This window comes from Cladophialophora psammophila (assembly GCF_000585535.1).
Source record: "Cladophialophora psammophila CBS 110553 chromosome Unknown aczJe-supercont1.18, whole genome shotgun sequence".
NCBI classification, from domain to species: domain Eukaryota; kingdom Fungi; phylum Ascomycota; class Eurotiomycetes; order Chaetothyriales; family Herpotrichiellaceae; genus Cladophialophora; species Cladophialophora psammophila.
The window spans coordinates 384,611-596,927 of record NW_006912939.1 but is presented as its reverse complement, the minus strand read 5'-3'; the positions used below and the strand labels follow the sequence as shown (position 1 = coordinate 596,927).

General features: G+C 48.6%; 60 protein-coding genes across 60 annotated transcripts; 31 read left to right on the top strand and 29 right to left on the bottom strand.

Moving 5' to 3' along the window:
* Positions 1-1,461: 1,461 nt before the first annotated feature.
* A1O5_10116 (uncharacterized protein) lies at positions 1,462-5,583 on the bottom strand (the record flags this gene model as incomplete). The annotated part of the gene is made up of 1 exon (XM_007750694.1): positions 1,462-5,583. The coding sequence occupies one exon, from the start codon at positions 5,581-5,583 to the stop codon at positions 1,462-1,464; it is 4,122 nt and encodes a 1,373-aa protein (XP_007748884.1).
* A 599-nt stretch (positions 5,584-6,182) lies between these two features.
* On the top strand, positions 6,183-7,973 carry A1O5_10115 (uncharacterized protein; the record flags this gene model as incomplete). Its single annotated transcript, XM_007750693.1, has 1 exon — positions 6,183-7,973. The coding sequence occupies one exon, from the start codon at positions 6,183-6,185 to the stop codon at positions 7,971-7,973; it is 1,791 nt and encodes a 596-aa protein (XP_007748883.1).
* A 412-nt stretch (positions 7,974-8,385) lies between these two features.
* Positions 8,386-9,546, top strand: A1O5_10114 (uncharacterized protein; the record flags this gene model as incomplete). The annotated part of the gene is made up of 1 exon (XM_007750692.1): positions 8,386-9,546. The coding sequence occupies one exon, from the start codon at positions 8,386-8,388 to the stop codon at positions 9,544-9,546; it is 1,161 nt and encodes a 386-aa protein (XP_007748882.1).
* A 238-nt stretch (positions 9,547-9,784) lies between these two features.
* A1O5_10113 (uncharacterized protein) lies at positions 9,785-11,476 on the top strand (the record flags this gene model as incomplete). The annotated part of the gene is made up of 2 exons (XM_007750691.1): positions 9,785-10,099; positions 10,172-11,476. The coding sequence occupies 2 exons, from the start codon at positions 9,785-9,787 to the stop codon at positions 11,474-11,476; spliced, it is 1,620 nt and encodes a 539-aa protein (XP_007748881.1).
* Positions 11,477-11,983: 507 nt separating this feature from the next.
* Positions 11,984-12,811, bottom strand: A1O5_10112 (uncharacterized protein; the record flags this gene model as incomplete). The annotated part of the gene is made up of 1 exon (XM_007750690.1): positions 11,984-12,811. The coding sequence occupies one exon, from the start codon at positions 12,809-12,811 to the stop codon at positions 11,984-11,986; it is 828 nt and encodes a 275-aa protein (XP_007748880.1).
* Positions 12,812-14,278: 1,467 nt separating this feature from the next.
* Positions 14,279-16,146, bottom strand: A1O5_10111 (uncharacterized protein; the record flags this gene model as incomplete). Its single annotated transcript, XM_007750689.1, has 3 exons — positions 14,279-14,429; positions 14,601-14,687; positions 14,774-16,146. 3 exons carry the CDS (start codon positions 16,144-16,146, stop codon positions 14,279-14,281), a joined length of 1,611 nt encoding a protein of 536 aa, XP_007748879.1.
* A 279-nt stretch (positions 16,147-16,425) lies between these two features.
* Positions 16,426-18,069, bottom strand: A1O5_10110 (uncharacterized protein; the record flags this gene model as incomplete). Its single annotated transcript, XM_007750688.1, has 1 exon — positions 16,426-18,069. One exon carries the CDS (start codon positions 18,067-18,069, stop codon positions 16,426-16,428), a length of 1,644 nt encoding a protein of 547 aa, XP_007748878.1.
* Positions 18,070-18,907: 838 nt separating this feature from the next.
* A1O5_10109 (uncharacterized protein) lies at positions 18,908-20,500 on the bottom strand (the record flags this gene model as incomplete). The annotated part of the gene is made up of 2 exons (XM_007750687.1): positions 18,908-20,367; positions 20,416-20,500. The coding sequence occupies 2 exons, from the start codon at positions 20,498-20,500 to the stop codon at positions 18,908-18,910; spliced, it is 1,545 nt and encodes a 514-aa protein (XP_007748877.1).
* Positions 20,501-20,732: 232 nt separating this feature from the next.
* Positions 20,733-22,526, top strand: A1O5_10108 (uncharacterized protein; the record flags this gene model as incomplete). The annotated part of the gene is made up of 1 exon (XM_007750686.1): positions 20,733-22,526. One exon carries the CDS (start codon positions 20,733-20,735, stop codon positions 22,524-22,526), a length of 1,794 nt encoding a protein of 597 aa, XP_007748876.1.
* A 21-nt stretch (positions 22,527-22,547) lies between these two features.
* On the bottom strand, positions 22,548-23,874 carry A1O5_10107 (cysteine synthase A; the record flags this gene model as incomplete). Its single annotated transcript, XM_007750685.1, has 2 exons — positions 22,548-22,720; positions 22,782-23,874. 2 exons carry the CDS (start codon positions 23,872-23,874, stop codon positions 22,548-22,550), a joined length of 1,266 nt encoding a protein of 421 aa, XP_007748875.1.
* Positions 23,875-24,346: 472 nt separating this feature from the next.
* On the top strand, positions 24,347-25,901 carry A1O5_10106 (uncharacterized protein; the record flags this gene model as incomplete). Its single annotated transcript, XM_007750684.1, has 2 exons — positions 24,347-24,665; positions 24,715-25,901. 2 exons carry the CDS (start codon positions 24,347-24,349, stop codon positions 25,899-25,901), a joined length of 1,506 nt encoding a protein of 501 aa, XP_007748874.1.
* A 198-nt stretch (positions 25,902-26,099) lies between these two features.
* A1O5_10105 (actin-like protein 2/3 complex subunit 2) lies at positions 26,100-27,202 on the bottom strand (the record flags this gene model as incomplete). Its single annotated transcript, XM_007750683.1, has 3 exons — positions 26,100-26,179; positions 26,248-26,397; positions 26,473-27,202. The coding sequence occupies 3 exons, from the start codon at positions 27,200-27,202 to the stop codon at positions 26,100-26,102; spliced, it is 960 nt and encodes a 319-aa protein (XP_007748873.1).
* Positions 27,203-27,768: 566 nt separating this feature from the next.
* Positions 27,769-34,793, top strand: A1O5_10104 (uncharacterized protein; the record flags this gene model as incomplete). Its single annotated transcript, XM_007750682.1, has 7 exons — positions 27,769-27,905; positions 27,980-28,781; positions 28,816-30,380; positions 30,434-31,078; positions 31,171-32,299; positions 32,351-32,632; positions 32,682-34,793. The coding sequence occupies 7 exons, from the start codon at positions 27,769-27,771 to the stop codon at positions 34,791-34,793; spliced, it is 6,672 nt and encodes a 2,223-aa protein (XP_007748872.1).
* A 924-nt stretch (positions 34,794-35,717) lies between these two features.
* On the top strand, positions 35,718-38,637 carry A1O5_10103 (uncharacterized protein; the record flags this gene model as incomplete). The annotated part of the gene is made up of 7 exons (XM_007750681.1): positions 35,718-36,025; positions 36,173-36,242; positions 36,303-36,513; positions 36,570-36,608; positions 36,685-37,255; positions 37,319-37,693; positions 37,728-38,637. 7 exons carry the CDS (start codon positions 35,718-35,720, stop codon positions 38,635-38,637), a joined length of 2,484 nt encoding a protein of 827 aa, XP_007748871.1.
* Positions 38,638-38,682: 45 nt separating this feature from the next.
* On the top strand, positions 38,683-41,471 carry A1O5_10102 (uncharacterized protein; the record flags this gene model as incomplete). Its single annotated transcript, XM_007750680.1, has 2 exons — positions 38,683-41,271; positions 41,337-41,471. The coding sequence occupies 2 exons, from the start codon at positions 38,683-38,685 to the stop codon at positions 41,469-41,471; spliced, it is 2,724 nt and encodes a 907-aa protein (XP_007748870.1).
* A 3,821-nt stretch (positions 41,472-45,292) lies between these two features.
* Positions 45,293-46,081, top strand: A1O5_10101 (uncharacterized protein; the record flags this gene model as incomplete). Its single annotated transcript, XM_007750679.1, has 1 exon — positions 45,293-46,081. One exon carries the CDS (start codon positions 45,293-45,295, stop codon positions 46,079-46,081), a length of 789 nt encoding a protein of 262 aa, XP_007748869.1.
* A 1,302-nt stretch (positions 46,082-47,383) lies between these two features.
* On the top strand, positions 47,384-49,468 carry A1O5_10100 (uncharacterized protein; the record flags this gene model as incomplete). The annotated part of the gene is made up of 2 exons (XM_007750678.1): positions 47,384-48,973; positions 49,034-49,468. The coding sequence occupies 2 exons, from the start codon at positions 47,384-47,386 to the stop codon at positions 49,466-49,468; spliced, it is 2,025 nt and encodes a 674-aa protein (XP_007748868.1).
* A 536-nt stretch (positions 49,469-50,004) lies between these two features.
* A1O5_10099 (uncharacterized protein) lies at positions 50,005-51,507 on the bottom strand (the record flags this gene model as incomplete). Its single annotated transcript, XM_007750677.1, has 3 exons — positions 50,005-50,169; positions 50,227-51,040; positions 51,092-51,507. 3 exons carry the CDS (start codon positions 51,505-51,507, stop codon positions 50,005-50,007), a joined length of 1,395 nt encoding a protein of 464 aa, XP_007748867.1.
* Positions 51,508-52,565: 1,058 nt separating this feature from the next.
* On the top strand, positions 52,566-53,477 carry A1O5_10098 (uncharacterized protein; the record flags this gene model as incomplete). The annotated part of the gene is made up of 1 exon (XM_007750676.1): positions 52,566-53,477. One exon carries the CDS (start codon positions 52,566-52,568, stop codon positions 53,475-53,477), a length of 912 nt encoding a protein of 303 aa, XP_007748866.1.
* A 447-nt stretch (positions 53,478-53,924) lies between these two features.
* A1O5_10097 (uncharacterized protein) lies at positions 53,925-54,458 on the bottom strand (the record flags this gene model as incomplete). Its single annotated transcript, XM_007750675.1, has 2 exons — positions 53,925-54,224; positions 54,285-54,458. 2 exons carry the CDS (start codon positions 54,456-54,458, stop codon positions 53,925-53,927), a joined length of 474 nt encoding a protein of 157 aa, XP_007748865.1.
* A 2,592-nt stretch (positions 54,459-57,050) lies between these two features.
* Positions 57,051-57,992, bottom strand: A1O5_10096 (uncharacterized protein; the record flags this gene model as incomplete). Its single annotated transcript, XM_007750674.1, has 4 exons — positions 57,051-57,211; positions 57,269-57,773; positions 57,837-57,910; positions 57,959-57,992. The coding sequence occupies 4 exons, from the start codon at positions 57,990-57,992 to the stop codon at positions 57,051-57,053; spliced, it is 774 nt and encodes a 257-aa protein (XP_007748864.1).
* Positions 57,993-59,453: 1,461 nt separating this feature from the next.
* A1O5_10095 (2-dehydropantoate 2-reductase) lies at positions 59,454-60,531 on the top strand (the record flags this gene model as incomplete). Its single annotated transcript, XM_007750673.1, has 2 exons — positions 59,454-59,846; positions 59,938-60,531. 2 exons carry the CDS (start codon positions 59,454-59,456, stop codon positions 60,529-60,531), a joined length of 987 nt encoding a protein of 328 aa, XP_007748863.1.
* Positions 60,532-64,847: 4,316 nt separating this feature from the next.
* Positions 64,848-65,660, bottom strand: A1O5_10094 (uncharacterized protein). Its single transcript, XM_007750672.1, has 2 exons — positions 65,219-65,660; positions 64,848-65,166 (listed from the first exon to the last, which is right to left on the bottom strand). Exons 1-2 carry the CDS (start codon positions 65,310-65,312, stop codon positions 64,955-64,957), a joined length of 306 nt encoding a protein of 101 aa, XP_007748862.1. The 5' UTR covers positions 65,313-65,660; the 3' UTR covers positions 64,848-64,954.
* A 61-nt stretch (positions 65,661-65,721) lies between these two features.
* A1O5_10093 (uncharacterized protein) lies at positions 65,722-66,390 on the top strand (the record flags this gene model as incomplete). The annotated part of the gene is made up of 1 exon (XM_007750671.1): positions 65,722-66,390. The coding sequence occupies one exon, from the start codon at positions 65,722-65,724 to the stop codon at positions 66,388-66,390; it is 669 nt and encodes a 222-aa protein (XP_007748861.1).
* Positions 66,391-67,126: 736 nt separating this feature from the next.
* A1O5_10092 (uncharacterized protein) lies at positions 67,127-68,603 on the top strand. Its single transcript, XM_007750670.1, has one exon. It carries the CDS (start codon positions 67,521-67,523, stop codon positions 68,319-68,321), a length of 801 nt encoding a protein of 266 aa, XP_007748860.1. The 5' UTR covers positions 67,127-67,520; the 3' UTR covers positions 68,322-68,603.
* A 199-nt stretch (positions 68,604-68,802) lies between these two features.
* Positions 68,803-69,262, top strand: A1O5_10091 (uncharacterized protein). Its single transcript, XM_007750669.1, has one exon. The coding sequence runs from the start codon at positions 68,848-68,850 to the stop codon at positions 69,160-69,162; it is 315 nt and encodes a 104-aa protein (XP_007748859.1). The 5' UTR covers positions 68,803-68,847; the 3' UTR covers positions 69,163-69,262.
* Positions 69,263-71,276: 2,014 nt separating this feature from the next.
* On the bottom strand, positions 71,277-72,590 carry A1O5_10090 (nitric oxide dioxygenase; the record flags this gene model as incomplete). Its single annotated transcript, XM_007750668.1, has 1 exon — positions 71,277-72,590. The coding sequence occupies one exon, from the start codon at positions 72,588-72,590 to the stop codon at positions 71,277-71,279; it is 1,314 nt and encodes a 437-aa protein (XP_007748858.1).
* Positions 72,591-74,643: 2,053 nt separating this feature from the next.
* On the top strand, positions 74,644-77,599 carry A1O5_10089 (uncharacterized protein; the record flags this gene model as incomplete). Its single annotated transcript, XM_007750667.1, has 2 exons — positions 74,644-74,660; positions 74,698-77,599. 2 exons carry the CDS (start codon positions 74,644-74,646, stop codon positions 77,597-77,599), a joined length of 2,919 nt encoding a protein of 972 aa, XP_007748857.1.
* Positions 77,600-81,501: 3,902 nt separating this feature from the next.
* Positions 81,502-82,695, top strand: A1O5_10088 (myb-like DNA-binding protein FlbD; the record flags this gene model as incomplete). The annotated part of the gene is made up of 1 exon (XM_007750666.1): positions 81,502-82,695. The coding sequence occupies one exon, from the start codon at positions 81,502-81,504 to the stop codon at positions 82,693-82,695; it is 1,194 nt and encodes a 397-aa protein (XP_007748856.1).
* A 10,349-nt stretch (positions 82,696-93,044) lies between these two features.
* On the bottom strand, positions 93,045-97,937 carry A1O5_10087 (uncharacterized protein; the record flags this gene model as incomplete). The annotated part of the gene is made up of 1 exon (XM_007750665.1): positions 93,045-97,937. One exon carries the CDS (start codon positions 97,935-97,937, stop codon positions 93,045-93,047), a length of 4,893 nt encoding a protein of 1,630 aa, XP_007748855.1.
* A 2,654-nt stretch (positions 97,938-100,591) lies between these two features.
* Positions 100,592-101,424, bottom strand: A1O5_10086 (adenylate kinase; the record flags this gene model as incomplete). Its single annotated transcript, XM_007750664.1, has 2 exons — positions 100,592-101,190; positions 101,247-101,424. The coding sequence occupies 2 exons, from the start codon at positions 101,422-101,424 to the stop codon at positions 100,592-100,594; spliced, it is 777 nt and encodes a 258-aa protein (XP_007748854.1).
* A 739-nt stretch (positions 101,425-102,163) lies between these two features.
* Positions 102,164-103,725, top strand: A1O5_10085 (DNA primase large subunit; the record flags this gene model as incomplete). The annotated part of the gene is made up of 2 exons (XM_007750663.1): positions 102,164-102,347; positions 102,398-103,725. The coding sequence occupies 2 exons, from the start codon at positions 102,164-102,166 to the stop codon at positions 103,723-103,725; spliced, it is 1,512 nt and encodes a 503-aa protein (XP_007748853.1).
* A 1,102-nt stretch (positions 103,726-104,827) lies between these two features.
* A1O5_10084 (uncharacterized protein) lies at positions 104,828-105,292 on the top strand (the record flags this gene model as incomplete). The annotated part of the gene is made up of 1 exon (XM_007750662.1): positions 104,828-105,292. One exon carries the CDS (start codon positions 104,828-104,830, stop codon positions 105,290-105,292), a length of 465 nt encoding a protein of 154 aa, XP_007748852.1.
* Positions 105,293-106,184: 892 nt separating this feature from the next.
* On the top strand, positions 106,185-107,416 carry A1O5_10083 (uncharacterized protein; the record flags this gene model as incomplete). The annotated part of the gene is made up of 3 exons (XM_007750661.1): positions 106,185-106,580; positions 106,628-107,057; positions 107,109-107,416. 3 exons carry the CDS (start codon positions 106,185-106,187, stop codon positions 107,414-107,416), a joined length of 1,134 nt encoding a protein of 377 aa, XP_007748851.1.
* Positions 107,417-108,116: 700 nt separating this feature from the next.
* Positions 108,117-109,940, top strand: A1O5_10082 (uncharacterized protein; the record flags this gene model as incomplete). The annotated part of the gene is made up of 6 exons (XM_007750660.1): positions 108,117-108,480; positions 108,540-108,660; positions 108,713-108,940; positions 108,994-109,114; positions 109,168-109,277; positions 109,382-109,940. 6 exons carry the CDS (start codon positions 108,117-108,119, stop codon positions 109,938-109,940), a joined length of 1,503 nt encoding a protein of 500 aa, XP_007748850.1.
* Positions 109,941-110,922: 982 nt separating this feature from the next.
* A1O5_10081 (uncharacterized protein) lies at positions 110,923-112,074 on the top strand (the record flags this gene model as incomplete). The annotated part of the gene is made up of 1 exon (XM_007750659.1): positions 110,923-112,074. The coding sequence occupies one exon, from the start codon at positions 110,923-110,925 to the stop codon at positions 112,072-112,074; it is 1,152 nt and encodes a 383-aa protein (XP_007748849.1).
* Positions 112,075-112,434: 360 nt separating this feature from the next.
* On the bottom strand, positions 112,435-114,256 carry A1O5_10080 (uncharacterized protein; the record flags this gene model as incomplete). The annotated part of the gene is made up of 3 exons (XM_007750658.1): positions 112,435-112,829; positions 112,894-113,024; positions 113,076-114,256. 3 exons carry the CDS (start codon positions 114,254-114,256, stop codon positions 112,435-112,437), a joined length of 1,707 nt encoding a protein of 568 aa, XP_007748848.1.
* A 687-nt stretch (positions 114,257-114,943) lies between these two features.
* A1O5_10079 (uncharacterized protein) lies at positions 114,944-116,652 on the bottom strand (the record flags this gene model as incomplete). Its single annotated transcript, XM_007750657.1, has 3 exons — positions 114,944-115,358; positions 115,406-116,380; positions 116,441-116,652. 3 exons carry the CDS (start codon positions 116,650-116,652, stop codon positions 114,944-114,946), a joined length of 1,602 nt encoding a protein of 533 aa, XP_007748847.1.
* A 974-nt stretch (positions 116,653-117,626) lies between these two features.
* On the bottom strand, positions 117,627-118,764 carry A1O5_10078 (uncharacterized protein; the record flags this gene model as incomplete). Its single annotated transcript, XM_007750656.1, has 4 exons — positions 117,627-117,811; positions 117,868-117,908; positions 117,960-118,039; positions 118,090-118,764. 4 exons carry the CDS (start codon positions 118,762-118,764, stop codon positions 117,627-117,629), a joined length of 981 nt encoding a protein of 326 aa, XP_007748846.1.
* A 487-nt stretch (positions 118,765-119,251) lies between these two features.
* A1O5_10077 (uncharacterized protein) lies at positions 119,252-121,274 on the top strand (the record flags this gene model as incomplete). The annotated part of the gene is made up of 8 exons (XM_007750655.1): positions 119,252-119,610; positions 119,657-119,871; positions 119,921-120,116; positions 120,205-120,250; positions 120,299-120,329; positions 120,376-120,686; positions 120,737-121,005; positions 121,055-121,274. 8 exons carry the CDS (start codon positions 119,252-119,254, stop codon positions 121,272-121,274), a joined length of 1,647 nt encoding a protein of 548 aa, XP_007748845.1.
* Positions 121,275-121,663: 389 nt separating this feature from the next.
* Positions 121,664-123,835, top strand: A1O5_10076 (uncharacterized protein; the record flags this gene model as incomplete). The annotated part of the gene is made up of 4 exons (XM_007750654.1): positions 121,664-122,522; positions 122,590-122,873; positions 122,930-123,060; positions 123,118-123,835. 4 exons carry the CDS (start codon positions 121,664-121,666, stop codon positions 123,833-123,835), a joined length of 1,992 nt encoding a protein of 663 aa, XP_007748844.1.
* A 3,419-nt stretch (positions 123,836-127,254) lies between these two features.
* On the bottom strand, positions 127,255-127,599 carry A1O5_10075 (uncharacterized protein; the record flags this gene model as incomplete). The annotated part of the gene is made up of 1 exon (XM_007750653.1): positions 127,255-127,599. The coding sequence occupies one exon, from the start codon at positions 127,597-127,599 to the stop codon at positions 127,255-127,257; it is 345 nt and encodes a 114-aa protein (XP_007748843.1).
* A 285-nt stretch (positions 127,600-127,884) lies between these two features.
* A1O5_10074 (uncharacterized protein) lies at positions 127,885-130,284 on the bottom strand (the record flags this gene model as incomplete). The annotated part of the gene is made up of 2 exons (XM_007750652.1): positions 127,885-128,208; positions 128,251-130,284. The coding sequence occupies 2 exons, from the start codon at positions 130,282-130,284 to the stop codon at positions 127,885-127,887; spliced, it is 2,358 nt and encodes a 785-aa protein (XP_007748842.1).
* Positions 130,285-130,590: 306 nt separating this feature from the next.
* Positions 130,591-131,586, bottom strand: A1O5_10073 (uncharacterized protein; the record flags this gene model as incomplete). The annotated part of the gene is made up of 1 exon (XM_007750651.1): positions 130,591-131,586. The coding sequence occupies one exon, from the start codon at positions 131,584-131,586 to the stop codon at positions 130,591-130,593; it is 996 nt and encodes a 331-aa protein (XP_007748841.1).
* Positions 131,587-131,894: 308 nt separating this feature from the next.
* On the top strand, positions 131,895-134,701 carry A1O5_10072 (uncharacterized protein; the record flags this gene model as incomplete). Its single annotated transcript, XM_007750650.1, has 2 exons — positions 131,895-132,893; positions 133,508-134,701. The coding sequence occupies 2 exons, from the start codon at positions 131,895-131,897 to the stop codon at positions 134,699-134,701; spliced, it is 2,193 nt and encodes a 730-aa protein (XP_007748840.1).
* A 650-nt stretch (positions 134,702-135,351) lies between these two features.
* A1O5_10071 (uncharacterized protein) lies at positions 135,352-138,132 on the bottom strand (the record flags this gene model as incomplete). Its single annotated transcript, XM_007750649.1, has 3 exons — positions 135,352-136,772; positions 136,822-137,517; positions 137,592-138,132. 3 exons carry the CDS (start codon positions 138,130-138,132, stop codon positions 135,352-135,354), a joined length of 2,658 nt encoding a protein of 885 aa, XP_007748839.1.
* A 1,661-nt stretch (positions 138,133-139,793) lies between these two features.
* On the top strand, positions 139,794-140,702 carry A1O5_10070 (uncharacterized protein; the record flags this gene model as incomplete). Its single annotated transcript, XM_007750648.1, has 1 exon — positions 139,794-140,702. The coding sequence occupies one exon, from the start codon at positions 139,794-139,796 to the stop codon at positions 140,700-140,702; it is 909 nt and encodes a 302-aa protein (XP_007748838.1).
* A 413-nt stretch (positions 140,703-141,115) lies between these two features.
* On the bottom strand, positions 141,116-145,114 carry A1O5_10069 (uncharacterized protein; the record flags this gene model as incomplete). Its single annotated transcript, XM_007750647.1, has 1 exon — positions 141,116-145,114. The coding sequence occupies one exon, from the start codon at positions 145,112-145,114 to the stop codon at positions 141,116-141,118; it is 3,999 nt and encodes a 1,332-aa protein (XP_007748837.1).
* Positions 145,115-146,472: 1,358 nt separating this feature from the next.
* On the bottom strand, positions 146,473-147,211 carry A1O5_10068 (uncharacterized protein; the record flags this gene model as incomplete). The annotated part of the gene is made up of 4 exons (XM_007750646.1): positions 146,473-146,728; positions 146,788-146,944; positions 147,007-147,093; positions 147,205-147,211. The coding sequence occupies 4 exons, from the start codon at positions 147,209-147,211 to the stop codon at positions 146,473-146,475; spliced, it is 507 nt and encodes a 168-aa protein (XP_007748836.1).
* A 1,291-nt stretch (positions 147,212-148,502) lies between these two features.
* A1O5_10067 (uncharacterized protein) lies at positions 148,503-149,610 on the top strand (the record flags this gene model as incomplete). The annotated part of the gene is made up of 3 exons (XM_007750645.1): positions 148,503-149,199; positions 149,246-149,455; positions 149,516-149,610. The coding sequence occupies 3 exons, from the start codon at positions 148,503-148,505 to the stop codon at positions 149,608-149,610; spliced, it is 1,002 nt and encodes a 333-aa protein (XP_007748835.1).
* A 516-nt stretch (positions 149,611-150,126) lies between these two features.
* On the top strand, positions 150,127-151,343 carry A1O5_10066 (delta-aminolevulinic acid dehydratase; the record flags this gene model as incomplete). Its single annotated transcript, XM_007750644.1, has 2 exons — positions 150,127-150,378; positions 150,435-151,343. The coding sequence occupies 2 exons, from the start codon at positions 150,127-150,129 to the stop codon at positions 151,341-151,343; spliced, it is 1,161 nt and encodes a 386-aa protein (XP_007748834.1).
* Positions 151,344-157,344: 6,001 nt separating this feature from the next.
* A1O5_10065 (uncharacterized protein) lies at positions 157,345-159,198 on the top strand (the record flags this gene model as incomplete). Its single annotated transcript, XM_007750643.1, has 4 exons — positions 157,345-157,472; positions 157,529-157,573; positions 157,625-159,128; positions 159,175-159,198. The coding sequence occupies 4 exons, from the start codon at positions 157,345-157,347 to the stop codon at positions 159,196-159,198; spliced, it is 1,701 nt and encodes a 566-aa protein (XP_007748833.1).
* A 546-nt stretch (positions 159,199-159,744) lies between these two features.
* On the bottom strand, positions 159,745-161,889 carry A1O5_10064 (uncharacterized protein; the record flags this gene model as incomplete). Its single annotated transcript, XM_007750642.1, has 3 exons — positions 159,745-160,237; positions 160,575-161,311; positions 161,377-161,889. The coding sequence occupies 3 exons, from the start codon at positions 161,887-161,889 to the stop codon at positions 159,745-159,747; spliced, it is 1,743 nt and encodes a 580-aa protein (XP_007748832.1).
* A 336-nt stretch (positions 161,890-162,225) lies between these two features.
* Positions 162,226-163,122, bottom strand: A1O5_10063 (uncharacterized protein; the record flags this gene model as incomplete). The annotated part of the gene is made up of 2 exons (XM_007750641.1): positions 162,226-162,794; positions 162,867-163,122. 2 exons carry the CDS (start codon positions 163,120-163,122, stop codon positions 162,226-162,228), a joined length of 825 nt encoding a protein of 274 aa, XP_007748831.1.
* Positions 163,123-163,434: 312 nt separating this feature from the next.
* Positions 163,435-166,570, bottom strand: A1O5_10062 (uncharacterized protein; the record flags this gene model as incomplete). The annotated part of the gene is made up of 5 exons (XM_007750640.1): positions 163,435-164,892; positions 164,949-165,601; positions 165,665-165,766; positions 165,850-165,878; positions 166,191-166,570. The coding sequence occupies 5 exons, from the start codon at positions 166,568-166,570 to the stop codon at positions 163,435-163,437; spliced, it is 2,622 nt and encodes an 873-aa protein (XP_007748830.1).
* Positions 166,571-167,258: 688 nt separating this feature from the next.
* On the bottom strand, positions 167,259-167,735 carry A1O5_10061 (uncharacterized protein; the record flags this gene model as incomplete). Its single annotated transcript, XM_007750639.1, has 1 exon — positions 167,259-167,735. A coding segment is annotated over one exon (477 nt), but the record flags the coding sequence as incomplete, so codon positions are not given.
* Positions 167,736-168,781: 1,046 nt separating this feature from the next.
* Positions 168,782-169,619, bottom strand: A1O5_10060 (uncharacterized protein; the record flags this gene model as incomplete). The annotated part of the gene is made up of 2 exons (XM_007750638.1): positions 168,782-168,969; positions 169,031-169,619. 2 exons carry the CDS (start codon positions 169,617-169,619, stop codon positions 168,782-168,784), a joined length of 777 nt encoding a protein of 258 aa, XP_007748828.1.
* A 648-nt stretch (positions 169,620-170,267) lies between these two features.
* A1O5_10059 (protein phosphatase) lies at positions 170,268-171,311 on the bottom strand (the record flags this gene model as incomplete). Its single annotated transcript, XM_007750637.1, has 2 exons — positions 170,268-171,260; positions 171,309-171,311. 2 exons carry the CDS (start codon positions 171,309-171,311, stop codon positions 170,268-170,270), a joined length of 996 nt encoding a protein of 331 aa, XP_007748827.1.
* A 27,167-nt stretch (positions 171,312-198,478) lies between these two features.
* A1O5_10058 (uncharacterized protein) lies at positions 198,479-199,421 on the top strand (the record flags this gene model as incomplete). The annotated part of the gene is made up of 2 exons (XM_007750636.1): positions 198,479-199,203; positions 199,253-199,421. 2 exons carry the CDS (start codon positions 198,479-198,481, stop codon positions 199,419-199,421), a joined length of 894 nt encoding a protein of 297 aa, XP_007748826.1.
* Positions 199,422-199,994: 573 nt separating this feature from the next.
* Positions 199,995-200,285, top strand: A1O5_10057 (uncharacterized protein; the record flags this gene model as incomplete). Its single annotated transcript, XM_007750635.1, has 1 exon — positions 199,995-200,285. One exon carries the CDS (start codon positions 199,995-199,997, stop codon positions 200,283-200,285), a length of 291 nt encoding a protein of 96 aa, XP_007748825.1.
* Positions 200,286-212,317: the final 12,032 nt, after the last annotated feature.

Here is a 212,317-nt window from a genome sequence, read left to right as displayed (position 1 = left end):
CTCTTCTAACAGTAGAAGACGACAAGGATCGGAGGACCTTCGAAGATAGTCTTGAAGATGTCTGCAGCAGCTGCTGCGGATGGAGAAGAGAAAGTCTCACCAACCCAGCATCTATGATTTCTGTGGCAGGGTCTTCGAAGGTGAAGCTAGTTGGAACGAGCGAATAGGGTATGTCGGAGGCCCTTTCTTATCGGACTTGGAGTCATCAAGCCACTGCAAGAGCGACAGCGAAAGACTGAGTTCCGGCCGATTGCAGCGACGATCGTGTTATTGTCCACCATCACTTTGCTGCTCAAATTTCTTGCTATCAGCCTCGTTGAAGACGTCAACATGAACAGGGAAATTGACTTGGCTGGTATTGAGATCATCTCGAGCTGCAAGACTGCTTCGAGCGTCGGCCCCTGGACCAAAGCCGGTGGCTGTGATTGCAATCCTCGATGGGACAAGTCTCAATACGCTCCTTGAGCAAGACCGGCCAGACTCCTCGGGATTGAAACCCTCGACTCAGCCGTCAGCCACACTTTCGGAGGAAGATCAAGAACAATACTCGGCATTTGATCGAGGAGACTGGCCCACCACCATGGCATTGTCGAGATTCACCTGCCCCTTCGACAGCGATGCTAACAAGTACGCTTTTGAGGGATTTGTCAAACGGTTGCGCCAAAGGTGTAACAAGAGGAACCAGTCAAAAGACCAGACTCGAGAGAAACAGGCTCGAGTTGCAGAGAACGGCGACGTAACCATGACAGGGGCAATTTTGCCGGGTTTCTCGATAATTTTGGCCATGAGTATGACCCAGACCAAACAGAGACAAGATGTCGTGAGACTTTGTGGCTGGCAAGCTTGAGCCAGCGCCACGGGCTTTGCGATGTTAAGGATATCTTCTTCGAGAACTCTAGCCGCCTGGTCTAGATGAATTACAACTGGAGATGGCCATGACACGGCCAAGGGAAAAAGACAACTTCCACCAACACACTCCAGACATTCGAAGACGAGGAAACACTGCGCGGGCTGAAGCCTCCGCAAACCTCATGGTGATGCCCTGCCTTGGGTAGCTTGATCGCTTGTCGGCTGGGTTCAAGAAGACATAGTATATACCTAACCGCGCTGCGCTGTATTGTGCTATGCTGTGCTGACTACAATGCCAATCCATCTTTTCAGCCATCAGATCACTACTTTGTGCAGTAGTAAACCAAGTATTCCGTACACAGTCTCTACTTCCCGTTTTCAAGTCTTTATCATCGGACAGAGAAGTCACGCAGAGAAGGGAGGCGATACGACATTTCTCGAGTGTGCTGAGTTAGTAGCCAATCCTACTTTTCCCACCAGCTTTATGTCCCGAGCATCGTGGAGCGACTGAGATTGAACCCACCTTCCTTCCATGCCACACCTCTCCGCCGACCCATCTTCTCCCTCCCTCCGTCCCTACTCCTCGCCCCCTTCATAATTCTCTCCAGTCAATTAGAACCCCAGCGTAGTACCAGTAATCATGGCCAAATCAGCTCGGACCTCCCACACAGACCCGCCCGCCTTGTCGGCACTGTTGACGCGCTGCTGTGTGCTCGTCTCCCACCATCTCCTCACCAAGTCGCCGTCGATCACGCCGCGACCTCCAATGCCGTCGGTCTCCACCTGGCGATATGCCCGCGGGTTGAGGCTGGCGGGTTGATGGTCAAGGGTGGCAACGAGAGTGTTCTGCAGCGTTGAGAGGCGGCGGTAGGTGCTCTCGCGGAGAGGGGTGAGGAGAGCCAGAGAGCCAGATTGCGTAGTTATGAGAATCTGATGAGGTTGCGGCTGGACATTGTTGTCGTCCTCGAGGTCCATCTCGTCAGAGTCTCTGGTGCTGTGAGACGCTCTTCGTAATGACGGCGGTATCAATGCCATGGCAGTCGGAACTGCTCCGGTGTGGAACGTGCTTCTCAACAGTAACTTTATTCCGCGCTCCGTCTTTGGATTTTCCGGGTCATACTGCAACACCCTCAACATGCCATCCTCGACTGAGGAGACAATGTATAATTGTTTCCCGTCTGGCAAGAACTCAGCCGCAAGCACTGCCGGGTTTTCCAGGTCGCGGCCCAGAATCTGCAGTTTGTAGGGTTCCTCTGAGTATCCTACTAACCATAATCCCGAAAATGCGTCTCCCAAAATGCATAGACCTGTACCTGGAAGTTCCTTAGCTACGTGCACATAGTATCGCATATCCAAGAACGCGACCGGTAGAATGGACATATCCTCCTTCAAGCCTCTGACCATGCATTTCTGACCCTGCGCAGCCAGGAGGAACCCTTGGGATCCCACACCCGAGATTGCAGAGACGGCACCACGCACATCTTCTCTTGTGATGAGCTTGAGTTTTAGATCTGTTTCAGGCACGTCTGGTTCGGGAACAACGTCCACAACATCGAAGATATATAAGTTCCCTCGTGTGGTGACATTTTCGCCCTTCACCAGAGCTGTGCCTACGACGATGAGGTCTTTGCGTTCGTGCGTTTCCTCGGAAATTTCGAGATTGAGCGCTTTCACGGAGAGGATTCTTTCAGAAGAGTCGAAATGATAGTGGCTTATGATTCGACGTGTTTTGGAGCTAAGCAGCCTAAGGGTAGACTGAAGCGTGGTGGGTAAGAAGGTGGTGGCCTCATTCTGCCATTCAGGATGCCATTCATCGTCTTGGGGAAGTTGGAAGTCTACCGTCTGATTTGTCGCAAGGACGTAGGAATCAGTAGGCGAAAAATACGCCAGGGAGGGGATATCTTCTCCGATAGGGACGCGCTTGATGACCCAGTCCGACTGCCCCAGCATTAATGACTGGGGAAGCTGAGAGAAACAGATGTAATCGGATTCGTCGATGAATACGAAGCCATGGCGGCAGCTTCCGATGTGGATCGCATTCATCGATTTAATATTTTGCAACCCCAACTCGTAAACGCGAGGCATCGTGGAAGCTTCGCGTAGTATTAGCATTGGTTGAAGTCCAGGGATGAACACTGAAGCGCGGCCGGCGAGATTCGTGATAACTTGCATCGGCCGCAGTGAAGATTCTTCACCTTCCTCCTCGATTTGATCTTCGGGCGCTTCGGCTGGCTTGGTGGACACTTTCTTGAATTTGAAGCTTCCCACCACTTCAGGATCTGCGAAGGGCTCATAAAGAATGATGTCTCCAGCCGTGTTGTGCACGACCAAGTATGGACGAGAATCTGTCGCATCCCCTAGATCGACGAGCAGTGCTTCGGCCAAATCGTCCTTGTTTCTCCAATGTTTCGGTAGTTGAAGCCCTTGCATTAGATATGTGGGAAGGAACGGGAGACTATCACATTGAAACACCTCCAAGGCGATGTTTGGTAATGACAGTAGGCAAAAGTGCCCCTCAGATGTCAACATTGCTAGGACCGGCCCTTGCGATACTCCGGCACTCTCATAAAATCTTGATGTCTGGAAGAAGTCGCTGGTGTCATGATAGAGCGAAGCTGATAGGACAGACTTGTCCTTGAGCGATGCAGGAAGCTCAACCTCATCGAGTTCACCGGCTTTATCGGCTTTGAGTAGGGTCATGTTTCCGTCGTCTCTGATGAGGATCAGATACGGTTCAGCAAAAGTTGTCTTGACCGCTCTGGCTGTCTGGCCTTCTTCTTCATCCACAACAGGGAATATTTGGGAGAGGCCGAAGTTGACATCATATACACGTACTTCGGTTGGGAGAACTTGGACCGTGTGGTTCGTCGTATCCAGTCTGAAGACAGATATGGTAGAGCCGGCCGACTCATCGAAATCCGAGTCTGTCATTGGAACCAGGTTGTCGTCAACCAGTGAAAATAAGGAAGACCTCCCGGCGCCGTCGGGGGTCACCTGCGAGACCAAAACGAGGTTGTCGAATCGAGATTCGGCATGCTTCTCGGTGTCATTCTGACTCTTTCCACTCGAACTGATACACCAAACTCCAATTGCATCCTCGTACTTTATTCGTCGTGTTACCTTTGGCTCCAGCTGTCGACGAATAAAGGCAATCCCACCGGCTTTGCCTCGACCATACGCACAGACAAGTTCGCGCTCCCGTGGACCAGCCTGGTCTAATTCATCGGCATCATCACGTTTTCGTTTGCCTAGATTCCCCAAGGCGATGTCATTGATTGGTGCTAAACATGCAAGACGATCGAGTGGCCGAAAGTTGTGGCCGCTCAGATCACTTGACAAATGGCCATTATGTCCGCCGATGATTTCGGCATAGAGATCGTCTTCATCATCTTCACCGTCTTCTTCATCATCTTCCTCTTGAGTGTCGATTTCATTGGCTTGTATCTGTGCCCGGGAGCGGATTCTCTTCAATTGGGGGGCCTTCTTGTCTGTCGACAGTAAAATTGAGTCGGCTTCTTCGCTCCCAATAAAGAGACGATTTGTTCCGAGATTCGCTGTGCAAGACGCTGCACCCATAAACAGACTCTGTGTTTGTGCCTCTCCGAGTCTGCGAAGGGTCATTCCCGAGACCGAACGGCCATCCATTCGAAACGTCAAGTGAGCAAGCTCTCCGGACTTCAAAATGATCATCATGTCACCATTTGCGTTTCCCAGGTGCTCGACCTGGCAGCCTTCCAGTTTCAGGCGCGCCTCGGAATGATCAGCCATGGGGAAAGCAGATGCCTCTTTCGCAAATTCATTCACAGCCATGGCGCTAGACTTGCCTCCTTGGTCTATATGGATCAATTCGTTGCCGCCGACCAATAAAGCGCCGCCAACAGGTAATGGAAGAGCAATGATCCGATAGAGGTCATTGGGAAGCTTCTGGACTGACTGCAAAGTAGTTGACGCCTTTTGATCGAGGTCCAGGGCATAGACTGCATAGATCGTGACATCTCGCCGTTCTGGACTCATATTTGAGGAGCGGGCAGCGGTAGAGTACAGTATACCGATGGTAGGGTCGCGATACTCGTAGAGGAAAGCAGTGTCGACGGGATGCAATAAGCCAGGATCAAGAACAGTCAGAGGCAGAACAAATGATGGACCGTAAGGCGTTTGACGCCCATGAGCGTGCCCGTCAATTTGCTCTGGATGTAGAGACTTTTCCTTATCTTCTCCGTCGAGGTCATCCAAGTCGTCGATTGCCAGATCATCCCCGGCTTGATGGAAAGGGATAATGGCAAGATTACTGACACCAAAGTTGAAGGCGGCACATCTACTCGATGGGTCGATCGTCAGACGACTGACACAATCAGCGAGATCAGGTTCCCACGGAGCAGACTGTAGATCATGATGCTCGTAGAAATGTATTGACAGAGTAGATATGCTATGCAATTCGGCATCCCATTCGACAAGGCTCAACTTAGCATCGCGAAGTGCAATGAGGAGGACATCCCCTCCACTTTTCGAGTCGGCAATCTTGAGTCTGCCTAATGCGGTGACTGTCCCCGCCAAGCTGTACTCAGCAATCAAGACCAGTCTTGTCTCTTGACCGGCACTGACTGGCTTGCATTGGAAAACTTGGAGCAGGGACGTCCGCGCAATGATCAGATTGTCGGCATTGGGTGAAGTGAACGAGAGTGAGAGGGCATGAGTGACGCCAGAAGGAGGGATGAGCTCGGAGTAGCACTGCATCCTGTGGTTGCGGTTGAAGAAAGGGAGGTGGTGGGCGGCGGTCGATTGACTGCCAGGAGCACTATCCCCTTCCCGACATCATCATTGAGGTTTCTTGAGTGCTGGATTTATAGCCGCATCACCTGAAATCGGTAGGCTAGAAGAGGGATGTAGAGATTGACATATCTCACAGAGCGGATGGAGGGGACAAAAGGGCCAAGTCACAACTGGGGGTTGATATTTTGGTGTGTCACGTGAACAGCTTCCAATATCACACTAGTCAACCACTAGTCCGGATCTAGAAAGACAAACACAAAGTGGGCAGCTATGACGACGGAGTCCATCTTCCTCGCTTCCTCGCTTCCATCAGGCGACGGCCGAGTTGCGCTGCGCTGCCCTGCGACAACTCCTCCCACTCTGAGGTCACAATTGCGCACTTCTCTTACTTTCTCGCCTTCTCATCCTTTTCACTCTGTCCCCATTCACATTCATCCAGCTGGCCTGAGATGCAGATGCTGTGCCATTGTGTGCAGCCATAGCCTCGCTGAAGCTCTCAGAACGCCATCATGCAGCTCCTCCCATTGACAATGACTGAGCTCGCTGACCCGGGTTTCTCGACCATGGCAACGGCCGGTTACATACAAATCACCTTGATTTGGGTCGTCTACGCCATCGCCGTGGTCATTCTCCTCTCCGTCGCATGTCTCTTCGTCTACCTCTACCAGACACATCGGGACCGATCTATGTTCGTCACCACTGTCTGCATATTTACCATCACAAGTCTCCTAGCAACCGTCCTCTTGCTCCCAGTCGATGTCGCGCTGGTCTCTAGTACCACAAGCTCAAAGCTGGGCAGACGGAAGGACTGGGCAAGTCAAGGAAAGGTTGACAACATCACTCTTACCCTCCGGATCGTCTACTACCTTCTCTACTCGCTCGATGCGCTTCTCTGCCTCCTCGTCATTCCCTTCACCTATTTCTGGTACGAAGAATACGATGAAGTCGCCCAAGAGGAGGGTACCCAAACAATCGGCTCCAGATTCTGGGCTGCTTTCAAATACACTCTGGCCTTCGTCTTCCTTTGCGTCGCGCTTTTCCTCGTCGGCTTCTTCGTCCCCGTCGCCCGCCATAGGGAAGGAGCTCACTTCGACCTTGACTTCTTCAAGAAACTGCTGGCCGAAAACCACGGAGAACGCGCCTTGACCTTTGCGCTAGGTCTCTTAATCACAATTGGCATCCTCATTTACTGCTTCTATACTGCGGCGGGCCTTGCACTTCTTCCCCTCACCCTCATCAAGTCTGCGCCGAGTATTTCGGCGCCAGCGTTGAGCGAATCCACTGCCTCCCAATTAGAAAGCAATCTCGAGAGGCAGAGACAGCTGGAAGGCCGCGCTCAGGGCAATCCCGATGGGTTGTCCTCTAAAGACCAAAGAGAACTGGACGCTCTTGTCCGTGAAGAACGTACTCTTCGTCGTCACCAGCGGCTCGCTGAAGAAGCCTCGGGAAAAGACCAGAACATTTTTTGGAAAATTTGGATCAAGCTGGGCGCGACTCTTCGACCTATCAAGCTCATACTCGGAATCCTGCTGGTGATCATTGTGCTGTTGATTTTCGCCAGCATGCTCATCACCGGCATTGACAAGGCTAAGAACTCGATCTGCAAACAACACTGCGGCTACCTGCTTGCTCACATCAACATCTTCCAGCCGGTCAACTGGATCCTCGTCATGTCGGCCAAGGTGTTCCCCATTGACTATGTCATCTTCTTGCTGATTGTGATGCTTTTCTTCAGCGCGAGCATCCTCGGCATCGCCACCATCGGGATCCGTGTCCTGTGGATTACAATCTTCAGGATCCGTAAAGCTCACACGTCGCCCCAGGCATTACTGGTGGCCACGGTCATGCTCACTCTCATGACGCTGGCTATCAACTACTCAATCGCTATGATGGTGGCACCACAATACGCCACCTTTGGCCCTCAAACCTTCTGCGACTACCCATTGAAACACCCGGGGGAACAACCTGACTGTAGTGATCATCCGCAGCATATTGTGCCGTGCACAGAGTCGACCGACAATCCGGCCGCAATGAATGTCTGCACCCCCTCTGTGGTCTCGACGTTCCTCAACCGAGTCACAGTCAATTTCCCCTTCTTCGGTGTTGTGGACTTCTGGGCCCAGTTCGTCTTCTTGGGAGTGTTCTTGCTCGCCTTCATCATTCTGCTGTTCCGTACACCCAAGCTATCAGACGCAGATACTGAGGAAGACGAGCTCGAGGAGGAAGAGGAAGGCCTGTTGGCAAGCACTGGTAGAAGATTCGATGCGACATGGCAAGACATCACGGGCAGGGTCAGCCATTCGGGTAGGAGAAACCAGCAAGGAAGAGGGACGAGGGAAGGTCCCAGTCATTGATTCGGCAAGTCATGGATTGGAGGCGATAAGTTCTATTCATTGGTATGGGATCGGAAGCACATGATGTTGCTGGCATCGGGTTATACGTAGCGTCAGCTGCTGTTGACACGGCGATTGGACGGCTGGACTCAGGTTTAACGCGGTCAATGACGGGTGCGCATAATGTTGGTGCGCCCATCTCAATTGTATCCTTTGCTATTCCGATGACTCTTTTGCAACTGCGCGAGTAACGATGTGCAAAGACTCTGTCGCCCTTTTCATCGGTGCAGAAATAACAGTGAAGTGCAGCCTTGTCACTTCGGTCTATCCCCGGCCATTTTTCCATTTTGAAACCACGGTGAAACAGCGTCCTTTTGATCAAGTGATGGATCATGATTTTCATCCAGATACCGAGTAGTCACGTCGTAACGTCATGCAGAATCTCGATCTGACAGCTTCGAAATGGGCGAGTCCCGATGTGCGTCGCGAACGAGAATCGCAGGTGCCGGCCTGGACACGAAGAGCGCCCTCGCCACAGACACACGACATAGCCTCCTCCAATTCATTGCAGCAGCCGCAACAACAAAATCAACCATTGTCGGCGAAGCCGCTCAGCTCTGCGCAACGAAGATACTTGTCCCGCCAGGCTGAACTGCAGCGATTCCGCCGGCTGTTTCGGCGACTGGCCTGGAAAGCAAATAGTTTGACACACTGGTCTCATCGTGCGCTGAATCTGGCTCAAGGACACCAGAACCAACGCCATCAAAATAGCAATGGCCCCTCTAATGAGCAGCTCGAGCAACAATGGGCCGCCGGTCCACGGGCTACACTCGGACCGTACGACTTGATCATTGACCCGGTCGACGCGGAACGACAATTCAAGATCGACTTTTACGAGTTCTACGCCTTACTCGAGCGTGGACTCGTCTGCCTCCTGGGTGTTTGGGGGATTGTAATTACAGCCTCCGCCGCTGCTGCAGGTCCAATGGTGGAGGGCGACGACACGGGCACAGTGTCTTCTTCCTCGAAAACACAAGCCAATGGCGGTGAGATGGTATCAGGGTCAGGAACATCACAGCCCCCCGCCATCATCGGCGACTCGCTGTACTTCCAAGGCGCCGCGCACCGCTTCCACGCCAACGTCCTCGCCGCCCTCGACCACCCTTCAAACCCTCTGCACTCGATCCTCGGAACAGGCCCCGTGAGAGAGTACATCGGGGTAGCCAAGGAATTCCGCAACAAATGGAAAGACGTTGAGTCGCGGCCCGAGGATTCCTTCCGCGGTCCTGAGAGGGTAGAAGAAGAGTGGGATCCGGCCAAGACGAGGCGCTACGAGAAAGTGCTCCGGGATCTCAAGTTGGAGGAGTTGCTGGGGAGTGTGCTCCGGGCGCTGGAAGAGGCTGGGCGGAAGGCCGAAGCAGAGATTGAAAGACTGAGAAGTTCGTTACTGGGAGGAGGAGGAGGAGGAGGAACCAGCAAGCATAACATCGTCGGTGGTGCTCCTCCCGATGTAGTGGATTTTGATATGCAAGATGCCCCGTTTGAAGTCATGGACAGATCAGGAGGCGAGTGGGACTATGAGATGGAGTGCTGACCAGGTACCTCTTTTTCGGTTTCTTTTTCTTTATTTTTCCAGAGCTCAGAGATACTCCGATCGTCCAGATCCCTGACTGCCCAGGGCGCACATGCCTCGTATTTTGACATCCTCCAAGAATCCATCTAGATAGACCCTAGCTATGTAGACTCCTCATCTTTGTCCTCTCATTATCACTCCTGCCCTCCATCTATCCTCGATCTGCATTCTTTCTTGAAAACCCCTCGAGTCGCGGACCATGGACTTTGATTTCGCTACGTACCTGAGCCAGCTTGATGCTACATATATCTACCGAGTGGAGAAGCTCGCTGGGGGAGTCGTGAACGTGACTGTGCGAGCCAGCAAATCCCGCATCGCTACAGCAGCAACTATTACTGCCTCGCCATCACCGACGATGTGGGAATCGAGAAATGACAATGACGGACTGGACTGTGACGATGACTGTGACTGTGGACGAGGAAGATTCCCTGGCGAGAAGTCGTTGATACTGAAGCATGCTCCGCCGTTTATTGCGGGAATCGGCGAGAGTGCTCCCATGTCACAGAGTCGCCAGGTATGTCGCTCACATCGTCTGTACTGCCATTGATTGCTGCCGTGGCCCAAGGGGGTTTACAATGTGTCGCAGGAAGTTGAGGCAGCCTCTTTGGCGTTGTTCTCGCCTGACCCTCTCACTGAAGGGGACCGATCAAGCAGCCTGTCGTCGCCGTCGACTCGGGGAGTCCTTCACCACGTATCAACAGAGTCAGGAGTTATGGTGCCCAGATTGCTTTACCACGATCCTGCCAACCATGTTCTCATTCTCTCTGACCTTGGACCACTTCCAGACCTCTCCAAAGTCTTCATAGAGCTAGGCGGATCCACGCCGGACTCGGCCGGCGGAGCATCATGGCAGACCCCTACTCCATCTTCGCCACGCCTGGGTTTTCCGCTTGAAGCTCACGAAATCTCAACTTATCGGAGGATAGGGGAGAAATTGGGGATGTTCTTTGCACGGTTGCATGACACTAGCAGTATTCGATCCATTCTTGGAGCAGCACGCCATGAACAAGGCGAGGTGTTACTGCGTGATCGATCGGGTCAGCAATCTCCTCAAGCCGATGTATTCCCATCGGTGCCAGAAATGAAGACCGTCATTCACGAGCACGTCATAAAGCCCATCCGATCTCACCTGCTTAAATTTCCCTCGCTGTTGGACGAAGCAGAGGCAGAGATCCTCTTCGCAGCGGTGGAGGCCGACTTTCTCCGCCCAACCCCTCCGGAGGAACAGTGCGTCGTCCTAGGCGACTGCTGGACCGGCACAGTGTTGGTCGACCTGAGGCCCGCGGCCGGTGGTGATACGGACGTGGGCGTAGGTGTGATCGATTGGGAGTTTTCGAAACTTCGCGGTCGCGGCGTCAACGGGGACGTCAGCCAATTCCTCGCTCACCTCGAGTTGTTACGGGTTGCTGCCCATGCTCGCCCCAACGGACAGGCTAGCGGTCACCTGTCAGCCATCAATGCCATCATAGAGGGCTTCGTACGCAAGTACAAGCTCGGTCAAACGAAGAGTTCTGATGGTGACAGCGGCCTCCTGCGGTCCGCATGCCTGTCGCACGGCGCGGAGATCATAAATGGCGCCTTCTGGAAGACATGGACATGCCACGATCCTGAGTGTCCATCATGCACAAAGACTTCTCAACCTCCTTCTTCTTCTGCTTCCTCCTCCTCCTCCTCCTCCTCCTCCGCCGCCGCCGCTGGTCAATCTGGGACAATGCAATGCAGCATCATCACGAAGCTGGTCAGCCGGGGAATCTCTTTCTTGAGGTGCGCCGTCGCCACAGAACCACCTCGGCTGGGGACAGCCACGTTGAGGCAAAATATCGCGGCCAACAACCTGGAAGCGGAATATGACAATACGAAGACAAAGGGGTTGTATGACCTGTTCGATTAGTCCGGTCTCGAGTTGAAGACATCGGGCCGCATTTGCGGAAAGCGTGCAATGGCTTGCTCTCTCAATACCCTCACACTTTCCCTGGTCGCAAGCGGGCGCAAGGGGTAATTTAAGGGCCTGCTACTGTACGGTTGACGAATTGCTCGGAACATGCATTTTGTTCGAGTTGGGATTTCAAAGGATCTTCGATCTGACTTTAGAGGACGGCGCATGGAGCTACGATGATCTCCGATGATCTCCGGGGATGTATTTTCCACACTAGAAGAGAGAGAGAGAGAGCCAGATGGCACAGAAGGAGGAGGGATGAGAAAGGGGAAGGAGAAAGCAGGAGAAATGTGAGATAATCTTCTTGATTTTTTTTTTGGCTTCAGCACAACGGTGAGGATTATGCTTGCGCACCAAACCGTATAGTTTTTAGTTATTCCATTTCTTCAGCTGTAATATTCTGGTCCCGCCATAACCCCATACCCAGTAAACCCCTTGCATGGTTGGTAAAATACAAGCAACTTATTCGTGAGTCGAAGAATGTCTGTCTGGGATCCAGTTATTTCTCCAGGTGTCATATAATGCGCATTTGGCATAGTTAGTAGGCGCTCGTACGCCGATGCTCTCGTCCACCTCGGCGCCATTGAGGGTCTGGTGACTGCAGTGCAGGACGTGGTCGTAAGAGAGCAGTTCCTGGCTGATCGGTGCATTGTTGCGCAGCGCACGCACGGTTTTGTCCCAGGAGAAGATGCAGTGGGCTTTGTGGTAGCTAGAGGACATCCATGCGTCGCCGTGTTCGCCCTTGCGCATCTCCTCGTCGGATATGATGATCTTGCCGTCGCCGTCGGCGTACCACGTCCAGTTCCCCTGGGCGAGGTATCGCTCTGTCAAGATGCTGTCGTAGCATGGTTCGGGCACCCAGTCCTGCATCATAACGTCGTAGACACAGCCCTTGGCACGCGCTTCCTCGGGGCTATATCCACAGTCGAGAATCTTGCCGTCCAGACTGTCAGGATCTTCAACTTTGTCCTCCACCGCAGAATCGACGGATGTACTAGGAGTAGGAAGTGGCAGGTCTGCGGGTAAGGCACTGGATGATGCAGTAACAACACTGGCGGCTGCTGCATTGCCGCTGGATTTGGCCGACAAGGGACCAAGCACAACTGCGAGGGTGGCACCGACACCGGCGCTAAATGCGAGGATGAGACCGAGCAGAATTTTCCACCATGCTATGTTGACTGGTGTTATTTTATCCTGTGGGGCCCTGGGCACCAGAGGCTCGTCCTGACGCTCGTCCTTGATATCATCGTCGTCGTCTTGAACAAGGTCGTAGCGGTGACTGGGGGCCATGACCTCTGTTGATGAAAATTGGCTTCAAGGTAAATCAGGACGGAAACGGAGAGCTTGGATGCGAGTTGAGAGGAACGAAGGCCCGAGTCTCGCAACCCTCGTGATGTATCACCAGTCGACAACGCGGGAACCTGGTTCTGGGCATGAAATTCAAACAAGTGTAGAGTAATAGTGAGCAATCACAACGACTTCTGGTAAACCCCGCGCCCGGATCTGTATCCTGGGGACCTGTACTGATTGAATCCCCTATGTACTCCGTATGATGAATGAATGGCGGACTTGGGTTTGGGGAGAGATGGAATGCGGTCTCGGTTGAGATGAATGCCGCTACAAATAAAGCTAAGGCCCTGATAGGCATTGCTTCGGCTTACCTGGGCCAAGAGTTGTAGACGGTGGCAACCAGGTGGTAACTGGTGGTGACTGGTGGTGACTGGTGGTGATGGTGGTGAGTATTCCGTCAGCTGACGCCATATACAACCCTTCGTATTGGATCGCATACAAACCCCTCGAAACCTGCCTCGCGAGCTAGTTTTACCACTATTGTCGTCGACATTCTTGGCTCGAAATCGGCATTGGCACGCAGGCCATCGACTCCTGTTTCCTTCCAGGCCTCGACGGCCAAGGACGGCCAGCCGAGATTGCCACTTCGCTAACTTGAGAAGCTATTGCAGCCACGTCACGTGTCATATCTTGCCAACTCGCCAACTTCTCCATTGTTGTTGCGAAGCGAAAGGAGGCAACAGCGCAAGAGTTGGCTCGATGAGTCGATAGGTAAGTATGGAGAAGCCACACACTTACCTCGTAGTATACCTGGTATTCTTCAGTCATTAGGAGGGTGATGTGGCTGCATTGGCGACGAAATTGTAGTGGCAATTGGCATGATTTTTGTGATGGAAGCGCAACCGCTGGCGTGGGCGAGAGACACTGTACAAGTATGTGCTCCGTACAAGTCCGTCGAAATCTTCCAATGGACGTCGACTTGAACACTCTTCGATTCTGAGACATGGCCCACGGTTTAATGTGGATGGGTTGGCCCAGCCAGGCTAATAATATACGGAGGGGCGATTGAGATTTTGTGAGGCTTTCGTCCAAAATCTACTGGTACTTGTACCTTATGCCAAGACGAAATGGGCCCTCAGGCTCAGAAGGAAGTCAAAAGCGGCATAGTTGGCGATGTGGCTTACGGATGTTGTTACTGTGGAGTGGCTTTTGTTGCTGGATTTGCTTGTGTGGCTGGGATTCGCACGAGCTGCATGATCTATTACTTCGGTCAAACTTCGGAAAATAAGGGGTTTTGTATCGAATGATATACTGTTTGTCCTGGCAACGAGAAAGGATTCTTAGGCTGAGCTCGATAGATGAGGTGAAGAAAAAATATGGCAGAAGAAAGAGTACGGGGCAGACTCATTGAAATGATTACGTGCGAGACGCTACATGGTACATGACACATAGTCCATGGACAGATGTTTACATCCACAGACACAGTTTCCCGCTCGATGTGCCCCCGGCAATCCAGTCCTTTGAAGGGTGGAAGACGGCGACAGCAGGCACGGCGGTGATGCCTTCGCCCCCGAGCTGGGCGAGCTGGTCGCCATTGGCCGCGTAGACGTCGACGAACCTGGGCGCGCGGTCAGCAAGGAAAGAGAGGAGGTAATGTAAGCAAAAGGTGAAGGAAGGAAAAGAGCAAAACCAAAAGAACAGGCAGGATGGTCCTGGTCTTTCCGAAGAGAAAGAAATGAACGTGTGAAGGAATGCGACAAAAGCGGAAGGGAGAGGACAAAATGCTTACCGATTCATGTTCCCCACGACCAGCTTCTGGATGTTGTCTTCGGGATAAATTTGCCAGCGCGGTTTGAGAATCGTGGTCCATCGGCCCCTGGAATGGCAAGCATTAAGTCAATACTAAGCGGCATTCAAACAAGAGAGGCTCACATTTTGCCTCAAAAAGGGCTCGAAACTCACGTCTGGTTATTATGTCTCACCACGACCTCTGGCTTCATGGCCTCTTCGTCCAGCTTAAAGCCCGCCGCCCAAGAACTCATGCTCTCCAGCGTCTGCGTCCCCTTTGGGGCATGCTTGCCAACGCCAAATGAGTGGATTTTGATCGTGTCATCATAGCTCGTCGTTGCCACTTGTCCCGCTGTATTAAACGCTGCGTGACTCACGCTCAGTCTCGATTCATGTTCGCCCACCAGTGTGGGCAACTTCTTTGTTACTTTGCGTAGATCCCAAAGTCGCATGTATCTGTCGAGGGACGCCGTGGACACATAGTGCGGGAGCAGAGGGTGTAAGCTGAATCCACCAATCTTCTTCTCCGAGAGTTGGAACAATTCGCATGCTGCAGGCGGTTGACGCGTGTCGTGCCGTCCGAAAGCGCCGTTCAACGTGGTGAAATACAATGTGTAAGGGTCGGTGGCGGACATATCTACGCCTGAGATGGGCTCATCGTCTTCTCGATCAGAAGGGCCATACACTTCCACGGCAACGGATTGGGAGAGGTCGGTCGCTCGGATTGATGAGTCATAGGACGATGTGAATAGTGTCTGGGGTTTCGATGGATGACTGTGCATCGCGCTTATAGTGCGGGTATGAGGTTTTATGTGAGTGATGTGAGGGTCCGGATGTGCCTCTTCTTCATCCTCGTCGCCTGCTTCTTCCTGTTTGAGGTTCGTGTCTGGTCGTTGTGAAGCATCTATGATCCCAAGTGACCCGAATTTGTCGCCCGCAAAGACAATGGGTTTCGAAGTTGTCGGGTGAAATGCCATACTGTATATCCTCTCCGGCGTGAGCTTGATACGATTCGGCTCCCATTGATCCCACAGCTCTAAGGAGCTCATCTTTTCCCTTAGCGCCTTCAGGTCCTTGTCTGTCGTCTCGCGAATATCTTGCTCATCAAAGGTGCGCTCGTACGGTTTGGCAACACCCTTGAGTATCACGTCCGTCCCGATCAGACTTATTCCATCAGCGGCGAAGTTGAGGTCGCCAGTGACACGCTGTCTCCTCTGCCTCTCTACTTCTTTTTGCTTTTCGTATTCAACCTCCGCTTTCTGCCTGGCGACTTCGCTATCCGCTTGCAGGCCCGCCAGTCGCGAGGATGTTCGACGAGGGACGACTTCTACAGGCTCCCTTTTCACACGCTTTGCAGGTGGCCCCTTAGGTTTCGAGGCTCGCTTCTGGCCATGTTGCGTGCCAGCGGAAGGCGCATTAGAATAGAGGCCCGCTTGCTGCGCTTCTTGGGTTAACTTTTTGAGGAGGGCGTCTCGCTCGGCGATATTAGCAAGCCGTTGCTTTTCAAAGTCGGATTGTGCCGCAGGCTGCTGTCCTCCCCGGGCCATTGTGGGAGTTAAGTGCAAAAAGAAAGGGCTACGATAAGAAGAATAATGAGGTTGAGATTCCAGTTCATCGCACAGTCATGACGCGACAGATGTACGCGTGGAAATCCAAAGGGTGGAGTGAGGAGGACGAGGTGCACAGTTCGCGGGTGAAGCGCGTAAAGTGGCTCTTAGTCAGCGACAGCGCATAAGGAGGCGCCCCTGAGGGTCAATCGAAAACTGTTCGGTTTCTCCTGAGCAACACACGATATTCCTTCATACAAATTCGGTGGTGTCATGATACTAGTATAGAGAGATCATCTCAGACCATATAACATCTTCCACCTGGTCCCAGAACTCCTCCCGAATGTCCAGCAATGTCTGGGCTTGGGGAATCACAGTTTGGATCTTCTCACTGATCGACTCGTACGACAAGATTCCATGCCTCCAGCAAAGCTGCGCGACTTGATCCGTAAACCATATCCGGTTCTTTACGTCGCTTTGTGATCCACGCCAACCGAGATAAAGCGACCACAAGAGAATAGCGAGCCCGCTTTCGCCCAGAAAATCATCAACCAGGAGCTGATCCTCATTTCGAGCCGGCTCCGTGTGTTTTTGAGGTCTTCGCGGAGGTGTCATCATTGTTGATAGATAAGCTCTCAGACGTCTACTCAGCCTGACATAGAGAATGGGAGCTGCAAGATCTCGAAGAGTCAGATATGAGAATATCAGCGTAGCGATGCCAACCACATTTGGCATCAGCTTATGCTCAGGAAGTGTACCACGTTGATTGTGAACAGCGACAGTCGCTGATTTCTGCCGAGGATCCAATATTGAATACTCGAGCTTCCAAAGTAGATTGCTAAAGGTCCGACACAAGTGCTGTTGGCGATCTCGGAGTAAGACGGTCTTCAGAGAGGATAAAATGCGGAGCTGTCGAAGCCAATCGCCAACGCTTCGGGTGAGATCTTGTAGGACAATGCCCGGTGATAAATTTTGCTTCTCTTTACTGTCAATGTTCGGAACCAAGTCCTCGGTTGATGCTTCCTCTACCGCGGTTGGCATCTGGACTCGAAGTTTTGTACCGTGCATCGCGGATTGCAGCAAGTCTGCCCATCCGACCACTCTCTGGATGTGTCTGTTCGAGTTTAAAGTCTCCATGCCACCACGCATGGCAATCAAATGGCCTAGTCCTTGTGAATGCGTGGTTTGAGCCTCTGATGGCCAGTCAAAGTGGTTGTCAGAACTAGAAAGAAGTGCAACTGCCCCAATGGTCTCATCGCTCAGAGATTTTTGCAGATTGCTCAGTCTTTGCGCAACAATCTGCATGGCTTCGCCTCGGTGCTTGAAGTAAACCTTATTCAGATCGATCGAGAAACAGTCTCTTCTATGGATTGCTACTAAACTAAGTGTCGCGTGGATGATTGCTGGATCCATTAGTGCCACTGAAATCCATCTCGCCTCGGGATTGCAGGCAAATGAGTTGGCCCAGAAAGAAGTCTGATAGTACTGAAGAAGACTTTGTGTTTGCGGTTCCGCAAGATCAACGTTCAGCGTACCGAAAGGATCCAGCGCGTCCAGATCGTGGAGCCGTGAAACCGTTGAGAGTTCATCGTTCGAACCAGGAAATGCTGGGATAAGTAACCGTTGACTTCTGGGCTTTGCCCCGGACCTGCGATCATGAGTTGCTACCATTCTCCGCTTCCTGGGCTTCGCTGCTGAAGAAGGTCTGGCGGATCGAAATCGTGATATGTGGGAAGTGATGCGATCGCCAACGTTTGCAGGGGTAAACTTGGATGTGGGATCGCTCTTTTGTCTCAGATAATCTCGCATCACGAAGGCGCGCACCGAGCTGCGCTCCTTCTTGTCCGTAGTCGGATGAGACTTCTGGCCACTGACAGTAACAAAGCGAAGCTCACGGATGGTGGAATGGGTCATTTGCGCCATGGCGAGGGAGGAAGAACGGGTCAGCTGCGAGAACAAGTACTGGCAGAAATCGAACCACCTAAAAAGCAACTTGATCGCGTCAATAGATCATGGCACAGGGCAAGCGCAAATATAGAGTAATGGCGTTGCCCAGAGTGCGAAAAGGACAGAATTCGCATTGTGTACAATCGAGCGGGGTGAAAGCGGTTCATTTTGCTGCTCAAGTTCAAGTCCTGCAAAGTTTTGAGGGTGAAATGGCTCGAGGTGGTAACGGCCGCAAATGGAGGAAGGATGCTGTAACCATCCATTCTGAGATTGGGCGATGCGGTGTTTTTGGTGTAAAAGACCCTTGTGGCTTACCTGATGCAGAGGAGCGGGCGATTACTCAACTACTGCATCGTGCCTCAAATGCCATGCCATGCCATCCTTGACTGACGTTTGGTATCAAGCCTTCTTCTCGAACTACTACCGTATCCGGATCTCTCATTAGTCAGTCGTTAGGTGATGAAAGGGGCTGGATCGCACCCCAACGAGCGTATCCTCGCTACCATCAAGCGTAATTGCTGTGACCTATCACGAGGGTGTTTTGGCGGACTCGAAATGGCTAGTCTCAAAAGCTCTCATCCCAAGCTTTCCCGCTTTGAATTGCATCCTGCGGACATAGACCACCACCGGCTGTGATGGGTCCGTTTTGGTCGCCGAAAGGCTTCTTTGAATGCTTGTCCCAATGTCGGTTTCTTCACTGCAAGAACCCATGGTTGAGGTTTGATTTTGAGACCAACTCAGTCCTCGCGGGTAATTTGTCTGGCTTCAGATCTGGCCGACCTAGGGCAGTTGCGTGGTAAGGGTCGTACAAGGGTCATACTTCCTTCTGACTTTCCAGGTTGCTGACATGGGCCAGGAGGAACTTGCAACAAGTCAAGGCATATTTACAAGCTTTGGTGAAGTTTTCATCCTGGTGGAAACCGACCCCGAGCTTGATCGAAACGTCCCCAATTTTGTCACCCTGTATCGCATACGGTAACACCCTTTTGGATGGTGGGTTCCATAGTGTCGCATTCCTCATGGATGGTTTCGAATTGAGATCGACGCTTGAAGTCCTCTCGACATATTTCCCAAGCTGAGCTAAGCAGTCGAGAAACGCCACCATTCCACCGTCAAACCGCCGATGGTTCAAAAGGCGTCCGATGGCCATATCGCCGCTGCTGAACAGTTCCAGAGGGGTGACCTTGGGTTCAGGGTTTGCCGCAGCAGAGTGTAGACCTCCGTCGCGGCCCGTTGTCTGCTGTCTTTGCACGTCAGGAGGTTGTTGGAGATACTCAAGCTTTTCTATTCGGGATGTGCTGCCTTGAGGTCGCAGACGGTAGCCCTGGAACGTGAATTTAAGTCTTTCTGCGACAGTGGCTAGAAGCAACAAGGTTTGACCCCATGCAGCGTTGATCTCAGACCAGTCAACATTTTGATTAGGTAGACGACCCAGACGTAGGCCGTTTATCGTGCCAAAGTAGCCGTCATGGCCGATACAAAAGGTGTCGTTGTAAACATTTGTGCGCTGAAGACGCTCAAGCTGGCGAAAATCATGGAGTTGTTTCTCTCTTAGGAATGATAAGTGCGTCGTAGTGTGGTATAAACTGTCATCGACTGAGTTTCGGGAATTCCAGTACGCTTGTTGCTCCAATTCCTCATGTTGCAACTGTTCCTCCAAAGCCGCAATCTCGGTATTGGCTTTGCTAATTTCGGCTTCGGTGGATTGGAGTTGCTCGTAGATAGTCCCACCAGCCTTTTTTGCGTCCGAGGGCCTCCGAACTTCAGAAGAGATATTTTGGGTGGATTTGAGAAAGCCAGCGTAGGCGTCTCTTTCTCTGTTAGCGCTGCCTAGGCGTGTGGTATATTGGGACAGCATCAGGGAAGTGCATTCTTGACACATGGGATGATCGATATCTGAATGGGACGAGAGGATAGCAAAGAGGTCTTCGACCTGATTCTTCCTGGCGGACATCCGGGTGTCTTTCACAGGAACAACATCAGAACCATTTGTTTTCACATTCTGGCTTTGGCTTTTTCGGTTGTTGTGCTCCTTGTCGGTCAGAGCGACTTGTGACTGTGTGATTTCAATGAAAGACATGTCGGTGTTGCCGTTTAGTAGGTCATGGCGACGGGAAAGAAGGGTCTCGTCCTTTGGCGCTACAATAGATCTCTTGTAGACCGGGGAGTTCGCTTGGGTAGAGACGCGGTGATAGAGATCTTTCCTTTCCTGCGGATAGTTCATGCGAGAAATGGTAGAGGTCAAACTGCTCAATTGAGACTTGCCCGTAGATGCTGTGTGACAGTCAGTATTAGGCAGACGAGAAGCGGGAGCTGACGGACCAACGAGCAGGTCAAACGAGGCCGGATTGATATTCTCCAAAGAGCTATCAAAGCGAACGGGCTGTCGACATTTCTGGCAATACATCTCTGCTGTTACTGTTACGGCGGCGATGTGGAAATCGTGAGTGGCAGTGAAACCGAGAATAAGTTGAAGCGCAAGATGACGTTGCTGGCACTGGTTGAAAACACGCGACGCGACTGCGGAATTTCCATTTTACTTTTGGCGACGCAATACCCCTCCCAGCCCTCCTCCCAACACCACCATCATCCACCTTTAATGCCTGCTCTGACCTCACTGTTGAACACATACCCTCATGATGGACGAACCATTTCGCAAAAGACCGCGTCTCTCCCTGTTCGCCAGCCGATCCTCCGGCCCTAGCCTTGACAACGAGCTGAACAACAGACGGCTAACTAATGACCTCTTACTGAAATCGCGTTTCGAATCGATCTTCGAAAAGTACTCTCACGACTTTTCTGGTGTCGGTGACGAAATAGATATGGAGACTATGTCAATAGTAGTCAATAACGGCCATGTGCAGTCAATGGAAAATGAGACAGATCCAGGGGGCGCGCACAATACCAAAGGAAAATCGTTGTTGAGAGCAATGTCCAAGGTTGAAGAGGGTGAAGGCGGCTACTTTGACGAAGGCGCTGACGATGTCATCATGAGCATCGAGGAAATCGCCGAGAATGCTGCCATGGCAGATGACGACCAAGGAATGGGAACAGTGGACAGCGACGAAGAGCTATTTGTTCCTTTCCATGCTCGCGAGGCTTACATTACACCTTCTGATTCTCAGCAAAGTCAGAATACCGTCCAATCCAGCTTAGTCGACTCCGACAATGACTCGCTATTCGGAGGGCAAAATCGGCCAGACAGGTCAACAAGTCCTGATTCTTTGTTCGAAGTTCAATTTCAAGAATCGCCTAAGCCTGAGACCACAGATACGCTACTTCCATTTGAAGATCTTAACGATGAGGTGGATGAAAATGCTATCCTTGAGAAGTTTGGACCCAAGCTTGGGCCGGAGGTGTTGAAAATTATGCAAAGAGCCAGAAATGTCGCTGTTCAAGCCCATATCGAGCCAGCCTGGCGAATCCCGACAGATCTCGTCCCTTCAGAACTGCCCAGATCTGTTTCGCTGTCCAAGATGGCGTCTGTCCCTCTTTCTGCCTTGGAAGTCCAACGGACTGCCTCCCCGACAGCTTCCAAGTCTCTTTGGAAGTGCAGTAGTAACCGGTCAACCAAGAGAACCGCGCGTCAAGCTCTCGAGAGGCGATACGGTCGAGCCGAGTCAGTGGATCCGCTTCAAGAAGAATTTTCCAATCGCCAGGATGCAAAAGAACACAGCCCTGACAGCGAGGCAGTGTCGGAAGGGGAAGACGAGGAGCAAAGAATGGCCAAAAGGAAAAACGAGGACGACGAGCAGATCTTGCGGATGAGGAAAGGAGCTTGTTTTTATTGCTCTCGCAAGTGGGCCGGGAGGGCAGGTGTCTTCAAGCACTGGGCTCAATTGGCAAAAGATTATGACAGGGGCAAAATAGATGACGACGACGTGCATGATCTGGAGTACATCCACTTGTATGTGGCATACAGCATTAAGACGGCCCGTCCGCCGAGACTCACCCTTTCCGATTTCAAGACCTTGGTTGAACTACATGACGGCGCAGGGCTGTCCTTCAATGAGATTGCCGAGTGCCGAGCCCTTCGAACACACAAAACTGGAATTGCTCTCAACGATGTTTACGACAGACATCGAACACGACCAGGTCATCTCGATCATGATTCAAGGAAATGGTCGCAGAAGGAATTAGACGCCCTGGAGGAGCTTTGTCAGAACCCAAAACGAGATATTGGTGCGCTTCGGTCGCATTTTAAACATCGCAACCATAGCGAGATAGGAGATAAATTGGCCGAAATCTGGTTGGCAGCTCTCCGGAGTTCGGTTCAAACATCACCTACCGCACCAAGAAAGCGGACAAATACTGGGCCACAACCATCTGGTGTGTGCCGGAAGGAACATAGGCAGCAGGGAGAGTTGCCGCCAAGCGCTCCATTTATCAAAGTGGAGCCCGATTCCGATGAAGAGCTGTCTGGTCGAAGATAGAAGAGTTGTCACCGGGACGCTTCAATCCAACTTTCTGCTCTCAAGGATATCCTCGATGGTTGTGCGTGCTTCTCCTCCAATCTCACCTATCCGTGCCCAGAACTTGGAGAGATGGCGCATACCAGAGTCGCACAGAATCGTGACGACCGTGTGACCGGGACCTAGTTTGAGTGCGGTTTGCAAAGCAGCAACACCTATGTGTCGGAGATCAGTCAGCTGAGCGAGAAACATGGGGCAGAATGGGAAAGAACTTACAATTAACTGCGCTACTACTCCCCACAAAGATACCATCCCTCTCAACCAACAGCCTCGCCATATTCATCGCCTGCTGATCATTCACTTTGACGGCCTCGTCAATCAACCCTCTCCCCTGCTCGAAATTCAGCGTTGAGCGAGTCAAACCGATTCCCTCCACAATCGTATCAACTTGATCTCTTCTTCGTGTCCCCTCCTTCTCTAGCGAGTGGAACATGACGCCGTGTTTGATTTTATTGTACAAACCTGAACCTTGAGGGTCCGCAAGCACAACTTGAACATCCGGCAGCTTTTCCTTCAGATAGGTAGCCACGCCTGAAATCGTTCCTCCCGTTCCCGCACCTGCGGTAAATGCATCGATATTGCCCTGGCATTGAACATATATCTCTGGACCTGTGCCTTCGTAATGAGCTCGCCAATTTGCTTCTGTTTCAAACTGGTTGGCAAAGTAGCCCCTCCCCCTCTTCTCCGGGTTTTCCGTATGTTCTCGCGCGAGATTGCGGGCGCGGTTCACGAAATGCTGCTGGTCCACTATTGGCGCGGGCGGGACTCTTTCCACAACCGCACCGAGCTTTAACAAGAGGTTGGATTTCTCATGAGATTGGTCGTTGGGCATGCAAATGTGGGCGAGATACCCCTTTGCGCGGCACAGAGTTGCAAGAGATATCCCTGTTGATCCAACCGTTCCCTCGTAGACGGTGTCTCCACTATGAGGCGTGAGGAGACCCTGACTTTCTGCTCGCGTGAGGATTGACAATGCAACCCGGTCCTTGGGTGAGCCACCAGCACCATTGAGGTGTTCGCATTTGGCGAGAATGGTGCATCCCGTAAAGCTTGAAAGCGAGGGAATGATAATGAGAGGCGTGGAGCCTATCGTCGATTCTATGCCGGTGCCGATGGGTGGGGGGGATATTTGGTTCGCTTCTTTTGAACTTATGGTCTCATCGGGCTTGTGTTGGGAGTAAGGAAGCTGCTGAAACTTGTAGGACGAGGTATAGCTGCGGTAGAACTGACGGAGCTGATCAATGACGATAGCAATAGCGAGGCCAGAAGCGATGCCGATTACAAAATGAGGACGGTCTGCCCATTGCATAGGAGAACTCTGATTCTTGCAGCTTTTGAAAGAGGACGTATTCCTTGGGTTGATATAGCTAGTCTTTGGATCGCAGACGGACAATTTTACTGCTTCTGCTGGAGAGTGCTGTCAATTATGGCAAGTAACCGGCAACTTCCTCCCAATGTCTAATCATGAAGCAAATGTTACATCTCGTGGCCTAAATGCAGAGTATTGAGACTGATCAAGTCGATTTTGGGCGATATATCGGCTCCCAGAATTATTGAAAGCTCGGAGCTCAATGATCCGCTGTACTTGCACTATTCCCGAAACGGATCTTCAGACCTACTCCGCATTTGATTTCATTTCCATTGACCAGGTTGTGGCTGTATCGCCGTTCCTCCCAGTTTCAGTCAGCGGCGTTCGGGGATCTCAGTACTTGCTGGATAGTCCCAGCGCTCTATGCCCTGTTATTATTGTTATTATTTTTGTCCGATTTTTCAAACTTCTGATGGACTCACCGGCCATCGCGCGCATCTTTCAACAACTGTTCACGAGACCATCGCGGAATTGCCTTCGACAGCAATGCGCTCGCAGACAACCGTCTCTTCAATCTTCAATCGGGCCAGTTCAACAACGTCGAACATATGCACTTCGTCGCAAGCGAGATGATGCGGGAGGAGGCAGCACGTGGCAGCAGAGGATCGATGCCTTCCCCAAGGACATGTCGCGACAGCTCAAGGAATACCCCATGGTCTCTGCACACGATCTGCGGCACAGGACCCAGCGGCCACGGAGGGTCAAAATGCTGACGAGGGAGTTTATCGATGGTGAGGATAAAGCGGGACATTTTGGAAGTCTTCTACTGACAGAATGCAGACAGCCTGTACAATCCCAACTACGGCTACTTTACGAAGCATGCGACGATCTTCAATGCCGGAAAACCCTTTGATTTTGCCTCTATCAAGGACGGCGCCGAGTTCAATCGCCTGGTGGACTTGAGCTACGTCGAATTTGAAGATGCTCTGGACGAGATTGAGCCGGATGAGACTCGACAACTTTGGCATACCCCCACCGAACTGTTCCGGCCGTATTATGGCGAAGCTATTGCGAGGTATCTGGTCACGAACTACAAAATGACCCTTTTTCCATACCACGACTTGATCATATACGAGATGGGGGCAGGGAACGGAACCCTGATGCGAAATATACTCGATTACATCTACGAATACGAGCCGGAAGTTTACAGTCGGACCCAGTTCAATATCATTGAGATATCCTCCGCGCTGGCCGAGTTACAATTGACCAGCCTGCGACGGTCACCCTATGCAGCAGATCACCTGGATCACGTACAGATTCTCCATCGATCAATTTTTGACTGGAAGGAATACATCCACTCACCTTGTTTTTTCCTCGCCCTCGAAGTCATCGACAACTTCGCCCATGACTGCCTGAGGTACGATCCCGAAACAGAACAGCCGTTGCAAGGCAGCGTCCTGATCGACGAAGACGGAGAATTCTTCGAGTTCTACGACCGCAATCTCGACTCTCTGGCACTGCGGTACCTCCGCGTGAGAGAGATCGCTGCCCGCTCCCCGATTGTGACTCCAATCTCCCAATATCCCAGACTCCTGCGCCAGCTCCGGCATTCCCTGCCCTTGTCGCCCAACCTCACCAAGCCAGAATACATCCCGACGCGCCTGCTCGAGTTCTTCGACATCCTCAACCGATACTTCCCGGCCCACCGCCTCGTGCTCTCCGATTTCGACTACCTCCCCGACGCCGTCCCGGGCCTCAACGCCCCTGTCGTCCAAACGCGCTACAAGCGACGCAACGTGCAGGTCTCCACGCCCTTCGTGCACCAGGGCTACTTCGACATCTTCTTCCCAACCGACTTCACGATGATGGAGGATATCTATAGAGCTATCACGGGCAAGTTGACACGAGTGACGAGTCACAGGCAATTTTTGGAGAGTTGGGCGTTGGTGGAGCAGACGGAGGTTAGAAATGGGGAGAATCCCATGTTGGCATGGTATTCCAATGCTAGCGTGATGACTACTGTATAGCGAAAATGCACACACTAGGCTCCGAGAGAAGTTAGAGGGACTCGAGCAAGCCAAGAAGTAGGGGGCGCGCAACAAGCTCTTTCGGATGGCGAAAAGTCTAGAGTTGTTCTAGTTGAACGAGTCCTGTCTGCAGACCAAGTTTTCCCGATCATGCTCGTCCAGCATCATCTCGTTCCAAGTCGTAGGCTCCGGAAGAGCTCAACCTTGGACTCTGAAAGTCCTGCCACTTGCTGTCTTCCTCTCGCGTTCTTCCGTCTCCGGTCTGGCACGATTGAGAACTAAAAAGCGCATTTGTTAGTTCGAGGGCTTTCGATACTACAACCACTCCTGGTTCAGGATTGCTTACCCTGCAAGAAGTCTGCCGTCCGACGCCTCATTCTTGAGTGGATGTACGCCTTGGAGGCTTTGATGTGGTAGTGGAAATAGTCCCGGAAGGTCTGGATGTGGGAAATGACCTCGTCTCTTCGCTGACGTGTGAGATGTCGAGGGAATAATACTGACAATGCATTAGCCTCGCGCCTTTGAAGAGGTCTCCATCATCACGGAGAGAGCAGCGGCACAAGTGGCATACCGAATGTAATAAAGCCCATTTCACCCATCTCGCCCGTCTTCCCGACTCCCCTTAATCCCTGCAGCTCCAATGGCGGATCGCTGCGGAATAGTACCTGCGGCGCATTCTGAATGGCTCTCCGTCTTGCATCTACAAACTCCTGCAAGAACACTTTGGCAAAGATCCTATCCACGGCATCCGTGAACATTGTCGAAAATATGACGGTGACTCGATCATGGCTGGCCTTGATATAAATGGCTTCTTCCTCGCGGTAATGGATCGACATTACCTCGCCACCTTCCTTGACGCCTTGCGGTGCAGATTCTGAGGTATATTTGCTCGCTTCCTCTGCCAGCTGAGCGAATTCGTCAAACGCCTTCTCGAAGGGCGCAGCCATGACGTTCCTCTTTAGCAGACTGATCCTCCTCACCAACTCCTCTTTCTCTTCCGCAGTCGGCGGCAAGTTTTCTAGGTCAATCAGAATACTGAAATCATACCCCGCCTCCGTGTTCGTGATATAGTTCCCATATTCCCTCTGCAGGACTTGCTCGGCGCCATATTGCAACAACTCGCGGTAGCATTTGATAGAGAGGGAAATGAGAATCTGTGTTTTGCTCGAAGGGGTCGAGATGTGGAACGCGACGCCGTCGAAGTCCGAGACGACCTGGTCAATGGATGTAGGAGGGGCGCCGGAGAAGCGTTCGGTCAGAAGGGACTGGATGAGGACATTCTGATAGTCGAGGAGGAGCATTGCAAGAGAAGGAGTGGGCTGCTGGCCGGCAGCGATCAAACGGAGAGGGAAGATTTGGACTTGGGCTCGGGGTTTCTCAGGATTTCGACCAGCTAGTGCAGTCAATGAGTTGTGCTCGTGCGCGAAGCTGCGGTGGCTGACAGTGCAATGTACCAGTGCGGGGAGGCGCCCATGTCAGCGGCGGAATTCCTTGGCGCTAAAAGACGAGGCTGCAGCCTTTTAAACTTTCTGTTCTGTACTCGGTCTCGTCCTCGAACTCATCCGCCTCACTATATAGATATTGCTCTTTATGCACCTTTATCGAGTACATGTTGAAGCCTTTCTAACACATTATGAAGACTGTCGCCCGAGTATGGCGCTTAAACTGTGGGCGCATATCCTAGTGCGGCTCATGCAACGGCTATGCGACCATAAGGCTGTCGCCTGGCTGCCTTGTCACGTCTGCCTCAACATACCCATGGCTTATGACGCCTTCCTCCTTCACCGTGTTGCTTCAACATTGACTTGGCTGTAGCCTCATCCATGAATCAATTGTAACATAATATTCGGCTCCGTTTCCACATTAAATGGCTGAGAAACCTCGTTCCCGTGAAGAGGCAGAAGACCACATCAAGCAAATACGGAGAAATCGGGGATTTGTCGATGATGGAGAAAAGACCTTCTCAAACGCTAACCGTGAGGACCTCGAGGCATCTATTTCGATGTAATTTACCTATTCTTTACATCTGTCCGGCTGAAGCACACAGAAAACACACGGCTAACTCTATCTTATCCCAGCCTCGCCGAAGGGCTCTACGAAAAGTCAACCCACTTTTTAGTGGAACTGATACAAAATGCTGATGACTGTTCATACGATGCATTGACACCCGAAATGCTGATCAGCTACTGGAATGGTCGCCTCCGCCTAGATTACAATGAGACAGGATTCGCTCGGCGCGACGTCGAGGCACTCTGTAGAGTTGGCCGGAGTACAAAGTCCAACTCTGGAAATCAAATTGGTGAAAAGGGGATCGGCTTCAAATCCGTGTTCAAAATCGCCGACGTCGTCTCGATATCCTCCGGCTACTATTCATTCAAGTTCGACAGGACGAAAACAGACCTTGGGATGATTACGCCTGTATGGGACACATTTCCTGCGGAGCTAATTCCTGGGTTCACCTCTGTAATGTTACAGCTACGTGACGGCTGTGACCAGACTGATTTGCTCAACGAAATGAGATCAATGGACCCCAGATACTTATTATTCCTGAGGAATTTGAAGCAAATCTCCATTACAGCCTCGCCTCCAGATACCCCAACGTGGTCAAGCATTCTGTGTCGGAGTGATATTCAAACTAGTGATGAAGCTCGGCGTACGACAACTTTGAGCTGCGATGATAAGTCAGTGACTTACTTGGTCCGTCAGCATATTGCCAATTCCCTGCCGTACGAGCAGAAACGCGGCGGGCGCGAGAAGTCCGCTGTTTTGTTGGCATATCCGGAAATCGTTACTCAAGAGACCACTCTCGAGCCACAGCAGGTCTATGCATTTCTCCCGATATGCGATTATGGTTTCACTGCAAGTATAGGGCACTCAGGTGTACTGCCTTGCCCAGTTACTAACTCAATGACAGTTTCTCATTCACGCCGACTTTCTGCTCATCGCGAATCGCGAGAACATCGACAGCTCGTCCCGATGGAACAACGCACTTCGCGAAGCTATTCTGGATGCATTCTTAGAAGATGTTCGCCATTTCCATGACACGTCGTTTCGATATACCTGGCCTCGATACTTACCGGGAAACATGTATACATTTGACTTCTTCTGGAAGTTCCGCAGCTCACTCACGGACAAGCTTCGTGAAAGTGCTGCCCTCGAATGTGAAGATGGACAGCTGAAGACGCCGAACATGGTCAGATATGTACCGAAACAATTTAGAGACGATAGCAACATGCCCATGGTTTTAAGCGCAACAACGAAATCAAAATACTTGTCGCACAAGTACTCGGAGGCCGATAGCAAGCGTCTTATGGACATTGGGGTCACGACGCTGTCTGGAAAAGAGTTTCTTGAGGACCTCAAAGACTTTCTCTCAACCTGCAATGCTACCATGCCCGAAGCGTGGCACTCCAATATAGCGAGGGTCCTGCTTCCATTAATTTCTAATTTCGAACGAGAAATATCCGACCTCCCCCTTATTCTGTTGAGTGACGGACGCCGGGTGGCAGCATCCTCAGGCACAATATTCTTTCCAGAGAACAGAATGGATCATCCAATTCCACCAGGGATTGAGGTATTTGAGGTTCACCGAGACATCCAAAACGATCGCGATTGTGAACGACTATACACAAACCTCCGAGTCAAGCCGATTTCTATCCCTGCTGTCCAAGAATTGATTTTGGAGAAGCACTCACACCAGCTCCCAGAGCCAGCGCCCCCCCGATCTGAGCTATCATCCCAAGCACTCTATCTCTTCAAGTCAGGGTGGAAGAAACCAACCAACCAGATTCAGTTTTGGGTCGCCACAAGGACGGGAGCACTACATCGTTCATGGGAGGTGTATGTCGATACGGATGAGCATTACTCGGCATCTCGATATCTGGATAGAAACAACGGAATGTTTCCTTTCTTGCACAGGAGCTATGACAAAGAAATCGCTTCAGACGATCTTCCGCTGTGGAGAGCTTGGCTGAACGAACAACTTGGCATGTGGAAGATCCCCCGTCTTGTCAAGGATTCTAGCAACGTCATCAACCCAGAGCTGTCAGAGGACTTTCGCTATGTTCTTGACAAGCACCATTCCCGGCCACTTTTAGTGCTTCTGAAGGAGAATTGGTCTATATACTCTCGGCATTTCCCCCAAAATCTGCCTTCAAATCTGCGATCTCAGTTGGCATCAATTTTCGTCCTTTGTCGTGATGGCGAACGGCATAAGTTGGAAACTACATCTACGGGATACTTTATGCCAGAGAATTTCCGCTCGGAATACTCCTTCCTTCAACCAGTTCTTGACATTCCAAACCCGCAGGATCCCAGATGGACTTTTCTAAAAGTGTTCGGAGTAACCGTCAATGATGATCTTAACACCTATCTCGGCATCCTCAGGAGCATTCAAGGCCGTGAAGTCTCAGTCGAGTCCGTTCGTTGGCTATACGATAAAATTCAGAGTCGATGTGATGATAATCCGACCCTTGTGTGGTACGTTGCCTATCGATCCCACTACAAGAGAAGCAAATATTCACCAATAGCAGTGATGAGTTCCAGCAGAACAATCACGTTTACATACCGAGCTCCTCTACCAATGCTTGTCCACGTTGGGTCACGCTAAGCAATTGCGTGTGGATAGGTCCTGGATGCCTTACACAGTCCCATGAGCTCAGCAAAATCCATCCAGACCACAGAATACTCTTTGTAAAATACCTCAAAGTCAAAGATGCCGAACTCGAGACTTTGATATCGGAAGCCAGGGCAATCACATCTTTCACTTCTCTGTCGCATATCACTGACATCTTCAAAGAGCTCAACAGAATTTTGCCGGACTCGGTATCTATGGAAGTTACGAACGCAATACAGAGTCTTCTCGCTCTCAGAATCTTTCCGCTTGATGAAGGAGGTGGCTCCGATAGAGGCTTTGACGAGCTCTCCTCCGGCATGAGAGAATCCGAATGGTACATCGCCGATCAACCGCGCCTTCGGCAGTGCTTTCAGGGCGTAGTATCTTTACTGGCTTTCAAAGTGGAAGATGTGCAGGCAATCAAGCGACTGATAAGTATACTGAATTTACAAAATAGAGTGCTGTCTGAGGTCGCGAAAGAAAGCCATAAAATTCGTGGAGGTAAAGCACCAGGTGAGGAGACTGACATATCATACCGTGGAAAGGCCAAGTTTTTCGACCGGTAAGTCTCTTCGTTAGGCTTCTCGAGAGAAAATTAGTTATTGTGTTTGATTTCTGTGCAGGGGTTTTGACTAACCATCTGTCCTGAAATAGCCTGATGCCTGAGTCCGTACCAAGAAGGCAAGAGATTCTGCACCGTTTGGAGAATGTGGAAGTTTGGCACGCGGACAGGATACTCCTAGGATGGAGCGTCGAGACAATCAGTCCTGCATCGGGCATTGCCCATCAAGAAAGCCTGTTCACTGACGATGGTCTACAAGCGTTGCTTGTTGCCCCAGTAGGAACCAATGCGCTTAGGATATACCTCAGAGATGGGCATAATTTATCTTGCCCCCCTCTGGAATTAGCAGAGCAACTAGCTGCCTTCTGCGAGATTCCGGAGCATGTGGCGCTGATATATTTTATTTTGAGCCAAGAGATGGCCTCTCTTATCGAGGATGCTCTCGACCGCCGAGGTGTTGCAAAGACGAGAGGAAAGAAGCCATTGGGAGATGAAGTCGCGTCATATCCGGCCACAAAAGATGGAAATAAAGATGAGGGAGACGAAATGAATGTACAGGTCTCGGTAAACGTGGAAGGACCTCAAGGTTCCGAGACTCCCCGCAGATTCCATGAAGTATGGGTTGGGGGAAATGAAGAACAGCAGGAAGACGAGAAAGCAACGTTGAAAATTATTGCCGATGACGAGGCCGAGAGCGACTTTGACGAGGATAAATCTCCAGGGCAAAGCGAAGAGGATCTTCTGGATTTCAACTCTACAGACAATCTAGCCTCGAACAGGCAACAAACCGGACAGACAGCTTCAACAAAGCTGTCAGTGAATGCTGAACACATCGTCTCTCAGTCGAGGCCAACCAGCCCAACACCACCTAAGGGAAGCTCGTCAAGCCGGCCGAATTATGTCGCCCTTGATGATGCTCCAAGAATGAGAGAGTATGTCAGGACTCGAGGACGACACTCAAGACGGAAGCGTAAATCAATGCTTACCTCCGATTCTCGTGATATTGAAAGTTTTGAACGCCCAAGAATTGTCAACTCTACCATCGTCTTTGTCCCAAACTGCGAGGAATTGCCCGCGGAAACTTTCTCAAATCGACCATCCGAAGGGATGGTACTTCCTGGAAGAGCGCAAATTTCCCAGTCAGGAGACTGTACCGTCTTTCTCGCGGTTGAGCCAACTAACAAGATCGGCATTTACACTGAATTTCTTGGAGAGCTTTATGTGAGTGATTTCAACAGCCACAGAAGAAACAGCTCTCGCTAATGGGACCAGGTTTCCAAACTCCTCGAGAAGTATCTTGGAAGGAAATATGATCCGTACACCCAATGGACCAGTCAACACCGCCACTGGGCTGGATATGCACCTTTTGAAACAGGGAAGCAGTCTATGACCACGTTCACATTTTCCGATGGATCAGCAATGACGGAATTCCTCATTCAGTCAGGTTCCGGGTGGAGGAGGAATGGCAACTACCCTTGTTACCACATTTTGGTAAAGACTACAAACGGCGGGCAAGATTCATCGTTTACGATGAGTGCAGAAGAGATGGAAATGGTAAGCTCGTACACCATCGTGTCGATTAGATGCTAATCAATCTATCCAGATCCGTAGGCATCGAGTCCCCGAGGACAAGCGCCCTTCACAAGTCATGATCCTTGCTAGGGTTTTCGATATGCAATCAACCGCTAGTGCATCGTTCTTCGTAGACCCGTGGAGCATGTACGCCTCTGGTGGAATCCAGATATATGCGCAGAATGACTCCTATACCGCCAAAATTCACCTTGCTTCACCCCATCTCTTATTCAAACACTTTGAAATGGGCTTCTTCACCCGTTCATTCAGAGACTCTTTCCATTTTTTCACGTCATATTTCCGAGATTCGGGCGAGCTGTGGGCTCGACGAATGCTCCAGCACGAGGAACGCAAGTACACCTATAAACCTCTCGAAAAAGGTTCCTTCATACGCTTGTTGAGGCTTCATCCAGGACATGGGAAGGAAGAACTGAAAGGGGAGCTGAAGAGGGTGTCCCTTGAACTAACCAAGTCAAGATATCCATTTACGGCCCTGTCCTACGTCTGGGGCAACAGCTTGAAACCCTTCGTCCTCAGCATCGGAGATTACGCCTTAAGGATTACTGCTTCGCTATACTTCGCCCTAAAGCGTTTGCGAGAAGAAAAACGGTCCGTCCTATTATGGGCGGATGCTATCTGCATCGATCAGGAGAATGATGTAGAGAAAGGTCACCAAGTGCGCTTGATGTCAAATATCTACAAATCAGCCCTGCGTGTGTGCGCCTGGTTAGGGAATGAAGCAGACCAGAGCAATGCTGCGATAGATTGCCTCTGTGCAATCAAAAAATCAACCGAGCCCTCAAATCAAGCTGCCACGGTGTGGTTCCCTTCGACGGAAAGTCCGGTGTGGGAGGCTATAACCAAGTTTTTCGGACGCGATTGGTTTCGGAGGGTCTGGATTGTCCAGGAGCTCGTTCTTGCACCGCATATCATCTTGTTGTGCGGCAACCGAAGCTTTCAGTGGGATGATATTTATGTGCCGGCCACCTTGTGCGCAACAAAAGCAGACAAGTCAAAGCTCGCCCTCATGAAGTCGGTTTCTAAGACTATGGCGCCTGTATTAAGCCTAGGGAAGTTGAGGCGCGCATATCGCCGCCAGGTCGCCGACGCTGCCCAGCGAGAGTTGCTCACATTGTTCGAGGACTTCGAGCACACTGAATGCTCACGTCGACGCGACAAACTCTTTGCCTTTTTCGGGTTGGCTTGCGATGCAGATGATTCAGGCTTTGATCCAGACTACGTGGCACCGCTTGAGGCAGTCGTGCGCAGATATGCGGAGGTTTTTGTCCGACGTGCGAAAGGCATGGAGCTCTTATATCATGCAGGTGTCATTGATTTGGAATCTCGTGCCCGTTTTCCCTCGTGGGTGCCGAATTGGGTGACGACTACGTATCCCAAAACTATCACCACTTGGAAGAGCAAATCCGGGTTCTTTACCGCGGGTTCTCATCTGGAGAATGATATCAGGGTGTCGCTAAAAAACGGTGCTATATTGACCGCCACCGCTTATTTTGTCGACCGGATCACCCGGGTAGGGCAGACCTCATTTGCTGCAGCAGACCGAATTAGATACTTAAAAGAGGTCTTCAGCGTCATCGAATCCATCCGCACATATCCGACTAAAGGCAACCCGCAAGATCTGGTTTGGAAAGTCCCCATCGGAGACGCCCTGCATCAACCATCTGGAAGTTGGGACAAAGTTGATTTCCGCGTCTCTTACCAGGCTTTGGCCGAGTACCTGCAGATGGGCAACGACAACAACACGGACTGGAATGCCGAAATGCTAAAGATTCCGGCCATTGCCAAGATGAAGCAGTTTCTATTCCGTCCACAGGAATTGAGGCGGAAGATGTGGGATTATCTCTTTACTGCCCAGGAATTTGCGGCGAGGTTTGTTGACGCAAAGGTATGCGTCACTACAAATGGATATGTGGGAATTGTGCCCGGCGCAGCGCGGGTGGGCAGCCTTGTCACTTTGTTCTCCGGCAGTGCAGTTCCGTTTGTTATTGACGAGAGCAAGGAATTTCCCCGGTGTTATCGGCATCTTGGGGAGTGCTATATTCACGGCATCATGCAGGGCGCTGAGAATCAGGACTCGGGATTGTTCGACATCCTCCCCAAGAAAGTTGTCCACCTATGCTAAGCAAAACAGGCGTTCTAGGCGATGTTGGAGATCAATGGCTGGTGAGCGCACAGGGGAACACTGCATTGATTCCGACCGGTGTGGTCTGAAATATTATTGATTGACTGAGAATGTGGAAATCTATCTGATGGTGACGACGCTTGTAAAGTGGATTTAAAGGGCCTTTGGGGACCTGTCTGACTATACCGAGTATACTGTCTAGTAAGTTACATAGGGCTTGACAGGCGCAGACAGGGGCTGTCGCGACCTTCGGCCGAGGACTTGGCGTGACGGTCTTTATACTGGGTATGTCTTGGCTAACCCGCCATTCACAACACCAGAGACACATAGTCATGTGATCGGCTAACCTTCCCTCCGGTGGTAGAACTAGACCAACATGTAATACCTAGCTCGCAAGTACCATTTTCGACCTATATTGGTACCCCTTTGGGTCTTGTAAATGACTGCTTTCATGGCACCAATGACTCGACAAGTATCTGAATAGGGAGGATGGCACTTCAAGCTCAAGCGACAAGTCGGAGATATCCGCAGGTACAACCAAAAAGTTCGTCACAGTACGAGGTACGTGACAGAGCTTCTGAGTACCACGAGAAACACGAAGGGGCTGGGTTGGGCCTGCATAGGGAACGAACCAGCCCTGCAGCGACAGAATTACTCGGCAAGCCTTGGCTGCCTTGTTCAGACTGAGACTTTGAACCGAGGGGCTTAGGCACGGCAGTCCCTTGGCAGCTGAAATATCGCGCTCAGTCCAGGACGTATGATGGCTTCATTCAGCTATCCAGGCTGCGGTCAGCGAGAAATCAGTCAGAACGCGACGCACTTCATGACCTTCCATCCAAATCATCATGTCGACATAACCGCCAGTGATTAGTGTATTCTCGACATTTCTCTTCACCAAGCCAACTGTGCCCAGTAAGAACCATCATGGATACAACGGCAAGCGTCATAGCCATTGTGGAGTTGTCTGTGACAATCACCTGGTCATGTATGCAGTATGCCAGAGACGTCGCACGCGCGAGCGAAGAAAGCGCGGACCTTTGCAAGAAGATCGGCAATCTTCAAATCGTGCTGGTCCGGCTCCAAACTCAATCCAAAGCAGGCGAGCTTTTGGCCCAAATACAGCCCGCTCTGAATGCCTGCAACGATGACCTTCTCAAACTGAAAAAAAAAGTTGGAACCACGACAGGGCTGGGCGGCGGCCGGCCGATCGCTTATCTGGCCCTTCAGGAAGCGTGGCGAGTTCAAAGCTGCCGCTGTTAGGATAGAGCATCATTGCGCCTTGTTCAACATAGCAATGACTTCTGATACATTGGCTTTGGCAGCCGAGATAAGGTCAGGCTAGGCCCCAGCAACCAGCAATCATGCTGAAGGCTATTCAGGAACTATCTTCGAGCACTTGACCATGTTCAAAGAGGCGAACATGTGGAGATCATGAAAGAAGTTCGAAATGTACGGCAATTGCTAGAAAGAGAGACTCCCACCTGCCGTTGACGAAGGTATCCCGCTAAGCCTTTGACTCCTGCACCTGTTCTGACGATTCCCACCGTAGCAAAAGACTGGCTTAAGTGGCTGGGTGCCTCAGATTTGGACACGCTATTGGTTCAGAATACGAACCTACTACAGCCTGGCACTGGCAACTGGTTCGCCAAAGGCGATATCTTCGAAAATTGGTTAACTTGCGCCATTCCAATACACACAAATTTGTGGCTTGCCGGTCAGGGTGAGCCAATGATTTTTACCAACATAGGCGATGTATACTAAACGCAACGATGACAGCTGGTGCCGGGAAAAGCGTTTTGATGTCAGTTTCCATGAGTTTCCTTGTCCAATTACTCTTGATGACGAGCTATCAGGGCTACTCTCATTACCAAAACCCTAAGAGCCTACTCAGCTGCGGAAAATATCAATCCCAGTATCACGTCGACCAAAAATTGCGTGGCTTATTTCTTCTTCGACTTCCGTGAACCCGAGAAACAGCAAAGCCAAACAATGTTGCGCTCATTGCTACACCAAGCTGCTATCCAATGCCACCCATTTCCTGATTTCCTACGACAACTACCTGCTCGCTTCACCGCTAGTCACCTGGTCCCAATATCAGAGCTCGTCTCCTTACTGCTTCGCGTCCTGGAGTTATTCGACACGAGTTTCATCTTTGTAGATGCTCTGGACGAATGTGACAATCGGGACGAGATCTTCTCTGCGCTTGAGGATCTGGTCGGCTGTCCTAACGCCGGTACCATAGTCCGGCTCATCTGCTCCAGCCGAGACGAGCTTGACATCAGACGCCGATTCGATCCATACAACTTCCATCGCGAGGTCCTTTCGCCAACAGTTGTGGATAATGATATTGCAATATATGTAAAAGGTCTGATGGAAGAAGACCCAAGGGGACGGTACAAGAAATTGCGGCAGGGCACCAAAGATCGCATCGTGGACGATATGAAAGCAAAAGCTGGAGGCATGTACGTGAGCCTTCCCGTCTGCTATTTTAGCGTCGGGAAATGCAATATTAATGCTCTGGATAGGTTCCTCTGGGCACAGTGTCAGCTAGAGCAGCTTTCACGGTGCCGGACCGATCGTGACATCGAAGTCGCCTTGAGCCAACTTCCATCCACTATGGACGCAACTTACAATAGGATCTTCAGTAGCATGGATCCTTTCGATCATAAACGGGCTCTCCGGGCATTGACCTGGCTGGCAGCGCCGTATGGGTCCATGACTCTGGGGATGCTTGCCGAATCACTCACCCTAGACCTTTACAGTTTTGAAATCGATGACAGCGATCGATTGGACGACGCAGAAGATATCCTGGACGTTTGCAGGAGCCTGGTCTCAATCTCGGACATTGAAAATAGGCCGATCCACTGGAAAATAATGCTGGCACACTTCACGGTTGAGCAGTATCTGATATCACCCCAAAGCCGGGCCCTTCAGACTCATCCGATGGGATGTGTACCTACGATTGGCAAAAGCCTGCATGCTCTACGCGACGTCTCCCGCATGGCGGAAGCTCGAGGAATCAGAACAAGACTCTCAGCTAACGGACCGTGAAGCCGAGGACATGCACTTTCTCGCCTATACCTCCGTGTCCGTCTTTTGTTATCTTCGAGATCCAGGTGTTGAAATGGCCTCCCTGCCTTTTTTGATCAGAACTCTGCAGAACTCGCAGGCCTTTACTAATTACAAAAAGAACTGTTCTGTGTTGGAGGCCTGGGAAAGTCTCGAATCAGAGGACTTTCCCATAAGGTACTCCCTTACAGACATACCACTTCGATCGGATCTGACGAAACAGGAGAACCTCGACATTCTGCTAGCAATTAATCACGGATCAAGCATTGTCTCGAAAGCTGTCGCATATGGTTTACTCGACTTTGCGTGGCGCTTGATTGGTGCTGGAATAGACTGTGATACATACGATTCTAACATGCAGACGCCTCTGGGATTTCTAGTGTGGGCTGGCCCGGACAAACATTTCCAGAGACTTTTGAACCTTGTCCGGTCGAATATTGAGGACACTGAATCAAACAGTCAACTTGATGCTCAAGTTATTTGGAAATCAAACACAAATATCTTGGGGACAGGACTGCCCACAGCAATCAAAACAGACGCCCCCGACCGGTTTGACAAAATCCTCGAAGCAATCAAGCACTATTTTTTATATGTTGGACAGAAAGAGACAAGCAGAGCACGATTCCAGAAAATCATGACTTTGGCGTCGATCTTTAGCGTCCAGGTCGCTAATGAAGGCGCGTTCCAAAAATTGCTGGATGTTGTTCGTCAAGGCCATGGATTTGAGCACGACTCACGGAACTTGTTACTGCAAAAGCTGCTCTATGCTTCGTGAAGATCTGGGAAAGGAAGCTACATCACTGATTTGCCTAGCTGGGACATGAAACAAGTTCAGAAGTGTATCACTGCGCGGACAGAAAAGATTCTCTATGAAGAGCTATTCTATGACAGATTCCAAGATGCACAAGCGTGTTGGCTGGCCCCGACCGATGGCAAGGTCTTTTTCAAACCCTTTGATGATCAGCGACGCGTGGACCAATACGTGTCCGCTAACGCGACAAATGCGCTCATAGCCTCATTGATGGGGGGTCACTACGACATCGCCAAAACACTACTACGGACTGGTTTCGACAGCCCAAATGGCAGAGAGCTCTTGATTTCCTCTATCACCGAAGCCTGTCTGCTGGACCGTCGGCTTCACAAGCCATCCGACGTGGATCCTCATCTGGAGCTGATCAAAACCATGATTGAAATTTGCGCTGGAGTCGCGGGATTGAAAGTTCATCTGGGTGAAGCGCTCGTGCTCCGCGCAGGTCTCTCCTGGGGTGCTGTGGACCAGGTCGTGCGCCAACTCTGCGACTGTGGCGTTGACCCAAACGCTTTGCCTGACTTCGCTGAAACAACTTCGGAATTCGGTTCTGCTTTAATTGCAGCCTCGCAGGGCCACAGTGTCAAAGTTGTCGACACTCTCCTCAAAGCCAACGCAGATCCGAATCAAGAGGCCACTTTTGGCCGACTGCGAACGCCACTGATTGCAGCAGTCACGAAGTACGCTAGGCATGGGGCAGATGCTCAACTGGAGATATTCAAACTACTGTTGAACCATGGCGCATCACCGAGGAAAATTGTGAGCAGCGCCCTCCAAAGCCAGACATCCTCACCTCCGCAATCTAGAGTGGCCAGCGGGAGCGCGTTGATAGCCGCCGCTTCTGCCAAGTGCTACCCCCAGCCGCCATATGCTGCAAAGATCTTTGAGATCCTAGAGACATACCGCGTGCTGGAAGATGTGAATTTGTGCATACCAAGCGATCATTTCGGAACCCCCTTGATTGCTGCGGCGGCCAGCGGTAACGCATGGACCGTGGACTTCCTGGTGCAGCACGGGGCCGACCCTCACCTTCAAGGTCGGGCAGATGTGGATTGGTGTTTGCCTGCACTAGCTGCCGTCTACGGCGGTCTCCCAGAAGTGGCTTTGCAGTTCCTCAAAGAGTCAGATTTTGCCAGTTTGCAGACTCATCCACAACAGTGGGCGAAATGTTTCATACTCGTTTGTGCCAACGCCACAAATGATGCACAGGAAGAAGACGAGAGAGCACTTACATCTTGGGACAGCCTGGCCTGTGAATTGCTCGATCACGGGATTGATGTGATTTTGAACGCAAGCCACAGCAGTGCTTGCGATGACGGAACCCTGATCGACGACAGTGATCACTTAGACCCCGCCTTCTACGGCTGTTCTCTTATCGCAGCCTGTGTCTCTGGTCGACTGGCATTGGTCAAACGGATTCTGGACAGTGGAGCGCCACAAAGACCTGGCAGCAAAGGTCTATTTGGCAGTTGTCTGGCAGCTGCAAGTTATTCTGCGAATGTCAAGATGGTCCGCTTCTTTCTCGACCAAGGTTTTGACGTGAATGAGCAAACACCTCAAGTTAAATTCTGGTGTCCACTTGTTGCTGCTCTGAGGAGTGAACACTGGGAGACGTTCGATGTGGTTAGCTTGTTATTGGAGAAAGGGGCTGACCCGAATGCACTGTACGCTGGACACAGCCCGTCGGTGGAGGACACACAGATCCTGGTCATGATTCTGGAGCAAATGAAGTCGTGGCATCACGTTCTTGTTTTGCAACGTTTGTGGAATAAGAACAAGATCACTGGGTCTTCGATAATGCAGGCACGTCCCTTTTTTGGCAGTCCGATTACGGCAGGCATTCGACGTCATCGAGAGAAACTATTAAGCTGCTTGATGGACAACGGAGGAAATCTGGACTTGGAGAACAGTGCAGGCTTCTATCCAACCGCGATGCTCACAACACAGGATAACAAACGTGGCTTTGACATTCAGCGAGGACTTCTCGATCAAGGAGCATCGCCAACCAAACCTGAACAGATGCTGGACTACATCCGGCCTTTTCGAGATATCAAATGTCCCCATCTTGAAGCATCAGCTTGCCTCTGCGTTCCCGGATCCTTCTGGGGCAATATGCTCTCACTCTGCGTGATGAAGGAGCTTACCATTCCGTATCTGCTACAGCAAGGAGCCGATCCCGACGAGGTTGTTCCGGGAAGTTTCTATGGCTCGGCGATGATTACAGCGGCGGCACCGTTGCGAGCTGAGGCCGTTGTGACCTTTCTTGACAATGGTTCAATCACCAAGCTAAATGACGTCGTGTCTGACGGTGCCTTTGGCACGCCTCTTATTGCAGCGTGTGCCGGACCACCCGAGTTCCCATTCAAATACGCCTTTCACAAGCAGCACGAATTCCTAGATCCTAAGAATTGGGAGGTGATCCAATTCGACCTAATTGAGATTTTACTCGACGCTGGGGCGAACCCGAATCTCACCTACAAATGCTTCTCTCCACTGATCATGCTTGTTTGCTCGACTTCGAAGAAAAAGTCGAGAGCGGTGAGACTTCTTCTGGAGCGTGGCGCAGATCCCGCGCTTGTTGTGCCGAAATACGGTTGTGGGGTAAGTTGGCGGTCATGCTTGTGTAGTATAGGCGTTGATGGTCTTGCTGACGATTTGATCGTTAGGAGACAACATTCCCAGAGCTTTCCGGGAGCGACGGAGACGGCTGGACGGCAATAAGCGTCGCCGCAGAAAGGGGCGAAAGCAAGATCGTCGAGATGATGAAACAACACGTCGCAAACCTACACAGCGAGACATAGCAGGCGTTAGGTGGATCGACAAGAGTACTCGGTACTGTACTCCATACGCCTCTCGCCAGCTCCTCCGCTCCAGACTAGGCAGATGAAACCGTGCGCATTTCAGCTGCATAGCTCGTGATGGCTACAGAGTTCCATAGATTCGAGATCCCAGGTCTCGCCCTCAAAGATCTGGGCGCGTCTGATACAATCATCAAGTCGAATCGTTGCAGCTATATTGGGATGAAAGACATGGTCAGCTAAGACAAGCCATCATGTCAACAAGCTTGTTAGACTCGATACAGATCCACCTGGGGCAACGGAGGGCAGCCCCAGCCTTACTGCTGTCGCTGAACGCAGCGCGAATACCCATCTAGCACATCTCTGCTGGCCCTGGACCCAGTTTTGGCCTCCGATTCCTGGTAGTGATTTGTATACCCATCTACCGAGGTAATGTCCGGAGTCGATTACTTTGGGTTTTAATCCCGACGACCCGTTCCACCGATCGTGGCAACGATGGATAAAGTAAGAGTCCGTCTGTAAAGTGCCAATCTCAGTCCTTAAAGCTCAAGCCACAGATCAGGATATTAGATTTAGTGATACAGCCCCGGATACTGCCGATATCTCGAGTGTGTTTATGTGCCTCACTCAGCAAAACTATCAAGTAGTGAGTTCGAGTACTCAGTATAGACCCCGACTTCAGCAGTTAATAATATGATGCAGCCCACGAATTTATCCTAGACTTCCCTTATGTGAAGGCGATCTCTTTCAATTAATTCGCATACCTCAGTCTCTATAATATCGAGAAGTCATACCACAGCCGTGTACCTTTCCTCGACCGTGGCTTACGCCGCACTAACATCGTTGCAATGAGCAAGAAGTACGTGAAAGATACGGCATGTCCGTGGGCGCGAGGACATATTCGACCTTGGCCATGCAGGGATTCCGTTTTGTAAGAGTTTCATGCGCTCGCATACGTGTTTAAGCACCTTAAACCCCGCATCCATACGGGTTATTCCGTCCATGTCCAAGGCCTCATTAATTTCAAAAAGTTCGATGGCACACTGCGTCTCATTATAAGTAAATTCATACTCAGGGTGCGTTTGAAGGCTCTGGCGAGCTCGCCGGCGAGCGGATCCCGCTAGAAGTGCGTCGTTTGTGTGTGAGGGATTTCGTGGAGGGAGGATGGTCAACCTTGTGTCAGGCAGTGAAGAGGTCGGGTTGAGCCTTGGCTTCGAATACCAATCTGGTGGTACTCCCAGGGTTCCGTCTAGTAGTTTCACAGCCACATGTCGCTGGCCTTGAACACGTGTGCGAGTTCCCGTGGACCATTTCGACTTCTCATCATTGGTGGAACGTATACAATGGTCATTTGTGAGCCCAAGGTGATGTAGGGCTCTCGCACATATTGTGTATACTTCGGTAGATAATAGACGATATTATCCTATCTCTCTAATAGCATCTCGCATTAGCTTAAAGTCTTCAGATTTAGATTAACACTCCCTTAAAGGTTGCTTAAATTATTTAAAGTTAAGAGTTAACCTTCTTTTCCACCAATAAATCGCTAGGTCAATGTCAAACAAAGCGATTCTATTGGCTAAGACAGCTTACCACTTTAAAGATTTCTAGAGACTTTTGAGTGCCCGCATCTCCACGAAACCTTTACATAGTTTTTTTTCGTGAACAAAGTGTTAATTTGAAGGCCTGAACCAGACACATCAAATGGTGCTATTTACAGAGTCATCCGCCTACTAGGTAAAAAGATATAGTGGGGAGAAGGTGGGAACATCGCGAAAGCTTCAAGTTTTGAGGATGCAAGCGCCCAGCTTGCCAGGTACTTTTGGTAGACTAACGAAAATAGGTCGGAAGTTTCGTGGCACGGACTGCGTCCTCACGGCCCTTTGTTCGTAGACGGCCGAAACGTGCACAAGGCGTTAACCATCTTGTCTTCTAGCGAGGCGTTTACGAAGGTCGCCAGCACACCCCAATCAGCATACCTTTTCAGCCTGATGTTCGTGGAGAACACCCCTGCAAAGAATGTGGCTGATCAACACGACTACCTCGGAGCTGGAAAGATTCCAGAATGTCCCGTTGGGAAAGACGCTATCCTCTCGCACATCTCGGGCTCCAACGCTGAAGGGCTCAATTTCGACGAGTTTAGAGCAGGCGAGGGGCTGCCAGAAAGTCGGCTTTCAAAAGATTCAGAGGTGCTGTGAACAAGCCCAGAAGGATGGCCTGTTCCTTGCTTGGGCTGACACATGCTGCATTTAGGAATGTTAGCTGAACTGACAATTCCGTACGCAAATCTTGTAAGACCTTTCCAAAGTCCGTTTCCCCCTCAAGACGTGAGCACCTGCTGGTTTACCCTGAGACCTGACTAGGCAATCCTGAGCGTCCGGGGGAATAGCTTTTTGTTTACCTTTCCTGTTCTTCTGACTTCATTTTCCAATAGTTAGTCCGAATGCACTCGAGGATTTTCTTTTTAGAAGCTTAGAGCGCCAGACTGTAGGTTTGAACCGCTTAATCTGCGAGATGATGAGAAATTCCAGGGAGACGTCGGTTGAAAGTAGGTCCCGATCGAGGAGAATTTCGTCGACTAGTGTGGATACTTATTCCGTATAGTGTTACATTCAATATGGAAGCCTACCCCGCCGGGGATGGAATCGTCACCCCATACGGATATTAAAAATGGTAGTGGTTGTTATCTAGAATTTTTAGGATACCGTCCGTCGGAATTGTAGCGAGGATAGTCGGAGACTTTAGAAAGATACTTAGGGCTGACGTAGGATGACGCATTCGGAACTATATTCTCCAGTTGAGGATCATGGCCTTCGTTTTCAATAGTCCACAACAACTTTCTGTGCGACTCTGACGACGGAGACGGACCGTTCTCCTCCATGTCCCAAAAAATTCGATGGTTGTAGCAGATACTACCTCGCTAAGCTTCCCATGTCCAGGTGGGACACAGCGCATGATCCGGTCTATGGCCTAACTATGGCAACTTTTCGGTTCTTGAAGGAATGGAACTTGCCAAAGTCAGTTGTTCCTTCAGTTGCCAGCACAGTGCTTGGTCGAGAAATTCCATTGGGAGGCCAAATCCTTGGTGTGGCAGAATGTAGCCTCGGTACACGTGATAGCATGTAGTGACTGTGCCAAGGCTGTACAAATTCTAGGTAAGCTCTATGCACATGTTCGAGGGTGGAGACCGAGGCAATACGAAGGTTGGGGGGGGAGGTGGGTGGCTTCAAAAGCGCCATGGCCTGGGTGAGTAGCACGTGAGCTCCGAGCGGATTTTAGTCAAATTTTTGTGCCCTTCCAAATCCGAGAGAATTGATGATTCCACTATGAGAGGTTCTGGATCTCAAACCTTTCCAGAACCACTTTTAGGTACTGCACCTAACGGGCAGAAGCATTACAGCGCCAACGGACGACGCTTCGGAAGAATCGTTCAATGAAAACCCCATGCACGTATCATGACCTCATTCCCCGGGAAGATCCACAATCAATCGTGCGTTCTGCCGACTAACGGCAGCGACAGAACTTGTTCCAGGCACCAAAGCTCACGGATTGTGTTTCTCGGAGATATAGAATCTACGCGTTCCGCAGCAAAAACATGTCTCGCAGAGCGTACACGGAGAGTTTGGGTTGACAAACGTAGAAAAGTATCCGAGGTATGTCGAACTCTGAAATCTCTCCGTCGATGCAAGTGGCAGCGAGGCACGCAGAGCAAAACGATTTAAAAAAGGTACAGTGAACTCTGAACCATCGAGAATGTCTTATCTGTCGGTCCATCTCTCTGTTCATCCTCTCTCGTAAGATATTCATTGCAGGCCAGCATGGGCAAGATGGCCCGTGATCAAGCAGCTTCATGTTCGGTCCGAACTCTCTGGGTCTGGCCTGGTGGCATATTCCCACGACGCGTTGCTTACTACGTCAAAGCGAAATCCTTAACAGCCGACCATCTCAACCGTCTAGGGCTGACTCTGATCCCCTGCACTGTCGACCTAAAGTCTCAAGATCTGGCTCTGGATGCCATCCCAGGCTACGAGAAAAGACCCAAGGGCTTCTCACTTCCCGTCTTACGCATACAAGACCTCGAATCCTCCAACCACAGTGAATTCATCGCCCAGTCCAGCAGCATCCTCGAGTACTTAGAAGACTTACTCCCAGCGTCAGACGGGTACCCCAGTCTGCGGGGTGACGACGCCTTCCAAGCAGCCAGAGTCAGGGACATTGTCCAACTCATCAACGAAGTCTTGACCTGGTGCAACGTCCACGTTCGACACCTCACGGCGTTCAGTCTCGGGTGGAGTGGAATAACAAAGGAACAGCAGAGCCCTCGGGCGGGGGAGGACGCCAAAGTTCAATACCGCCGTCTGTTGACGACACTGCAGTCTTGGACCAACACATGTTCAAAGGGAGTCAGTCTCGTTGGCGCCGACCGGCCCACCCTTGCAGATATCACGGCCGCAGCCGCCAAGACGTCCATGGAAGAGCTCTACGGCATAGATCTGTTCGACGGCTTTGAAGGTTTAGAGGCTTGGTGGACGCGATATCAGTCGAGCCCTTGGTTTATGACAAGAGATGTGATCGACCAAACTGAAAAAGATGGGTTCAACCTTCTTTTAAAATGAGATGGGTGCACGTGAAAAGGGTGTCCTTATACCGGGGCAGCACGCACGAAGAGCATTGATCGGGAGCGAGGAAAAGAAGAAGATCTGCCAGCGGTCCTCCGTTGTGATCCTTGGGCTCCAGGCGTGACCGTGCTATGACACGCAATTTGGAGATTGTGCCAGCATCCAACACGGTCAGCCGAACGGCATTGTGACCTGTACGTAGTATGTCCATTGAATATAAATGAGGCACTAAACTCTGCAACAAAATTTAAACGACTCCCTTGCGTGCTTCAGCAGCCCGCCTTCCAGATCCGTGTAGACTCTAGAGCGTCATGGTCCCGACGAATTCTTCCAAAACAAGAAAACTACACCCCAGTCCAGCGGAGGGTTAGAAAGCGTGGTCGAGCCGAGTCGGCGAGGGCCGCAGGTTAATTGAAGGGTGCGTCAGGGTGCAGAAAGTACATAGGGGCCAGCGGGTGTGCCCGGACGACGCTAGGTGAGGCTGGGATGGAGCAAGGGTCGAACCCAGAATGACATATCTCTCTATTTTGCTGTTCCAAGCGTGGCCATAGCTGGTGACTATATTTGGGTCTGTATCGTGACAATCTATGACTACCATATAAAATATTAGCTAGACAGGCTGTTACAAACCAACCTAGATCCGGGGGGGATCAGTACAGAGAGTTTGATGGCACGTGGTAAGGGCACAACCTGTTGCATCGTCATGCCAAGACCTGGGCGCCAAGCCTAAAGATCACGTGATCCACCACTGTCCTTTTAGCCTAGGTGTAGCGTTCTCCCTTTTCCTTGCAACCTCTACCGAGGCTTTACAATGTATTAGATATACTAGCAACGGCTCTGAGTCAGTTTTGCTTAGAACTTGAGACCAGCGACAGTGCGCCACCTTGCACACCTGCGAAACAAATCACATGATCCTTCTCATCGGGGTTGATAGTTTCCAGCAATGCCATTGCTGTTCTTTGATGATATGCAGGGCCTTGAAGTGGGGACGGAGGACCACGGAGTGCCAACGCGGAGCCTAGCCTGATCCATCGGACCACGCCCGTTTTCGGCTACGTGCAGAAATGTTTGCACAAGTCTGACGACAAACCGCGGTCCGTCTACTTCCTTCAGGTGGTTAACAAAACTTACCTAGGCGGTTTAATGACGTTCACGGAGGATGATTGTATAGTTGAGTGCAAGGATATAAGCAGAAGGCAGGGGGCTTGCTGGTGGTGGAAAGATGGACTCTTCCTGTATTCGATACTTCACTCTTCCCACCATTACTGATTGGTACACATTAACATCTCTGCCATCATCATGCCTCCTCATTTTTCTGAGAATCAAGAACTTCTTGGAGATATGGAGACTAACAAACCCTATACCACTGAAAGTCGTATCAATTCCGTGGACAGACCAGGCAAGCTTGACACCACGACCTCGGATGCTCATCATATTGCTCCATCCAGCTCCACAGCTGGATTTTTCCAAAGCCCTCCGCAGGTTCTCAACCAGTATGAAGATGATACGGCTCTACGGCGCGCGATGAAGCTCTTCCTACCACATGGAGTGCAAGAGGCATTAAAAGCCGATCTCTCTGCTTTTGGTGAACGTGTGCTCACTCGTCAGACGCTTGGCTGGGTTCTTGAAGCTGAACGCAATCTTCCCTACGTCAAATCGTGGGACACCTGGGGCAAGCGTCGTGATGAGCTCATCACTAGTGACGGCTGGAAGAATTTGCAGCGGATGGGAATTGAAGCAGGTATCGTTGCTATCCCATATGAAAATTCCTTTCAGGAGTTCTCGAGGATCTACTGGTGCACCAAATACATCCTATGGTGTGGAAGTAGCGCGTGGGTCAACTGTCCGAGTCTCATCGTTGACGGGGTCGCGAGCTTGTTTCGCGAACATCTGAGTGATGACACCCTTGGAGATGAGAGACAGGTCCTACAGGATGCGTATACTAGATTGGTATCAAGAGACGGCGAAAAAGCGTGGACGTCTGGTCAATGGATGACAGAACGACAAGGCGGAAGTGATGTGAGGATGACCGAGACTGTTGCAACATATGCACCAAACTGTCAATCAAATGAAGAAGAAGACGCGCATGGAAACCCGCTTGGTCCGTGGCGTTTAGATGGATTCAAATGGTTCAGTAGCGCCACGGACGCGAACATGGCAATTCTCCTTGCTCGGACTCAGAAAGGAATCAGTCTATTTTACGCACCGATGAGACGAGCGTTGAAGGAAAAGGATGCCATGGGTTTTGGGACTGCGTCGAACGGGGTTTATATTCAAAGGCTGAAAAATAAACTCGGAACGAAAGCTTTACCCACGGCAGAACTCGAGATCAAAGGGATGCGGGGTTGGTTGGTCGGCGAAGAAGGGAGAGGAACGAAGGAGATTGCTACGGTTCTGAATGTTGCGAGACTTCACAACGCAGCGACGGCTGTTGGACTCTGGGGGAGAGGCCTTGGGATTGTCAGAGCTTTTGCCCGTGTTCGACTGGTGGGTCGAAGACCACTATATGAGAGAGCAGGCTTTATGCGGAACCTTGCCCGGATGCACACTGAATATCGTGCCAACGTTCTGTTTACTTTCTTCGTTTCTGGACTGCTTGGTTGTGCGGAGCAAGAAAAAATCGCAAAAATGGCTGGTGAGCAAGGAAAAGGAGTGGATAAGATGGGAAAATTACCGAACGTGACAGACACCCCGATGGCAGTTTGGCTCTTACGGATTTTCACACCTCTCCTCAAAGGGCACTGTGCAAAGACTGGAATCACCGGTCTCCAAGAATGCATGGAGTGTTTGGGTGGAATCGGCTACCTTGAAAACGACGATATGCAGTTCAACATCGCCCGACTCTATCGTGATGCAAACATTGTACCGATCTGGGAAGGGACTACTGATGTGAGTTTGCGGTATAATCTCGTCAATCTCTGTACCGATACTGACAAAGGTGCTGTCCAGATGATGGCTGACGACGCCATTTTACGCGTCTTGTATGGCAAGAATCGAACAGAGGTAATGAGAGCCTTGTCCAAATGGGTTACCGAAGTGTTGGAACAAAACGCCAGGGAGGGGTCTGACATCAAAACTGTGGCGAGTTGGTGGACAGACTTTAAGCAGACATTGATCGATCTCCCAAAGTCAGACATTGAGAGGCATGCTCGCGACATCATGTCAAGGCTTGTTGACATTGTGCAAGGTTTGCTTCTAATCATCGACGCAGCAACAGATGGAAATGATGTGGCACAGTTGGTAAAGGAGTGTTGGTTTGCAGACAAGTGTGAGGGTATGAGTCTCAAGCCGTCTAGTAGGAGGAGTTCCACGAATTTACAGGCCTCAGACATGAGGATTGTCTTCCGGCAGGCCAAGCTTGATCCACTCGGCGCAAAAATATAGTTCCTTTTTTTATAGGAATTTAGAATTCAAGAGTTTGTAAATTCACCCTCACTCTACTAACATTTTTTCTATGCCAGGCATCAAGTATTCCAATGATTGCGTGAGTCCGTCACGGCCATGTGGCTCCGCCGGCACCTATAAATGCGAAGAAGGGTAAAGTTAATATAGGAACTTCTTTATGCTCTCACAAAGTTCTCTTGCCGCAATCGGCTTGTTTTACATTGCAAAGGATGTCAGGGAAATGCTGAATTTCAACACAACCCGCCGGTGTACCAATATTCGTGGAGTATTGCTACACATCCCAAAATACTGATACGGTGAGAAAAGTAAAGTTAAAGTGAATGGTTATTGGAATATGACACAGATAGCCTCATTAATTGGTGGCAAATAATGATAGTTGTAGAGCAAAGTGTCTCTGTTGAATCACAAAGAATACTACCTAAGACAATAGGCTGGCTACCCCCTTGTACCATCGCATGGTTTCTTCGGAAGGATAAGCCACAATCATCCTCATACCCGCATAGCGGCTTCGTTATTCAATACGTGTATTTAAAGCCTTCTGGGACTCCAGGAAATCTCTTTCCGTTCTCAGCCAACTTGTTTTGCCACCTGAGTGTCAGAATGGTGACGATGGCAAGCACCACGGTGAATGCGTTTGGTGCGATGACAGCGATGATGCCTGGAATGTAATCGGGTGCGTCCTGCGACATTGTTAGTATTTCTATTTTTGACAACGTTCCTTTGTAGCTCAGACCAACCTGTTGACGGAAAACGAGGGAAGAATAAATACCACCCACAGCGCTCGTCATGACCAAGACTGCCGTGGCCACTGCTCGCTTCGCATCACCAATAATATTGTTCTGTTGCCAGGCTATTACCGTTGGAATCATTCCATTGACTCCTGCCATGCCTAGAAATGTTCCAATGTACCTCGGGGTTGGGCTCTTGACAAATGCCATGACGCAAAGACCGGTGATGGCAAGGCATGCTTGGAAAATGACAAAAAGTCCCCGAGATTGCAGCTTGTCTGCGAGCCATGCAACAACGAATGCTTCGATAACGGCGAAAATGGAAGGAGGCGCTGAGAGCAGGAAGGCGAGTTCCAAGGAGTACGATAGTCCACGCATGAGGATAATCGGAAGGAAGAATAAGAAGGCGTATACTCCAATGCCGGCCGACATATACATGAGAGAGAAGGACCACACCTTCCAATCCTTCAATGTATCCAAGATCCGTTGTGAGGAGACTTTCTGTCTTTCTTCTGTACCTCGATCTTTTGCTAGTCGATCTAATACAAATTGCTTCTCTTCTGGGGACAAGAATTTGTTGCGCTTTGATGCTGGAAAATCGACGATGACGAACCATGCGATGACGGCGAAGACGCTGGTGAGACTTCCTTCGATGATATAAATCCATCTCCAACCTTTGTACGAGGTTTTGTTAGCAATTTGAATAAGACCGTACGCAAATATGTTTGCGAACGCTGTTAATGCCGTTGATGTTAGATAGAAAAATGCCAATCTCTTCTGGACTTCATATCGTTTATACCACGATGCGATCAGATAGACACATCTGCCATGATTAGATTTGCATTCAACAGCAGATTGATTCGGAACATCATACCCAGGATAGAATCCAGCCTCAAATATACCAAGAACTGCACGGCAGATTGCCAGACCAATCCAATTCGACAAAAAGCCAATTCCAAGGGTTACGAGCCCCCAGGCAAATGTGATTCCGGCAATCCAGTTTGCGACTCCGGCACTTTGAATGACCATGTTGCTTGGGATCTCAAAGATGATATATCCAATGAAGAAGACGAGTAGAGCAATAGAAGCTCGATTCCCTTTGTCCAGGTCTAAATCCTCATCAAGACCAGATATTCGAGCAACCGATATGTTGCTACGGTCCACCAGAGAGGCAGTGTAGAGTAGTCCAAGTATGGGTACCAGGCGTATATCGATTTTGCGAATGACCTTTTTTTCAATCTCCAGCTCTTCAGAGCCATTGGAGCGAGATCCATCTTCGGCCTCGCTCATCCCTTCCCGATGAATGCTGGCTTCTTCACAATGGACAATACTTTCCTTCTCTGACATTGTTATGTAGAAGGAAGTAAAGGTAGCTTGTGTGAGTCTGTAAATAACAAGGAGTAGGACCTAGTGTCTTGATAGTGAGTGGTAAGCGGGTAACTGATGATTGCTGGATACATGCCCCAGGTATATATATGTGTGTATATATATGTGCGTGTGCGTGTGTGTGTTTCCAGCATTTGAGCTCGTGTATCCCGGGCACCCCGCAAAATCTCCGCCTGTTGGATACAGAGTCCCGCAAATGCGGAGGATACAAGACAAGGTTTCTTAGTGCACGGACTTTATCCTCATCAAGAATTAGACTGCTTGCAAAGAGACGGTCAGCTACAGGCCTAGAATGTGCATCCATGAACCGAGGACTACTTCTAAGGTCTAACAACTACGACCTACATTTTGGAATTGAATGAAAAGTTGAGGAATGCCAGGCTATGCCGTCTGCCGATGGAATAAGCGATGCTTCGCAGCGGACTAGGCCGTTCTGTCACAGGGGTATGCTATGCCTCAAATTCTATTGGAAAGAATGATCCATGGAATGGATGCTTAATATGGAAAGTGTGGGGACGGCGTGGTGGCCCTTTTGGGCCACGGAGACGGACACTAAGACGGTGGCTAAAGGAGTTGCAGGACGCGCGGACCAAAACGTTTGACCAATAATATTTAGTTGGCTTGCGACTGTTGCGTTAAGCCACTGGCGATACATTGGAAACACTGTTTGATCAGTCAGAATCTTCGCAAAGGTAGTCGACAATGAGTGAACTAAATGAAAATCGAATGGACTTTGCTAGTGAAAAGACAAGAAATCACCCCGGCTTTTTGTCCGTGGTGTGACTTAAAGAAACAACACTTGACCATAAGGTAGCATTCAAAACTCTAGATGGGTTCTGACTCTATAGATATCCCATCTCTATACAAATGAAGTGATATTCCATATATTATATTTCTCATCTTTCCTCCGATTCAGAACATAACGCAATTAAATTGTCTATTACTCCGTACTCCTAATCACAATGGCCACTTGTACAACAGCCGGCACTGAAACAACAAGAAACTATTTGAGCTCCGACAAGCTTGAAGCTCTAAGCTCAGCAGCTTCTGTCACCGATAAAATCCCGTCGCCGCAGAATGATACCGAGACAAAGAAGTTATTCATTCCATCACCTCCCAAGTTCACGGATAAACTTGAAGAGCGCGAATACCTAAAGGGACGCCTGGCACTGGCCTTCCGCATCTTTGCTCAACATGGCTTCGACGAAGGCTTTGCCGGACATATCACTGTGCGCGATCCTGTCGATCCTACTACATTCTGGGTGAACCCTTTTGGCGTGGCGTTTTCAATGATGAAGTCTTCGGACCTGATACTCGTCGATCACGAGGGACACGTTATTGGTGGCGGGTCAAACCGATTCCTGAATACGGCCGCATATCTAATCCACGCCGCAGTGCACAAGGCTCGTCCTGACGTGGTCTGTGCAGCCCACTCACACAGTCTCTATGGTCGCTCATTCTGTGCCTTGGGCCGGCCAATTGATATAATCACTCAGGACAGCTGCGTGTTCTATAATGATCTGGCGGTGTATAATCAATTCAAGGGCGCTGTGCTTAATGAAAAAGAAGGCGAAAATATCGCAAAAGCAATCGGGAGCAAAAAGGCATGTCTTTTGCAAAACCACGGGATTTTGACTGTCGGGCAGTCGATAGAGGCTGCGGTCTTCTGGTTTGTGAGCCTCGATAAGTGTTGCCATGGACAACTCTTGGCCGACGCTGCTGCTGGGGGGCGGGGTGAGGTCACAATAAAGATTGATGATGAAGATGCAGCTTTTACTTATAAGGCAATTGGTAGCCCTCGAGCTGGATGGTTTAGTGCGAAACCTCTATTCGATGCCATCGCCGAAGAAGTCGGTGATAAATACAAGCACTAGAACCTTGGGTAGGATCGGTCGCTTTGCTCCTGGGATGTATTTCGCGGAATGCGTACATAAAACCACGATTTATCACGAATTAGCAATCTGAAAGGCGAAACCGCCTATTATTATTGCTTTTGATTTTCGGCTGCTTATGTATTCTTGTGTTTTTATTCCCAGCAACACGTCTTCCCGCTTTCTCACGGCCGAGGCATCAAACACCGCTGAGCAGTAAGAACAGCAAAACTTTCATGGCCGTACAGGTCACTCGACTATTAATTTACCAATCAGTTCCACAACCAGACATGTTGATGGCGGCGAATCCGTCAATGTAAGCACGTAATTGAATGCGATCGCTGATTTGATAGGAGTCTAGGCCCAAGCAGTTCGAATTGCTGTTCTACTTGCTGGCAATATCTGTCATACACCCGCGCCGAATACACATAAAATTGAATTTAGCAAGGGCTAGTCAAGATTCCACGGTGTGCTCTCTCCGATGAATATTCCGGGAGTAAAATTGTCGAAAGAATTAAAATTGAGGTCGAAGAGATCGGGGCCATCAAGACCGGAAGGGCTCAAAAGGGGGAGCTCCGTCCCTGGCTGACTCATATCTTCAGACGCTGCTCTGGTTGATTGTGCGCTATAATCAAGGAGCCTGTAAAGACGACCTACATCGTCTTCGTCGAGAATATGTTCTTGATCACCGGGATCGACCAAACGCTGTAACGTCTTTGCATCTTTCTCAAATTTCCTAAGAGCCGCCAACTTTAAGAGCCAGTGTAAGTAGGGTTACAGGAGGGAAATAGCCACCAAAAGAAGACCTACCATTTGGGCCGAATTTGCATATAGTTTGGCTTGTCTTTCCAGAAACAAAAAGTTCATCTGAACGGCTAATTCGGACATTTTCTGCATGTTTTCATCCGTCGAAAGACAGTGGAGACAGTTGATTGTTCCGGCCACAAGCGAACAGTAGGCGTAGAACGAAGACCAGGTGGGCATGTTTTTCTGAGTGGTATATGATAGGGTATGAGTGAGATCTTGCGCGTTCTGCCAATTTTTTTGGAGGCTATCAGAGAGAAAGTCGCTTGGAAATGGAGCATCGTTCGGGCGGTGTCGCCGTTTTAATATGAACGGGTGTTGTAATATACAATAACAGAGGTGATAAAGAATGTGGGAGAATATGCACAGCGCGATGTCGTTCGAATCTTCGCGGCCACCAGAACTCCAGCTAGTTGGATCAAACGGCTGACGTTTATCAAAGTAAGTTGAAAGTGAGTTTAGTCTTGTAATCAGTTGAGCATATTCCGAGTTTTGTGTCGACGGTGGTTCCATTTGGGCTTGCCAGCTCTGCTGAAGAGAGAAACCCGCAATACGGCTTAAAGTTGATGTAAGCAAGATAACCCTCGCTAGGGCGCCAACGTTACCAAGCTGATCTGGGGGGCTCTCATTTAATACTTTGAGTGTTGGTGAATCGTTCGGCGAACCGTCTCGAAAAGTATTTTCGGGGCATGGGAGGCGAAGCCTCAATGCCGAATCTGGAAATAACCCGGTACGATTTGTACCACAAGTGCCCAATCTATCCAACATATAAATTGACCACAGTGTCCTGCGGTGCTCTTCTCGGGTTGAATTCGCCAAATTGGGCGGCTCACTCATCAGGTTGAGCGACTGCGCAATGCTAATCGCCATACCAATACGAATCCACGCACTTCGATAGTTGCATCCTAGCTGTGTTATTTGAGTGAATGCCCGATTACCTAAGGGGGGGAGCTTACCGACAAATTGATGGACGGCAAGAAGGATGGTTCCTTGTACGGTACGATAGTCCGGGCCACTCTCGCTTTCAAAACACTCCACAAGGATAGCACGCCAGGCCTGTGCTGCGAATTGATTGGATGCTGAAGATAGATTGTCCTTGTAGCATGGATCGTAAGAATATCGAAGAGTACTGGCAACAATTGCAAGTATGAGATATGGAGGTAGAATGCTTCGAGAAAAGTCGGACCGGAAGGTCTCCTCGTGAAACATCGAATACGGTTGACCATGACAACATTTGAAATATGTATCAACCGCGAGTTGTTGGCTGGTTTTATTTAAGGGATTGCCCAGTACAGGAGAACCCCCCGGTCCTGTCGCGCATACCTGCCCCTCAGTGGGCCCCAAGTCATGATTGGATTCTGTAGCAGGAATGAAAGAGGCTCGATTGAAAGAGTTGGAATGAAAGTGATCAGCGGAAGAGCCGAGTTCGTTTGGGGCTATATCGTTTGGTCGACACCGGTCACTAGATTTAAGTCACCATCAGCAAAAAAATCTTACTTGAGTGAAATCTTATTACTGGGTACCTTATTCGATCCTCTTCAATGAGAATTTCGCTGACCTCTTGACTGTCACCAATATCAAAAGTCGGCTATTGAGTAATCAGCAATACCCTTGGCGGCCAATATTTCGCATTGGGCTCACGAAATAATGATGATTCTGTGCCGGAAGTATTTGCGATAGAGGAAATCTTGGCTGCATTGTTGGTGTATGCTGAGGATAAATGCACTGTTGGCCGAGACGGGCACAGAAACCACACACTGGCCGTTCCCCGTAACAACGCACTTTCTTTCGTCTGTTTTATTCTTAGAAGGTGGATGACAGCGAGCAGAGCAGATTTCGATAAGCCTTGGATCCGCGGGGGGGGGGGGGGGGGGGGGCCCATAAATCAAATCAACTAACCGACAATTCAAGCAAGCTCGATGTGGACGCTTAGTGCCAATTGAACTAGTCGAAAACATGTTCGAATATGAAGAGACTTTCAATCTGAATGTGTTTGTCGTCGTCCTTGTACCAAAGATTGGCTTGGGAAAAGAAAGCGGGGATTGCGCATGTACATTTAAGAAATCAACGAGGGTGTGCCGAGGGGGGCCTACCCCGCCTTCCACCCTTCGTAGTTCTCGCTTAATTATGATTTGGAAGGGATTCCTGCAAAGCGTCAACCTCGCTTGTTGTACCTCGTACTGGAAGGATATTCCCAGTCAAAAATATCGCAAGTTAAAACGTGACCACAAAGGCAAACCAAACGTTGAGGAAATTTTTGATGGTGCCAATGTCAACCATTTAGAGATTCCAATAGACAAACATCAAGTTAGAGAATTGCTAGACAAGAGTGCACAAAGGTTCCAACAGGCAAGGCCAAAAGTTGGGATTCTTGATCCCCGGCTATTGCTATCGTTATTTTCTCTCCAAAATTCGCACTTCCTCCTGAGTATCAAAAGCCCCATGTTATGAACGGTCGTGGACTTATTCCATGTGCAGAGCTGTCATATTCTGGGTCTTCCATCTTTCCATTCCATCTTTCTTAGCAAGTTTCTCTGGATTTTTCCAGATATGGTCTTTGGCAAGGAATCCGAGTCGACGAATTAGATCTTGCGAGGATACTTGTAAGGGGCTGCGTTTGATTTGCAAAATCTTTGCAACTCGTTTATTAGAGCGTCCAAATTGTTAAACTAAAGGTTGGGAAGTCACGTGATCCAGCCCAGCCACCCAGTACTATCTATATAGTCTACCGTAGTCCCCGTACTGAATAACGGGGGACAACCTTTTGATCATTCAACACAAATCTTGCTGCGTTGAGGTTCTCTGGGAATATTCGTCTGTCAAGACAACTAATGCCTTAACAACTTCGCCCCTCTTGGGATCAGGTGAGGAAATAGGGGTAGATTCTGCCACGGCAGGATGCAGCTTCAAGGTCGATTCCACTTCAAACGGACCTAGCACGTGTGGCTTAACTGTTTGTTACGCGCATATAGACTTTGCGTAGGACTTACCTATGCCGTAACCAGCCGAGTTAATCACATCATCAGCTCTCCCGACAAACCAGAAGTAGTTCATTTCATCCTTCCTGCCCTTATCCCCGGTGAGGTACCAGGTCTCAGTCTTACCATTCACAATAAATTGGTGCTCTGGCCTAGAAACGCAGCCGTTTTCGTCAATGTAGCCGTCAAAGATACCGAAGAAGCTCTCAGCTTCGTTTGGCGACCTGATTTTCAGGGCGATATTGCCTTCTTCACTTGGGGCACATTCTCTCTCATCCACGTCGATTACATTTAGCGGGATACCAGGTGCAGGTTTCCCCATGGAGCCTGGCTGAATAGGGCAATCTTTCGAATCTCGAAGCGTAAGTTGGCGCCATACCAGAGGAGGAGCACAAAGCGTGGTATTAGGAAACCGATTCAGAATGTTGAACAGGCGGTGGACGCTGAAAGGTTGGTGGTCATCGAAGACAAATAGGGTAGCGTCGCAGTTCCACGCTCCAAAAAATGAGTATGCTACCTTTCCCCAACCCAAAGAATTGAATCAGAGGCAGATCACGTATGAATCAAAATTGGTGAACACACCCTGGTCCGCTGTATTCCAAAAGAGCTTCCCAGGTTCTAGCTGCATCCAAAATTTACCGGTATTGCTGAGTGCTGTCAAATCAGTAGAGAGCCCTAAATAAAATTTTCCTTTTCACTTACCCAGTGGAAATGACACCTGGTTATGAATGACCATTTTGGCAAGACCAGACGTTCCCGAGGTAAAATATATTATTGCCGGATGATCCCAAGGAAGAGACAGAGACTTAAATTGGATGCTCGGAGGGATACTCTCTATAGCATTGTAATAATCAACCGTGTCTTCTGGAATAAGTCCTCCCACTTGTATAACAGTCTTCATGGAAGGGCACCGCGACCTAACCGTCCGAAACTGTTTAACCCTGGTCTCATCCCCAATAAACGCAGTTGCTTTGCTCTAATTAAAGCGATACTGAATATCGTTTTCAGTTATCATCGTAGGTGCCGGAGCGAGAATTATACCACGTCGAAGAGCCGCCAGTGCAACCTCCCACCTGATTTTTTCTTGTCAGCTCCGATATCGTCTATGATTCTCCTTTCTGTATTCACTAGCCATGCTGGAATTCTAGGTAATAGAACGATTAAGACTTCGCCTTGCTTTATACCTAGTTTTGTAAGCATGAAAGCAACTCTCTGGGACTGGTTCGAGAAATATTGAAACGTCATTGAACGGTGAGAAGTCATGTCTTGGGATACCCAAAGCATGGCAACATGATGCGGATTATCTTTTGCCCATCTGTCGACAGTATCGGTAGCGAAATTGAAGTATTCTGGTCGATTAAGGGACCAATTCGTTGCCTGGTTTGGAGGCAAATCCTCCTTCGCATAAGGTGGAAGCTGGCGATGAGTTGTAGCGACCCTTTTGCCTGGATTGGCCATGTCTATGGATGGAAGATTATGCTGTGCTCGGAATTAGCTGGTAAGCGTGATGCTTGAGTATTGCATTTGACACAATAATATTGTAATGTGACTGTCGTTTTCAATCAGACAGAAAAATATTTGTGGATAATGCTAGCGCTCTACCATCCCGTCAAATAGAAGTTATAAATGCAAGGAACATTACTGGAGGAAGGGTTAATCTTCATACCCTCTCATGAATTGCGGCCATTTCCATGGAAACCTGCTAACTGGATGTAGAGAGGAGCAAATAGAGGCTTCCAGCCTCGCTAACATTTTCCAATCAAGATGATCCGATCCCCTTCATGCCGTCCCCACTGTCGCTAGCAGTTGCGAGAGGATATGACTGGGTGGTGCACCGCCCCCACCACGGCTGCATATACTAGGGTGCCTCCGACAGGACCATTGTCGAAATCAAGATGGTTCTAAACTCCGCGGATACATGTGACCAAACAATTTTGAGTGAGTCAGCATCTATTTCTAGCTCTATTCTCTGAGTTTTAATCCTTGGAACACATTGGAACTGCAAAAAATCGTCCGATGAGGGGGGTGCTTTCAGCTTCCAAGCGCTCGTCGACGAACAAAGTTCTTCTGTCCCTGTCAATTATCTTGCCCTCCAAGGGGCAGCAATGCTTGATATTTTGTAAGGTATTAGTTGAAGGAGCCAGCCTTCATATGTCGAATCGCCATTTAATCATTGTCTCAACAGCATAGAAACACAATGCCAAGGTGTCTTGACGTGCTCCTCTATGGGCCAGGTTCCATCGGAGCATTTTATGCTTTTATCCTTCATAGGTCGCCGAGGGTCCGTCTATTTGTTGTTGCACGCTCTGGCTACGAAGCAATCAAGTTGAATGGAATTACTGTCAAGAGCGACTCCCATGGAGAACATATTTTTCGGCCAGTGCAAGTGTTCAGACAGCCGTCCGATGCAAAGCGTGTCTTTGACTATGTTGTATGCACTAACAAGGCTATCGAATCGGAGCGAGTGGCTCGCGACCTTGCACCCGTGGTGGACGTGGGAAGGACCACATTTGCGCTGATGCAAAATGGCATCGGGATTGAAGAGCCTTTTAGAAAAGCGTATCCCACTTGTCCAATTCTTAGTGGCGTGGTGAGTCATTCCTTAATATATCAACGTTGTTGAGGCTGAATTGATATCATTACCTTATCCTCAAGACAATAAATTAACGCTCTGCGTTCAGGTATGGGTAGGAGGCGCTCAACTGTCTCCGGGCGTTGTCCACCACTATCCACCCGAAAACACGGAGATTGGCCTCTTCGAAAGCCAGGACATCAACGCGACCGTGCAACAAGAAAGCCTCGATCAATTTGTATCATGTTTCCGCGAGGGAGGAACTCCAGTACAGGTTCTCCCTAACATTCAGACCGCTCGCTGGAAGAAGACAATCTGGAACATGGCTTGGAACTCTATCACAACTCTCACATCTTGGAACACAGCATCATGGCTCTCATCATCCACTTTTGCTGTTCCGCTGACGAGAACGTTGATGGCAGAGGGAATCAGCGTGGCAAAGGCATTACGAATTCCCGAGGTAGATGATGACTTACTTGATGAATTTTTAACGAAGATCAATCAGTTGGGGCCTATCTACAGTAGCATGTACTACGATAGCAAATTTGGAAGACCAATGGAAGTGGAAGCGATATTTGGGACTGCGGTCCGAAAAGGGCGTGAGCTGGGTGTCTCAACTCCAACCTTGGGATTAGTTTACGGGCTTTTGCTCGCCATTGATGCCAGAATGACGTTGGATCGCAACAAAGGGGAGGAAGCATGATAATCACGGACGACATTGAAAAGTTCGCGAGCAATCTCACCCATTGTACCCTGTGAACCCATCGTCAGTGTAGGAGAGCATGGCTTTCAACCGTTTCTTTTCTCAAGAGAGACAACAGAATCTATAGAGGCTTATTTTAATCAAGTTACGGGTTTTTTTGGTAGTGAACTATCGGCATGGACGACACACTTGCCGCGTGGTATTGTAACAGAGCACTTCAGGGTTCGGCGTGCACGTGCAACAACGCACAGAGGCCTGTCCAGCAGATCGGGAATCGAGAACGCGTTTCTGGTTGATACTGACAAGACAACACCAACACCACTCAGAGGGGCAGTGGCTAGGGCTACGAACACCTAGCACAGCGGCAGCATTGAGGAACAGGACAGGACTGATAAAAAACACTCAGGAATTAGGTAGACGGCGCCAAAAGCCATAGAATTCATGATACTCTGCTCAAGCTGTAATGAATGGCACACTGCCAGCACTGTAAACTGTTCCCCACCCCCTCTCTGCCAGCCCATTTTGGTTTGACATGTGACTAGACAACTTTTCCTCCCTGCCACCGCTCTACCAGCCCAGCACAGCCCATCACAGCACAGCCACTTTGCCTTGTTACAATAGGAGTGGGAATAGACCCGAGCTATATAGACATATCAGAGCACGTCATGGACATCGTACCAAATGGTCCCTAGTATCCAGGAGCAGGGTTTTGCCGGAGCCGGTCTAGGCGTAAACTTTTATCGAAATGGAGATTGCAAGGAAGTTAGGAGGATGATCATCCTAACGATAATGCGATGTCTATCTCCCCCACATGTTGTTTGGCACCCGTGCTTAGTCAGCATTGGAACAGTATGCTGCATTTACTTCAGCTATAGTATTACATGGCAGAAAGGGAGCGGTCGGCCCGCTACCAATTTTGGATCCTCGATGCACTACACGAGGTGAGCAGAGGTGAGGACGGGTGAGCAAACGCCTATTGCGGCCCCCAAAGTCTCGGCATGGCCATCACCTCGGCCATCGCTTCACTCGTCTCAGCCACTCGTAAGTCACTGGACACCGAAGGGGCTAACTTGGAAGGGGCCTTGCCCGGTTCCATAATAGTCTCCTTGAGCAATCTCCTCTGATAGTTGACCAGGACGACTGTCTCTAACTAGAGCTTCTCTTAATTCTGCAAATTATTTGCCAGTACGCAGTTGCCAGAAGGTCTTCAATAGAGCTTGTCGATTGCGCTCTGACAACGCTTAATCAAGAACAAGGGACGAAGCAATTGACCGAGATTCTGCCCCAACTGCTTCCTTGTCTTATAATCTTGATTTAGTCTCTAGGTCCAGTCAGAATCCTTCTGGAAATGATTTCTTATCGTTGGTTAGACTTGCAGCCTTTCAGAAGTGCTCTTGTCTCGAATTTTCTGGCGAGCAATGCCACCTGAGCGTTGGAGTTGAGGAGACTAACTTTCATGAGTTAAGCACCGTAGCCATATCGTACACCTGGGGAGAGTTTGCGGCCAATATCACTGCATTGGCCATGTGTGAGGAAAACCGTCAGAAAAATTGTCCATCCGTTTGGGAGCAGAGTGGAGAATTGATAAATTCGTTGAAAGGCTCGCACAATTAACTCCGGAATATGGCGCTTGCTGGATCGACCAATTTTGCGTGCCTCAGAGCGCTAAAAGAATACAGAAGACTTTGGCTGCTATTCCGATGATTTTCAGGATGCTCGAAGTGGTTGTCATTCTCCCAGGACCTCTCTGTGGATGTACACGAAAAGCCTTCGACGCGTACCAATCTGCGAAACTCGTTGAGGCAGATTCATTGTCATTGCCGGATCAAAACTTCTCCTTCGCTGCGAGCAATCTTGAAGACGCGCTCTCAGGCATTCGATGTCCGAATTCTAATGGGGCATGCTCATGGCTAGATCGCATATGGCCTTTTCAAGAGTTTCGATATTCGAAATCAATAAGCATCACACACGCCAACCAAGAACTCGCGAAATGCTACATCCCGGGAGAGCTACATCCCGGGAGAAGTGGGTGGTCCATTCAGCACTCAATAGCTTACCGACTATTGGCGTCAAGTATGTCAAATATCTACCTACGACGAAATCTGGTCAAGAAATGAAAATTATTACACGAGTCTTTTTGCGCTGGTGACTACAAAGTCTTCGAAGCCGGCAAGACTACCTCAAACTCGGGAGATTATAGCCCGTCTGCTATTAGGGCAAAGGGGGAATGCACCAAGACTGAAATCCGATGATGGGCCGTCTTTGTCATGAACAGGACAACCTGCCACCTCCGCTACAACACCAGCCGTGTGACGGCCTAAGCAGCAACACTGATGTGGAGGTCTGAGCGGTAACACTAAGCGGTCCCAGTCAGCGCAAAACAAAGCTGAAACAGGAGAGGGAGAGGAGCATACTTCTCGCACACTTCTCGCGTGAGAGACTTCTCCTGAAATAAGAGAGGGAGAAGGGTATACTTCTCGCACGCTTCTCGTATGAGAGACTCTTCCTTCTCTCATGCTCGAAGTCTTGTTGTAACCTAGCGTTAAGGAAGGCTTATAGCTATTGAAGACATAACTATCCTACTGCACTCTGCCTATCTAATATAGGCGTTCCTAACAGTCTTCCAACGTCAAATTTCTAAACAGTCTCGAGCCGCCTGCTTCCCTGAAGCGTGCCGCGAGCGAAGATCAAGGCTACATCCTTTCCGTCTGGGTGGACTGGAATGGGTACAAAATTCCCCCTAACTTCCAAAATCTCGATGCAGAAGCTTTGTTGGAAGATGCCTTGCTACAGCTTCACAACGAAGAGAAAGTATTTGTGCCCAACAGATGTCCGGCTGGTCTGATGGGCTCTCGTTCGGAAACTGCTCGCTGGATCGGAACTCGCAGTCAAAATAGAGCAAAATCAGGAATTCCAGAGATATCTTCGGGCCATTCCACTGGCGGTCTTTTATTCTGGCCCCCGACCTTTCCCGATTGCCATTAAAGGTCTTTAACGAAGAGCAGAGCTCTATAGGAAAGACTGCACTCTTTTTCGGGGAATGGTCGCAAAGGTATGACGCAAGGGGAATCATAAATTGCCTCGGGCATATACTCCGGGATGTGGATGGTGTGACCAAATTGCACACCGGCTTGCGTTTTGTCGGGGCTATAAATGAGATGATAAAATCTCTTGTCATATCTCCTTCAATTCACAAAATAGTGGAAGGCTGGAAATGTTTCCTTATGCAACTTGGAACTGAAAGGCGGTGGGATGCCTTCGATTGCGCCACTGACATAGTCCGCTTGTCCTTGGAGGTTATTGAGAGAGCAGCCTTTGAGTTGATTTGTGATTTTGTGTAAGGCTTGTTTTTGGTCGGTGGCATACCTTGCCAGATCAAGGACACCACGAGCCTCTCCCAATTGCTAGAACGTGCATCGGTCTGGCAAACAAGGATGCATTTAGTCGAGCAAATTCGGCTGGCCAAGAATTTTTAACAGTCGGCCTCGTCCTCAGACCTCATATACCTTACTATGAAGCTCTCCGAGTTCCAACGTCATCGCCTCTAGAATACGCCATTCTTGGCATATGGATTGATTTGGATATGGAGTTCCGGGCCGCTGAAGTAAAGGCAGTAGTGGTACATCACCAACTAGACCATAATGCCTTCATCGTGTAACAACACATTTCTTTCTGCATCAATACTGATACTAGATGTTAGAAGTTAAACCCTACGAAGTCTTGGATGCTCCGGCGACTTACCGCTGTCCTGCTACCACGAGGCCGTCAAGCCGAGATCGGTTTCCTCAGCTACTACGCCACGATAGTATAGCACGGAGGACAAATCTCTTGCAATTGATATCCTTTCTCTCCTTTAAGTAGAATATTCGTGTACATAGCACCTCCGCACATAGCGAATCAATCCAATTGCAAGTCATGACAAAGCCAGGGAGTTACTGTTGACAGCAGAGCGCCACTGTGGCAAACCAATCAATCCACCAATGCTTCAACCGAGGCCTCTCTATAATAGCCTCGGTGCCACCGTTGATCGACAACGAGGACTGGACAGATCTGGCCAGGTCCAGATCTATTCAGCGGATCGCTTCTTACCACAGTGCAAATAGTATATAGATAGGCAGAGTCTCTCTGAAAAGCCAGAAGACAGAAGACAATTAAGTAGATGAATCCACTCTCATTTCTGTATACAACAATTAAACTCTGCCTACATTCTTATCCTAACTTGATCATTCAATCTGATAGCGCTATCTGACTCCTTGAGACTTGAATCCTGGTTGGCTTGATCATCTCTTCCTGTTTTAGACCAATAAAAATGTACACAGAATCAGTACGGCAGAGTATCCAAGGACGAGATCTGGAACCCAGGCTGTGCTTGCGGACACCTGCTCAGCGGCATTGCCCTCGCTCGTAATGACCTTCAGGCATGCTAAGTGCACCTCAGGCTTTGAATCCAATGCGTTATGGAGAATTGTAGAACCGGAGTTATCCCAAACACAAAGCCATCAAACCCAATACCGCCATCTGCCTGGAAAGGTGAGCTGCTAACATCGTCGATATGAATCAGAGAATAGTCGTTTTCGATCGTTGGATGACAATCAGAAAGCGACAATGGAGAAGGTGCACCAGGTCCCGAGATGGCTGCAAGCCTGGTCAGCAATAAGGACTTGTGCAGTCAAACAATGGAGCTCACATTTTGCAGAAACCTCCCCCCAGTTCCCGTTCTGAGCCGGGCAGCTTGTCGGCGCTTTCGGTTGTAGTATGGCTGCAAGGCTAAGACAATCCATGGTTGAATTTGCAGTCAGCACTTCTACAATTTGGTTCTGCAGATCCTCCACACAAGGAAGCGTGAGTGCATCCGCACATGCGCCGGAAATTGGGCCTTGGTCAACGCCGCTGGGATCGGGGAACTGCAGCAAAGGTGCAATTCCGTAGAAAAATATACCACAGTCGGGAGTGCCTGATTGTAGCTGTATGTTGAGAGAGGGAGGCTGGCCAAGATAGAAATCGCGGGCGATGACGATCGACGTGTTAGATTGGGTTTGCGATTGTCCGATGGTCCAGGTGAGAGGTTGCGAGCTGAGGCTTGTGGTAAAATTGGCCACGCCGATGTTGTCGGCAGTGATGTTTCCAAGTTGACGAGACTTCTTCTGCACCGATGCGCAGGGCGCCGCATATGCTAATAACAGTGCCACAATGTGCAAGAGCGGACCGAGGTTTCGAATGTATCAGAAGCTTAAGGTCAAAGAATCAATTCTCTTTTATGACCCACCGCTCGAATACAATCAAGACGGCACCGACAAAGATCCGTCCAAAATCATCAACAACCCTGGAAGCCTCACACAGATTGATAACGACGAACAACGAAAATTGTGTACGGATCCACTGACGCGGCCACTCCAACCGTGCGATAAATGTGCAACATTCCCGCTTCCAGGAGTATCCTGTGACGGAAGAATCACCAAAAGATACCACAGGCGCACGCAAGGGAAGAGAACTCACGATCCTGTAGCGCCGCATAGTAACCACACCTCAGCGTCAAATACTACGAGTACTCCTCCCAAAGGTACCACCAACACAAACGGAACCTCATCCTGGAAATTCGAAGGCATCCTCATCATTAGCAGTATCCGAGTGCACAGCGCCTCAAAGCTCTGCGCTAGCGTCAACTCCTACGGCCCAAGCTTCATTGCGATCTCAGAAGGCAAGTTCTGCGATATGAAGCATAAGCAGCTGTGGGACCTTTGCTCTTCTCAGAAGTCGACTTGCTGCTTTGACGTTGACTGGAAGCTGTTGCGGCCATGTGCTGGACACAAGATTGACGCGCGTAGCGTGACGAAGTATAAGAAGGTGCAGTATTGGTGAGGGGAGCGGTTGGACTAGAAATCCTCAGAGGATCAGATGTCAGCCCCGATTTGCTGGAATACGCACAGGATCGGCACCGCTGCGGTGTTGTAGGGATACGGTTGGGGTAGGTGTTAGGACAGAATAGGACGGACTTCCATATCTGCATAAACGGCTTTTTGGCAGGACCAAATGCATAAAGGCGGAGACTCTCGCTTAATTTAATTGACACTTGCTGACCGAGAGTGCTGGGGCCATGGCAGGATTCGCAAATAGGGACGACGGAGTTTAGTTTATGGTGAGCTCTCTAGATTCGGAGTCTCCGTCGAAAGCGGCTATAGATAGGTGATTAACATAATTCTATATATTTCCTGCGATCTCGTCCTAGCAGCTGAGTCTTCAGCTATCCACATAAAGAATAAGGAACTCGGCGCTCACCGAGTAGAATACGGCGAGTACCTAACGGATAACGCCAACGAGCGATGCGGACGTAAGGTATATAAAGATAGCACTTCCCTAGGATAGAGAAGGAGTAATAGAAGTATATTAGAAAAATAAGAGAGAGAGAATTAAAGACCGCTCAGCCATGTAAAGGCTCGAAGCATGACCGCACAGCTACAGCTCAAACACCCACTAGTTAATGCACAACACTGCCTCGCTAAAGAGGGTGCAGGAATACATTGGGTAAGCAACTTGACCGACAGTTTAGAATACTTATGAGAGACACTTGTTTACTTCTCTCATCGACGTCACTCTGATCTGCATCAACCAAACGGACGATCAAGAGCGGCAACACCAAGTTGGTCTAATGGCGAAAATATTTAGGCGGGCCGAGAAAGTGTTGGTCTATCTTGGGGTAGAGGGAGAAGTGGGAGATCAGGCTGCGTCGTTGATTGCAGAGGTTGGAGCCACAGTGAAGAAACAGCTTTTTGACGCTAAAGACGTGTGGAACCTCACGCTAACTGGCAAAAGTGCTTCAATTTTCAAAGACACGAGATGGGAGGCTTTTCATGCGGCTTTACAAAGTCCATGGTTCACCCGCTGCTGGGTTATACAAGAAGTCAGTCTGGCACGAAACCCAAGAGCTCTTCTAGGTGACAGTGAGTGTGGTTGGGAGGACTTGATCTATCTATACTGCCTACGGATGGAATATGAATGATCTGACCCCCAGAGGTTGGAAGTTGCAGGAAATTCACTACATCAGCTTAGATGGATGGCAAACTAAGCATGGAGAACGGCCAATGTTGAGGACAACAGCACTGAACTACTCTACGATGGGAAGGGGCCTGCTGGAATTAATGAGGGCTATAAGAGTCCTTGAGATTTCCGACGAAAGAGACCGAATTTATTCATTGCTTGGCCATCCGTCAGCATCTTACCCTACGAAAACCACCATCGTCCTAGCAGACTACTCCATCGACTTGGATATCCTGTATATTCGATTTGCTAAGCGGTGGCTGGGGAGAACAAAAAACCTTAATATTATCTCATCAGTTCATCACACCGGCAACAGCCTCGACACGGAATTCCCTTCGTGGGTGCCACGGTGGGACGTTCCAGGGCCATGCACCAGCTTGGATCATCCGACATTAAGAAACCATGCTTTCAATCCGCAATTTTCGATGATAAGAGACAAATTGCGAGTTCGTGGAGTAGTACTTGATGAAATTGATTATTGCAGCCCCATTTTTCCTGAGGAAGACGACGGCAATTCGTGGCTCGAGTACTCTACGAGGATATGGGACACATTAATGGAATGGGAACTGGTCGACGGCTATGGCTCTGATACCCTGCAAGCTTATCTGGAAACTTTGTCTGCAGATGCTCCAGAAGATGGACCTCTGTTTCAAGCCAGTGATCGAGCTGCATTTGGGTTCGAACTGTTAAGCAGGTCTAACAGAAGGCCTAACATTCCCGAGTCCTTATATACTGTATGGAAAAAAAATTCATGAGGGGGAACTTCTACGACTTATAAAAGGTTTGTCGCGGACTGGTTAAAGCAGAGAACTTTTGTCCATGCAAAAGGTGGTCAGTTCGGGATTGCACCAGGGCAAACAAGGGTTGGTGATCAATGCTGCATTGTTTTCGGATGCGAGAGTCTTCTCCTCATCCGAAAACACGAACATGGATTCAAAGTTGTGGGGGAAATGCATATTCACAATATATGGGAGCATGAAGTTCTCGCGATGTGGCAGCGAGGAGAGAAGAAACATGGTGAAATCACTCTATGTTAACTCATAGGTAGGAAGAGGCATCGTCCATGGAGGTGGTTGGGCGACTTTGTTGAAAGTGTGAATTAGCAATTCAGACATACTGAGCGCGACGCACACTAAGCGATGTTATGGCCATATCGGTTGTTCGAGCGGTCTACCGGAGAGATATCACATCCAGAATGCTTCAGAGATTTCAGTACTACCGAACCGACTTGCACAGATAAGCGAAGTATGTAGTTCCGAGTTGTTCGAGGCTATCAATTCTATGTTCACTTGGTATACACACGCAAAAACATACTATGTCTACCTGGCTGATGTATACCGTGCAGGATTATTCGACCCACATACCGTTCCTGCAGAATTCTCAGACAGCCGGTGGTTTCAACGAGGGCGGACCCTCCAAGAGTTAATGGCCTCGAAGGATATTTCTGTTGATACCCGAGACTGGACTTGGATCGGGACCAAATCTTCTCTTATTGAGGTTCTCCAGACAATTGGGGTCAGCCAGGCTGCCTTGACACTAGAAAGGGGGTTTCTAGATTATTCGCTGACTCAAAGGATGTCATGGGCTTCGAAATGACAAACAACCCCGCTTGAGGACCGTGCCTACTGTTCTGCTTAGGCTCTTCAATGTCAATATTCCCTTTCTATATGGTGAGTGCTCAAGTGCCTTTTTAAAGGAATCATTAGGGAGACAGATGACGAAACAATATTTACCTGGACCGGCGTCGACGAAAGTGGTAGCAGACTTTTGGTACCCGGCCCAGAATAATTCATCGGTTCTGCTGGCATCTCTGAAGACAAGCAGAACCGTCAACGATCCCTATACGGAGAAACAGATAGCAGCTTATCGAGTGAGGTGGCTGATGATCTGGACAAATTGTGATATTTCTCTGCAAAACGTCGGAAGACTAACAATATTGCCGAGTTGAAGCCGCCGACTGGAACATTTCAAAAGCGAAAGTGGAGAGAATGTTCGTCTCTAGCGACGCTCGTACGTTGGAACTTGCTCTTCATGGTGGTCTGCCACTGGTACAAGTCGAGTCGAACCTGGAAATCTCGCATCTCCCAAGAACTGGACTTGGAGCCCGGGACCATTCGGATGCCGACCCAACTGCGACGGCAGCCAGAGACCTCGAAGGTGGCGCAATTATACTTGAAGACAGAGAGATTCCAGCTGTCGCACTTCTGCGTGGGCGCCCCAGAAAGTGACCCAAACCTCCTTTCACTTCCACTTTCGAGATCTCGAGAAAAGCATTGTGGTCGCACTCAAAAGACCGGCTACAAAGGAATGCGAATTCCAATACTGGCTGGAAGTTGGATTCAATATCGACTTTGCATCCATCGCCATCTTGCATAACAACCCATTTCGGATAACCTCGAGATATACTTGGCGGGATAAGGTGCTTGCAGGCTGGCTTTGTTACATGTTTGGATGTGGGATTGGAGCAGTAAGCTTGATTTGGGGCTCTTCTAAGTTAAGTGTGGGTTTCGCCTTCTGTTGGGTTGGGCTTGCAAGCCTGCTTTGGATCGTGGCTCCGTGGGCGCTGGATGGCAAGTTTTGGTGGGAGCTCCTTGAGTTTTCAATACTGCCTGCCCGTGAATCGAATTGGTCGGACAGACACAAACTCGACAAAGGATCTATCTCTCACTCGGAGAAAGAAAAATACCTCAAAGCAGGAATAAAGTCATGGCCTCCCGTTGGCTCACTAACTTCGTCCTTCGATCCATCTCAATCACTACCACACCATGCAAAGCAAAGCCGGCGAGATGTAAAAGGTGACAGAAGGAGCGGGCTCGAGATGTGCATCGACGATTTTGCCCCCCGAGTGTATGGTTGCATGCGGGCAGCATTCTACGTTTTCGCTGTGGGTGGCTTGTGGTTCTCGCCCCTCTTGCATATCGGATTCGGGCAGGGCATTGGACTTGCGGCGATACACTCCTGCTTGCACCAATCTTTTTGAGTTTCGTGCTCTCACTTTTGCAGCAGGATATTTGGATGGGTCTCAACTTTCATCCATGCAACCATAAGATCCGGCTTTCGACAGGTTTTTTTTGTTTTTGTTTTTTTAAAAAAAAAAAAAAATCGTGATAGCAATAACATTGAGTGAACAAACACGAAGTATTGTTTTCCAAGTGGAAGGCTCAAAATAGGATATATCAGTATCATGATTGCAGCAGTCCGAGCAACGGTGGAGATCTATATATGTACGTACGTTCTGCGAAGACGACGACGGCGACTGACAACAACCCCATCGAAGGAATAGGCTCAGCGACCACCGAGTACAATGTCCGTAGCATGATGGCTCCATGGACGGAACGAGTTGTTAGGGTAGACCAGAGATAAAGGAGGAAAGCGGCGGCCAGATCCTTATTGTATAGAATATTCGTCTGCATTACGCTCCCTCCCGATGTGTATGCTATGGAAGTACATAGCAGGATCGTTAGTATCTTGGACGACGAGTGAGATTAAGAACAGCCATAAAGAAGAAACGGAAGAAGGAAAAGCAGTGCTCGAGGTTTGTATGGAATATTTCATATTTCAGCATCCAGGTTTACAAAGGGTTCTAATTAATCTAGCCCTCTTCCGGTGCCAACCCCGTGCATCGCATCTTCCCAGGCTACCTTGTATCACTTGTATATCTTGTAGTAGAAAAAAAAAACGGGCCCAATGGCATCGATATATCTATCCATCTAAGCGACGCCCGAGCCGAACACTTCAGTGTGAATCCGCTCAGGAGGCACGCCGAGGTCCTCGAGGGCCTTTCGGTGGAGGCGCATAAACGGGATAGGGCCGCACAGGTAGTAGCTCGCGCCAGGTAGGAGGACTTTGTCCTTGATGTCCTCGAGAACGATGCGGCCGACAAAGTCGTAGTCGACGCCCTCGCGCTCCCCATCGCTGGTTTCTTCGTAGTAGATGGCCCGCGACACTTGCGGGTTCTCCGCCATGATGCGGGCCAGGTAGTCCTTCATTGCGTGGACCTTGCCGTTGCGGACGGCATGGACGAAGACGACGGGCCGCGAGGGGGCGCGTTCGACCAGCGTCCCCAGCATGGACAGCATGGGCGTGAGCCCGACGCCGCCGCTAATTAGCACCACGGGCTCGTCGGAGCCGGCGACGTCGAGGAAGAAATCGCCAAAGGGGTTGCTGACATCCAGCTCGGCACCCTCGGGCAGGTTCTCGTGCAGGATATTCGAGACTCGTCCGGGCGGCGCAGGGCTAATGCCGGCGTCCCTCTTCACAGAGATCCGGAAGTGGTTCCCGTCGTCCGTGTCGGAGAGACTGTATTGGCGAGGCTGGTACACTCCCAGCTCCGGCAGGAAGACTCTTACGGAGATGTACTGGCCTGGCTTGAAAGCCGGTAGCGGGCCTCCATCTACGGGTTCCAGGTAGAACGAGACGATTTCATCGCTCTCGGGGACTTTGCGGGCCACTCTGAACTTGCGCCATCCTGTCCAGCCGCCGGGACTGTGCTCGGCCTTTCCGTATAAGTCGCGCTCGACGTCGATAAAGATGTCGGCAAGTTGTTGGTACGCTGCGGCCCAGGCGTCCAAAATAGGTTGGTTGATCGCGTCGCCCAACACCTCCTTAATGGAGGCGAGCAAGTTTTCGCCCACAATGGGGTACTGCTCGGGCGTGACCCCGAGACTGACGTGTTTGTGAGCGATGCGAGACACTGCGCTCGTCAAAGCGCCTAAGTTGTCAATGTTGGCGGCATATGCCCACACCGCACTTGCAAGAGCTGCTGGTTGCGTGCCCGTGCTTTGGTGTGCGGAGTTGAATATGTTGCGGAGCTCGGGGTGGTTGCCCAGCATGCGTTTGTAGAAGTGTGAAGTGATGGCTGTGCCGTGCTCGGCCAAGACGGGCGCAGTAGACTTGACGATCTCCTGGTGCTCAAGGCTCAGCTCGGGCCGCTGGGCCGGAGGAGAGCGAGATGGCTTCACGGCCGGAAGACCATCCGGCTCGTCACCTCGTACTGGTGCTGGCACTTGAGTGGAGTTAAGCATCCTGAGGTTGGTTCTCGGTGGGAGGAACAGTTCTTGCCGGTAAGGGAGATGAATGGTAGCGATTATTCTTCTGCAAGTAGTCAGAGTCAGAACGCACACAGACCTTAAATACCATTGTCGACGCTTGTTCTCGTCCAGCAGCTGCTTCGGGGCAGGAAATCAACCGAGTACGTAAACGCGACAGGCGATGTGTCAGGCCACGTCTCACATAATAATCTGCCGCAAAGGAGGCTGCAACGGGAGAACAGCAGTAAGATCAACAGAACTCCGCGGGCATGATGAAGCCATGATCGGTGAGCAGATTGACTTGGTACTGAGCGTGCTTTTGCAGGCTCCCATCATTTCATTGTGCACAGCGTCTCGTAGCGATGAAAATAGCGAGAAGGCAATGTAGCGACCGCGTCTTGAGTCCTGACATGAGATGTTTGCTTTGCCCTGTAGATCAGTTGGTTGCTGGATGGAGAATTGGGTTTTCAAAGTGAACGAGGGGGAAAACTAACGTGGCCGCGGAGATGCTGCCCCAAATGCTTTTTTATATCTCCATTTCCAAGACTAATATTTTCACCTTCGTCAGGCCACTAATCATCTCCTTGATGGCATGACCCATCGAGGGGCCAAAGTACCCGGTCTTTTATCATCGCCATGGTGGTAATACGGAGGAGGAAAGATTAATATTATTTGCTATGTTTTTGATCACCCCCGGTCCGTACCGACTTCTTCACCCACCACACAGTTGCATGATTACTCCATACTGCTGGATATCGTAGCCAGTTTGAGTAAACAATATAACCTCTCCTCTTATGATAGTCTCCGTTGCCAATCCTACTCCGAGCCTTCCCCTCCCCGGCAGGTCCTGTCTCGAGTTGGCATGTCATGTTTGCCTCATTCGCTCCGCTTCGAAAAGGGGCGGTTGCAGGTCAGTCTTGGCCTTTTCTTCTGCAGTTTATGGGCTGGAGACAACCTCTGACACCTAGGTACATCTGGTCGAATGCTTCGGCATAATTCAGCCCGATGCTCGAAGTCCACCGACTGCGCCGACATGTTTCAACTCCCCATGCAGTTTCGCAAAAGAAGACGGTCGAGTCGAATCCAAACATGCTCGCATCGCTGCTGTTTCGTGCGTTCCACTCAGTCGCAATCTGGCACAGCAGACCAAAGTCCCAATGAAGGCGTGCGCACAATTTCTGTAGCTCAGTCTTGTCGTCGTCAAATTTCACCAATGCTGGGAATGATAGTCAGCTATCAAAACTGGTACAACTAGGTCGCTCCGCTAGTTTGCCGGTCAAGCATGGAACATTTTCTTGCGCCGCACCGTGAAGTAGCCCAGGAATACAACAATCATGCTCGGTACTCCTAGAGCATGTAAGATTTCTCTGACGTAATCTCTCAACGATCGCCGAGATGATGTTGACAATGACTTCATTCACAACATTGGCTCGGGCCATTGTTGGAAGATTCTCTAGTGTATTGGTCATTTGGCATCCGGAGGCGACGTACTCGTTTGGACACGATTCGACAAAGCGAAACTCGAGCGGTTTTATATGATATGTTACCGGCGTGCAGCGAAGCGAACGCACAATGTGTTCTCCATGTGGACAACTGTTCAGATTCTAGGCCTTTGCATGTGCCAAGCGAGTGCGGTCTAGAACAACAGTCCTGAAACTCGTGACACAAGATCATTCTTCCCCATCCCAATGAAACCAAGCCCTGCCAATGAGCAGTCTGAGGCGACGTCTAGGACCTAGTGCCTCGGGGTGGAGGGACGTGAACATCTGTGCTCCGGATGTAGGGCGCATCTTATTCGGAGGACGGACGAAAGACGGAGTACATGCTTCTGTGATGGCGACGGCAGACTAAGCAGAACGGACTTCAGGCTGTTAAGGGGCCTGAGCCAAAGGACGAATTTAGCTCGCCGTTGAGATGTCGACGCCAAGAAAACCGAATTGTGCATGTCTTGGCGGGTTTGCAGTGATTGTCGCTAAATTTCTCCGCATTTCAAGAAAAAAAAAAGTTGCCAACTTGCCCTCGACTTTGCGCCGCCAACGTCCCCGCAATGGTCAAGTCATATTTGTGAGTGGGAAGATGGTTCTTTATTGAACCAGAATAGTACTGATGTTCGCAGGAAATTCGAGCACAGCAAGACCTTTGGCCAGATTTGTACAGCCTCCGCTAACGTCGTCTGGGATCCCAGTTCTGAGAATGAAGACTCCACGAGCAGAGGTGGCGCCGGTCGTGCCTATGTCGGCGCCAACGACGAAGTCCTGTTGTGGGACCTGAAGAAGTCAGAAAAAGTGGGAATATGGAACACTGCGGACAACAATGCGATTGTTACCGTCATATGCCGAAGCCAAGTCGACCCCGATGTATTTGCTGTGGGCTACGACGATGGCAAGATCCGAATATGGGACTCAAGAACAGCGACAGTAATAATCACTTTCAATGGACATAGGACGGCAATCACACAACTCATATTTGACCATTCCGGAGTCCGTCTCGCCAGCGGGTCAAAGGACACTGATGTTATCGTTTGGGATCTGGTTGCCGAGGTGGGATTGTATCGTCTCCGCGGCCACAAAGATCAAATTACTTCGCTCAATTTCCTCACTGCAGGCGATTCTCCAGATGCGCTCCATGGCGGCTCTAGCTCCCATGACTTCCTCCTGTCTACTAGTAAGGATGCTCTGATCAAAGTGTGGGATTTGTCTACACAGCACTGCATCGAGACGCATGTGACGCAAACAAATGGAGAATGTTGGGCTCTGGGGCTTGCGAGAGATGGCAGTGGTTGTATTACCGCCGGCAATGACGGGGAGTTAAAAGTGTGGTCAATAAACGAAATCGTATTGAAGGAGAAATTTCGCACGAACGTACCTGAAGGACAATATATCCTGCAAGAGCGAGGAACACTGTACCGGCACGGCCGCGATCGGCCATTGGGGATCGCATTCCATCCACAACGCGACTTAATTGCTGTACACGGCTCCGACAAAGCTGTTGAGATACTACGGATTCGGTCGGAGACGGAGCTAAGAAAATCCCTTGCCCGGAAGCGGAAAAGGAGAAAAGAGAAAACAGGAACAACGGACGCCGATTCAGGAGTCGACGTCGCGGATGAAGTTGAAGACCCGACAGATATCTCCAATGCAGCGGCTGCGGACATATTTGTGCCTTACGTGCTTGTACGTACGGGCGGGAAGGTTAGATCAATGGACTGGGCAGGGGGAAAATCTGGCAAGTCCATTCGGATCCTGGTGGCCACTTCAAACAATCAACTTGAGCTCTTCGAAGTGGCGGCTTCAGATATGAAGAAGTCATCTGATGCCCCAGAGTACAACCGTGCACTTACGGTGGACATGCCTGGCCACCGTACGGACATCCGCTGTGTTGCGCTCAGCTCGGATGACAGAATGCTCGCCACTGCCTCGAATGGCAGCTTGAAAATATGGAACACACGAACACAGACTTGCTTGCGGACCCTTGACTGTGGTCATGCTCTTGGCGTGGCATTCCTTCCAGGTGACAAAATCGTCGTGGTGGGTACGCGAGAAGGCACGCTCGAAGTATTTGACATTGCAGCTTCCACACTGCTCGATACCATCAATGCGCACGAGCGAGACATCTGGTCACTACAAGTCAGCCCGGACGGCAAATCCCTAGTCACAGGATCGGCCGACAAGAGTGCCAAATTCTGGCAATTTAAAGTCATCCAGGAGCAAATACTGGGTACAACGCGGAAAAGCGCGCGACTCACCCTCGTCCATACCCGCACCCTCAAAGTCACCGACGACATTCTCAGCATCTGTTTCTCTCCCGACGAAAGACTCCTCGCCGTCAGCACTCTCGACAACACTGTGAAAGTCTTCTTCACCGACACACTCAAACTCTTCCTCACGCTATACGGTCACAAACTCCCGGTTCTCGCAATGGACATCAGCTACGACAGCAAACTTATTGTCACCTCAAGTGCCGACAAGAACGTCCGTGTCTGGGGCCTCGACTTTGGTGACTGCCACAAAGCATTTTTTGCCCACCAAGACAGTATACTCACCGTTAAATTCGTCCCCAATAACGATGAAGGGAATGGACACCACTTCTTCTCCGCGAGCAAGGATAAAGTGATCAAATATTATGACGCAGACAAGTTTGAGCAGATCCAAAAGCTGGAAGGCCACCATGGAGAGATTTGGGCCATGGCAGTTGCGCATTCCGGAGAGTTTGTTGTGACAGCGAGTCATGACAAGAGCATCCGCATATGGCAACAAACTGACGAGCAGATCTTCTTGGAAGAAGAAAGAGAAAAAGAACTAGAGGACATGTATGAAAACACGCTTCTCACGTCCCTGGAGAATGATGCGAATACATTTGATGGGGAGGGAAATGCAGATGGTGTCGAGGCAGGACCGGCCGGCAAGCAAACCGCGCAGACGTTGATGGCTGGAGAGAGAATAGCGGAAGCACTGGAAGTGGGCATGGAAGATCTCAAAACGATGCAAAGTTACGCCGAAGCAAAAAGAACGAACCCCAAAGGTGCAGCTCCTCAGCGGAATCCGATCTTCCTTGCCAACAACAATATGTCCGCATCGACCTACGTACTCAGTACCTTTCAAAAGATCCCGTCCGCGTCTCTCCAGGACGCGCTGCTCGTGCTCTCATTCTCTCAGGTTCCCGCGCTCTTCACATTCCTCGCCCTTTGGGCAGAAGAAGGCCGCTCCATCCCCTTGACATGTCGGATATTGTTATTCATGCTGAAGACGCATCAAAAACAGATTGTGAGTTCGAGGGCGATGAAAGGGATGTTGGAGGAGGTGAGAAGCAAGCTGCGAAGCACGCTGATGAGGCAGAAAGGGGAGCTGGGGTTCAATCTTGCGGGATTGAGAGTGTTGGGGCGCAGGGTGAGAGAGGTCGCCGGGGAAACTGAGTATGTTGATGAAGAGACATGGCAGGAAGGTGATGCGGCAGCACCTGGAATGGCAAGAGGAAAGAAGAGAGAGTTTGTGAATATTGCTTAGGCTGAAATGTCCATTGGGGGTTTTGGGAGAGCTCGGCTTGGGCATAACGGGAGACGCCTGCCATGCGAGAAGAGTTCGAACGACTACGACTACTCAACCAAGGGCTCGGCTTGGATTGTTCCTAGGATAGACGACTGTCACGCGTGCACCTATGGATGTGTCCTGCAAAATTTTCTTGAAATGGACACCTCAGCAGCGACGAACACAACTGAGTTCATACAGGAGAGGAGAAGGCTCGTTGTGGCTACTGAGGGCTCTGCTGCCTCCTGGACCTCAGCATTGAACGGGGTTGCAGTCCAAGGAGTTGTTGACGTGAAGCTTGATGGCATGACTTCCGAGTTCTTCCATCAACGGGAAACTCGGGCTTCCCCTCGGCCAGTTGGCGATGGATGTGGAAGCCATTCACAAAGGGGGAGAATGTATTGGAAGGTGCCATGTTATTCTGACATGAGGATTGCAAGGTTACAAGCCACTGATGCGTCAATCCTTGGACGGGTGGCAAATTAGTAACTGCTCAAGGAGACGAAGTCTTTGAGAGCTGAGGTTTTGGGGCCCAAGTAATCTGTGTCGCGAGATAATATCCATCTAGAGCAGTTCGCGGCCTCAAACACGAGGACCAGATCTGGAACCCCGGATTGGCCGCGGTGGATGGGCTCAACTTCCATTATTGAGGCTTAAGGGAAAAGAAACCACTTTCCGTTGCTTAAACAGTCTTGGGACGCTGCACGCATTAGGAAAAGGGAATAGATAGTAGGTACCAAGGTACCTAAGTACGTACCGCCCCAATTCGGATGCTGCATGGATGGTGTGTACGCCTTTGAGGGACCCAGTACCATAGGTAGCTGAGCGGGATCCTGCACCAGACCAGGGCAGGGCGGTGACGATGGACAGGAGCAGGGGGACAAGGGAGATGGGAGATGGGAAAAGGGGGAACACAGGCTCATTGACATTGACATGGAACAAGGCAATCGGAAGTGGAAATGGATATTGGATTGCTTTACTCGGCAGGGAAACGAAAGAGAAGAGAGACGAGAGAGAGAGAAAGAGAGAGAGAGAGAGAGAGAGAGCACTGAGAAGAGCGTGAAAGTGAGAGGAAAGTGAATCAGAGCAAAGCAGACGGTGTGTCTTGTGGTGTCTTGGGGTGTCTCCATCATGTGCTGGTTTCAAGTTCGTCACAGTTTTTTCTGCGCCATTGGTTTGTGAATCTCGCCTCTCAACAGCTAAAAGCCCAAGCAACCAGCTGAACTGCGCTTCATTCGCAATCGAGAACTCGAAACATCCCTGCCACCGCTGCCAACGTTGCCACCCTACCACCCTGCCACCCTGCCGCTCTCTGCGCTTCCCTTTCCCCGTCGCTTGATTCTCGTATTCGCCTCCCTCTGGTACCTCCAAGACGGTCCGGCTGTAGGACCCGAAGTACCCAGGTACTCCGGACTCACTCTGACCTGAGGTACAGCTTGCGTCTGCCCTCGCCAAATTCTGCCGCTATACTCGGTACTATTGCTTTGGAGCGCGAGACTTAACGACGCTTCAGTTGACAGGGGCCCTGCCAGGTCCCAGAACGTCGTTCCGCCCCCGTCAGAACCTCCATGAGCTCGCTGGCCATTTCCCATCAAGCCCCAGTCTGCAGCCATCAACAGGAGCTGGATGAGGATCCAGGGAATATCCTACAACACACCTCACAATGGTAGTTGAAGCGGGGAGTTGTCATACAACAGGGGGGATCGTTCATAATCCAACTGGATCTGCTAGGGCATCCCCTTGGCGGAGTTGGTGATCTTCCCGAACCAAAGTTGGCACAAACTCAGAGCAGCCCGTGAGGAGCTTTGTTGACTGTCTGTTTCTGTTTGGGATGTCCTAACGAAATATGGCGTTCGTCTCGAGTCGCCGCTAGCCGTCTCAGCCTGGTAGAGGCAATGGAGGCTCCCACCGTCAAAGTCGCTGGACTCCGCGCGCCAGATCCGGACGCGCGATCGCGATCCCTGTCTGTCGTCTGTCATTGGGTTGTCTGTTCGCCAACGCTATCGGCGGCCCATCCTCTGCTCCAATCGACGTCGGGGCCTCGCAGGGGCCACAACGGTCAAACCGCTCCGGCTTCAGGCCGTGGCGCTCGCAATTTTAGTTGCTCAAATGTTTGACGTGAAGACCTACCTCTTGACCACTCAGCGTCCACGACGCTCAGAGCTCTTGATCAAGGCCTTGACATGCCACTATACTGCTTGCAGTTGCTTCCTCCATCATCTCAGCACACATTGATTTGACGGCATCGCTTATTGATCTCTCTTGGGGGAATCCCACCAACATCATCACCGATCAGGGGGTTCGAGTCCATTCTCTGCTGGCAAGGGAATCCAACAATGCCGGATCGACTCTACCAAATTCAAAGTATCCGTGCCTCGATAATGCCCACCCCCCTCCCGGGGTCCGCTTTCAGCTGTGGTTGAACAAGACAACCTTCGGGACTTGCCGTTCACCCAGACTGGAACTGTAATTCTCTGATCCATTACGGGTTTGCCCCTCAGTGCTTGGTAGTTGATGATGATGATGCCAGGTCTCCGAGGATACTTTGTCTCGAAGCTGCTGAAGACGTGAAGGGCCCAGGAGAGCGTGGAAAGCCGCTCCCGGGCGTTATGCACGCAATAGAAACCGAAGCATGCACTCTGCATACCTCCACCCTCCCGCATTGGAAGGGTGAATTTGTCAAGGTACATTTCCTTCATTCTTGTCCTGGTAAGGCCTTGATGAATTGCCCTGGGGCCACCCATGTCTCCAGATCGATCTGGTGGAGAACATGGGCGTTTTGGGTCGAGTGTAAGCGGGCTCTTACGCTGCACTTCCTTTCCTGCCCATGAATGCGCCCCATCTGGGCTTCGACAAGACGAAGAAATGGGCCCAAGGGACAAGAACGGCTAGCGCTTGCCTTCGATCGCGGCGTTGAGCTGGCATTGAGGGCCTGTCCCCTTGGGCCTTCCATTCCTATTTGGCTGGTTGCGGACTTTGGCCTGGGTAAGTGAGCTGGCAGCCTTAGCCGAAGAACGCTGCTCCATATCCTTAACTTTTCCCAGAACCCTTTAGAGTTCGCTCAGGAGTGATCCGGGAAGTACGGCGTGGGTCCCAACTTGGCCTTTTGCTTCTCATCCACCACCCACAAACATCCAGCCGGGCTTCCGAAAGAGGACGTCGAGGATTCCCACCTTGCCATCCATGGCGCAATGCTAGCTGGTGCTTTCAGCGCCTCTTTCCCTTGTCCTCCTCTACTCGGTACGGAGCATTCGACTTCCATTTGTACGCTACATACGTCGAATGATAGCAGGTTTCGAACATCAGAATTTCAATCTTTTAATTCCTTCAGACCACTGAACCACGACTCTGCAACGTTGCCAACCCATCAAGACTCGGTTTGCGTCCCAGATCATTTTTCAAGACAAGAGTGGACGGGAGGGGGTCATCACTCGTAACGTCAACCGTCTATTGGGTCAACGTTGAGCATCCAAAACATTTCGATTATTGCCTCTGGACCGCTCTTTCTCTTCCCAACTTCTTCAGCAAGCCCGTTCTTCCGGTTTCTGCTTGACCATCGAACTGGCCTTTTAGAACAACTACACTCGGCCGTCTGTTCGAACAACGGTTGGATACAGGACGTTTCCTGCCCTCCATTTCTCCTGGAGCACTTGGTTGTGGATATTAAGTTGAGGGTTCCAACGGACCGTTCACGCCCACCCCCACTGGCCCAGAACTCAGATCAAGTCACGCACTGGAGTCATATATCCATATTTGTCTCCTATATCAACTAGACCCGTCAAAAAACGCCTCTGGGAGAGATTTCCCAGACTTTGTGTACGCTCCATTAAGCAGAGAACTGAGGTGCTCACCGCTGCCTGCGCAACCATTCCCTCACCAACATGTCCCGATCCGGCCGGCGAGGTCCTTGGTTGCCAGAAGAAGATGATACTCTGTTGCATCTTGTCCGAACCCAAGGGCCGAACAACTGGGTCAGTATCTCCAAACACATGCAACATCGATCACCGAAGCAGTGCAGAGAACGATATCATCAAAATCTGAAACCTTCTCTGAATCACGACCCTATTTCGCCAGAGGAGGGCGACCTTATCGAGCAACTAGTGGGCGAAATGGGAAAGCGATGGGCCGAAATTGCACGGCGGCTAGGCAACCGGAGCGACAATGCGGTCAAGAATTGGTGGAATGGTAGCATGAATCGGCGAAAAAGGCACACGGGACCGCAGGGTGCTGCTTCAAAGACGGTGGGATACCGGACGCAACCTATTCTTGCTTCGGCATCACCCCTTCCATTCAAGCCGCTTTATCTTCCTAGACATCTTGCTTCTCCATCATTCTCAGTCTCCGGTCCATTTCAGGGACTCGGAACCAGCCCTCCAGGCACACTAGGACCTCAAGTCCCGCGACCAGAGCATCGATACGACCTACTTCCGCAGCCAGACAGACATCAACGCCCCATGCAGACTGATGGCAGGTCTCTCTTGTACCTGGGGTGTAATCAGCCGACCCTGAGCCCTCTTCAGCCACACTCAGCTCCTGGCAATCTACCAAGTCCAAGAGGAATGCCTCTCCTGGGGCTCCAGAACTGGTCGCCAAGTCGATCAGAATGTCAGTTGCCCCCTCTGAACTGGACTGAAGGCCCTGTTCTATCTCCTGCGGCGACTGAGGCCTCGCAAGGATCGTTTAACCAGCAAGCGCCGTCGCTCGTATCAGACAACCAGTCCAATTGTTCTATTTCGCCCAAGACGATGACATCTCCCCGTCCCGGCGGGACTGTGAGCAAACTGCCGTCTATGGAGCTGTGGCCAGAGATGCAACGCAGAAACAGCACAGGTAACTATCCAGATGCCGAGATCGACGGCACTTGGAAGGGGCGGGACAAGGACGATTTCCAAGCGTATCGATCAGCAGAGAGAGCAGGTTCGGTGATTCCAGAAGTCACTGTTGTCCCAGGCTCGCCACGTCCACTTTCACTCCAGGAAGGCAGCATAGGCTTGACCACGATCAAGAGGAATAGCCCAGCTCTACCGAGCGGCAAGAAGGATACTCGGATGAACGTGGCACGGCTTCTTGAATGAAAGATGCCAGAAATATCAGCGGACACCAGCCGCTAAAGCTGGAAATACTCGGCATAGCACCGAGTTGGCTACCAACATTTTGGCATTTGCTTCATTCGATCCCGTTTTCCAGCGATTATTGTACCAACACGGCGGCAAGTTAGCCATCCGACACTACCTGCGAGTTTCACGAGGAGCAAGATTCTACGATACCCAACACCGAGCAAGGAAGGAGGTCCAAGTGTTTTGGGTTAATGTCACCAAGAATTTTCATCTTATTTTATTTAATGCCGGTGGATGTTCCCAGGATGGTTTCTGTGCGGCGGTAAGAGAGTCTCAGCGTTTGGCGATCGATTGTTATGATGTTACAGTTGGGTGTGCGAGTGACTTTCTGGGGGAACAAGCTGCAAGGCGAACTCAGCGCCACGGTCTTGTTCGCGTACAGATATTGACATTCTGTACCGAGTAGGCCGGGGGCAGGCATGATTGATCCGAGCTGGAATGGCCCACACAGACAGTGGGCGGATCCAGAAATGATACAAATTTGTCGTTAAAGTGACTTTTACGTACATTGGCTCTTCTCTGGACCTCACATCACGTCGCTCTCTTGATTGTTTCTATTGATAAAATAACTTTTGCCAGGACTGTGCTCGGTACGACCCAAGGCCATCAGATCATGGACGGCTTCGATAAAGTTGCCAAGCACGAATTGACTGGCAGCTTCCTACATTGGCCAGAGCGCTTGTCGACCACTCTTGTTTGGGGGCAACTCGTACATGCATGTTTGCTGCCCATGACTTTTCTCATGAATCAATCATATTCCTTCAGCCTGCAGGGGGGAATCGGCGGAGAAGCATGGGTGGCGATTTACGCCAGTCGTTTGATCTTCCCGACGGGGAGTCTGGACCCTGGGCCAGCCAGTCGACCCACCGGCTCGCAGGACTCAAAAGATCCCATGACGCTGAGATTGTCGAGAGCCCTGGTCCGCCTTCCTTCTGCCGTGTCCCGCCGCAAGGATCATACGCGGTGGCAGATGCACTATCGTTTCCCATCACTTGGGAGCTGCCAGTTGCTCTGCCAAAGACTGACACCGGCTGGCAACCAATCACAAATCATAGCAGGGATGGTGTCACGGCAGGGACCCAGCGAAAAGATTGGAGAGATCGCCAAGTGGCGCTAGAGGTCAGAAATCTCGGTCTAGCAGGGTCAACAAGCGAGGATGTTGACAGGGGAAGGGGGGCTAGAGGGAGATCAGACGCGTGCACTGTCAACTTGCCCGCTGAACGGCCACTGCTAGCCCTCCTGGGCAGCAGCCACACCGAGAACCCGCTACTAAGGCGTGCTTGGGTCGCCGATCGGGCTTCAGCAGTTGGTCCCCGTAGTGGACAATTGGAGCTGACCCCGGCTCAAGCGTTGAAGTCAAAGCCTTCAGTCTCCTCGGCACACTGGCCAGGCCCGGTGCATTCTGGTGGACTCTCTCCACCCACTGGCGACAGGATAGCCTGCTGCATTCAAGGCTCTTTTCGCTTGTTTCGCCCGCAAGCAGTGGTCGATTGTGTGCCGGCCAAGGCCCCAGGCCACCAATCTACTTGTACGCACCCATGAGCACAAGAGCGAGTGTGCCCCAGTTTACTTCCGGCCTGATCAGGGCCTCCGCGGACGTTGAAGCGGGCAGGCAATCCCGGTGGGTGCTTTCTCCTTTTCTGCTAGCCTGGTGAGCCCTCTTTCCTGCTGACATCTCTTCGGCTGACTGGTTTGCCAGTGGTCGTCGAGAACAAAGACCCTCACTCCTGTACAGAGTCGCTCGAGAGAGCAGTCCAAGAAAGCCCAGGCTGGAGAGATGCATCTTGGCTATGTTAAGACCTTGATGTAAGATGCCGGTGGTTCACAAGCGTCCCCCTCTTTTGTCAAGTGATCGAATCACCATGGAGACCGTTAGCAGATCAGTGGAAATGTGCTTGGGCTAAAGCTGCCCCCCTTCTCTTTCAGCTGCTGTGGCGGCATTTCATCCTTTTTCAGGATGACGAAAGCTCCTACTGCTGCACTCTACTACCCTGCTTCAAGCTACGGAGTATTATCATTTACCCCCATATTTTATGCTGGCGAGAAGGCTTTCGATCCACTGAGCCCAGCCGATGTGAGGGGCGTTGGGCCACGGAAAATAAATTGCTGTCTCAAACCACGGCTCGGAATTGTCCCCGTCTGTCAAAAACACGGCAGTGGGCAGCGGGTGGCGGGTTCAAAGTGTAGGTAAGTCGAGTATGTACCCAGTACCAGTACGGAGACATGATAGCTATGTAGGTGCAGCGGTCTGCATGCATCATGGCGCTCGTACTTCGGCTGTCAATAGGTGCCATCACCTCTTTCATCAACCATGGACAGGCCGCGAATCGACACTATGATCGGTACGTCAAACGGGTCTTCGCGTAAATGCCGAGGGCACAGGAGGTCAGGATAACTATCCACCTTTCTCGAAGGCAGAAGACATTGGTGAGATTGTCCACCTTGCTGACGAAGTTACGAGATAAAGTATGGTTTTCGAGCACCATCTACTTACACTAACTGACTCGGCATGAGAACCGCTCCAATTCCAGGGCTAAACTGCATCGGAGTTGCAGCTCCCACGAGGCGACGATCAGCATCAATTGAGATCTTGTCTTCTTGATGTTGACCACCTGTCTGCCATTCCCTGTTGGTCGTATTCCATTGCAGGGGAAAGATTACCTTTTCCAAAACTGAATGTACCTATATGCTATCTCTGCCCAGGACAATGCATCTTCCCTGTCTATCTTTGTCTCCCCTCCGTGAGGGAGCATAGGCTCGAGATCGGCGATCTTTTAGAGTTAGTCTTCCCTTCGGGTGAGGCAGGGCGTCGACGGGGCTGCGATCACGATTTGACGGCTTGTTGCATATGTACATACCCCGGACTTGTCTGGAATGAAGGCATGCACAGCTAGTGATGGCTTTGCCACCTACTACCCGATTCGACGTCCACAAGCGAGTTTCACAGGCCCCTCTTGGCCCTTGAAACGCCACATGCTCGAGCTGTCCACCACTAAAAGGAATGGCATCGAGTCAGTCGTCGAACAGTCCTTTTGCGGCGGTACAAGCAACTACGGAGTACAGAACGCCCCAAATAAGGCATGCTTCTAGCACGCAGTGTGTAAACTGATCTGTTACTCTTGCTCACTCAACCACACCAGGGACATCAAGCAGAGCGAGCAAAATACGATCTCAAGGCCAAAAGAACCAAAAAGGGGTCAACAACCAACAGGGGGGGGCAGGGCCCACGGCCCATGGCCCTGATACTGTCAAGGAAGTTGCATGTCGTAACATTGCAGATCTGTCAAATCTTTTTTCCTTGAAGCAATATCAGTGTTGCAATCGGCCAGCTCTGTCATGGCAGCCTTGCACGATCCCCCTGAGGCCCAGATATCTCCTTTGGCGAGCCTCCGTCAATCGCGAGTCAATCTACCCACTGCAAGTAAGCGAGCTCCTTCGCGTCCTCAGACAAAGGATAAATGGGCATCTGCCACGAGTCGATGGAGGGATTGCCGGATCCAGTTATGCGAAAAACGAGTGCATTGTGCATACACAACGCTGAAAAGCCGGGTCGCTCGCCGTAGAGCGGCCCGGTTGATTTAATGCTTGTCGATCTTTTGCCCCTTCTTCTGAAGGCGGACGCCTTCAGCTTTGCAAGGCGAACTATCAGGTACTCGGTACCATCCTCAGGGGGCAATATGTCCTACGTTCCTCCGGTATACTGTAGAGGTGCACCCTTGCTATTAAACCTTGTAAGGCAATCGGGAACTTTTCTTCAACCGTTGGGGATTTCACGTAAGCCGACGCCTCGATGGCTATTAGGTAGCCATCAAGGGGCTTGACCGGTCTATTAGCGGAACGATAATTGCCAGCCATAACAAGGCTTGGCCTGCAGAATCCTGGTGAGGCATGTGTCAGTGTGAAACCTTGATCTCGTGTGGCTCATCTTAGTTGTTTTCTACGGAAGCTTCGGTGGCCATTCGCAAGCTTGGACCAGCTGTTTTGGCCTTTGCCAACGCGTGGCGTAATGGGCCCTCCTTGGCCCTTTGGTTACTGGGGCCGTTCAGCCGACAGCCCTCCTTTGGTGTGGTGCTTATTGGAACTAAAATCTCCATCGAAGCGGCTACTCTCCTCGTACAACAGATGGTATTACGAGCATACTATTTCCTTCCCAGGCCCTCTATCTTTAACTAAGAGGCGCCTTTTCCACGCCCACCAGATCCTGTCCTACCCAGGTCGGCCCTTACAATTACGAACTCATGCACAAGCCGATTCGCCAGATACTGGCCATGTGAGTATTTTCAGAACCAGCATCGGTACAAACTTTAAAGCGTAGCACCTGGCAGAGTTTGTTTGTGACTTATCCGAAGCGCGACGGACTGCACAAAATCCGCCCCAGTCTAGTAAGCCTCCAGATGCAAGGCGGATGCAGAGCTACGTCCTCTAGCACCCGCCGCAATTTGAAGCCTCCAACTTCCTGATACATTATCCTACGAGGTCGAAGTGCAGGACAGAGCTCTGGGTGTTATGCCCTTGTTTCTGCAGTCACATTATGCTCCCCCCTCCCCCCCCTCAAACTCCTCGTTGCGGCTTGCACCTCAGGCAACAAGACCTTGTGGGCTAGGACCTCGTACGAGTGCTCCGTGCTCCGTACTTGTACCTACTAGTAGGTAATTGAAATTTCCCCGGCTTATACTCTATTGATCCTTCTCGGTGGCGACGGTGGAGAAAGGCGGATGCGTTGTGGGCTTTGGGCTATTCGAGCCATCTCAGTTAGGCAGTCTCAACATGACTACAACAGGTGCACGCCCAACAACTGCTCTCTACAGGCAACGAGCCCCCCTTGGAGCCTTGTCCTTTTAGGGGCCACCTGGACTTGCCCTTAAACGGATTAGCGACCCAATGGCTGTCGCCAGGGCCCCTTTCGACTTCGGCTCACGGCAGCGGTAAGAATTGACGACAGGACAACGAAAAGGCCAGGACCTCTTCTGCTGCTGCTGCTGCTGCTGCTAGCTGGCGTTGAGTCCACGAAGCGCCTATTTGCTCTCCACAGTGTTATGGTGGGCTTGCAGCACAGGCTTCTCACCCAACAAGGTATATCAGACCACGTCTGGTCTCGTTGATGGAGATACATGTCCGATTGGCCTGCGTTGCCCACAAGGAGCAAAGACGCTGTGCGACCATTTGAAAGCGCATCCTCGAGATCCGAAGTTTCATACTACCATCAGTGGTTCACTTCCGAGATTCAATACTTGCCGCTTTTCAGCCAAGATCTCAATCTTCCCGCGTTGTGCAAAGGGTTTCCTTGTCTATCAGAGGCACATCCTTGGGCATTGATCCCTGGGCCATTGCTCGGATGAAGTCTTGAACGAGGCTGGCCATTTTGGTTTTGCATGTAAGACCACCGCTGTGGCCTGAAAAGTTACAGACAGATACGACAGATACATGTTCTCCGGATGTCTGGAATCGGGCATCGCCACCTAAGCATGGGCACGTCTCGCCACCCAATGGTGCCACAAAAACACCACGGACATGCTTGTGGCCCTCTGCTCCTCCCCCATCGTCTGGCCCTTTCCTGCATGAAAGCTGTCCACCATTCGTTCTTGCTGTCAGCCGTGGCTTTTCTGCCGTACACCTAACCCGCTGGGTTCTACTTATCTGCCCAGTGCAGACACCAAAGCTCACATGGATGCGAGAGTCTGGATTTTACCGTGCCGTCTCGCAGCTTAGTCTGCAGCGATACTTTCCGTTTCCGCTTTCTCTTGCCCTGAAGTCTGTTATCCCTCGGTCTCACGCAATCCGCTGGTTGCCATGGGGCTTTGGACTCCCCAAGAGGGACAGACTTGTGGGGGTGATGGTGGTGACCGCTCACCCCAAGAGGTACCTGGATGGAGTACGTCCCAGGCAAATAGGCGCCAGCCATCACAGCTAGTTGCCCAAATACTGCCTAATTCTTACGGCCAGCCAGCGAAGGCACGGCACGGGCACTGACTATGGTCCCATTGATAACATACCTTTTGGAACGACTCTATGAACCCCAAGGCCACCTTTCGCGAAAGAGCTTGGTCGTTTAGATCTTTGCCATGCGCACTTTTCAACACTTTCACACCTTTTAGGTATTCCTGCGCTAAAGATCTCACACCCTCATCCCCAGCCAAAGAAGTCAATAACCCGAAGCGTCAGCTCGGGTATCTCGCTCTATCTAGAACGAGGTGGAATCTTGATTCTGCTGGGACCAGAGTCATCCCGTCTCACTTCATTAGATGTTCAAGCATCAACTTTGACAAGCGCCCCCTTGGACAAGCTGGATCCCCTTCCCCCCTGTAAAGGAACCGGTTGATGGCGTGCAGATGCAAATTACGGCAGATGCCCCAGGACGGCGAATCACTGTCGGCTAAAGGCGTTTAGAAATTTCTCGCTCGCAGTCGCCCCTACGGGCTATTGATGATGACCTAGGGAATGCCCTGCCACGCTCTCAAGGTCCTTAAACCTTCGACAAACTAGTTTGACACTTCATCCCCATCGGTTGCTCCTGTGGACCTTGCGAACATCACCGTTGGAGGGAGACTGGAATCTTCTAATTATATCAAACGACAGTTTTTGGTGCAAGGCGGAGGCCAGAGTGAAACGTGAAAGCATAGGTATTTTGAATGTTGTGGTTGGCAGGCCGTCGCTCAGGGGAGTTGAATCAGGACTCAAGGATAAGGGTTTGGCCTTCTGCACAATGCCTGCCTTGAATGCAATCCCCTTGGACTTGCCGTTTGCCAGAGCCGGACGCGCTCAGGATCGGTCGATCTCGTGCTTTGGCGGTTTCCTCTTTAGGCCTGTGGATACGCAACTTTATGCATGCCTTAACTTGAACGCGTCGCCCTGCAGATCATTCAGCTGAGCCAGGGCATATGCAAGAAGTGACGGCGCTAAGTGTTGACTGCTGTATGAATGCCAGGCAATAATCGACATGAGAGGCTCAAAGATCCAAGAATCACGTCGTATCTGGCCATCTATGTGATGGTGAAGGCATCGTGCGTGTGGGAGAGGAATTTGCAGTGTGCCACCTTCCTCATGCCATGAGCAAGGTGGGTATTTGCGATGCAATGGAACGAGGCCCAGAGGCGTCGAAGCCTGTTGGGTTCACCGTGTCGTGACTGGCCTACTATTCAACGTTGAAAGTTGACTCCTTCTGATCCACCGCTGGCACATCCCAGCTGAAAAGACCCCATCTTCTGGCTTGTAATGGCATTGAGCCAGTTCAACGCAACTGAATCTACCTCGATGGACCTGTTGCTGCAATCAGGAAGAAGACTTCCTGGAAGTGACAAGTTCCAGCGGAGAGACGGGCCCAAAGACGACGGGAAAACATGGATCGCTGGGCCACTGGGGGGGAATGAAGGAGCACCCAGGAGCAGTTCATGTCCGAGACATTTCCTAGGCCTCTCCCAACCACCACTCATCCATCATATCCCGGGCTTGAGGCGCCTATCCGCTCAGCAGGTGCTTCAGAGGTGCGAAGGGTCCTGGCCATGGCTCCATACTCCCTGTGCGTGATGAATGAAGGGAGAAATCCAGCTGTACCGTGTATGTTCCAAAGTTCTCCGTAGGGAAAAAGGACCGAGGAGGGCATACGGGGACATCTGCTGATGCTCGACGCTTGTTTATTTCTGGTTTCTCGAGCTTTGGCATCTAGGTAGGTTTGAGGCCCTCTCGTTCTCTCTCCCCCTCCTCCTCCTCCTCCCTCGCCCTTCCCCCCCTGTTCTCATTTGTGCTGCCAACGCAATTTCCCCGGTGCATCCAGATCCAGGTGACAGGTCTATTGTTCTGTTCTGGAGTTGAATTCTTTCATTCATTCTCTTCCTCCACATACTTTTCTCATCATGGTGGGAGTCCATGGAATGGTTTATATTGCAGAGCAGAGCCAAAGCTGGACATAGATATCCTGCCAAACCGCCCCTCAGAGTCCGCAAAGGGGCAGCTGTGCAGACACGATGGATGATCCATGGCGGGCGCTGTAGGCGGAGCTGATCTTTCTTGAAGCAGCCTTTGCAGCCTTTCAACTGATATCCAACCAACAGTGCTTGTAGTACTCAAAGGGGAGGAAGAATCTCTGTGGTTGGGGTGAAGGTGTAGCTCGCCTTGCCTCTCCCTTGCCAAACATCAAAACCCCCTATCTATTCTTTGCGATCCCTGACCTCTCACCGCTAGCTATCAGGACTTCTTCCTCTGAATGATTTACACTCCTTGACGCCTTTTCCTCAAGAGCTGAATATACCACCGACATCGCTCCCCCTTCGTTACACACAGAAAGAGCGGCGTAATGGGCAATAACTGGGTCTCTCCCTGGTTCAAAATCACAATCTCGAGCTCATCGTCGGCCCTTGATGATGCCAGATCCACGGATTCATGCCGTCCTATCGGCAGAGGGCAGTCGTCGCCCAGGACAGCAAGGTCCAGAACTGCTCCCCCGAACAATTCGCTCGTTCGTTCACTTTGTCATCCATCCATTTATCTTTTTTTTACAATCTGGCAAGTGAGCAGTGATGAGTCAAAACAACTACCCCAGAGCTACAGCTACATCCTCGCCTCTTCCCTCGTCTCGTCTCATCTCGCTTCCTCGCCTGTTAAACCTTCCATTCCAAAATCGCGAAATAACCGCCGTCTCTCCCCAATTCTACGAGTACGTCCTCCCCGTGCGTCGTCTGTGTCCCGTTCAATCCCCATCTCCGTGCCCTCGGTGCGTGGAAGGCCGAGGAGCAGCATATCGACCTACATTCGCACCTACATACCTGTCTCCTGGTCTGCCTGCTTGCATAGGTATTCACCTAGTGTGAGACCCTGTGTTCCTGTCTGCAGAACAAGGAAAAAGGACAGTCCGATGGGAGAGAAGATACCAAGATGAAAAGAAGAGAAAGACCAGGGGGACTGGGAGAGAAACCAGAGGAGGAGAAGGAGGATAGGCCCCCAAAAAAAGGAGGTATACCTCTGTCTTTTGGAACGTGGGTACAACAGACAGTTTGGGAGGATCTCGGCAGGTGCTACTTACTGACCGCCAAGGCAAGAAAATGAAAGAAATGAAATGACGAGAACCGACACGTCGAGAAAGAGAAGGGAAGGAGAATTAAAGCGGAACAATATCCACGGGAAGAGATATATCCTTATCGTCTCCACGAGGTTTAGGGCTCGAAGCAACAAGGGACGCTAAAGGAAGAAGAAAATGGGTTCGCGACTCAAGATGTTGACAGTGGATGTAGAGAGAGCTATGAGTGACTGGGTGAGGTGGTGAATATCAATATCAAACAAACATCGACATGGATAATCGATATTCCACAACCAAGAAAAGAAGACCACTCCAAATGAACACACGCGTGGCTGTTTGTCTGAGAGAAGTTGAAGGGCCCTCCCTCCTGCGATGCCATAGCCCTGTCTGATATATATACTCTATATCATGTTCCACAGACGATGTTCCCTATACCATGCTCCGTCTCCTACGCTGAACATCACCACACCAATACAGCGGCCATGACATCCATTTCTCACGGAATAGTACGCACTAACACAGCATACCAATACGAGGGGTACCACAATATATCATATTATATCAATTCCCTCGACCCCCCCATCCATCCTATATTAGAACCCTATCCCCCCATCCCTTTCTTTCCCTTTTCCTTTCCCTGATTCACCCTCTCTCCCTTCGCATTCCCATTTCCCATTTCCCGTTTCCCATTTCCCATTTCCCATTCCGCCAGAAACAACAACAGCTGCAGCAGCAGGTGCAACAGTTTGACGATGAAGTCGCTGGCGCTCTCCCCGCTCGTCAGCTCGGCGTCCAGCTTCCAAACAAGAAACAACCCATTTGTTGATTTGAAGCATCCCATCATCACCCAGCCACAATGGATGAATACACACATGCATGCGTCATCGGATCTCTCTGTTCCGACCAAAAACTCCGGCAAGCAAGGTCACAAGGTGCCAAACGCACCGTCAAACTGGTTCTTTTTTGTCATTTCGTAAAAGTCGTCAAGTATCTTCGTGTCCCATAGGATCGGATCATCATTCGGCCTCTCCACCTAACACAAGGAATGAGAAGAAGAAAAAATCCCATAGAGGGTCTGTCCGTGACACCCATACATGTCCTTCGTATTGAAGACAACTTTTTGCGCCTGTTCATTGTTGAAATCGAAGAATCAACGAACCCCACCGCGCCAGCTTGCTTGCATGCAAGCACCCCCCCCCTTAACTCGCTCGCTCATTATCGCGTGGAAAACGCACCTTGAAATCGCCCAGGCATAAAGACACAATTCCCCACCATTGTATGTCCCATTTGTTGTTATTCATAACCATATGTCACCACCTTCGCCTTTCTCCCATTTCCTCCAAGCAGACCAGTATGCTGCTTCCAAATCCCTCACCCAGCGCTTCGTATCAAAGAGCCGACTCGTCCAACGCCCTTCCCACAACATGCGCCGCAAGTCCACCAATCTGCCTCTGCCACGGCCGATTTTCTGTCTATTAGACTCGGATGAAGGATATTTGAGGTCTTGTGCGAGATGAATTGCTGTGTCGATGTATTGTTTCTCACTTCTGACGAGCAGATCTCTCCTTGCTTCATCGCCTTCGCGACCTTCCGGCAGTGCGCTTGCTACAATGCTGCCTGCCATGCGACTGCACATCTTATATTTCCATTTACCCCATGTGACTATGGGCGTGCCGGACCAGACGGTGTCGGCAGCCGTGGTATGTGCGTTGCATTCCGGTGTGTCGAGGAAGAGGTCGACGACAGATGCGCGCGTAATGTGTGTCCCTTTGGCAGCAACGTCGGTAAACACGATGCGGTCAGCTACTTGCTTGCCAGCCCATTTTTCCGCGTAGCGTTTGAGATTCTGCTCTCCTAAATCCGGGAAGCGCAGCAGCCACAATATTGCGTTGGGGACCGCCTTTAAAATCTGGAGGTACATGTCGAACGTGGCTGGATCAATCTTGTACAGCTGATTGAAGTTGCCCAAAATTACGGCTGAATTGGACAAGGTTGGGAACAACTCTCTCCTCAATCTCCAGCGATTGTCTTGTTCGTGTTCCCAAGCCGCTTCACGGCTGGCGGGGTCTTTGAGATTTGTAGGGCCCTTCTCTGCATCAGGCGCACTTTGCTTGTGGTCCACACAAAAGAACGTGTCACGAGCAAAAATGACGTTTTCTGAGTACACCCAATCCTCGACGTCCTCCACCAACGAGTCTGCCCGTAGTCGATCTTCAATATCCACATTGCGTCGCCATGGTGAGAGTGTGTCGGGAGGTACGGAAATCGCGTCAGCAAATACGTAGTCGCACCATTCAGCTCCCAGCGTGCCAGCGAAGCCCATGAAAGACATGTGGATAGGCGCAGGCCGAGCGGCAAAAACTTCATTTCGTGCGCCTCGAGTGTACCCATTGAGATTGACCAAGATGTGGACGCTATCTTTCACAATTTGATTGACCAGTCGTTCCACACTCCAGGATGACGCGTCGTAGAAGACCGGAGCTTCACGTTCTATCTGTTGGCGGTGGATAGAACCATCAGAGGCTGTTGTTGCGTAGCATATAGCCCTCACCCGCGATGAATCGTGCAAGCCGAAGATGGATTGCATCAAATGTGCCAGAGGATGATTGTTGAAGTCCGAGCTGACATAGCCCACATTCAAACAGGGATTGGGAGGCGACGGCGGAGGAAACACGGTAGCCGGAAGCCACGCAGATCGAAGAGTGCAGACAGAAATGCGGAGGGCATTTCTCTGCGAGATCTGTCGTACCTGCTTGGCAGAGAGCGGTGCTGTAAATGTATGGAAAGGAAGTACTGTTGGCGCTGAGGGCGGCGATAGCGAATTGGGAAGATATGGTCGCGCATACTTTCGGGATGGATACTCCCTTCCACGTTTGTAACGATCCTGATACCACTGCCACCCAATCTGGCGGATTGCGCGTTCTACAAGACGCACGATTCGAGATCCTTCCCATCTCTGTCCGGACCAGTATCGTAGTGCTTGTCGCACAGTTTCCAATGTCTGATTTCGCCCGCTGTCCTGGGAGGAATGCTTGTGCAAGGTCAATTGTACCGCCAGGGAGTCGATAACAGCTGGAGTCAATGTTCCACACCCCCAGGTTTCCCCGTCCTTGAGTTGTTTCTTGACTATCTCCACCACTCGATTGATCCACCCGTGTGGCCGGGTCGGTTCTTGTTTCATACCTCTGTCGTCTACATGCAGACTGTCTCGCATGGGGTCCTTGGCACAGATGCCACCGCGGCCATCCCAGCTGCATACCGAATTCAATGCCGTCGCAAGTCCACAGACCGCTTCAGCGAAATCAGGGTTGGCGACAACTGCTCGTCTGTAATAGGCAATGGCATCAGCTACACGGCCTTGGTCTTTAACGGCGTTCGCCAAATTCGCCAGCGCAATGTCGAAGCTGCCATCGCAGGCCACTGCCCGCTCGTACATCTTGATCGCTGCGCCAAGTTGCCCAATATCTTTCAATAGGCTACCCAAGTTCGTGAATAGATGAGCGTGCTTCTGGTCGATATTGAGGCCGTAGTTATAGTACATCAATGCCAATGACACTCCGGTGCCAGCGACAACCCCCGGTATATTGGAAATCTGGGAAAAGTTCGAATCGACCAGGTGGTCGGGATGCACGCTTTGCTGTACACCGGCGAGGAGGATCCCCACATTGTTCGCTGTCGAGGGACTCCGCTGCAAAGACAAGGACAGGTAGTACAATGCCAGAATCTCTCTTGTCGTCGGTGCTTTGAGACTTCCAATTTCTGTCGCATTGGACATTCCATCCTGATAGATCTTGGCGAGAGAAAGCAGGGAATTACTCGTGGTGGAGAGTCCTGCCTGTACCGCAAAAGGAGTCGAGACATTTTCTAGGCCAGGTAAGTTGCCTTCTGGCGGAAACATGTGCCTGGCAGTGGCTTCGGCGTGCTCGGGTGCCAGCAAGATGGGATCCTTGCTCTCGAGCTTTGCTCGGACATATTCACGATCGCGGATGGTGCGCAGACAAGCTGTCAAGATATCATCAATCAGACCCCTGATCCCCTGTTTCCTCCGGCCCGTGGAGATAAGAACGGCGTCCTCGAATGCCGCAGCCGCAGCATGATTTTGACCAAGGGCATATAACATATTTCCCTTGGCATGTACAAGAGCCAGCATCCGGCCGTTGTCTGCCCCAGGAATTGCATAGCCGCTCGTACCATAGCCGGGAGGCTGAGGTTCGGATCCCGCCGAGATATTCTGACTATAATCCAGATCGTAGTCATACTGCGCGTTATCATACGAAGCGACTGTATTAATGCTTGAAGCGTGGCTTTTGGTGTCGCTCTCCGCATCACTCAATTCGGCCCAAGAGTTATGAGGATCATCGCCCCGAATTCGGAGCGTGTTCTCAACATATTCGATCACACTGACAGCCTCTCTCGCTCTGTGGCTTGCGCACAGCAATCCGATAAGATGCTCCACCGCCTCGAAGTAGCTGGGTCGTAAGCTGACAGCATCTGACCAATATTTGAGGGCATCTTCGCGGCGATGGAGGGCGTGGCAAGTTGCTGCTAGATTAGACATAGCTTCGATATGACTAGGATCTTGCCTCAAAACTGCTCTGTACCATTCCTCGGCTTTGACGTAGTTGCCTAAGCCGTAAGCCAGACAACCTGCCAACAGCATGCCGTCCACCCAGGGAGTATCAGCTTCTTGACACAACAGTTCCATAGTTTGGAGTGCAGTAACTGCCGACTCATAAGAGGGTACCTGTGGGACATTGTTGGTCCTGGTACTGACCTGCACTATCCCTTGTGATCGATCTCTCAATCCATACTGTTGACCAATTAGATTCCTGGACTCGCCGTGACTCGGAAAAGATTGAAAGTCTTGCGCAGTTAATGCTTGCTGCGGTCTGAAGATTGCTGTCTGTGGTCGGGATGGGATATCGTACGTTGACTGTTCGGTACCAGAGCGGTAAAAAGGATTAGAAGGCTCCTGTCGCTGGGATGGTGGTGGGCCTGTTGAATCAACTTGGAAGTGCGATCCGGTTCTGATGGGGGGTCTCGGGAAAATAGCAGGCTTCGAAGACCTCGTCCCCGAGGCACCATGTGCGCCTGAACGCTGGTCCTTGGTAGTACATCTGATCGTCTGAAGGAGATCCATATAGATTTTGTTCGCCCAAGCGAAGGTCTTATCCCTGAAAGCGATGCGCTCCGAACGGGGTCCAGGCATGAGAGATGCCAATGTTGGTCTGGTCACAGTAGCCACCGAGTCTGCCATGGGGCGGTCACGGAGCGAAAAAGGATGAGCGTAGGGGTTCTGTGAGGCCTGATACGCATTTTGATGAAGATTCCACTTCGACGAAGGCGAGTCAATCAGCCCCATCGGTGTGCCCAACATCTGCTGAGCCATGTTTTGCAGGTAAGCATCGTTCGGTGCAACTGGAAGTCGGCCAGGTTTTCGAAGCTGATGAAAGTGTTCGAAGTGATGGTCTAAAGGAAACCTCTCGGCCGGAGCGCGGGGAAAGAAACGACTGTCTCGAATGGCAGCTGGACGATAGGGATTGTATGTTCCATCTGGCCAATATGGCCCATACAACTCCTGCCCGGCAGACGCAGTGGGGCCAAATTGAGACTGAAGAGTAGCGGGAAGGACGGTGGGAATATTCGAGCCAGGCTGGACATAATACCTCTGCGTCGGCTGTAATGGCGGAGTCTGGTTGAGCATTGAATCGAGTCCGCCAGGAAAATCCCAAGCTGGGCGAAAGGGCAATGGTTTAGAGGGTCCGTAGGGCTGAGAACGCATTTCATGTCTTCCTTCTCTTCCTAAATCTGTTCCACTGAACCCCTCTGGTCGCTGAGAACGCTTCGCTTCCGGCCATGGCGATGAGCTGGTGAAGGAAGGAGTGGATTGCTGAAAGGCTGGTGAGGAACCGAGGATGACATGCTTTGTCGCTGGTATTTGCACGTTCTTGTCCAGTGCAGATGTGTCCGTCTCGTACAGTCTTCCGCCATTAGGTGTCTTCCGGTGTCTCATCATCTCATGTTCCGCATAGCTGAGTCCTGTTGAACGTTGACGCCCATGTCCGGGATCTCTCGAGTGAGCAGGAATGGCATATTGTCGAGGGGCCGCACTGTTGGGCGGGCGTTGATAGATGTTCGGATCTCTGATGGGATCCATCATATTCGCGTAACGCTGATGTGCTGTAAGCATCGTATCTGAGAGAGATTCGTCGTCTTGAGCTCCAATCTGAACAGTGGCAGTTTGGTTTGGCCGGACAAAAATGTCGGAGCGGACAGTACAAATCAACCCGCTTCGAAGGCAGTGGGAGGAGGTCGCCTCGACGACTTCAGGTCACTCGAAGATGAAAGAAGGCAGCTGGGCCTGCTCTTGTTCCCATCCCCGATGCTCATTGTGTTCCTCCAGAGTTGCTCCTGCGCGCCAATCTCTGCCCAATCATGGATGAAAAGGTGTTGCAGAAAACATCCACAACTTGGGGAGTCGAGAACTGGTGTAATGCAAGGGAGGAATTGGCCCAGACCAGCTTCAGGTCCGTGCTCGTTAACGCCAGGTAGCAGGTATGTATTGGGCCCGCAAATCGTAGAATGCAAGGGAGAGGAGGAGGATATGAGAAGAGGACACGTCGAAGGAGCAAGTTGTCGGTCGATGGTCGATCTTTTGATCTCAGGGCTGCGAACACGAGGGCGAAGGCGGGCAGCGGATCGGCCAGGATTGTGATGTTGTTTTTTTGGAGATGGAGAAGGTACCAGGTATGGAGCCTGGCGGAGAGGGAGGCGTAATGGAGAGGTAAACTAAGTACTGCTAAACGGTCCGCTCGATATCCGGATTGGGGTCCTTCTCGCCCACTGTACATCTGGGAGGCAGGTATCAATAAAGAAGGGACCGAGATGCTTCCTCACCTGTGAAATCCTTGGAAGAAGTCCCGACAACGACCGCCTCTACTTCTCACCCTGCAGGGTGTGAGCCAGCAGCAGATTTTTTCCCACGCCTCATGCCTGCCGCATCTACCCATCGCTACCGACTGTCAACCACGATTCTTTCTTTTTTTGCCCTCGTTAGACGCCAACCGTCGCAAAGGGTGGGTGTGGCTTGCGAAACTGGGGCCCGAGATGCCCCTCCCTGGTCGCTGTGGTCGGCGGGATGCCCCCTGGCGGCTTGTGACTGGCCTTTGCCGCCCTCAAGACTTCCATGGCCTCAGCAGCCTTGGGGGGGCGGAGCGAGTCTGGTGTGTCAGTCGCCCGCAGCTGGATGTGTCACGGCCATAGACGCAGGTTTCATTGGTTCCTCTACTGGACTACGACTGGGCTACCGCAGCCTGGCTCGACGCCCAGCTGCATTCCATCAGGCGCCCTTTGTGCCACCCCCAAGCCTTTCGGGCTTAGTGATGACGATGAAGCGGGCACCGATGGGCCAAGTGGAGGACTCAGTGGAGGCCAGGGGATGCTAATATGAGCGTCAGAGGGACGATCGTGAATCGTGATGTGCCTAAATGGAGCCGGAGCTTCCCATTGAAAGAGGCCAGAGTCCAGTCAGCTATGCGATTTGCTCATTTGATCACCAGCACAGTCTTCCTTTGCGGCGTGACAATGCAGAAGAAAAGAAGCTATCAACAGAGAAGTCGGGCCATGCCCACCGCCGCCGGGCGACAAGGGAGGCAAAAAGGGCGCTCTACCTGGTCGTTGTGGCTTGCGACAAAATTAGGTAGGGCAAGAGGTGTCTGTCTTCGAGCCACGATACCTCGCACTGGGCGGGGGAAATGAGCCGGCTTCTGGGGAAGAGCTAGGGGCAAAACGTGGACCGCCATCTCTCCTTCTTTCGAAGCAAAAGGAAAAAGAGAAAGAAAACCATATGTTGTTGCGCGTCACACGGAAGGCTTTGATGCCCTCTTTCCCGATTGCTGTCCTCCCCCGAATCACGAAAATGTCAGATGCTGTCAAGTCTATCGTATCCCTCTATGGTCGGCCTATGCTCCTTCCGATTGGAACCGTGGTAATGGCGCCAGGTGGAATTCGACAGATTCTGTGTAAGGGGCTTGTAGTACCCTGCGGTAACCTGCAACCGGGGTGCGGCAGTATGCTGCGTGTTGTCGGCAAGCCCGGTCGTGTTAGTAACTTGGTGTCACCATGGTCTCAGACAAGATCACCCTGGTGTGGAGGAGAGTATTTGACCGTCAACCTAAGTCTCCCAGTTCTATCCTCAGGAGCCTAGGATGCCGAAGCGCCGAGTACTGGAATTCTTGTCGCCCAAATGACTTGAAATGGACTATAGAAGAGACGAGACGGAGCATCAGACACCACTGAAACCAGGGAAACGGTATTGCTTCCTTAGAGTGGGATTCGTGATGACTGGCACGGTCTTAACAGCCTAGAAGCGAGGAATTGTTTTGAGATACATGCTGGCGGCTAGTTGTATCACGTAGAAGTACAATCAGTGCGTAGTTGATGTAAAGAGGAGAAGCTGCCTGCGAGTAAGAGGACCAAGAGTACCTGCGTACCGAGTATGTTACCCGGGTTGATTAAGTACGCCCTCATCACTGAGACAAACACGCCAAGCATAGGTCACGGGCCTCGCACCGCAACTCTTCTATTTCCTCCATTTGATTCTTCTTTTTTTTCTTTTCCTCATCTACACCCGCCGACAACAAAATGCATTACTTATATTGCCAGTCTCGGGCATCTCTCCATGCTGAGGTTGTTTTCGCGTCGAGCGCAGATTGACACATACTTCACCTCTGGCTGGGCGTCCGGGGCTTAGAGATCATTTTGATCTCCATGGGATCTGGAAAATCACAGTCGAGGTTACAAAAGACATCCCCCGCGAGAGTCAAAATTCTATTCTTTATTGTCTCATCCAAATCGCGTCTCAACTTCTGCAAATATCTGAGGCGTAATCTCGTCGCTACTATTTCCCTGCACTTTAACTACAAGGTCTGGATCCCTGTCTCGGTAGAAGTCGAGCAAAGCCTGGCTGGTTTCCTCAAACTTGGCAAGTCGCCTCCTCCACGTGGCCTCGCTGTCGTCATCTCTTTGCATTAAAGGCTCCCCTGTAACGTCGTCCTTGCCAGGGACCTTCGGGTCATTGAATCCCACGTTGTACACTCTCCCGGACGCCGCGTGTATCCACCGATTCGCCATGCGCGACAGAATGATATCGGCTGGTGTGACCAGTTGTAATACCAAGTTTATGGGTAGCAAATGGGACAGAGCTTTGGCCTGGGTTGCTGTACGGGGAAAGCCATCGAGGATGAACGAGGTATCGGGTGAATTGGAAGCGTGCACAACCGCAGAGGCAGAGCCATTTCCCCTCTCAAGAGCTGCAATTATGTTCTCATTGGAATCGGAGGCGTCAAGCCACTTCCTCGAGGTGAGTTCGTTGAGGATGAGATTTAGGATCAAGGGGTCGGGCACAAGGCCACCAGCTTTCATGTAGGCTTCGGCTTGTTGACCTATAACCGTCTCGTTAGCGGCGGTGGATTAGAATAAGTTCAACGCAAGTTCATACCCAGCGCAGTATGTTTTTTGACATTGTCGCGCAATAGATCTCCAGTCGCAATTGAGCATAGTTGTGGGAATCGCTTCATCAGTCTTTCAGATTGTGTGCCCTTTCCAACGCCCGGAGCGCCAACCAGAATGATTCTCGCGGCTCGTTTCAGCTTTCTGGTAACGGTTGCGAAAGTCATTGTAATCTGTACGGAGAAGGGACTGGGTGCGTGACACTTGGGCGCAGCTGTCAGGGCAGTTACGCCCGAATCAAGTGCCCATCATGTTGCCCTGAGGGGATGAAAGAGTTGCTATTGCAAAAGACGAGGATGAAAGAAAAACCAAATTAGACACCAGCGGAGATACCAGGAAACCCTGCCTCCCAAGAGAAGGGAAAGAATAGGAAAAGAAGTGCAACTTGAAGGAAGAGGAAAAGTCGAACTAGGTAAAAGAAGCACCCGAGATGGTGGCCTAGATTGGTTGAGTAAGCCGAAGAATCAATAGTCAAGGATCGTGGGGAAACGCCCATTGAATTTCGAGGCTCGGGTCGCACTGCGCCGATAAGGATTTAAGAGGTTTCCGCTCGCCCATTGTGCTGCCGGATAGCCGACTTGTGGAGTTGGCACAAAGTACGCAGTACCTACAATGTAGTATTCAGAATGCGAAATCTTGAGACATGGGACGTTTGTGTGGTGGCCCCATCATACAGAGTACCAGGTGAAAAGATCTTTGATCTGCCTAGAAGAAGATGCCTCGACAAAAGTGTGTCCAGCCTATATGGAGACGCATAAAAGATCTTCCGTTCCGATGCTTCACGACGCGTGAAATGGAAATCCAGCCAGCCTCGACGCGTCTCTCCCCGCGATCATTCCACACCCTGCACACTTCAATCCTTCAACATCGACCTTTCCAGACCTGGAACACGCACAAAGTAACAAAATGATGCGCTCAGAGCCACGATTCGATCCAAAGCGGAAACGTATCGACCATAAGAAGACCCAGTTTGCGACTGCATCCTACAAAGAGATCGACTATTCCCACCGGCTCTCTTTCTACGATGTTCCTCCCACGCAGGAAATCACTCTGGAAGAGTTCGAGACTTGGGCTATCGACAGGTTGAGAAGTACGTAAGTTGGGAATCTCTAGATCGAATTGCCTCTGACCAGATACAAGTCCTTGCCGAGATCGAAGCTTGCTCGTTCAGAAACAAGTCCCAAGAAGAGACGTCTGCTCATCTAGAACCTTTGCTCAAGAAATACCTCCCCCTCTCATCCAACTCAGCAGCCCGGGGGGGGGTTCTGGACCAAAACTTAAAGAATCAACGACGCAAAGACCATTACTCCCACTACATTCTCAGGCTTGCCTTTTCAAGAACGGAAGACCTCCGCAGACGCTTTGCCAGAGTCGAAACCATGCTCTTTCGACTTCGTTTCCAGTCAGACGACAGAGATGAACGTAAGGCCTTTGTCGATAGTTTAAACATGCCTTGGGAAAAGGCCCAAGAGGAAGAAAAGAGAGCATTGGGCGAGCAACTTCTAGCCGCTACACCTGGTCTCCGGCGTCTTGAAGGAGAAGACTTTTTCAAAGTGGATTGGACCCGTGTGCCAGACCTCGTCGAGCATCGAACAGTCCTTGTACGGAAAGGCAAAGCATATGTGCCCATGCGCGAACAGGCCAGTATGGTGCTCACAGAGTTCACAAGTCGCCTAGACAAAGGTCTAGAGCTCACGGCGCGCAATCTGCCGCGACTCGACGAAGATGACCGCCTATCTCCCATTCTCGACCACCTTTCCAAAAATTTCGCAACTCCCGACGCCGGTTACTCCGACTCGGACTCTTCTCTCGCCGGCGCTGCCATCACCGCGGCCAACATTGACAACCTCTCACAGCATTTCCCCCTCTGTATGAAACACCTGCACAACACACTCCGGAAAAACAGCCACCTGAAGCACTATGGTCGACTGCAGTACACGCTTTTCCTCAAGGGCATAGGGCTCACTCTGGAAGATAGCCTCATCTTCTGGAGGCAGGCGTTTAAACTCATTACCGATGACCAATTCAATAAGGAGTACCGCTACAATGTCCGCCACGCATATGGCGATGTAGGCGGTGACGCAAACCGTCGTGGGCGAGGCTATTCGCCATACTCATGCCAGAAGATCCTCACGGAACATCCGCCCGGCACGGGTGAAGCCCATGGTTGTCCCTATAGACACTTCAGCGTGGACAATCTCACCGCCATGCTTCAAGCCACGGGAGTTCATGATCGCGACGTTTTGAGAGGTGTCAGGGAAGATGTCGAGAAGAAAAGATTTCACATCGCGTGTAACCGTGTGTTTGAGTGGGCCCACAAGCAAGAAATTAAGAAAGTAAAAGAGGAAGGTATATGGGGCCCCGCCGAGCTGGAGACGATTGTGCACCCGAATACTTACTTCAAGAGGAGTTACTTATTGAAGAACCTGGGGAATTCAGCAAAGCAGGATGTCAAGTTGGAGGATTGAAGCCGGGGCTTTTGGACGACTGGAATAGACGCAACAATAAGGAAACACTGATTTTAAAGGGAATGGGGTTGATGAGATACGCACCGTGACCATGAGGAAGTGGCAGCGATGATGGCTGAATAGCGTCGGGTCTTCTAGTGAATAACAAGTTGTATTCTGTTCTTGAGGCCGTACTCGTACATAACGCCAGGAGTTCAGAACCGTCGATTGCTCGCAAGGGGCACAATCGTGATCTTACCAAAGACCAGGTGCATTCCTAGCCTTTCGCCTTACCCCAGCTATTTCCCTTTCGAGGCAATAAAACATCGACGTGTATCGCAGTTGATCCCAATTTTGTGTTCCGCCCTTCCAGTCAGTAGCACTGCAACGCTTACATATCGGAATACGAGGACGGAATATAGTGGTGTCTTCTTGATAGCGGCCCATCATCGGATCGCCCTTCCCCCGGCAAGGAACGCGGCTCGCATTTCAGGACACAATCAAAAGGCTATCAGGACGTGGGCATTGGATTCGACACCCGCCGCTTCGGGGATTCAGTTCTCATCTTCTTTTGCGCCTCAAGTGCCAATGCGGACCTCAACCCTTGCCCTGGATGGGACACAGTCGAGACCAGGTGTTTCATAAGGATATCGTTTAGTTGCTCTAAAGCTCGGGGACCTTCTTTTGCCTGGCCCACATCAGGTTCAACCCTTATGTTGACCGTCTTCATCATGCCCATCCGCCCAGCTACCAGATCCGATATACCCATCGTGGCTGAGATATATGCCACAGTTTTCAGGTCAGATCCCTTGTTCCGATGCATGTTTCCTCACGTGGAAGAGCATCTAGAAGCATTCATTCAGGCTGCTAGAGAGAACCTCTTGGTGGCTTGGTGCGACTTCAGCCAAGTTCTTGTGGTGTCGTACAAGACTAAGAACGACGATGAGCGGAGTGCATTGCTGTACGGCGGGCCATCGAACCATACTGAAAGGGAGACTCGGAAGGGTTTCGCTTAGTGGGAACGTGTTGGGAAACAATAGGAGCACGTACATGGAATTTGGGGATGGCGGGATCCCCGTAAGTTGAGTTTTCCCGCTTAAAAACATACCATTTGACTGTTCCAATGTCAGGTCTCTTGATAAAACCTGCAGCGCCGGCTTTTTACAGTGTCCGCCGATATGTCTGGCACAATAAAGCAGCAGCTCGTCCAACCGCGAAAGAACCCAACCCGATCATCACCTGGAACTTCGTGGCTCGTATCCGTCCTTTCTGCAGTCACTTTTTCAGTACCCCTCATCGACAGATACGCTGGTCATTGGAGGTCCTAGGTTTACATCCCGATTATCAAGGCAAAGGGTATGGAAGGGAGCTTGTCGACAACGGACTTCTTAGAGCAAAGAACGACCCAGCAGGAGCGCTTCCGGTTTGCGTAGTTGCTGCGGATTGCAAGGAAGCCTTCTATCTGAAGGTCAGATTCAACGAAATAGTTGGGGACACAACCAAGACCGTCGGCAAGGATGGCAGCGACAATCCATTGAGGGAGAAAATGCTTGGAGGCGGGAGCGGTTTTATGGACGAAGTAAAATGAGGACTTCTCCGTACTATGTAGGGTAATGAGAGGGAAGCTGAAACCCCTGGATCTTGACCTCTTTACAACGTGCAACATTGGGTGGCAGAAGTGCCTCCATCTACTCGGTACCGAGTGGAACAACAGAGTTAGCAAACGATGCAAACTCGGTAAACTTCCCAAACAATGCTAGTGTGATTGCCTATTATTCTTTTAAAGCGGTGAGATGCTGTTCGCAATTGCTATATTCTACTTAAGACCACCCTGTGGCACGCTGCAGGCCGCAGTTCCGTGTGCTGGGCTCACCGAAAACGTTACTAGGCGGTGCGCGACTTTACTGACTGTCGCCGAAGTTCTCACCATCACGATGTTCAACGGGCCGCGAATCGTACAATTGGGAGACAAGGGACTAACTGATGTTAAGAAAAGGTTAGCCGTTCACGGCAAATGGATGGGCCTCTGTCCCAACAACAAACAGATATCTCCTTGTCAGACTATGCTGCATTTTCTTTGGCTCGGCTCGAAGGTTAGAATTTCCCCTCCTTTACTACAAGCGAGCCAGAAATCTTCATCTTGTCTACAACAATTCGAGTCATTCCAGTGGTTGAACCTCGGCTTGAAGGTAACGTAGCTCCAAAGAGGAGGAATTTCTATCTCAAGGGGGAGATGCGTCGTGTTTGGAGAAGTCCAGACGTCCGTGGGGGGCACATCGTGGTCAATCTTCCCTCCGGTCATGCAGCATGACCTCCTGCGAAGGAAGCACGCAATCATCTCATGTCTCTCTGGAGGGCCTTAAGAGGAGGAGTACATTGCAACCCCGCATCTCGAAAGACATGATCATCTATTAAGCACCCTCTGTCCGCTCCATCTGAGGCAAATGCTGCATGATTTGTGAAGCAAGACACTCCCAAAAATGGCACCATCTGCCACTGAGACTGAATCGGTACCACAGCCATCCAAACAGGGTTTGATCAAGCCATGGAATCGGCCACAGTATACGAAAGAAGAGCTTGATTGGGCTCCGCTTACCACAATCGACCTGTCCCGGTTTGATGAGGTGGGAGGTAAGGACGAGCTAGCCAAGCAGCTTTATGATGCAGTCACCAGGGTTGGCTTCTGGACCGTAATCAATACGGGCATCGATGACAGCAAGGTGCTCCGCCAGTTCAGTATCGGTAACACCTTTTTCAAGCAGCCAATCGAAGAGAAGCGCTTTTTCCCTTGCAACTTTGCGGAAGGGGAGTATTTCGGCTATAGGGAGAACTCGCGCTGGGTCGGCGACAGCGGCGTCAAAGAGAACATTGAGATGGTGTGTTCCTCACTTCGGCTAACGCTAAGCAAGCTCATCTTGTTCAGCTTAACATCCAAAAACCCATTCCAGCCTATGAGACTGTGCCGAAGCACCAAATCGTTCGCGAGAATTGGGCGGAGATCTCAGCATTTCATCGGGAATTGTGGGACAAGGTCCTCCGAAAGTTGTACGTGCTTATTGCCATTATTCTCGAGCTACCGGGGAATTACTTCGTGGACGCACACGCTTACGATGGAGAGTCTGATGACCACCTTCGATACATGATCTACAATGTGAGAACGCAGGATGAATGGGACAAGGCTCAAGCATATACCAAAGGCGGCCACACAGACTTCGGCAGCCTGACCTTGCTATTCTCGCAGCATGTCGCAGGTTTACAGATCCGTACCCCTGAAGGGCAGTGGAAGTGGGTGAAACCAGTTCAAGGAGGGATCACTTGCAATGCAGCCGACACGTTGTCTTTCCTCACAAACGGTAAGACTCGACATTAAACAAGAGAATCTATCCGGCTAAATGAAAGCACAGGTTTCATCAAATCAACAGTGCACAGGGTTGTCACGCCTCCGAAAGACCAAATACAGATTCCTCGTCTCGGCCTGCTCTATTTCAGTCGCCCTGGCGCGAGGACTCCCATGAAGACCGTCCCGTCACCCCTCCTTGAGCGTCTCGGCCTCCTATCGGACGAGGATAAAGATCCCAACAAGCCGGTTCCTTCTGGAACCGAGTATGTCCGAGCACGAGTCAAAGATGTGCACTACAAGACAGTGATAGAAAAGCGTGAAGGGACTTCGTTCAACTTCAAGGGAATGAAAGTCCAGAACTACTATGATTAGTATCTGAGAAGAAGGGAAGATTCTTGGTGACTGTCCTGAAGAGACTCTCGCAAGGATGGATTAAGCGGCATCCAATAGCCTGGTCCCGGAATGTCCAGCTGTAGGTCGAACCCGTAGGTCGAACCCGTGGCCTGACCAATTCTAGAATGAGATTCCGTGGACCTACGATATCGTGTCCTGCCGCACAGGCAAAGGCCTTTTCTGTTCGCTGTTCGCTTAAGCCATGAGTATATGCCACGTGTGGCATGCATTTGAGGAGCGTTTCAACGACTCTGTTGCTGCGTCTACCACGTGAGGGTCCTCTTATCATGGCCAGTTAATGCGCTTGACCTATCGGACCGCACTTGGATTGCCGCACGCGAACTCACCGCTCGTGGTATTGCCGTCAGTTGAACAATGTGCCTTGACCACTCCACGCCATTGGCTCATGGCCCCAATCCACCGTGCAGTATTCCTTCCTCTTCGAGTCGAATGCCACTCGATGCTACATCGATCTCTCGTCAGGAAAATTTCTGCTGCAGGTCTGTGGCGTTGGCGAGACATGCCGCCGGAAGGTCGATCTCGACCTCTAAAGGACAATATAATGCAGGCTCGTGCGGCAGTTAAATGGAGACGCCGTCAGCTCCATTTCCCACCCTCTGAGGGCTTTTAACGGTTCAACTGCAATCTTTTCTATTGTACCTAACAAAGACTTCGCGGTATGGACTACGAAAAGGGAGTGCAGGAGAGGAAGCTCCCTGGTTCTCGCGAATATGGTGCAGATCAGGAACGGGATATCGCCGTCCATGCCGTCCCTCTCGCCGAAGTGCCCAAAGGGCGATGGGAGCGATCGTGGCCGGTGGTCGCTTGTGGAGCTGGACTCTTCTCTGATGGTTACCTGAACGGTGTTATCGGGTCGGTCTCAACAATGCTGCAGCTCATCTACGGCGACCAGTACACCAAGTCCTCGTATAAGAGTGCCGTCCCCAGTATCGCCTTTGCCGGCACCGTGGTGGGACATTTGTTCTTCGGCATTCTGAGCGATCATTGGTCTCGCCGGAATACGTTGCTCATTTCCACCATCAGTACGAACCCGTCTTGAACCCTAGCGCCCCGAAAACTCGGTGCTAATGGATATGGATAGTTCTCATTATCTTTTCGATCCTTTGTGCCGGCGCATATGGAGCCGGTGGCAGCACCCAAGGCCTGTTCGCTGCGCTCTCAGCCTACCGTTTCCTGATCGGTTTAGGAATTGGAGGGGAATAGTAAGACATTCTCTCTCCGTCTCCCCTCGAAGATCTGCTGACATATACAAAGCCCTGCTGGCTCAGTTGGCGCAGCCGAATCGACTGGCGAACTCAAGAAAGGCCATCGCAATCGCTGGTTCATCCTGGCGACCGACTTTCAAATTGATCTCGGCTTTGTCATCAGCGCATTTGTCCCGATGATCGTGGTGCTTGCGACTGGTGAAAACCATTTGCGTGCAGCATGGAGAATCTGTCTGGCTCTAGGCGCGATTCCGCCTCTCAGTCTGCTCTACCTCCGGTGAGCTGTCCACATTTGCATGTGGGGAAAGCCTCATTACTGATGTGCCTCAGAATCAAGCTGCAAGAACCCGAGCAATATAACCGCAACAAGATGAATAAGTTCCCTGTGTGGCTGATTGTCAAGTTCTATTGGTGGAGATGTACGGTTATTTCAATCATCTGGTTTGTCTATGTAGGTCTGAATCCTTGTGTCCGCGGTGGTGATCTATCCTGATCGAGTGGCAGAACTTCTCCGCTTACTCCTTCGGCATCTTCGCATCGTCCTGGCTCGTTTTCATCCTGCCCACCGATGCACCCCTCTGGAAGAATTTCGGCATGGCCACCGCAATCAACAGGTGAGTTTGTCTCCTCGTCGATAGACTGCCTTTAAAGCCGGAGCAGTCAATGTCATCATCGGGCTTTGATCAAATTCAGTACACAGGCTAACACACCCCTGCAGTTTCTGGATCCCAGGTTCGTTTCTGGGTGCGTTCCTGGCTGATTGGATTGGTCCCAAATGGTGCCTTATCGGCGGCGTCTTGTTGCAAGGGATCGTCGGGTTTGCGATGACTGGCGCCTACGCGGAACTCAACCACCCGTCTCGAGTTGCCGGGTTCATCATCCTGACTGGAATTTTCATGGCTTTGGGCGAGGTAGGACCAGGCGACAACATCGGCCTCTTTGCTTCGAAACTCTCCTCCACTCCAATCCGAGGACAGTTCTACGGCGTTGCAGCGGCGTGGGGGAAAGTGGGTGCCTTTGTCGGCACCTATGTCTTCCCGCTGTTGATCGATGCTGCCGGCGACGACACGGTCAAGCAAGGGCAATACCCCTTCTGGGTTAGCAGTAGCCTGTGCATTTTCAGCGCCATCGTGGCCTTCGTGGGACTGCCAAACGTGGGGCAGGGCATGATTGAGGAAGAGGACGAGCGGTTCCGGCGCTATTTGGAGGAGCACGGCTACGACACGAGCAAGTTGGGGACTAAGAAGTTCAGAGAGGAGACGACCGGGGCACTCTAGTCAGAGCAAGAAGACTGGTGGCTTTGTTGGGAGTTTTTGAGAGCAACCACAGCAGCACGCCACGCCCGTTACCTTGTCCACGCCAGCACGAGCATCCATCGATACCCATTGTTGGAATATGTTATATGTTGGAATATCGACTCAATACACATACACATACACATAATAATGCTCCCTATTTCACGCGCCCCCACGAACCAGATAGCATTAAGACTCAAGCGCCCTGAGTTGGTGGGAGATCAGGAAGTAACTAATCAGCCTTCAGGACTCCTAAATCGTGTCTCTACCGAGACAATCCTGGTCAGTGACTTCAGTTCGTGCAGAGTACGTCATCCGGCACACGAAGCCGAGACGATCAGCGAGGCTCGCTATCTTCCCCCGCCACTCTCTCCATATCGTCGCTGCGAGGGAGCAGAGGAGAGGGAGGAGGTCTTTAGGCGTCCCGTCTACCCTGTCTCACTGCCTTGCTGCCGCGTCCTTCGTACACGCAGGTTCGTCCATTCCAAACGGAGTACAAACATCCCACCTACCAACCCATTGAGCCCATTGAGGTCCATATGTAAAGGCAGGTGTAAAGCAAAGAACGGAAACTTCTTCGAGGAGGGGGACCCGGTACGGATAGAAAAGCAGGAACACGATCACTCGACTCTCACACACACGTGCTCACTCACTCGCTCACTCACATCCTTGCATGACTTGTTTCTTACTCTCACTCCCTTCTGCGATCTTCCTTCCTGTCCGCCTTAGGCGTCCTAGACGAGGGATTGATCCTGTTTGCCTGAAGAGAAGCTCGTGTGTATATGTATGGGTTTTATGTGTAAAGAAGCGGCGTAGGCGAGAGGATATAGAATCTGACCGTCTGTGTTGTCACTTCAAATTCAAGAAGGGAAAAACCATCCCATTCAAGACAAGGCCCTGGCAAATGTTAGGTTCTCATCTAGAACGTTCTCTTTGGATGATACCGCCAGTGTGAAGGCTCAATATGTCGACCACTACTAGTACAACGACAACGACGACGAGTCAGGCCCCGGCTTCATACTCTGTCGCCCTCAAGGACAAGGACACGCTGACAGCCTCGTTCAACTACTGGGGCAGCACTTCAATCCCTCAGGAATCCGACATCCTGCGTATTTTCAATGGCTCGTCGACGGAGCTGCAGCGGGTTCAATGCCCCGTCACTGACATCCGCGCTCTCGGTCTCTCCTCCTTCAACCTCTCCACCCACGGCTTCCAAGTCCTGCGGCACTCTTCGGCCCTTCTGCCACCGCAGAGCGACTCCGTCCCCGACTTCCACAACACGGACCTGATCAGCGCCACCTACTGGCCGGAACTCGTGTCACTCTTGAAAGCGCAACTGGGCGTGCGCAGCGCCGCGGCCGTCAACACCACCGTCAGAGACGTCAAGGAGACCGACAGGGACGGCTTCGACCCCAAGAATCCCAGGTTCGTCAAGCAGAGCATGCAGCCTTTCTTCATCGTCCACGGCGACTATACCCCCGCGGGAGCCAGAGCACAACTGAGGGCCGTCGTGTCGACGTACTTTGAGGACAACAACAACATGGAAGGCACGACGGAGTCGGAGAGGACCGAGTTCTTCAGACTGCGCGACGAGATCATCGCCGGTGAGGAAGAAGCCATGAGACAGGAAGGCATCGGCGACCACTGGCACTGGAGCGGGAAGAACTACACCGGTCCGCGATGGGCCATGCTGAGCGTGTGGCGACCTCTAGAACCCGTCCGTCGCGATCCCCTGGGCGTCATGGACCCGCGAACACTACTACAGCCCAGCACCGCAAAGCCGCCGTACATCGCGCTCCAGCGCGTCTACAAGGGCCGGCCGGGCTTCGCGCGAGAATTCCGCAGCGAGAACATCCTCGCCGTCGCGCCCGACCAGCAGCAGCTCGGAAACAAGATGCACACGCACCAGTGGTACTATATCAGCCAACAGACGCCCGACGAGGTGTATGCCCTGAAGCTGTTTGACAGCGAGGCGCACCGCGGCCGCGGCGACGGCGGGAGGAGCGAGAGCGAAGAGGTCGCGCAGTTCGTCGCGCACAGTGCGTTTACTCTCCCCCAGCAGGAGAACGAGAGGCTCAGGCGGAGCGTCGAGGTGAGGATGATGGTTATTTGGTAGTCAGTGTCTTTCTCCACGGATGCCATGTTAACAGGTAGATCCAGACCCCTCCTTGAGTCCATGGGGGAAAGGTGTGGTAAACCCCCGCCAGTGTTGACGAAAAAGGCGGGAGTAGAAATATATTACGATGAAAAGAATCAAAGTCTCGAAGATGGGAATGTACTATCTTGGTGCGTAAAAAGCCATGCATTGTTTGCGTAGCATCTCGGCGGAATAATATATTTCTCGTCAGTGTAGTTGTGATCCGGCAGCTCTCGAGTCTCTCTCTCTCTCTCTCTCTCTCTCTCTTTCCGTGTAGTCTTCATGTAGAAACCATGTTCAAATAGATATCAGAATCGGCGAACCTAAGCGTAGAGACAATTAGACTGGGACAGGAATTTCCACGCTCTTCTCTGTACTAGCATGCAGGCCATTCTCCTTGACGACACCATTCTCCCCCTCCTTGTACACAACCGTGAATCCCTTCCACTCGCCCAGCGTGTCGCGACACTGCGTCTCGTACATCTGGATGCCGCCGGGGTGTGTCAGGATCTGAACCTTCTTGCCGGGGATGTTTGACGCGTTCCACCAGCTGTTTGTTAGGGGGAAGAGCGTGTGCTTGTTCATGGCGTCGATCATGGAGTCCCATTCATCCTCGGCGTCGCGGTTTGGCTCGATCGTCTTGGCGCCTTCCTTCTCCAGCTTCTCGATGGCGGCCAGGATGAAGTCGCTTTGTGCTTCGATAATGGTAGGTCCGTTGGACAGTGCCGTTGGCGCTGTATGAGCAAGTCAGCATCGGGCGGGTTAGCCGCCGGGAATAGAAAGGGAATCACCACGTACCATGAGGCGTGTAGACCATGAAAGCGTTGGGGAAGCCGTTGAACGTCATCCCAAGGTACGTCCGGATACCGTCTTTCCACACATCCTTGATATCAACGCCGTCCTTGTTTTTCAATCCCATTTGCGTTAACCTAGCACCGGTTAGGTGGTGATCTTCACATGCATAGCCAGCTAGAACTTACGATCCGGAAAACGAGTCAAAACCGGTCGCGAGAACCACCACGTCGAAATCCAGCTGGGTGCCGTCCTCCATCAACATGCCGGTTGCGTTGAAAGTCCTAAGCGGGTTCTGGTTCATGTTAATGATGTCGACATTCGGGCGATCAAGCATCTCATAGTAGTCCTGCTCCAAAGGACATCTCTTCGTGCCGAAATAATAAGGCGCCTCGACTGGCACCATCAACTCTTGTTTCTTCGGGTCCTTGATCCTCTGCCTCATCTTCTTGGCCCAGAAATTATATACTTTCTGATTCGCTTCTTTACTCAGGACAACATCGTTGTAGTTCACCATGAGGTAGTTGAAGCCCCCTCTAGCCCAGATGTCTTCGAAATGCCGCTCACGCTCTTCGTCGGATACGTCAAACACGCCGCATGGCTCGCTTGTGCCAGGAAACCCGGCCATTGACTGACGGCCTTCGCGGAAGAGCGCCTGAAAATAGGTCTTCCAGCTCTTTTGTTCTTCAGGGCTGAGTGGCCGTTGACCCATAGGCAAGCATAGGCTCGGCCGCCGCATGAAGACGGTGAGTTGGTCGGCTGTCTTGGCCAATTCTTGCACGACTTGAACGGCAGTGGCGCCGGCTCCGATGACTGCTACCTTCTTTCCTTTCACACTCATGTCTTCCGGCCAGAAGCCCGTGTGGTGGAGGATTCCTTTGTATGTCGTCAAGCCGGGGAAATCCGGGATATGCCTACGGTGCAGCAGTCCAGTGCACAGAATTAAATATTTGCTCTGCGCAATGTGTCCCTGTTCGGTCTTGACGGTCCACGTCTCGTCGGTCTTGCTCCATCGGGCGTCGACCACATGCGCGTTGAACTGGACGTCCTTACGCAGGTTCAGGACCTTGTCGACATGCGCGCAGTACGCGCGGATCTCCTTGTGACCTGGGAACTTTTCGGTGAACTCCCAGTCTCGGTATGCTTCAGGGATATTCAATTGGTAGTAGGGCCATTCGGAATCCACACGGGCTCCAGGATAACGGTTCCAGTACCAGACGCCGCCGAAGTCGCCTCCAGATTCAAAGACCTTTGCGGCGAATCCAGCCTTGCGGAGACGATATAGCATAGACATGCCACTGAAGCCCGCCCCAACGACGAGGACGTCGCAATGGACGATAGCGCCCATGGATGGGTTTGTGTCCGTCATCTTGTTGGGGAGTAAAGAAAGGGATATGGATAAGTCAAGGAAAGAGTCGTGTAGACGAGAGAAGAAGGAGATACTCTCGTGGCAATCGAAGGGGGAGATCTGTCATACCCTTTATGCACCCTTTATCCCGCGGGCCATGTCTCGAAGCCGCACTTCGGCCCTTTGTCCTAGATATCTCCTGGAGGTTCTGATTTGCTAATAGGATCCATTCACCTGCCAAGGTCAGCTGACAGTGGCCAGTGTGGCATTCTCCACAACCCTGCTGGGCGGGTTTGCAATGGGCCGATGGAGGATGGAGGCGGAGTGAGGGGTCTGAACACGACATACCCGTGGACCGCCCAACCTAGTATTCGATTTTATATTGCCGGATATTGCGATTGCCGAGGTTCTCTTAAGACGTGGAAAGTTTACCGGCTCCAAATCCAGGCCCTGCTCTGCCAGTGCCAGAAGAGTAGATATCTATGTCTCAGGAGTAGCACCCTCATGCGCAAAGCGAGACATCGAGGGGTTGCACAGCATCTTCTAGGTAGTTAGTCTAGACTGTTGGTGGGGCGCACAGGTACCACCCTGGACCGCCTAATACCCAAACTAGGCGTCCGCGTCAGTGTCAATAAGCAAGGCTGCGGAGGATCGCGTGTGCTGACATACCCAAATAGTACAATGAAACTCCTCGATTCAGTCCTCCTTCTATGCCAGATGTGCCTCGGACCCGAAGGAATCATTCGCAACAACTTCGGCAATTGTGCATCTCCAGTCTTTGAATTTCCTGGCGGGTAAACCATGCTCGAACATGATATCAATCTCTGCTGGAGTGCGTTCCTTCATTTCGGGAACGAAGAGCCAAGTCAGCAGCAAAGCGATGGCAGAGAAGCCTGCAATGAGAAATCCCGCCTTGGCCCTGAGGTCTCCCTGGTCGACATTGTACGCATAGGGGAGACTGATACCGAAGGCTCCCTGTGCTAGAGCTCCCGAAAACCACCCGATGCCCTGGGTCTTTGCACGAAGTCGAAGAGCCGATGTTTCGGCGCCGACAACGTACGAGACCGGCCATATTCCAATCCCTACGACCACGATAACTACCATCATGGTAACCGCGGAGTACCTGCAGATAGATCAGCCGCCGCCATGAATGAAGAGGAGAATTCATACCAGATCACAACGATGCCATCAAAGCAGCCCGCGATCCCCATGCCCAGCCAGAGGACCGTGCTACCAATCAACGTCATCATGCCAAGGACTCGCCGCCCAACCTTTGTCACAACCCACATGCTGACAATATTGGCGAGTAGTCCAAGCCCAACGCCCAGTTGAAGGAATAGAAGAGCATTGTCTGCACTCATGCCAACGACCTGGATGAAATAGCTGGCATCAGCGAGCAAGGAAAGTCCAAAAAGCTGAGGGAGCGTGTTTGCGAAGATCACAATCAGCGTACGACGTCTGTTTGTGCCTTGGAAGCATTCCCTATACGTCGCCCGATCGTGTCTGGCGCGTTCTTCCTCTTTCTGCAACGAGAACAACAGGGCATCAATGTTATTCTGGGTGTCTGTCCTCGAAGTATCAAGGCGTTGTTGAGCTTTAAATGCCTTGTCATATTTCCTCTTTCGGAGCAGATAAGTCGGACTCTCTGGCACCAGCAGAGCCATGACGAAAGGGACAGCAGAAAACGCCCACTGCGCCACCATCGGGGTGGTGTAAGGCCGATCACCCGGGTACTTCAAGGAAGTATAGACGACGACTGCTCCAATCAGTTGACCGAGGAGCGTGAAGACCGGGAAGAAGGCCATGACTGACGCCCTCAGCTTTGGAGGCAGGATCTCAGAGAGGTAGGTCTGGGTGGTACACAGGAGTGATCCGATAGCCAACCCCATAATGAGCTTGGCTGCAAGAAAGGTCCCCCTCCGTGAGTCCAGTGCGCCGAGGAAATGCGAGCAATATATGAGGGCCACTCCCACGGCTGACAAGAGACTTCCCAGAGCGAGTGTCGGACGCCGGCCGACACGGTCCTGAAGCCAGCCAGCGATAATGCTTCCGATCATAATTCCAATCGGACTGACAGCATTCCAAAGCCCCATCCACATTGATGGGATGATGTGGCGGTTATTCAATTCGCGGCCATAGTCTTCCCTGAGAACGATACTATTAGCCCTGGGGACGGTATAAGCACCAGGGATGTGGCAAACTCACTGAAACGCTGGGATGGCCGACACGTTGCCCACTATCGACGTGTCGAATCCGTAGAGCAAGATGGCTGCCGTCAACCCAAAGGAATATCCCAGAACCTTGGGCCATTTCCTGATGGATTTCCACAGGGTCGGCTCATCGTCGACCGACTGTTCCGTTGTCTGCGGCGAGAGGACGAGACTCGGAGTCGCGACGGAAACGTCCTTGTCGGCCATGTCGGCCCTGTCTGTAAAGAGGGCGTTGTGGACAAACGGAGTAGCAGTAGCAGCTAAGATCGTGGCAAGGACATTCTTCTTTTAATCCTACACTGGCCTGCAACCCCGCAGTGTGATGTGCGACGTTTCCCTGCAGGGAGTGCGAACCAACGGAGTCCGGGGGGTGGACATCATGGAGGGTTCACCTATGGTAAAGCGCGTGTCGGACGCTTGGCTGGCTCCTCCAAGACCAGGGCATGCTTGAGTACTTGGGATGGTGGTGATGGATTTCTGCAACAGGAAGTTCGTCTCGCTTGGTCGCCAATCAACCGCTTTCACTTGCCCCTTGGCAACCTGGTCGATCTTTTTGATCCTTTTCCCAAACTTGGAACAAGCCTGCCATCTTGAGGCATTTGACGCACGACAGAGGACAAAAGACTAATGATGGAGCTGAGAGATCTGATCACCTCCTACTGCTGTCAAAGACCGTCACAATGACTATTAGGACCAGACTCGATGACAACTGCTGATTGTGTGATGGACACCACTGGACAACAGTGATATTCTGAGACAGGTTAGTGCATGCACGTGACAGTACCATCTTGGCATTACGATTAATATTGGTGGCCGGAACTGGATTAGTGCAATGCTAGTCTGTCACGCTTGCGATGTTAGCAACACCAGGCCTGTGCACATCTCGGGGTACTTCTACTCGGTACCCGGTACAGTGACAGCGACAGTGGAGGAACTTCTTTTTCTTTCCTCTTCGGCTTATTATTCTCGATAGATAGCAACCATTGCAACAATACAGATTTCATCCTGCTCCATCTGTGCCCGTACCGTCACACATGACAGACGACACAAGACTGATGGAACTGAGAGATCTGATTATCTCCTACCGCTGCTACTGAGAATTAACTTGGGCGATCGCAGGATTACCACGGCATACACACATTCACACATTGCCGTGCTTCTCTGCCGAGATATCTGAAGCTTCAATGCTTGTCTTCATCCTCGTCATAATGCCCCGACGGATCATCCTTCAATGACGGGTCTAGAACAACACGCGGGTCATCGCTTTCCACCCACCCACAGAACGGCTGGCTTAGCTTGTAACCCATGAGCTGTTGAATATGAACAGGCATTTTGAGCACCACTTCCCTTGGAATTGCCAGGTATTCTATCACAGCTTGTTAGCCCTTCACAGCTGTCAAAAGAGAAAGGAAGGGAACTCACGGTTTTCCTCCTGGCGCAACCAGCCCTTGGTCATGAAGCAACTAAAATGGTCAACCCTTCGTCTTTTCTGGGTTTGATAGATGGGAGCTTACCTGAAGAGCAAGCGTTCCTGGTCTGTCGTCTTGTTGGCAGATCCACCATGATAACATGAGCTCAACATCATAAAGGCATCCTATTCACACCATTAGTGCCTCGGGTGTCGACGTGACAAAGGGTACTTACACCGGGTTCTAACTCTGCATGCACAGCAAGTTCCTCCTGAGGAGGTCGGTCCTTGGACCAGAGATGGCTGCCAGGAATAAACCTCGTCGCACCGTTTTCCCGAGTTGCCGGTTTGCCCGCAATGAACCAGCCGATGCCAACATCTCGGTCATAATTGTCGGGATATACGGCGACTTCTGGCTCATTAGTCTGATGACACCAACTATCCCTATGCAGAGGTTGATCCCATGCTCCTGGTCCGATGGAGAAGCATATCGAATTGTTGAGTTGCGGGTCCGACGTTGCGAAGATTTTCTTCTGTCCACTCCAATACCAGTTCTTGGTCGTCAGGAACTCCTTGCACACAGCTTGATAGAGCGGATGGTTGATGATATGCTCGGCACAGATTGGACTCTTGCCAATCATGCCTTCAACCCTCCGAGTTTGAATTGGGAAGAAGTCTCCCTCCCACACAACATCCGCTTCGATGTGTGGACGCAGCTCTCTTTCCACCTGCCAAAGGATATCCTTATCAACGGCTGCTTTGACCCTGCATCCGCCACTGATTTTCAGGGCTTTGATGACATCTGCTGGGTCCGCATCGGCCTCAAAGGTGAGGACGGGTGGAAGACTTTCCGCCTTGATTGGGATAAACACCCTTTCCGTCTCAGTGGTTGTGACTGTTGTGGTTGCCATTCTCCGCTGTTCTTTACAGCTTTCCCAGGCTCATTTCCATGCCTTCACAAGCCCGTATATAACAGATCGCATTCCTCTACTGACAAGGCATAACCTTTCCTACTAAAATAGGCAATTGTGGCTTACTCGTATTTCTTATCTCAGAGGCTGGTATGAGCCGGCCATCTCCACAAACTCAGTTGCCTAATCCGGCGTTATCATCGTGCGACGTACCCCCTAGCTTGGAAGCCAGCCCCGAAACCGAACCACTTAGCTGCCGAGGCTATTGCACAGTATATCTTGTCAACCTATCGGAAGGGCCTAGACCGTGCAGGACTAATCTCTCATTCCTAGAGGGGCAATCGAGGTCTATCCCCAGCTTATCACGCCGAGCTTCACGTTCGTATGGACGAGCAGATACATATCATAGAAGCAGACCTTCTGCCTCGGGGGCAACGACATCTTCTTCAATTTCTTCGGACACGACTCCGTTCCAAACTGCCTCAGTATGGCGACTTCCTCCGCCGCAGGAGACCGCAAAAATGCACAGATCGACATCGACGACCTCGAACTGCAGGCCCAGGGTTATACCCGGGCTATGCCGCGACGATTCTCTCTACTCTCCCTGATATCGCTTTCTTATGCTCTCCTTGCAACCTGGAACGGCTTTGGCAGTGCCTTCGGTACTGGCTTTATCGAGGCCTCTTCGGCCGGTTCCATCTGGACTCTCACCATCGCCGCGTTGATGACTGCAGTCACAGGAATTGGCATGGCTGAATTGTCTAGTGCCTTTCCCGTGGCCGGCGCTCAGTACTACTGGTCTTTTGTGGTTTCCAGTCCTGAATGGGCCCCATTTGCTTCCTACATGTAAGGCAAAAAGTGACCGTGCAAAGCTCTTGCTAAGCAATGCCAGATCTGCGGGAATCAGCACATTAGGATGGTGGCTAGGTCTTGCTAGCGTGACAAACTTCATTGCAGCCATGATCACTGGGATTGCCGTGCTCAACCATCCAGACTATGTCATAGAAAGGTGGCATATCTGGTTGGTTTTTGTGGTGGTTACTTGGTTGGCCATTGCGCTGAACGTTTTTGCGACAAAATGGCTTCCCATGTGGAACAAGTTTATTCGTACGGCTTCCTTCTCTGATCACTGGGATATGCACTAATATGGGACCAGTCTACTTCTCGGCAGTCACCATGGTTGTTACGATGATCACGATTTTGGCATGTGCCGCTCCAAATTATCAATCCGCCAAATTTGTCTTTTCCGACACCACCAACTCCACTGGATGGTCGAATGACGGCCTTGCCTTCCTTCTATGTATTGTGAATGCTCTCTATGGTTTTCTTGGCGTAGATGCAGGCGCGCATTTGTGAGTATCTGCAAGATTCAGCGTCTTTGAGAGGAATCATTGTCGCTGTGCCTCAAAATCTACAGCAAATATTGACGGCCATATACAGGTGCGAAGAGATCCCAAATCCGACGGTTAACGTACCGAAAGTCATTGTGAGGCAACCTATCCGAGCGGAAGAGCACATCGACTGACGATTTCAGATGTATCCGGTTATAATGGGATTCGTCACTTGTGAGTGATTCGGATGTTCGAGGACAATGATATTGACAAGATTCAGCTTTCCCTTACGCGATCTCGCTGTCGTTTGTGATCACCGACTTCGCAAAGGTTATCTCGACTCCCACCGGCCTTCCTCTTATCGAGGTCTACTATCAAGCAACAGGCAGTAAAGCTGGCACTTCGATCCTGATGGTGGCATTTGCGATCTGCTTCTTCGGTTGTGCTAGTGCAAACATTACCAGTGCAAGTCGACAAATGTGGTCGGCATCAAGGGACGACTGTTTTCCTCTGTCAAGGTATTGGAAGCAAGTCCACCCCCGATGGCAGATGCCGCTGAATGCAGCATGCTTGCAAGGAACGCTCGTTTCGGTGGGTCCCTAGCTGGCAAAGCCATCGCTCACCTGCTGACCATGACCCAGCTATACGGCCTGATCTTCTTGGGTTCCTCGGCAGCATTCTCGTCCATGGTTGGGGCTTGCATCGTATTCATGACGACGTCGTATGTTATTCCTCAAGGCATCTTGGCCTGGCGTGGACGAGATAAGATTCTCCCGCCTAGAGCATTAGATCTGGGGAGATATGGTCTTCCTCTGAACGTGCTTGCTTGTGTCTGGGTGGTCTTCATCGACATTGTCTACTGCATCCCTGTTTCATACCCTGTCACAGTCGAGAACATGAACTGGATCAGGTAAGTGGCAGTATAAGTGTGTAAAGTGAGGCTGCTGACGGCATGCTAGTGTGGTCACCGTTGGTCTGGTTTCATTCCTTCTAATCACTTGGTTCGTGCACCAGAGACATGTTTTCAAAGGGCCAAACATCAACTTCGAACTTCTTCAGGCGGCTCGCCATGATGAGCTCCTTGGCCACCGGACAATCGAAGGAGTAGCAATTGGAGACGACAATGAGATCATCGAGGCCCTTAGACAGCGCTCGATATCCTCGGCCAAGAAGGTGTAGCAAGGCATATTACCAGCCGAGGCCGGTGTTTTGATAGAGAAGATAGAGCTCTTTTGGCAACGAAACAGTCCCAGTCTGTATTTGTGGGACTTGGATATCTCGCGCCCACACAATCTATTCCCCATTCGGTCGAATTTGATATCCACAATCTTTATCTTCGTAACATGTCCGGATGACCGCTTCCGTCTGAGTGTTTAAGACAGGCGCAGCTAGCGCGCCTCTAGTTTCAAATCGCCAACAGTTGATGTTGCCCATTTCTTCTCCTCCTTCTACCAAGTCCAGCCGTCTTCAGCTTCATCTATTTATCTCAATGAGCTCTCCTAGACCCGAATTCTCTCACATGCCATCTTCAAGATGGTAATAATTGATTCTGCAGGCAGACATCCACAATGACAACCACCTTATCTCCTTATCAGCAAGGCTCATCCGTGGCAAAGACTCGCCGGACCAACTCTCTGGCCTTTGCGAAATCCAACTGTCATAACTGTGAAGCAATCGGTTTACATTGCGATAGACAGAGGCCACGATGCACGACATGCCAGCAAGCCGGACGGCTTTGCCAGGGTTATTCCATGCAGTTGACGTGGCACCGCAATCACTCTGCCGCTGATAAGCCCCCTAAAGTACGGGCGACACTTTCCCAAGCGAGAGTTGACACGGTAGCGTCGTCGTGCATCGGTAATAGTCTGCCTCGTGATGCTCAAGATGGCCACGGCGAAGGGTCTGCCTCCAGTCAGCCGCGGCAATACATGTTCGTTGCCGGACGACCAGCTAAAAGACGAAAGCGCCAGCATATCCAGGGAAGAACGACGACAACCAAGGGCTCATTCGATATCAACAAGGCCACACGGGCGGATGACAACTCGAATCCCCCTCAGGTGCCAATAGATGCATACCAAGTCCCTTCGGTGGCCAGGGAACTTCTTGGAGTCGAGCTGTATCCTCTACAATTGCAGTCTCCGCCCGCCGTTACATGGCTACCTGGCCAGTTAGATTCAGACATAATAAGCGAAGTTCAAGCTGTGGGTACTCCTGACAGCGAGAGCCTGGAACAGTGTCTACAAATCCAGCATTCTCAAAGTTCACCAGCAGCATGGAGCCCTGTTTCGTCGGAGAGCGTCTACAGCTCCTCATCGGAGACTGGACACCTCACAGACTCCGAATATGCGAGCCACATCAGCCTCTCGCACGTCCCTCAAGTCTGCTTTCCGACATTGCACGACAAGTTCTCCGGCCTTCTCGATATGTGTAGGTGAACTGATTGTCCAGACCTGACTTAATCCAGAAAGCTATCTACTGACTTGGGCCATTCCAGATGATCAAGAATTCTGCAACTACCCAATCACCAGCGACTTCAGCGTCAACCCCTACCGCTATCGACCCGAAACCACCAAGGGCTCTCAACATTTGCTGCATGCCATTATGGCCATTTCATGCCACTTTCGGCTGCGATCGCCGTCCCAGCCTTGCCCGCCTGTGGAGGCTTTGAGCCACAAAAACACGGCAATGACGTTATATCAGGGGGCATTGACAGAGGCTGACATTTATAGCAATGCTTTGAGCTTGCTGGACACAGCGCTTGCTCTGTGGCAACTGGAGGTGCGTGACCGTGGCAGGGGATGCTCGTTTTATGCTAATTTGGCTTTCGCCGAAAGGCCACCATCTCATCACTCAATATATGGAGGTCTCACTTGACCGATGCATATCATCTTCTCGAGCTCTATGGTGGCGTGAGAAGATGGTCAGCGAGCCGGAAGGCGAATGTCCAAGTCTCCATGATGCTTTGGTAAGCTTGAGCACGGCGCGCACCATTCTTTCCGAAAACCTTGGTTGATCAGCCCAGGTGGGATGCCATGGTATCCCTTTTAGCACGAACAGAATGCGTCCTCCCCTACGTATACCTCGAAACTGTCCTCAAAACCGAAGGACGTCAGCCTTGGACATTCTACCAGCTGAATGGCTGCCCACGGGAACTGTTCGTCCCGATGATGCAGCTCGCCAACCTCTCTGGGCGAAAGTGGAGCAAGGCGGTGTCGGCGCTGGTGACGGAAATCGAGCAGTCAATTACAAAGTACGAATATCCTGGCCGAGGTCTTCAGTGCGACTCGGACGACGACGAAGAAGCTATGCACACCGAACGCGATCGATACCACTGTTGCGAGGGATTCCGGTTCGCATTGTTGATCTACATCCTGAGGGTATTTAAGAGCCAAAGGAGTGATCGTCCAAGAAGGCTGGCAGCACGAATTTCGTTCCTTTCCCGACTTTGCCTCGACCACGTAGCGGCATGCCGACCCACTTCGTTGATTCAGAAGCAGCTCCTCTTCCCCATCTTCATTGCGGGATCAGAGACACGCAATATCGCGCATCGCGAGCTTGCGGAAGAATACTGCCGGCGGTGGTACGGGAAGTTCGGATATCAGATGTACATGACCGTGCTGGATGTCATGGAGGCCGTCTGGACCAAACAGGATGCGGGGCAGGAAGACTTTTGGTGGGGAGATGAGCTTGATGCACGGCGAGCGGAAGAGGGCGATTTTGTACAGTTTTGTTTTGGATGAATCGGGGCCGCATCTCATCTTGCACGGGAGCTCAGAAGCCAGTTTCGCCGCTTGAAGCTCTGGGCTCTGCCGGAGTTGACTCATCAGATCAGTTGGTGCCTGGAAAGCTTGTGCATGATGAGTTGCGACCAACTGGGCAACAGGGCAACATGACACCGAAAGAACTTCGGTTTCTCCCGGCACGAGACTCGGGTCACATATGCGATTCGATGTACCCTGTCGACAATGCTTATTCAATCGTTCAACCAGTCCTTCCTTCCCCGCCGCCAGAATAAGGCATGGTCGTCGTGGTGCCATATCCCGTCGCGTAGTCCCTGACGTGACACCCCGCCGCCTCGGCCTCGGTTCTCGCGCGTTCATTTTCCGTGGTGATTCGCGCACATTGCGCTGTTTTGTCTGAATCTCGCGACGCACGTCGCCCTCTCCCTCGACTGGGTTCGCCGGCGCACACGGCGGCAACGGCACGGACCGGGATGTTGCACTGGTGCTCTTGGTCTTCTTTGACTTCGGGTTCGTCGTCTTGGTTTGAGTGTGAACGGAAAGTTGAAGACGCGGCAGACTCGGAGTTGCTGCTGCTGCGGGACATGATGTCACGTTTGCGTTTGCTTTTGCTTTTGCGGTTGGGGTTCAGATAACGTGGTGGACGCAAAAGTTGGTGTGGATGTGAATGTGAGCCAGCGCTTGTCGTGTCTCAGGGAGAACGGCAGTTTTCTGCAGGTTGTTGCCCGCCTTGTTTGGTGTCTGTGTTTGGCCCCTTTGACGGTGAGCACGAGCACGGAGGCAGGAATGGGACGCAGGTGGCTGTTTTGACCAACGGACCTTGTTGCTTTGAGCGCTCGCTTCGCTGGGCTGAGCGGAGAGGAGAGGACTTGTTTGAAGGTGTCGCAGTGATTGTTGATGGTGGCAAAGCACAGAGCATACAGAATGGAAGGTCAGTTACGCGGGTTGTGGATCGGGGAGAGCATGCTGACATGAGTGAATGAGTGAGCGAGTGGCAGTGAAGAGCGGTAGAGACATTCAACAGTAAAGAGTGAAGAATAATAAACTAGGGAGGCATGCTGCGCTGTCGATAGCATCAGTGATGAATGTCTCTTCAGTACACAAAGAATTACACAACAACACTCAACCCTCAGCGATAACCCCCGATATACACCATTCCTCGCATTCCCAAAACTTGCCGACCCGCCGTCTATTTTGACTCTTGTCGAATACTTGCTGCCACTACTCACTTCAATATCCCAACACAGGGGGACGTGGCCAACCTTTCATTGTCTGCAAAGTCAACGGTCGATATCGTGTTCTCGCTGCTGTTCATCACCAGTGGCTCTATGGAGCCGATTCCACCAGATCTTTCAGCACTCTGCAAACAAGACACTAATCACACATGAACTCTGTCATGCGAAGACTCACCATGATGAATGGTGGGATGAGTTGCAGTGGGATCAGTATTGGATGGACTTCATCGAACGATCACCTCGATTGAATTGTCGATGGACTCGACTGTGAATACTGGATCCCTTTGGAAGATTCTGAGCCTGTGTCCCAAGTTGACCGAAGTCATTGTCTTCCATGCCGATAGCTTGCCACTGCTCCCGTTATTGGATACACGCGACGGACTAAAGGTGCGGAAGATTTAGCACCCAGACCTCATTTCGATTATCTCTTTCACCTCTGAAGAGAGCCAATCCGGTGTCCTCGAGCATCTGAGTTTTATCACCAGAGCTGGGAATTCGTCAAGCAGGCCGTCTCGTTGCATATCTTCGACCCTCTTTTTTTTTGGTTCAGGCCTCACACTTATCGTCTTACCAGCGGCGTGTTGAGATGGAGCGACCTCCTGATCGACAGGAACACTGGAGTAGTATCACATTACATTCTAACGGGGTGTATGCATCAGCACTTCCATCGCTCGACGCAATGGTAGACCCTGCTGACGTGCACGACTGGTTTCATCACCAGTCGAATTTAATTACCTTCGAGGGCCTGGGGATTTTACCGCAGTCGTCGACTTCGAGCAGTATGCGAAGCAGTGTGCTGCTCATCTCTCGATTTCTATCACGGTATGGAACGATGATCACTTTTAGTTAACATCTGCCAACACCGCCGTGTAGATCCGGGACCTTTGGGCGATGAAGACTCTGCCAAGGCAACCCTAATACCTATTCATCCTTTCATCTATTGTCTATTTCTAAGATCACAGCATACATGACAATGAGGCTTTTTTCGTGGGCGAGCAATATGAATCTAGGCTAGTATTTGGCCTGGTGGTATGGACGCAGTTATCATCCACAAAGGTCTAGAAGGCTGGCATTGCTTACAGAGGCCCGAAAGGCGAAACTCTAGTATGTCACTGTGCGTAAATCTTTCTATTACTTTTCATGATTTATACACAATTGTGTGTGCTTACAGCCAGTTCAATCCAATCCAATCTAACCTAACAAGCGCCATTCCATCCCATCCCAAGCGGATTTGTTGTGGCTGACCTGGGCCGATATATATGCACAAGTGAGCGGTTTATCTTGTTCTGGTTCCCCCGCCAACATCACCATCATCTCCTGATGCGCCCTCAAGTAAGTGAGTGGTGGTAGTGGTGGTCGGTGACTGCCCTTGAGCCAGCCAACTACTCCTCCCTTTCTGGCGTCGTAGAAGCCTTTCCTTCCCGCCGGCGCGCCAATAAGCTCGGTTCAAAGGAGCGTTTTAGAGCAATATTCTGCACGTTTCTCCCATGGGGGCGTATGCGCATCTGCACACCCGCGGGATAAAAGGAGGGAGTTGAGTTCTGCTGCCATGATGGGGGCGAGATTGTGCAAGCTAGGTGTGCGCACAGACGATGGGGTGTTGGAACCTCCGGCGGATGGAGACGGCGGTGATGGTTGTGCCGTCGAACGATCCCGATTTCTTCTGTTGGACAGACGGTGATGGGGAGTCGACGATGGAGATGGACGGGATATAAATAAAATATCCGGCCCTCATGCGCCGAGGTAATTATCGGAAGGTTGGGTGTAAGAAAAGAGATGAACCTGGCAGCTAGAGGAGCTTCTCGCTGATATCGCGATCGCCGTCTTCGTCGCCGATGGGCCGGTGGCGGACGGCGGAAGTCGGAAGTTGTGGTCGTTGGCGTGGTCGTCTCATTTCGTGACCGCTTGAGGGAGTCGGTCGGCCTCTCAGATGTCTGGCTGCTGCAGTGTTCATTTCCTTTCCGAGGTATCCAGGCCGAGAGCTGGGCAGCGGCGCCGGTGATCCATCATCTCGATAACGAACATAGAGATGAAACTTGCTTCCCTGATGGCTCCCGGCCATGAGCCCTCGTCGTCTAGACCACTCCGCTTGAGACGACGAGGCCGGGCGACAACCGTGCCGCTGCTGAACTTGTTGCTTTCCGAAAATAGTCACAGCAGTTTGTTGCTGTGTCCAATCACTCCTCACCGCTTCCCACTTTCACTCTCACTCGGACTCGAGCTCGAACTCGACCTGGAACTCGAGCCGGAACTCGAAGTGGCGCTCTTGCTCGCCGCACGGCTCCTCTCTCTTTCCTCCTTCTCCTTCCTGGCCTTGATCTTCTTCGCAGCCTTGTCGATGGCTTTCCGCCTGGTTGCACTCCACTTGCACACCTCCCCGGCGTAATACAGCCGGTACGCCACGTCGTTGTTCGTCATACCGGGTTTGACTGACTGGAAAGTGTAGACGGGTCCAAACGCCGGGTCGACGGAGGGTTCCAAGACCATCTCTAGGCCCTTTTTACGGAGTTGGGGATTTATGGATTTCATTTTGGGTGCTGTTTGAATGCCCGAACTTGAGCTGGAGAGGAGCAGCATCGGCATGAAGGAATGTGGCCTTCTATATACCTCAATGTAGAGCTACCACGTGACCGGTAGAGTATCCGCCAGATTCCGAGCTTGCGCCGACTCACAGAAAATTCTTCCCCTTTGAACGAGTTAACGCCACCTGGGAAAGATTACAGAAGCAATCTACTTGGCAAGTAATATTCAGAGTGTCTATCACAGTCAGCTGATATCCCTTACTTCCATGCCCAAACGTACCGTGTATCAAAGCTATAGTCTAATTTTCGCTCCCAATCCTTTCCCTTCGTACCATACATGTTCCTGCCATTTCCCTATTCTCACGCCAACATCCGCCTTCGCGTCCAATTTCAGAGTGCCTCCCAGCGCATCTCGGATGGTGCCCAGGGCGTTACTGCCCCATTCGACGGGCAATCTTGGGGTCAGGTTCTCCCCCGGCTTGATCGCGAATGGATAGTCCCAACTGATCGTTCCGACTTCTGACCCGTTGTAGAAGGCGGCTGCGGTAATGCTGGTGACGTAAAAGGCGAGCGGCGATACCAAAATGAACGTCGCGGTCGACGAGAAAATATGCATCTGTTTCCATCAGCCAAATTTCGGAAGCGTCAAGCGACGTACCGTTGCTTCTCTCAAGGGGTGCGACAGCATATGTGGAGCCGGTACCGTCATTTCCACGCCGGGATCAGGAAAATTCGGTATTGAGCCAGCATGACTCTTGATAGTCAGGCTCGTATTATACCCCGAGATATATTGCGAAAGCCATTCTCTTCCAATGGTACCCACTTCCCATGAAGCATTTGCAGTCAAGTTGTTAGAACCGGGCACAACGTGTTGTGAAGACGCCCATGCATAGCCGACTCGGGTGTCGTTGACCCATATACTGACATTGCAGTACGGAATCTTCGCCGAGTAGTCCGTAGGATTCGTCACATTAACCCTTGCCTGTAGAGTTAATGAGGTTTCCGATGTAGCAACGACTTCCATACCCTTTATTTCCGGCATCTGAAAATCCCCACTGCGGAGGGGCTTGATGAAGATTTGGCCTTTTGCCGGTATCCTTCGGACCACAAATTCTCCCAGAGCTGTATGTGTGTTGACGTCAACCATTGCTTGCACCGAGAGCGAAGCCCCTTTCCCGAATATCAGCGCTTGCACAACTTGGGAGAACAGACTCTCGTTTTTGATTTCAAGCGGCGCATCCTTGACAATTGACTGGATTAACAAGTCATCGTCTACCTGCGTCGCATTTGCTGCTTGCCATTTTGAGAGATCAAGGTTGCCCAGGAGCTCCCCTTTGTAGAAGACGTCAGCGTCGGCTCTGACCCTATCCACATCTAAGTTGACATTCATTTCAGCAGGGAGTCCAACTAAAACTTTGACAATTGCAGATATCTCCGGCCGTGAGTCCGTCATAGGATCCGGCAGCGCAAAGTGAACATCCGCCAAAGAGAATTCCTTGATCAGGTTGTCAAAAGGATGGCCAGGAAGCGAAAATGGGAGCACAGTCTCCTGTAATAGCTTTCCTATCCAATCTGGGGTGTTCTCGTCTTGTTGCCCTCCACGGATGTACACAGTAGTATCTCGCCCAGCGAGGTAGTCTGCAACCAGGCTGTCCAGTGGGGAGGATTTCGAGCCAGGACATACAGACGTCAGCGATGTAGGTAATTGCTTCACCAAGCCAATCACACTTGCGCTGATGTTTTGCTCGGGCAATATATGGATGACATCAGTCCTGGCCGTTCCGAAGAGAAGGTAGTTCTCGGAGCAGTCTGGGAGAAGGACCTCAAACGCCAACGGCGGGACGTCGAATTTGACAGGATACTGATTCATCACAGAAACCGTCGCCATGGCCTTGACGCCTTCAGGATGTCCAGGCATCCCATATTCGGCAAGACGAAGTTGTTGAATGTCGAAGTCTGGAACGGCCGGTACATCGCCACCCTGGAATTGTAGAGTTTGTGAAATGGTTTGTTTGCCCAATCTAATCAATCCGCTCTGCAGGGAGACCGTCACAACGGCATCGACCGTGATTTCATCCAATTTGCGGCCCATGAAATCCTTCGCGAGTCTCCGAAACCCATCAAGATCGCCCGGCTCCAAGTCAGCAAAGAAATCGAGATGGTTGTGGCGATGGTTCTGAATATTAACCTGGATAGGAGGGATGGTGACTGTGCCTAACAGAACATTGTCGTATTCTGGGAGATAGACATTGACCTTCGATTCCCCGCTCTTAACTTCCTTTGCAATCCAGGTCCCAAATCTGCCCAAATCTCTTGTTGCCTTGTTGCGGACTCTTGACGCATCCATATAGAAGTCTCCTTGGATCCTGGCACGGATGCCCAGGGAGGTAAAGGAATCGATGGAGAGCTTGGTGGGGTCGAAGACGAGGCCTTCTTTTGCATATTCTTTGATGGTAGAGGGTAGAGTCAAACTAAAGCACACGGCCACTACCACCAAGCATAGAATGGTCAGGGCTACAATGCTAGGCCATCTCTGCTGGTGCTTTTTGGTTGGAGGGTCCAACGGCTCGGACGACGGAGGAACCACATGTCCATTGGCATCGGCAGAGTAAATTGATCGAGCGTCATCTTCAGGACCAGAGAGGAGGGGAGTTCGTTCGGACGGCGGCGGGGAGGTTTGTGGTGAGGCCATGGTGAGCAGTCGGAGCTGCCCCGTAGAGTTGATTCAAATCATGGGATGGGAGGAGAATAAAGACAATGGTTGTTGAAGTGGTGAGAGGCGAGGAAAGTGGTGACGAGCATAAAGATAAAACTCGGCATGACAATTGGCGCTCCGCTATCTGCAAGGAACCCGCAAGCACCGAATAAATAATACCCAACACACCCAACACGCCCAACACGCCCAAGCCGTATCCAGTAGGTTTGGCGGGGAAGAACGCAAATGGAAAGTTTTCCGAGCCCCCACCCATTGTACTCGGCATTTTCTACTCGGTACTTGTTATATCAATTCTCCAAGTCTCGCAGCTAGCTTCTTAATATGCCCTGGTGTTGTCTTGCAGCATCCACCCACAAGGATTCCTTTCCATCGGCCTCTCTCCTTGACCTCCTTGACAATGCTGAATACTTGCTGATCCCATGGCAATTGACCCTCGTCATTGCCAATCCACTGCTGCAATTTGGTATCGTACTGCCTTCCGCCAGCGCCATCTGGATAGAGGACCAACCGTGGAAGGTCTAGATTATGCACTTTAGCGACATCTTCAAACCTCCTAATCAAGCTAGCGACTCTGTAGACCTTTGTACAGTTGATACCGATTGCGTACGGAGTTCGCTCTCCTTTCAGCATAGTCTCGACCAATTCTTCGACTCCCGTCCCATCAGGCAATTTCTCAGAATCATTTGGGAAGACACAGGATATCCAGTATTCTTTGTCCTGTACTCTCTGCATCATTCTCCTTGCCGCTCTCACTTCATCGATTCGCGGGAGCGTCTCGATTGCGATGAGATCAACCTCCTTCCACTCCTCGCTACCCGCAAAGCACCAGATCCTTTCGAGGTGGAAGTTGAGAAGATCGTCTTCAGTCATTCCACCGTATTCTCCACTGTATTCAGTGCTAGGAACCATGGTAGCCCCGTATGCACCTAAGCTCAAAGCCACCACGCCTGGTCGTCCGTTGAAGGCTTCCCGAGCAATTCTGACTGCCGAGAGCATATATCTCGTCGCCTCATCTCGGCCAATACCGTCCTCACTTGCAACCCTAGTGTTTTTGAAGCCATGGAAGCTTGCTTGATAGGTGGCAGTGAGAATAATGTCCGCTCCTGCTTCTGCAAAATCTCGCTGGACCGTTTGGAGGGTTACAATGTTGTCAACTAGAAGATGAGACGACCATAACGGTGTTGCAGACGAGAATCTGATGCCGTGTTCGTCTTCAAGCGTTGTGCCCAGTCCGCCATCCAGGAGCAGAATTGGCTTGCTCAGCAGAGGATGTGTCATATCGTCTGGATGGGATGTACGGAGGAGTACCGAGCAATATGCGTGGGAGAAAAGCCTGTGGACAAGGCTCGACGCTTTTCCCCTCACGGGAGATGGACGAACCAAAACCTTCAGACTGCGGAGCAACAGCGGTTGGCAGCTGCTGCAGCTGCTGCAATGTTTTCTTCTCCAGAGTGTGACTCGCCAAAAAGAAAAAATTTACTTTGCATGCCTCACAAAATCCTCCTCTCCAAGGAATCTCTCAGAGGGTAGCATTGCTGGCAATGCCTCCTACCCTTTCACAGTGCCAACATTGAATTACCAACACCATGGCAGCTCTACGTCCCTTGTTGTCCCCGCTACGTCAATATGGCCGCTCACTTTCTACCTCGACAAAACCCGGTCCCCGTCATCTCCTGTCCATATCCGAGCTCACACCCACTGAGCTGAGTACCCTCGTGAATAACGCAACAAGCTACAAATCTTCCGCCCTCCAGCCGACATGGTCCCAGCGCACCGCACTCTCGAGCAGAACCATCGCGATGCTCTTCTCCAAGCGCTCCACGCGCACGCGCATCTCGACAGAGGGAGCCGTTGTAGCGATGGGCGGGCACCCTATGTTCCTGGGCAAGGATGACATACAACTTGGTGTGAACGAGTCACTCTATGATACCTCGGTGGTGATATCGAGCATGGTTGCGGGCATCGTGGCACGAGTCGGGGCGCACTCGGAGATTGCAAACCTTGCAAAGGACAGCTCTGTGCCCGTGATCAATGCACTGTGCGATACCTATCACCCCATGCAGATCATTGCCGACTTTGCGACCCTGACACAAGCCTTTTCCACGCCGGCGGAGAAATTGAAGGGGTTGAAGATCGCCTGGGTGGGAGATGCCAACAATGTATTATACGACATGTGCATCGGTGCCAGGAAGCTGGGGATCAACATGGCAGTGGCTACACCGAAGGGCTACAAAATTCCCGCGAACATAAAGCAAGAAATCGAAGCTGCAGGGCCCGGACAGCTTTTCGAAACAAACATCCCCGAGGAAGCAGTCAAGAATGCAAACATCATAGTCACCGATACGTGGATCTCCATGGGCCAGGAATCCGAGAAGCAAAAGCGCCTGATGGCATTCGATGGTTATCAAGTGACGGAAGAAATGGCGCGCAGAGGAGGCGCAGCGGAGGATTGGAAGTTCATGCACTGTCTACCGCGGCATCCGGAGGAAGTCAGCGACGAAGTATTCTATGGCCCGCGATCTCTGGTTTTCCCGGAGGCGCAAAATAGACTGTGGTCGGCGATTGCCACGTTGGAGGCGTTTGTGGTGAATAAAGGCGAGGTCAAACCGGCGGAGCAGTAATGGATATCGAGTAAGGTGCTTTCATGTGTCACCATGCATGGACTAGCTGGCGCCAGCCACAAGCAAAAGAGACATGGGATAATAGTATATCATGCCCTTGTCCACGAGGAAGAGGGACGCCGAGTAACCACTTCCGCGAGGAGGAATATCATCAGAATCCCCGTCTCGATTACATAAGAGAATTGAAGGCTATGATTGGACAAGCAGCTGTGAGACGCACATGCCTCGGTCTTCAAATCACGAGAAACATTCCAACACCAACATCATCTGCTTCTCGTCTTCTCATTTCCTCGCTTCAACACAAGCTCTTCCTTCATTCACCCTACCACCGTCGTGCACTCCTTCTTCCTCGCCGGCCACGCACCATAGGGGCTCCCCCCGGTCTTCCTTGAAGATCCTCATTCCCGCCCGCACAAAAGAAGAAATACTCCCATGGAAGTCTGTCTCTCAACACGTTCCTCCCACTCTGCATCTCGACCCAGACACCCTCGGCACCTCCCCCTTCTCCTTCTCCTTGTACCATCCCACTTGGCCCTTTATTCACGCGTGTCAGAGATACTAACCACGAAATATCACAGTCCCCTTCTTCGCCTCTCAGCCGCTCCTCGTCCTTCGCCCCTGGCCCGCACCGCCGCTCTCATCCAAACCTGCAACACCTGTCCCTGGCGCCCTTGACGCCGAAATACCCAATCGACCCGGCCGACTACGCTGCCTACTTCGACCCAGCGACCTCGGAGCTACACACGTCCGCGTCCATCTCCCACGTCGCGAGCTTACCGTCCCCAGGCGGGATTCTGTCAAGGAGCGGTTCCGCAGCACAGTCGCGGGCGCAGTCGCGGGCGAGTTCCCGGACACGACTGAGTCAGAAGAAGAATAATCGATCCTTCGTGACCATTCAAGCCCCCTTGCCTCTCACGGATGGCAGCACAAGCGTCGACGCTCCCCTCTCCGGGGCGTCGACGAGTGAAGGGCTCGGCCATAAATCCATTTCACGCCTGTCAAACTTGGCAAATCTCTCTCCACAACAGACGCATAATCCCTCAGACTACTCGGGTGGGCGATCGCTACACAAATCCGATTCGTCATGGTTCATCCAAACGGGCCTCACGTTGACCGAAGGCTCAAGAGAATCAAAGGGCCAGTCGTGGATATTCAAGCGCGATTCCTCCACCTCTTTGGCTACGCCGGTCGATGACCGACCGGCGATGATGATCAGGTCTGGACGAGCGACGCCCAGCGGCAATCTCAGCCGACGAGGCAGTTTTCAAAGACGCAGTAAGAGGTCCTTGGCCATGACACCTGTCCCAGCTACCACGCCAATGATAAATGTGGACACGACGCCAGATTGGGCGGACGAACAGACGCAAGCGGAGATCGCGGCACAGATGGACGCCGAATTCGCGGATGAATTGGACGATGGCGACCCCTATGGCATGTTGGATTTTGACGCCCAGTTTGACAGTGATGACGAGGAAGAGCTACGGAAATCAATCAGCGGGTATAGATTGGGCAGATGGATGGATGGGCTTGTGGATGTTTTTCTTCGATTAGAGGATGACTTTTCTGCGTCTCAAGTCGACCTTGAGGCTGCAAAGACGAACAACCAAGCCGATCCGGCTGCCTCGAATGCTCCGCTAGCAAAAGATGCTAACCCGCCTAGTCATAGTGTGCGATTCGACGATTCAGTGGAATCGCCTCCAGATAGACCTAGGGGTGTATGGGACGACGTCGCTTGGTTTGGCCGCATGCTAGCAAGGGCCGCGCGATCATAGCTGTTGAAAATGAACATAATAATATGCCTTTGTCTTCTTGCAGACGAAATGCAGATGTGAGTATCGATGTTCCAGCTCCGGCTTTGCCTGGCGTCTGCTGTCTGTCTCTGTCTGTTCGACAACCCCCGTGGTGTCAAGTCGGATAATGCGCGCGGCAGTAGAAGCCCTGCTTTGATACGCTTATGTAGGACATCTCCCGGTGCATGTGTTCCATGCGAAGGCGGGAAAGAGATCGAGAGATACAAACATAGCGAGGGCAAAAAGACACAAAATAGAAATAAGGAACATACCTCATATAATAGTAGAATAAGTAGGTCAGAGTGGTACATATGTAGGAGCCGTGAGGAGGATCGATCGCGTGTCCAACCTCCGCGCACGACTCGGGTCACCCTTTGACACACCTCGTACGTATTGTGGTAAGGTTGAGGGCATTGGCCGTGTATGTAGCTTCGATCTTGCGCCTTCGGCATGTAGCGCCGCCGCTCTCGTTATCCCTCCCTCGTACAGCAATTCGACTGCAACGCCTTCCCCTCTTGGCCTTGCAAGACAAGCTGTCTTGCCGCCGTGACGGACCACAAACTTCTCGAGCCATGAAAGCAGCTTTGGCAGACATATCTGTGCACAGCCCGATACCACCGCGTTGGTTTCTGTCATCGTATAAACTGTTGATTCTGGTGGTTGTACAGTCCCGAACTCGACGACGTCTGAGTCGACCCGGAAGACCTGTGTCGGCGCTTGTGCAGGCGGGAGGAGGAGCCCGGAGTGTCGGAGCTCGTGCTCGTAGGTTGATCAGGTGTTGCGTTGGACGACGAGCCATTATCGCCTAGTCGAGTATGACCAGGGTCGTAGAACGGGGTGTTAGTAATATCTTCCATTGGTGCACCATCCGCGTCCGCCTTCTCTGGTATCTTGCGACTCGCCCAGCGAAGTGGGAACTTGCAGCAGTGGCCAAAAATCACCGCTCCGTCGGCAGCGAGTTCTCGTGGGCTTTGCAGACCGTACAACTTCGGGAAGGTTGCGGGCAGAAGGACCTGGACACGGTCGTGCTCACACCTTTCCGAGCCCTCGCAGTATGCAAAAGGTTCATCCGGTGCATGCCAGTAAATATCATCAACCAGTCGCCAGGGACGACTCGTCTTCGTCCCTTTCTTCCTCATGATGTCCTTAATATCGGCGACACGCACGGCAAGGTAGTCTTTATTTCTGGGGAGCCCTTCGTTCCATTTGCAGGATCGGCAGTTGTATTGTCCTTGATTCGTGGGCTGGAACAGCTCGCCAAACCCGGCTCCAAAGAAGGCGAGAGCGTGTACGGCTCGGGTAAAGTCTATCCAGCCTTCCCCAACTGCCTGTATGGTGGTGACTTTAGGCCATAGTGTGCCTTGGTTAGTCGCCACATCCATAAAGTCGAAGCCTTCGAGTTGGCGTCTAGGAGTATACTTCAAACGGAAACCCACCCCTGATTGTGTGTGAACGTCGTCTTGGTGAGCTGTAATCTGGGCCAGGACATGACAGATTTGTTCAACACGATCACGAAGACATACGCTTGTTGTCATGCGCTTTTCCACGTTTTCTGCGGCTGGCAGCCCACCAAGTGAATCTTCCTTCGTGGTCGTCTCTTTCCATATCTTCTGCATTTTCGGATATAGCGGCAGCCTCATGTTCTCCTCATCTGAGAGAACATCAAAGGCTGCATCTCCCCCGCTAGAGTCACAGCTCGCATCCTTAAATTTGTCGAAGTCGAATTGGAAGAGCTTCCTTAGGCGTCTATCGTTTCGTAAATCGTGAAGGGATGCTCTCAAGAAGTGTAAAACCCCGCTGGCCCCGTCAACCAACCATGCTCGCTTGGCTTCCACATCGTAGAAGACGAAATGCCTATCCGCCATTACTTTTAGCATTCCGACATAGTCATCTCCGAAATCGATATGAATGGCCTTATCTTTCATGCCTATGGCGAACGTGGCGCCCGCACTCACAAACTTGCCCCCTGATATGGACACTCTTTCAAAAGCGCAGCTCTGGTGAGGTGCCACCGAACCCGACCACTCAATTTCGTAGTTGGCTTTTGACGTTCCTAGGCCTGCTGAGCATGTGATTGACAATGTCGGCAGCATTTGACTTACCTGTCAGATTCTTCACATTGTTGCACCACCCCAGAATATGTCGGCCCGCTTGCAAGGTACTAACAGGGACGAGATCTGTGAGATACTGGTCTCGGGGAACGCGTGGGTCTTCGAAAGAGACATAGCTCCGATCCTGGTTGCAGACCATATGCCAATATGTCGTGTTTGCTTCGCTGTGCGTGGCAGCAAACATCGTAGAAAACCCCTTGAGATAAGTCATTCCACAGAAATCCACTATCCGCCGTGCATTTCCGAGGGCCGATAATATGTGAAGAGGAATCTCAAGCCCAGAGTCTTCCTTCAGTCGAGGCAAGGTGGGATAACCCTTCACGACAACCGGATTCCTCATTATCTGATGCCAACAACTTCCATTCACTGTCCCTTCTAGAGCCAGATCCTCAAGAACGAATCCTATCCTGCAAATCCCGGTCAAATTGGTGGTTGATGTTGAGGTAAATCTCTCTGGGCTTTTCGGATGATGTGATGGAGTCCAGGCGCTTTTGATAAATGGGGTGCAATGCATCAATCGTTCGCTCTCTGGAGAGGATCGGAGAGCAGATCCTAGCCACGCAAGCTGTTCACCGACCTCAGCGATCGAGTAGGCAGTCCCAGATACGGTAAAGCTGATCTTGTTGTCGATGTACTTTGCGCTAAGCCGTGTACCGGAATCTGGGAGCTCCTTTTCTTGGGATTCTGCTGTAACAAGTGTCAAACTGTCGAACTAGAAGCGGCGTTCGAGTTGAAGTTTTGAAAAGAGGAGTGAGACTCACCAAATTCGCCAATCTGGACTTGATTGCCCAAGGTATCCTGAAGGATACGAATGATATCGTGACCATTGTAAGGCCAAGTCTGTTCCACGTACTGTAAACACGTACTTGCTTGAACGTTGTTGGTATTCGCGTTTCCAGTCAAAACGATTACCCGTGGAAGGACTGCCTCCACTGAATACTCATAATTCTGCTCTTGTATAAACATCACTGGATCCCAGTCAACCTCGAAAGTGATCGTGAATGTTTGGGCCTGTGTGCCATCGGTTTTAGTCGCCAGCGATTCGAGTGTTTGCAAGATCTGTGCTCTGATCTCTGCGCGCATTATATCTGGTTTCGCAGGTTGGAGGCTTCCCTCAGTATGGATACGCGAGACTAACCACAAATACGCCGGAGACTGCACGAGTATTCGCCGATAGAATGATACATCGGGAGAATCTGGGCTGAGAGGCTCATCGGGGTCCGAACCCTTGACGGCCGGAGTCTGCTGCCAATTGTCGCCATTGTCTCCGCTCTCCGGCTCTGATATGGTCCAAAGCGACATCATTTCCTGGAGTCCCGTTTCTGGCGTAGTAACTGAAGATTCGTAATCGCCTGCTGCGCAGCGCTTCTCAAGCTCGATCACGATTTGCCTGTTGGTAAACTGGTACGTCAGTAACCGAAAGACACCGCGATATCATTGCTTCACCTCTGACAGCGATGTACGTCCCGTGCGATTTGCCGGTGGACGTCTGTCGTGCCCTCTAGTTCGAGCCTGGTAGTAAAAGCCTGGAGAAGCCCCGAAAGAGCAACCCTCTCCAAATTGGCTTTGTTGAAGGCCGCAGGGAGTGTGGAACATAGTTCTGACATGAACGCAGTAAGGTAGCCCATGTCCATCGCGTTGCTAGGACTTGATGCCTCTAAATGCTGCGGCGCTTGTTCGACAAGCTGGGCAGAGATCTGCTCTACAGTTCGAATCGAGCCCTCTGATCTGAATTCCTCCCTTCTATCGGTTTGTGAATCTGCTGAGGAGGTCGCAACAACTGGACGGACGACTGACACTGTATTTGAGGCCAAGTTTTCGATGGGATATTTATCCACATCTCCAGTAATGCCCTCATGTGTCGTGCGTTGAGAAAGCTTGCCGCCGGCTTCGCCATGCTCTGTAGTCGACTTCTCATGGACGGCCACAGCAGCTAATGTTTCAGTGATTGCCTCCGTCGGCTCTCGAGTCCCGGTGCCTGACAAATCTTGTGCTCTGTCTCGAGCTGACTGTTGGGTCGCTGACTTTACTGGCTCTTGAACGGTATCACCTAATGCATCTTTGGAAGTCGCCTCTGATTCCGGGAAATGAATGAATTCGGTCCAGGACAGAGGAAAGGACTTTTCTTTGTTTGGTTCCCCGGCAGTCTTGCCGGACTGGCTGCTCGGGCTACTTCCATGGTGCCCAGTACTCGAGGCCGGCTCGAAGGAGTCGTCTGTTTTGTGGGACTGTGCGATGGTATTGCTCCACGAATTAAACGAGGGAGGTACTGCTGTCGACGCGGAAACGCCTTCAGATCTGCAAGCTTTACATCGCTTAGAGTAACAGGCTGAGCAATGCGTGTTTACGGCTACCGTCATCGGTCCATTCTTGCAGTTGCAACAGTACCAGACTAACTCGACCCCCATTTTCGTTATCGGGCAGCCGCTAGACGAAGTGCCAGTTGTGCAACATTGACCTCCTGGTAAGGAGAGGGTGTTATATTGCTAGAAACTAAAATAAGATGAGTGGTTTGTATGGACAATATGGAGCAGCTGGACGAGATACCAACGACATCTTGGCCAAGCTGTGACAAATCTGGCATGGCCGAGAACGATTGTAGGTGCCAGTAATAATAATAATAATATTCATACCGAGTAATTAGGTGGCTCGCCCCAAGCTCGCCCGAAGCGGACCGACGCGTGACCGTGTCCAGCGAGGCAGCGACCCGCAGCATTCAGCCTCGTGGCCTCGTGGCCAGACTGGAGGCCTCAAGAGGCCTTCCATTTTCCCCATGACAACAGCATAAACAACACATACTTGGTACCTCTGATATCACTTGACCGCGTCGACGACCCATGTAGTATGATATACAAATAGAAGTACCAGTCCGCTTTCATCCTCACTCCTTTTCCTTTCTTTCCTTCCTTCCTTTCTTCTCCTGCCTCTTGCTTCTCTTCAGCCCTTCCAACAGACCGCGAACAATGCACTCCACCATCTTCGCCCTCTGCCTTAGCACCATTCTCTCCTTCCTCCCACCGACCGCGGCATGGGGTTCCCTGGGTCACCGCACCGTCGCGTATCTTGCGTCCACATATTTCACCCCGGAATCCACACGCTTCACGAACCGCCTGCTCAACGGCCAGGACATCTCCGAAGCGGCCCTTTTCCCAGATAAAGTGCGCCACATGCCCCAGTTCGCGTATTCGCGGGGGTGGCACTACATTGACGCGCAGGACTCACCGCCGCAGCAGTGCGGCATCAATATGACGCGCGACTGCGTCATCAACACAGGGTGCGTGGTCAGCGCGATCGCCAACCACACGGGCCGCGTCGCCGATCCCTCCCTGCCGCACTACCTGCGCGGCCAGAGCCTGCGGTTCATGCTGCACTTCTTCGGCGACGTGCATCAGCCGCTGCACACCGAGGCCGAGGACCGCGGGGGCAATGAGTACGAGGTGGCCTTTGACGGGCGGCGGACAAATCTGCACAGCGTGTGGGACACGCTTATTCCGCACAAGTACGCCGGAACGGGCCACGACGACGAATTCGTCGCTGCGTGGCTGTGGGCGCAGAGACTATCTGGTGACGACGACGTCGACGACGATGAGACAAGACTAGAGGGAGAATGCCTGCACGATGCCGCAGACTGCGCGCTGTCCTGGGCACGCGAGGCGAACAGCTATGTCTGCTCTCATGTCCTGGCTCACGATGTGCACGGCCAGGACCTCGGCGGGGAGTATTACCAGGGAGCCATTCCCGTCGTCAACGAAATGGTCCGGAAGGCCGGGAGGAGATTGGCGGCTTGGATCAATTTCATATCTGCAAACTATACCACCACAACCGACGACGCCGGTGATCTGGATGTCAATCACGCAATCCAAATTCAATGAATGGGCTTTCGACCAGATAGACATACCCCGTTCGCGGACGCATGCATCAGGACTGCTCACGTTCAATTCTAAATACTGATTGTGCAAGGCAGGGGGCGGGACCAGGCCTTGGATGACAGGAGGGGACAATATCAAGGAAGACACGCCAGGAGAAGAACACAGCTGGATGATGGATAATATGAGGGAGAGGAAAGAAGTGATGAGCCTGTGTGATATTTGATCAAGTCGCGGCTCCTGATAGTTGGATCTACGCCAAAGCTGCGCTTCTTCCACTGCAGTTGTAGCTGCGCCCTCCCCATTTCAGCCTCGTATCAGGCTTGACGCCATTCGAAAAGTAGTGGTACAACAAGCACACAGCACACGTCGTCTTAGGCGCTGCCTAGGTCGTATTCAGACACCGTTGGGCTCCTCCCTTAAACGGCCTGCTCAGCCAGTTGTTCCCCCTGTTCATCAACGATATTCCTTGCAATTCTCTGCGCCGAAGTGACCAACCCGCCATAATGATCTTCCAGTCTTCCCTTCTCCACAAAACTTTTCAGTCTTGCTTGTTCCTTTTCCATGTCCTTTCGAAGGCCTTCCACTTCACTTTCGGCCAACCTATCCTGGAGACTGACGGGAAACGTTTCGCGGCGCAGAATGTCACTGGGGGCAAACAGATGAACCGGCGTCCCCTCGATCTGTTCTAGCAAGAAAACATGCTGTAAAGCGCGGAACAGACTCGACTGCTGCATCTCTTCCTCCACTCGTTCATCATCTTTCCCACCCGTCTCGTTTAACACAAGCCAGTCATCGCGAATCATCGCTCTTCTCCAGATTAACCCTCGAAGATCATCTTGCTTCGGCATCGGGAGGCCACATTCCTCCACGACGTTCAAGGCGAGACTAAACTCTTGACCACCAACTCCAGGGTCCTCTTCTGGAGGTCCGCTCCATTCAACCGGATCCATCAACGTCAGCAGATCGACCAACTCCTCCGCAGTCAAGGGTGTCTGACGCAACAGTGACTTCAAGATCTGCTTCAACTCTCTCTTGAAAGCGGCACTCCTGATCACTACTCGAGAAGCAAAGGTCTCCCCAGCAAGGTCGATCGCAGCTTTCTCATCAAGGGCCGCACCGACCGAGCCCATGATGTGGCTATAGACCTGCTCCTGAATGGCGATCATTGCCAGAGCATCATCGTATGGTTTCAGGTCTCTGTGCTTGCCACTACCTTCATCTGCAGCCAAGCTAGCCAGCTTTCCGAGTGCCAATTCCGTCTTCTTGTTCCAGACATTGCCAATTTCTTCACCAGCAACATCCTGGAGTGTCTGAGCAGCATGGTCGTAATTGTCGCATGATATCACATCGTGAATCCAGCTGAGCTTGCCTAGATTCTGGTGGGCCATTGGGGCTACCCTGAAGAACCAGGTGAGGAATTTTTCTTTCTCTCCATCCTCTTGCCCCTTGACCAAAAGACTCCCACATTCACCATCAATCAGCATCTGACTAAAGGCAGCGAAGGCCCATCCTTTGCCAAATCTCTCGTAATAGGACTCAGCTCTCTCTTGCATCTCCTCGAGTTTGCGCTGATTATCTTCAGCCAGGGCGGGGTCAGCTTGAGCTTCAGCCACCAATTGCTTATAGTAATCGTAATGCAGGGTGACGAGATCTCCGTAATATTTCAATTTCTCCGCTAGATGGATCGCTCCAGGCGTGTTGAACAATGCAGTAGCTTGCAGTGCCTGGCCCAGCCTTGCTTGCTCTTCATGATCGAGATTGTTAAGCTCTTCCTTCAGCACCTCAGGATCTTTTTCGACGGTTTTGAGATGGCATTTCGTTTGAATGCATTCCTCGCGTACTAGCCGTGTAAATAATTCGAGCTCTGCAGGTAGACGATGGGCCAATTCCTGGAGGGCCATCTTGCTCGGTGCTTCGTACGGCTTTCCGTCCAGATCCGTCGGCATTTTCTTCTTCTTGTTCCTGCCATGAACGAACTCCCACCATTCGTTTAAGAACTTGCAAATGTCGTAAATTAGACTCTGGCCAAATCGCAATGGTTCCGGACTTGACGTCCAAGGGTGAGGCATCTCGATCGGAAATCCCGACAAAAGTACTCCATTCTCAAACACTTCATCTCCAAGTCCGTAAAGAGCAGCATTGCCTTCACGAAATTTGAAGGCGGCAGTGTATGATGCGATCCAAAGGTCAACAGCTTCTTTGAAGTAATCGGCCACCACTCTGGGATCTGTCACATCCATCGGTTCAAGTTCGGGGATGCAACTGACTAGCTCAGACATAAGATGACCAACGTTCTTAACACTGTTCACGAGCCAATGTCTTACTCGATCTTTCTCCCCTCTTTCCGGGTCGGGGTATTTTTGCCGAGATTCATGCAATGCTCGGAGTGTAAAATCCAAGTATGACATCTCCCGGTCGGCTTGGGGATATTTTCGTTGAATCTCTTCCTGAACCTTCCAGACTGCTTGAGCGGCGGCGAGTTTTTCTGCATTCAGCAGTAATTCAAAACGCGTCAAGCGAGACATCGCGGAAGGATAGTGGTTTATCAAATGTTCGGCCAGATCGTCGAGGGCTTTGGCACGAAGTCGCATTTGCATGTCAATCGAGGGTGCAGACTTTGGAAGATGTTTGGATGATGACGATAAGATCTCCGAGCTGATATCCAAAGCGGCTGCCTCAATTTCCTCGTGTGGGAACGATCGGTCGGCGTGCTTGAGGTCCAGTGGATTTTGTTTGATGGTGCCAAAGAAGACTGCTTGTTCTATTTTGCTCTTCGCGGTTATCCGGTCTCGTTCTTCGGCTTCGTCGACATCGACCTCCTCATCATCGCGAAGATGGGATGTCAACTTCACCATGCCGAAACCCTGCACACCAAACACAATAGATGAATGTTTCTCTGTCGTTTCAAGCGCAAATCCGAGAACCTCGTAGATAGTGGACTCTTGGAATCGAATGCAATCTTGGAACGGTTCGGGCAGTGCCTGCCGTTCCATCAGGAGCTGGGATGATGGAGATTCTCGGATCCTGGCCAGTGAAAACAGGACAATGGCCGTCTCGAAGACAATAAACGCCACAGGCTGAGATTTCGGTACACATAGTCGAGGTCTCCAGTGGCTGGGTCGTGAAGCTGACGAAGAATAGCAATTGACGGGGTGTACGACTTTGACCTTCACTCCTTGACCGAATACCATCTCGATGATGTGATACCTAGTCTGCTGCTCCGTTGATGTGGAGACGAGTACCATCATTGGCACACCCTGACTGTCTCGTCGACTCAGAGCCGCACTCGGTCCTATCGAGAGCTCCACATCTAGAACCTTGAATTGCGTCATATCCGGTTCCGTTGATTTTAACGCGTCCAGAATTTCGTCCCCGAAGTTGTACGAGGTCTCGAGAGAGTTGCCGACAGTCAGATTCGTATTCCAGAATTCTAGCTCAGCATCCACTGTGGCAATGGCGACGTCGCGTTGGCCCTTTTTGGAACCCCCAGCTTTGACGATTGGAGTCCCTTTCCTTCGATCGGAGCCAAACACGTTTCTTATACTCCCAAAGATACCTCCTGACGCGTTTGTGTACTTGCGAAGGAATTGGACGCCGATTCCAGGTCTTCCCATTTGGTCGCGTATCGTCAAGTGGGCTACACGACCATGACTGAGGGAAAGAATAAATCCCGACGGCTCTGCGTTGACCAATTCTTCAACGATTTCGCCGCTCATCATTCCCGGTATTGAGCCTTGAACACTTGAAACTTGACCAGGTATGAAAGAGGAGGCGTTGGACAGTGTTTCCCAGTACACAATTTTACCCCATTTTGCAGATACCGCCACGATTCCGGGCTCTCCGCCCGCAGATTTTGCCGTGAATGTCGCATGTGGTAGGGGATCGCCAACAGAGGCGGGAGGGAAGGGGAGTTTGAAGGTGACTACATCTCGAGAGGGAGGTGTTGATGCGGTCGCGTTGTAGGGCCAGATTATTGCGTCAGTATGGGTCAATGCTAATGCATAACCGTATTCGGGAGAAATGACACATGAGTATTGGATGCTTGGTCGGTTTCTGATCTGGTCTGGAAGGGCAGGAAGCTGGGCGACTGTGTAAAAGTCATTACTAGACAGAGTCAAGCCAGCGTTGGTGTTGGTGGCCCTGTCGGCGCGCTTTTCTGCTTTTTTGGCTCCTCGCAAAGTCAATTCTCTTGTCGGCGCAACTGTGACTGCATGTCTGTTGCTCTTGCCCTCGACCACTTCTCGTCCTGCCACATCACCAATGCTTGTTTCGGTCAAGGGTTCAAAGGTATCCCGTCGCAGGGCGGATCGTTTTCGCTTCGCCTGAGGTAATTTAAGGGAGTCTTCTGGACCTGCTGCCTGACGCGTTCTTTTGGGACGCAGCGACTGGGTCCGCGAGGTGTCTGTAGAGAACATCCTGAATAAGAGAACTCAGACGCCCACGTTGGAGAGGAACGAGAAAGAGTCAGAGTCGCTAGGCGATGTGTTGTTGATGACGGCTTGGAATTATTGTTAAATGTTATTGCCGTGCTAAACCCCGGGGGGTCTGGCTTCCGCGTTCGTAGTCGCCAAGATGAGTGGTAAAACCGGCAGCGAATTCACTCCTCTTTGGGAAAACATTGAGCAAGATGACTTGCGCGCCGCTTTTAATGTCGTGCCCTCAAGTCTCTATTATTTTCAGTTTATTATTCCTCTTTTCCTAGGGCGGCTTTGTAAAAGGATTCTTTTCTAGGTGAATGCAGTCGAAATATCATTCGAAAATTGTAATTACATCCAATATACGAGCTTCTATCTCAATACTAGACCACCAGGGGGACAGAACAGGTAATCTTGCTATAATTACGAAGGAAGTTTGAAAGCCAGGCACTCCGTCCCTGAGCTTGATGAATCGACAAATCCGACGTCAATGCCCAAAGTATCATATCCTCACGTTCAGTTGCTAGGCATGATGAGACAGGATCCAGGATTCTACCCTTCGCCATTGCTCTCAACACCCCTATGACGAGGACGGCCAAACATTACCAAGTAAGCGACCACCAGGATTCTCCTTGCAACAAAATCCCAATCATTCATCATTCTGCTGCGCCAAGCCCAATGTATTCAGATGGGATGATGACGGACGCGTCACAAGGTTGGATGCAATGTACTTGTTACTTTAAAGAAAGGAAGAGCAGAGAAACTCGAGAGCCGATTGGGCACTGAAGGGAGCAAGTCTTGGACATTCGGAACCCGGCAACTTGGTTCAGGTGGCCCCATGGCGCAGCCTGCTTTAGGACGTGAGAGGCCACCCTGTCGTTATGATTTGTGCCAATGATGTACCTCTCGCCGCTGGAGACCTGTGGACTGCAAATGAATTGCTATGGGTAGAGTTCAGTCTTCTACGAGCGCTTTTGTTATGCTGTCCGCCCCTAGCCCATTGCCATTGACCAAAAAGCAACCCTTCTTGAAGCGGCTAAAGGCAACGACGACCTGGCACATACAGGACGATAAATGAAAGATGAAGAATTCAAGGAGGGGTCAGCATCCTAGGTTGTCACAATTTCCAGTGATGGTTTGGATTCCGGATAAGCTAATACATGTCTGCTTGAATCAATTCACTCCATCTCTGGTTCCAGCCCATTCGTTCAGTTCAATTGGTTTGTTTGCAGAAGAAAGAGCCTACTGCATGGTGTCACAGTATACATTCATTCAAAGCCCCTTCCTTGAGCGCCATATATCGAGAATGACAGTTGAAGTAGTCATCATCTCGAAAAAGGATCTTATTCGTAGTGTTATTACATCTTCTTGTCTTCGTCATCGAGGCTCCCTCCCATAGTGCTGGAGTCAATGCTCTCTTCCTTGGAAAGAGTAGAGGCCTTCTCGATATCTTCGTCGGTAGGTCCGTGCAACTCCTCTTCAAAGACAGGCTCCGCATCATGGGTTTCGAATTTTGTCTTGAAGTCACCTAGGACCTGGGTGCTGGAGTTGGATCGACGACGAGCATTGGTGAACTTGTAGTCGTAGTCCTGAATTTCGTCACCTTCGCGGCCCCTGTCAACAAGTCAGTGCCTCTAGGCGCAGGTGCAGTCTTGTGTGAGGGGAAGTCATACCAGTTGCCCTTGCCACCGCCTTGTTTCTTCACACCTTTGGGATCGGCATCAATGTGGCCATGTTTGGCGAAGTAGCGAGGGAGACGTTCTTCAGGGAGGGCAGAACCATCGGCGATGGCACTGTGGTTGCGGTCATTTCCTTTGTTGGTCCGAGTCACTTGAGTCTAAGGGTGAGTGAGGGCGCCCCATGTACAGTGCGGAAGACTGGGAATGACCTACTGATGGAAAGGAGGATGAGGATGGATGGGATAGAGACGGTTGAGGAGGCTAGAGTGATAATGGGATCGCAGTTGTGATGGATTGTCGCTGCGTGTCAGAATGAGAGTCAGTTATATGAAGTTGGAGATGAGGTTTGGGCAAAGGACAAGAACGACACGCGACCCTGCGAGTCAATTGAAAGAGGACAGAAGCTCGGACCACCCATTGCGTGTTGATCATCGATAGATTGAGGAGCGAATATCACATTGGACTCACCACACAATACGCTCGCTTACTTTATGGGGCCGGCAGGGGAAGCAATACGAGCAGGGGACAGATCAAGATGAAGCTGTGAGAAGAGAGAGAAGAAGGTGGAAAGAGGTTACGATTGACTTCTAAGCAGAAGGGGTGAAGCAGTAAGTCAAGGAAGAAGAAAGCCGGGCCAGGGTGGAACCTTAGAAAGCTCTAGATGGGGGTGTTTGTTGTGATTGGGGAGGCAAGCAAGCAGAAAGGCCACCGTAGGCCGGCTGCTCGCATGACCTGGTTGCGCTTCTGCCCTTTCTGGCGCCTTCTTCCCCTTAGTTGCCCCTCGCTCCAATTGTCAAGGCGCCTTCCCCGGATTCCTCATCCTCAACCTTTCCCCAACGAGTTCTTTTAGCGCGGGGCTTAGGGCTTTGCTCGCCTCCACTCTTAGTGTGCAGCCCACTGGCAGCCCCCCCATCAACGGCCTTTCATGCAGTTGCCATTTCCCATGAGAATAAACGAGGCTGAATGGAATTGCCAGGCCAGGTCATAAAAGCAGGCATAGGCACAACACTCCTGAGTAGTTTTCTCGATAGCCGGTGCGATGGTTGGCGTCAGTTCGATGTGGATCGAGGCGTGACAAAGTTATGAGCGAATATTGAGCCACAAAGTCAACTGACAAAAGCCACCAAATGTCGCAAAATGGATCTCCATAGCGGTCAGCGTTTCCACACTGTGCTTCGGTCAGACGTCCAGGCCCCCGAGGAAGTGGATTGCCCCTGAACAGTCAATAACAAGTACCTCAGTACCTACTTGATACCCGCACGGCTGTCTCCTGCTTGAGTGGTGTGAGCGCGGAGGTTTCCGGGACCCAGCCGTCACGTGAAGTGGATTGGTGCGTCGTGGCAAGGCTGCTTCATGCAGCATCAGATCTGGTACAAGATATCTTCTCCCAGATGAAAAGAGGGTTTTGCAGTTTGATTTGCCTCAGGCATTCAGGTACCGCGCATTCACAGAAATCTCCCACGTGGGTAGGGAATGGATTTGGAGGAAGGGGAACTGACAGCCGGGGACTTAGGTATGCTCTGTGGTATTGGGATGCTGCAGGGCCTCGGGCCTAGCGTCATACTTGCCCCTCCGGCCCTCTAGCGCAGAAACAAGTCTCGATTTCTAATCCCGGCCTTTTATCATTCTCTCTTGTCGCTTCCTCGTCTTCTCTGTACAGCCCTCCCAACTAACTCGGTCCTGCGATTGTCGTCCATCTTGCCGCCACAATGTCGCCCTCTGTGCTCATGGACACCTCCGACGATTTTGTCATGCCCTCCTCCAAGGCCCCGCAGTCCTCGCACCGCACCCTCCTCCTTTCGCCTCCGTCGCTCTCGTCACATCAAGAAATATTGACCCGCGTGTGGGAAATGCACGACCGCGCCCACACCGACCTGCAGATGTTGGACAGGTTGTCCCTCGGCTTAGTTTCGCTCCCTCAGTCCACCTATGATGTCATCATGATCCTCTCCGACGCAGATGGATCACGCCGCGAGAGTCAAAATCTGATCAGTCGGGACATGCTGGGCTTACTGGTCAAAGCATTGAAGAGTGACGGATATTTACGCAGTCAGGATGGAACTTTTGGGACTGCGGATGGCCCAGAGAAGAACGAGACCGTCCTCGCTGGCCTCTCTTTTCAGCCAGGTGTGGGGTTCGTTAAACCAAATCACGCCGCACAAGATTCTGTTCCTTTGAACTTCGGAAAAAGGAAAGCCGCACAGGCCGCTGGCGGTCTTAACAACAACAACAACATAGCGAACGGTGAGTCTGTGTCGATGCCGGTGAACGGCAAGCGGAAGAGCATGGATGATGCTGTGCCGGCGGGCGTGGGATTTGACGACGGAATGGATGGCTCAGACGATGAATTGATTGACGAAGACACGTTGCTGGACGACGAGGATTTGAAGAGGCCTATTAAGATCCGTGAGTGGATCATCATTTTCAATGGTAGTTGGCTAACAGTTTCAAGCCGTCAAATGTCAGCCCAAGGCAAAGCGACGCCGAGCATGCAAAGACTGCACCTGCGGGCTCGCACAGAAGTTGGAGGCTGAGGACCGAGCCCGACGAGAGAACGCGGACAAAGCATTGAACACGATGAAGTTACAGGCTGCTGATCTGGCCGAGGTCGATTTTACAGTGCAAGGCAAAGTTGGAAGCTGTGGTAACTGCAGTCTTGGAGGTGAATATCCCTTCCTTGTCCCTGGCCTGGTCCTCTCCTAATGTGTGGATTTCCCATTAGATGCATTCCGATGCGACGGTTGCCCATATATAGGGCTTCCTGCCTTCAAGCCCGGCGAGGAGGTTCGGCTGTTGAACGATGAGATTCAGTTGTAGAAGTGGATACAGTGAGTTTCAGGGCATCGCGACGGCGTTCAGGTCGGCGGCATGTTTTAGACTTCTATGTATCACAGATGTAAAGTCCTCCATGTAGGCGATGAGTGGAATAGCCTTGCGAGACCTGGAGTGCAATACAATTTCTGCGTACAATTTAGGACTACCTACTCCGTATATAGAGAAATCCGTGTTTTGCTGCAGCGGGCCAATTCCGAGGCTTGTCAAGAGGCTGGACGAATCATGTCCGTGGTGATTGCCCGGTTGTCATCCTTCTCCACAAGTTCGCCAGCTAACATCCATTTCATCCATTTTTATTTTATTCTAGCTGACCGACTTTGACCGACTTGATCGACTCGACTGACTTGCCCACTTTTGTGGAAACCAGTCTCTCTACCGACGACGTGGTGGCTTCGCTTTGACGAACATCTTTAACACCTCTGGTGCCTCGTCTTTTCCCTCACCTCCACACTCCTGCCCTGCTATCGTCGACCTCCACATCGTCTCCCGCCCTTCGCCATGTCCTTCTCTTCCCTCGTCCAAGACATCGCCTTCCGCGACTCACCGTCGCAAGCGATTGCGCGGACAAGTGCTAGCAATGTCAGCAACAACGACACTCAGTCTAGCATCTCCCGGCCATCGCAGGCTCGTTCATACACTTCCACCGCCGCCACCAGCGTGAGCATTGCGGGCGACATCTCAAGCCAACTGCACGCCGGCTATAGCCATCCACTTTCAAGAGCATGGCAAGCAGAGAGACAATTAACAAAGGTTCGCATTCACTATCCTCTTCGGAGATATAATCACTACTCTAACACAAGTCCAAGTCAATGCTCATCTACCCTCTCTTCATTACCGACAACCCCGATGAAGTGACGCCTATTCCCTCCCTCCCCAATCAAAACCGTCTGGGTCTGAACAAACTCGTCCCCTTCCTCGCACCCCTTGTGCAAAAGGGGTTGCGCTCTGTCATTCTCTTCGGTGTACCCCTCGCCCCCGACGCGAAAGATGCTCTTGGCACAGCAGCCGACGATCCTGAAGGCCCCGTCATAAAGGGCATTCAACTCATTCGTCGACACTTCCCGCAACTATTTGTGGTTGCTGACGTTTGTCTTTGCGAGTACACTTCTCACGGCCACTGCGGGATCCTCCGAGACGACGGCTCCTTGAACAATGCCATGAGCGTCGAACGCATTTCGGATGTGGCAATGGCATACGCTCACGCCGGTGCTCACTGTGTGGCGCCTTCCGACATGAACGACGGGCGCATCCGCGCCATCAAGCTCAAGCTTATTGAGTCCGGGCTATCGCATCAAGTCAACCTGATGAGTTACGCGGCCAAATTTTCGGGCTGCTTGTACGGACCATTTAGAGATGCGGCGGGATCGTGCCCGAGCTTTGGCGACCGGAAATGCTACCAACTGCCTCCGGGTGGGCGAGGACTTGCTCGTCGCGCCATAACACGAGATATCCAAGAGGGTGCCGATATTATCATGGTGAAACCCGCCTCGTCATTCCTTGATATTATCTCGGACGCCAAGGAAATCGCAAAGGATATGCCCATCGCGGCGTATCAGGTGAGTGGAGAGTACGCCATGATCCATGCCGGGGCCAAGGCGGGTGTGTTTGATTTGAAGACCATGGCTTTTGAGAGCACTGAGGGTATTTTACGAGCCGGAGCAGGGATCGTGGTGAGTTATTTTACGCCAGAATTTTTAGATTGGTTGAGTGCCTGAATGTGATGAGAACACGAGAAGATGAGAAGAAATGGAAAGTTAATGAGGATGCGATACGTCGTGTGGGACTTGTACAGATAGATAGTCTCCATTATGTGATCAAGAACAAGCTCCCTGGTGCTACCACGGTGCCAGCGGGGTCGAGATTATTGGAAGAGACGAAGCGAATGGCATGTTCTATGACTCGGTACCTTCGGTAAAGGTGTTGAGGCGAGGCATTTCTGACGCTGACTTGGACGATACGTTGCACGTTACACTACGGGAGAGGAGAGGAGATGAGACCAAGGGCAAGGAGAAGAAAGCAAAAAAAAGCAAAAAGAGAAGAAACGCAATCCAACAGTCTCCTACAAGTCACTCGGCCGCAACATTATTGCATCCCTCCCTACGCACTCGTATTTGCTCAACCCAGCATGGTACGGAGGTCGAAGTCGGGCCCGAGGTCAAGATAGATACCTAGGTCGTACAAAAATACGGAGTAGATACACTGGCCCAACCATGCTCATCGCTCGACCACCCACCCATCCTGGCTCCTGTCCTGCTCCCTGGTGTCCCTGGTATGTCCTTCAAATGTCTACATTTTACGTGTCTACGAGAGAGAGAGAGAGTGTGTGTGTTTGTGTTGGGAAAAGAGGGAGGGGGGCTGCTCATGACAGTTCCCCTCCCTTCTGTTCGCGCTTCTTCCAAAAAAATCTTGCCCGGTGTGGGAAAAGGGAAAGCGAAAAGAGCAAGGGAACTTGCATGGCGGGCTGATCCCAGGCTATACATGTCGCATGGATGGGAAACTACATGCCATACATAGTATATGCCCCGGTACGTACGTACCCATCGGTAGCTGGCTAGCTGCTGGTTTTTCGTTATTTCAATCACAGTGAAGGAGGTATGTACTTGTTACTCTTTGTCGATACATAGGGTAAGCATCCTATGAGAGAAACCCATCGGATGATGCATCGAATGGTCTTCGTGCCGGAGCGGTGTGATTGTCGGATCTAGATTTGGAATTCCCTGTTAAGAGGGAGAGAAAGAGAGGGAGAGATGTTTTAGTGGTTGACCTTTGTGCAACGCGACGATGGGATGGGATACAAGGGTGAGTGAGGGGGTTAGTCTTCTTTCATTTTTGATTTATGTCATTTTCGTCTTGCTTCGCAGTTCTACCCTCGAACGGTGCAGATCGGGAGGGAGCGAGGGCTGATCTGGGTTCGGATGGGTACATGCTTGCAAGCACGCCACGGCACGTATGGCTCGCTTCCTTGCTTGCTCTCCCCGCTGTGGTTGTTCTCGTGGTCGCACGCAGCGACAGCCCGAGCTCCAACGCGGTGTTTGTTCCCATTCCACGGTTCAGGATATAGCGCGGGGGGAGGACGAGGGAGGACGAGAAAGATAGGACAGCCAGGACAAGACAGGGACAGGGACTGAGCGACTGAGAGCGGGAGAAAGAGGGAAAGCGGCAAGCCCCCTTTGCGCCTGTGATGTAGATAAATGGTTTCTTCCTGTTCTTCCCGTCCTTGTTCTCGCTATTGTCCTTCTCGGCAACTCAGCTTCTCTGGCTCTCATCTCTCTGGCGGAATCATTTGCGCCAATATCTCTGTGTCTGGTGTCGACTGATCGTTGACCCGAGAGAAACAAGAAAAGAAAAGACGCGACAATGAAGCTCTCCTCCATCCTCCACTCTGGTCTCGCGGCAGCAGCCACTGCTTCTGCATACAGTATCGACCTGTGGAGCAAGTACGACTACCAGGGAGATCAAGCAAAATTTGTAATACACCTCCTTTCTCCTTTTTTATTTTAGATCAGCAGCCTGCCAGTGCCAAAATTCACTCACTGACAACGAAGCACAGACAACCGCGTAAATCACACTTCCCTTTCTCACTTGGATAATGCGACGGAGTATCAAGGAAAGACAGATGCTAAGCAATTAACGTGAGATGACATAGTGGCATACACAAGGTCACCTGGTCTGGAGGTGCGGGCTCATGGATATGGAAGTCCGACTTCAATGATGGATGCTGTGTGGTCTTTTGTCGGGGAAGCACGGTGCGAAATCCCCATATTCTCCCACTGCCTTCAGATTTGTTCCTTCCTTTTATATTGGCTGACCCGTCTCTGTGTGGAGTAGAATGTCGGGAAGTATTGTCAGTCGGCTGAGAAAGCCGAATCATCCGCAGGAGTGAACAAAGTCGTCATAGGCTGCGGAAACACCACCTTGAACTGCTAAACGGATCTTTGGCCCCATAGGGGCCTCCAAGACGAAGCGCTGGGATGATGTTCTATCGTTGACGATCGATCACCCGAAACCTCTCAAGCCATCCCTCAGTCGAAATGGATGTGCATCCGTGTTCAACACGGACTCATCCAGACTGATCAGACCCCACCCACTGAGGAGATAGAATATTTCAGAGTTTCCAACTAAAAGAATCTGACGCTTCTCATGTACTTTTCCTCCTGAGTCATTCGGAAAGCGGAGTGATGAATCCCCGAACTTAGCCAAGTTGGGAAGCAGTCTGACATATATGCTGAGGCCATAAGCTGCTATCAATTCTTGCAGGGTGCGCAGGGTGGATGCAAACAAGTTGATCGCACAGGTGTCTGGGTCCCTGTGAAAGCAACCCTGAGAGTGGCGTTGACAGCTTTCTAAGACTCGTATTCGAGGCCCTGCTGAATGTGGCTAGGATTCACCGGTATTAGTTGAAAATGTTCAGTAAATGATTGATTGTTCATATTGGGAAGCCAATCAGATTGAACTTTTTCGAGGGCACATCGTGCGGGCTCCATGACAAATCTCGAAAATAGGCCCCTCGGTTGGAGGACAAAATGAAGACAGAGGAAGCAATGCTAGCTGCGCTCTGTGGCCAATAGAGAGGGTTATGCTAGTAAGCAGCAAGCGAAATGAGCGGCCGCACAAGATGCAGTTGGCGATAATAGCAGCACCTTGAAGTTCACGCGGAGGGGTATGTAATCGAGAAGAGCTCTGAGCTCTCTCAAGGGCGCGGCTGAATGAGTCTCGCGGATATGGGGATGGAAATTCGTCGCCATAGGGAGCCTAGAACTAGACAGTAGCACGTCCAAAATGGGCTTCGATGATCAGGAGAGGTTGCAGTGGAGGAGTTTGTCAGAAATTGATTTGATGTTGATTCAAACGCGCCAAGATCCGAGCAGACGGCCAATGCCCTGTGGCTCAGTGGAGAAGATGAGAGAGGCGGAGAGGGGTGACGTAGGGAAAAGCAAGAGCGGTGGATTGACATGGGCAACATGGGCAGCTGCATGGGACGGCTTGACCGCAAGACTGGACTGTGTGAGAGGTGAAAAGACGCTGGTAGAGCAGGCAAAAGGACGGTCAGGAGTCAAGACCCAAGTCGAGAAGGCCTCACCAGCCGTCAGTCCCGTCAGATGCAATGCACAAATCAGCCTTAGGCCTCCCTTGGCCTTTCTCCTCTGGCCTCCTCCGCTTGTCCTCTCCCTCTATTCCTTCCTCCCGCCCCCTTCATGTCTCCATGTCCGGTCATGTCCCTCTCTTCTCCCTGTGCCGCCTTTCCACTCCCCGTCAGAGTTCTAGAACTTCTGTTCCCATTAAGCTTCATCTCTTCATGGCATGCATAAGTGCGAGTGCGCCCGACCGTTGCCGCCCCTCTGCCCCTTTTCCCCTGGCCCCCCCCCGATAACATTTCCTATCAAACCGTTCAATTTTACCGCCGCGACCACGGAATACTTCGCCTCATACAATAGTTCCGGAACTCTATGCATCCATCGAGCACCTGCAGCTTCCCTAACTGCTCTACGACTGGACTGTTTCCCTTAATTCTTCCTAAATCTAGTGCAGAGTGCTTTTTTCCGGAGGAAAACATCTCCGCAAAGTCCTAGCGGTATCCCCAGCATGGCATAGGGCTGAGCGCCCTACAGCCGCCCGATGTCGACTGCATCCAATGGTCGAGCCTCACATGGCATGTATTGGTGACTTCTCCGGGACATAGCTGGCCTCGGATCGCATTCGCCGACCATTGGACCCTAAGTTTGCCGCGGGGGGTCGATTGACTTTGTCGAACTGCAACTGATCAACGTCAGGCGGGATGGCAATGCCGCCTGGGGTCTGCACATCACACTTCATGATGGTTGTATTTTTGTGCTGCCACGACGATCACCTCGTACCCGCTAACCCCATATTCTAAATTCGCTCATACCGCTTTTTGGCAGATCTATGAAGCCTCCCTGGCCTCATATGCCCGCTAGAAGACGGCCACGCTGCCTATGCCACCGCTCTCAGCCTTATGGCCAGGCACCTGCGCAGGTCTCGCACCTTCTGCCGACATCGCTCCTTGGCTCAGCGTTGGCATTGCGCGTTGAGCGACGCATAAGCTATGCATCAATCTGCATTGGCACCATTGGCATCAATAGTGGTAAGCATGCTCAGGCATCAGATTGTTAATTGACTCAACCTCTACACACACCGTACCAGCACCATTCTATTTCGCTTACCTCCGCTTACAACCGAGCGTATTCTGGAAAAAGCATCTCGCCTAGGCAGCAGGCAAGAAATGCGGTGGCAGATTATGTAGGCCCTGCAGATCGCTCCTCGATTTGTCTTGCCTTAGGCCGAGCAGCTGAAAAGAGGGTTCCGCTTCATAACCGCGTTGCGGTGATATTGTAGAGTCATACTGTCGCAATGATCGACTTCCAGAACATCTTCGCCGTCGTGTGCGGGAGACAAATACTACCTTTTGCATGCAACACCATTGGCGGAGGAAGTAACATACTGCCTAGTCTTGCGCCAGAGTCCGAATCATCGGTTCTTTTGCACTTTATTCACTCATCATGGTATTTTCCGCGAGGATACACCTCATCAAGGACCTCGAACTCGACCGAAAGACTCCTAAAGCAGCGGTCGGTGGAAGGGAGGCATGGGTCTCTTGAGTTTGCCGACAACATTAAGCCCTACGGCCCTAACCAAAGTGGACTTACATACATATCTCCACCCGATGACCCGTGTCTGCTACTGGAACGTCCTCCTAGGTATGCTCCCGGGACCCTCCCTATCAGACCCAGAGGTGAGAATTCAAGGATCGATGGGAGAAAAACAGCTCTGTCAGCAACTGCCCACGAGGAGCGCTACCTTGCGATGCAGTCCCAATCATGTTCCACCACCATCGTGGCGCTCTTCCACTATCTGATCTCGACCCCAGAGTCGGGTTCTCTTTCGGCCCTCTCTACAGTAGGCCCTAGGTCCCTGTTGTTTCTCGCCCCGTGGAGGTGGAAAGGCACAGCCCAGATGTGGACGAGACTGCTTTATGTCTCTGCTGCTGAGCCACAGTCGTGACTTCCTTGGGTGAAAAGAAATGGACTGTTCTAGTTCCCTGACTTGCACTTTACAAGTTACAACTAACGAGGGACGATTAGTGACAGGACCTCGCCGGCCTTCCCTTGTGCTAGGTTCCACTCATTCCGATTCAGCTCCAGTACCTCTGGCTCCACATGGTCTTCCAGTGGTACCATATCAACAAACGATCTGCTCAGGACAATCTCTCAGGAACACAGGACCCTAACATAGCCGCGCAATGGTAAGTCACCTCAAGCATGATACCACCGAAGAGAAATAGAAAACAAATCAAAGGAGGAACGCATGAGGCTGAGAGTTGATCTTGTCCCTTGGGGCCTCCAGAAGCCACTGTTATCCCTTCTTCCCCGAATTATCCCACCCCTGCGCCTTTCCCTTATTATACAGAGCGCATGAGTTGAAGGTTAATTTGTCCCTTACCGACCCCAATGTCCGGGACACTATCTTATTTCCCGTCTAGCCAACTACATCTGTTGTGCGGCGTTTATATTGTTCCTCACCGGGCCTTTCCTATCGGTCCTGTTTTGCTTCCTGGAAAGAACTGCATACTCACTATCCCAGTTTGATGGGCTAGACCTTGCTTCTCCCACTTCAACCTCGACCTGGCCGAAGATAAAGTTGAATCTCTTCGGATACCAGCCCAATCATCGAATACTCAAAGACATATCCGCAACTGCCATGGACAGCCATCCAAGTATTGTCAACCCCAAAGAACCTCCTCCACTCTCTTCTCGTACGATGCCAGGCGATAAAGCGCGAACGAAAAAATGGGCCCCGAAAACGTTCAATGGGTGTCTGACGTGCAAGTGTGTCGCCAATGTCTCCCTTATATTCTTCCTTATTACTGACAAGACGGTGGAAGGCGAAGAAGGATAAAGTGCGACGAGGGAAAGCCGACGTGTCAGAGGTTGACGAAGTCCCGACAAATTTCATCAATTCTTTCACTGACAAGATTCAGATGTATCAAGTCAAACATCAAATGTAATGGATATGCTGCTCCCAAGATCAGGCTATTTGAACCAGCAGCAGCGTCAACAGCTTCATCCTCGACAGGGCCACCAACGGCAGACACAGCACTTCCATCTGGACAGGAGTCAGCAGTCCTCGACGACAGTCAAACGAATTCCCGCCTCGCATCTTATCATCATCCGCAACAACTTTCGCTCGTTCCCAGATTCGGCACGCAGGAAGAATCCCAGTCCTTCCAATTCTTCCTCGAAAAGACCTCTGACCTGATCTCAGTATACTCACAGCCGTATCTATGGACGGTGCTCCTGCCTCAAGCCACATGGCACCAACCTTCTATTAAACACTCCCTCATTGCACTCGCCTCGCTACACCAATACCTCACCACGGTCGGCCCAGTCTCACAAAGAGCAAATCAGAGCTTCGTGTTCCACTACAACAACGCCATCCGCGCCCTGGTGGCGGACAAGCCGTCCATTGACATTGTGCTGGCGGCCTGTGTCGTCTTTTGGGCGCTGGAGAACTTCAATGGCGGTGGCCAAGTGGCCATTGACCACATGCAAGCTGCAATCAAGATCTTAGGGGAGTGGAAAAGCAAACGTCGACCAAACGACCCCGCAAAGGACTTTATTACCAAATACATTGAGCCAACAATTCGAGATGGCGTCAAATTCGCCTCGAAATGCCGAGTCGAGGAGTTGGCAGGCCAGATGAGCGCTCTTTCCCTGACAACACGCGACGTGAGGATCATGAACTTCGACTACCCTGAATTTAACAACCTGGAGGACGCAGCAGACTATTTGGGGGACTGCATCAATAAGATTCTAGCACTGAAAAGGCAGGCCAAGGTACCGCTCTCGCCAAGTCCCGACCTTATCGAACAGATGGAAGAGCTCGACGCCCGCCTCTACAAATGGATGAACTTGTTCCAGAACCTCACGGCTACGGGGCCCGTATACATCCGACGCATGCTCGTTGTGCACAATGTCACGGCAAATATCCTGTTAGATCAACTCAAGACACAAGCACAATACAGCAGCACGAGCGACGAAGAACAGGAACAGGAGGCGCGTCGCTGTCGATTCAACTTCACAGTCATTGAAGTCGAGGATATGTTGAGATACGATCCACTTGCCACAGTGGAGTCCCGCAGGAAGAAACCCCCGAGTCTAGGATTCATTCCGCCGGCCTTCTTGGTGGCGACGACAGCGCCGAAACTAGAGACCAGGACAAGGGCGATCAACTTGATGAGGATGTTGAATGTGACCGAGGGGCCGTGGAGCACAGAGCACGCGGCGCAGATTGCGGAAGGGATGCTGGAGATTGCCCGCGACTGTGCCGTTCCCATCTCCGCAGTCGACCTGCGGCACATACACTTCGAGTTTGACGAAGGCCGCAGGGTATTGAGTATGAGATGGGAGCCAGAGGACCCGGCTAAGCTGAATGTGAGCATGGTCAAGCGAATCGATGCTCAGAATATGAACTGGAGGGATTCGGTACGTCGACTTTTGTTGCCCTCCATTGTGCTTTGGACTAATTTAGGACTATGCAACAGGACGTGTGTGAGTTTATCAGGAGATTCGGCTACCAGTTTCCCTCCTCGGCTTTGACGCAGTCTTCATGATTGACACGAAATGACTATCCTCCTTGCGATCTGGATGCACGGGATTGGGAAGATCAGAACACAGGTGAAAAGGCTCAACGGGACGGAATCAACGACAGCAGCTCACGGTCACCTTTCAGCACACATGGTGATGTTTCAGTATCCTCTCCTCCCCCCCAGGCGGGGCTCTCGATGTGTCTCTATTTTCATTCCCCCTTTCCCCTGCACTTTGGAATTATGACCATAACAACAAGTATACGATATCACGGCGGCGTTCGTCAAATGTACTATTTACCAGGGTAGTTAGCTACATTATACATACAGAGCACTCATTTGTCACCAGGTGCACAAGGGACGAACGAACGCAAAGATCTTGCAGGTTTCATTTGCATGCAATCTCATTTCAAAATTATGCTTTAAACCTTTCATGTCTCTGTGCCCCTTTTTTTGCGTTGCCCTTGTTTCTCTCGTTTGGCTGGCTGGCTGGCTGGCTTTCAAGTGATCTCATTTCATCTCGGCAGCGCAGGGACTCCTTGACCTGTGCTCGGACCTATACCCGTGCCCTTGCCTGTAGTCGTACCGGGACGGCTCTGACTCTGACTGCCCTGCCTCGACGACTTGGCCGCACTCCCCGTCGCAGCCTCTTGTTCCAAGAAATGCTGCCACAGTTCCGCCAGGGTCTCCCGCGAGTGCGGACTGGTCGCGCTGTCGGGCCCGGCTGCGCCGAAGTAGTCGGGGTGGTTGAGCGCGGGCGTGCTCGGCGTCCTGTGCATGATCGGCGACCCAGGCGCCGGCGCTGCCAGGGAGCCTAACCCGCGCAGAGAATTGAAGCTCGAGCTAGGTGGTGCAGTGGCGGTGGTGCCGGGCCTGGCCAGGCCGGCCTGTTCGCGCTGCTCGTCCGTCCAGCCCAGCAAGGCGGCGATGAGCTGGAGGATCTGGAATTTCTTGGGATCCGAGCGGTCGAGCGCCAGGAAGTGCAGGAGGTGGTTTGTCACTATCTGTCTGTATGGGCCGCAAAAATTCAAAGTATGGCTTGTCAGCAAAAGAGAACACCATTGATTGGTTGCAATTTTTAAAAGAAGGGGTGAAAAGGGAGCAGAGTCTTAGGTTGAAGGGGGAAAAGGACCTCAGCCTCGTCAGGTGGCAAATGATCAGCGCTTTGGGCGCAATGACCTAAATTTATAGTTCTTACACCGCATGATCACGAAGCCGGGGGTCCCAAATGCAGAGTAACGAGCAATGGAGTAACCATGAATCCATAACCCGGAGGTGAAAGGGTAGGGAAGTTGCATCGGTGATAATGCGAAGAAACGAGGAATAGCCAAAAAAAAAGACTCACCTGTCCACATTATCCTCGGGCTTGCCCTTCTTGAGAAACCTCAGCGCTTTGGTAAGATGATCGTTGAGAATCACCGCTTCGTGCCTCAGTTTGCCGATCAGGAGGTTCTTCTCCTTGACTTCCTTTTCGAAGGGAAGGGCTCGCTCGAGTTCTTTCTTGGTCTCTTCCAGTTGCGCGACGGTCGAGTCATGGATCGATTGGAGATCAGACAACTGTTTCCTCAGTGCTTCCTGTTCCTTCTGGGAAGTTTCGACCAGTTCTTTCAGCTCCTGTTTTCGCACCGTTTGGATCTCCTGGAGGGCGTTCTGCAGGCCGTCGACCGCTCCGGAGTGGGTGTCCCTCTCACTCGCAGCTTTCTCGTACGCTTCTTTTAGCGAACTCAATTGTTCCTCCAAATCGGCGTTGCGGTCTGCCAGGTCCTTCCGCATAGTCCGTTCTTCCATGGCGAGAACCTCCCAGTCGTGCATGGCCTGTTTAGCATTCTCGAATTCGTCACGCATGTAGGCTTCGGATTCAACGAGTTCTTCTTTCTCCTTGAGCCAGTTTTGCTGGGAAAGTGTCAGGCGGTTGCGGAGGGTGGATAATTCTTTGGATTGTTCGGCTTGTTTTTGCGAGAGGTCGGCGTTTCGAGCAGTGAGTTCTTCAACTTCGGCGGCGCGGGCGGTGTAGCGTTCTTGAAGTTCGGATCTTTGTTCTTCAAGTTCTTCAATTCGCGTGCGCGCTTGTGCGAGATCTTCCTGCAGTGGTGACTCCGTTAGCCTGGCTGGCCGGTTTCCTGCTCGCCTGACAAAGAACCACGTACTGCATCGGCCTTTAATCTCTCGCCCAACTGCGACCGTATGGTGTTTACTTTCCCCAGAAGGGACTGATATTGTTCTTCTGCGTTTTCCTTCTCGGCCTGCGTGTCTGCCAGCTCTGTCTGGACCGCCTCGATTTCGGTGGCATGCTTGGCCTGCAGCTCTTCCAAGGACTTCCGCAGCTCGGTCACTTCAAGACGCAGAGCATCGCGGTCCTTTACAAGAGCATCAAAGCGCGCAGCCGCATCGTTGCTCTCGTCGACCGACCGATCTTTGATCCCATTTGCAACAGCTACCGTACTAGCACCTTCGTCCGTCAGCACTTCTGGGGTGGGAGAGGCAGCACGGTGCTCTGCTTCTTGCTCGTCATTTTCTTCTTCGTCTTCGTCGTCGGGCCCGTCGTGGGCCTCATTGGAGTCGGCCACCGGCGTCGAGGGAGCGTCTGTCGATGCGGCTTGCGCGTTGCCCTTCTTGGACCTTTTCTTTTTCTTGGATTTCTGGTCTACCACAGTCAGCATGGGTGCACTTTGACTGCATCAGGACATTTACGGACCTCCTTGAGGCATCGAAGCCATGTTTGTGGAGGACATGGTCTATTCTGGGTCTGGAGCAGCCCCGGACATTGAGATGCTGGATCTCGAAAGGTGTCAATTGTTGCTTGGCGTAATGCATTGCGCAAAACGCAGGTGCTGGTATCGGGCCCGCCCATTCGCTCACAATTCCACCGAAGCAAAACATCATCCTACCAAGCTTACAAGCGGCCAACACAAAGGGTGTCAATGTACCAATGAGGAATTCATTCGCCAAGCATCATTTCATATACAGGCCACCGTAAACCAAAGTCAGCATGGGAGTCATTTCAGCGTTTCCACAAACAACCCTCTCATCCCCTTCAAAAGAGTCCCGATCTCCCTGGTCGCATTCAACCGGTCCACGACCTTTGCGACTTTGGCGGCCTCTAACCTAGGCTTCATGTAGACCACGTCGTATTTCCCATGCCCGGTGTCGGGTACCAGCAGTTCGAAGAGGGCCTCCCTTTCCTCACTGCCACTGCCACTACCTTTCACAGGCGGGAACACAAAAACAATCCTGACCTTGTTCTCATCCCCACTCCCTTCGATTCGACAACCCAAATACGTCTCCCAGAAACTCAGCTCAGGTCCGTTCAGTCGGCTCTGCCCCTCCATCTTCGCTGCGTATTCCCTCTGAGCCTGCAGCTTCGCATCAATCTGTCGCTGTGTTTGCGCGATGGCGGATTTGAGACGGTCTCGCTGGGCAGATTGAGCCGCTTGGTGGGATTCCAGTTTGGAGATCTGCGCGTGCATCTCGTTCTTCTCTGCCTGTTCACGGGCGAGGACCTGGCTGTGTGTTGACAGAGTGGATTGCAGAGTTACGATTTGTGTGCCTGCCGACCGCTGCTCCTCTTCACGGTCCATCAGTATCTCTCACTTTCGGCAACGGCAATGACTTCTGCGGAATGCTTGCCCCAGCTTACCGTTCAATTCCCCCAGACGCGCTCGAAATTCATTCCTCTCTTCTAGCACCCTCTTCCTCCCTCGTTCGATGAATGCGTCGAACTTGATCGTGAAATCGGCCATGCGCTTTCGTAGATCGTCAAAATTGAAGTCAACTGCGGGCAGCTGCGTGAGGGGGCTGTCCGAGTACGACACGGGCGTGGCCATTTGCGATTGCGACGCGCGGAATGAAGATGTGCCAGTAGAGAATGTCGATGGGGGGATAGTCGTAGCCATTGTCGCGACCGAGTCTGTATTTCTTCGGTGAGGCGATTTCAGGAATTACTGCAAGCTGCTATGAAGTGAGTGTTGGATGCACTTGCAACTTGCAGAAAGTGGGCGCGCAGGGCACAAATGCAGTCGACCGGGCAACCACCGCCAAGCGCCAGTCGGCTGATCGACCCCAAACATCACAGCTTCACTTGTGTTATGCCGAGAAACAATTAGTTTTTGTCCAGATTCACACCCATCAATTGCTGATTTATTAATATAATTCGGTATCTCTTCGCCGGCTAGAACGCTTGTCACCACCCCCTACGGAGTCTTCCTTCACTTGATCGAGTCGTCCCTTATTTCCTGGGCCAGCTCTTCCCGCCCCTCGCTATTCTCGCTGCTGGCATCGCCCCCAAGTAGCTGAGAAAGCATGGTTTCCATTTTTTCCAAGGTGTCTTCGATCTTGTGCAGTCTTGCCGTCGCCTCCAAAAGTCGGCCGTCTTGATCACCGCCCAAGTCAACCAGTGAATCAATTCTTTGACGCCTGTTGGGCTTTCGATACCCGGGCGGATGTTGCCCCTCGTCCACTCCCTCGTCACTCGAATCACGAAACTGATTTTTCAGCTTCTGGTCGACATGGGACTCTCTTCTTGCGTTTCCCTCTGCCTTTGAATCCCTTCTTTCTTTTTTCTTTGTCCGCGGACTAACCGACGGCCTTCGGTTCGAATCAATTGTCTGGCTCGCTCTCCTTTCCTCCGACAGTTGCGTGAATTGACCCTGCAATCTGGTGTTGGATAGGATCCCCATATCGTCGGTGTGGTTCAAATTATCTTCTTCGGCAATCTTGTCCAGTACTGACTGTGGCGGATCAATGTCGAACACTGCGTGGACATCTCCATGTACACTAAACCTGGAGAGAGCCCAGTATTGTGCAGGTGTGGCTCTAGGTCCATCGGGGTTCTTCCAGTCGATTTTCTTGCTGCTTGAAATTTTCCGCTTGTCAGACATCCATAGTGTTCTCCTCTCATACCATGCAACAATCAATAAGGTTGGTAGGTTGATGGTCCTGACCGCTGCGACGTTGATCTTGTGGAACATTCTGTCTGAGAGTATCCACTTCAGAGGGAGCATGAGGACCAGTGCCAGGATGTTAAAGGGTGGCATGTACGCGAAGATTGCGTCTGACTTGACCCCTTCAAAAGTGAGGACAGCTCGTCGAAACTGGATTTCTTGAACAGCGTTGCTGACAATGCCGCTGAATGTGTTTGTCAACATTGAGACCAGGACCGTCAGGAACAACGTGTTCCCCAAGAAAGCGAACAAAACCATCAAGACAGGCCCAAGAAGCCAATGGAAGTCTGGTGACTGGTCGATCCCGGTCCCGTCCAGACCGAACCAGATCCAAATCATCCATTCTCCGATTGTCACCGCCTGATGAGCCCCAGCATGCAACCACTTGAGACTCAGGAGGAACCCGGCAAAACACCACACGGCCAGAGCGGTCAATGTCAAGAAATCAGACATCATCGCCCTCAAGGAGAGAAACAGCATATTCTCAGACATGACGTTGAATGCCAATCGAGGAACGAGAACCGGGGCACCGCAGCTGAGGATGTCCAGGGCAGTCCGGGCGAGAGTAACGGACTTCTCCTCATCGACAATCGAGAAGGCGTAAATTCGTAAGACCAGGTATATCATGAAAATTGTCGAGAACATGACATCGAGGAACGACCACAGATTCTGTGTATACACGCCCCAACCGTGTTCGAGTATAGAGGCGAATTGATCGAGTACCTATCGGCATTTCCTAGTCAGCTTCGACCCTTTCTCGCACAGGGAAAAGAACGTACCCAACCAGCGCCATAAACATCAAACACCATCTCGAGAATCTGGTAATTCGTATTCATCCGGTTTTCCCTCCCGGCCATAACGACAATGTACAGCCCCAGCAAGATGGCAAACTGGCACACCTCGATCAAGTTCCTCGTCCGCGGCACAATCAATCTGTACTGATTCAGCAATGGAGCGCGTCGTGGATCATACAGGGAAATGGGTCTCTTCTTCCAGTGGTCTGGGATAATGTCGATAAAACTGCTCGGCGTATACACCACCTTGCCACGATAGATGGCGTCGACGACCTTCTGGCACGCGCTGCTCGCCAAGAAGGATTTGCTTGCGCTGACAATGGCGACCTCCAGGGCGGTCAATTTCCTCTCCACCTTGCCCGACTTGGACCTCCGCTGCGCGGCCCAGTAATGCATCGCGTGCTGACTCTGCTTGGTCACCTCTTCAGGCGCGCCTTGGAACGGTTCGAAGCCGGCAACGAGGATGTTTGCCAGTTTGAGGAGCCCCCTGGGTCCGGGATTGTGTTCGTTGTATCGACGGAGGATCTTTTCGGCGACGAGCTCACATAGAAGCGCGCGCGTGAGGTTTACCGTCTGATGGTGTGTTGCATAGGATTGTTCACGAATAAATTGCATTCGGTTGACGAGGAGGCAGTACACTGCAGGGGAGAGTCAGCATTAACAGTCCGGTGGCGACCCAACGGGGCTGCAAGGTGCCAGACCGATTGATAAGTCGTTCGTCTCGTAGAGTGAATCGACCAAGGGACGCACGACCGAGATGTTCATGCGCGGCGCTTTGAGCTGGTCGAGAGAGTAGGGATCGTCTGGCACGGACGTGAGCACATGGTTGTTGATGGAGTAGTGTCATATTCATGCAGAGGCAACGCCAGGGGGGGGGGGGACTTACCGATACTCGTAATGATATCCCTCCGGATGCTATGCTCGCACGACACGTCAGAGGCTGGATCCCGAAAAGCATCAAAAAAACGATAAAAGGCCTTGTTCTCTCTCTCTCTCCATTAATTTCTCCTTCCTCTCGAGACATTCCTCCACAGCAATCTCACACATAACGTGATCTCGAACAATACCCTCAATGTGGCCATCCGCCTTGCCCTCCAAGTCACATATACCATTTTGTAGGTAGGACGGCAGGCAGGCAGGCAGGCGGATAGATACAGTACAGTAACCGTAGACAGATGATATGAAAAAGAGTGATGTAGGATGACCATCGAACCGAACCAAACTCACCGATGAATATTCTCATAGACATTACAATGCGCGTTGCCAAAGGGGTCTGCCTCGCGCGGCGGGCGGCCGCCCAGGCGGTCCTGCTCGAGGCTCGTCCACGTGCAGTGCGGCGGGTACAGGCCGTCGCTGTCGGCAAAGTCCTCCTCGTCGTGCCGCGTCGCCAGCAGCGCCTCCGTCTCGGTCCGCTGCCGGTTGAGCCGGAATTGACGCGAGAAGCCCGAGCCCTTGCCGCCGCCCGTCCGTCGGCGGGAAGACGATGGCGAGGAGGAGGACGAGGATTTTGATTTTAAGGGTGTTGGACGCGGTGGTGCTGGGTTGCTGTTGGTATTGGTGTTGTCGGCGGCGCCAGTGCGGCTGGTGGGCGAGGAGAGAGAGGGCATGGTCGTCATGGTTCATGCGCTTTATTGTTTCTCCCTATGCATGTGTCTGTCCTTTGCGCGGAGATATTGGTATAAGGACGGCGGGGCGCGCCGCGAGAGGGGAAGACAAAAATGGGTCAAAAGGGGGGGGAACCCTGTGAGAAGGCTTTGGGGAAAGCCAATCAAGGATTCAATTCCACGGTGGACATAGTTTGTCGATGTCGATGTCGATGTAGTTTCGGGTAAAGGATCTACATATAATGACGGCCTCACGAGCTGTCGAATGCAAGTCATCAGGTAGCGTGCGCCCGCTTGTAGAGATACAGAGGCGTACGCAGTACTGATGCTGGAGCTATCTCAACAGATAGGCAGATAATGTACCGTAGGTGGATAGATAGATAGCAAGATAGTTGGATAACAATAATGGGAATTAGTGACGCCATGCCACCAATCGGGAAGCAGGTGACGTTAAGCTTATCGCATCAAGCACGAAGCTGAAAGCTTTACTCGGTACTTAGTACTTGTGAGTAGGACTCAGTAGCCGAAAGACAAATCAAGAATAATAATTCATTAATAGTCTTCGCTATGTCTCGTCAAATCGTTGGTCAAAGTCATAAAAGCCGCCCAAGCTATATACAGGAGACGTTACAGCGGGTCCCTCCCATGCAACACTACCGAGAACTTCGTGAGTGGTGCCGCCGTAGAATTATTATAACATTATCATGATCGTCGCAATGGCGGCCAACAATATGCCCATGGGCCAAAAACTCGACAGCACGCCTTCTTGCAGCGGGCCTGCTTCACTGCTCACCTCGTACACCACACTGGGCGTCGCCGTCTGGGATGGCGCACTTGAATCCACCATGACAATAACCAGTCCATTACTAGTGACCGTCTGTATGGCCTGAGCCGCCGGAGTAGTGGTCGTGTAAGAAGTCACCGTCGTTGTTCCAACCCATCCATTCGGTGGATTTGATGTCGGAGGATTGTAACAGTTGTTGTCGCATTGATCACAGCATTCCCAGTAAACAATGGTCGAGGTAACAGGACAGGGCAACACCGAAGTGACTGTGACGATGACGTTTTCCTGCGTGTAGCGTGTGACATAGGTTGTTGAGGGCGTCCAGTACGACCAATATGATGTGGTTGTTGGTGTCGGTGTCCAATATCCAGAGTCACTAGATATGTGTCAGCCGCTCCATAATCCGCAGGGGGGATGGCAGCGAGGTGCTCACTAGGCCAAGCCTTGCCCCAGGAGAAGGCTGATAAACGTGAGAAGAGGCCACAGCATCACCGTTACTATTAGTAGATAGCGAGCGAATCGGATAGAAGAAAGGTGGCACGGATCGAAGAGAGGCGGTCGTGGGTAGGGATGGGAAAGAGAAACGACAATCTGAAAGATTGGAAACATCAAACCATGCCCACCTTTTTCATAGCTGCGAGATCTCTCAGCTGGTGCCATGGCTTGCGCGTTACGTAGTCCAGGGAGCTTCAGGTGCAACAAACTTTCTCCTGAGGTCCAAGCTCGAAGCTCGATGGCGGCGTGGAGCTCCTCGCAGCTCACTTTGCCAGCTTGGTCGCCCTGGCAGAAGGGGTCGACCCTGCCATTGGATCCGCGGTCGCAGTAGAAAATTCCGGGAAGAGGACTGCTCGAAGAGGGAGGGTGTGGGAGGGAAAAGTATGTCTTATCAACATGATGATTGCTCGAGAAGCAGGTGAGGGGCTCCAAGGGGCTCGAATGGGCGCAGGATTTCTTGGTTTTGGCACAACCCAATGAAGGGCGCAGGTGCGAGCACTGGCGGGCAACAAGGATGTGAGGATGCGGAAATGCCTTGCAGGAAGCGTGCAGAGAGTTTTGAGGTAGCTCGCAGACAGAGACAAGTCTCAGTCCGTGGAAGAGCTGCAGCGTGATGTCAGCCTAGTGGCCCGAGCAAGTTGGGTGATCGCGGCGGGTGAGAAGTTAGACGAAGGGACATGGATGACCGTGGAAGAGAAGAGGTCGAAGTGGTCCTGGTGCAGTTGGTCCTCGCACATGGTGGTGGATAGTGGTGGGACGCAATGCAGTGCAGGCGAGGTCGGGTGGGTGCGGCGACGGCGGCGGCTGCGGCTGGCGGGGAGAAGTTTGCGAGGGTAATGCCGAGTAGATACCCGAGTAGTTTCTCTCCCCTCTTCACTAAAAGTTGTCTACGTACATATACTCGGTACCTCTCTTGCTCCGCCATCGACTCCCAGCTACGAGGCACTCGCCCCAACAGGAATATTAACCCCGTTGATTCCCGTCGAATCTTCGCTCAAGAGCCATGTTACCGTCTCTGCCACTCTTTCCGGGTCAAGCAATACCACCCCTCGCCGCGCCATATCCGCCTCAGCCTCTTCTTCATCCTTGTACCACGATAACGCCATTCCAGTCTTCGTTGCGCCTTAGAAACTTGTCAGCAAGCGGGTAGTGTTGGACAAATGGTTGTAGCGGCATAGGCTCACTTGGAGAAACGGCGTTCAGTCTAATCCCTAGGGGTCCCAATTCCTTCGACACGGTGGTCGTTAAACATGCCACGGCGTGCTTCGTCACACAGTACGACAAAATGGTCGGGTCGTGAAATAGACTTGCAGCACTCGCAATGTTGACGATGCTTCGCGAGGATTTGGGCAACTCCATCATCGCCTTCACTTGCGCTCTCATGCTGTATAAGATCCCGCTGAGGTTTACATTCACCACGCGGCTCCACGTTTCGTCCGTTTCGTTCAGGAACATGGGCGTTTGTTGGCTTGCAGACATGTTGATGACCCCTGCGCAATTCACCGCTCCATCGAGACCGTCAAATGTGTTGACCGTGTCCTTGATCCAAGCATTGACGTCCAAGCTCGAAGTAACGTCGACTTTGGTCATGGATACCTGCATCTCGGGGTTGATGTCTTGTAGTTTCTTCCTTGCCATGTCAAAGAAGCCAGGGTTGACGTCGCCGATGGAGACGGCTCTGGCTTTTAGTCTGGCAAGTCTGCAGCATGTCGCCAATCCGAGACCAGAGCTTGCACCTGTCAGCGCAAATACTTTTCCAGCGATCGAAGCCATCAAGAGGCTCTGAAAGAAAGGCGCCCACGATTGGTCCGGTCCGTTTCCAACGAGAGGGCGGATATCAAATCCGAGACGTTGGAGAGGGAAAGAAGAGGATTCGTAGAACATCCACGACACTTATCACCACGTAGATACATCTCCCAAGTACTTCTGCCGAAGGGGGGTGGATGGGTTGTTGCATTGCAGCCCATCCATGCCAGCACATCAGATCTGGTATTGGTCTGGGACGTTAGCTTCATGCAAGATATCTCGTGTGGCACAGCGATTCGGCCGAAGCACAACATTTTCACATTGTGATATACCCTACCACATTTGGGCCGGACTGGTTCCGTTAACCGCCGAAAGAGGGCTGCTGCAGACAAGCGTGAAGAATCTCTCAACTGAGGGGCAGAAAAGGCGTGGTGGCAGCGAATCATTGCTCGAAGCACAAAGGCGAAGGATTTCTTGAACGGGCAAATTGCATCGGCTTGCTATTGTCGTATTTGTTGTATCATTTCTCCGTATTACCTATGAGACAGAAACAAATCGCCTCCTCCACCTCACCTTTGCCCACCTCTCCCAGCACCAGCGCCGCCGGCTCCTCCGCCCATGAACTGTTGTGCACTGTACATGTCAGCTAAAGTTCCCCAGACTCTTCGATCACACTCACAGATTCGCGAGGGCAGGGTCCTGCATCATTTGTTGTATTTGACTCATGTCAGGCATACCACCTCCGCCTTCTCGGCGGTTGTTCACCATGTTCTGGAGGGTTGGATTGCTCATCAGTCCGCTAAGGGCTTCCGGGTTGCGCATGATGTTTTGTGCAATGGACGCAAACATGGGATTGTTCATGAAGCTGGACAGGTCGGGCATGCCGCCTCCGCCACGACCACCGCCGAACATTCCTGCCAGACTGGCAAGATCCGCCATACCACCGCCGCGCGTCTCGCCCGCGGCATCATCCACTTCATCTTCGGGTATCTTCAGTTCCTCTGCCTCCATCCGAGCCAATTCCTTCTTGGCAGTCTCCAGACCTTTCCTCATGGCTTCACTGCCTCCATTTCCTTCAAAGTCGATGCCTTGTTGGTAAGCCTCCACGCTTCCTTTGGCATCGCCCATGGCGAATCTCGCAAGACCTAATCTTGACCAAGCCTTTGTATATTTGGGGTCTGCGGCGACGGCAAGTTCGGCATCCTTGACAGCTGAAGCGTGATCACCACTTGCCGAATACGCCGCCGCGCGGTTGGAAAGGTAGATGGGATTTGTAGGAGCGTAGGAGATGGCCTGGGTGTATTTCTCAATAGCGGTCTTGTAGTCTTTCTGTTGCATGGCTGCGTTGCCTGCACTCTTGAGCTTCTCCGCCTCCGGGTTTATGGCCTTGGGGGCCGCTGGCTGTGGAGGAGGGGCTTGGGTTTCGGTCGTGGATGCCTTCCCCTGGAGCTTTTCATAGACCGAGAAAATATTGAGCAAAGATTGAGAGCCGACAGCTTCGGTCATGGCAGCTTTGTCCGAGGGGTCGACTTTGAAGGCTTCGGCGATACAATTACTCGAGATTTCAATGTTGTCGGCATCATCTGCAGTGAGAGTGCCATCTTTGAGAGAGGTGGACAAGAAGTCTATTATCGACAGTGCCAGGCGCTTTTTGGAGTCGGACAGAGACTGCGACAAGATTAGCAGCCGTCAATGACACGGACCAGTGAGACGTACCATGTTGAGCTGGTGAAGGAGACACGATGGTGGGAGGGATGGACAAATGTACAGTGTGAGGTATCTTTGCTGCCTTGTCAACAACGGGACTCGAGACTTTTAACCTCCATGGCCAATGAGCGTCATCGTCACGCGGATCTCTTGGCATGCGGTGTTACCTCCCCTTCGGCCCCTCTGCCCTCCTCTTGCCCCTCAAATATAAAAGCTCCATGCCACTACTTAGACCACAAGCTGGTTCCTCTTTCCCCTTAGAACCTGAATATATCTATTATTGGCCTTGTATAAGGTCTTGCGGCCTCTGATACCCCTATAACAGTTAAACCGACTCGAGCTTACGGCGGGTGAACCACGGCCAACTCGTATGAAAGCTAATTGTCACTACATAGTAGAGAGAAGGATATTGATTCTAGATGGTTCGCTAACACTACACCCCCACGGTACCACAGCTATTACCATTGTTCGGTTCTTTCGGCCAAATACTTAAAATTAAACAATGCATGCCAATCGATCCCAGACGTCATCCTAGAGATCAAAAAATGGCTCGATGCTAACTGGGAAAAGATCTCGTCATTCTGGTTACAAGCGGAATGGGGAAGCTGGCCCGATACGATCTTTACGCGCATCTCGAAAAGGAAACCCACAGAGTCTCTCACAGCGTTCCTCTATGGGGAGACAACGAGCCCGAGTTGGACCTGACGGTCAGCCTTCCTGCCGATCAGAAGATGAGCGACTTGGCGATCTGGATCTGCGCCGCGAAGCCCGGTGAAAGCGACACCAGTTTTCCGAATTTCGTGGAGAAATTCCAGAAGGAGTAGATGTTAGTCCAGGACCTGACGGACAAGAACGGCGGCGGCGATCTTGAAGGCGACAAGCTTCTCTTCTTGGGAATCGGTGAGAAGGCCTATGAGGAGCAGGGTTTCGATTTCGGCGATCTAAAGCCGGAGGATTTTGGCTTCGGCGGCAGGACTCGGTACGAGGCAGCGGTTTATATGTACTACCTTTGGCTCGATTTACGAATGGTCAGAGAGGGAGAAGATAGACGCACTAACGTGGAACTTAAGCTTAGGGAAACATCTCGTTTTAGCAGCCTCACAGAAATGATCCTTCGGTCCCAGCAGCAACGGTTCGCCGGGCGCATGTAGATTTATCCTGTTTTGGTGCCAGTCAAATAGAATGGAAGCATCAAGACTCCCTATGTGAAGTCACAGTTTTCCGTCAGCCAGTTCATTTGATCTGTGAAATTCTTTTCCCCAGCTTGGGCCACCCAATCGTAGGCAGGAAACAGGTGCAACAGGTTTTGAAGATGGGCTTTCAAATCATCAATGGTGGCAGTCGACGTATCCTTGATCATGACACGATGCCACTCGGTGTCGGCTGTAGCAATGGATCAACTTCAACCCCGAACCCGGACCAGCACTGGATTCCTACTCACTGCTGAGGTTGCTGTGAAGTTTGAAGAAGGTCCATTCCAGACACTTGCCGATCCTCCGCGAAACTTCCACAGTTTTTCCATCCTGGGTAACGGAGATATTCCTTGTGGCAGTCGCGCTTTGATTGTTTTCCGTGTAGCTTGAAATGGTTAGCTCGACACGACCCTTTTCTGAGGGGGGAGAAAAAGATCATTCTACTCAATAGAAGGATTGTGGGTGCTGTAAGCCTCCCTAGCTTGCCCATCTCCAAACTTAACAAAGAAGACGTTCTTGTTGCTGTTATTGTCCTATAAGAATGTAAGCAAGATCCCTAGGCTTAGGGATCAGATGGAGTTAACCCATTGCATGCCATAAAGGTGTGTCGGATCTGGGCTGACGATAAAATAGCACCAATGCGCCATGTTGGCTGGATAAATTGCTCGACAAGCCTGAGTGAAAAGGCAACGAAGTGACATGGAAAAAGCAGATGTTCAGGATATTTTATAGCTGGGAGGACAGGTAATTGCCGCTGACCTTTGCAGAGACACAGCCAATCGTCGACCTGCCATGTGTATTGCAAAATCGCCTTCGCATTTCAATTCCAACGCCGCCAGTTTGTCTCCATCCTCAAACTCTAACGCATAGCAAAAAACCTGGCGGTGAGAAACTATCAATGGCCAATCGTATGCTTACCGCTTTTCGGGCGGTGTCGAGTAATATGCATGTACGCATTCATGTGGCTCTACCTTCAGCCAGCCACTTGTTCAGTACCCAGTATAATTACACCGAGGTCTTCGGCTACATTAAAGTCCGTAGCATTGGCGGAGGGGCATGAGGATAAGAAGGAGGAAGGAGAAGAGGAGGAGAGAGCAGAAAGCGTGGTTACTGCATATAGGGTCATCGTCGTCGCGGTTGAGAATGGCAGCAATTCGTCTGTAAAGTCGTTGCCGGGAAATCCGCCTGCGGTTTAGGCGGTCCGGCCGCTTCGGGCATAGTCGGGGGCTGGGCGCGCCGCCGCTTTTGACGGCTATAAGAATCTCGTCTCCCTATAAAGTTAGCCACTAATTTCGAAGAAGACTAGTAAGGTCGTTAAAGAATAACTAAAGTAAACTATCTTAGTTTAGAGAGCATATCCTTAAACCATTAGAACCTAGAGGAATAGATTAACGCCTTATATTATTCCCTTATTCTCGAGACCACCGTCGCTAGGGTTAATCTCACCCCCAGGATAACGGTAGCCTCTTATCTCTTATGATATTTCGGTAATATAATCCGCTTCACTTCGTTACTATGATGATCTTCGCTCTCCCCGTCTCACGGGGCTTAGAAACTTTAATAGAGAAGCCTTTAGCACGCTAGGATTTAAACTCAGTAGTTATAAAAGACTTAGAACTACGTCTATAAGGTAAAGGAAAGCGCGGAGAACGTTGGGTAGTGCTGAATGTCTATTTAAATAGCACCGGTTCTTCTCGCTATTCTCTACCGTTAAACCCATTCTTCTGCTTTATATCTCTCTAAATAGTGCACTCTAATCATAGTAACTTTCATCGCGTATTAATCTCGGGAAAATACACCGTCTCTCGGGAGTCACACCTTTAGTAATTCTCTTATAATCGGTCTCCTTAGTTAGGTGTCGAGCGAATTAAACTTAAAATCTTCTTAATAGGCGACGCCTATAGGTAATGCGGATTTCGTCGATTTCGTCGATTTCGTCGATTTGACTGCCTTTGGCTAGGACGCCGCCCGAGAACGTCTAGTGGTGCGAGAGATTTTAGAGCTAATGGCTTATGATCCCGATAAACGCGGCATCCGATTTGCTAGAGTATATCGTAGCAGCGCGACCGATAGTGATAAGGTTAAAGACGGTGAAGAATACGATAAAGATAACGACATCAACTACGAAAGCGAAATTAGCGACCTTCCATCGCTTAAGAATATCTTTCTACGGAGCGACATAGAATTTAGAGGAAGTGCCGACCTTAACTATAAGGCTGCCGTATCGCTCGCCCCCGTTGATAGGACTAGTAAAGAGCGTTGTCGCGAGGCGAACAGTGAGGATAGTGCTAATTCTGCCGCTACGGCTGCCGTAGGCATTCGGCTCGGTGCTAGTTAAAATAAGTAATGGAGATTCTATATTCTCTAGTGTATACGTAAACGGTGTATACTGACGTATTTCCCTAGACGAGCCGATTATACTAGATAATGACTAGCTAGTTAATATTCTCGACGCTACTATCCCTAACTACTAAAAACTCATCTTCGAAGTCACGGACTCGGTAACTTCTAGGGGTCTCCTCTTCTCTCTAACTTTATCTAGACGATTTGCCGAGCTAGACATAGAGGATGGAAAGAATACTTTAGGTAGCCTTGCGAAGTACAATACGTATAACTCTGTACGCGACGAGAAAGAAGAAGGAAGTAATAAATTACATAAGGACGTCGCTTTCCTTACTCATACTTTCGCCAGAGGTAATGGTAGTAATGAGTGTTATAATAGCGGTATAGATTTAGATGCACTAGCGTCTATTAGTCGTATTCACGACGTCTTTACCGAATTTAAGGAGACCTTCGGCATGGCTGGGCGGAAGTAGAAGACGGTGGTTAAGACGGTGGTTAAGACGGTGGTTACGACTTTACGTAACTACCTAGATCGTGACGTCACAATAGGCTCTATCCCGTACTCTGTTAATTAGGGAGAGCCTCGGTTAGCTACGGACGACGGCGCCGCGGATATAGAGTAGCTTATAAAGACCGTAAGCGGCGATGTTAGCCGTAACTACTTATCGAAGGAAGAGATCGAGAATAGGTTCACCTTTTAATCGAGATAGGAGAGCGATGAATAAGAGATATAGACCGAGGATATTAGGCTTTAGTGCATTTCTATATTAGCTAGCGACTCTCGTTTAGGTAAGTTTCTATATCGGTGCTGTTAAGTCTTATCTTAGTTTTAATACTCGAGATCATAGAAAGTCTTAGCGCTCTTACACGACGTTCGCCGTCGCCTCTTATAACCGTAGAAGAGGCTATTCGATCTAATTCTAGAGTCGTTACCCGAGGAGTAGCTAGTCGAAAACGAGCTCGATTATCTGCTCTACCTACCGTTCCTTCTGTCGATAACGCTTCTCGTAAACGGCCTTGCCGCGCAACGAAGGAGACGTGGAAGGCGAGGGAGGCACGGGAGGCACGGGAGAAATTTAAGGCTAAACGGCCTTGAACATCGTTGAACTCACACCGAAACAAATAGACTCTCTTCGTTAACTTTAACCCCGGTAGGAGTGAAGTGAACTATAGAGTAGTAGACGTTAAGAATACCTATCTTAGGGAGAATAGTTCTATTCAGTGCCTTATTATATAAAAGCCATCGTTGATCTCGATTAAGAACCTTGTTAGCGAAGGACTACGGCGGCGAAGCGAGGAGCTGTTTACTAAGAGGTATCGCTACTAAGGGCTATAGAGAAGGGCGGCGAAGTCTCACTACTTAGAAACCGCGAATAGTATTTACATCTTTACATTACTTACTGTTCGGAGGACTTAGAGAACTATCTAATGTATAGATAGTAAGGCTCATATAGATCGTAAACCTTATAGGTAGGTAACTGACTTTTAAAGAACTTGAAGATAACTATTTACCTAGGGAGGGTAAAGGTCTTTATATAGATAATGAGTGTTCACAGTTAAGACCCTTAAAATGTTGATTTTAAATCAACATTAGTAAGTACGACCAATCATTTAATAGAGTGCGGAATTAATATCGTACTAGTCCCGTGATTTCATAGACCTTAGGTCTAAATACGAAGTTAAACTTCGTATTTAATCACGTGACTAAAGGTTTAATATTGTAATAAGGCAAGGTGGCTGTGCTGTGATGGGCTGTGCTGGGCTGGTAGAGCGGTGGCAAGGTGAAAAAGTTGTCTAGTCACATGTCAAACCTAAATGGGCTGGCAGAGAGGAGGTGCGGAACAGTTTACAGTGCTGGCAGTGTGCCATTCATTTTTTACAGATTGAGCAGAGTATTATGAATTCCATGGCTTTTGGTGCCGTCTACCTAAATCCTGAGAGTGTTTTATCAGTCCTGTCCTGTTTCTCGATGCTGCCGCTGTGCTAAGTGTTCGTAGCCCTAGCCGCTGCCTCTCTAGGTGGTGTTAGTGGTGTTGTTGTTAGTATCAACCAGAAACGCGTTCCCGATTCCCGATCTACTGGACAGGCCTCTATGCGTTGTTACACGTGCACGCTAAACCCTGAAGTGCTCTATTATAGTTGGCGATCGCGGGAAGATGATCTATTCATCGAAGATTCGAGCTCTTTACGACAATGTCTTGATAAAATGCTGTATTGAGAATTACTGGAGTTAATGCTGAAGAGTGGAGGATACGACTAAATAGGAGTTCGAGGTTAACGACTGAAATTTACGTGGGCATCGGTTTGACCCTGAAAGACGGTGAGGCTACTCACAGAGGTAGAGTCCGCTGATTGTTTAGGAAATCTTTTCTACGAAAGAGTTTAGAACCGAAATGTTGAGGAGGATTTAAGATGAATGGCTCTTTTAAGAAGTAGATTAATTAGTCGCGGATGAAATACTATAGTGAAGGCATTTCCGAAGGAAAGATACCCGATTAGTAGAACGAGACGCTATGGTATTATAGCGTATAAAGCCTAACGCGGAACTCGGAGAGAAAGAAGACTATCTCTCTAAGGTCTAGGAGTTCTTCTAGGCGAGCCGTTGAAAAAGTATATCCACCGAAGAATCAAGACACAAGAAGTAAGAAGATAGATACGCGAAACAACGAAGAAAAGAAGTAGAGAGACACGGAATACGAATAAGTTTTAAGATAGAGGAATGTTTTAATAGAGAATTCGGCATGGAGCTATGATAGTGATTCTAGACTATCACGGTTAGATAAGTAAAGGAGATATTATCGACGACTAACTATTGCTACGTCGAATATAGTCCTCCTAGCTAATTAGTGTTCGAGGTGCGAACTTAGTCGGCGCTATAGAGGTTGCTCGCGTAACATTAGAGCTGATTAGGAAGGTCGGTTCTCTCGTACACGGAGATCACTCATAGGTCGGGAAGGTTACGAACTAAGCATTGAAGGGCGAGATCTATTCGACTATTAGATTAAGTTCCGAGAAGAAGGCGCCTTGCTAGGAGCGTAGCTAGTTTACTTATTAATTTAGCTACTACTTAAAGGAATCGGGGGTGTGCGCGAGCTTCTAAACTAGTTCTTTCGAAGTATAGAAGCGATGGCATCGGAGTAATCTAGGATACCGAGATTTCGGGGACCAGCTACGAGCACTTCTTTAGCGTCTTCCGCTATATTCTCATCTTCTTCTAGAGATTCTTTATAGTCGTCTTCGTTGGAACCAATATAGATAATGACGACACCGGATTCGACGATAATGGCGCAGAATGAAAATAAGCTAATCACATTGAAGATGCCGTGAGGAAGTAAGAAGGATTCCGAATACTCATTCTTTAAAGGCGTGAATGCTACGGTATTCTTGGAGGATTTCGAGTATTTATCTCTGTATAATCGATAGTTAAAAGAAGATCGTACTAAAGCGGTTATTCGTTTTTATAACCGTTTCTATACAGTAATTATCCGTAACCTACCTAAATATAAACTACGAGATTGGAAAGATATTAAGCGGAAGATACTAAAGAAGTAGAAGGACGAAGATGAAGATCAGCTAATATTAACTCTTTTCTATTTGCAATCGCTTAAGGATAAAAAGCGAGAGAGTAAGGAAGATGTACGTATTTACCTGCGCGAATTTAAAAGGACTGGCGATACCTTACTTAAAGAAGAGGAAGTGACCTTTATTTAATTAGATAAATAGTTACTAAAAGAGTTATCGAAGCGAGATCGCAATAAAATCATCTCAGATCTAGGCATCGATTATAGAGATACTAAAATAATTAAGTACGATAAGATTTATAAAAAGGCTATAGATCGCTCGTAAGCCCACTATAATGCCAACCGTTTTGTAGACTCTTTAGGAGATTAGGCTTTAAATGATCTAGTGGAAGAACGTGAAGAAAAGTTCTCGACATTAAGATAGAAAAAGAGAAGCATAAAAGATAAGAAAAAGAATAAGAAAACTAAGAAAACGGCTAATAAAGTATCTTCTCGGACTTCTTAGGTTAGATAAGGAATAGTGCTTCTCTTTACTAAGCTATTGTTAGCGGGATATATTGATGAACTATCTAATCGTTTCTAAAGTGCGATGGTACTAGAAATGAGAGGCTTAAAGGAACAAATATAAGTAGTGATAGAGGTAATTAGTGCCTTAGTGAACGCAACGATAGTGAATTTAGGTTTGTCTAGTCATATATTAAATCTAAATCCAGAGCTGAGATCGAGGATATTCGCGACCGGAAAATTTAGCTATGAGGGAGATCGACGTAATGTGGTTTATTACTTTTGTGGCGAGGTTAGGTATATATAGCTTCGCTATTCGTATCTAGAGGAATATCTGCGAGCTAAATAGATTTATTTTAACTTAAGAAATTATATTACAATGGGGCCTAAAGTACCGGGAAAAGATATTGAAGGAATTCGTTTCCCACAATTAAAGACTAGATTGGACCATCTTAGAGATATCTTTTATGATCTAGAAGGGCTAATAAAGGGTCTACGCGTCTCTTATCTTAGAGTAGGTCTATATAGAGACTCGACCGTAATTAATGATTCTTCGAAAGAGGAAATTAGAGAGGCTGTGGTTACGACTACCTAAACGTTTAATAAGGGTAAAGCGCGAGAGTCTAAAGCTAAACACAGTATAGTAGGTCACAAGACCATTCTAAAACGATTAGAGAAAGAAAAGAACTATCCGATCACGAAGTAAGCTCGATTAGAACAATATGTAAAAGAGATTCTTAAAGCTACTGATTAAGCCACGAAATAACCGAGGAAAAATCCGATGAGACGGATACGTTTTACAGAATTAGAAATTATCTACGATGGCGTTACTTAAGAAGTTCCGAAAAGTTAAGACACGATAATGGAAGATGCGGAACCGAGTTCGGTTATACAACGTCAGAAAAGAAGGACGTATATATAGAAATAAGAGCAGCTCGTGCCCCGTGAAAAGCTTTAGAAGGCACTTAGGCGAATATTTACGAAAGGAACGGTAAGCTTAGTCAATAAGATTTTAAAATAGGAAATAGTCGGAACTACTATTTAGGATGTATTAGCTGGGTCGAAAGAAGTACGATAGGAGCTGTTCTTAAGAAAAATCTAGGAGTATAACGAAGATCGTTAGGAGCTTCTATACCGTAAGGCGCGGGTCTCTAAGGTGCGGCTGAATGGTGGGAGTAGTTATTCTTAGATTATTAAGTTAGCTCTTACTAAATGTCCGTTCCTGGATGTTAAGCTTCGCTATAAATATAAACGAGTATTGGTTGACAGCGGAGCGGAGATAAATTTGATCTCGAAGGATCTTATGATGGAAATCGGAATGGAAAATGCGATTCGACCTACTTAAAGCGTTATTAGCTCTATTAGCTACGATGAGAGACGTGGGCAGCGGTTCATTAGGTTAATTAATCCGTTAACGTTAACTATTGCCGGTATGGACATTAAGACTTCTATTTATATTGCACGGGTTATGGATCCTAGTTGCCGATTAATATTAGGGATTTTATTTTAGATTGTAGCGCGAATATAGATAATACGAGACAACGATGGGAATTACGTGATCACCCTCCGTTTACAGACGAATAGGGGTGTCGTTTAGATTAAGGTAAGAGAAGAGAAAGTCGATGGGGATGAGAAAACCGCGGAAATGGTGGAATTATTATATAGCGAGTTAAACTAGTTGGCGGATAGAAACATAAAAGGCCTCTATTCGCCTCCTTAAAAGGCCTAACCTCTACAACGATAAGAAAAAGAGAGCTCTACTAGGAGGACGAAGGCGAAGACTAGGAGGACGAAGGCGAAGACTAGGAGAACGAAGGCGAAGATAAAAGTTCGGCATTAGTGGGAAGGAATATAATGAGTAGAGATCTATTAGATTATATATTAAACCTAATTTATTAGTACGACGGAGAGAGTCTGGTAGACGAGACTACGGCTAGAGTTCGTCGGGTTATTATCTCGTCGGAACTTCGAGATGAGAAGGATAGTCGATAGCTAATTAGGCTCTCGAGGCGAAGAGATTTCATTAGCTTAATTGATGATATGAGGAATGAGGTAAGACATAGGAAAATTAAAGTAGCCTAAGGCTTAAGAGCTCACGTAAATACGCTCTATAAGCGTAAGGCTAATAAGGTTCTTCCGGTGAACACATCTTAAACGGACGGAAGTACGCTAGGTGAGTTAATCGACTAAAGGAAGAGGGCAATAGCTAAAGAAAGAGCTGTAGGGCTCTATTCGATGCCGTATCGCTATAGTTAGTGAATTATACCGCGGTTTATAACCTTTTAAAGAGGATTGCGCTTAACGCCAACGCGACTGGAGTAGCTTTTAATCGGAGACGTTCTTTAGAAATTAAAAAAGAATGTATTGGTGAAAGTATTATTCAATAGAGAAGGAGCACTTTCCTAGGAGTTCTTAGAGATTAGGAAAATTATTTAGGAAGTAGTATTATCTTAGATCATTCGAACTATTTCATATGAAGTATAGTAGGCTAAGAGTTTTCACATTCCTAAGGCCCTAGAGAAGAAGGTGATTACGTTGGTGGAAGATCGAATTCAAAAAGGGATCTTTGAGTCGTGTTATGGCCTCTATCGAAATTCTTTCTTTCTCGTGGCTAAAAAAAAGGCTGGGGAGTATAGAATTGTGAATATAGCTATGAATATTAATAGAGTAACCATTCGAGATGCGAATCTACCGCCTTCGTCGAACGATTTCTCTAAAGAATTTACTAAAATGTATATTCTATCACTAATAGATTAGTTCTCTAGTTATAATTAAGTGAAATTAGCTGTCGAATATAGAAATATAACTGCTTTTTAGACTTTATTAAGGTTAATGCGATAGACTATCTTACCGTAAGGGGCCACGAATTCGATGACTTAGTTCACAAGAATATTAAATAAGATTTTAGCGGCGTAAATCCCGGAGGCGGCGAGATCTTTTATTAACGATATCGCGGTGAAAGAACTAAAGACGGACTACAGAGCTAAATAAGTAGTGCCTAGATTAAGAAAGTTTATATTGGAATATATCTAGAATCTCGATTAAGTTTTATACGACGTTAAGAGAGCAGGAGTAACGGTTTTAGAAGAAAAGTTATAATTCTATATAGTAGGTATTAAAGTGGTTAGATATATCTGCGATCGCGAAGAAAGACATCCTAATACTGCGAAGATCGAAAAGATTATGAAATGGTTAATACCACGGAATACTACGGAGTTAAAGAGATTTTTAGGTATTTATATCTACTATCGGATCTAGATTAAAGGTTTTGCATATAAGGTTGCTATTTTTTATCGTTTATTAAAGAAAGGTACTAAATAATAATGGACATAAGTAGAAGATAATACTATAAACGTATTAAAGATTACGTTAACTACCGCGTCTGCACTGGTGAGCATTGACTATGAGGATAATATAGGATTAATTATTCTTGCTTTCGATGCCAATTTACTAGATTAAGAAGCAGTGCTGATGTAGTGTGAACGTAGTTCTCGAAAACGTAGACATTCTGTACGTTATGAGAGTAGTTTGTGGACAAAAGTAGAGGCTAAATATAACGCGGAAAAAAGAGAATACTATGCTTTACTAAAGGCATTAAAGAAGTTTAAGTCCTAGCTATACGGTGTGATCTTTTTAGTTGAAACTAATGCAGTAACTCTCGCTACTTAATTAAACCGCTCGGTAACTAATCTACCTAGTGCCTTAGTAACGTAGTGGCTTACTTAGATTCGGCTATTTAATTTCGAAGTTAGATATATTCCTAAGATTAAGAATATAATAGTAGACGCTCTATCTAGACGGCCGGGAACTATAAGTGAGACTGCTAAAGTAGAAAGAGAAGAAGACATCGATAAATAAGTGACCGCGTAACTCTCCACGGTGCGAGTTAGCCCGATAGTTCTAGATGAAACTTAAGGCTTACTTCTATACGGAAAATACCGAGTTTTAGGACTAATAATAGACTCTATCATTAAGATGTAATACGTACGGGTCTACTCTATTCGGTTAGAATCCGGAATGTCTCAGTAAAGCACTGCCGAAGAGGAGAAATAGTAGATATCGTTACGGAAGGAAGAATATTCTAAGGAATCATAGCAAATTACGCACTATCTTTAAATCTTTCGACGACCCACCGGGATGAATAACGATGACTTTAAAAGAATGAAGCGAGAAGCACTGAAATGCTTTATGCGAAACGATCACTTGTTCCGAAGACCTGACACTATAAGACCTACGCGGCGAGTGGTGGATAAGGAAGAAATAAAGCAACGGATTTTGAAAGAACTATATAATGGAAGTGGGTATAAAGAAGTTAAGGTCACTTATCGACGTATTACGGATCGATATCATTAGGATGATATGTATACGATGGTGAAAGAATACAAAAAGACGTATATAGAATGTTAGTTCCGAGACTCGCGGAGAATTAAAGAGAAGATGAAGCCCACTCACGTTAATAAAAGATGAGAGACTATTTATATAGATATAACGCCGATGCCAAAATTACGAAGAAAAGCTTACCTAGTGAAGACTAGAAGTGCCTTCTCCGAATAGATGGAAGCGCGCGGGCTGGCTAAGAATAATAGTATATTAGTGATAAAATTTCTCTAAGAAGATCTAATCTATCGCTATGAAATATTTAGAAAGCTAGTCGTTAATGGAGGGCCTAAAAACAAGGACTTAATAATTACTTTAATGAATAAATATAATATTAAAAGAGTGATCATTTCTACATATCATTCTTAGGTAAATAGCTAAGTGAAAGTGGGTCATCGAGCTACTACGGACGCTCTTGTAAAGACGTATAAGAGGCCGGACTATAAAGACTGAATAAACTATTTATATACTGTGTTATAGGCGGATCGAATAACTATTAAAGCTAGCACGGGCTTTACTCCATACGAATTAAAGTATCTCGATCGGCCGAAACTACTTATTGAACTGGATGTTATTACTTAGGAACTAATGCTATGAGAAGAGACCTATATCACTAGAGAACTTATAGGAATACGAGCGCGCGCACTTAAGAGACGTGAAGAGAATCTAGAAGAGGCGCGAGAACGTTTAAGGCGACAACGTAAGCGAGGTAAGGAGTATTTCGATAAACGCCATTGAATCCAAATAGAGAAGTTGAAAGAAGGAATACTAGTTTTGGTTTATAATACGTTTAATTTAATGAATATATTAAGCTCTAAGAAGCTCTCCTTCCGGTGAATGAGTCCGTATCGAGTTTTGTAGGTAAATCCGACCCACAACAACTATATCTTATATAAATTAGATAGTGCGAAGCTTCATGGAATCTTTACTACTAATCGACTAAAGCGTTTCTATCCGCGTAATCCGGATCGATTCGAGTCAGCAAAGTTAAGTGATGCGGTGATAAGAGTAGTAATTACCGAAGGGAATAATAGCAGCGATTCTATAAACGAGATTGAAGAAGAGCGGGGTGAATATATCGATGATCGAAATAGTTCCGGGAAATTAAGTAGTGAAGTCGTTGAAACTCGGGCTAGACGCCTGCCTCGAAGGGCTCCGGCTGCTCGTATAACCCCGCTAATCTAGGCATTAGGCGGAGCTAGAGAGGGCAATTAAGAACGGCTTCGAACTAACTTTATCATTGAGCTTTCCCTTTCTCCTAGAAGAATTAGTAGAGAAAGAGGTTTCCGAGGGTCCCGCGGACTGAGACGTGGACGAAGAGAATAATCTAAAAAGGACTCGCTAAGTAAATAGAGGCGGCTTTACTTATGTGAGATAGAAAGGGAGGCGAGCTCTCTATGGCTGTTCTTACATTCGCTTACCTTTCATTGAGTTTATTATTAGAGTTTTAGTTGATTGAGTTGTTATTTAGAGTAGATTTAACATTTACGGTTAGTGCTGCTATGATAAAGGGGACGGTATAGTAACACCGGTAACTCTATTATAGTTTCTCTTATGTTTTAATTTATTTGGTTTAATTTCTATAGGGTGAGCATTATTAACTGTTTGCGCTCGCTCATTTACTTCTAGAATGGCTCTTAAGATATATAGATGAGTAGTGAATAGAATGAAGGTAAGAATTATAGAGGAAATAGCTTATGGTATTTTAGTAGCCTTTAGTATAAATTAGTTTATCTAATTATATATTAAATCTAAAAATAGTTCCGCTAAGAGGCTAATAAGCTAGCGTAAACTTAAAAAGATACTTAGTGGTAGCCTTGCGGTCCGTACGTTACGGCGAAGTATAGATGTTACGGCGCGTAAATCGGGATTCACAGTATGAATGAATACGATGACAGAATACAGTAACAGCAGCGATATAGAGTGATTTATTTACGGGAACTATAGATAAGCGAGCTAATTAATTAATTAAAGAGAAGGAAGTACTATCTAGACTATAAATAATACTAAAGGCGAGTGAGGAGTCGAGCGAATGAATGCTAAGACGTCGTCACCGCGATCACCGAAGTATTCCTCACTTAGTTCGTAGATAGCACTTTATAAGTGAAAGAATAGATAAGAAGGAACTGAAATCGACGTAAATATATAGCAGTGACGTTAGTATGTGACGAAGTTCGTCACTCAACGAGTAGTGAGGTTAACAGACGGCTAAGTTAGCTCTCGACTATTTCTACTATCTCTTCCCTCTCGTCTTTGCTCTATTCCGTTAAGCAATCACTTAATTCTCTTCGTTCCTAACGAATATTTAAAGAATATCTTCATTAACCTCGAAAAACAACGCTGCACTATTTTTACAGCTTCATTTGGTGTATTTTTCATTAAGAAAACCGAGCTTTAATTATTTACAAACAGTTTTAAGCAATATAAGTAATTAAGACACTCCGCGAAGATCTCGTCGCGTATAAGGGCTTGCGCCTAATTCTACACTAATAACACCGCAATGGCAAGTTCCGCAAACGCCTTAGTATATTACTCCGTTACTAGATCCGTTCACACCAACGCCCTTAAATTAGCAGTAGTAAGTGACGATTCGGAGATAAGGCACCATTGAGATTAGCCCATGGGTAACCTAAGCTCCCTTGTAAAGACCCAATGTAATGGTCGGAACGCAACTTATTTATGGTTTTAGAGGCATTGCTCTTGGTACGGCTACAGCATTAAATGTTTAGATGTCGCATCCTCGTCATTTCTCGATTCAAAAATCACCACGGGAAATACTAGTATTATACCGCAAAGAAGGAATCAACGTGACCGAATGGGTTAAATAAGCCATCTAAATAGTCGAAAGAATATAATAGTTAAGTGAAAAGTTCGTACTAGAAATCGCTAATTACATTAAAGGCGATTCAGAATTAGAGGTAGTATTTAAAAATAAAGTGATTAAGGATGAGAAGGCCAAAAGATTTTAAGTATTAATTAAAGAAGCGGTTAATAACCGAAATAAATATAACGAAATTAAGAGAAGATTTATTAAAGGTGTTAATTATACTAGAAGCTAGAATATAGCCCTATTTCTAAAGAATACGAGCGGTAGAGATACGGTTAGTCGAAAGTTTAGGCAATGAATAACCGAAGAATTTTAGGAAGGTATCGTGATATAGTGGTTAGGCAATATAGCGTATATACTAAAGGAGCTTTAGTGTGTAAGAATGGCGCTTAAGCTGCGGGACGAGACACCCATGAATGTGTTGCGTCGAATTGATCATCAAATGATGAAACGGCTGGCCGGTCTCACGGGTGTAAAGTTTTCTCAGTCAGCACCGTAACGAATCGATATCTTTACGGCATAGTCGAATCCAGACGATTTTAGAAACGCTATGAATAATTATAGGCATTCATAAGTTATAGCTACGCGTTTAGAATATTATCTTCAGTTAAAGAATGAGTTATATTAGCTAAATGGTGTAGAGTCACCAAATATATATAATTTAATTTTCACCGAGGGTCTCCTAGGGGTACCGATTAGCCAAATTAGTTAGGTCGAATAGAATCTCATTATGGGAAAGAAACTAACTATAAAACCGTCTACTAAGAAATCTATAGAGAAGAGATCTAGTAAGATATCAGCGAAAGGCGAGACCGGGGATTAGTCAAAGAACTTCTAAGAATAAGCGATAAAATCTCCGTCTTTACCGACCGTACTTAAGAAATAGTCGGAAGAAGAGTAGAGATATTGGAAGCGAAATATTCTAGATTACTTTAAGAATAAATCTATGATGGAAAAGCTCACTAAAATTAAAGAAAGAGAAGTCGTAATTAAGGAAGCGGCTGAAAAGTAATTAAAAATTCGAAACGAATATATCAAAATAGTAATTCAGTCTAGAAAGAGACCGCGGTTAATACCGTCAGTTCTAAGAATATCTTCAGAGATAGAAGTGAGAGCTCCTAAGCGAATATACTTCTCGTTCACCGAATAAGCGTTCACGGAAGCTAAAGAAACCATTACCAATAGTAAATATCTCCGTGAAGAGTTTTAAGAGTTATCTTCGCCCTTTAATATGAGACTATATGAACAAAATTTATTAAGAAATCCTTCTAATATAGAAAGACTAGTATAAGAGATTATTATAGACTGGTCTAAGAGAGTTAGGTACAATATCGGTAAAGGCACTTTGACGAAGCGGTAAGCGAATAGAGTAGTTTAGTACGGATTTAAAGCTATTATACGAGCATTCTAAAGATTAATCGAAGCATTGCCGACTGATATTAGTTCGAGGTAATCTCTTCAGTGTTACGCTACCCTCGAAGCAATTCGAATTATAGAAAGAGTGGAGGCTAAAAAAGGTACGTTAGAAATTCAGCGAATTCGAGACGCTTTAAAGAAATTTAAAGAGCATAGTCGCGGAGTAAAGAAACCTCTTCGCGGCGAAAATTACTACTTAGGAGAATATATAATTAATAAGAAAGAATTAAAATATCTTTTACTTAGTGCGGATTATAACGGTTAGTTATCTATAGATTACGTTATTAGAGGCATCGCGGTCTACCGAAAGCACTAAGTGGAAGACGGATGAAATGTGATCTACTTATATAACGTTCGAGGAATATTTACGTTTACAATCTAGCCGCGATCGTAGCGATAAGATAAGTTTATATGGAAGAAGCTAATTCCCTATTGAGAGATTAACCATTAGTGGTTAGTATACGTCGATCCCGATTCTCGAATCGTTTACGCTATGAATTCGATTAGGAAGCGCACGGTAAAAGACTCAATGATTTCGATCATTTTAGAGTATCTCAACTCTTAAGTTCGAGTAAAGCTCGAAGACGGTAGACAGTTTATATTTTAGAATGTTAATGTTAATAAACAACTAAATGACTATGATTACGGAATGTTTATTATCTTTTGGGCCAGAGCTCTTATAGAAAACGGTATTGAAGCTGTTAAAGAAGTCAAAATCGACACTTCTCATCGAGTTCAACTCATTCAGAATATTCATTAAGCTATTATCAGGGATGAAAAGATGCCATTATTATGGCCGTCTCGCGCAGAAACCAGTGGGTGGCAGCTATTAAAGCCTATTATAATGGTCACTCTAGATGAAAGTGTTGTTAATCTCATTAACTAAGAGAATACGAACTAGATATTGTAGGCTTATATCGATCTATATAGCGAAGAGAGAATAGATTTAGAATATAATAGTAATGACCCTTGGGATAAAACCCCAACGCTAAGAGTGAATCCTCTCTTTTCTCGCGTTGCTTAGTTAGTTAAGGGAGGATTCTAAGAGCGAACTCTAGAGCCACCGAGCAATATTAGTATGGAAATAGGCTCGACCTTAAGATAGAGTGGTTATTAAAGCGGAATGTTAAGAGCGTCTTCGGTGTCCTTATATAGACCGAGTAGATCTATTACACCTACTAGTGATATTTTAGTTCGTATTCTAGATTCAATAAGAGAGGAGAATCTACCCTCGTTACGAGCTTCTTCTTATAGTGCTGCGGACCCGCCCCCTGGGTAACAATAGGGTTAGATAATTCTTAAGTGTGCTGTGTGCTGTCGGACGAGGTCGTTCTATGGATGGGAGAGGGAGAGATATAACAAGGCAAGGTGGCTGTGCTGTAATGGGCTATGCTGAGCTGGTAGAGCGGTAATAAGGTGAAAAAGTTGTCTAGTTATATGTCAAATCTAAATGGGCTGGCAGAGAGGAGGTGCGGAACAGTTTACAGTGCTGGCAGTGTGCCATTCATTTTTTACAGATTGAGCAGAGTATTATGAATTCCATGGCTTTTGGTGCCGTCTACCTAAATCCTGAGAGTGTTTTATTAGTCCTGTTCTATTCCTCGATGCTGCCGCTGTGCTAGGTGTTCGTAGCCCTAGCCGCTGCCTCTCTGGGTGGTGTTGGTGGTGTTATTGTCAGTATCAACTAGAAACGCGTTCCCGATTCCCGATCTGCTGGATAGGCCTCTGTGCGTTGTTATACGTGCACGCTAAACCCTGAAGTGCTCTGTTACAATATAAATCTTTAAAGGGCGATATTCCACACTTACTATCTTCTTTAGTCCTTTACGTTACTTTTGCTAAAACGTATTTCCGGTTAGAAGATAACTAAAGCGCTAGATCAATATATTTCTACTTATATTTAGCTTTATTCTACGCACACTATTCTAGAGAAGCGTCGTCGATATATAGGAGCTGTAGACTATACCTATTTATTAGGGACCTACGCAACGCAGTAGGTACAAAGGAATTAGAGTAGCTAAATACCTTATTCTATTCACGTAGCCCTATTGATAACGACTCAACGCTTGAGAAAAAGGAAGAGTTCTCTCTCAGCCGATTTAGGTGAGAGGAGACTCTTATAGCTTCCCCTCTTTCTGTCACGTGAAAAGGGTAAGGTAGCGTTAACCGATAGCCTTGTGCCTTAACCGTCCTTTATCTTATCCTTTTCTTTTCTTTCTATACCGTCCACCCGATTTAGGTAGAGGACGTAGAGTACTTAGGGATAACGGTGGGTTCGTAATAGTTGCCTCCCCTTTAAAAAGCGGCTCGCCCTCGAGTCGCTACGAGTATAAAGACAGCCTTAATCCATCGTATGAACAGGCCGTCTTAATTGTTAATGACGAAGATAATGATATAGTAGTTGAATAGCCATTCACTAACAATAGTAAGTAATTGAATTTCCACCTAATTTAGATAAGACAGCCGTTTTATATTGTTACAGCAATGCGGATGAGATTTAATTCACTTTAGCCTTTACTTTAGTTCTTAAGCCCTTTGCTATAGCCTTCTTCGTCTCTTTCTTTCTCGTTCAGATCAACTACAAGATATGTAAGTATTACTCACCTCACTCAGGTAAGAGACGCTGCTAATATATATATAGTCTCTTACGTACGAGGAAGTCCGGCTAAACACTTAGTCCTAGTTAGACTATAGTACCAGCCTTATTGGTAAGAATTGTGAGTTCTATAATATCAGAATAATAATAGCGTACTAACGAAAGAAGCGCTTTCCGCGGTTTTACGGATTCTCCGTTTACTTCTAGCTCGAAGTTAGTTTTTTCTACCTTACTCTATAACTAGACTTAGTCTAAGTCGTATAAGTTTTATTCTCGTTCCCGGCCTAACGCTAACTACGTTACCGTAAGTGAGAATTTAGCTAAGGTTAATGGTATATTAAATAAATTAGGTCCCCGTTAATCTATAGATAGGTTATCGTACCCTCTAAGCTCTCATCGAGAGAGTAATTTTCGTTACTAGCAGTGGTTCGGCTATTCCAGTCGATTAGATATAAATGTTTCTCACCCGATTCGAGTAATGAATCACTAACATCTATTTTAGAGAATGACTTAAGTCCTAAGTATAGAGACTTAAGCCTATATTTCGAAAAGCTAACCGTACTTATAAGGTTAACGGCGATGCCGACCTCTTCGATCTTAAAGAGATTTAGCATTTACTAGACGTCCTAATGAACGTTTTCATCTTTTATTAATGATATTAAGAGGTGAAGAAATAATACTAATTAGAATAGTGACTCCCTCTCTCTCGGCCTCTTCTATCTTCGTTAATAACGATGAGAAGAATTTCAGCTCGGGTTTCGATATACTTATTCTTTCTATTTAATTCGAGTAAAAAATCACTAATAGTAAAATAGACTAAAGTGCTAATTATTTTAGTAACTTCTTCTCTTCTCTCTCCTCTCCTCCGGCTTCGCCGGTCTTAAAGAAGGCTATTACCTTTTCCTTCTCTTCCGCTGCCGCCGTCCGCGCTCGTTAGAGAGTGCCGGACGTATGATTAGTTACTCTTCGCGGCCCTAAAATATAGGTCGAATATATGAATTAAGAACGTCTCTAAGCCTATGGCCGCTGAGATAACGATATCTCTAAACGACGTCGTTCTTCTCGTTTATAGTACTAACATTAGAGCTATATAGAATATAAGTGAATAGTAAAGTAACATTATCCTTAGAAGATAGATCGAGACCTCTCTAAAATATAGAATATATATAGATAGTAGAGTAATACTTATCCTTAGGAATAGATCGGAACCCTCAAAACGACCTATAAGAGTATCGCCTTTACGTAGCGTAGGTTATAAGTAGCCCTTTATAGTGAAACTAAGTATACCCCCACTCGATTCAGGTGAAAGATATTTCTTATTAAGTACGTACGCCGTACTTTTCGTCGAACTCTCTAATCATTTTTCGTATAAGGGCATCGGTGAAGTATTTCCTAGGTTCCTATATATTGTGTTTATAGCTTCACCCTAGCCATTTAACTAACTAACGTCGTCTTGCTCTCTTTCCTTAAGCGTCTAGAATCTATTCTACGTCGAACTCTTCCTCTTCATCTACATTAATAGATAAAGAAGAAAGAGTTCCTTAGCGTTAATAATAAGCCTAAAGAAGTGAAACGTAAAATATTAAATAAATTCGTCTATAACGCTTAGATAAAGTAAGTTAATAGATATTTTTATCTATTCGTTATTTAACGTAGAAAGGCCCTATATACTTATTAGAGAGTTTCTTACTAACTTTACGTAACTTAATATTTTTCGTTGAGAGTATAACTAGATCGCCCGCTATAAATTCTATATTCTTACGGTGCTAATTATAGTAGCTCTTAATCTTTTTTTACGTCCTTTACTAGAATTCTCGTAAGTGAGCTCGTATAGCTAAAACCTTCTCAGTATTTTATCTTACTCTCTCATAAATTAAGAGCGGTTCCTTTCCACCTAATTCGGGTAAATAAGAACCTTTAAGATTTCTTTTCATACTGAGTTTATAGTTATACACTACTTAGAACGATATAGTATTAATCGTACTATTTCGGCTATTATTAATAGCTCATTCTACACTACTAAGTAGTTCAACCTAGTTACTTTATTCGTCATTTAGATAGCATCTTAAGTAGCATTTAAGCACTTAATTCAGCCGCTCTATTTATCCGTCTATCTATAAATAAAAAGCGGTTAATAGCTTTCTCTTAACCGTGAGATAATAGTACATCGTCTCCCAATACTTCGACGTAAATAGGAAGTCTCTATCACTCATAATTATTTTAGGTATTCCATATCTCGAGAAGACTTCATTAATTAAGACCGTCCCTAATTCCTAAGCCGTTATGTCTTGCTTACATAGAATAAGACGCACCATTTTTAAGTGCCTATCTACTACCACCAGCACCGCGTCGTAGACGCTATTCCGATGCTTAGACGGTGGTAGCTCTACGATGAAGTCCATAGTAATATCTTACTAGGGCTTTATCGGCGGAGCTAGAGGAACCAGCTCTCTATAAGACTTATATCTTAGAACCTTCATTCTTTAGTATATATCATAAGTATCTATATACTCGTAAACGTTCCTCTTTACCCTAGGCCACTAGTAATAACGCTGAATAACTTCGAGCGTTCTAGCTCATCCAAAGTGACCCCCGTTCTAAGGATCATTATAATTAACCCTTAGAATCTCAACCTTAATCGTTAAATCATTAGAAATATAAATAAGTTTATTTCGTCGAACTATTCCCGCTTAATTTAGTGTCTAATGCTCTCCATCTACGAAGATTATTTATATTCGTACGTCCACGAACCGATTAAGACTCTACGCCTCCCGAATCTAAGCTTCTAGATTTACTCTCTCACCTAATTCGGATAAGAAAGTCGGCGCTCTTTCTCTTTTAGGGGTCGCCTAACTTATATTTACTAGGCGATCGTTCTCGATGAGTTTATTTAATCTATCGCTCTTCTACTCTAGCTCTACTTCGTTAGTAGAAGATATTAGACTAAAAATAGTGTTTCATTCACTATCCCTTAGATACGATTTTCGTAACGACTGCGCTCTCGTTAATACCGTAATTCGAATAGCGCTAATCGATATCGATACTTTACCGTCTCCACTCGATTCGGGTGAAGGCTCTAAGCGTAGAGCTATAAGTTTATATAGTATATTGCTCTATTTATCAGCACTTAAAATTATTCGCTTATAATTAGACCTTCTAAATAAGTCATTAGCGAAGTTTTTCTTATCTACTCTCCATTCAATACGAAAATTAAATACTATTAGATCTTCTACCCAGCGTATTTATCTCTTTTAAGCTAATACCTTTATATTCATAAAGTGAGTTAGCGCTTCATAGTTAATAACCATAGTCACTATCTTAGAGAAGACTTCTAGATAATATCTTCATTTCTTAAATGTATATATAATCGCTAACATTTTCTAATCACCCGTAGAGTACCGAATTTCCTTAGATTTATATTTACGAAAGTAGAAGACTATAGATTTCTAAACGAATAAAGATTCCTTACCCGTTTTAGATAAGAAAATAGTGACCTTCTGAGATAATATATCTTCTAGTTCACTGCTAGAGACATCGGTCTTCACTCTTATCTCTAGGTCTAGATCGTAATAATGAAGTAGAGGGGCTCTTTTAAAGCGCTTCTTAAGCTCTTAAAAAGCCTTATCTACTTTTAGGGTCCATTCCAGAGAGCCCTTCTTTACGCTATACTTCATTCCTTTTAGTAGGTCTATAATTAGCGCCACCACTCTTAAGAAATTACGGATGAAGCCCCTATAGAAATTAGTAAACTCTAGAAATATCTAGATATCTCTAAATATTTAGGGGGTAGGCTATTCTTAGATGGCTACCACTCTCTAAGGATCTATTGAAACTCCTTCCTCATTAACGATAAAGCCTAGGAATACCACTTCTCTTATATAAAACTCGTATTTACTAAGTTTAATAAAAAGCCGTAATTTTCGGAGTCTTTCGAGCACTTATTTAATATGATCCTCATGTTCTTTCTCTATTCCTTTAGAAACTCGTCCACGTATGCCTAGAAAGTAGCTGGGGCATTCGTCAGCCTAAAAGACATCACCAAGTACTCGAACTACCCATATCTAGTGCGGAATGCTGTTTTCCACTGGTCCTCTACCTTAATGGGGATCCTATGGTAAGTATCTCGTAGATCTAGCTTTATGAAGAGTTTTGCTCCTATTAGGCGATCAAGGATCTTAGATATCAAGGGCAATAAATAACGGTTCTTAATCGTAACCTTATTTAACCCTCTATAGTCCACATAGAGACGAAGTCCTCCGTCTTTCTTTAGGATAAATAGAATGAAAGCCCCAGTAGATGAGATACTTCGTCGAATCCACCCTTTTATTAATGTATTATCGAGATATTTTCTTAGAGCCTCGAGTTCTCTACTACTTAAAGGGTAGATAGGCTCATAGAGTACTATTATATCTAGCGTAAGATTAATTATATACTCTACTCTCGACACTAATGAAATTTAAGTCTCGCTCGGATCTAATACTACGTCGCTATAGCTAACATAAAGAGAAGGTATATCTTCGTCCTTACTCAATGCGAGAGTTCGGAGGCGGGTGAAACACTACCTTACCCGATTCGAGTAAGAAACTCTTTAAGATTTCTCTAAAGATTAATACTATATAATGTAGATTTTATTCTTCTCTTAAATAAGCTCTTACGCTATAATTATATTAATTCGAATTTAGCGATCTAGATCTCTCACTACTTAGATATCATCTCTAAAATTAATGTCGGAATTAATTACTTCGAGCCAACGTATACCGAGTATTATATCGAATCCCTCGATATTCGTAGATAATAAATTAAGTTTAGCTTTAGTAATTCTTCCTCGGTTATTAATGGCCTAAACCTCGAGGCTATAACGACCGTAAATAATAATCTACCGTTTATCCATAGCCTTCCTAAATATATCTAGTGAAACGCCTTTTAAACCAAGCCTAACAACAGTTATCTATGAGATGAAGTCGTCCTATACTTCATAGTCTATAAGGGCTCGTAATCGATACTTCTCGTCCTTTACTCGGACTATTACTTAAATACTCACATAGCGTTACTCCAATGCGCCGTGTCTCGTAGACTAAATGTACTCCAATGCGGTAGCTACGTTTACTACATTGATATCTATTTTTTTATACCCTTTTCAGGGCAATCCCGTACTAGATACCCTTCCTTATGGTAATTATAGCACTTAGGAATAAACGAGGACGTTAATTTTTCTCCCTACTTAGCTTTAAGCTTAGCTAATACGTTTAGCGAACTAAATGTATTTTTTCCCTCCCGATTCGGGTGAGAAGTTCTATTCTTACTTTTTATTATAGCCATCGATGTCTTTTACTTTAGGAGCTTATTTCTTTTTTCTAAAGTATTCTTCTCCTTAGCCTTACCCTTTTATTTATTCGCGAAACGTATCTTATAGCGATAGGCGGCCGTAAGAATAGTATCCTTATTAAGACGTATCTCCTATGGCTCTACCATAACTACGTTACGAATATTAGACTATAGATTATAAAGAAAACATTACATCTTTTACTTAACTTCCGTGAGCCTTAATGCCTCCACCTCGGCCTCTACTTACTCTAGTTTATATAAGTACTAACGAACACTCTATTCTTTTCATTACTTTTTAAACTAAGTAATATAAATAATCTTAAAAGTACGAGTTTAAGAGTCTTTAATGGTGTCTCGAAGAAACGTAAGGAATTTCTCTTAACTAGCGGACACGTTGCGTTATCTATAATATACCTAACGAGGCTCTTTATCTAGCTAGGTTACCGCCGTTTAGATGGCCCGCTTAGCCACCTTAGAGTCTATTAGATCCTAGTAGTAGGACTCGAAATATATCTCGATACTTATAATAAACTTAGTTAAGACCTAGTAACTACTCTTATTAAAATACTTCGGGGGGTCCGCCTTAAAGATTTTCGCGTAGCTAGCTAAATTATCTATAACTAGTCGCTTATTATTCTCACCCGATTTAGATAGGAGACTTCGAGAATATACTATAGTCTCTTATATTAATCTCTATTCTACACTAAGAGTATTTCCTCTCCGTAGATAATAAATTCGATCTATTTATTCTCGCCGTGTTCTTTCTCTTTTAAGCCTAAATAGTTCGGCCTATAATTATTCATCATCTATTTCTTCGAGGTTACTTACGTCCGTAGGCGTAAAAATAAAGTGTCGCGGGTCTACAGGGCCCGTAGTAATCGTAGAGTCTTCATCGATAGTTCTCGACGAGACCTCGGGCGCCCCATTATCTCGGAGCGATGAGGGATTTATTCTCACCTAATTTAGATAGAAACTTACCTTAGTAAGAATAGTTTTTAGAGGTCTCCCTAGAATCATATATAGCTACTACTAGCTCGATAGTACCACTACGTAATAAGTAAGCGTTAAGAATTATTAGGGACCTACGCAACGCAGTAAATACAAAGGAATTAGAGTAGCTAAATGCCTTATTCTATTTACGTAGCTCTATTAACAACGACTCAACGCTTAAGAAAAAGAAAGAGTTCTCTCTCAGCCGATTTAGATAAGAGGAGACTCTTATAGCTTCCTCTCTTTCTGTCACGTGAAAAGGGTAAGGCAGCGTTAACCGATAGCCTTGTGCCTCAACCGTCCTTTACCTTATCCTTTCCTTTTCTTTCTATACCGTTCACCCGATTCGGGTGGAGGGCGTAGAGTACTTAGGGACAACGGTGGGTTCGTGACATTATTTTAACCGCCTAACTAGCTGTTAGACGTCGACTAGCGTTTAAAGCCGTCAATATCCGGATAACTACCTATGATAATTTATACGCTTATAAGTCTCGAATAAATTAGGAAAATACGGGGAGGCGCTTCTATCTAGTAGACTTCTATAAGAAGTGGCTTACACGCGTCTAGGATTATTGTAGGTCTTGTACATCGGCAAATTTTCCCGCGCGACCCTGAGAGCCCTGGGCTGCCCTGGGCTGTCAAGGTAAGTCTGCGTCTTACGCAGCCCATGAGACCGCTGGGCTCGCTGGGCTACTCTAAGAGAGCTCATGGGCTACTCTAAGAGGGCCCTGGGCTAATATAATAATTTATAACTTTACGAATATATAATTATACTAGTCGGTTAAACTAGTACTAATAAAGATTACTATATTATACTAAAATTAAAGTAGATATATATAAAATATAAGGTTTCGAACTAAATCTTAAATTATTAGCTTAATAGCGTTAGTATTCACTAAGATAAAGACTTAGCGAGTTATCCGCTTTTAGTGTAAACCTTATTTCCGAAATAGGAAAGACCTTTTTAAATTTAATAATATTATATAATAAGTATATTATAAAAGTTACTAAAAATAGATAGTCTATAAGAGCTTATAGCCTAGATATAAGAGCTGTGAGCGACTGTGGGCTCCCTGGGCTCCCTGGGCATATAAGAATGCTATGAGTCGCGGGAAAAATTGCTGATGTAGGCGGTGATATAAATGTAATCGACCGGTTAAAACATGAATTTTATAAAGCGAGCGACGTTAATCTAAAGAATATCTAGGAAGATATTTCTACGCTACCACCATCTACTCTAAAGCCGTTCTAAAAGGACTTCTCCTATGGCCGAGCTAGAGAGAACACATAGAGTTACCACTCGAAGAGACACCGAGAACGAAAGCGTATGGATAAGTTTCTCTATATAGAGTTAATCGAAGCGGTTACGCTTAATGAGGCCTAAAATGTCTCCGGGAGATTAGAACGACTTGGTATAAACCTAAAAACGGACGTAGAAGCCTGGGAGGACGAGACGATAAAACTTTCTATCGTTCGGGGAAGATATGTAGAGAAAGTGGAAAAAGAATATTATTCCGAGCGGATAGCCATACAGTTAAAGGGGGAAATATCGACTAAGACGTTGGTCCGCACTAACATCAACACCTAGGTCAGCGACCACTTCGGAATCATAGTTGGCATTAAGGTTCATTGAGCTAAGTAGGATTAGGCATAGTTAGATGGTCATGCAGCAAAAGTCTCTTATATAGGTTCTTAGACAGCTTTTATAGACAAAATTCTTTCTTAGCTCTAAGTTAAGGCTTCGTCGTGCCCGGATCTTACCATATTCCAATATAAGGAACAAGAGTAAAGCGGGGAATCAGTTAAGATCGAGGTGAACGGGGGTAGATATACGGCTCTAAAGTGTATCGCGCCATACCTTCCGTCGCCGAAGCAGTTAAGATGTTCAGGGCTGATCACATGATTCACTGCAGCCATTGTTTGATTTCCACCACCCCGCGATAATCGAGCGAGCTACTATGAACTTCTACTGTACGTCCAGCTCCTCCACACGGAATATCTACATTGCTTTATCTTGGATCGCTGGCAAGATTTCTTTCTGAGGCCTAGTATCCTAGAGAATGGCATCAGCGCCTTCCGCAGAACAAATGGACGTCTGTCTTGAGATCCCTATGCCATCTTGCATGCGCGATTTCATTGTACAGTCATCTACACCACCTCCCAGACTCGGTGGCACGTACATCGATGGTCTTATCGCCAGCTTTGGAGATGCGCATGGCAAAGCAATGGAAGAGGTCGAAAAATGCCGCCTCCTGGTACATGGACCCGATGACATCGTCGTACTGCTTGAGCGCCCTGCTACTGATCATGACTACAGCGCATCATTGGCAGAGTTTGTTTCGTGTTCGGAAACGCTTCGCACCGTGGACGAATTAATCCGCTTTGCGACACGAGCTCAGCGCAATATCCAGAATGTTAGTGTCGTCGATGTCTTCTCGCTTAAGCCTCACGGGACTAACGCTCCTTCGGATGACGAATGCCATGATCTTGCAAAAGAAATCTTACAGGCCAAGAAGCCCAAAGTAATCATCGGATGCATAGGAGAAATCCGGCAATGCCACTGGCTCTCCTGCCTCAATGCCGGAAAGATTATAGGGGTTCTATGTACGAAATATATCGACTTAGGGGTGAATGGACATTCGGCTCTCTTCGTCCGGTCATTTCATCCCGGCTACTGCATCAACAGAGTGAACTGGTGTGTTGAATCTCGCATCAAACTGGTCTACGACTTCGTTTTTGCATTCCGGGCCATTACGGGGCCAGTTCGACACCCTTCCTGGTTATTATCGATCTTAAGTCTTCGAGCAAAGCAGTGGGTATTGTCTTCTAGAGTTGTTCTCCTACGCTGATTCCGTCTACAGGTCGAACGAACGACCTAGCAGAGGCGACGCTCTCGTTGATTTACTCTTTAACCTCCGACGCATCCACCGAATTTCAAGTAAGGATACCACCGTCCTCGAAGCGCGAAAGGAAGGAGTATACTATGCAGTTATAGTCGAAGAGATCTTCGACCTCCTTTGGACTTTGTAAGTAGTGTCTAGGAAGAAACAAGCTCTTATCATTTCGAAAGCTGTTCGCGCCTGGCAGCTACTGTTCCCAAGGGACTCCTTACAAAATTACTTCACGGCGTAACTTGTGGGGCTGGGTCACCGATAGGACTATTTCACGGATGATTAACAAATCCTGACTTGCGGAGTGAAGGAATTGCAGCTTCGTCCCCTCAAACCTGAAATTCAGACTAGATTGTCAGGAACACAGTGGGAGGATGAAGTTCCTGGGCTCGAAAATGTTGGCAAAGCATACCTTGCATTACGATATAGCGCCGGAAATATACCGGGGGCGGTGCTTCTCTTCAAAAAGGCCCGGTCGGAGAATCCGGACTTTATTGACACAGTACGAAACCTAGTCGAGACCATCCGGAAGGGTTGGACGAATCTTTAAGAGTTCGTGGCACTGGTATCGGCGTTACCAACGGTTCTTGAGGGTGGCCCAGGATTATTCCCAGAGGAAGAGATTTCCGGTGAGTAGTCAATTCTCCGTCGCCGTGACGCACGGACGCGTGTTCAGGGACTGTTCGAGCATATAGTGCCGACTGCCACCGACATGATGAAAAGAATTGAGACAATGAAGAAGCTGGCTCGAAAGAGGTTGCCTAGCAGCGTTGTGGATACTACGAAGCATGTCTCTGAGATCGACGAACTCTACGAACTTATCGAGCTCATTCGCGAAGATGTCGGAGCCGCCGAGAATAATCTAAGAGAAAGTCTCTGGATCATCGCTGCTCTTCGTATATCACTAGCGGGTGTTTGTGGTCTTATTGAGAAGGAGGGAGCTTCGCCATCGGATCCGCTAGCCCTCAAGCGGGACAGGAGACTGAAAGAAATTTATCAATAAGACATTCTGTCGGCAGCCAAGCCCAAGAAGTCCTTTGGACGACATTGAGACCATTGATTCTACTATAGACTTGGACCAAGAAATCTAAAGGATTCTCCGACGAGAGCAGTTAGCTAGACGTAGTCGGGACGGCTTGAATATAGTATCTCTAAGAGAGGTGAAGATAGATGAAAGGTCCAGGCAAGATTCGCCTAACCCTGTGAGTAACGTGCTATGGGTGTCTGAAATGTAACTCGTTAAATTCTGCACAACGGCGGATCAAGTGGCGGAGGAAGTCCTAAAAGCGAATAATATTAGGCTTAAGAGCGGAAGGTGGCGACATGTGGGCTGTGCTGGGACACACTCCGGCTCCGGATCTAGAATGATCTGGTGCAACGGTGTGCCGACTCATCTGATAGAGGGAGAATCGGAATCCTATAGGCCTCGTTTTGGGACCCAGAGGGTGCCGAAGTAGATCCTCATCAAGTTGTGGAATCTCCTTTGCCGGCTGCTGGGATCGAGATGAGTATTGGTTTTCTTTCCTCTTCAATGCTTCAGCCCTTCAGTTTCTCAATCCTCGCTGATTGCAAAGATGCGTCCGTCAAGAAAGCGGCATTCATGAAATAGGATATGTTGGGGACTCGTAGGGTCATAGTAGGTAGAAATAGGCAGCAGCATTGTAGAATTCCCCATGGACATACTCTCTTTTATAGGAGTGATCAACGAAACATGGAGACTAGTAGGTTAGATCTAATTCGCTGGTTAATGGAGTACCTGGCATACCATCGCATTGGCCGCGCCAAAATCTGACGAAACGGACTTTTTGTGAGCGCTCATTCTCTTGTCTCAGTGCTCAGACCCGATATCGGGGCTACGCCCTGATTGGCTAGGCTATGAGCTAAAGCGCCGGCCAATCACAAAATTCAAAGAATGTTGCGATAAACGAGTCTAAGGCCCGATACGTGAAAATGGCTTAATTTGCGTTCGCTACGTAATATTTAAATTACACCCGCCAATTTTGTATATTATGAAGTATTGAAGTAAAGAGATAGTCGTATATATTTTTTTAATACTATCTAAAGCTTTCTATTTATCTAATAAGATTCCTTTTTTTTAGATATTATTAAGTAGTCTATTAATATATAAAGAAGATAATTTTAAAACTTTTTAATTCTCTTTAGTGTGAGATCTCGAATCTCTTTAAGAAGATTATAAACTACTTATACGATAATTTCTATCGTAGAAGGCTAATATAACGTTAATTAAGAAGTACTAAGTATATATAAGTACGTTAGAATAAGAGAGAATTAAGATTATCTTTAATAGATCTAGATCGAGATGAATCTATGAAACACTACTCTCGACTATTATCTTTATTATTCTTTCTATCTTTAGACGTTTAATTCTTCGTTATTTTTATTCGGAGAACTTAGAGAACTATCTAATGTATAGATAGTAAGGCTCATATAGATCGTAAACCTTATAGGTAGGTAAGTGACTTTTAAAGAACTTGAAGATAACTATTTACCTAGGGAGGGTAAAGGTCTTTATATAGATAATGAGTGTCCACAGTTAAGACCCTTAAAATGTTGATTTTAAATCAACATTAGTAAGCACGACTAATCATTTAATAGAGTGCGAAATTAATATCGCACTAGTCACGTGATTTCATAGACCCTAGGTCTAAATATAAACTTAAACTTCGTATTTAATTACGTAACTAAAGGTTTAATATAAACTTTTAGAGGGCGATATTTCACAATTTTATTAATAGCTCTCATTAGTTTATTAAGTTCATTTTAATTTATTTCGCTTAAACCTTTACTATCGAAGTTCATTTACTTAATTTCGATAAGTTAAAGTCGCTTTATATTATCTAACTATTATTACTTATTAATATCTTAAATAGTCTTTAGCGTTATAAGTTAATTTATCTATAGCGTAGTGATCTTTCGGGCGTTCTTTATAGCGTCTTTAAATACTATATTCGCTTCTTAAATAGTGATTATTATTTATTTATTTATCTTAAGTCTACTACTCTAGTTATCTTTAGATTTATTAAATCGATTTAAGTACATTATAATCGTATAAGCTAAGTTCGCTTCGAGCTAACGTCGAATAGCACTACGATCTCGGATAGCTATACGAAGTGAATTAATATTACGATTAAAGCTACGTATCGCGCGGACTAAGTCACTGAGAATTCTAAGTCTAAGAGTTCCGATATCTTATATAATAGCTAGAGTTCGTAATTTAATAAGATAGCGAATATTCGCGATAATCTAAAAGTTATAATCTAATGAGTTTTATTATAAAGACCCTAAGTCTAGATCGTTATCTATATAATCATTAAGATTAATACCGTTCTTAGCTAGTAGATATCTTAATATTAACGGATCTCGATATATATCTAGATTATCGAGTACACTAAGAATTCGACGACTATTATTCATAAACCCGAGAGTTTAATAGTTATTATAAATATTAATTAGAATTAAATATAGATTATTCTTAAGTAGAATTACTAATGTAACGTATATTAAATTATCTTCTCTAAGAATACGACGTTACTAGGCCGTAAACGTAGCCGAATAAATAATATTAATACTTAGATAATCTTTAGTATAATACTTAATTATAGAGTTAATAATCTTATCGTTAGCTTAGCTTTAGTATCGTTTACTCTCATCGATTAGCTAAATATTATTAATTAATACCGTAAAAGAAATAGTATTATTTAATAATAGTAAGAGTATTATAAAGTCTTTAGATAAATAGTTTTAACGAATTCCTTAAAGAAGAGATTTAGTAATAGTAACTTATAAGTAATCGCGAAGACTTTTAGCTACTAAGATTCTAGAGAGTTATTAAATAAGTTCTAATATTGTAATGGGAGAAGTTTTGAGTGGTGGATAGCTTTATGATTGGCTGAGGCGTCGACACTAGACTAAGGTTCTTCTTATATAGTTCTCGGGGGGCTATCATTCATAGAGTTAATTAATTAAGTTACGAATAGAGAGAACTTCCTTTAGTTGAGTGTGCGTGTTAGGAAGAGGCTATACTCACCGCCGTACGAGTTAATGCCCATGGCTAGTAGCCTCGTCCCAGTTCAATATAAAGAAGAACTTTTTATTTATCGGATTCGTATAGAGATTAACTTCTAATATATTATAAAAGTGATAACGACGTTATAGAGATATTAATATATTTTAAATTTTCTTAAATTTCGTCATTCGAATATATTCTAAAGCTATTAAATTAGATAAATTCGATCGTCTTTAATTAAGCTAAAGAGAATATTAATAGTAAAGTAAAAGAAGATCGTTTTTAAGTCGAGAAATCCTCTATTATTAATATTACTCCTAGAACTTTAGTGAGTTTAACGGTACGATTAGAATTATAAAAAGTTAATTTTATTATTACTCTAAACTTAGTTAGATAAGGTCTTAAATAGATATATCTATTATATCGACGAACTCTTTAAATTTCTATTCTTCTATAACTAGATTAATACGAGTTCTTATAACGATATTTAAGTTAGTAATTAAAGTTCCAGTGAAAGAATTATTATTAGAATCTTCTATAAGATCTAGCTTATCTAAAGAATATAGCTTTAGCGACTTTAGCGATATCGAAGAAGAATTAAGAGACTTTCTCGCTTCTCGTTTTCGCTTTCGAATTATCGCTAGATTAGTTTCTAACTATAGTAGAGCTCTCGATATCGAAGGCTTAGAAAGAGAAGTAGCTAAAGTCGAAGTAACATTATTAAATAAAGATAAATCGAACTATAAAATCTAATTAATATTAAGCTAAATATCTACTTTATCTAGGATCTATAAAGCCGAAAGATCTCTTAGAGTAATGATTTAATCTCGTTCATTTCGTTCATTAATAAATCGTATTATACTAAGTATATTTAATATAGTAATTAATCTAATTTTAGAACCGCCTTATTTAGGGTTCTTAAGCCGTATAAGAGTTTCGTACTATACTATTCGAAGTATAATAATAGTATTAATATTCTTATTACGAGTAAAGTTAATTAGTTTACGAATAGTATCTCACTATAACTTTATTAAGAAAAGATAGCGTAGATATATATCGAAAAAGCTATCACTAAGTTTCTTTCGAGTATTATTAATTACTACGTTAGTAAGAACTTAATAATCTTAATAACGACGAGAAATAATCTATATATTATCGAATAGTTAAGAGCGTATAGAATTTACTTAAACTAAACTTCGAAACCGAGAAATATCTTAAAGTATAGATACGATTATATCGATTATAGCTTATATAGTATTAACTCTTTTTATAATTATATCGAAAAGATTAGAAAGATAAGTAACTATAAGTGAACTAAATATAAATAATAAGAATTAAAGTAATTATTAATTAATTTAGACTATACTTCTAGTTATATTTAATTAGAGAGTATAAATATTTTATATAAGATTAGTTAATTAATTAAACTATAATTACTATAATTATTACTACTATTAAGATTAAGTATATAGACGATTTAAGAATAACTCGTCTAGTGATTCATTATTAGATAGCTCACTGTAGAATATAATAAGAGTATTATATAAAACGAAGTTATTAGTATAGCGTAAAAGTATAAAACGAAGTTATTAGTATAGCGTAAAAGTATAAGAAAGAATATATTAAACTATAAGAGATAATAAAGAATAGATTTAATAAATAGAAGAGAAAAGATATTTATAGAAGAGACTCTATAATATATATCTATAGAGAACTTATATATTATTATTAGTAAAGCGATATTACTAATAGATAATACTTTTAGTAATAGATTAATTAAGTAATAGTAAATAGAGAAGTAATATATAAAAATAAGTAGTGAAGAATATATAATAGATATAGTAAAGTAAATCTTTTATAGATTTAAATTAACTTAGATCTATAAAAGATTAGATTTACTCTTCGCTCGTTATCGATCTATCTTTTAATAGTACCGCTAGAGAACTATATAAACTACCGTTATCGCTATTAATTAGTAGCCGTTATAAGTCTCGCTTAACTATAATTAACTTATCTTCTTTATTATTATTCTAAGAAGCGTAATCGATGTATATATATTTAGATATCGTTAGTCCTTAGTTCGCTATTATAGTGCGATTAAGAGACTTATTAAATCGCTATACGTTAATCTCTAGAGCTCGTATACTTATTTCTAAGAGATTCTATATCGCGAACGCTCTATTTTAGTCTTAAATTAGCTATACTAACCGTAAGAGAAGTCGCTTCGTAAGAGTAAGTATATCTTTAGACGTAGACTTTCGAGTATAAAGAGTATTATTATAGTATCTAAGCTAAAACGATAGTCGATTAATAAGTATCTTATTTTACGGTGCTATTAAGAACGTCTTTTCGAGAAGTCGTAAGGCTAGTAGAGACGATATACGATTATATACGCGATATTCTTTAAGGTGTCGATTATAGTGCTCTAGATTTAGATTCTTCTCGAAATAAGAATCTCGTATATCTCGTTTATTTACGAGACTATTTATAAGTATAGTATTCTAAAGAGATAATATAGCGACTTCATTAATAGATATTAATATAAATAGATATAGAAACTTCTTCGTATATCGAGAATATTAACTTTCTTAATATATTACGTATATATATATAATTACGATCCGTATAGTCCTAATATCTATAAGTTTAATATTATTCTATAGTATAATATAGAAAAAAAAGTTACGAATATAAAGAATATAGTTATATAGTTCCTAATTAAATACTTAGTTATTAATGAATTTATATCAATTATTTATAATATCGTAATAAATACTAGTAATATAGTCGATAAATATTAATTTTAGTATCTCCTTTAGCTAACGAATAACTATTTCGATAAGATCGTTCACCGTTCGTTCTCTAATATTAGATGTAGTGATGTTTCGTATAAAGAGTACTACGAGTCTAGTCTAAAAACTATAAAGTTTTAATTCTTCGAGGGCGCGGAATACCTTAGAATTCTAAAGGTTACGACGGCCCTAGAACGCGATATAAGCTTAGAGCGTAGAATTATTAATAAATAGCGTATATAACTAATATAGATTATAAATTAAAGATAAGTAATTAAATCTAATATACTACAGCCTAAGATATAGAAGAAACCACTATATTCGGTTATATAGTTAAATATTATTATCGCGAATACGTCTAACACTTCGAAGACGGTTAATAGTCTTTTAATCTCTATACACTAAGAAAAGTCGCTCTTTTTATAATATATCGTTATTATTAAACTCTAATTAACGAATTATAATATTATTAAGAATCTAAATTATATCTTCGCTAGTAGACTTATTTACTATAATAGAGTGAATTAGAATTATTTTATAGTGAGCGATATAATATATAGACTTATATAGTAAAACTAAATATATCTAAGGACGCTATAGTAATATAGTAAAATATAATTAACTATTTATATAAAAGCGATCTCGAAGAAATTCGTCGAATATAATCCGAACGATATTAATAATATAGAAAGATTAGATCTTAGAGAAAATATAAATTAGTACTTTCTAAGTTAATTTTATAGATCTAATAATATATAAATCTATAAAAGAAATCTTAATTTATAATTATATCTTAAAGATTTCTTAATATAAAAGTCTTTTCTTTAAGATATCTATTATCTTAATTTAATAGTTATAATCGAGTATATTTTATTATAGACCGGAGATAGATATTTTAACTTCTCGATTAATTATATCGATAGTCGTAAATATATATATATCGTAGTCACTAACTCTCTCTTTATTTACACCGTCTACTAGATTATAGTTATTAATAATAATATTAAGGCCTAAGAAATTTTAAAGACTACGAATCTTAGTACGAGTTCTTTCTATCTAGCTAAGTTAAGCCTTACGAATTCTATAATAAGAGTAAATTATCTTAAGACCGTTTAATATCTCGATTCCCTTTTAACTAAGATCGTTCGCTCTTAGAAAATATCTAATTAATATAGGTATCGCTTCGTATATACGCTACTATTGGAGATAATAAAGAAGCGTAATGAAAAAGGCGATCTTAAGGTGTAGTATCTTATTTCTTATCTATATACGCTCTCGAGATTAATAAATCGAATGAAGTAGTAAGATAATTTATAAAGCGTAGACTTAGATTATATTAACTAAAATTACTAGATCTTCTAGCTAAAACGCGTTAGTAGCGAGTTATTTATTAATATTTCTACGAATAGCCTTTAATTTACTAAGAGATAGTATCTCTTAACGTAGTATTTTCTTTATAACGTTCTAAAGATCTATCTAAAATACTATTCGTTACTTCGATAATAATATAATCGTAGTATCTTAAGATATTACTTTTATAAAGAATTTTAATGTCTAATTAAATTGTCGACGAGTTGTACGCTACGAGCGATATCTTTAGATATATTAAAGAATTATACTAATTATAACTTAATTCTTAACTAATATTTAATATAGAATATCTAAGTATTTTTAATTAAGTATACGTACTAATCTACGATTACGCGGATATCTCGTAGAGAAATAGTAACTAAAGTATTTATTATCGTAATCTTTAATAGTTAATAACTTCTTAATTAAGAAGTCACTATCTATTCTATTATCTAAACTAATATCGATAGCTAAGAGTTCTAAAGCTAATAGGTAATTTCTTCGATTATAAGATATACGAATCGTAGGTATAGCTTAGTTTATAGTGATGAATTATATTAAGAAGAAATAGTGCTCGTACTTAACGAATAGTAGTACGTTAAGAAAGAATAATAAATAAATAAAGATTAAATAAAGGCGTAGGCGCTCTTTAACTAGAAATAGTTTAGCGAGGCTTTTTAACTAATAACTAATAAGCTTTTATAGATTTAGCTTATACTAAATCTATAAAAGATATTTTCATTAATAGATTATTCTCTTAACTATATTATAATAGAGCACTTTAAAGTTCGGCGTATACGTATAATAACGTATAGAAGCCTATTTAGTAGATCGGGAATCGAGAACGCGTTTCTAGTTAATACTAATAAAATATTACTAATATTACTTAGAGAGGTAGCGGCTAGGGCTACGAATACCTAGTATAGCGGTAGTATCGAGAAATAGAATAGAATTAATAAAACACTTAGAAATTAGGTAGACGACGTTAAAAAGCTATGGAATTTATAATACTCTGCTTAATTATAATGAATAATATACTACTAGTACTATAAACTATTTCGTATCTCTCTCTACTAGCTTATTTAAATTTAATATATAATTAAATAACTTTTTCTCTCTTTATTACCGCTTTATTAGCTTAGTATAGTATAGCTACCTTATCTTATTGAACTGGGACGAGGCTACTAGCCATGGGCATCAACTCATACGGCGGTGGGCATAGCCTCTTCCTAACGCGCACCCTCAACCAAAGGGAGTTCTCTCTGTTGGTAACTTGATTGATTGATTGTCCATTCTATGAATGATAGCCCCCCGAGAACTATATAAGAAGAACCCTAGTCTAGTGTCGACGCCCTAGCTAATCATAAAGCTATCCACCACTTAAAACTTCTCCCATTACATTATTATAATATAAATATATTCTATCTAAGAGTTAATTTCTCTATCGATCTAATTGTTCTCTTATATTCTTCTCGTGAAATGACGTTTACTCTTTATATAGTGTTTATCTCGAGATTCTTTAAGGCTCACCGCTTAATACTCTTTCCTTATCGTTTATAATCTTTATCGCTATAATTTAATTTTTCTATAGATATGACTTTAGGTGAGTCGTCGATACTATAATAAGACGAAGAGTTCTTCTTTATAAGCTTAGAGAAATATAATAAATCTTCTTTATCTTCTTCGCTAATAATAAGTTAAGTACTTAATAATAACGGTTATAAAGTACTCTAAGAAATGAACTAGTTAATTTTCTTTAAACATCTAAATCGACGAATAAAAGATAAACTATTAGACTAAGAAAATATTATAGAGCTAAAAGAATTTAACTAAGTAAATTAAACTAAAGTTCTTAGCTTCGACTAAAGATTACGTTTAAAAAGTTACTTCTTTATTCTAGAGATATCTTATATTATTTCTTTATCTCTATAGATTCGATAGATCTTCTAAACTATATTAATAATAGACTAACTATATTATTAAGTCTAGATTTATTCGAAAATAATAATAATAAAAATCGATACTAATATTACTTAATTTCTAACTTTAGTAACTCATTAAATAATAGACTTTAGTATTATAATCTTAAAGAGATTTAAGTCTTCGCTAAAAATAGAATATAAATATAGAATCTACTAGGCTATAGACTTAGTCTAATTAATAAGAGTCTTAAATATTAAGATAAAGAGTATAATATATATACGCGAAGAGAAGTAGCTTTACGAAGTCTAAAGTCACTATATAATTAACTATAAGTCGTCTACTATTAGAGATTCGTCTTACTTAGTATATACTCGGAGCTAATTCTAAGAGTAATAGAATATATAGTATCGCTATAACTAAGATATATAATTATATTTATTTATAATATATAGTTCTTAGAGTACTTAACGAAAGTATTACTCGATCTTTAAAATAGAGCGTAGTGTTAAGGTTCCTACCGGGGCCTAACTGAGTTAGGGTTCCTAGTAACAATCCTAATAGTATGAACTGGTTAGGAAGAACGCAAGGTATGAGAAGTCACTTGTCACTAAGAACTATAAGTCCAATAGTTAACATAAGTTAACTACGAAGAGAGTGTAAGCTATCTAGGGGTAATGAGGGTGTATATATAATGCTTATACTCTATGCGCTCTATACGCTCTGTGCGCTCTGTCCCAACAGAGCTAGTAGAGCTAACAGAGTCAGCAGAGTATATTACGTAACTTAGTCTTACTCTCTTACGAACCCTTCTATTTAGTTAATAAATGTAGAGAGCCGCGCCCGTATAGCCCTCGGCCGGTCCCTTCTAAGACTATATCTAACACTATCCTCTCTTCGGTTAGATTCTTATTCTAAGAATTTATCTTAGCGATGATATAAAAGCGGAACACTACTCAACTTAAATTCATCTAGATCCGAAGATATCTTCTTCTTCTCTTCCTCTTTCTTTAGCTGTAGTTTCTAAGCTTCTTTCTTATAGCTACGACCGTCCCCTTAAACGTCTCCGTTAGTCTCGTAACGTCCGATTTATTGGTTATCGCGCCATGGCACCTTATTCGAATTACACTCGCTCTAACTTAATCTATATAATGAAACATAGAGTCTCCCGCTGTTCTAAGTATCTAAAGAAGAATATAAAATACGATGATTAATACTCTAAGCCGAAGTACTAAAATATTAAACGAAAAAAGTTAAAGTTACGGAATAAAATATAAGAGACTTAGGCCCGCATAGCTTAGCGAGCTTAGTGATATACGGGGGAGATAGCTCGTTTAGTACAACAATAGTCTCTAGAGTTATTGTAAGAGTAGTCTCGCCTAAACTAGGTAGAACGTTAGCTAAATAAGCTAACTTAAGCTTAGAGTAATATAATAGTCCGGGCTTATATGGTGTTAGATCGTCTTAACGAGGAGAAGAGGTATACGCCGGATGAACCTAAGTCATCGCTAGTTCGTGGCGAATTTACTTTCGACGATGGGCAGCTAAACGCTTTATTAGCGTTAGAAACCACTCAGAGTGATCCTTTTTTACTTTCTCTAGAAGTTCCCTCGAAAGGTTGATTTCTGATTCTCAGCTGTTTTTACACTCGTCGTACCCTAACTATTTAATTAGATACTAAGGGGTGCTACGCATAACGCGTCTTTTAAGGATTTTCTTAATATTATATTTCTCTAGTGTTAGTTCTTTATCTAGCGATAGTGTCTTAACTAGTTTAGCGTTCCTTAGTGCTGGTTTAAGAAGTGCTTTATGAAATACATTATATATACGTATATCTTTCGGTAGTTCCAGTCGATATATAACTTCTCTAAGCTTATTCTTAATCTTAAATAGTTCTAGCTTTATATAGTTTAGTTTTTCACTTAGTCGTTTTATTTTAATGTTTTTTCGTAAAAGATAGACGAAGTCTCTCTTCTCTAGAAGCGATTCCTCGATTCGTTTCTTATTTACGTATTTTATCATTCTTTCTACGAGGAATCCTAGATCTAATTTAAGTTAGTCGTAAAGTTCTCTTATAGTAAGAGCTATACTTAGAGCTCTAGAGTTCGAACTTTCATCTATCGTCTCCTCGAGTCGTAGGTGAAATTCGTAATTCGTAAAGAATAGACTTATTTCTATTACTAATTTATAATTGTTAAAGTAGAATTATATCACTAGTAGTAGTCGTACTTAATTAGTTTAACTATAATTTATATATATTCGTAAGTATTATTTTAATGTTTAGTTAGTTCTTTCTATTTATCTATCGATCTATAAATAGAACGATATAAATAGCTTATATTTCGTAATTAGTAGTTCCATTAAGACTTTCTAGAATTTAGACGTAAAGAGCTTATCTCTATCTATAATAATCTCTTTCGGCATTCTATAGTTAGCGAATACAATTCGTAAGAATTCGTACGTAAATTCTTCTACCGTTAACTTCTCTAGGTATGGTCTAAAGTAGAAGAATTTTATTAGTCTATCGTATACCATAAGTATACTATTATAAATTACTTCCGTAAGGGATTCTTTAAACTTTAGTAGTTTCGTAATAAAATCGAACGTAATTAACGTCTATACTCCTTCTAAGGTTTGTAAGAGTTGTAGCAGTCCGTAGGGTCTATATCTCGTATACTTCGTTTACGCATATGTTTCGCATTGTTTAATAAATTCTTAGATATCTTTTCTTATATATTTCTAAGGGTTATGGTGCCTGGTGATGAGCTTAATCATCTTATCGGCTCCTAGGTGTCTCATTAATGGGTCGTTATGATAATATTCTATAACTCGAAGTCGTGCGACCTCATTATGTACTCTATCTACGAAATAATATTCTTTAATATTAGTGTTAAGATTATAATTATAGTTATCTTTCTTAACTAAACCTTTAATGTCTCCCGCTGC

What these genes read in the sequence shown, in the direction of transcription:
- A1O5_10094 (XM_007750672.1), bottom strand. Translation starts at nt 65,312, where the DNA reads ATGGATTGTCTTAGCCTTGCAGCCATACTACAACCGAAAGCGCCGACA. An exon ending in GGGGGAGGTTTCTGCAAAAT is followed by an intron (nt 65,167 to 65,218) that starts GTGAGCTCCATT and finishes CCAGGCTTGCAG; the next exon opens with CCATCTCGGGACCTGGTGCA.
- A1O5_10092 (XM_007750670.1), top strand. Translation starts at nt 67,521, where the DNA reads ATGAATGATCTGACCCCCAGAGGTTGGAAGTTGCAGGAAATTCACTAC.
- A1O5_10091 (XM_007750669.1), top strand. Translation starts at nt 68,848, where the DNA reads ATGTTCACTTGGTATACACACGCAAAAACATACTATGTCTACCTGGCT.